The sequence below is a fragment of the Melozone crissalis genome, unplaced genomic scaffold, assembly GCF_028551555.1.
Source record: "Melozone crissalis strain CALT ecotype California unplaced genomic scaffold, PUWL_Pcris_2 ptg000160l_1, whole genome shotgun sequence".
Lineage (NCBI taxonomy): Eukaryota > Metazoa > Chordata > Aves > Passeriformes > Passerellidae > Melozone > Melozone crissalis.
The window spans coordinates 179,930-423,709 of record NW_026535931.1 but is presented as its reverse complement, the minus strand read 5'-3'; the positions used below and the strand labels follow the sequence as shown (position 1 = coordinate 423,709).

Genomic DNA, 243,780 nt, shown 5'->3' with positions numbered 1-243,780 from the left:
AATTAACTAAACCTTACCTGTGGCTCAGCTTATTGAAAACTAAGAAGGTGAAAAACCCTGCAGGAAGGGTTCTGCACTCATGATTTTTAGCACTGGCAGGTGTGTAAAAATGCCATTTAATCCACTAAAATTGACAATTATTTATTCCTGGCTGTCATATGACTTGATCCCACACAGGTATTCCCACCTGGTCACCACCACTGCAGCTCTAACTTCATTAAAAATAAATAGGGACCAGCAGAATTATAATATTTTAGCGACTTTATTTACCAAGATCAAAATTTGCAACCATTAATTGTTTCAACAAATATTTACAATTCAATGAAAGCACGGACTGTTTGGAACCAACCAGCAGAACAGCGTCAGCTGCTGCATCTCTTACCCTCAGGAATGAGATTTTACTCTTTAAAATCGAGATTTGAAAGTAAATCCAAACTAAGAACCTCATGATCAGTGCTTAAAGAGCGAACTTGTGTTACTGTTTAATATTCCCATGATGAAAACTCAGCTGTTCTTTCCAACACACTATTTAAGAGTATAAAAATTGACTCCTGGTGTGTCTGGCAGGACAGGTGCTTCCCTTGCTGGATACAAGAAGAATTAATTGGCCACCAGGTTTTGACAGTCTTAACACTTGATAGTTTTTGTTTATTATTGTTCCATCTTACAAAAGGAAAAGAGAGAACACAGTGAGGATCAGCTACCAAGGAGTTGCCAAAGCAGTTCAGAGCTGTGGGTGAAACCCTCTCCCACATGCCAGGTTACACACAGCTGAGGAAAGGTCCAATGCTCTGAGGTTCCAGGCACATTCCAGGCTGCTCAATTCTCCTGAATTCCACCACAGAAAAGGGAAACACCAACACCTCTCCAGGAGCAGCTCCCTCAGTTTAGGGCTTTCCCAACCTTATTTCTGATGGGTCACAAAGCTTTTTTTCTGCCACGATGGCAACCAGGAGTCACACTCCAGCCTGGCCTAAAGGAAATGCACTGGGGCTCGTGCCCACAACAATCAGAGACTCAGGAACTTCAGGGGGAAAACAAAAATAACCTTTTCTAGCCCACTAACCAGAGACTGTGGAATGCAGATTCCTCATGGCAAAGAGCTCTGCTTGCTACAAGTCCATTCATTCCCAAAGGAGCAAAATCAAAAATCCTGCCTGAGCATGGGATGAGCATTACACACCCAGGGAGGGAGCACAGCTTGGAATTCCACCCAGATCTGAGCCAGCACGACACACACGGAGCTCCAACAGCAGCACAGGCCATGGTGTAATTCCCACTGACAGAACTGGAAGCAGGATTCAATCCCAGCTATGGAAATGGTTGATCACTCATCCAGAGGCACTGCAGTCACCTCCAGCACCTGCCCAAACCTTGCCAGGACCGTGTCCCCACCAGTGCCAGGTCCTGCCCACCAGGCCCACAGCCAGACAGCTCCGGGGTCTCCAAGAACAGAGATTCCCCAGGTAAAGGAGTCCTGATCATGTCAAACTTTTGATTTTCACCCGAAACAAATTTAAATTGTACAAACTGGACTCTCTGACACAATGAGATCTAATGTGCAGATATTGTCAACTCTGGGGAGTGAAAAGCCCTAATTTCTTTTTTTTTTTTTCTTCCTTCCCCCCCCCCCAATACTCTTTAGGATCCGTTTTTTTCTGCAAGTTGCCTACAGACATACAAAATTAATTCAAGTATCTCCTACACCAAAGAGGATCTCATTTGACTTTGTACTATCCATAAAAATATATCCTTGAAAATCTGGTTCACAAAATATTTCATTTGGTTACTAAAATGAAAGATATAAACTGTCAAAATACGTATAGAAACTCAATTTCAGGTTTTGTAAAGATCACAATTTAGCTACAAAATATACCAACCATCTCCCTGTTTGCAATATAGTATTTGCTTACAAAGATACCATTACTTTGCAAAATAGCTCCTACCTTACAAAATTAGGCTGGAAATTGTAATTTTGCACTATTTCCAGCAATAAACCAGAGATTAGAACCTCATAACCCTTTGGTATAGATCTTTCATTTTTTACTACATCATTTTTCTTCTATTTGGTTTCATGTTCCAAAGCCCAGGAGAATCCCCAGCCAGGACAAGCACTGAGTGTTTAATTGTAGATATGATCAGCACACAATTTAATTTTCAATGATCAATGTTTCTCATGCCCAGAACTAAGAACAAACTCTTGTGAAATTAACAACTTTGAGAAGTTTAATCTCAGAAATTCTTCAGCACTTTTGTCACCAGTCCTCGTCCCTCACACTGTGCTTTAAAATCACTGATGTGCTGAATTCTCTAAGAAAACCAACACAATTTTCTGTGCCTCAGACATTTCCAGGACCAGGCCTCTTGCTGCCTTCTGCAGATCCTTCCCCAATCTGATAAACACGGCAAACATGGAAAAAAAAAATCATCCCAACTTTTTAAATTGTCATCTGAGAAAGAGTAAAAACATAATTTATACCTCGAGCAAAGTATCAGCTTTTTTATCATCTGCACCTGTAAAGACCAACTTACAGGTTAAAATAAAAATATTTACAGACAAATAACTGAAGGAAAAAGGCTTGAAAAAGAGTAAGAAATCAAAACATACACTGGTTATAAACGTTACTAATAATGTCAGCTATGGCAAGGATTCTGTTTCATCCATGTTTTTTCTTTGTAACCAAATTTTGCCTCCCTAATTCGAGGCATTCACAGGAATTTTCAAAGAAACTCTCATCACCTGCCTCGCCACACGTGACTGTCCTTCCGCTGTAGCTGCAATCTTGAATTGAGCAGTTTCCAGTTGTGCCAGCAGGAATTTTGGTGAGGTTTTCTTGTTTCCTCTTTGTACTTTGTCACCAACATGTTATAAAGAAAATCTATAGAGTCTTTGAGCTGTGAAATCTAGGTAGAAAAGTTTCATTTTTGACCTTTCATCTAGTTTAAAAAATTCAGTATAAAAAAAAAAAAATTCTCCTCTGATATTTCACCAGTCCCCAAATGTTTTTACCTTCTCTTCTTACACACTTTTATGACAGTAAAGATCTTTCAAAGTTTTTAGCTCTTCGATTAGAGTTTTGTTCTGATTTTCCAGGACTGCCACTCGATTTTCCAAACATTTCACATACTCCTTCTTCTTCCTACGGCACTCCCGGGCAGCCTCTCTGCAACAGAGAAGCAGAGTTCTTGATTTTAGGTGTGAGATCTGTTTTCTGAATGTCACAATACTGACCAACACCAGAGAGCTGGAACTGCAGTGAGGAACAAAACTGAGCCAAAACTGCCTGAGGAGAGCAGGAAATTCAGCAGGATCTGGTAACACACATGGAGCCAATCTGCAGGGGAAACCCAGTTCTGGCTTCTCCACGCTGTGAGCACGTCTGGGTCACAAATTCCCATGTTTGGGTCAGAATGTGCCACAATCCCAGGTGTGCCCAGGTGGGGAAGGAGGCCAAGGGCACCTGGGCTGTACCAGCCATGGTGTGGCACAGCACCAGGGCAGGGATTGCCCCCCAGTTCTGGACCCTTACTGCAAGAGAAATATGGATGGGCTGGAGCACACCCAGAGCTGGGAATGGAGCTGGGGAAGGGTCTGGAGAGCTCCTGAGGAACTGGGAAAGGGGCTCAGCCTGCAGAGAAGGAGGCTCAGTGGGAACCTCCTCCCTCCTCCACAACTCCCTGACACGAGGGGCAGCAGGGGCAGGGGGATCAGGCTCTGTTCCCAAGGAACAGGGACAGGACAAGAGGAAACAGCCTCAAGCTGTGCCAGGGGAGGTTCAGGTTGGACATTAGGAGGAATTTCTTCACGGAAAGGATGGTCAGGCATTGGCAAGGAGGTGTGGAGTCCCCATCCCTGGATGTGGCACTCAGTGCTCTGGTGGAGATCTGTCCCAGGTTGGACTTTATGATCCTGGAAGTCTTTTCCAACCCCAGTGATTGCACATGATTAAACCCACCACCCAAGCAGCTGAGGTGCCCTCACATACCTGTTCTTCATCAGCCTGATCTCTCGTTTCAGCTGTGGGTCATCTGTCTTGCTGCTCTGGGATGTCAGAGTGACAGGGGACGTCATCACCACGGTCTGGGGCAGGGAGGAGGTGGTGGGCGTGGTGCGGATCTGGTACGTCTGCATGTCCCCGGAGGCAGCTAGGGGACACAAAGGGGGCAGCGTGAGCAGGTGGCACTGACGGTGCCAGGGGTGTCACCGTGTCCCCAGGGGATAATACTCACTCTGCACCACCACCTGGTTGCTGGGCACCAGGATCTGCTGCCCATCCGAGGTCTGGGCGTACTGCAGGATGGTGGTGCCGGGCTGGGAGGCGCCGGCGTTGGCCATGGTCAGTGTCTGCAGCCCCTGCACCCCGTCTGCCCCCGGCCCCGCCAGCTGCAGCCCGTTGGCTGCGATGGCAACTGCAAGGGAAGGCACAGGGACAGAGGATGTACAGCAGAAAATACAGGCAAATCACAGCATCCTACAATGGGTTGGGTTAGAGGGACCTTACAGCCCATCCAGTGCCACTCCTGCCACCTCCTACTATCCCAGGCTGCTCCAAGCCCTGTCCAGCCTGGCCCTGGGCACTGCCAGGGATGCAGGGGCACCACAGCTTCTCTGGGCACCCTGTGCCAGGGCCTCACCCACTCACAGGATGGAGAGGAACAGTGTGAAGCACCATAAACACCAAGTGGGAACATCAAAAGAACAAATCCTAATTTTTTCGTACCTCTCTGATACCACAGAAGCCTTTTAGTATGGCCTATAATGTACATCCATCCATCCATCCATCCATCCATCCATCCATCCATCCATCCATCCATCTCTCTATCTCTGTGTCTTTACTGATATATTGGGTTAAATCCAGCAAAGAACTCTGCTGTGTGCTCCAAACCAACACCCTTAAATGTCTTAATGTGCAAAACTTAAAATTACAGAGCACTGAGTTTGTCTGAAGTCTGTAGACACCAGTTACTTCTATATACAAACTTTATTGACTACTAGATAATAACCAACTTCTGTCCTTCATCTTACTCAAATATCTAATGAAATCTGCATTTTGAGGCAAGTAGAAGAAAAACTGTGAGGATATTTGGGTAACCTACTGTACTGTCCAGTGCTTGTCTGGTAGATGGGCGTGGGAACGGACATGGAGGCCACAGTGGAGACCCCAGGACTTTCCTCATCTCCTTTTCTATCCCGTGTGTCTTCAGAAGAAAGATCTTTCAAAATTTTTCTGTGAAAAAAGGAGTCTGACATTTGACTGCACTCCTCACTTCAGTCAAATGATACAACTGAGTAAAATCACAGCTGGTGAACATTTTGCCCTTTACAAAACCCTGCTGAGGCCAACCTCCAGTTAGTGGAGTCAAAGTTTCCTCACAGCAATGATGGCTCAGAAAGTTCAGTGCATGAACAGATTCACTGAGTGTTTCAAGGGAAAGGAAACGACCTGGAGGGCAGCAGAATACTGCAAACCATGGGAAGGGGCTGTTGTTTTGGTTTCAAATAAAACCACTAAATGTATCAGCTGTACCGATAGGATGGACGACGAGCCAAGATGCCTCGAGCCTTCTGTGAGGAGCCAATGCTGTCTGAGGAGTCCTGAGAATCCTCACTCTCAGACAAGGAAGATACCTGGGGAGAAAGGGAACAGGAGCACACTGATGTACAGGACAAACACAGAGAGCACCTGGAATCTTTTCTGTAGGAAAGGAGCAGTGGGGTTTGTTGGTGAGAATGTGAAATCCAGTGAAAACAATATTTAAGGCAGCAGCATATCAGGGAGTAAATATGCAAAGTACTATCTACAATTTTCGTTATTCCACTGTGTGCTCATCCAGTTCAAAGTGTAATTTTGTCTCTGATGCTCCTTATAAGTGAACAAAATATTTATTTGCTCTTATCCGTGTGCCAGCAACAGAGTGCAGAGGAATGCACAGAGCTCTGGGAAAAGCCTCTCACTGAACTGCAGAGACAGAGCAGCCTATGACCAGCAGGGAAAAAAACCTGCTCATGTTGTACTTTGTTTTTCCCTCCACCAAGGCCACGAAGTCCATAAATTACAGAAAAGGAATGAATCCAGTCAGTGGAGACTGTGCAACCAGGGGGAGGGAAAAGGAGAGAGATTTAACAGAGACATGAGCACCAACAAGCAGCCAGTGCAGATGCCTGAGTGCTTCCAGCAGTGACACATGTTCTCCTGTCCCTGCTCTGATCTTACAGCAGTGACAGCTGACAGTCCCTGCCAGCTCTGCTTCTCATGGCTTATCAATTTCGTGTGGTGTGAGGAGTGTGGGACAAGGATCAGGGACAAATTCCTGGCTTTTAGGGCAGCTCCTCCCTAGGGCAGTGGTTTCCCAGTGGAACTCCAGGTCCCCAGGGGCTCAGCAGCAGGGACTGAGAGGAGCAGGGACAGACCCACTGAACTCCCTGGGCACCTTCTGGAAGGGATTCTTACAAAAACCACATGGCAAGTGAGTAAGAGACACAAGCAGAGACTTGGGTACCACTGACAGGGAGTTACAGCACGAGAGAGAACCCAGCAGCTCATTCCCCTTCACACAGCTCCACCTTCCCAAACACTCATTTTAATCCACCACTGAATTATTCTATTATTCCCCACTGCCCTCCTTTGGGTGTCAGACCCCACCTGACTGCCAGGGCACAACTACAGAGCTGTGCATTGGATTTTTGTGTAAAGGGAGGTGACATGAAATGGTTTCATTCTGACTCCACAGGTGTGGAGTCAAAAAACCCACGAGGAAGAATTTCAAGCCCAAATGAGGGATCCCACAGGGCTGCCCTTGGATTGCTCACTGTCTCTCTCTTACAGCAGGGCACAGCTGGGTCAGAGAAGCCTCTCCACATCTTTCCCCATCTTCTCACCCACAGAACTGCAGATGTGGGTATTTAAAGCCGTGGTGGAGTTACCTGCACGGTTTGCACCTGAGGGGAGTGGATCACCGAGGAGGACTGAGCTGTCTGAATGACTCCCTGCACCTGGACTTGCTCTCCAGGAAGCTGAACCACTGTGAGGGGAGCAGAACCTCGGAGAGACATCTACAACAGACCAAAAACCATCGGTAAAACCTTGGTGCCACAGGACTCGGGAAGTGCAACACGTGTAGGAAAACCATTAGCAGCTTATTTTCATTCTAATCAAGTCACAGAAGTACCTTTAAAGATGCACATTTTGAAGACATTATTTGCATATGAAAAAGGCTGAAACAGTTCGTTATTTCCTCTGGTTGGAGAAAAATCAAATGTGGCATTATGTCACATAATCAAATATGTGATATTACATAACATATTAAAAACATGAAAGTGCTTCAGCTTCCTAGAGGGTTTGTAGTTTTGATGTTGAACCCCCACGAGTCTTTACACTTTAATTCAATTTATATTGTTCACATTTCCATCTGTTCTCAAACCAAAACCAATTCAAGTTATACATGAATATTCTAAGTAAATAACCATTTCTGTAATTAAATTCCTTCAGTACTTTTATTAATCTGAAATACATAAGACGAAGGTATCATTAAAATACACACAGCTCAATTTCCAATTAATGCTACTTTTGTATCATAACTCACAATATTAAGGGACAATCAGAACTTTAGATAAAAACAGATCAGGAAACCAGCCTGGAAACAAACCCCAGGACATCAACTGATGTTCTCTCCTTTCCTTTATCTAAATTTTGCATCAAAATCCCAATTGCCTCCACAGGATAAACAGTGGATGAGCTGCTAAACATTGCTTTTTCCCAGGAAAACCCTCCTGGAAGGATTCACTCCTTCAGCAGTTCTAAGGGATTCAGGTTAAAGTTCTGACATGGATGTTACCTTGGAGGAAAAATCTCAATTTGCAAGTTCATGTGGTTTATTAGATTAAATATGTTCATGTTGGGCTAAAATCCAAGGGTTTCCATGGTGCTGAGCACCCAGGATTGCTGCTACTACAAAAGGAGCTGGAAATGCTTTTTCTAAGGAAAAAATGAAACCAGGCCCTAATTTTATTCCTGAGCAGCTCCTCTGGAGGACTAAGCCCAAATCTGGGCTGCACTTCTGCATTGTACAAACACAAAAAAATAACCTTAAACATTTTACAATTAATTTTATGTCATCCACCATCAAGGAAACACATTTTTCTTATCCTCTTTCTGCTTTTTCCTCTCTGATTGCTTCCAAGAATGGCTCTATAGTTTGTAGCACACAAAACTGGCTCTGAACTGCCTGAAACGTTTGCTGAGATCCAGCCCAGGCTTTACCTGTTGAGCAATATGAGAGAGCTGAGCTGCCTGGAGGGTTGTACCTTGTACAGCTGAGGGCTGGGACGTAACAGAGCTGCTGCTGCTGCCCTTGTGCACCTCTTCCATCATCAGCTACGAGAAAACCAGTGAAATCCAGTTAGTAATGAGTGTGGACAGCACACAGGTGCCCAGTTCCTCAGTGCCCCATGGTTCTGGTCTCACTGGGATGTGCTGGAGGAGCTCTCTGCCCTCCAATGTTGCCATTTATTTTATAATATCCAATTCCTAATATCCCATCTAACCCTGCTCTCTTTCCCTTTGAAGGATGATCCAGGAAGAAAACCAAGATTCTTTATACTAAAGAATATCTTTCTCTAAGTAAGATAATTTCCAAAAATATTTTAGCCAAGCCACCAGCCAAACCTATTTTAAACTATCTGAAGGTGTATAAACACAAACCAGGGACTGAAATCAAAGTGAAGAGAACACAGTTTTGAATTTTAAGAGTCACTCTGTCTTGATGTAATGCAGTCAGCAACACTTGTCTCATGTCTAAGATTTTATATTTAACTGTTCAACGTCTTGCCAGCATCCCCCCTCGGGTTCTGGGGGATTCAGGGATGCACAAATGCAGGTTTCAGCTGGGCTGGTGGGCGGACCAGCCTGGAGCATTAGGAGCTGATGGGTGAGTGTTAAACATTTTGTCACAGAAGGTTTGAAAGTGTTGAAAGGACAGTTGCTATGAGACTGGAAATTACATTGCTTTCCGTGGAAATGTGAGTCACTGATTTTTCCCTGCTGAGCCCAACCACAGCACGCAGCCCAACGAGGAGTCAACCCAGAGCAGGGTCCTGCTCCTGCACCCTCCCTGTCTGAGGGTGCTGCTGCAGGGCCCCCAAAAAGTCACCAAAGCAGCTTTGCAGGGAGAAAACTGATGGTGGCTGATACAGGAGACTGTGATTGATTGATTGATTGATTGATTGGTGGGGCAGCTCTGCTGTGAGAACCGGGATTGTTCAGCCTGGAGCAGAGAAGGTTCAGGGTAACCGAGTTGTGCCTCTCCAGTAGCTGAAGGAGCTGCAGGAAAGATGGACACAGGACATCTTGGAGTGCCAGGACATGGGGAATGGCTCCCACTGACAGATGGCAGGGCAGGGTGGGACACTGGGCAGGATTCCTCCCTGTGAGGGTGGGCATGGCCTGGCACAGGTGCCCAGAGAAGCTGAGGCTGCCCTGGATCCCTGGCAGTGCCCAAGGCCAGGCTGGACGGGCTTGGGGGAAGCTGGGATGGTGGAAGGTGACCCTGCTATGGCAGGGAGATGTTCCTTAAGGTCCCTTCCAGCCAAAACAAACCCACGTTTCTGTGTCCTTTAGCCCAAACCTTCCCCAGCCAATGATGCAGCTCCCTCGTGGCTGCAAACATCAACTTCAAGATTATCAGCAGAATTAATGATGAACCTTCAGTGGACACAACTTTGTCTGTCCCTCAAACACAGTTTTAGATTTTATAAAGGAAAATTTTGCACCCTGCAAAGTGTCTCAGGTAACAAAGGCCCCTCAAACCGAAATCCAGGCAGCAGCAAAAATGACAATAAATTTCCAGTGCTACAGAAACCTCTGTTCATTTCTGTAGCACCAAACCACAGCCTGCCCTCCCTGCTCTCTGCTATTAGTTTCTCTATCTTACTGTCCCATGAAAGACTCAAAACAGGCTGCAAGAAACAGCAAAACCAATAAAACCACCCCAAAGGGAAAGCACAGAGGGTTTTGCTGACCTTTCTCTCACTGCTGTGAAGTTCTGCTTACAGGAATAAAAGATAAAGTATTTCCCATTAGAAAGATGAGTTTTGAGTTTAGTTCATCTCTGCTTGCTCTGGAATATTCAATTATCCATTCAACATCAGCCAATAAAAAGATTTAGCAAGGATTGCAACAAGATGGAAATTCATCCTGCACCTCACAGCCTCTGGGGATGAGAGTGTCACACAAGACTTCCCTGCCTTTAACTTCAATTAGCTGGAAAACCAGGAATTTCCCCCTGGAATGGGAGAAAAACCTCAACCTGCAGAAGAATCACCAAAAAGGAGAAAACCTGAGCACAGTCACCCCCTGGATAAACCTGCTCTGACAGCTGAATTGAATTTATTTAGCTGAAAGCAGGTAAAGAAGGAAGAGAAGCAACACCGAGGCTTTATCACTTTATCACCCAGAGAATGATTTTTGTCCCAATCTGTATAAACACCACTTTTTTACAACCAGACAGGTAAGGGTGATGATTTTCATAGTAAACCCAAAGTCTCCATGCAGCTCCACCTCAAAAGTCATTGAACTGAAAGGATTTTGCAACAGCAGCTCATGAAATTTGCTATAAGGAACTCCTAAAATTCTGGGCATCATCTCCCTCCAGCCAAGAAAACTCATCCTACTTCAAACCTGAGCCTCAAAACCATCTTCCTTTGAGACACAAACAGGAATGTCACAGTCCATCGGGACACATTTCATTTCTCAAACTTCACAGACACCTCCAAGTACCTCAGAGTGCGTTAAACCACCACACAAACCCACCAGAAACACCTGACGCGCTCAAGGAGCATCAATTAAAAAAGAAAACTCATTCCCACAACTTCCACTGATTCCCTAATTCTGGAAATTCCCTAATTAAGTGCTGCAGAGAGCACCAGAGGAAGAAACCAAGTTCTGTTTTGCAAACTGAGTAGAGGAAGGGTCTGAATGATGTTTCATCACTGAAATATTGTAAGAGCCAATTGATTGTATTTTTTATAACATCAGAAATCAAGAATATTGGACACAAAATTCTATTCTCAAATAGTGACAGGAGTCAAATTCTGACATTTACAAACCGTACAAAGGGATTCCAAAACGTTTTCTTAAATGATGCTTAAGTAATCTTGGGGAATTTGGGGTTCTCAAAATCAGCTGCTTTCAGCAGTGAAAATATTATTTACCTAAATTTGCCATTAAGACACTTGGAGAAAATTTGCTCACCCAGAAAACTCAATTTTTTTCCTCCCAGAAATCAGTAAAAGACAGAGCAAAGGGCAGCACATCCCACCAGATGTGCCAGAGAACAAGTGAGCAGTCTCGAGTGAAGGTGCCCAGTCACTGCTCCAGATTCCATTCCACAAACACACAAAGTTATTCCTTAAAACTCCACGAGCACTTTCCTCATAGGATTTCTCCCACTCCCCTGCACCCAGCACCAGCCTGTACAGGAACATCCCCTGACAGGAGCTTCAGGAATAAACGCTGCAGCCTAAGGATGTCAATATTCTATCCGCATCAGATGGTGGTGAGAGAAAAATAGCCCAGAGATCATTTATACCATCATTTTTATCATTTGTACCACCCTGGATCCACCCGATCCTCACTGAGCACTGAAGTCAAGGCTCAGACGTGGGTCTGGGGCAAAATTCATAGCGAACAGGTAAGGACGCCCATTAACGGCGGTGTAGTTAGAGATAAAGCCGAGTTTGTGCCCGGGCAGGCTCGGGGACCCAGCCACCGCTGCCCGGGACCGGCTGGAGCCGCAGCCACCCCCGAGCACCTTTCCCCATCCCTGACGGGAGCGGGACCCGGGGCTCCCCGTCACCCCCCAGAAGCCTTTCCCCGTCTCGGGGCGAGCGGGCCCGGGCCCGGCAGCAGCCCCAGGCCGCGGGGCAGCGCCTCAGGCCCGGCTGCGGGGGAAACTCCCCGCGGTTTCCGCAGCGGCCGCCGCGCCGAGGCCGCGGCCTGTGCCCGTCCCCTCACGGCCCGCGGGGGCGGACGCGGGGGGAGAAGAAGCGGCGGGCGGGCCGAGGGGGACGGGGCGGCCTCCCCAGCCCGCGCTTACCTCAGAGCCCCGCAGGGCCGCGCGTGGGGAGCGCCGGAGCCGCCGCCGGGTCCCGGCCCCGGTCCCGGCCCGGTCCCGCCTCAGGGAAGCGGCGCCGGCGGGGGGGGCGGGCCGCGACCATAGAGTGCGCGCCCAAGGGCCCCCGCCATAGAGCCCCAGCGGCGCCGAGCGCGCGGGCGCCGGGCTAGAGCGGCCGCCTGGAGCCGGCCCCGCCCGGGCGCACCACAGAGAGGAGGCGGCAGAGCGGCGCTGCCGGGCGCGGCGCGGGAACAGCGCCCCTGCCGGTGAGAACGGCGCGGTGCGGGCGGGAACCGCGCTCTGCGAGCGGGATCGCGACCGCCCCGGGGAAATCCCGAAATTCCCAAAATTCCCGAAATTCCAGGCCCCCGCGCCCAACCGTGGGCAAAGGCAGTGCGGCCGGGCACGTCCCGTTCGGAGTGTGGCAGGATCGTGGCCGCGATTCCTCACGGCCGGGCCGCTGGCACTGAGGGGTTTTAAGGAAGCGGCAGGTGATGAGGTTTGGTCCCTCTCGGGGATATTCCACAGCGATTTTAGGATCGCAGTAAGGATTTGGGATCCGATCAGTGGCCCCCATCATGGGACAGTTCCTCAGGCATCGCTGGGGAGCACAGTGGAAATTCAGTGTTCCCTGTAAAGCACCAACTGCAGCCAAGCACCTCGAAGAACAGGAATCTGATTTTCACAGGATCCCGGAATTCCTGAGGTTGGAAAACCCCTCCGAGACATGGAATCCAACCTTGTCCCCAGCCCAGAGCTCTGAGTGGCGCCTCCAGCCCTTCCTGGGACCCCTCCAGGGATGAGGTGACCCATGGCAGTGCCAATTCCTGACCCTTTCCATGGGGAAATTCCTGCTGAGTCCCCCCTGAGCCCATTCCCTCTCCTCTGTCCCTCTTCCGTGGGATAAATCCCGAATCCCCCGGCTGTCCCCTCCTTGTGCAGAAGCAGAAATTCCCCCTGATCCCCATTTTCTCCAGCTGAGCCCCTTCCCAGCTCCCTCAGGATTCTCCATCCCCTTCTCCAGCTCCGCTCCCTGCTCTGATCCCCAAAAACTGATTCCCAAAGCTCCAGGTACAGGAACAGCCCAGCCCAGCTCCTTCACACCCAACACTCCTCCATACAAAATACAAGATACTTACAAGTTCTCCCTCTGCCCAGGATCAATTTTAACCCGCGTTTTCTTCCTTAAAAATAAAATTCCTTCATGGAAACAGCGCTGGAAGGACTAAACAAGCAACCAGGCATCAATATTTATTAACACAAGACAAAGGAAACACAATCAATGCGTTAATGGGACACTGTCCAGCCAGGTGTTAAATTTAAAAATGTAACTAATCTAGTTTTAAATAAATAAAACCTTTATACATAATTACAGAATGCCGGAGTCTGGATTGGACAATGAGAAAGAGGTTGACAGAAATAAAAGCAAAAAAAAAAAAAAAAAGCATCTAGGGCTAAAATTGATCTGGTTTTTATAACCTTATTTTAGGACAGTTAGTAGGACACAGCTGAATTGATTTAAACCAGAAATGAAGTGCAAATTCTAACAAAACGGGACACAACTGTCCTGTTCCCACAGCATCTGCTCAGAGAAGATTCAGAAACAGTGAGACACACACAATATACTTCAGTCCAGTGGGAAGAATTCCCAGTTTTTCAGTTTCACTGCAGTTAAGTTGGAGCCCGAGGGGCAAGAAAAGGGAATAATGTGCCCAGTGCAACCCCAGAGCTGCAGCCACACCAGGGGGAGAGGCTGATTTTTGGGAGAAGCACCCAGCCCTGCCCACCTGCCAATCCTGGAGTGAAAGATCTTGCTTTGTTCCCAAAAAATATGGAAATATCATCGCCAGCTACAGAGGGAGGCGTGGAATGATCTGTGCAAGGCTCATGGCAAGTGCTGAGCAGAGCTGGGGGTGGAATTTTGGGGATTCCACAGCCCCATCCCTCCTCCTCCTGCTCTCTGTGGGAAATGGATTGATAGAAAACTCTCAAAGCACTCGGGCAATCCAAACTGAGCAGCTTCTCCTTGTCCCTGGAATGTTCTCTCGTCCCATGGGCAGTGTCCTGCAGTTCTCCAGCACACAGAAATGGAACGTGCTGGGAGATCTGGAGCACACAGGCAACTTGCAAGGTAAAACCTCAAACCATAGGAAGCTACCAGTACCTATCCAAACCAAAAAATAAGGGGGGAAAAAAAAAAAAAAGAAAAAAAAAAAAGATCAATCCAGTCACAATCAAAAATGCCATTTCAGGAATTTCACCTGCCACATCTGATGGAATTAATACACACGTGGTTTTATTTGTGAAAAATCACGAATAAAAATGAAAGACAATCCTGGAATTGGACTTAAAATCTACTTCAGAGGACAAAAAAATGTTTGTTGAAACAATTTATCTAAAGCCTTGAGTAAAGAAAAAGGTTCAAGACCACCAGATTTTCTGGAAAGGTCACACTGGAGTGAAGCTGCTTGGGCAGGCCTGGGCTGTGCAGGAAACACAAAAATGGTGACAAAGAACATGGAATAACAGGAATTTTCTGGCTGAAAGGGGAGAACACCCTTTATGCACTTTACACCCAAAATAAGCTGCAGGACCAACTGTTTTAGTCTTTGACCTGCCACTGTCCCCACTTTGTGTTCAATTTGTTAAAACTAAATATATTGTAGATTTTGTGCATATTCTGCAGTGGATAAACACAGACAAGGTTCCAAAATGTGCCCCTGAAACCCAAAGTGTTTGCAAAGAACCTCAAGTCCAGACCTGCCACAAAACTTCCAGTTCCTATTTCCCCACCGAGTATTTTTCAAAAATATCATTTGAAACTTCTGAGTTTTAAAGCTCCTGTTTGCAGTGAGGAGCCACCAGGATGCAGCAGGAGCTTCTCAAGGACACAGCTGGGTTTGCTCGTGGATCCACTGGACTCTGTTCCAGTAACTGCCACAGGATCTTCCAAATCCACACCACAAACCTTTTAAAAACTGCCTAAAAACTTTTTTTGTGAGGTAATCTGGAACATTTTGAAAAGTTTATTTACACTGTATACCACATCTGACTCAAAAAACCCTGTTGCAGGATCTGGTAGCAGCTCCTGAAGCTTCCAAAATCATATAATAGCACCCAGAGAAGTGTAATTGCTATTAAAAGATGAAGAATTAAAAAAAAAAAGAGATAATTTTGAGTCAAAGCTCAACCACCAGCAGGAAGAGCTTGTACCTGCTGCTTTCAGGTTTCTCTTTCTTCCCATTCCCTAACGCTGGAGCTGACACAGGATGTGGAAGGCTGGGACAGCAATTTTCACAATGTTATTTAACAATGTGTTTGCCAGAATTACTGGATTCTCCAGTAAAATTGTGTCCAACTTAAACCTGGGATTCTCCCATTCTTTTGAGGAAAGCATTTTTGTTTGCTCCCAGCTTCCACTAAAGCCTGTTCACAGTAATTCTGCTGTGCCTGCAGGGAGCTGGAGGAATCCCAGAGGAATGGCACAAGCAGGGAATTCACCTGTGTGTGAATGGTTTTCCTTTCCACACCTGGTGCCACAGGCTGAGGCAGAGGCTGTCCCTCAGTGCCTTCCCTGCACTGCCATTTCTCCCCAGTTCCATGCTGAGTTCAGCCTCCTGCAGAAAGATGTGCCTTAAAACCAAAGGGTTCTGCACACTTCTGGCCAGAATAAAGATGCAAATGAAATCAGAAACCTGGGGAAGGTGGGAGCATCTCACATTGTGTCTAAGCCAATGCCATGATGCTGAGGACCACAAAAGTCACCTGTCCTTAAAAACATCAACCTTCAGCTGCCCTCGCTAGCCAAGTTAATTTTCTATCTAAGTGAATTATGTATAATAATATTTACATATTTAAAATATAGGCAAAATTCTTTTTAAATTCCAGAAATCTCTATATGAATAAGTAACTCTGATTCTGTAAGTTATTGATTTGGTCATGGCACAATTGTCAATAAGTCGTGTGATCCCGTGGGATGAACAAGCTCCAGATGCAAAGGAGATCATGGAGTAGGGAACTGCAGAACTCTGATGACCCTTTTCTTAATAGTTTATTATCTTAACTAAATAAACCCACCCCTTATAGAATCCTAACCCGGGATTAGATAAAAATACAAATATGTACAACGGGTGAAAAAGTAACACTACTGTAAAGGCCTTGGGGATTCCGTAGCTCACACACTTTCCTTCCCCCTTTGCAGTTCTCTAAAGCTCATGGTTCAGTAAACTGTTACAAACGTTTGCTGTTGCTTCTCCCACTTCCTTCACCCCACCAGGACTGAAACCCCCAGGACAGGAGGGAGGGAATGTGGCAGCAACCTCAAACTTTAGATCAAGTATTAGTAATTTTCACCAGCTTCACTCTCCACAAGCACCCTGATCACTCTGTGCTCCCATCACATGTTGTAGGCCACGTAAATGGGGTCCAGCTGATCCGCCAGGAAACTGTCCCGGAGGTGCATCCGCTGCTTCTCGCCTCGGGAATTGATGGGGATGACTCCAGGATCCACCACCACCACCACCCCCACAATCAGGTAATGCTCCTCCAGCACCACGTTGGTCACCAGAGGCACCAGGTCCAGAGCCTCCTGCTCACAGCCACACAGCTCCACCACCACCACCAGCAGGTTCGTCCAGGTGAACACGGCACTGAAACGACAGAGGAAAAACAACACAAAACTGAGTTGTTGCCACAAGGATCCAAAGTTTTCAGTTCTTTATCCTTACATGGATACCTCCTGCTTTGGGCTGTATTTCCAACCTAACTGCAACATGACTTGGTCCTGATGTGACAAAAATCAGACCTACCTCAGCACTACCTGTATGAGACAGGAACCCAAAGCATCTGAGTCACTGACTCAGAAATGGCTCTTTACACCCCAGAGAAGGAAATCATCATCATCATTTCTGTGTTGAACTGAGGCTTGTCAGAAAACACAGAGTATGTTCTCATCTGCAGACGGGAAATCAGGTGTATGACCTGCACAAAAACCCCTGAATTTCCCTACATTTTTTTTCAGCTGAAACCCTGCATCTTTGCCTGAACTGCTGCATTTCAGCTGGGCTAGGGTGGCTGCACTGCTCAGCAGTGTTTTACCATTCAGCAATGCTCCTGTGGGTCCGGGACACTGAGGTCTCGATGTCGATGGGGTGGTAGCGCAGCCCCCGCAGCTCCAGGGTCTCATCCAGGGCTCCCACAACGTACAGGGCATCGTGGCGCTCTGGGGAGACAGGACAGGAGGGGGAATAAATGGAGTTTTGTAAATAAAAGTTGTCTCTTGTATAAGCTAAAGAATCCCAGAATGGTTTGCATTGGAAAGGACCTTAAAGCCCATCCAGTCCCACACCTTCCACTGTCCCAGCTGCTCCAAGCCCTGTCCAGCCTGGCCTTGGGCACTGCCAGGGATCCAGGGGCATCCACAGCTGCTCTGGGCACCTGTGCCAGGGCATCACCACACTCACAGGAAGGAATTCCTTCCCCAAATCCCCTCTAACCCTGCTCTCTGGCAGTTTGAAGCCATTGCCCCTTGTCCTGGCACCCCAAGATGTCCTGTGTCCATCTTTCCTGCAGCTCCTCCAGGCACTGGAAGGCCACAATTAGATCACCCAAAGCTTCTCTTCTCCAGCCTGAAGGCAGCTCTGCAGGTGGGGTCTCACCTGAGCAGGGCAGAGGGGCAGAACCCTCCTCCCCTGCTGCCCAGGCTGGGGGCTCAGCCCAGGCTCAGGGGGTTCCTGGGGCGCGTCCAGCACCTCAAACCCTTCTCCCCAGGGCTGCTCTCTCTGCTCATGCCCAGCCTGGATCAACCCAGGTGCAGCCCTTGGTTAAACCACACGAGAATCCCATGGGAATGTCCTGTGAGCTGTGCCCAGGTGTAACCCCTGGTTAATCCACACAAGATTCCCATGGGAATGCCCAGGCTGCCCATGTCCCTGCCAGCTGTGCCCTCCTATGGAAATGCCCAGGCTGCCCATGCCCCTGTGAGCTGCGCCCAGTGAAATCCTTGGTTAAACCATGAGATTCCCATGGGATGCCCAGGCTACCCAGGTCTCTGTGAGCTGTGCCCTCCCATGGAATGCCCAGGTGCCCCAGCCCCACCTCCACTAGCTGCCATGAGCTTGGTGCGCCGCACGAAGCCCAGGTACCCCTGTGAGCTGTGCCCTGCCATGGAATGCCCAGCCTGCCCGTGCCCCTGCCAGCTGTGCCCTCCCACGGAATGCCCAGGCTGCCTGTGCCCCTGCCAGCTGTGCCCTCCCACGGAATGCCCAGGCTGCCTGTGTCTCTGTGAGCTGTGCCCTGCTTTGGAATGCCCAGGCTGCCCCTGCCCATGACCAGGTGCCCCAGCCCCACCTCCACTTGCCGCCGTGAGCTCGGTGCGCCGCACGAAGCCCAGGTACCCCTGTGTCCCTGCCAGCTGTGCCCTGCCATGGAATGCCCAGGTACCCCTGTGCCCCTGCCAGCTGTGCCCTGCCATGGAATGCCCAGGTACCCCTGTGTCCCTGCCAGCTGTGCCCTGCCATGGAATGCCCAGGTACCCCTGTGTCCCTGCCAGCTGTGCCCTCCCATAGGATGCCCCAGGTACCCCTGTGTCCCTGCCAGCTGTGCCCTGCCATGGAATGCCCCAGGTACCCCTGTGTCCCTGCCAGCTGTGCCCTCCCATAGGATGCCCCAGGTACCCCTGTGCCCCTGCCAGCTGTGCCCTGCCATGGAATGCCCAGGTACCCCTGTGTCCCTGCCAGCTGTGCCCTGCCATGGGATGCCCATGCCCATGCCCCTGCCCGGCCCCACCTCCGCTGGCCGCCGTGAGCTCGGTGCGCCGCACGAAGCCCAGGTACCCCGTGCGCGCCCACAGCGTCTGCGCGGCGTCGCCGAAGCTCAGGCGGGTGTTGAAGTGGTCGGCCTGAAGGGTCTCGTTGTCGTAGATGGTGTAGTAGCCACTGGCTGTGTGGGGGCTGTTCACCCAGATCTGTGCAGGGAGGGGAAAAGGGTCAGGTCCCCAGGAATGCCCACATGGAGGGGGTAAAGGAACTGCAACAAGAAGGTTCTGGTTTTGTCTGTGGTTTTTCAGGTCAGAAAAATTCGGCTTGAATTTCCAAATAACCCGCAGAACCTTAAAAATGCACCTTGAGGTGTAGTCTTGCAGTAACTGTGACTGAGGATTCACTGAGTAAATAAATTGTGCGTTTTTAACACATCCAGTCCAAAACTGGATAATAATCCACCAACACAGATCAATATACTGGTGTGTAATCAAAGAAAAGAAAGCCAAATGTAAATGATACTATTTGAGAGCCAGTTTGCAAGATTTAGGGTGGAACAAGCTTCTTTTCAAGTGGGTTTTCTTTAAACTTGACAGTGAAATAACACCCAAATTCTGAATGCTCCAGCAATAATTCATCTTACAAAGGCCTCTATCACAGCTCCAAACTGTCCCCCAGCAGAGAAAAGCTCAAGGAGCAGCAGGAAAAGGTCCCCAAGGAGCAAAACCTGCACTTACCTCCCCAAGGTGAGAATCTCCCAGAGGCCCTTTTGTCTCTGGATTGACAATGACCACTTTGACCCCAGGCAGGATCTAAAGAGCACAAAAAGGAAATGTGCAATTCTCGTTGGATTATCTTCAGCATAATAAACCACACAGGCTGCTCAATCAGGGCAGGATTGCACCCACGGACATCACAAACAGGGATAAAACAGGCAGGACAGGTACAGCAAGGCAAGATCAGGGTATGGATGCATCCCATGGCTCCAGGGTCACACAGGTAAGATATTCTGACCTTGATTTTGAAGAATTCAACTAAAAAACTACAGGACAACCTCTTTCTGTTAAGCTATGAGGGAGTAAGAGCCACAGTGAATCCCAACTACAGCCTGATTTCAAGAACACCAGAGCCCACACTTCTGATGTGGAAATTTACTGCAAAATGGACCAATTCCCCCAACAGCTCCAGCAAAACACACTCCTAAATCAACGGGTAATTCCTCATAATCAAATTCCAGAGGGACAAAGTAACCAAGTGCCACCCCCTCCCATGCCACAGGACTGTTCTTCCCAGCTACAAAGGCAGTGGCAGGTGGGGAGACGTGGATTTACCTTTCCAGACTCAGAGAGCAGCAGGCTCTGGGGAGCTCCTCGTTCCACCAGACGGACTCTGAAGGTCAAGAAACAAACATTGTCAGGTGAAAAACCAGAGTTGAAGTGGCTGGAGTGGTGTGAAAACTCAGCACCACTGCAGAGTTTTATACAGTTAATAAATTGGTTTAAGTGAACTTACAGTACCTGTCATGTCTCAAGGATTTCAGGTCTACATACACCGTGGTGGGATCTGGCCCCGATGTTCCCTGAGGAGTTAATATTTAAAAAACATTGATGTGTTTAGAGCAATCAGGGGAATTTCTGCCTGAGCCCAGAAACATTTTGAGGGGTTTCTTACAGCACAATTCCTACTCATATTCCCCCACCTTTGCAGCTGCACCCTTCAGTAAGCAGGTGACTTTCTGGGACACCTGTGTGGGGAAGGAGCCTTGGGGAGGGGGGAGACACCCCAAGCCCTCTCAGCCACCAGGCACTGTTTATGTGGCAATAAACAGCTCAGATTCACGTTTCACTTGTTTTGAGCATCTGCGATACGACTTGGCAGCTGAAAATGAGAGAAGCTGCTTAAATCTCGTGCCAGCTGTTCTCTGCAGGGCAGATGTTGGGCTTCGGAAATGTGCCCAGATGGGGAGCGTGGAACACAACCCAGCCTGGCATCTGCAACCTGGTGCCAGCGGCAAGCAGGAGCCCTGGGAAGCCTCACCTGCAAACAGATGGCCACGTTGACCCTGGAGCCAAAGGTGGTGCTCACGGCGCGGGATGAGAGCCCGATGTCCTTGAAGAGCTTGGAGAAGGAATGGGTGAGGGCCACGCGCGGCCGCTCCTCGGCCACCACCACGCAGGTCCGGACACAGGACAGGTTAATGCCTCGGGCCTGCACACAAACACCAGGCAAAGGGCTGCAGCTGCTCATCTGGCCCCTCTCAACCAGCTCTGTTTGCTTCTTAGCTCGTGAAATTACCCAGGAAATGCAGGACAAACTCAGTCCCTGTGTTCTGAGCTACTCTCACTCTTTCTGATTCTGTTCACAATTATAAATCTGGCTGCATTTCTATGCCTGACCAGAGCCTGGCAATGCAGCCAGAGCAAGACATGGACTGAGAGAGCTCCCTCCTCTGTCCCAGCTCTCAGCTGTTCAGCTGAGATAACTGGTGTTCATCTATCCCCTCTCAACCAGTTACATTTGCTTCTTATCCCATTAAATTACTCAGGAAATGCAGGACAAACTCAGTTCTTGTGTTCTGAGCTACTTTTCCTCTTTCTGATTCTATTTGTAATTATAAATCATGCCTGACCAGAGCATAGAAATGCAGCCAGAGCAAGACATGGACTGACAGTGCTTCCCTCACTGCCCCAGCTCTCTGCACAGCTGCTCAGCTGAGATTACACCTCTGAGTCACTGCTTATACAGATGGAAACCAAACCCAGGCACAATAAAGTCATCCACTGGGATTGCATGGACTCTGCAGCAACACTGGCACCTGAACCCATCATTATTTCTATGGTGAATGCTCTGACCTGCACCAGGCAGGAGCTCCCGTGTGCTGCTCACCTGGTGACACAGCCCAGGCACCTGCAGAGCTCTGTGCCAGCCAGAGAACAAGGCTGAGCCTTCATCTCACAGAGCCACAACCCAGGAAATCCCAAGGAAAAAACCACCCCAGGCATGGCATGGAGCTATTTATTCCCTTCTCTCATCTCCAAGGAGAACACACCTCCATTGAGCAGCTCTCCTGACATGTGCTTTCCATCATGTGCTGGTGTGAGCCTCCACTGCAGACTGTTACATAAGGAATCTGCTGCAGAGCAGCACTGGGATCCTCCCTGCTCAGGGCTGCCCTGACATTCCCTGACAGGTGCTCCCTGCACTGCACAGCCCCTGCTCCTCCCCAGTCCCCTCCTCTCCCAGGGAGACTGGCTTTTGGAGATTTGCTTTTGGAGATTTGCTTTTGGAGATTGGCCTTTGGAGATTTGCTTTTGGAGATTGGCCTTTGGAGATTGGCTTTTGGATATTTGCTTTTGGAGATTTGCTTTTGGAGATTTCCTTTTGGAGCACCTCTGGCCTGGAGATTTGTGCAACGGGAAAAATCTGAATTTAACAATCATATCACTTTGCTTTACTACCAGTTTCCTTAATTTATATGATGTAACACTCAGGAAACGTTTCTTACCTTTAACATTTCAACTTGGTTTCCAAGTCCCTTTGTACACAGTTCCATGACTGAATAGGAACAGAAAGTGTCCCTTATTTTATACTGGCTGACAGTAGATAACCAGAGAAAAAGATTGGATTCCAGCTCCATAGGAGGAATTAAAATTGACTGATGTCCAGAATACACACTGTGAGGAAGATTAAGGGAGAAAACATTTTAGTGAAGCTTGTAGCTATCTTTAAATTAATATTTACTGTATCTGCACATTACATTCCTGCTAGTCCAAAGGCAGGTTGTGGGACTGCAGCTGAGGCAAACTGGAGCAGCAACATTTTAAAAATGCAACTTACTGTACAAGAATAACAATTTATCCACACACAAACACACACTGACAGTGAAGGAAGAGAACTGGCTCAACCCCACAGAGAACAAAACCTCCCTTATTGCAACATGTAATCAAGGAAGAAAGGGAACAGAAACATTCTGAAGCCAGGAATATTTGGCAGCACAAACACACATAATCAAGATGGGATAACATCTTGCTAATCTGCAGCAAAAGGGAACGTGTTGTTGTCAGCTCCAAGACAAATTCCCCCCTTCACTGTAAATTAAGTCGTTCTGTAATGTCAACACGTGTGTAATGACACCCATCTCCCATTTCCAAGCAGCCAGGAGTTCATCTGCCCCTGTGCCCAGAAAATCCTACCTGCAAAGGCACCAGAGCACAAATCCCAGCCCGCAGTAGGGGTCCAGACAAATGGCAATCTGCCGCGAGGAGTAGAGCTCACACTGCAGCTTGATGGCCCTGCACAGGCCACTGACGGCAGCGTGGGACATCTGCAACACAGGGGGGACACTGCTGGGGCCAGGGCAGCACCCAGACACCCCCAGGGCAGCACCCAGACCCCCCCAGGCACTGCTGGGGCCCAGGGCAGCACCCAGGGTCCCCCAGACACTGCTGGGGCCAGGGCAGCACCCAGGGTCCCCCAGGGCAGCACCCAGACCCCCCCAGGCACTGCTGGGGCCAGGGCAGCACCCAGGGTCCCCCAGACACTGCTGGGGCCCAGGACGGCACCCAGGGTCCCCCAGACACTGCTGGGGTCCAGGGCAGCACCCAGACACCCCCAGAGACAGCAAAGGCAGCTCATGGACAGCTGGTGGGCAGGCAAGGCCAAGGTTTGGTTCCTGAGCTTCCCCAGCAGAGGGAGAGACTGCAGAGCCCTGACACCAACAGTGACACCAACAGTGACACCAACAGTGACACCAACAGTGACACCAGCAGCTAAACTTGAAGCTGCAGCTATTTGAGCTCCACCTCAACATGAGCCAGAACTTTCCATGGAGGTGGCAGAGCACTGGAACAGCTGCCCAGGGTGGTTGTGGAGTCCTCCTCTCTGCAGACATTCCAAACCCACCTGGACGCGTTCCTGTGTCACCTGCTCAGTGAACTGTGTCACCTGTGTGACCCTGAATTGGATTGGGGGATCTCCAGAGGTCCCTCCCAGCCCTGACTGTCCTGTGATTCCAACTCCAAACACACATGAGCATTAACAACAGTCTAAAGCTTTTCTTTTTAGTTTCTTATCCTCTTTTTTTCTGACGGCATCCCTCTTCTGCTCTTGGTGGAGCTCAGAGCTCTGCTGCTCTCCCAAGCAGCTCTCCAGGGGAGGCAGCAGCAGAATTCCTGACCCCTCTGTGCAGACCTGTTTCTCTCCTCAGCAGGACTCAGGGAAATGAAGCCCACAGCTTTGTCAGAAGAAAATCAGAGTCTTTGTTTAAGCTACAACTTGGAGGTGGAGGTCAAGGGGAGATGGGTCAGAGGGTCAGGCAATACAAGACACAAATGCCCATCTCCTAACCCGTTGCTATACCTTTACTCCTGTGAGCATGCCTGTTGTGGAAACACTAAAATCTAGATATGCCAACATTTCAGGTGTGGGTGGCTTGTAGATCTGGGCCAGCCTCTTCCTGGGCAAATCATCTGTGCAAGACAGAAACAAACAGGTTAATTTTGGTTACTTAACTGGTGTTTGAAAGGAGAAAATGACTTTCAAAACACCAGAGATGGAAGATAAAGCCTTCCATTAATTCCCTTCCAGAAAAGACAGGCTAGTGTATGGCAAATCTCTTGCCAAGAAAATTTATTCTCAGGAAAAGGGAGAAAATGATGAATAATGACCAACTCATCCTTGTCTTAAGCAGATTAAAGTTGTCTCCAGAAATCCCTGTAATCATTTCCCATGCACAGCTCAATACAGAAGAGTTCTCAGTGAACAAGGGCACATCTTGGATAGCTTTTGTGCATATTCAAACAAATTTTCAAGAGCCACTCAATGAAATGTGGGCCAGTCCCTTTGGAAGTCACCAGCCACCCCTCCACAGGACTTCCAGGAGCCTCCTGGCCAGGGAGCTCACCTGTGTCAATGATGGTTGGCCAGGTTTTCACATCCACAGCACCAGCTGCCTCTCGGGACTTGAGCAGCCTCATCAAGGTCTGGGTTGTGAGGATGCAGGCGGCTTTGCTGACCTGCAAAGACCAACACTCACTGAAACAAAGAGGCAGGAGCATGTCCCAGCAGCTCATGTCCCAGTCTCTGATGTGCAGAGACTGTTTTATCCTATCAGCAAACCTGAATTCCTTTCTCTGCCTTTTGCACACTCTGCTCTGCTTCCCCTTCACTGAACCCCCAGTGCAGCCCAGCCTGCACAGACCCACCCTGGCAGAACCTGTGAGAAGGTGTCACAGCAAGATCCAGCTTTCTTCCCCGTGCTGTCCCCTGGTTACTGAGCTTGGGAAGTGACTTAACTGCAGGATTTGGACTTTCCCAGCATTCAGGAGTGTCAAGGTGAAATTCTGGGTGGCAATACCACGTCGGTGTTGTCAGACAGGTGTGTGAGGAGGGGGTTCTCTCTCTGGCATTTATGAAGGAGAACACTGTCCCTCAGCTCCAAGATGTGCCTCAGTCCCTGTCACACAGCCTCCACGAGCTCTGTTAGCTGTGTCACCCCTGGAGCACGAGGCTGGGGCACTCAGTGTGACTCTCAGGAGCCCGTGAGCAATCCAGCCCCAGTCCCTGTGACACAGGTGTCACCCCTGGGGCCCAGGCTGGCACTCACCTCCACGATCATCCTCACTGTGGGCAGAGTTGCCACCAGGCTCTGGGCGTGGGGCGGGCGCACGGTGACGGGGACACAGCCCGAGTACAGGCAGCCGTAGAAGGCCGTGATGAGCTCGATGCCTGCAGGGACACCAAGGGGACACTGGGGAGGGGTCCCTGGGCACAGCAGGGCACTGCTGCCCCTCCCACAGCACAGCTGGGCAACATCAGCAGGGCAGCAGCAAGCTGAGAAAGCTTGGGATAGGGAATGGGGACAGTAAAGGAACCACACAGGAAAGCATCTCCATCACTGAGGAAAAGAACATCAAATGACTCCAGAGCCAGTCAGGACACAGCAGTGAGCGCCTCTCACTAGCCCTGAGCGCCCTTCCTGTATTTCCAGATCCCAGTGAGAGTCCAAAGCAAGCCCAGGCTGTGTTTCCCCAGCGGGACCCACTCACCAGGAGGATAAAGAAGCACCACATTGTCTCCTGCATTGAGATGGCCTTTGTCACACAGCACTGATGCAATTCTCTCAGCCTTTTTGTGCAGCTGAAGGCAGGTGGCCGTGCATACAGTGGTTCCCTTGAAAGGAGACAAAAATGCTCTCAACAGGGGCTGGCACAACCCAAACTGGCTGCTCTGAGATAAACCCAAGCTTGCTGGCTAGCAGGAGGCTACAGCTAAGAGTTATCTCTACCTAAAGGCTGCTGTGAGCCACTCATCCACTACAGTACCAAAGGACAGAGATGGAGTTAGATCTGCTCTAGAAAATTCTACCTGCCAGGGAGTCAGTTCAGGTCTTCTTGCACCAGAACCTTGCCAGAATATACTCAACACCACTGATAGGGATGGTGGCACCAAGGGATACACCATTAACTGATACAGGAACCAGTGGGACCTACAAACACGCTCAGTTTTAAAATGAAGTGTCAAACCATGAGAGCCATTTGCTGAAGGGACCTAGAGAGTCAAAGGGTCAAGTTTCAAGTTACAAATCTATGGGCAAAATCTGATACAGAGGTTAAAGAGAGGCACTGCAGAGGGCAAAAGATTTTAAAGACTCTCCAACTGGCACTGGATAGCACATGGACCTTAAAACCCAACAACTCAGCACTGACTGTACCTTGGCATTCAATAAAAGGAAGAGTGGGTGGTCAGGAGTCGCTTGAGCTCTCCACTGCAACACTTCTGTCAGGAACTGGTGCTGGAAGACACAGGAAGGAGTTCAACACCAGCTTCTCCTTCAGTGCTCCCCACTGCTGCTCTGCACACAGCAGGGAAAACTCCTTCCCATCCTCCAGTTGTCACAAACACTCATTTACCTTTTTAACTAAATCATTGTCTTCTATTTGACCCAGATCTCTCCCAGAGGCTTGAGCGATTCTCTTCCCAGCAACCAGGTTCCCCACCATCACAGAGGCAGGGCCCACCCCTGTGGAGAGACAGCAGCACTTTGGGAAGGAGCAGAGCCAAGGGACAGAGATCCCCCTACTCCTGGGAATGAGCCTCACTGATGGAGCCCAGCAGGCACTGCTGGTCTCTGTCCACCAGGAGGGAGAATCCCAGTGAGCTCAAAGGTGGGAATTAAAATTCCTGACTAACACATGCAAAGAGAGGCCTGGAACAAGCCCCAGCCATGGGGCACAAGACAGGCCCTGGTCCCCAGCACGTGGGGCAGGGAGGAGGACATCACCCAGTCCCCGGGGCTGAGCACTGAGCCCCAGTTCAACAACACCAAACAAAAAGGGCCTCAGGTTACCTGGCTGTTTCTGCCTGGGCTTTGGCAAGTTTGTCACACAAGTGTGTGGGCACATGAGGATGTTGCAGGGGTGCAGAGAGCCCTCCAGAAAGTGCTGTTTGGTTTGGGAGATGTGGATCCCTCCCAGCGGAGTTTTTGGCAATGTGTTGGCTGGCACGAGAGCAAGGCAGTAAACACCCACTTGGTGAATGCTGTCAATGGCCTAGAGAAAGGAGAGATGGTCACTGGCATTGCTGGCACTGCTGGGCACAGTCTGCTGATGCACTCACACTGCAAGACAAATCCCTGGGCTTGTGAGTCAATCACTGACATCCCACCTGCCCTCCGTGCCACCAGCGAGCCCTGCAGTGAGCCTGAAGTGCTGGCTACCCCCCTGCCTTTACAGCCCATTTCATGGACACCAAATCCATTTTTAAATCCTTCATGACCAAAATCCCAAAATACCCACGGCTGCCTGATGAATCACAGGATTCTGATCTCGGGATTGCATCCATCTGTCTCCTGTGAACCATCACACTCTGTTCCCTCCTGCCCGCCTCAGCATTCAGGCATCTGATCCATTATTCAGAGCACCAGGTACTTCCCTGGTTTTCCACCCCAGCTCGCACACTTCACTCCCTGAATGTCATTCCTGGAATGACACACATGCAGCGCAGGCAGCTCTCAAAGGAAGTTCTTGCTACTCATTCTTTCAGGACCACACTCATTCAGCTGTTCTGGCCTTTCCCTGCCCACCTGCTCCCTGCTGAAAATGCATCTCCAAAGAAAAGGGTGGCTTTAAAGCCGAACTCTGAGCTCCACATGATCCAGACTAAAAGCAGAACTCCAAAGCCTGAGCACAGATCTGCTCTGCAGTTCTGAGAGGAGACTGCCAGAGCCTCTCTGCTCTCTGGGATTCATGGAATCCCAGACTGGCCGAGGAATTTCTTCCCAAAATTTAACTTAAATTCCTCTTATTTCAGTTTGAAGCCATTCCCCTTGTCCTGTCACTCCAGTTCCCTCAGGACACAACAGAACAGCTTGGACACAGCTTGTGACCCTGCACAAACACCTTGTGCCAAGAGGGATGCAAAGCTTGTGGCACCTCCATCGGGGCCCTTGGTGGCCTCTGCTCTGCCCACACCCCAAAAGCTGCAGGATTTCCCCCAGCTGTACCTGCAGCACCCGACTCATCCACTGGAAACTGTCCTCCTCAGATGCATCTGGCCTCTGCTCTGCCACCACCACGATCCTCTCGTCGTAGAACACAGACACGGAGAACACAGCAATCCTAAGGAAAAGGGCAGAGCCACACTCCAGTTTCACTCCTCAGAAACAGGGGGCCAAGGAGAGATTAAAGACAGGACTTGTTAAAATAATCATGGGGCAAAAACAAGAGAAAGAGCATCAGACAATTAACATTGACTCAAAGGGAAAGACTGGGGAGTATTTAAGGGGTTAACTCCACTTTCTGATGGAATTTCCATATGGCACAGTCCCCCGTTCTCCCAACCTGCTGTCACATTCTTGTTCCAACTTCTGGCAAAGCCCAAATGAAAGGGGATTTAAAGGCACCTACAGGATGGTTTAAAATCTCTCACTAAGTCTCGGAGATATGAGCTCCAGCTCTGCCTGAAGATCTGGAAAATTGTATCCACAACTGCTAAATAAAAATCAAATATCTTTGGACATTAATGAAACTCTTCTTTGCTGCACCAGCCAGCAGCTAACGACTGCAACTCTGCAGAGACAGAGAATTAATTTCTCTGTGTCCCTGACTTATCTTGTTACTTGATTGCTTTCCCTAAAGCACAGACTTGATGAAAAGCCAGGCTGGATAGTGGGGAAAAGATCTGTGTTGGGCAGGATCAGGGCAATTACTACCTAAATCAAAAATATGTTTACTTTAACTGAGCTACCAAAGAGAAATCCAAGAAAGCACTAAAGCTTGCGCTTTGGTTTATGACATGCAGCAGGTGATGGGGTTTCCTGTGCTGACCTTCCTCTGTAAACTGTTTTTATTGACTCCACGGCCAGCCCAGTGGCCACGATGTCGTCGGCGTTGTGCCTTCTCCCGCTCACGGTCAGCAACCCGTCCATTTTGCCAACCACAAACACCAAACTGCCCTGCAAGGCAAGAAGGCAATAGTGAGGAGCTCACAGAGAGCTCCTCTCACACATCCTCCCTCCCCAAAGCTTTTCTCTGCAAGGCTGAAGGGCCAGAGCAGTGCAGGCTCTCCTCACGTACAGGTCCAACAAATCCCAGCAAGCCGGAGCGCACGAAGGGCACTTCCCCCACGGGAGAGCCAGAGGAGTTCACAGGGATCACCTGCAACACAAGGGAGGACATTGGAGGCCTGAGGAGAGAAAAACATTCCCAAACCACCCCAAAATTGTGGAGAAAAACCACCCCAAGAACAGCACTTAGTGAAGGGAAGAGGAGAAGGGCAGGGCATCCCCGGTGCAGCCAGGGTGGGAGATGTTTATGGAGGGGATTCTGAGTGTCTCTAACTGCAAGGAGATTTCCAGTGCATGTTTATAAAAACCAACATTAACACTTCAGTTACAAACCCAAGGAGTTGCACAAGACCATGAGTTTTACACAGAAAAGGGGCAGGAAAGATGCATCCTGCTAGACTTACCTCGAAAGTATTCTTTGTCACCCCTGCCAGCCCATAGTACATCATTCCTCCTGCTCTGGAGCTCACACAGATTTCACCAATCTCATCTGTTTTACAGAGCTGGGGTGGCCCATCTGGTTTCACTATACACATCATGCCTAGGAAAAATCAGGCTTTGTTAAAAACAGCTCCCAAATTTTGCCCTGTGTGAGAAGTGACATGTTTAATCGTGACAGGAATGACTGAGTCTGGCACTGCCCCACCTCTCCCACACTGAGGCGGATGTGGGAGAGAACATTGACCCATTCTGCTCCTAAAACATCCCCAAAACCATCTCCTATCAGTCTCCTGCCTGCTTTTACCTCCTGGCATCACGTGCCCCACGTCCTGGACAGTGAGAGCAGAGTTTTTATCCTCGGTGTTGACCCGAATGACACCGAAACTCAGCCCGTTCATGGACAGGATGGCTCTGCCTGGCAGAGGGGCCCCGGGGACTCCAGGCCTGGGAAGGAACAAAATGAACAAATACAATCAGGCACCCAGCTTGGTGTTAGACTCAGATGGAGATGGCACAGCAACAGAAAGGTATGTTCAGTGTCTCTGCTTTGCATAATCATTTCAAATTGTGATGGCAGTGAGGATCCCCACCCAAATTTTCAATCCCTAAGGAATTGTGTTCTGGGCACTGCAGTTCCTCTGCCAGCTCCTCACCTCACCCCATGGCAAACCCCAGCTCCCACCCCTGTTTCTTACAGGCAGCAATGGACAGAAACAGAGTATGAGAGTGTCCAAATGATCTCAAATCTCATCTCAGATTCAGAACACCTCCCGGGCTGTGGAAATCAGGAGGAGGAAAAGCAGAGCTCAGGCACAGCTGAGCTGTCACACACCTCAGAAATCACCTGGATCTCAGGAGGGAGACTTAAAGCTCAGCAACTTGAGTACCTGAGCACACAGAGTAAATGTCAGAGGAGTTTATTACATGCCTAAATCAACTCTGACCAAGCCAAGTGTGAAGAAAGCCCAGGCTGGATGACTCAATCTGTTACCTCCGGATTGCGACGGTCATCGCTTCGGGGGAGGTGGCACAGGGACAAATCGCCTCTGGTTTGAGCCCATGGCTCTGAAACAAGCTCAGGAAGGCATCACAGGAGGAAACAGACCCTAGGAAGAAAGAAAAGATGCCACTAGGACTTCACAGATATTGATTTCATGCCCATCTACAGGAAGGGTCACGAGGAGGATTTGGGAAACTACAGGAGGAAGCAGCCTCAAGTTGTGCTGGGGAGGTTTAGGTTGGACATGAAGGAAAATCTCCTCACTCCAAGGATGGGCAGGCATTGGAACAATCCCAGAGTGGACATTCAGACATGTGAATTCTGCCCAGGTGGAATCACAATCCCTGGAGGGATTTAAAGGACGTGTGGACGTGGCACTTGGGGACGGGGTTTAGTGGTGAACACGGTGCTAGGTGAAGAGCTGGATTCAATGGTCTTAAAGGTCTTTCCCAGCCTGAACAATTCTCTGATTTTACAAACACTGCCCCCCGTTCAACTCTCCCTTTTCCTGCTTTGCAGGATCTCTCACACCCCAAAGGATGGCAACACAAAAACCTCGAAACACCCTTGTCCTGTGCCCAAGCAGCAGCAGGCAGAGCTCTGGCCTAGAGGAGAGCTCCAAGGGAGCTGATCCTGCTGCCAGGGGCTGCAGAGGGGCTGGGCAGGGCTGGGCAGGGCTGGGCCAGGGCTGGGACACTCACAGGGGTTGGCGCCGTCGGTGACGATCAGCATCCGCAGCGAGCTCAGGCTCACGTCTCTTTGGTCCCGGTGGGCCATCATGGCCCAGTGCAAGTCTCGACACTTCACCAGAGCAACTTTTGCTGCAACCAACACAAAAACACCACCTCAGGGCACATCAAAGCTTTCCAAGAGTTATTTTCATAGAACTCAAATGGTCCAAGACCCCCTCCAAATGAGGGAGTTCTCACCTAAGCAAGGAAGCCTTAAATAACTGAGGCTGCAGTAACAGCAAAGCCAACACACAGTGGCACCTGCTGTGGCACTGCCACCCCCTGAGCCAGGGTCTGTCATCATCACAGCTCCTCCTCCAAAGGCCATAAATCATTATCACCCTCTGGAAGCCCTCAGGGAGGCCAGGGACCAAGGGCTCCTGCTGCACTCTGCCATTTCCTTGGTTTCAAACTGGCTCCAAGTCACAAGATCCCCATCGTGTTCCCCACCACTGACATGGCACAGGGACTGTGCACAGAAATAAATGGCAAAGTCCCCTGTCCTCCCAAGCTGTCACATTTCTGTTCCAACCTCTGGCAAGTCACCAATGCAAGGAGTTTTACAAGTATCCACACGACTGGGGGCTTAAAATCTCCCAAACATGAGCTCCAGCCCTGCCTGAGAATCTAGAAAATCATATCTAATACTGCAAAATAAAAATCAACTACCATTGGACATTAGTGAAACTCTTGGCCCTTGAGATTTGCCATGGAGGAGCAAGAGGGGTTTAAGGCATTTGAGATTTTAATGCCCCTCACTCTTGGGTCCTGAGAATTCCAAGCTGAAATTGTGGATTCCCCCAGGTTACCTTTGTGGGCGTGAACTCTCTGCACCCATGAGAGAGGACAGGTTTTCATCACAGAATAGGGCACGCTGATAGTGTGCAGCTTGTTCATTACATTCTGAAAAACAGGAAAAGGATTGTTAGGAAAGGGATCCCAAACCTCTCATTGAGTTATTAGAAATAAGAGTCACCCTCAGTGCCCATCAACTTCCACCCCACCAGGAGTTCATAGAGGTTTAGTCAGGATGATTCTGTTGTTCCCCCAGGAGATTTGGCAGGGAGAGAAATGGTTGTTTTAACAGATAATAGTCCCCAGTCTTGGACTCTGTTACCACAGAATAATGGAATTCTGGAATGGGTTTGGTTGGGAGGGACCTTAAAGCTCATCCAGTGCCATGGCAGGGACACCTTCCACTATCCCAGGGTGCTCCAAGCCCTGTCCAACCTGGCCTTGGACACTTCCAGGGATCCCAGCTTCTCTGGGCACCCTTTGCCAGGCCTGTTCACCCTCACAGGGAAGAAACTTTTCCTAATATCCCATCTAATCATGAATCTCTCATTCCAGAGAGCTCTGGAGCCAGCTCACCGTTAGAATGCCATGCCACAGCCCTGCATCCTTCTTAAAATCCAGCACATTCACTATTGTTTCACCTGGGAAAAGAAAGGTGAAGCTGTTAGTGCAACGTGCCAGCACAGCTGTGCCATCACTTACTCTGGAATGTGCACAAGGATGAACACCCCTGCCCTGCCAGAGCTGCTCCAGGGCCAGCCCAGGGCTCTGTGTGATTACACGTGTTACTGAGCACAGCAACAACTGCACGTCCATGCCTGAGCAGGAGCACGTCCAGAAAGCGCAAGGAAATCACATTTGGAAATCCAGCTGCCAGCTGGAAATCACATCCCAGCCTGAGACGTCCATCAGTGGGACAGGAAGGGTCTGGAGCTCATTATGAATGAGCAGGGGAGCTCAGGAACATCACTCAAACCCTGACTTTTAGCTCAAGTGATGGATTCTAAAGGCAAACTTTGCATTTTAAAGCTCTGTGACCTACAGCTCTATAAATAGTTTCATTCATGGATGTAGGGATTAGCCTGATTTACAAGGCAGACCAGAATAAACCATAACCTACAGCAAAACCCTCTGGAATACCAGCAGCACCTTCCAGCCTCCATTTCTGGGTTCCCCAAAACACCTCACAGGACCAGAACAGCCCCAGCTCCAGCAAGTTTTGTATTTACACACTATCAGCAATCAAAGACATTTCTATGGGCCACCAGTGCAGTGAGAGGGGACTCCAGCTTAGTGGAAAATGCTCCATTTTTCATTCATTTGTTCCTCTTTTTGTCATCAGAACAGACTCAGTAACTTCATAGAAATTCTATAAATCCTCCTTTTTATTCCTCTTCATCATGGCAGTGAAAATGATGCCATTTTGGATGGAAAAACATCAGCGCTAATTTTCACTTTTTGGGGGGAAGAATTAATCTGGACTTTCAAATTTTATTTATTTTTGGAAGCAAATATTGGTTACTCAGAGGCAGCTGTTGAAGATATGAGAGGGAACCACTTTATTTTGTCACCTTTGATGCTCTGTGGCCTCACCCACCTTCAGAGTAGTTGCAGGCCTGAGACAAGGCCTGGCAGTGAGCCAGCATGGCCACCCGGGACACGGTGACACCCATGACACTGCCCTCCTTGCTGGTCTTGTACTGCAAGGAGAGAGGTTAAAGGGAGTTAAGAAAAAAAGAAATGAAGGAAGTTAAATCACAGAATCCACGTGAAAATAAAGTTTTCTCTCTGTGTGAAAGCTTAGACTCGAGGAGATGGTTATTGTGGTGGCACACGTGGAAAATCTCCATGGAAATGGGAGAAAAAATGCATCTTTCAGCTTGAAATAAACTGAAAATAAACCTAAAGGAAATGAGGAAAAGAATTTAACAACCCATTCCATCCCTTTTTGTGTTTATTTCAGTGTCACTACTGCTCATGACTTCTCTTCCTGCTCCTGTAACAAACTGAAAAACCAATCTGTGTTTCAGACTGGCTGAACCACCACTGAAACTGCTGCAATCCTGTGGGAAATGGATTTGTAAAGAATTTTAAAAATTTGATAGAAAGCTTACATAATTTTAGAGAATTAGAACTGAGAAAGATGCATTGTAGCAGGACCAGGTAGGAAAAAATAGAGGTGATTGGTGTTAGAAGTAACAGCAGCATTGTGTAGAAAACCTAGGAAGCTGAAAGGGTTATTGTAATTTATCAGGTATTGTAACCAGAAAATAAGTTAGCTTCTGATAGAATGGCATTGAGGTTTACATCTCTTGTGTCTCACTACTCATCAAGACTGATAACAGAATAAAATCTTTTAAAACACCTCTCAATTGTCTCAATAAAAGCTGAGAAAACCAACACAATCCCTACAAGTCACCTTGTACAGGAACAAAAATCAGCATTTCTGCAAGGACAGAGAATCCCAGCTGCTGCTGCCTCAAGCACTGGCAGAAACGGGGTTACCAAGCACCACCTCAGAGCTCAGCTGCCTCCATCCCTCACTTTTTGGGAACAAAAACAATTCTCCAACTGATTCCAAGCAGTGCTCAAGGCCACAGAGGGATTCAAACCCAAAATGAGCTTCACAGCAGGGTGTCCCCAATGAAAGGTTTGTTTCAGTGGGAAGCTGAAGGGAGTGAGGTGAAACTATTCTCCCTCTGGTGATGAGAACATTAAATTCAGCTCACACAAGGTACTTTCTATTCCCCATTCAGCACTTACCTCAATATATGCTGGCTCAGTTCCTGCTGCTGAGATGTTGGGCTGCCAGTCCTTGGGAGATTTGGAGAGATATTTTGAATCTGTCACAACCCATTTGAGTCTGGGCCAACCTGGAGCCAAAATTAAACGCTACATTAATATCAGTTTATTTATTGAGGGATTTATATTCTGCAAGAATACACTAAACCCCATCATTTGTCCAAGTTCAGTTACACAAGCTAAATTCCAAGCCAAGCCCAGCTACCAGCCAGAAGGTTCATCTCATTTCTCATCAGGGAGTTCAGTGGGCAACCAGGTACTTCCTCTCCTCAGGGGAGATCCCTGCAGCATTCCTAAATAAAGCTTGTGAATAAAACTGCCTTGGAAGCTGCCAAATGCCACTGAAGGGACCTGAGCACAACCCTGGTTGGGGGGTGGCTCATTGTGACCCCCAGAGCAGCAGAGCAGCTGTGTCAGACATCACAAATAGAAATCCTACACATTTTGCTGATGGGATCAGGAGCTGCCCCTTTACCCCCCAAGTGCCTTCAGAGTCCTGACAGCTCCTTTCAGATGGTTCAGCTGCAGCAGAAGCACAACCAAAAGCCAATCTGTAACCAACTCACCTTTAAACTGCACAATTTCTCCATTCTGGGTTTTGGGGAGCCCTTTCAGACACACTTCAGTGGTGAGGGCCAGAGCAATGCCACAGCTCCCCAGCAGGAACCCAATCTGCTGCCCACCAGCATCCTGAGGGAAGAGGGCAAAAGTCACTCCTGCTCAAAGATGACAAAAGCCAGCTTTCCCTTATCAAAATCCAAGGTTTGATATTGCTTTGGGGACTGGGGGAAGGAATGGCAAGGAAAAGAATTTAACAACGAATTTCCACACAGGATCACAGAATCACAACTGGAGCAATTTGGGCTACTGGGAGGTGTCCCTGCCCTTGGCAAAGGATGGAACTGGATGGTCCCTAAGGTCCCTTCCAACTCAAACCATGCTGTGACCCCGTGAAACACGGCCCTGGCAAGATTAAAATGCACTGGATGTGAAATGCAGGGGAAACAGGAGCTCCTGCCCAGCACCCAGGCATGGAGCTCACCCCATCTCCTGGCATTAATGGAAACCCAGATGCTGCAAAGAGGAATTGAGCGGCAAAAAAAGCAAAACATGTAATTACACTGGGATAACGAGACCTCTCCATCCCCTGGAGCCAATTTCTGTTGCACAATGATAAAATGAGGAGGCTCACTCAGAAACTGATTGGGCAAATACTGGAGAAGTTTTAATTTTGCATTTGGTTGCTATAGCAGTCTGCCACAGTGCAGAGAATGAAATCAAAGCTCTGTGAGTCCCTGAGTGTTCCCTGAGCTCATTGCCACCTGTCAGACCAGCTCCCAGCTCAATTGCCACCTCTCCTGCCATAATGTTTGCCATGACCCCATTGTTTTTGTAGCTCTTATGAAACCCCATAGTTTCACACAGCTCCTGACACAGCAATAATATGGCAACAGTGCAAAAATTCTGGTAAGGGTAAAGAAAACACTTTGTTGGGTAAATAATTTACAAAAAGTGGCTCAATGTCTTCAGGAGCACTGAGCACCTCCATGCTCAGCAAAATCAGAGCCTGGCAGAGCTCAGCAAGGCTGGACTGAGCCCCCTCCCATCAACCAGGGGCAGATCCACACTCTAATCTGTTCTGTATAAATTATTTGCAGTAAGGAAGTGAAGACTGCATCATTTAGGAGAATTGACCATCTCCAGCTGCTCAGCACAGCTCTGATCAATATGTTTTTCCATTTTTAAATGCCAAGCCAAGCTCCCAAAAGTCCTTGTTGGTACAGAGCTGCTCAGGCAGCAGCTGCAGGCTGTGAAATGCTGTCAGAGGCTCTGGCCTGACTTGGTTTCCATCCCAATCACTGCTCCAAGTTCCATCAACGTTACCTTTCTGGTAAGAGGTACCTCTATAGGCACTGGGATCACTTCAGCCAGGAGACAGCCATAAAATGCCACCATGAACATCACGGGGTCGTTGTTGGGATACACCAGGGCTACCTGCAAGCCACAAGTTAACATTTCAAAATCCACATCTAGAGTGACCGAAGCTAGGAAAATTTGGTGTTGTTTCACACTCTTCCTCACACAGAATGTGTGGAATGTGCCTGTGAGGAGCTCAGTGCCCAGGCATGTGAAGGTTCACATACAGCCACGACACAAGAAGCTGCTCAAAGAGGAGCTAGGACCCCTGAAAAATCACACCAATTTCTGTCCCAAGCAGCCTTGTCCTGGGGTCAGAGTCTCACTATGGTGTCAGTGGAAAGTTCCAGCCCCCAAACCCCTGGTTTTACTCCAGAGAGTCCCAAAGACCTTACCCTGTCTCCGGGTTTTAACACAGGCTCGTTTTTGGTCCCCAGTTTATTAAGCAGGGTGTAGGCCAGCTTGAGACTTCTGCTCCACAGTTTGCCTGGAAGGCAGAGAACAGAGACTTGCAGAGCTCTGCACCAAGCAGACAAGAGAACAGCTCCCACCTTGGCTTTTTTATTACCTACACCTCCACTGCTCTGTCCACAACCCTGGCAAAGACCAGGAAGGTTTTCACAAGCCCTGTGAGCCCTGCGCTCTCCCCACCGCTGCTCTCTGGCAGCAGCTGAGCAGGGGAGGCTCAACTCACCGTATGTGAGGGTATAAACCGGTTTTCCCGTCACATCCAGGGCTGTCAGGCAGGGACACTTGGCCTGAGTGGTTCCCCAGCGCTGCAGAGCTGCTTCCAAGGCAGGAGGCCAATTACAGACCACTCCCAGGGGCTCCCCCTTCACCGGGGTCATCTGGCGGCCCTCGGGCTTGGGCTGGTTGGGGTCGGGCTGGGGAACTGAGAAAATTCAATGTTATTTCCAGAATCTGTTGGTATTTCTAATATAATCCAAGTAAAATAATATTCCCCGTCCTTGTCCATTCGTCACCTGATAGCTCAGCTTGAAATAAGCTGAAAATAAACCTAAAGGAATGAGGAAAAGCACTTAAAAACCCATTCCATCCCTTTTCCTGGGAAGTCTTGCACAGAACAAGAGATCATGAACAGAGGTTTCTCACAGGATGTTGTTCAAAGGTGTTCAACACATCAGTAAGGAAAGGAACACAGAACTGCAGAAAAGAAAACCTTACAAAATAATGCTGGAATAAAATCACCAGTGAGGACAATCCCCTTTGGGAAAGTAATTAAAGTAGTAAATGAAAGGGGTTTTAAAATCTATTTAAATATTTTTTTAAGAAGTTTAGTGTTGAGGAGGTCCCCCAAAGCTCAGCAGAACAGTGAATTATTTGAAACACTGGTTTTGTGTCAGACTTCTCATGGAGGCTGCTGCAAACAGTGAACCTGAGCCAACCTTGAGAACAACACAAAAAAGAACTCAGCTCCCAGAGTACCCAGTCGTAACAAATGTGCATAAAATCACTATTTGCGCTATTACCTTCCACAATTTCTTCAAAATCATCCACAAAGAACTCTTTCAAGGGTGGTCTTTTAGGTCTTTTCAAGGTGTTCAGCAACTGCTGAATTTTTGTGGAGACTCTGCTGCTCACAGGAACACCTGGAGGGAAAGACCAGAGCAATGAGTGCCATGTCCAGTCCTTCCCACTCAGCTCCAGGGGTTTGGGGCTCCACCACCTCCCTGGGCACTTCCCAAGCCTGACCACCCCATCCATGAGGAAATTCCCCCAATGCCAACACCACAACTGCAGCAACAGTAACACCTTAATGCAAAACCGAAACTATTCTGATTTTGTGAAGAGCTTAAATGAGATAACAACTCAGGAACGACTGAGGGAGCTGGGGGTGTTTAGCCTGGAGAAAAGGAGACCCAGGGGTGACCGTATCACTCTGCACAGCTCCTGAAAGGTGGCTTTGCTCAGGTGGGGCTGGGCTCTTTCTCCAGACAGCACTGACAGAACCAGAGCACACAACCTCAAGCTGCACCAAGAGAAATACAGGTTGGATAGCAGGGAAAAGTTTTTTACAGAAATGGGAGATAAAGCACTGGAATGGCTGCCCAGGGAGGTGGTGGAGTCACCATCCCTGGGTGTGTTTAACAAAGCCTGGATGTGGCACTGGGGGCCAGGGTTTAATTGAAGTGTTAGGGCTGGGCTGGACTCGATGACTTGCAGGTCTCTTCCAACCTGGTCTTTCTGTGAATTCTGACATCACCCAGAGCTGGGAGAACAACTGATGTGATTTGAGGCCTCTCTGGACCCTGCTGGCACCCCTGGGTGCCCCGAGGGCTCCGTACCATCTGCAGTGTCCATGAGACTGGAGCGGTTGGATCCCTTGTGCATCCCCTTCACAATCCCAGAGGGAGGGAGGTCGATGGCTGCTGGCCGTGGTGAGGGCGTGGAGGTAGTTGCTGTGACATCTGGAGGGACTGAGAAACTTTCTAGAAAAAGAAGAAAGCTGCTAAATACACCTTTTATTAACACAGTGTCAGTCACCTGCTCCCAATAATCCTAAGGATTGAATGGCTGGATGTATGGGAACCCTCATAATGCTAAACACACTGATTCCTAAGGGTTCAGCAGCTCTAGGAGAGGCACAGCATCTGCTCTGGAAACCAAAAACCACAAGGTTTTATCCATGTCAGGAAAGTGCTCCAGCAAAACAGAATTCCTGTTCTTGGTTTCTAACCTTGAAGCTCAATCTCTTGACATTCAGTACTGTAAAAAAAAAAATAAATAATTTTTTAAGAGTTTGTGATTCACATGAGCTCTGAAACATCCAAAGTCCAGAACAAATCCCTCCCTCACCTATGCACTGATCTCTCTTGCTAGAATTCTACTATTTAGCTTTTTTGTGAGTGAGGGCTTTTGAAAACAAAACATGTGGGAATTTGACTGAAGCAGATCAGCAAAAATCGTGTTGGGTTTCAATCCCTTCCAGCTGGGTGCTTACAGAGCTTGTCCAGCAGCCACAGAGTAAATCCAATGAATGGTGTGAGCTGGGTCTTACTTCTGCTCCAAGTTGCAGGGCACTGTCCTGCCTCTCAGCCAAGGCTGCAACTGCACCCTGCAAGAATTCTCCTGTGAACTGTCTCTTAAACAGGGGATTTTGCAAATGTGGGGTTTCTTTACACAACCCAGCAGGTTCAGTCATCTGATACGGCAAGAATATTCTACTCTGGCTCAACAGCACCAGCAGCTGTTGCTTACAAAGGAAAAACCCAACAATCTCAAAGTATGGGTTGGGTTTTACAGATAGTCTGAAGTCAAATCCCAAATAATTCCCACTCACAGGGTTTTGTGATTGATTCTGTGTGATTCTGTGATTTCCCTTTGCCTAAGGAGGAAAAATAACTCATTTCTGCATCCCTTTGGAGACACAGTGGCAAGGAATATTTCTCATGCACTGAATTTCTAAAATCACTGGAAAGGACGTGGATTTGTACAATCCAAACATCTGCAGGACTTTTTACTGCTCTCAAGAGAGAGATGTACAGAATTGTGTGTGTGAGAGCTCTATTCATTTAAACCAGGTGTTAACAAGGTATGAATGTGGCAAATAGAATCCTGACAAAGATTCAAAGCTTCTATTTTGCATGAGACACTAATTAGATTAGACAGTAGATATTCTGGAGGTAAAAAGCTGTGTTACCTTAATTCATTGCAAAAGGCAATGTGGCCTTCTGCATGCTCCAATTAAAAACAGCCTCTCTGCTTCAAAGACATTAATTATATTGACTACATTTTATGGGCAATCTCCTCAGTTTTCCATTTCAGGAAACAATTTGCATCCCAGCAAATAAACAAACAAAAATAACAGCAATAAAAAGATAAATAAGTGAAAGATAAAATCACCAGCACTTCTAAGCACTGCTTGCCCCAACCCAGTTAAGCAGAAGCAGAGAGCACATGAAATACAGACAATGTCCTACGGTGCAGGAATTTCCTCACCAGCAGCTAAAAAGGACAAACATACACAGAGCAAAAACAAACTTGGCCATTTCATACAGAAGCATCAGCAGCAAGGAGCACCTCAGAGCCTCAGAAAACTGAGCCCGGGGTATCCAGATCTGTAGATTTTGCTCCATCTCCTCAGTACCTGGATGCTCTGGTTATTCCTCAGACAGCCAGGAAGAGCTGGGCTAAAGCTTTACTCCTCTGACCCTGTTTTTTAATGGCAGGCTCATTTGTTCACACACAGAGCTGGATTTGGTTCTTTTTCTTTCCTGATCTAACGCAAACAATAAACCACGGGGGCTCAGAGCAAAATGAGGATGTCAAACACAGCATTTCCCCACTCCACAGGCACAGACACCCCTGAGGGATTCGTCAGGACACAGATGAAAATGCCACTTGCACTGGGCAGCTCTGTACCCACGGGAGCTCCCAAGAGCTGGAGACATAAAGCAACACAGGACACAGAGTTGTGCCTCCTGCTCTGTCCACACTGTCCCTGGAGTCTTCCCTGCTTCCAGAAGCTCCTGCTCCCCACTCTCCCTTTTACAACCACCTCAATCCTCTGCAATTCTTCAGGAAAACAACATGAAGGTGCAACTCCAACCAATCCTAGCAAGTTCCATCAACACCAGCTAAACTCTTGCTCTGAATTTCCCTTCTGCAAGGGACAACTCCACCTTTATCAACACAGTCTGCACAATCGAAGCGATTGTTCTGTTGGTACCCAGCTCCTACCTATTCGAGTATTGGCAAATACATCAGCTAGTGACCCACTGGTCCCTTTGCCTTCTCCATGGGAAAGTGTAGAGGATGCTGATGAGGATGTGGATGACCCCTGAACAGATCGGTTGATCCAAGACTCAGCATTCTGTAAGCTCTGGTGCAATGCAGCAGAGAGAGCAGCTTGGCGCCTGAGCGAGCCCTCGTCCTCGGAGGCGGAAGACGTGTCTGTGTGGAAGCAGAAAGAAAATCTAGCTGCTTAGGGAAAAGCACATGGCACTGAACATGCTCTTTCCAATCACATATCAACAGCACAGGCTTTCACAGGAAGATCTGTTTTCCACATTGGCCAAACCAGAGGTTAAAGCAGCAGAATTGTTGGTGGGAACACACTCACCCCTGTTTGATTCACCTCCTCAGACAACATCCTTTCCCTGGGGTCTCCAAGCCTAGAACTTAACTCTCATTACTTTTCTGTTCACATTCCATAGTATCAGATGCTGTTTTGCCTAACTCTGGTCATTCTGAACTGGAAAGTGAAGGGTCAGGGTCGTTGTCAAACTGCAAAGTGCCAGGAACAAAGAAAACGCAGGAAACAACTGTGCCAAGGCCACAGCAGAAAATGCTTTTGTCTGGGCTCTAAATGGGGCCCTTTCAATTGCAGAAAACAAACAAAAAGCCCAACCCCAAAACAAAACAGAAATCTACAGCAAGGAACTGCTTCCTGTGTGTCCCAGAGCACAGATACCTCGGCTGCCCCAAAACTGTGAACTAATTATTTAATTACCATGAAGCAAGCACTCAGTTCTTGAGATGTTGAGTTGTACAGTGCTAAACACAAACACACAGGTGGCTTTGGCCTAAAATTCAGGTGCACTCAAAGTGATTTTCTGCCTGCACTGGAGTGGTAAATCAAGTACTAAATCATGTTCTATCACTTGTCAGAGTGGAACAGAGTGAGGAGCTGAGGCAAAGGCTGACTCCAGCCATGCTTGACTGCTGACCTCAACTGGTGTGACTCCCCCAGCACAGGATGTGCTGCAGTCCTGGACAAGTGAGCACAGAGCTGAGACCCAAGCAGACACCAGGAACATGCATCAGCCCCCCGAGAAAGGAAGGGAAAGAGGAAATGTGATAAAACAGGAAATCAGGAGGAGGAGGAGGAGGAGGAGTGACGTGGCCCAGCAGAGCAGTTTCAGAGCTATGAATTCACCGGGAGATGTGGATTCATAACATTTTGGATGACTTTGTCAATCCAAACGGCTGCGATGCTTCTGCACAATGAGACACAACACAGAAATCACTGCCAAAAACCACACGGACTCGTTTGTCACCAGGGCATCCAGCTGCTGGAAAACAGAGGGTTATTGATTTCTGTGCACATGCATCGTGACAGACACTGTGTCACCAGGGATTCTGCTGCAGCCAGCACACGGCAGGGCTGAGACAAGTCCTGCAAGTCTGGAATCCCACCAGACCCCTCTGAGGGCCGTGCCCAGAAATGAACATCACTGCAAACCTTCCTCTTGCGTGCTGAGCATTAACCACTCGTGAAACCAAGATGTGAATTATCCATCAGAATCAAGATGTGAATTATCCTCAGTCCAGACCTGCTCAGCTCTGGCCATTTTGAACCACAGATCCAGGAACACCCCGAGCTGGACCCACAAGGACCATCCAAGGTCCAAGGCTGGGCCCACAAGGACCATCCAAGGACATCCCCAGGATCCCACCACGCGGTTCTTCAAGAGCTCCTGGAAGAGAGGTCACTTCCCAGCCCTGAGAGAGGACTGACAGACTCCCTGGAGAGCTGCAACACTGGGAGGGAGCACTGCAGCCCCTGCGTTTGGAAGGTGCATCCCTGGACAGCCCAGCACAGCCTTGGTGTAATAGAAACAGAATTCGAGGGCTTTTTTATGCAGAAAAGCTGATTTTTTAATGCTACAGCCTATTTTTATATAATTTTTTAAGTTATTGGGTTTAATTGGCTAGTAACTTTTTTGCTACTCAATTTATTGGTTGGTGTGTGTGTGTATGTGTGTATGTGTTAAGGCTTTTTCTTTCCACAGATGTTTACATATTTTCTTTAAGGATTCTTATGGGTAGAATTTCCTTCTTTATAGGTGCAAACTGGATTTTTAACAAGAATATATTGCTATGTACATTGATTTTTATAATTTTTTTTACATGGGAACTTAACAGCCTTGCTGTTAGTTTTACTTAAGTGAGGTAGTAGGCTTAAGTTACGATTTTATAAATATTTTATAATTGTATAGAAATGTAATTATAATATTTACAATTCTTTTATAAATATTTTATTTATAAAAAAATAATAAGAAAATAAATACCAAGATAAAAATTAATAAACATATATTTTAAATAAAAATTACATTTACATTTTATTTAAAATATATATTTAAATAAAAATATAAGTATTTTAAATAAGTAAAAATAAATCATTTAAAATAAACAAAAATAAATAATTTAAAATAAATAAATAATTTAAAATAAATTAAAATGAATAAATATTTTAAAATAAATAAAAATAAATATTTTTAAAATAAATAAAAATAAATAAATATTTCAAAATAAATAAAAATAAGTAAATATTTTAGATTTTATTTTAATAAGGGTTTTAGCTATTTGCCACAGAGCCTCACCTGGGGGCGTGCAGGCGTCTGCTGGGGACTGGACGAAGGTGGAGCGGCGCTTGGTGGGCATGGGCAGGGCCATCTTCTGCTCCTTGTGCTTGGCCAGCGCCGCCTGGACCGCCTCCGTGTGGATGTCTGCGAGAGGGAAGTGCCTCAGCACCAGCACAGCACCAAGGGGATGCCTCAGCACTGCAGTTTTTTTAGTTTTCAAACCCTGTGCTGGGTCAGTGCACAGCTCTGAGCTCCATGCACAGTGCAGTTAACTGGCTTCACGTTTTAGTGAGGTAAAACATCCCCTCTGGGCCTGTGATCCAAGGGCACCTTCAGGCCCCAAAAGATGTGAACAAAAGTGAAGTTCCATCCATGGAACTCCCGTCCCTGCCCTTACCAGATCGGTAACGTTCATCTCTGGCTCCCCCTGAGCGAGCTCGGTGGAATTTGGATGAGGATGAGGAGGATGATGCTGAGGCTGGAGCTGCAGATGGAACGGGCATCTGAGGTTTGGATTCCTTCTGCACTGCTGGATCAACCCCTGGAAAACAGGGAGAGGGAAAGGAGATTTTTTGGACCACACTCTTCCCTTCTCCCATGACAGGGCCGTGGATGTCACAAAGCTGGTTTGTCACTCAGTGTCCCAGTGAGCAGCTTGTTATTGACTGGAAAAAAAATAATAATAAACCAGCAGCAAGAGCCTTTGCTGTTCACATTAATCACAAACCCAAGGAGACCTCCAGTTGTCTGGTTCTTGCTTTCAGCATGTCCAGTGCGTGGCTTTATCATCCAGAAAAAGTTTGTTTATCCCGTTAAAACAGGAAGAAAAATAGATAATCTGATAAACAGTATAATTTTACATAATTTAGCAAGAGCAACTCGGAATTGTTGCTACTGGAGGTTGAATTCTAAAATGAATCTGTGTGTCAGAGGGAAGTTTTGAAAATTAAAACCCAGAGGTCACCCAGCTGTAATTTCCTCCAGGCTATCACCTGGAGTCATGCAAAACCAAGAGCAACTGTGTCATCTGTATGTGCTGCTTTGGAATTCTCACAAACTACCAAAGGATCAGAGAAATGGAGAGGAAACCACAAATCCTGAGCTTCCAACCCAGTCACACCGCTTTTGAGGCGTGTGGTTTTGGGTAAACAACTTCAGGTGAATGCTCTGAGCTCAGGGACTCACAATAACAGCAAATCACCCTGAGCTAGCTGCAGGAATCTCCAAGGATCACACAATTCTTCAGGCTGGAAAAGCTTCAAGACCATTGAGTCCAACTGTGCTCCATCCCCACCGTGTCCCCAGCCCAGAGCTCTGAGTGTCACCTGCAGCCCTTCCTTGGACACCTCCAGGGATGGGCACTCCAAACCTGCCTGGGCAGCTCCAATTCCTGACCCCCTTTCCATGGGGAAATTCCTCCTGACCCCAAATCCCAACCCAAACCCCCTGACCCACCCTCCTGTGTGAGTGAAAATTCCCCCCTGAGCCTCCTTTTCTCCAGGCTGAGCCCCCCCCAGCTCCCTCAGGAGTTCCCCAGCCCCTTCCCCATCTCTGTGCCCACAGCCCAGCCCCTCAGCATCTCTCTTGTAGAAAGATATTTTTAAATTCCTCCTCTTGATAACCAGTTTAACATCTTTGTAGCATTTATTGCCTTCACCAAACCCAGCCCGGTTTTATTTTGATCCAAAACCACCACGACTTCACAGACCAAACAGAAAAGCTTCATGTTTTCCGATCACTCGAGTATTTACAAAGTCAGGCACCCACTAGATGTCAGCAGCAGATTTAACAGTATTTTAAATGAATTATTAAATTCATATTCAGTTCTCTTTCGTGAGTCTTGTAAAAGCCTCTCATCTCTCCGTGGGACATCACAGGGCAAACATGACATTCCAGTTAGGAAGGGATCAGAGGTGGCTCTAAGTGACATGACACACAGAGAACAAGCTCTTTGTTTCAATATTTTGCTCTGACATAATAACATGTTCCAGTGGCCTCACAAGCATTCAGACACAGAGGAGGAAAGAGTGTAAATCACTGATGGTTACACAACAAAGCAGCACAAGGCAAGCCTGGCAGGTGACAGGTGATTTATTTAGAGCTCCCTTCAGAATAATCCTGCTACAGCTGCACTTTCTGCTGGCAGAAACATGACAAATATGACAGAGAGATGAAAAATGAATTCTTTTAGATTGGCTTTGAAGGATGCCATGGATTTGTTGACTGTCTTTAGTTTCTAATGAGAATTGACTGCTTTGTGATCCCTGTGTTTTGGTGAAGGGCCAACGATTTAGAGATTCAGAGGCTGAACCATTAGGAGATCAACAAGGATAAATGTTTGCATGAATAACAAGGAGAACAAGTGCCACATGCACAAGGAAGCAGCTGCAAACCTGTAACTCCACTGTCTGCAAACAGAATGCAGCAGCAGTGCTGGGGCTGGACTGGCTATTCCTTGAAGATGTTTTATTTCAAGCTACATACCCATAAAAACATGGAAATAACCAACTTGAGCCTCCAGGGTTCCCAGGGCAGCCTGAACACACTCCCAGAACCCAGGGACACCTGGCCCAGCTCCATGGGCTTCATTTGCTGTGCTTGCTGCTGACCCCCATCATGGAGAACTGCCTGGAATTAGGGACTTCAGATTTTGGGATCTGCAGATTGCAGAGACTTTAGGAGTTAGCAGCATAATGGACCTTAATGGATACTGCACCAGGAAAAAAATGCATCTTTAGGTAATTAACAGTGCTGCCTTAACTCCTGAGGCCATGTGAATGGAGAATCTCCTAAATGATCCTGCTGACACGCCCTGACATGTCACCCCCTCCCTTCCTGTCATTTCACATCCATGGAATGGAGACACTCCATCAGCCAACACCAGCCCAGTGCCCACAGAAATGGCACGAAATGGCCAGCACTGAGTATTTTGTTGTTGTTTGTTTTGTTGTTGTTGTTATTGCTGTGGACTAAATGAATTTTCTTCTCATTACCAAGGTGACCTGATTCCGAATCCCTCACGCATGACTTCCATGGGGATTTTACAACAGGAGATTCCCAGACACTGGGGCAGCTGGGTGTGAGATGGATAAAAAGCTGCAGAGCTGGGCCGGAAGGGCAATCAAACCTCTGGGTTAATTGGTGACCTCCCTCATCCTTCTGCCTGGACCTCAGCTCCACTGGCAGCTCTCACAATTAACAGAGCACAGTTCAGCCTTGCCAAACACTTCCTCCCCTCCTAATTAAACATTTTCTGAGACAAATCAAACGTGCACAGTGCCAGGGTTGGGGCCAGGATTGTATCATCTTCAGACTCCAGAATACTCAGGACAAAAGCAGGGCTGCCAAGAGTTCCTGAACTACCCAAGGATTGCCCATTTCCTCCTCAGGCTCGAGATCTCCCCTGGCACAAATGCTAGCCTGAGGACTGTAAAACCTGCTCAACAAATACCTACTTATCAAGAGGGATTAGTCATGTGGATATTAGTTTTTGGTTTCTTTAAGTAACAGAAACAGATTTGATAAATAGGCAGCAACCAAAGTCTCTGAGATTCCCATCACATCCTGCTCCAGGGAGCCCTCAGCACTTGGAGAGCTGTTTGTAACAAAATCTCCATTTTGAAGGCTAAATTACATTTTTGCTTGCCTTGCTCCCTTCAGCTCAGACAGAACACACTGTATAAAACCCAACCTCAAAAAGCCCCACCTTGAGATCAATAAACAACCAAATCCAACCTGAGAACGACCTAGAGAGCAGGAACTGGGCAGTGGTTTGGGGTGGGAGAGTCAGGAAGTTGCCACATGACAACTTTATTTCCCCCATCAAGTGCCTGAAGGGAGCTGCTGTCATTTCCCCCAGTCCCGTGGTGTTGATGGGCAATAAATGCACTTTGAGCTTTTACTCTTTATCAATGTTTTTTTGGCAGTAGACCAGGCTCAATAAATTCCAGTAGGTCCATTCAGGACTCTCTGTCATAGCCAGTCACTGCCTGAAATCAGAAGCAGACACATCAGTTTTTAATGGCTGGACATCTCAGCATATCAGTAACAATTATTCCACGTAAGCCCCAAAATAATTAGACACACATTCAGCCACGTCCTTCAGTTTACAATTAAATGTAATTATCCCACACACAACCAGCTGAGCTGCTCTGGATCTCTGAACCAAAGGAAATTGGACCCAAAGGAGGTGACTTCAGCTACTCTGGCAAAATAAAGCAACAAATTATAAAAATCCTAATGTTTCTCCAACAAGGCATTAAGAACCTTGATCTAGATATTTTGGAGCATAGATATTTTGGAGAATGCTTCCAGAATGCTTCTTGAGGACCTTCATGATTGATCCAGAGCCCTTGAGGAGCCAAGGGAGTGGGAGGTGATTCCAGCCAAAACAAGGACCTACCTTGGGTTTGTGGAACATACGGAGCCAGCAGCTTTGCTCTCTTCTTCTCATACCCCTTCTGTGTGATGTCCCCTAAAAACAAGCAAAGAAACCTCATTTAACCACATTGGAATTTTGCAATTTGAGGTCTGCTCGCTTTTTTTTCAGTGCCATTAAGGTTTCACCTGAACAGAGCTGAAGAAAACCTGAAATTCAATAAATCCCAGCACATTAAGATTTCAAAGCTCCATATTACAGAACTTCTGCAGTTTCCCTTGGGATCAGAGACCTACACTCTCCACTATTTAAATGCAATAACTTGGATCACAGCAGCTATCTAAATGGAATATCAAAGCAGTGAAAAACTAAAAAGGGAAACTGGGAGTGCATGAAAATATTCTGTAACCACAAAAAACAACTTATGTGAACAAAGTGGGATAATTCCCAACCCGAAGGGTGAAGGGGGAAGTGCAAACTCAGAGCCTCATCTTCAACTAATCAAACAGCAAAGTGAGTCCACTGCAGCAGCTGCTTAGGGGATCTCCACAAACTGAGGCAAGGGTGGACACGATCCAGGTGCCAGGGAATCACCACCCTCACTGGGAGGAATTTCTTCCATATATGTCAGTTAAACTTCCCCTCTTTCAGTCTGAACCCATTCCCCCTGTCCTGTCACTGCAGTTTCTGGTGAATTCTCCTTTTCCAGCTTCCCTGTAGCCCTTTCAGACTCTGGAAGGAGCTGTGAAGTCTCCACACCACCTTCTCTTCTCCGTGCTGAACGTTCCCAACTCTCCCAGCTGTCTCCATAAGGGAGGTGCTCCAGTCCCTTTTTATCAACCTCATGTTCTCCTCTGGACCTGCTCCAACAGCTCCACATCCTTCTGATTGTGGGGGCCCCAGAACTGGGCAGAAAGCTCCAGGTGGGCTGAGCAGAGGGGGAGAATCCCCTCTGGAGTGATTATTATTAGAGTGATTACTCTAGAGACCAGAAGAAGCATTTGTAAACTTTTCCCTCTTTCAAAAAACTAATCTGTCTGATCCTGGAGATGCACCATCTGGCTGCTGTCTTTTGTTTTAATTTCTCACATTACATCAGAACCACAAGAAAGACTGGAACCTTGGAGGGATTAAAACAAACAGCCCTGCAGCGTTTCAAGCCTCTTCACAGAGCCTGCCATACTCACAACCTCCCAGAAATGGGGAGCCATCAAACACACAGCACTAAGAAAACAGAATTATTTGCTATCAAGCTAAAATCAAGCCACAGTTACACGATGACAAGAAGTGAGGGAGCACAAACAGGATGTTCTCTTTGCTGTGAGCCCAAAAGGAGAGGGAGCAGCCTCCGCCCCAGAGCAGATCTGGCTGTGGGGTTTGCCCCAAACTGGATCCTCCTCCTGCCAGTCCCCTCCACAGCACTAAAGGGGATTACAGGCTTCAGCCTCTAAGCCTCCCACCACCACCAGTGTCTGCTAAAACATTCCAGCCAAGTGCCCAGTTTGGTTCCAAAGGTGATTTGTGGAATGCCTGGAAAGGGAATGGACTCCACTCCTCAAATGCCAGTGGCACTTCAGACTCTGAGACCAGGACTCCAGAGCTGGGGTGGGACTCAGTGCCTTCAGACTGACAGAGGTTTAGATAAGATATTGGGGAGAAACTCCTCCCTGTGAGGGTGCTGAGGCACAGGATGCCCAGAGAAGCTGGGGATGCCCAATCTCTGCAAGTGTCCAAGTCCAGGCTGGCAGGGCTTGGGGCAACCTGGGATAGTGGAAAGTGTCCCTGCCAAGGCAGGGGGTGGAACAGGATGAGCTTTTCCAACCCAAACCATTCCCTGATTCCATCCTTCTCTGACTCGTGCTGCTCGGGGCAGGGTGTGCATCTGCACACAGAATTTTATCTCACTCCTCCAACACTATGTTTGAGTCAGGGCCCAACAAGCCCAAACAAATCCAGCAGCTGAAAGGGAGAATGTCCACGATGCACTGAAATGCCAAGCAAAGCAGTAATTCAGTGCCTGGCTGCAGTGCAGAGCTCAGGTGACACTCAGGGACGTGCAGGGACAGGGACACGTCCAGCTGAGCTCCTGTGTGCCCAAGGACTGTGTGCTGAGAGACTGCAGGGGCCTCAACACCCACCAGCTTGGCCTCCACTTCCAGAGGCAGTTTTCAGACAATTGTGGAGTGTCCTGAGCTGGAAGGGACCCCAAGGATCATCCAGTGCAGCCCCTGCACAGACAGCCCAACAATCCCACCCTGGGCATCCCTGGAGCAGCTCCTGCAGCTCTGGCAGCCTCGGGGCTGTGCCCATTCCCTGGGCAGCCTGGGCAGTGCCCAGCACCCTCTGGCAGAAGAATCCTCTCCTGATTTCCCTCTCCTGGCAGAGCTGCAGTGGTTCCCTGGTGTCCTGTCACAGGGAGCAGAGATGGGAGCTGCCCCTCGGGATGGAGCTGCAGCCCCCAAGGAGTCTCCCCTCAGTCTCTTGTCCAGCTGAACAGACCCAGAGCCCTCCTCAGACCCTCCTGACCCTGCTTTGGACCCTCTGCAACACCTTCAGATGGTTTTGAAACACTGGAGGTGAAGCCAGCCCACCATGGAGCAGAGTGTGACCATCCCCATCCTCACCTGGCCGGTGACACTGGCCCTGGTGGCCCTCAGGACAAGGTGACCCTTTGGGCTCTGGCAATGTCCATTTGGGAGGCATCCAGGGCATGGACACTGCAGGACAGCACAGGTGCACACAAAGGGGACGGATTTCTCCTTACAAGCCAACCCACGGGTTTGTTCAGAGCTTGTTATTCTGTGATTAATTTCCCCACAGGATTTAATTGTACTCTTCGCATTGGTGGTTACACACTGCATATAATGAAACATTTGCCACAGAAAATTGGTGGAATTAATAAGGAATACAACATATACAAATAATGTAAGTACATTATGAACAAATACCAGAACTTTAGGCAGTACCAGCACCCCATTCTGTTTCACATGCTGGGAAGCAGAGAATTCTCTCTAATTACTTGTTCCACACTAATATCCCACCAATAAAACAAACCCATCCACACTGGGATGGAAGCAGTATGGTTTCCCAGGCTTGATTTGGAAATCTGAAGCCAAGGTGAGATCCTCCTGAGAAACAAGAAGCCAACTCAGGCCACAACACCACCTGAAACCTCAACTGCCACGTGGGGCACATGATTGATATTATTGTTGTAAAAAGGATTCTCTGAGCATAAGCCAATAAAAAAATAAAGCCTAATGCTATTTGGCAAAAGCAGGGAAGTTCCAAGAAGAAAAATTCAAGCAATAAATATAATAAAGCTGATAGATTCCTGGGACTCCCTGGCACTTCCTCTCAGTCTTCCTAGTGTTGAACTTCCAATTCAATCTGAATGTTTATGTTGTTATAACATAAAAAAAATAGATCAAACATTATTTTGACAGATTGGCAGTCTCAAACACCTGCATAGGATTTGAAAATGTAAAGTCTCAATTTTGAGACCAGCCCTACTGAAGTGGAACTGGGCAGCAGGGACTGAAAGGTTTGGGGAAGGAGAAAAATCGGAGTTTTTCTGGAGCACCATCCACGCAGGTGTGAACCAAACCACAATTACCTGAAATAAAGCTCCAGCAAGACACAGGGATTGTCCTCCTGGGTAAAACCTCATGTGCAGGCATGGCTGTAGGTGGAGTCACCTCATGGATGTGATGATCTGAATACTCCAACCACAACTGTCACAACCAAATTGGCACAGCCAGCCTTGGCAACGAGTGTGCCTGTGACACATGGCACAGGTGGAATGAAATTATTGAATAAAACCTCTTTTCTGGTCATGCAGAGTCCAGATGTGGTACCAATCCACTGACAAAGACACAAAAGAATCGCTAAGGGAGTTTTCTTTCAGCCTATTCCTTTTCTGCTGATCTACAGGAAATGGAAACGGTGAGATCTGGACGCAAACACGGACTTCCTTATGGAATATCATAAATTACAGCCACAGGAAGAGCACCAGGACAAAAGGGCTGCAAACTCTGGAACCATTCACTCCTCTGACATAAACCTGGTCAATCATTAACCCCCTTCCATAAATAAAACACTCTGTGACATCTGGGGTGCTGAATTCTCCCAGAGAGCTCAAAACCCACCCTGAGAACCACAACCCCTCTCCAGGCAGACGCAAGACAGGGCACCACAGAGAAACACCAGCAACGCAAATGAGAGCTGATAATTTGGTTATTAAATGGTGTTTGTTCATTCCCAAGGAAGAAATTAAAACACAAACAGTGTTGAGACTCTCCTGGCTCCCTCCCAGCCACCACCCATTTCTGTTCCGTTCACTCTGCATTTATCCATATCCGCAGTGAGCTGAGGCTCAGCCTCCCCAAGCTGAGGCCCTGCCCAGGAAATGGGGTTCTGCTCAAAGGGAAGCAGCTTTAGGGGTTTTAGAGGAGAGATGAGAGGGAGCTGAGCTGCTGCTGTGCTGGAGGAAGAGGCTCCTCTTCCTTCCTGCCACCCCTGCTGCAGCCACAGCTCCGGCGCAGCGACATCTTCAAATTCCCCAGGTAACCAGTGCAGGTGTAAAAAACCCCACCACCACCACCACAATCATCATCTGGTTCTCCTGATTTCTTGGGAGAAAAATATAGAATTGATCCTCATTGCACAAATCTATCTGGAATGTTGTGATGGTTGGGAGTGCAAGGGAAAGGATGAGCTTGCAAGGGAAAGGATGAGCGTGCAAGGGAAAGGGTGAGCGTGCAAGGGAAAGGATGAGCGTGCAAGGGAAAGGATGAGCGTGCAATGCAGCGCCCAGGGAAGGACACCCGAGCAGCCTGGATGTCACACCTGGCCAGCCTGGATGTCACACCTGGCCAGCCTGGATGTCCCACCCGAGCAGCCTGGATGTCACACCTGGCCAGCCTGGATGTCACACCTGGGCAGCCTGGATGTCACACCTGGGCAGCCTGGATGTCATACCCGAGCAGCCTGGATGTCACACCCGGGCAGCCTGGATGTCCCACCTGGCCAGCCTGGATGTCACACCCGAGCAGCCTGGATGTCCCACCTGGCCAGCCTGGATGTCCCACCTGGCCAGCCTGGATGTCACACCTGGCCAGCCTGGATGTCACACCTGGCCAGCCTGGATGTCCCACCCGGGCAGCCTGGATGTCCCACCCGAGCAGCCTGGATGTCCAACCTGGCCAGCCTGGATGTCACACCCGAGCAGCCTGGATGTCCCACCTGGCCAGCCTGGATGTCCCACCTGGCCAGCCTGGATGTCACACCCGAGCAGCCTGGATGTCCCACCCGAGCAGCCTGGATGTCCCACCTGGCCAGCCTGGATGTCCCACCTGGCCAGCCTGGATGTCACACCTGAGCAGCCTGGATGTCCCACCCGAGCAGCCTGGATGTCCAACCTGGCCAGCCTGGATGTCACACCCGAGCAGCCTGGATGTCCCACCTGGCCAGCCTGGATGTCCCACCTGGCCAGCCTGGATGTCACACCCGGGCAGCCTGGATGTCACACCCGGGCAGCCTGGATGTCACACCCGGGCAGCCTGGATGTCCCACCTGGCCAGCCTGGATGTCCCACCCGGGCAGCCTGGATGTCCCACCTGGCCAGCCTGGATGTCCCACCTGGCCAGCCTGGATGTCCCACCCGGGCAGCCTGGATGTCACACCCGAGCAGCCTGGATGTCCCACCTGGCCAGCCTGGATGTCCCACCTGAGCAGCCTGGATGTCCCACCCGGGCAGCCTGGATGTCACACCCGAGCAGCCTGGATGTCCCACCTGGCCAGCCTGGATGTCCCACCTGAGCAGCCTGGATGTCCCACCCGGGCAGCCTGGATGTCACACCCGAGCAGCCTGGATGTCCCACCTGGCCAGCCTGGATGTCCCACCTGAGCAGCCTGGATGTCCCACCCGAGCAGCCTGGATGTCCCACCCGGGCAGCCTGGATGTCACACCCGGCCAGCCTGGATGTCACACCTGCATTCAAACCCTGCCCCGGAGAAGCCCCGGGAGCCTCGCTCCCCACCCGGCCGCTGACGCCAGGCTGCTTTTCAGCAATTAGCGCTGATGATCTGTTCTAACCAGTGGTGCTCAATCAGTGCAAGGTGGTAACACCCGCTAATCCTGCTAGCTCAGACAATGCTCCTCTTTCAACATCCCTGCTCCCCTTCCCCCATGCAATGAGAACACTGAATCATTTACTGTCTAACAAAACCGTAATTACTACAGTGGAGAAATTAAGGAAAATGATCACGTAGGGCACAGCATCTCCCCAACAAAGCCTACAAACACTGGGCTGCAGCAAGGAAAAGATTCCAATTGGAAAGCAGTTTGTGTGCATTTAAAAAAATGTTTGTATGCTTTAAAAAAAAATAATCTGTTGATGTTTCCAGCAGTTTGTGCTACCAGGGAATCCTGGTGGTGCTTCTGGTTCTTCTATTAGCCCCAAAACATACAGAGCTATTCTACTGAAAGCAAACACGACAAGATTGTAACAAAAATAATTAAATTATTCTATTATCACTGACTAATCTGGATTTCAGGTCTCATCTCTATGAATGACCTGGTGACTTGGCCTTTCCTGCCTACTCCCCTGCTGATGTCCAGGCCCAGGACAGGCAACACCTCCCTGTGGTTTTATCATCTCAAACCTGCTCTGAAGGAGCTAAAAACAGAGTCGGGTCTGCAGGGCTTGAGCCTGGAGTACCAACATCGAGGCAACGAAGACCAGAAGTGCTGCTGAAAGTCCAGAATGTTCTTTTGCTGCAGTCACCTCCAGATAAGGCCTTTCAAGTGTGACTGAAATCCAAAGTGAGGAGTAAGTGCACTCGTGGCCTGGGCAAAAAATGGGCACAACACCAGGCCAGCACTCAGTAAGGAATGCTGTCATCACTCACTTATGCACTGAGAGCTGTTCCCACCTTTCTTAAAGAAGAAATTCCTCCCTGTGAGGGTGGGGAGGGCCTGGCACAGCTTGCCCAGAGGAGCTGTGGCAGCTCCATCCCTGCAAGTGTCCAAAGCCAGGCTGGAGGGGGCTTGGAGCCACCTGGAATGGTGGAAAGGGGTCCCTGCCCATAGCAGGGGGTGACACTGGATGGGCTTTAAGTTCCCTTCCAACTCAAGCCAGTCTGGGTTCCTGTGATTTTCCTGGAGAATTGGCAACTTCTAGATATCCTACACTCTCCCCAATGGTTTCACCAAGGGTTAATACTGAGACATCCTCAATTTCAGGCTTCAGCAAGCCTAAAAACAACATTTAAACCTTTTTTTTCTAAGGCTGTGTGCTCAAATAGACTGTGCAATGGCCTTAAACTCCTCCTACCACTCTTGGCTACAACTGCAGCACAAAAACTACATTTGAAACAAGTTTAGACAACTGCCTCGTTCTGTTTGAGGCCAAATGATGATGCAGCTTCAAAGATTCCCTCCTCCTTCCTTTGGGTGAAGTTGTATATCAGGTTTCCTTCTTAGCAAGGTCTATGAACTAACAGTCTTCCAGTAAAACTCTGATTTCTTGAGAGAATCAACACCTTCCTCACTGTTCTTGTCACCAAACAAGCAGCAGAGGTTCGGGCTCGGTGGTTTCCCTTTAACAGCACCATTGTGCTCCCACTAGGAGCATGAATAGGGCACTGAAAACCCAGCAGGGCTCACAAAGCTGTGTTTGTTGGGCACAAGCATTAAACTGCTCCAGCTTCGGTGTTAAAAGTTTCACAGACAGATCAGCTCCAGATTAATTTACACACACAGAACAAGCCGACTTGGCTGCAGCACTGTGGGGGCTCTGTTCTACACTTCCAAAAGCCTTTTCTAAAGGCTTAGGAGGGTTGTTTTACCAAATTAAAACTATTTTAATCTCAACATTTATTATTTCAAAAGAATTCCATTCGAGATGAGGTTTCTGTGTTCAAGGCCTGGGTCATTCCAGGTCACAAGGTGCTCTTCTCCCCAGGTCATTCTTGGTGCCACAAACCTTAAGGGGTTTTTTTTTGGTTGTTGTTTTAACTTTAAGCAGTAAATCCAACTCCTGAGACTATACTGAAGAATGTCTTTATCTTCCAGCAGCATTTCCGAGCTGCAGCAACCCCGGTGTCCTCGGCTCACCCGTCTGGGCTGTGTATTTCCAGCTGTAATCTTCCAGGCCATATGTGATGCATCACCAAGTGGGTGAGCTCAGGACAGGGCTCAGTCCCCTCTGTACACCTGGGCTGGGGACAGCAGTGATGAGGAGGTGTCACCAGCTCAACCTCTCCCGCACAAAGACACATCTGGGAACTCATCACGGGCATTTCTGCTGAAAACAGCACTACCCAGGGTCAGCAAAATGAGATCTCAGGGGCTTTGGGAGCTAGCACTGGGAATAAAAGAGGCTCCTGAGGGTGTAACTGGGCTCTGGCTGATTCTTCTCTCCCAGCAGATATGAGAATGTGCTCACTGTGACCGTGTGTGGCTCACACAGCGTCACCATGTCCTGGTAGCTCTAGAAAAGTTTATTTAAAGGACTTCCTCAGGTGCATCGGTAAAACAACTTCTTCTTCACCTCTACAGAAGAACTAAAGAGCCAGAAGGACTTTGCCTTTCAGATCCTCAGCTGGGACAAGGGGATGCACAACGCCCTTGTGCATCAGGAGGAATTTCTCCATGGAAAGGGCAGTGAAACACTGAAAGGGGCTGCCCAGGGAGGTGTGGAGTCCCCATCCCTGGGGGTATCCAAAAAATGACTGGAGTGGCACTGAGTGCTCTGGGTGGGGATCAGTCACAGGCTGGATCTGATGACCTCAGAGGGCTTTTCCAGCCTCAGTGATTCTGTGACTCTGTGATCAGCCACCCAAATCATGCTGCCAATGCACAGCTAACATCTACCTTCCCAAAAGGCAAAATGTTTTAAAAAAGGCTCCAAAGATTCTTGAAGATAAACTCTTAAAACCTCCAGCTCCATCAGTTAATTGTGTTAGCCCTGATAACTGGAAACACAAGCTCTGCTCAACTGCCTCCAACCAACACCTACAAAATTAAATCACCAAAGTCAACTTTATATGAGATATTCTATTGTGAAGTGCAGCCATATAAATGTTATGCTGCCCATAAAATTTATGTGCAGCACATGCACATAAACAGCTGAATCCCATGCACAAATAAAAAATCTTGCATGTAACCCCATCCTAGGGATAAAAACTAAAAATCCTTGAAATAGCTACAACTTGTCATTGGGGGAAAATGCATTTTCCCTTCTGAAGGCAACAAACCCAAGGCTTTGTCACAAGCAGGATTTTACAAAATCTGTTCAGGATAAATGTTTTCATCTATTTTTAATAAGCAGTCAGTGAGAACCATGTGAGTGGAGAGGCAGGAGCACTGCAGGGTTCCAGCACCAGAACAATCTGCAGGAGGGGACACAGCCAGTGTCACACACGTCCCCAAGAACCAGCTGAGCTGAGTAAAGCAAGACAACTCCCAGAGCATTGAATAACCCAGCTGAAGGGATTCTGCCCTGAATAATTCTTTTTGCTGACTAACCTCCTGCTCACAGAAATTCCCAAGTATTCAATCCTCAATGCCAGCGCAGAGCTCGCTCTCTCCCACCAGACTGAAAAGCAAAGTTCCCCAGGAAATGACTAAACTGTGACAGCCCTGTGATTCAGCACTTGATTCAGGCAGGTAGAGCACTGTCACCCTCCAGGTACACACTGAATTGTTTGAATGCTGATAACACTCTGCCAGGAGTTGCCTGTCCAGCCCAACAAGAGATTACACACAAACTCTGCCTGTTCTGGCAGTCTGCACTTTTACAAAGGACAGACAAGTGTGGACAAATGATTTTCCAAATCAAGCCTGGTTTTAGCCCAGGAATTAAAACAAAGACAAAACCATGCTGGCACCCAAAGAGAGTATAACAGAAGTCACTGTGGGTTTTAATCCTGTGTGTGACTCCTGTCAGCCACCTTTTCTTGGCATTCAGGGGTCAATATTTAATAATTCTTTTGTCTTCAATTTTTAGCATAACCCAAGTGCCACAGGGACTCCTTGCTGGTGACTCTCCTCCCATCCTGACTCCACAGCAACTCCTTGTCCAACCATACCAAAAGGCAGTTTGGACACACAGCCTGCTTCACTCCAGCTGGACCTGAAATTACTTTTCCTAAATAAATCCTAGATTCCTGAATAAGATGCAAGAAGGGGAGAAGAAAGAAATTAAGAGCAATTACTGCCCTATCTAGTGATCAAACACAGCTGCTCACATCAAGTATTCAGCAACTCCGACCTGCCCTTAAACACAGCACAGAACCTAACCCAGTTGGCACCTCACCCTGCACAGTAATGATGTATTTCCAGATGGGATAGTGCTATTCCAAGTCACAGCAATGAGGTCGATGATTATGCATGATGAAACAAAGAAAGAGAACTTGATAGAGGCACTTCCACTTAGAAGATCCCTCCTCAAACAAAACTCAACTGAAAAACAGAACCAACCAAGCACAGTGAACAATCACAAGAATGAATCTTTCAAAAATCAGGAGGTGAGACACATATCCCACACCCTGGTTTTCCCTAGCAGCCAGTAGCAAGGGTGTATTTATAAGGATGTTATTCCCATTCCATAGAAAAAGCAGCAGACAAAGTGGTGGCTGCTCAAGAGAGTAAAATACATTTTTTTTTCTCCCAAAGCATTGAAATCTGGAACAGAGCCCCGAGTCACTGCACTCGCAAGTGTTCACTCGAGGACAGCCACTGTTAAACAGGATTAGTCACCAGAGCAGGATCCCACTACTTAAAGGCAAAGCAATACAATTATTAAACTTTTACCAGCCTCCAATTAGTGTGCGACACCTGTAATTTGACTGGCGGAGACTCCCACCAAATTCCCAACTCTGCGTTCCTGACAGAGGCAGCAGCAGCTCCAGGAGCACACAGAGCTTTCCTCCTCATTCCCTTCAAGCCTGGCTAGGGGAAACTAAAACCCCTTGTTTTTGGTGCTTTATTAAACCCGCTCTGCACACCCCATCCCAAACAGGATTCTGTACCCTGGGAATGGGGGCTGCCCATGGAGCAGCACAGCTCCTCCACGCAGCCAGCAGGCCAGCTCTCCTGCACTCAACAGCACAACCACCCATTCGAGCTGGCTACGAGCCTGGGAAAGCAGATTTAAATAGACAGAGCAGAAGAAAAATGTCCTGCGCAGCACGGCATGAGCAGCAGATTCCAGGCCCTGCGCTCGGCCCGGGCTGTGTGAAGCCTTCAGTTGTGTTTACATCAGCATCCACGGCTCCTCAAAGAATGGCACTGCTGAGGAAACCCTGTTGGCACGTCACCAGCAGGCCTAAAAAACCCCATTATCCTGTCAGCTGCAAGGCTCTGTGCAAGAGGGATCACGAGAGGGGTGACTTCTGTTCAGGGCTCTTTGGGCAGAGTCAACGTCTGCTCCAGCAGAGCTTTGTTCCTGCTGCAGAGCAGGATGTGGCACAATCCTGCTCATGTGAAAGCCTTTAAGCTGCGTGGAAGATCAAAATAACGAGCCAAAGTCGAGAGAAAAGAGAACCCAAACCCACCCCAAAGTCACTGCAGGGGAGAAGAGACTTTTCTCCCAGCATAGCCTAATTAATAAAGCACATTAATAGTTCTTTAAAATGAATGGCATCCAGTTTTTGCTGCAAAATGGCCTTTTTAAATAGAAAAAAAATACACTTTACCATAAAGAGAAGGCACAGTCAATTTACTGCCCTTGTTACACAGGATATTGTGATATCACCACAATATTTCTGTTGTTCCAAACACAAACATCCTCTCACACGGAATTTTCTATCTGTCTATCTATCTCTCTCTCTCTCTCTCTCTCTATCTATCTATCTATCTATCTATCTATCACTGCCAAACCATATTTTCACAAAACTAGGAGGACATATATCCCTTCCACACTGCCACCAGTGGACCTTGAACCAAAATAAACAGGCCTAAAAGTAAAAAAGATCTTATTCACCAGCCATCTCCAAATCTACAGCTACTTCTGAGAGAGAATTTACCTCCCTCTGCCTCTCTCAGGGGGCAATATCTCCTGTTCCAATTTAAATAAACTGATTTCTCGAATGTCTCGCTCGTAGAGGGAAGGAAGTATGGAGAAATCAGCAGGATTATTTAAGAGCACACAGTCAGCAACTTGACAAAAACTGAAAGAATGCAAACAAAAGGGGCTCTCATGTGCTGAAAGGCAACCAGACCTGTCCTCATGTCCTGCTCTGTTCACTTGACCAGAGTATCATGAATTTGGAAAAGAAAGAACTTTATGTCTTATAACAGGCAAAAATTCCATGGTGTATTTGCACTAACAAGGTGCAATCCCTCCAAGATCAAACTTACTGTAAAAAACGGGTCCAAAATGATGAAATATTTATATAAACTTCTAACCACATAACAGCAGTTTTCAGATTTCAGGCTGAAATCTGAAAACAGATTTCAGCCCTAACCAAGTAAAAGCTGGACACTGTCACCAAAACACTGCTTGGCACTGGGAAAGTAAGAACTGCTGGTTCTCTTTTCTGCTTAAGATTATGGGGAAGTTACTCACAGAACAAGATGAGCTTCTTAAAAGTATTTCAGTAATAAATCAAAACAAATAAAGCCTATTTCCATACTGTAAGCGAATCCAAATGTTTTCTCCAGTTGTCCTCACGTACACCGCCACAGGAAGCAGCCTGATAAATCTGCTAAAAGCCTTAAGAAGCCTAAATTAAAAATTCATACTCTGAAAATGATGAAGCCAGCACGAAACCCAGAGTCTCCACCATTCCAGCTCTGTAGCCCAGAGCAAGAGATGAAAGATTTCCTGAGCTGGAATCTCCATGAAGGAGAAGGACCCAGCCTTTGGGAGTTCAGGGTTGAATTTGCCACTTGGGGATTTTCCTGAGATGCTCCCTTACCTCTCTGTTACCTAACAGAGAACTACCCCCATTTCCTCCAATTTAAGGATCCCTGGTTGGGATATTCAGGTTTTAATAACAACCTGAAAAGATTTGTCGAAAGCTCCTAAAAAATCTTGGAATTGAATGATGACATTAATTACTTAATTTTAATGAGAGTGAGATCATATTTTAATTTTCCATTCTGCATTGAATTCCAAGCAAAGGTGACTGTGCAGTTTCTCTCAGCAATAGTCATTGTCTCTCCAAGGTGGAAGCAGAATTACTTTCAATAACAAACTAAACTTTATTGCCTTATTTCTCATTAGCACTTAATTCCACAGAATTAGCTTGGGTTTGTTACAATGCAAAAAGACAGGTAAATCCTCCAACTTACTCATTGAAAACAGAATCCCAGCTTTGAACTCTCTGGTTCTCACAACAGGAAAAAATCCTGCCAGCTAAATTCTCACTGGGCATGGACAGGGCAGAATTTAACACACAACTCTAAAATATCCAAGAAAAACCCCAAACCTACAAAAAAAAAAAAGAGACAAAACAAACGCATGACCTGAAAAAGCAAGGTAAGAATTGCAGAGGGTATGGAATTAGACTTGTCAGTCATTTGTGGGGACCCCGAGGGGCTCAGTTCCACATCACCCTGATGAAAAGGCAGGATGGAGGCCTGGATGGACACAGGTGCCCAGGGCAAAGCTGCTGCTTCAGCTCCACATGGGACCCTGGCACAGTTCCTGGACATCTGTGGCCTAATTCCACCTCTGTCCAGGCTGCTGAGGAAGGCAGGACCTTCCAGGCCCTTCCCTCTCCATCACTGCAGGAGCTCCACCTCCTCCAAACCTGGAGATCCTACACAACCTGGAGATCCTACACAACACGGTGGTTTGTCCATCTGAGGACCCCATCTGTTCTAAACCTGGAGATCCTACACAACCTGGAGATCCTACACAACCTGGAAATCCTACACAACCTGGTGGTTTGTCCATCTGAGGACCCACCTGTTCCAAACCTGGAGATCCTACACAACCTGGAGATCCTACAGAACCTGGTGGTTTGTCCATCTGAGGACCCACCTGTTCCAAACCTGGAGATCCTACACAACCTGGAGATCCTACAGAACACAGTGGTTTGTCCATCTGAGAACCCATCTCTTCCACATCCAGAGATCCTACACAACCTGGTGCTTTGCCCATTGAGGACCCCACCTTCTCCAAACCTGGAGATCCTACACAACACAGTGGTTTGCCCATCTGAGGACCCCACGTCTTCCAAACCTGGAGATCCTGCACAACTTGGTGGTTTGCCCACCTGAGAACCCATCTGTTCTAAACCTGGAGATCCTACGCAACATGGTGGTTTCTCCATCTGAGGACCCAATCTCCTCCAAACCTGGAGATCCTAAACAACATGGTCGTTTGCCCATCTGAGGACCCCACCTGTTCCAAACCTGGAGATCCTACACAACCTGGAGATCCTACACAACCTGGTGGTTTGCCCACCTGAGAACTCATCTGTTCCAATCCTGGAGATCCTACACAACCTGGTGGTTTGCCCACCTGAGAACTCATCTGTTCCAATCCTGGAGATCCTACAGAACACGGTGGTTTGCCCATTGAGGACCCCACCTTCTCCAAACCTGGAGATCCTACACAACCTGGAGATCCTACACAACCTGGAGATCCTACACAACCTGGTGGTTTGCCCATCTGAGGATCACCCTAATGGCAGCCTTGCTCCACTGACCTACAGCCCATTCCAGCATCCACGTGCTCTGTCTTGCTCCATCTATCCCACACCATTCCCCACCCCTGGAAGTGTCCGAGGCCGGTCTGGACAGGCCTTGGAGCAATCAGGGAGAGTGGAAGGTGTCCATGGCAGCAAGGTGGAATGAGATGAGCTTTAAGGCCCCTTCCAAAACCATTCCATGACTCCAGTTCACCTCCTACTTGGTCTCTCAACCTCACTTTAATACAAGTTCCTCCACCACAGCCTATGTGACCTTTTCAGCCTCACCACTGAAGAGATGAAAATCCAACATTCCCTTTTATTCCCTGCTAGAAATGACAACATAAAAAGTACTTGGACAGGAACCATCTGTTCCTGTGCCTAATGGAGCCATAATCACAGGATAACAACCATTCCACAGAACATTCCTCTGTTTATAAAACCAGGGTGTCAATGTAATAATATTAATGGGGAACTGCTTGTGTCTTTTGGATAAAATATGAAATTCACAGCAGGCTTTGCTTTCAGCTGCAAACAGCACAGCCTTTTACAGCAAAGCAAAGCACCACAGACAGCACTCACAATTAGGGGGTGGAGGGGCAGGAAGGGCTAAGGACGTGTTGACAGTAATAATTTAAGATGAGATATTCTGCCAAGAAAGAGAAACTAAAGGATTAACAACCAAATAGAAAATCTGCAATTAAGCAAAAACCTCTGAAAGAGAAGGACTGTGGACACAGCTCCGGGTTGGATCCTTGCCCTCCAATTTGTTCTCCAAGACTTCTCTGCTGACTCCCTGTGTTTCACAGAAGTAAAATTCATGCCACACGTAACAGCCTCTCAAGAGAAATGATGATGTTTGGGAAATAAAACAAGCACTTCTCTCCAACATTGCTTGCACAGGATTATTTCTTTTTTAGCTCTGGGATTCTACAAGCACAACACAGAACTGTAGAAAAAACGCAGAAACAAAATTAATTCCTTGGAGAATCCCAGCTGAGATTTTCCTACTGAACACAGCACTGACCTGCAGTGACAGCCAGCCTGAGCATCCATAACAACACCTGCAGGCTGCAGTGCCTCAGATGGACCCAGGAAACTCTGCAGAGCTGTTTCCCCCAGCCCTAATTCTGCTGGAGAAGACACAACAAAATTCCTCCTAGGACTGCCAGTCACAGGCAGGTGGCCCCCAGTTCCACAAAAATACACAACCACACAGAAGCCACAGATGCAGGATGTGTTCCCGACCCAACACTGCGGTCGCAGCTCTCTGAAGTGTGATACCTGAATCAGTTGTGCTGTGCACAGGGCAGGATTGAATATTTCACGTTAAAAGCTCTAAAAGGAGAAAAAAAAAAAAACCAAAAAAAAGCTGGCCCAGAAGTGCAGCTTGTCAAAATCAACCACTCAACTGACAGACAGTGCTGAGAAGCCTGGCATGACAGCCATAAATCACTCCAAAAATCTTCTTTTCATGCAGAGGAAAAGGAACAGTAAAGATCCGAACATGAAATCTTGCCCATTTTTAATTTGCTTGGTTGCACTTGTTTAAAATTGACATTTATTTTGATACTTGTGCGTGTCTCTCCTTTTTATTTCTGCATGCAGCAAGCTGAGAGTGAGGGATTTATCACATGGAGAAACCAGGACATCCCAGAGGCAGCTACCCCAGAGCCAAGGCAGCCTGACCAGCCCTGCCCTGGGAGCAGAGGGAGGTCACAGGTGGGCCCAGGTGTCCCAGAGGGAACCAGTTCCATGCAGAAGATCCTTCCCCATGGTCTGGTTTCAATGGACAGGGTCAGAGTTCTCCTGACAGGAGGAAAATCCTGACAATTCAACACAAGATGTTCGAATTCAAACACCACCAGGGCCCTGAGAGCTAATGGACACTGACGTGCAGAAGTGTGTGATCACTTCAGGCCCTCACCTCCCTCCCAGAGAGGCCAAGGAAGGCCCTGGGGATGCAGCAGTGCCTAAAAGGACTCAGGTTTCCTTTAGTCTCTAACAAAGGCTTGGAGCAATTGGCACATTGCCCGGCCTCGCTGCCTTCTTCCTCCTCAGATGTGCTTCCATGCGCAGATAAGGAGGGGTGGCTTTGAATTCACACCCTGCACAATCAGAGGCAAAGGACAGCACAGGAAACCCAAGTCAGCTTTTCCCCTGGGCGAGGGAACTCCCTGGAACAGCCAGCACAGTCCTCCTCGCTGGCATGCCCAACACTGTCACAGCAGAGAGCAGACAATGTGCTCAGAGCTCCACCATTAACTGGTTTAGTGAGTTAAGACACAGATCTGGCTGCAGCTGCTCGGGGCAGAACGTGCTGAAGGAGCAGAAATGCACCTTTCAACTAAGGATCCAGGAAACAGCTTCAAACGTTCTCTTTGAGGGGTGGAAAGAATCCAAGGACTGCAGCTTACCCCAGAGTGACAGTACCTCTTGGGGACTTCTTGTCACACTTCACCCACAGAAAACTGTTCTGAAATAGCTCTTCCTGACAGCAGAATTAGAGAAAAACCAGCTCTGACATTTCCCAGGTCTCTCTACTTCGCTACTTCCCTTCCTTCTCTCTTTCTTGGACTATTTTACAGATTGCTCTCATGGTATCAAGGATTCCAGTGCAATACTGTGAATTTCTTTGCACCTGCATTTAAACCCAGCTGGGGTGAGATCCTCCACAACCTGAAGCCAAACTCAGCTCTCAGAGAAGACCATTTTCTCCTTCTCCAGTTCTCCAGACAGCTCTCTCCTTTTATCCTTGTGCCCAAATCATCTGCTGGAAGAGGAGCCTGCAGTGCTCTGTGTTCACCTCTGTGCTCACACCATTTCACTTGGTCTGTCATTTTAAACATTCCCAGGAAGGTCTTCTGTCATTTTAAACAACAGAAGATAAACAAGTAATTACTTTTCTAGGAGAAGAGGCCAAGTTCTGGCATCCTGGAGAACGTTTTTATGACCATCATCCCCTTATTTTGTGTCTCCCTCCCTTGTGCTTTGCTGAATCCAATTAAACATCTGGAAGGTGACAAAGAGAAACCGTCACCTTTGCTGCAGACTCAACATTGATGAGTGTGAGCCTCCATAAATACATCCCTGAGAGCTTCCAGGACGTGAACGTTGATTTCCATCTGTCATTTCCCATGGGGTTCAACCCCAGGAATCATCACAGGGAAGTGAACAGGAATCCTGCAGGGAAGGATTGTGGTGTGCAGGACAAATCCCGGGATCCCATTTCCCAGGAGAAAGCCCAAAGGAGAGCAGGCAGTACAGGAGAACAGCGAAAAGCAAACAGAATGTGTTTGGACAAGAACCAAAATCCAAACCCTGGCCTCTGGTACTAACCCACTGGAATCAGCAACAGCCACAGGTAACAGGGAGATTTCAGGCCTCCCTGTACAGGAGCTACAACAGAGGAATTGGAATTAGGGAAGAGAAAGGTCCAAATGTGCTTTTTTTCCTAAAGTCACACCTGGAAAAACAGCTTTGTTCAGATTTATTAAAAATCAGCTTATCCACCATGAAAGAGAGGAGACCCACACCATGAGGTGAGTAATTACCCCTAAGACAGGACAGGAATCACAGGAACATCAGGTACGACTTAGCTGGACCCAAATGCTTTTCCTTGCAGCTTCCGTGCTACAAGCAGCTCCTTCTAAAAGTGTTTTACCAAAGCTCTGTCCAATGAACAGGGATTTGATACACAAAAGGCAAAGGGTAATTACAGCTTCCTGTTTGCTCTTGCCTGAGATTTTTTTTGGAGGCCTACTGCAAAAAGAACTGCCTTGAAAGTCCTGCAAGGCAACACCAGCTCCAAGGTTATAGATTTTTCTGATTTTGGGGAAATATGAGAGCTAATTAACTCAGGTCTCTGTGCTTCTGGTCAAAATGATTAAAACAATGTTCCCAAAATCCTTTGACATTAATGGCAACTGGCCCTACACAATTTTTACGTGCTGCAATTTTAAAACAGGACTTAACAAGTAAAGTGTATCAAACACAGGAATAACTACACAGAAATGTTTGCTCAAGGTTTCTAGGTGTGGCTGCAGCCAAGACATAATAGGATTATTTATATCTGACTCATTTGCTTCGCCTTCATCCACAATTCTCCCTATTTGGGACTCACTAATTGACTTCTTTCTGCACCATACGATTTTTTAAAATCAGGACATCTTCAAGAAGGACTTGAAAATTTAAAGCAGAGAGGAGAAATGTCACGAATACAGTGGGTTTATATCATGTTCAAACATGATATAAACCCGACCATCACCATGATGGAGAAGCTTCCTGAACACACAGCATGGTGAGGCATCCACTCCCTGCTAATCAGACTGCACATGTCACAGTGTGAGTGACAACATCTCAGCCACCAAATTCTGATGTCCCCTGCTCTGTGTGCTCACCTCACCCTGTGCATCTCCCCCCCTTCCTGCCTGGGAACTCAAAATAACAATACTTCCCCCTTTTCACTGCAGCAACTTCCAACCCCAAATTGCGTAAGAATGGAGGTTTTCATTCCAATTACAATGAGAATTGTTCTTTTTTTAATCCACAAGGGATCACTTAAAGTTTCTGCCCTAAGAATAAACACAGGTCTCAGTCTCAAAAAACATTTACACTTGAGCACTTGACTATTCAGAGATCTCCTTTTTGTAACACAAGAGGCTTCAGTCTCATGTTCAGTGTTTTGCCAGGATTGACACAAAAGCCCAAAAAAACTGTCTCAAAATTATTTATAATTTGGTTCTTTCACTGCTCGTGAAACACAGTGAAAAGTTTGGTGTTTTCTTAGGAAATACAGCTCAGATTCCTAAAGGTTTCATCCCGTGCCCTCTCCAGTTTGCCAGAGTTCACAGCTTTCAGTGGAGCCGCGGCACCTGAGCTCCCTGAGATGGAAAGAGTGAGGTGCCAGGAGGTGAGAGCAGCCTGAGCCAACGCTGTGCCAAGGGCTTTGTTATGAAACCTGGGGTGCAGCTCCTGAGGACACACAGCAGAACTGAGGAGCTTCTCTGCAGCCTGGAGATGCAGCACATCTGAAGCAAACTTCTCCTTTCCTCATCACACACCACGAGCAGCCCTGCAGATGCCATCAGGACCTTGCTGCAGCACCCATGGGACACACAGCAATCTCCTGAATGCCAGAAATGGAGCACCCTTAATAGGCATTTTCCACTTGTATTCAATTAAGGGGGGAAAAAAAGGCTGCACAGTTTAATAACTGCAGATCTGTTTATTCTCCACCAGCACCGCAGAGGATCAGGGACTTTTATCTCCAGCTCTGATCACCTGACTCCCTGACCCCACTCTCCATCACAGGCTGAATAATCACAGCCTGGAATTTGCCATGTCACTTCCCAGCTCCTGGGAGGAACTCTCCTTGTCCTCACCCCGGTGACAATGCACATTGTGAGCAGGAATGTCAGAGCAGGAGCGGCCCAGAGTGACCTTGGACAGCTGTTAACTCAGCTCTTACCTCTTGCTAGAAAAGGAGCACAAAACTTCAAAGCCTCCTTCCCCTCCTGGGGGCTCCTTTTGGCTGGTCGGCTCCTCTCTGGGATCACAGAGAAGTGCACACTTAAAATGACAGGGAAAGCTGATGCTAGAGGTGCAAGCAGCAGGCAAAGCAGGCAGGTGTATCAGGCCACCCTGATGTACCCTGCTGCTGCTCTCTGGGAGCAAACCTCAGCATTTCCAGAAAAGGTGCTTCAAACTGAAATGGCTCCTAGTTGGTTAATTAGCACCCAAAATGAGGAGCTGATGCATTAAAGGAAACACAAACCTCCTTCAAGCACGTCCTCACCTGACAGCCCTTTCTGGAATCACACACAGGGACAGGGCCTGACACCAAATCCTCCAGCCCTCGACCTTTTCTGCTGTATCACTCCCTCTTGGATCACATCCTTCCAATTTATGGCCAACCAAGTGTCCCATCAGAACTTACCTTGCTCGTACATTGCAAACTTCACACTTCCAAAATCTCCCCTGGCTTGTCCTACACACACAGCATCAGGTGTGTGTCAGGTGTTTCCCCCTGGGCAGGGGATAAAGCAGAATTTCCTCCCAAGGTTACCTGCGCAGCTCTCAGAGAACTGAATTATAAACCTGTACTAGCAGAACACCAGTGTTTCTGTTCCCAAGTAAATGTCTAAATGCAGTGAGCTGAAATCCAGGAATACAAACACTGACTCATCTTTGCAGTTTATCTCCAATAAAAGCCTCACTTGTCCAACTCCTTTAGGACTAAGCCACAGGAACACCACCCCTCCTAGGAGCAAAAGGCAGGAAAAACATCCCAAACAATTCTTTTGCACTGCTGCACTTTAGACCTGATGTCTGACATTAGTCCTGATCCCAGAGGCAAAATGGGAGCTCTCCATGCCCTCAGCCACCCAGCTCCCACGGCTCCAGCCATCCTAAATGGAATGCATTATTCCTGCATTAAAACATATGTTTTTCAAGGCAGCCAGCCATCCGGCTGTTCCGAGGGAGATTACAGAAGACCTAATTTTATCAGGCAGGGATACAATTCTCCTGGTTGTTTTTGCTCCCTAGGGACATGGAGCTGGTGAAAGCAGGTTGCCTGACTGCTGGGGAACAATTCTGTCACCGATCACTCAGGCAGGAACTGCAATCCTGGGTCCATAAAATGTATTAATGGATGCCCTGTAGGCTCTGTGGGCTCCCATCCCTCTGGAATTCAGGAAGACCTAGTTTGCATCAGCAATTCTCAAGTCAACAAGAATTAGAAAGAGTTTATGTTGGCAGAGAAGTGCTAAAACTTTTAAGCCTTTTTTTGTTTCCTTTTTCTTTTTATCAGCTTAAGTTACACTAAATAAAACAAGGTGATTGCTCACAGCAAGGAAAGTTATGTTACTATTACATTACTATCTTTGGTATAAACTCAGTGTAACTTAAACATAAGTCCTGCCTATGTTTACTCCAAGTGGTGTTTCACAAACTCTGGGCTTTGAAGTTTGAAAAGAACACAAACTGATGGAAACAGGCATTTTACTCCAAATTCCAGGCAAGAGTAACAACCCAGTACATGATTCAAGATGAGAAATACAGGTGTGAGGCTTCTCCAAGGCTTTTCATGAAATGCAATGGGGAAATTTGTGCAGCAGATGGAATGCTGCTGCCTGCAGAGCATCCGTTAGCTATAAATCACTGTTTCCTCACACACGGTGCAAATGGAAGAGTCTTCCATTCTAATTAATAGAACGAGACATCCTGGTCTGATGACTCGTCCCTGATTTCACAAGCTCTCAAAAAAAATAATGGATTGAATCAGCCTCAACAGAGAGAAATGCTTCAATTCCTCTCTCTATGAATCCATGTCCAAAAAAGCAACTGAGCAAGTCACTGAGAGATTCAGGAAATGCTTTTTATAACTGAGACACATGGTTTAAAGAAAACCATCCTAAGAAATTATCTGCACATTGTATTTGAAAGAAATGCAAACAGGAACTTCTGCCCATCCCTGGGGAATGCTCACCATGAGTTCACTCTTTGGCTCCTGAAACTTGCCACTGAATAAACACGATAAATCCAGCGGGCAGAAAACTTCATGACAAACACTAATCAGAGAGAGGGAACCAGGAAGGAGCCATCACCCTTTCCAGAGCATCACCAGTGAGCCAGAAACACGGGGGGTGCTCCACGTGCCCTTCCCTGCGGCGCTCCAAGGATTGCTGCACGTTGGGAAGAGCAGCAGCTCTGTGCAGCTCCTCTGCCACCCATCACATTTCCCACTCAATATTTCATGCTACAGCATTTAAAATAGCAAACTGGAGATCAGTTATCTAGGACACCAAACTCCAAATGCTCTAGTGCAGCTGTGCCAGGCCAGCAGGTCTGGTGAGCAGTGCCAGCCTGGGCACCCAGCTGGAATGGCAAACATCACCCATCCTGGAGCTCTGACACTCATAAAATCCACACTGGAACCACTGCACCCATCCTGGAGCTCTGACACTCATAAAATCCACACTGGAACCACTGCACCCATCCTGGAGCTCTGACACTCATAAAATCCACACTGGAACCACTGCACCCATCCTGGAACTCTGACACATAAAATCCACACTGGAACCACTGCACCGCACCCATCCTGGAACTCTGACACTCATAAAATCCACGCTGGAACCACTGCACCCATCCTGGAGCTCTGACACTCATAAAATCCACACTGGAACCACTGCACCCATCCTGGAGCTCTGACACTCATAAAATCCACACTGGAACCACTGCACCCATCCTGGAGCTCTGACACTCATAAAATCCACGCTGGAACCACTGCACCCATCCTGGAGCTCTGACACTCATAAAATCCACACTGGAACCACTGCACCCATCCTGGAACTCTGACACATAAAATCCACGCTGGAACCACTGCTAGCAGGTGTCCCCTCCACCCAGCTGAGGAAACTGGTTCTAATTCCAGCAAAGCTTCACAGGAGCAGCCAGGGAGGAGGTGCAGGACTCTCTCTAAAGCCTCTAATTTCCTCCTCTCCCCAAGGCAAAGGGTCAGAGCTGCAGCTTTCAAAAGAGCCCCAAACTCGCTCCTCATTTCCTAAGTATAAAAGGGACAATGCAAAAATATGCACATTCTTTAACCTTCCTGGGTATTTTTTATTATTGCAGTCTGGATGCTCCAAAAACCTTCCTGCCCTTCCCCATGTTTACATGCTTCAATCATGCACCAACAGCAAACCCAACTCCCACTCACAGCAGCCAAAATATTTCATGCAGTATTTGTGTTTAACTCCCTCTCTCCAAACCATTAATCACTCAAATCATTCTGCTTTGACCATCTGCAGGGCAGAAATCTGTGATCGTCTTGTGGACCTTCTGTTTGCTGCCCTGGTGATAGATCTGGTACTTTGCTCCTCTTGGTCACGACTGGAGCTGGATTTCCTTTTCCTGTGCCACAGACACTGCACAGAATCCATGTGCTCTGTGCTTACATCCCTTTTTCCTGGGCTCTGAAGCTAAAGAAAATACAATTTCATCCACGGTGAAAGCAGATGAGGGATCTTTATCGGGATCTCTGTAGAGCCAAGCTGATGATCCCTGGGTGAGCACAGGCAGCTCCCTGTGACAGCTCCAGGAGGTTTTGGGCATTTCAAAGCTCTCACTCTGTACCTGCACACAGAGACTGCACCAAAGCCCTGCACAGATTTCTCAGCAGATTTGGGACCCATCTGCTGCCAGTCCTGCAGGTAAATGAAGGAAGCAACATTAAAGCTTTCCCAGCGCTGGTTTTGCCTAATGCAAGACTTGTGGGTGAGATGCTGCATAAATGCACAAAAACCACCTGTAAGTCCTGTTAGCTACAGGCTGATCAGATCCAACTTGCTCATGTTTATAAAGCTCTTCTTCAACCTTTTCTGTGCTTTGCCCACAGTTCCTCCCTGAGTGGGGGAAGCAACTGAAGTGAAACATTTCTGCTCACTCAGCACAATCCATACAGCCAGTCCCTACTCAGACAATTACTTCCTTTGACTCTGTAATTTAAATTCTGTGCTTCAGCTGCTTAATCTATAAAAAAGGCCCTCACCTACTTTGACAGGCGCCTGGCAATCAAAGATTGCAACCTGAAACACACAATTTTTAGAAGATCAGAGAAATACCCTGATTCCGTAAGAAATTCCCAAGCCAAACAAAATAAAGGCTCTACCCACTTGCTTGAGTCAACATGTTTTCTTCCAGTAAGGTTCTATCCCATTTGGCTGGCCTTAGTCCTGAGTTAAAACCATTCTGCTGATACTCCTTTTTCCATGCATGCCACCATCCTTCTGTTTCCTCTGCAAATCCTCACACAGAGCTCTGCTCTGCAGACAGAGACACAATCAGCTTCAAAAGGAACAGACCCAGGTGCACGGAGCCATTCACAGAAACACCCACCCGAATCCGAAGCAGACAGCAAACGTGTGCTTAGCCAGCAAAGCAAACAGAAAGCAGCTCCTTCTGCCCACGAGGCAGGAGGGAGTAACCCTGCCAGAGCCCACAAGGGGCTGAAATGACCTCCAAGGGCTGAGCTGCTCACAGGAGCTCCTGGTTACTACGAGGTGGAATTCCCTGCCCTTCCCTGGATAGTTGGGTATCTCCAGCTGGGGTTCTCACCCCTTTATGGTCAGAAACACCAGGCAAGGCAGAAACCACAGTGACACAAACCAAAGCAGCTCTTTATGTGGGTGTTTAACCCCTGCAGAGCCAGGCTGGGCCCCGCTGTCACCTCCAGGAGAGCACATTCCCCACTCCGGCAGTCACTAACGTGCCCTGTGTGGAACAAACCCTCTGAACGTGCCTAATTAGAGCCTTTGAGTCCGGATATTCCAGAGCTTCCCAGCTCCATTAGCAGCTGGGATGAGGTTGATGTGAGAGGAGATGCTGGAATGTTTCACCCAAGGTGCAAAAACACCCAAACCCAGTGCTGAAGTGCCTTAATATTAATATTTTTCACCGAATATGAGATGAATTCAGACATTTACCTCGTTCTGGGCACCCTTCAGCACACACTGGGAGCATTCTAAGGAACAGCATCATGTGGTGGATCTGAAGTCACCTTCACTCAGGGCTGCAGCTCAAGCCAAAGGTGACACTGAGCTGCCACACTCACAGAGGTGCGAAAACAGGGGGAAAGTTAAAGTTAAATAAAGTGCATTTCCCCAGCACTTTCACTCATCAAACAGAAACAGATGTAAATACAAAGACAGCCCTTCCCATCATTAGTGATGCATAATGTGGGTGTCACTGACAGATGAAGAAAAGCTCCAGAAAGAAAAATATCCCAAAAGTGAAAAAAGAAGGAAAACATGAGTAATGAGCAGGTTCCAGGTCTCCCACAGCTCCATGACCCAATTCTCAGCTGATATATTGTTACTTGAACATTCTTCCTCAGAGGTATCAACACTGATCCCTTCTGTGAGGGAATGGAAGCTCTCCCTAAGTTTGACTCAGGTTTAAATTCTCTTCACATTGATAGAAAACAATGAATCCTTATGCACACTGAGAAATGAATGAGTTGGTCTCAAATCCATCGCCAAGACCCAAGGCATGGAGTAAGATGCAATTCCTGTTGATTAATTAACAATTAATGTTTTCTGAAGCACGTCCCACTCTTTGCTCAGACATTCCCACTGCAGCCAGGGATGGGATGACTGTTACCCCTGCACTGACCACAAGGCTCAGCAAGGAATAATCCAGGGGTATAATTAGTCCTGTTGCTCTGTCTGCACAGATTGCTCCTTAAGAAACACTCATGGCTCACCATTGCAAACTCTGATTTCTATTTCCAGCATACATTAAAGTAATCCTGCTCCACTTTGCATGCTGCTTGCTGACACAGCACCTTTCACAACCACAACGCCAGATAAAGTCTGAATACTACATTTCCCCCTGTTTTGTTATAAATTCTCTACTCTGTGGTGGTTAGCAGTAGCAAATGCCTGGATGAAGTTCACTGCAAGGCTCAGCACACAAAGTGTTTGTGCTCGCAGCCCCTGAGCCAGGTACTCCCCACTTTCACACCATCCATCAAGGACAGAGCCATCCCCAGCTCCTGCTGTCAGGGATCCTGAGCTACTCCCAGCAGCTGCAGCTCCTCTCCTCTCCTCTCCCAAAAATGAGATGTTCCTATGCAAAAAAAACCCTGACAGAAATATCCACACAGTCAACAGTCAGTGACAATCGAAGCTGCAACAAGGGGGTGGCAAAAAAAAAGGATCAAGTGTTCTTATCTGAGCAACAACTGAGCAGTGGCACATGGAGCCCTGCTGCCATTTTTAATAAAATGCTTCTATTCAATATTGTTTACTGTCAACAGCCCATGGTTATATTCGGCTGAACAATGCACACACAGGCCTCAAAATCCCTCAGCTTAAGCCTCAAACTAGGGCGTATTTTTCAAGAACTCCACAATGACATTACCTCACTCCCCCTTCCCACAGCTCAGTTATCTCAGCGACAACATCCCCTGAAATATGTTCCCAAGAATTTGGGGACACAGTCACCCAGAATTCTCTGTACTCGTGGGGTTTTTTTTGACAGGAAAAAGTGATTTGCACAAACAAATCCCTGATATGCATATTAAGAAATCCAAGTATTAAACCCACAAAGGGGCAGTGGATTTAACATTCAGAGAATTACTTACATAACCCACAAAACTTCACTCTGTAGCACCAAAGTTGAAGCTATTGGAGCAGCTCATTAAAGATTAGTGGGATGTCACAGCAGCCAGTCCAGCAACAGAGTTCATTTATTTTTAAAATTGCAGTACAATCTATCACAGGGTCAAATCATAACGGGCTTTCAGTGCCACAAGAAACAAACCTCAGAAAATCCAAGCAAACGCTTAAAACATTTAACAGATTCTTTTTAAAACCTATTTCATGTTACGTTTTGAGCAACACCGCCATTCCTCATTCTTTGTTATCACGGAGTCCCCAAAAGCAAACACTAGATAAAGTTTTATCACTTTAGTTAAATGTCTGCAGAAAGTTTATCTGGGAAAGAGCTAACAAAAGCCCCAGGCAGCCAACATCAGGGGTTCAGCTGTGTTGGGAAAGCAGTGCCATGGCCTTTTCTGCTGGCACAGCCCTGAGTGCCAACGTGGGCAGCGGGGCCTGACAGCCCCCAGCTCACCCCGGCAGTGAATTCCTGATCTCCAAAGAGTCAATAAGTCTCTTTTATGCACTGTAGGCTCTGGGATAAACAGAGCAAGATGTGCCTGCAACTTGATTTTTCTTAATTTTTAATGCTAAGAGAGATGTGGATGATCATTGTAGGGTCCCTTGGGACTCGGGATATTCTGATTCTCTGGTTGTTCCAGCCATGCAGTGAACCCTCCTGAGAAGGCACTGATTTTGGCATCAAGCTCCGTACCCTGATGGGGGGGGGAGGAAAATTTAAATGATGCAAATCTGAGCTACCTGCTCTGCAACCTTCCCCCTCCGCCTCAGCTTCATCCCTCGCCCTCCGGCTTCGCAAGGGAGATTCACAACAAAGCTGTACCGAGAGCAGCATTTTAAACGCTGGGGAACAAAGACAAACCCATGCAAAAAAGGAAACAACAACAACACCAAAAAAAAACCACCCCAGCAAAAAGCGCATGCTCTGAACGGATTATGGCAAAAGAACTTATTCAGAAAGTGGGAATAACACCGGGTTTGCCGTCATTATTGTGACCGAAGTTACTGCGGCTCCCCCGCCCCAGAACTGCCCGTCCCGGGGTCTCTCACTCCCACTCCGCATCCTGGGCTCGGGAGCTGCGGAAAAGAGGCCACAAGGAAAAAAACACTCCCGAGAGAGGGAGGGGGGGGGGTCAGGTCACCATCCCCGGCAGATGAGGCCCCTCCGGGGGTTCTCCCCGGTTCTCCTCGGGGTGCCCCGCACAGAGGATGCTCCCAGCGCTCCTTCCCTTGAGACACAGCCCCAGCCCCGGCCGGGCCCTTCCCTCCTCCCCCGGTCCTCTCACACAGAGCCCGGAGCCTCTCGCCGCACCTCCGGCACTCCCGACCCCGGCACCCCCGGCCCCTTACAGGGAGGCTCCGCGGCGCCCCGCGGGCAGGGCCGGGCGGGCCGGCCGGGCTCCGGGCGCTCCTCACTCACCTTCCGAGAGCTCCAGCTCCAGCTCGGCCAGCTGCTCGCGGACCTCGCGGGGCAGCGAGGACACGGCCGCGGGCTCGGCCATGGCGGCGGGCGGGCTGCGGGCGCGGGTCCGGCGGGGCTCAGCGGCCGCGGGGCGCGGGGGGAGCGGGAGCGGCCGCAGCCTCCGCCATGGCTGAGCCCGGCGCCGCCGGCACGTGACCGCGCGGCGCGCGCGCCCCGGGCCCCGCTGCGCCCCCGCGCGGCCCCGCCCCGCGCTGCAGCCGCCCCGCGCCCGGCGCCGGTCCCCGTTCTGGTCCCGGTGCCGTTTCTGCTCCCGGCCCTGGGACTGATCTCTGTGCCGGTTCTGCTCCCGGCCCTGGGACTGATTTCGGTCCCGGTTTTGCTCCTGGTCCGGGGACCGATCCCGGTTCGGCTCCCGGTCCTGGACCTATCCCGGTGCCGTTTCTGCTCCCGGTCCTGGGACTGATCCAGTTTCCAGTTCTGCTCCCGGCCCTGGGACAGATCCCGGTTCGGCTCCCGGTGCCGGTTCTGGTCCCGACCCTGGGACTGATCCAGTTCCCGGTTCTGCTCCCGGCCCGGGGACTGATCCAGTTCCCGGTCCGGCTCCTGGTCCCGGCTTGGCTCCCAGCCCTGGACCGATCCCGGTGCCGGTTCGGCTCCCGGTTCTGTGACCGATCCCAGTGCCGGTTCGGCTCCCGGCCCTGGGACTGATCCCGGTCCTGGTTCAGATCCCGGTCCTGCTCCCAGTCTTGGGTCCACTTCCCATCCCCATCCCCGGTTCTGCTCCCGATCCCCGGTCCCAGTTCTGCCACCGGCCCATTCTCTGTCCTGGTTCTGCTGCCGGGCCCCTTCACCAATCTTGGTTCTGTTCCCGGTGCCGATTCCACTCCCATCCCCAGTCCCGGTTCTATTACCGATCCCCGGTTCTGCTCCTGCCGCCCGCCCCTGCTCCCAGTGCAGCCCCCAGGCCCTGGTCCCGGTCCTGGTTCTGCTCCGGGCCCGTTCCCGGTTCTGCTCCCGTTCCTGTCCCCGTTCCCCCCTTCACCCCCATTCTCAGCACCCCCTTCACCCCCATTCTCAGAACCCCACCAGCACCTGCACTAAAAACATTTCACCCTCCACAGACACAAGGAACAACTCAGGCAATTGTGGTTTAAGGGTTTTTTTTCTTTTTTTTTTTGGTTTGTTTTCTTTTTTTTTTTTTTTTGGTGGTTTTTTTTTTTCTCTTTTAAATCAGCTTTATTTTTCTAACTGTTATTTCAATTTCCCATAGCACCTTGGCAATGTCAAAAACAAATACAAATACATGTATTATCATTTGAACACTTAAAGCATGAACCTACTTTACACAAATTTTGTTTTGGACATTTTGACAACAGGAATAAACCAGAACAGACAGTCTAAAAGCCAGATAAGTCGCTTTTTTCTCCTTTCCTACCACTTTGAAGAGAGATCGTCAATGCCAAGGGGAAGCTGGATTCATCCGGGAGGAACAAGATGTCTGTAGTAACTCGAGCTCAATATATTATCTGAATATTTTGTATTCTATAAAAATTAGAACAAAACCCATTTATGCACAGTCTGTTTACATTTGAAGTTGCATTTTTTTTTTTGGAAACTGTATCCATAACTGAAGTTCCATAAAAATAAACATCTGGTTCTTAAATATAAAATTTTAAAGTTGTTACAGGTTAGTTTGCAGATGGATTTTTTTTCTCAGAAATAAGTTGCTTTAACTCCATTTCAAGTCCTCCCAACTGTACATTAAAAACAGACTCAATGAACCTCTTGAAGTGCCTGAGCTAAAGGCACTGAAGAGAAGAGCCAACTAAAATACTACAACAACCCAAAATTATGTACCATCCTAAAGGAAGCTCAGACTATATGGAATATATACACGCAAAGAAGAGCATGATAAATCATTCAGATTAATGGCAACAATCTTACGTTTCAGAAGGAAATATCAAAATTAGAAACAAAAACTCTATTGCATATCTGTAGTAATCAAGGATTTACAAAAAAACTCATCAGAAGCCATTTCCCCCCGAAGTGCATTTCTGTTGCATCATCTGTAATACAATGGTGCATTTTACAAATTTAAAATATCATCTGTACATACCAGATATCTCAGCCCAGGTAAACTCAACCTGGGAACAGTAAAAATCGCAGACAGTTTCAAGACAATTAAGCTGATATTGACAAAGTAGTAAGGCCATAGCTATTTAACTACAGTAAAGCATTGATTAAGTCACTTATTTGCTACTGATCTGCCACAGTATCATCTTTCTCTTCTGGTTAATAGTGGGTTATTTTTTTTTTTTCCTACAGCTAAAACTGCACCATCATACTGTGCCAGGCTAATTAAAGAAAAACAAAAAAAAACCAACAAAACAACAAGAGCAGGAATGTAAGATACTATAAAACTAACTTAATGTTAGAAATCAAAAGAAACAAAACTTTTTGCACTTTTAGTTTTACTATCACATGCAAAGAATTTCTTCTTTTCACTCCCCAGCAGAAGCACGAGAGAGTGCCCCAATCTTTTCCACACGCAGTAATTTGGAAAAGACCTGAACTGGGAAGTGTATTTCTGTCCCAAACAGAAGTCAACAACTCTGAAAACAAGTCACAGTTCCTAAAACTGAAAGTCAGGTGTGATTTGCACCTCCTGGTATTTAACATCAGCAGAGCAGGACAGTTTGTATCCCGTGAGGGTAAACCCAGAGGGACCAGGAGAGCTCTGGGCACTTGGAGAGCACCTGGAGCCAGGTGAATCCAGGAGCTTGGGTCTGGCTCCAAACCACCCCTCTGTCCCAGTTTCCCCAGCCTGCCCAACTGGAAACTGCTGGGCACAGACACGAGATCCCAGCACGAGAGAAAAAATCCCTGCCAGGTCCCAGTGCTGAGGAGAACTCCCACCCCAACACAGCTTCACAGCCTCTGTATCCAACCGGGAATTTCCCCCTGCACAGAAAAGAATAGAAAGCAAAAAAATAAAACAAAAAAAAAACAAACCCCAAACCACAGCTGGAAATGGTGGAATTTGAAACGTGAAATCCTTGCATGCAGGTGTGAAATTCATCGTTCCAAGTGCCCTAAGCTGAGGGAAGTTTGGATATGCTGGGAAAAGCCAAAGCTACAGCCTGACCTGCATCCCCTGCACACGAGGCACGAGCTGCTGCTGCTGGGACACCCCAGGACCACAGAGCACCCCCTTCCCACACCCCACGAGGAAGATGGAGCCACAGCTGGTTGGGTTTTCCCTCAAAGCTCCATTTCACCACTCAGGTCACTGACACTGGATCAGGGAATTTTTTCCCAGACCTTTTTCCTCTCAATTCCTCCTCCAAACAGCCAAAGCTGTCAGATCCCAACGCTGCCTCAACGTCCCAGAACACATCTCCCCTGAACACCCATGAACCACCCTACAGGCTTGTTTTGTTCCAGTTTGGCTGCAGGAATTGTTTAGAGCCTTTAAAACTAATTCAACTTCGCATTCACCGCATTTCAGGACTTTGACACTAAATATTTAAACTTGCCTATGGTTCCAACAAGAGTAGCATCATCAAAATAAATGGAGAAGGGTCTGTAAGAATCCCTAACTGTGGATGTGATCAACGATTTTTTTTCACTAAATTAAAAAAAAACCTCCCAAACCCAGTACAGGTAGTTTCAAAGTGAATAGTGATTTTGGGGTTTATATATACATATACATATATATATATATATATATATATATATATATATATATATATACACAAATATATATATGTATACATACTTCAGGACCCGAGGAAATGGCAGGAAGCTGAGTTGGGGAAGGTTGAGGTGGGAAATCAGGAAAAAATCCTTTTCCAGAGGGGTGTGGGGCACTGAAGAGGCTCCCCAGGTGAAGGGGGTCACAGCTCCAAGCCTGTCTGATCTCAAAAGCATCCAGACAATGCTCTCAGGCACAGGGTGGGATTTTGGGGTGTCTGGGCAGGGTCAGGAGTTGGGACTCCATGATCCTGATGGGTCCCTTCCAAGTCAGCCCATTCGGTGATTCTCTGACTCTCTCTTTTGTAACATGCCTAGAAATGAACAGTTAACTGCATAAATACATTATATCGTGTTATGAATCAACTCAAAGCAATTGCCAAGCTGAATAATAAGTTAGAGAAATGACAACTCTGGCTTTATATATATATTTATAAAAATAGATATGAGTGTTCTCCAAGCAGTTGATAGAGAATTCCTACTGAGGCCCAAGTCGCCAAGGGTTATCTGGCTAAGAAATCAGAAGATGAAAAATTTCACAGTTATTTTAACTGCCACTTACATTCATTCTATGGCAACACGAGCATATATTACTAAGATGGTTACGGAATATATCACAATTGAGTTTTCCAGTGTTCACAACTTACAACTTTAAATTTGTACACTTGCTATTCACTAAAAAAAAAAAGGAGGAAAAAATAAAGATGTGATTCTTACTGCTGGAAGCTACTTTTCCCTAACGCTTTATACAGAACTTTGAACCCTGGTATGCTGATTTTGGCAGATTAATGCGCTGAATGTTCCTATTTCGGTCATTAATCACCCTGAAACTTAACCACTTACTGCACAATAGTGTTGCAAATTCAGTCAGCACACAGCTGGCAAGGAGCCACTGCTCCAGAGGGGATTTCCTTAACTCTGCATCTTTAGCTCCACTTTAAACAGTTAAAAAGAGTCAGTTGCTATGACATCAGCTGTAAACAACGAGTTCCCAGGAGCCTAAACCCTGATTTCTGGCAATACAGCAGCCAACAGCCTATTCCAGAGTCAGCACAGAGAAAACCCAGCCACAGCTCTGGTTTGCTGCCCAGTCATCCAGAGATGACAGCGAGTGCCCAGAGTTCCCACCTGCAAGGCAGAATTCAGCATCTGCAGCTGGAATTCCAGGCTCCTTACCTGTGCAGGTAACACCACCTGCCCATCCTACCCTGGGGCTGCCTCAGGAAAACACACCAAGAAAAATGCACTAAAGTCTGTAATAAAGAAATTAGAGAAAGTAACAAGAGAGGGAAAAAGCAAACAAACAAAACCCCAAACCTAAGGAGTTGCCCTCAAAAGGAGGCGAGGAAAAAGGGCATAATAAAGATTCTCACATGCTCCCTTTGCCTCCTTCCACTGCGTCTACGAGACAATTTCTGCTGTCCACACACTCTCATCTACAATCCAGTATCCTGCAAAACTTACACCTTAAAAAGCTTGCTGAATGAAATATTAGTAAGGTCAAGAGACTCTACTTCAAGCTGGAAACACATGGGTTACACTACAGTAGTACATTCAGTTTTCATCATCAGTGACTAAGTGATGACAACAGGTCTGGCTGCACTCGCTCCGCTCATGCTGCTGCAGAGGCCTCTGCAATGCCAGGCCATCCATGGCAGACACACCAGCCCACAAGCCAAACGTTAAATAGGTTAAAAAAAGTTCTAATTTTACAGAAATGCTCATTTTCCAAAAATAATATTCTCTTATCCTTCTCCTCCTACACCGAGGGACAGGTTAATTTGTCAACTCATATCCTTTCACTTTGTCAAAACGCTACTTTCACAATCCCAAAGCTGATTTCAAGCAGGAAACCCTCTGCAAATTAAAAACAAAAATACAAAAATTATAATCTCTATATTTATAGTGATTGGAATCCTCCAGCATTTGTGAAATCACTTTTAGAGATGAATTTTGGGACTCTCCACAACTTCTCCACACAAGCCACGCTCCAGTTCAATACTCCCCTTCCCGAATCCTTCCCTCCTCCTCAGTCTCTCTGCTGCTCTTTAGTCCACAGCTCAAGTGAAACAGAGAATCATTGGCTGGCCCAGCGTTACTTTGGTGACCGGGGTGGCACGAACTGCTCCTTGCCCGCGCGGCGCGGCGCTCCCTGAGGCGAAGATCTGCGTCCAAACTGGCGCCTCTGTTCCCTGATTTTGGCAGCAGCTCCCCTGGGAGCTCCGCTGCCGCGGAAGCCGCAGAAATCCTTCATTCTCCCCTCGGGCCTCTCGTGAGGAGCCTTCTCCGGAGCCTTCTCCGCCGTACCGTTCTCTTCGCTTTTGGCAGGGGCCACGATGTTGGTGCGGTGCTCCCTCAGAGGCTGCACGGGGACCGGAGGGGGCTCCTTGGGGGGCTTCTGGCAAACTTCGGCGTAGCTGAGCTTGCGAGGCTCCTTTGGGAGCAAGGAGAAGAGCGAGGTTTATGCACCAGAGCCACCCCCCAGCCCAGGCCAGGCACCAAGCCAGGACACAGCAGCAGCAACAGACACACGGCGAGCAGAGAGGAGCTCCCAGGTGCACCATCAGCTCATCCTGGAGCACCACCAGGTGCACAACCTGGAGCACCACCAGGTGCACAACCTGGAGCACCACCAGCTGCACAACCTGGAGCACCACCAGCTGCACAACCTGGAGCAAGCCCCCTGTGTCATTCCCAATCCCTGCTCTGGGCCTTACCTGTGTTGACAGAGCTGGAGCTGCACTTGCTTGAGCAGAAGGTGAGGAGGTGTCAGTCCTCGGTGGCTTTGCAGCACTGATGGGACAGACGGATGCCGGCGGAGAAGCCGGGCTGGCCACGTCCTTAGGAGCAGACACTTCTTCTGGTTTGCTCTCTGGCTGAACCATGCTGATAAACCAACAACAACTCAAATTAAAACCTACCAACACTCAGGTTTCAGAGATTATTTCCTTTCTTTGAAGTCACAAGTGCAGAACAGAACAGCACAGCCATCCCCCAGCATGATCTGTTCTTTCCATCTGGTGGCCTCTGGAGAAGATACTACCCAACATTACTGCAAGACACTGGTGAGAGACTTTGCTAGAACATGCAAATGGGTCACCAGGCTCTAGGGGCATCAGTTCCAGCACTGCCAGACAGGTGAGGAAGGGGATTGTCCCTCTCTTCTGCACTGGGGTGGCCTCACTCCAGTCCTAGGGGCAGTTTGGGCACCACAGTGTCTAAAAGATCTAAAGCTGTTGGAGAAGGGCCAAAGCAGGATCGGGAGGGTCTGGAGGAGTGGCTGAGGGCTCTGGGTCTGTTCAGCTGGACAAGAGACTGAGGGGAGACTCCTTGGGGGCTGCAGCTTCATCCCAAGGGGCAGCTCCCATCTCTGCTCCCTGTGACCAGGGACAGGACACCAGGGAACCACTGCAGCTCTGCCAGGAGAGGGAAATCAGGAGAAGATTCTTCTGCCAGAGGGTGCTGGGCACAGCCCTGAGGCTGCCAGAGCTGCAGGAGCTGCTCCAGGGATGCCCAGGGTGGGATTGTTGGGCTGTCTATGCAGGGATTGCACTGGATGATCCCTGTGGGTCCCTTCCAGCTCAGGACACCCCATGATTCCATGGTGTGCCCATGTTCTCTGCCTACCTCAGCACCACAGGCTCAGTCTGGCTCGGGGAGCTCACGCTGGGCACGGGCGGTTGGGCAGTGCTGGGCGTTTGTTCTTCTGGAGCAGGAGCAGGAGCAGGGCAGGGGCACAGGGAGTCTTTGCTTTCCTGCACACGGAGCAAAAGTTGCAAAATACAGAACAATTCTCAAATTGCTCCACAATATAGCACTGTAAGACATCTGGAAAGTGGGGTACTCCCAAAGGCTGCTCAAGTCCTGATGACAGGAATTTTACTTCTTTTGGATCATCACCTCTAAAGCAATACCTCCTTATATGGGCAAAACAAGCAGTGGGTAAAACCAGAACTAAGGCAAGGTCATCCAGAATGTCAGTGCTTAGTCCCACCAGCTCAAAGAAGGGATTCATCTGGCAAGATCCCTTGCCCACACTTCACTGAACTGTTCCTACTCCAACATTCCTCCTTTGCCCACTTTATCCCTAAACACCACTGAGTTTACAACAGCATAACTGCATCAGTCCTAGCTGCATTCCCTCAAAAAAAAAAGGGAAAATGCACTATGAGGTCTTGAATTAAAGCACTGAATACATGGCTCTAACAAAAAACCCTTTAACAGAGAAAAGGGAGTCCCAGCACCCAGATATGCCCGTGTGAGTACAGAGACAGGACCAGGCACCTTCTCTTTGCAGACTCCTTTAACAATGTCGGACATCCTGCTCTCCAGCACAGGCTCTCCCAGGATTTTTGCTGTGCTGCCAGGCAGAGGTGGGAAATTGGATGCAAGCAAGTCAAACTTTGGTGTCTGAGTCTTTGTTTCTGCTGAAGGCTGAGGTCTCTGGAGAGGGAAAACACAAGTTACTAGAGTTGGAACACAGCAGTGAAAGCCCTGAGCAAGTGTCAGGAACTTCCTAGGGAAACTGTAAACCCCCAATGTAATCTGAGGACTTAAGGACTCTGCCATTCATTCAGTAACCGGGAAGCCAACACTCTGCACTTTGTGTGACTCCTGCAAAAAGGGAAGCAGAACTTACTGAAACCCGGTCGTCCTCCCGTCTCCTGCGACCTCGGAACACGTTCCTCCTTTAAAGACAAGAACAGTAGTCAGTGCATGCAGCCAGCTGCAGTGGGCACTGCTCTGCATGAGGGCAGCACAGCTGCCTGCTGAGCCTTCCCCACACATGGCTCTGGGAAGTTCTCCCTCCTCACGAGGGGCCAAAGTTCCAGCTTTGAAAGAAGCTGGAAGAGAGTCAATACGGGAACAGCTCCTCTTTCTCAGCTCCATGCATGAGCATCTGACCAAGCACAGGGACAATTATTTTATAGTAATAAACTTATTAGACTGATTTCTCACTGAGCTGCTCTTTCAAGTGTCTAAACCCTGAGTCAAAAGAGATAAAAACAGTTAATCTTAAAATACTGAGGAGCATCAAATTCCCAACTGAGGATTCACTTATTATTTACAGCTATACAGATGCCAACTTTACTTCAACATCTCTTTTAATTCTGGAAACAAATCAGTTACTTTAAAATAAAGACACCTCACTGTCTTACTGCCAGCTGTTTGTCAGAGTAACTACCAGCTGGAGAGTGAAGCTGGAACCACTCCTGCCCCCAGGTCAGCATTTACTGCTCCTGATTTACTTAAGCATCAGTTTTCTCGTGGCTGCTCCTTACAGAAATATATTTTGTGCTGATGGCTGATATCTTTGGCTCGCACAAGCCAAGTTCCAGATTGACACACAGGACAGAGCCCTTTACCTGCCCCTGCCGACGCCGTAATCGCCGTTCTGCTCCAGCTGTGCCGTGGGAGAATCCTTTTGGGAATACCCTTGGTCTTGGTGCCCCGTTAATGAGCTGTTGTGGCGCTCCATGACAAAATTCCTGGAGCTGGTTCTGCTCAGGTCCCCCATGGGCAGGGCCCCGGCGCCGGGCGGCCCCTCCGGGTGCTCCGAGCTGCTGGACGAGCGGAAATGGGGCTTGACCCTGCAGGGACAGAGTGGGAGCTGTGGGACACCCAAACTGAGGAACCACAGCAGAGCAGGAGCTGTGGGACCCCCAAAGTGAGGAACCACACCAGGACAGGAGCTGTGGGACCCCCGTGCTGAGGAACCACAGCAGGAGCTGTGGGACCCCCAAAGTGAGGAACCACAGCAGGGCAGGAGCTGTGGGACACTCAAACTGAGGAACCACACCAGGACAGGAGCTGTGGGACACTCAAACTGAGGAACCACACCAGGACAGGAGCTGTGGAACCCCCGTGCTGAGAAACCACAGCAGAGCCACCACCAGAGCAGGAGCTGTGGGACCCCTGTGCTGAGGAACCACAGCAGGAGCTGTGGGACCCCCAAAGTGAGGAACCACAGCAGGGCAGGAGCTGTGGGACCCCCATGCTGAGGAACCACAGCAGAGCCACCACCAGCTGCAGTTGATTCACCGCTGACAAGAAAAGCAGGTCAGCAAGCAGCAGAATTCCTGTTTGAGATCGCTGCCCAAAAGATACCCAAGAGGGGAAATAAAACCCCAAAATCTCAAACAACTAAAAAAAATCCCAAACCCAGGGGTTGCACAAGAGCCAGAAGAACCCAAAGAGGAATTTTTCCTCCGTCTGGGCCTGCAGCACTGGCACGGGGCATTGCAAATGGAGCTGGAGAAACAAGCCAAGGCCAAGGAACAGACTGATCTGGCCACAGGCAAACAGACTGAACTGAGACACAAGGCCAGGAGTGACTGAACATGGTAGATCAGGCCAGGGCAGCTGAGCCCTACCATGCATGGCCAGGCTGCTCCCATTCCCAAACCCCCAGCACTGACTCTGCAGCTCCCAACACCCAAATGTTCCACCCTGTTATTGATTATTCAGCTTTAAAGCTGTGGTTCCTTTGAGCACAGACACAGCTCTGCACTCTCAGTGCTGCTGCAAGTTCAGGCTCAGGGTCTTAAATGCAGAATTCTCCAGAAAAACTCAGATCCAGCACAGTATGGAACAGTTTTCTGGAGCAGCATTTAGGTGTCTTCAACTATTTTCTACTTTTGCCCCTCACTGGTTTTCCATGCAGCACTGATCAAAGAACCCAAATTCTCTCTCCTTGGGTAAACTCTGCACATCTCATAATTTAAGGGCAGCAGGAGGATTTTGCACACTTGCTGTTTTTAAACAATCTCCTTATAACATTCCATGAAATCAGAAGAAACTCTCCTAGTGCCAGCCAAAGTACAATTCCTCCATCTCCCTTTCCCACAAGGATGTTGCAACAAATCAGCACAAAATAAATACGAGTGGCTTAAACAAATGTTTAGCTACAGAGAAAACTCCAGCAGTTAACTATTAACTGCCTGTACCACAAAACAAATCTGGTTTAATGGGCCAGGACAGAAACCCAAAAGCAGCTGGAGTTTTGCTGAACAGAGATGAATTCACACTTTCCAGCTTCAAGAACCAGATTTAAGGGCCCAGTAAAGTTTTAGTTTCCCATCAGCAACAACCACAGGGAGGAGGTGGAACAAAGTCAACTGAATTCTTCCATTTTGTCCATGTTGTTCTCAAAATGGCACATTCTGAAGTCACTGTTCAGCCCTCAGATCTCATAATCTTAACCGTCATTGAGAAGGCCACAGTCTTGTCTGGGCAGAAGAGCAAAGCAGAAAAGACAAGGAAAAATAAAGGAGAGGAAAAAAAAGAGCAGAGAGGAGGAGAAATGATGTGAGAGCAGAAGGAAGGAAGAGCAGGAGGAAGGACAAGCAGGGAGCACAGGCTGCCCAGCCCCAACTGTGACCTGTTCTCTCTTAGCGCGATACTTGATCATCACTGGGCCGCCAGGACCTGCACACACTGACCCTAAAACTGCCACCCCAAGCACACAAGTCTCACAAACTGAAGCCTTTACATAATCAAGATTTTAAAAGCTTGGGGTTATGCAGATGGGACGTACAAGGAGGCATTTCAAGGTGCTAGCACTTGGATACCACAGTTCTTGCACAGCTGCAGCATCTGTACTTCCATGAGGGCCCATATACCTGAGAGATTTACAGATTTTAAGATTGTGCACAATTTAAAGCAAAAACAAAAGCCAAACCACCTTTGTCAAGATGTGAGTTTGAAGCTGAGCAGCTGCAACTGGAGCAGCTGCTCCATGTTCCAGGCAGTCACGCTCCCAGTTCTACAGTCTGTGTTAAGACTCTGCTGAGTCACCACAGACCAAAGCTTGAAGTTCCCCTTCTGCCAAGAGCCACAGACCTGAACTGCACCACAAACCCACTCACAGCCCTGGCAGCTGTTGACTGATCCCTCTAACAATACCAACAGCAATTCCCATGATCCCAGCCCAGTGCTGCACACAAACTCCCTCCCCCACACACAGGTTACTACTCCATTGTGTTCACAGAGCAATTGCTCCAGCAATACAAAGCGTTTCCTCCTCCCCAGTGTTTGTGTCTGAGCTAAGTCCTTACAGCTCTCAGGAAAGATGGGGATAAAGCAAATAAATTACAGGAACAGCCCCAGCATCGAGCAGTTGGACGCAGCAATCAGGACAAGCAACTCCCACTGCAGGAACCAGCAGCTCCACAAGCCTGATCCCAGCAGGAAGGCTTATGTTGTGCTGCAGGAGTGTATAATCTGTGTATAACAAACATAATTACAAGTATGACCTGAGGAGGAAGTTATTTATTTGTCTGCAAAATTCCTCTGAGGCTTTTAAAGGAGTTACCTTGGCTCTCTCCAGCACTGTGTCCATTATTTTAGGCTCTTAAGCTGCCACCTTCTACTTCATTTTTTTAGTAAAGTTAAAAAACATCACTCATTTGATGAAACAAAATAAATAATGTGGTCCCACCACACTGCATGGGGCATGCAAGGAACACTTGAGGATCTCAGCAGTGCAAGTTTTGCAGGAGCAAACCCCTGGCAGAACTCTCTTACCGATTCCTGTGGAATGGGCGACCTATACTCAGAGAAGCAGCATTTGTTTTATATGATCCTGGTGTATTAAAGCCATTCACAAATCCGCCGTTGGGAAACGGGGCCTGCAACAGACACAACAGTCTCAGTGGCTGAGCTACAAAGAGAAGGTTTGCAGATTAATGATCAGCTTCAGCAGTTACTCATGGCTGTAATTTCACACTGGGCTACAGCATCTACTGTGGTGGGAATTCACTACTCCAGCCAAATCCCCACAGGTTCACAGTCTGCATCTGCTTCAGCAGAGTTCCCCCATTCCTGGAAAAGCTGTGGGCTCTTCCAGTAATACAAGCTGCAGAAGAATGGAATTTCACACCAAAATTCCTTGAAATACGTGGCAGCCAACGGTGAGACTGGCAGCTCCTCTGCCAGCGTTGCTTTATCAGGACATAAGTGTCACAAAACAGGAGGATCTGACCAAGAAACCTGGAACACCCCCTCACCCTAGGGATTATTAACCAAATCCCCCCTGATGGGCTGGGCTCCTCCCCTTCTCAGCTGTTACTCACCAGTGGTGTCTCAAAGTAAGGTGCAGGATTTGGAGACCACGTCTGAGGCACGATGCTGTAAATGGAGTACTGCTGAGGGCTATATACAGGCTGCATAAACAGGGGGGAGGCAAACTGGGCTTGGGTCTGCACGGGCTGGGGATACACACTGGAATCCACCACCCGGTAACCATTCTTAGCAAAAAACGTGTTGATGGCTTTTATCCTGGCCTGCAAGACAGCAAATCACACCAGGTGTCAGCTGGGAGAAAAGGAGAACGTGGAATCTTTCTTGCCTGCTGGAGGGATGTGAAGGTTCATTACTGTTTATGAATAAAAACTGATAAAATCACTCCAGCTCATAATCCCACAGCATGATAAGGGGAAGGACACATGTTGCTTTAGCTAGGTGATCTGTAAAACTGAAGATAAATGCAGGAACTGTCCAGACTCCAATCGTGACAGCTCCTGTCACAGTCCAGGCACTTTGCTCCAGCCTGCTTTGTGCAGCAGCCAACTCAAGGCTCACAGTGGCAGGAATCCCTCTCCTGAGCTCTGCAAGCCCAGATTCTGGGGCAAGTGGAGAAGGGAAGCCAGCACAGGAATGTGTTTCAGCCCCCCTGGGAAGCAGTGCTGTGAGTAACCAGCAGCCACTGAACTGTAATTTGTCAGAGCTCCCCATGACCTCGTTCAGTCTCAGCCTCCAGAGCCAGAGTTATGGATCATCCCACTGCTGAATCCTTGGATCACCCCCCACAAATGGTCACCATCATCCAAACAGAAACAACACAATGCAATCCCAACAGAAACAGCAGCTAAAGCAGCCTCACCATTACTGGCTTGCCCTGAAAGGTTTTCACTTCTTCCCTTAAGTATTTGAATGCCTGCAGATACAAAAAAAAAAAAAAACAACATTAGAATATCTTGATCAAGTTGTACTTCCCAAAGGATGTTCCATGATTTAACACAAATGTGCAGTCATGTGCTTCCCTGTCAGCCCAGCTAAATTCATTAACACTTCAAATTCAGGACTCTAGTGCCAGTCATGGCCAGAGAATGCCAAGGCAAGAGCCAGGCAAGGGAATTAAAACCCCACAATCTTTCACCTTTGCTCTTATTAGCCAGAATCTGCCAGTAATCTCTTAGAACAACAAAGAGGGGATCAGTAAATAAATATTTCTTTTAGCCACAGGAAGCACAAGTGCACTTTCCCTGAGCAGGGGCAGGATTGAAGCTGGGGTGCCAGAGGAAGGCAGCCTTACCTGCTGGGCGTCGGTGTCGGACTGGAATGTAACGTACCAGTTGTTGTTGTGAGCAAACTCACAGCTTATCACCTTGGGGCAGTTCTCATTCTTGAAAAGAGCCTTCACCTCCTGGGGAGACAAGTTCAGGGCCCTTGTAAGTGACCCAAGTTTATGCTCCAGCTCCTCAGCTGCTGCTCTCCCATGACCAGGGATGTTTTCTTATTCCCCTGACCAAATTACCCTCTACCACAATTCCTACTTCAGCCTCCTGGTCTCCCCAAGATAAAACAGAGCAACCACAGCTGGTAAGAAAACAAGATCTGTGGAGAGCTGGTGATATTTTCATATGAAACAGGTAGGAAAAGTGTGGCTTTAGATCAGCAGAGTCATGGAGACAACAATGATTCCATGAAATATTTCTAAGTCAAGGCGACCTGACAGCTTTGCAATAATCAGATTGTAAAGAGAAGGACAAGCAGCTGCTCAGAGTTTGCATTAAAAGAACTCATTAAAAATGCTGGTAGACTAACACCATGTATTACAACTTTAAAAAACAAAGAACTAAATCATTCTGTTTGCCAAGTATCAGGAGGAATTTTATTATCCTCCCTCCTCGGGCATAATGAGCTCAGCTCATGCTGGGGCTCAATGAATGAGAAATGTTTAGCAACATTTCTTGCTGCCAAAACAACTGTCTGACTTCAAGTAAAGTTATTGCTGTGACAAAAATTTAGCCTGAATTCCAAGCTATGCCCTGGACTGATTTATTTTTGGATCTGAAAAGAAACCAGTTCAAACTTCCTTCCAGAAAAGCCAAGCTAGCTCAGCTTTGGTGGAAAAAAAAGTTTATTTAAGAAGGTTTAAATACAGTAGTAAAATGCGGCAAGGGATAATAACAATAAGTTTTTGTTTTGGATATTTTGACACTGCACCCAAGCGGAAAAAGTTACTGATGTGGTCTAGAAGAAAAATATCTGTGTTTAATCCAATTAAATACCAGCTGACCTTTCCTGGTGCTCTTTGAAGCCCTGTTGAAAACACCTTCCAAAACCAGTACCAGTTACTTATTTCCTTTCTCCTGATTTACCTCTATAGGTGTAGTTTCAGGGATCTCACGGAGAATGATAATGCATCGTTTGTGGTTTGGTCTGACTTTCTCCCCCCTTTCATCCACTTGTACCATAGGAGAAGCTGAAAATAAAGTACAAAATTTGGACATCTCAGCAGTAGCAGACTCTCTTATGGAATTTGGAACAAAGAATGAGAATTCAGGAGTTTGGAAGAGCTTCCTACTCAATAAAGCTCCTGTCACCATTTACCAGAACAACAAACCATAACCAGCTCAGAGACTGCAACATCTCTCTGAAGCACGGAAGGATTCTTTGTGCTACTGATACAAATATCAAATTCCCAGACTTACATCTCAAAACTTCAAGAATAAGGTCCATGTCCGTTGTCAGCTTCTTAATCCCTTCCATGTTGGCAATTGTCCATATTGGAACAAACTGATCACTGTCCATCTGAGACATCAAGTAGAGATCCTTTGAAAGATTCTCTCTAAAAAGATATAAAATTATTATTTAATAAAGATCCTGAACTTAGAGAAAACTCAAAACAAGAGGATAACTACAGGCTTAAATAAATATTTACCAGTACCATTCACAACCAAAACACCCTCAGGTTTTCTCTCCTGGAACAAATCCCAGCAAATCAACACAAAGCAGAGTAAGATAATTTTAAAAACTTAATAAAGTTCTAGTGCCCTACACGTTTGTCTGCAAAAAGCATCTGCCAAAAAGACTTCTGGTGCCACACAGGACATGATCTCAATGTCTTATGACTGTGAAGCACAAAGTGATCCTCACCCAAGGACAGAGCTGCACAGACAGGGCTGAAACAGCTGGAAGGTGCCACAGGGCTTCTACAGCACATCAGCAAATCTTGGTTTGTGTTTTTCTCAAGATGATGGAACATATCAAGCCAAGAAGAGGGATATTTGCCAAAGATTATTTAATGAAGGGTTTATACCACTGCACCTACCGAGAGAAGCAGAATTCAAGCTGTTTTCTCAAACATTCTCTAATGTCTTCTGTGGACGCAGTGGAGCTGCCATCACCTGAAAGGCACCACATCCACCATCAGCTCCCACTTTTATGGCAACAAGACCAGGCAAGGACACATCTCATTGCAGAATACAAGAATAAATCCCTCTGGGTAGGACTAAGAGCTCATCCAAGATGATTAAAGACCCCCAGACTCTACACTCTCATAATTATTCTGATCCCACTTTGCACTCGTTTGGCCACGTGTTGAGGCCATACTGGAGCTTCTTGGATACACATGGACATGGTCAGAGTTCTAACTTGGTCACAGCACACTTAGAGCAGCTCCAGGGGGGTTACAGACACTGACAGCAGCATTTGAACTTCAACACTCACCAGACACTTCATAGATTTGGTATCCCAGATCTTCAGTGGCCAGGACAATTCCATTTGCTGACGCCTCATCAACTCCTGTGCCATTCCTTGTGGCTTCACAGGACGGGGAATACATCACTTCATACTGCTTGCAGCTGTCCTCTGAGATCTCTATGTTACCTGGCAGCAGGAAAACTCCTGTCAGCTTCAGCATATTTCCCTTTGAGAAATTCTGGCTACAAACATTAAAACAAATACTCAAGAAAGCTGTACCTGAGAGTGTCTAACCTCAGCCTGTATTTCTTAGACTTTGTGTTGGATAAAACTTTTACCTCTCCAATTTCAGGAAGATCTGGTTTGCACCAGGCTCTCAGGGAAAAGCAAATAAAAGTAAATAAAAGATCCTGAAATCGATCCCCAAAGTGGCAGAGAATCTAAAAACCAGTCCTTCCATGTGAAATTTAAAATATTTAAGTGAGGTTGCTAAAAACAAGGGATGAAAATTGCTTACACTGCCTCAATTGCTTCACTTTGTTATGAAGAGACAAATGAGTTTCTGTCAGGCAAAGCACAAACCCAGCGCTCTCTCCTCACTTCTGCTGACTTACCAGAAACCTTTGACAAGGCCATGCCAGCTGAATGTTCTCTTCTTTATCCCTAACTTTTACTAAACCATTTTGCAGGGAATCTTCTGCATCCTCTGCCACGCTTTGAGTCACCTCAGCTACACCCTGGATTGAGTCTGAGCCAGACAAGTGAAACCAGTTGAATCTTTAGTTTACACTGCCTGTGTGGTAAGGATGGGATGGGACTGCAGTGGAACAGCCTGAATGAAAGGAGTTAACCATGGGTACTGCACAGGGTTCTGCTCCAGAACGAATTTGTTCTGCTCCAGAACAAACGCTCCTGACAGTGCTCAGCAGCACCTCAGTTCCCCAGGATTGCAGGTGGCCCTCAGATCTCATTTTCCTGTTCACAGGGTCCAGTGGATGCTCAAGTGCAGCCATGGCACGAATCCATTTCTACACATTCAGCACCCTGCTCCCTCTTAGCGCGTTACTTGGTCATCACCGGGCCCCTGAATCCTCTTCCAGCAGAGCTCAGAGCCCTTCCTGAAACCTTCCTAAGACCCAGCACCCTCACAAACCACCTGCTGCTTCCCCATCTTCCTTCACAACACTGCTCCATCAGCACTCAAGGACAGCAGCTCCTGTCCAGAGCTTCCAGAGGTTGCTCCTCACAGCTGAGCTCCCCGAGTGCCTCCCAGGAGGGGCCACATCACGAGCCCTGTCCCAACACCTCACCCTCAGCTGGAGTCCCCTGGGCTGCTGCTGTCTCCTGCCACGTGTGCTCTGTGCCATTGGTGGGGGGCACGGCCTCAGCACTGCCCTGGGGCACCTCTTGCCACACTTTTGCGTTGGGGTTCAAGCCAGCACCTTTCGATGTTACCTGCTGAAGAGAGCAGAACGCTTTGGTGAGTGAGAGCAACCCAGAGGAGCCTCAGAAGTCAAGCCAGGAAATACAGGCAAATTTAGTGATTGTCTCTAGAGTTCCACATCTCAAGTGTCTACCCAGCTATTAAGCACCTATGTGATTTTTTTATCAATGAAAACAGGAAAATCCTTGGTATTTTCCAAGTATTTCGTTTCTACCTCCATGAGAAGTGTTGCCTTCAACCTCTCTTTATTGACATCCGACAACATCAGCGGAGGCAGCGGCTACTCGGCAAGGACTCTGGGAACTCATAAGCTTTTAAAGACTTGACTGTCATAATGCTCCAGTCCCCTTTCACCAGAAAGGGAAATTTTCCCTCCTCCAGACCCCTTCCTAGAAAGGAAGGTAAAAAAACATATGTCAAGGAGAAGAAACTGTATAACTTAACCGAATTAGTGACATCTGTACTAACCAAGCATCACCTGTGCTGTGTCAGGATTCCTCCTGAACTTAGCCCAGTCCTACCCCACTCCCCAGGAATCTTACACACATCAACAGACACTAATGATTTCCTCAGACTGGTAACCAAGGAGATTAAAGGTTTTGAATTGCCAAGACAAACTTACACACCATCCCAGCCTGCTGGGGAGAGAACAGGATCTGCTCACTTTGGGCCTGGGCAACAAGGACCATAATTAGAGTCAAAGGGTTACAAATGAAACAGGCAAGAAGAACTGCAAGACTCCAGCCTGGCACCTGACACAGAGAAACACTCATTCCCACAGCACAAGATAAGAGTTCTTCAAGGTCTCTCTCCCAGAGCTGCTCAAAGGCATTTTGGGTGAGGAATCCAACAATCCAGCAGTGGCACAGAGGAAAAACATGGCTTTTGCTACTTTCATGTAGAGAAATAATAACTATAGTTACAGGGCAGTGAATAAAACTACTCTTTTGCAAAAATTCTCCCCCCAGGATATCCCAACACCCCACAAGCAGCTGTAACAGTTCCTCCAGCCACTGAACGATGCTCCACTTCACTGCTGCAATTTGCTGGACTTTAAAAGGTGAAAGTCATTAATCCAGCTCATATCCACAAACACACAGATAAGCAAGCTGGGCATGTTGGAGGCCAGGCTCCTGCATCCTGAAGTTAAGGAGTGGCTCACTACCAGGCCTCAAACACACAGCACAAGGATAAGGAAGCAGTTGCAATAGCTTTAGAGATAATTCCTCTGCCAAGGTCACACCTCGTGCCAGAGCTGTGTGCTGCAAGGACAAGCCCCAGCTCAGTAACAAGAAGCCTCCAAAAACTGGAGAAGTTCAAGACAACCGTGTGAGAAGCAAAACAAAGACCACGGTTTTTGCAAAGCTCTGAGATTCAAACCCCCCACGCACAAGTGATTTAATCCACATAGCAACAGAGTCTTCCCCTCCCGTTAATCTTTGCCCAGGAGCAGAGCTGGAAACTGGAAATAGTTCAGGGTGAAAGGACACACGTGTATTTCCCTTTGCAGAGTTCAGAGTAGCTGAAACCTGCAAAGCAAAACCCAGCAACCTGCTGCAACCACAGGCTGTCACTGTAGTTCAGCAGCTCCAAACTAAGTTCTGGTCACTCCTGGGCAGCATCACCTGCTCACATGGGCTCCTGCCCACAGATCCAGAGCCAGCAGTTCCTTGAACTTACTTCTCAACAAAGCAAAAAGAAACAAGACACATCCAGGAGATGATTCATTCTTTTCTAAAAATAAACTATGCCTCACTACCTACATCTCTAAGGCTAGCACTGAGCTCAGGCCTAAAGTAATTTGCAGGAATAAATGTGATAAAGTGAAACTGAAACACTTTGTTGTGGTTACTGCATTTCTGGAGGTGATTGGAACTAAAAGCAACTCAGATGAAGTGATGAACACAATGGCTGGGACTCACACCTGGAACAGAGCGTGGGCCGCTTCCCCTTGTGCTACAAACACTGAGCTGTAACAGCCCAGCAGGATGCAGCCCTGCTCTCACTCATCTTAACAGCAAAACCCCACAGACTGCAGAGGATAAAAAGTCCCTAATTTACATCAGCTTTTGGGAAATTCATGCTGCGCTCCACGAGCAAAATCGCTCCATCCTGGCCAGCGGCTCTTCAGAAGAGAAGGCCAAAATATCAATTCTTGCTTATTTAACTGAGGCTACAAACACTGAGCCCGTGGGATTGGCTGCAGCATGATCCTCCCAGCTGCTATCGGGAACTTTCATGACGAGGTTAAAGCTTTACAGAGTGACAAAGGTTGGGAACACTCGCTGGGATCTATGAGCTGACAAAGCTCTCCTCCTCAGCACAGCTTCCCCTCTTGCTCACACCACTTCCAGCAAAAGTGGATCAAAGATTCCTCCAGCAACTCCTAAAATTGGCTATTAAAGAGAATTCTCATTCTGAAACACGGCAAAGGATATTTTTCTTATTGTAATTACATCTGAATTACACTTAACCAGGTTCAATGAAGTTAACAAAATTGCAGGCATTCAAGAGTTTTCAAGCATCCATTTTAATATTAACTCAAATTATTTTGCAACCAAAATCCTAACTCAGATCTTGTGAGAGATTTCCTGGAGTAGACAAATTCTCTGAAACAGAAACAAAGCAAAAAAATCCAGAAGAGAATTTAACCAAACTTGTGAGGGGAGAAACGAACCCTTTTCCAGAAATGGAAACGTAAGCAGATGGAAAAAGCCCAAGGTCAGCAAAGCTGCGGGAGGCAGCTGAGAGAAGCCTTGTGCTGGCTGGGGCACAGGCAGGTGGGGACCCCGAGGGGCTCAGACTCGTGTGCCCACCCTCTCTGAGGGGAGCTGATGCACACTCAGAGGCTGGATAAGGAGAGGTTGGTGTCAAACCAACACACACAACTCCTTCAGAGCTGCTGGCAGGTTTCAGGTAACAGTGCAGGGCTCTGGTAACTCCCAACCTCACAGTGGTCACAGCAACATCCCTCCCACCAGGAGCTGCAGGGTTTGCCATTGAGGAGCCTCCTCCAGCCCCTGGAAAAGCCAAGGCACAGCTGTGCTGTCTGAAGGTGGTACCTGGGTCACAGGGGTGTGAACAGGGGCAGTGTGGGGTCACAGGAAGCCTCACCTGCTCCAGAGGGCCAACAACACTCAGTGCTTCCCACAGTCCTGGATTTCTAACCAGGAGACAGCATGGGCAGCATTTCACCCACCTGGAACACACAGACTCCCATTTCCCCAAGAAATTATAAATATATATAATTAGGATCACATACCCATCTGAGTGGAGCCCAGCAGCCATTACCAATTCCATTTCTCTGGATGTATATTTATTAATATTCCAATGTACCTAATTATTAGCTGTTAACATGGATCCTGGCTTAGAGGGAGAAAAAAGGCCTGCCCCAAACATAAACCTATGAAATAGCACAAGCCTTACACAGCCATCACTGCAGAGATTTGGAACTAAAGGATGTTGAAGGAAACCCAATTCCCTCTCACACACTGTGAAGGGCTCAGCACAATCACCATGCAAACACCGACAGCTACAACAACTCAGCCAATCCCCCTGAAAACCTCGGGACTTCCACCCATCCTGTGCTTTATTTTCCAGGCATCCCCAAAGACCCCCAGATAAAGCTGCTGGCTGCTCCCAAGCATCCAACTGCAGCATTCCAGGACACCTAGCTCTGAGCTCCAGTTCTCTGTCCTGGCAGTGAAAATAAACCTTCAGAAAGTCCATATGCTCCGCAGGAACTCAAAATTAAATATTATTGAGGCTTCCAGAATGAAGATCACAGGAACTCCCAACACTACCAGAGGAAGATCAGAGTTGAGTTTGTGGTTTAGGACTCCCTAAAAATCTCAAAGTGCTGATGAGCTCCAGCTCCCACCCACAGCACCAGCAGCAGCCATGTGCTCCCTGATCTGCTCCAGCTCCCGTCCACATCTCCATCCCTGCATTCCAGAACCTGCCTCGTGCACCCGGGGCCTCTCGCCACGCTCAGCCCGGGATGAGGCAGCTGCTCATGCCTCCCATCAGCCTCAGCAGTTCCTCTTCCAGCAGAACATTGCAACTCCTAATTCTCCAGGCCTGTCACCGTGCTCAGGACAACTTTTAGTCCTCCCAGCGAAGCCATGGAACATTCAGCTCGGAACGGAGTGATGCACTTAAAAAACAGAACGTGTTTCCTAAACTGCTTTATTGAGCGGTTCCTAGGCACGGAGCACATGTTGGTGTTTGTGTTGAGCCCACTAGCACCATCTGCCCCATCACCCGAACAAAACCCGTGGGCAGAACGCCCCGAGCCGAACCCCTGGTGCAGACACAGCCCAGCGCCCGCCCGGCTCCCTCCGTGACTCCCCCAGCCCGGGCAGCTCCTTGCTCCGTGCACGTTTCGGGACAAAACTCGGTGCAAAGTTTATGGCGGCCACTTGGGTTCGTTCAGCAAAAGCTAAAAGCGCTTGGCCAAGCCCGTGAAAGGCCGTGAGCAGGTGAAGCCCCATCCCGGGCCACAGCGGACACGGCGCCCGCCCTCCTCGGTGACCTCCAGGGCCGGGCCGGGCCGCGCTGCTCGTCCCGCCCGGACCCGGCGCGCCGGGGAACGGCAGAACCCCCCCTCCCGTGCCACAAACCACCCCCGGTGTTTAATTAACGCAATTAACGAGGCGCCGCGCTCGGGGCAGGCCCCGCGAGGCCGCCCCGCGTGTCGAGAGCCGGGCCGGGCCCGCTCCTGGGAGGCCTCGGGGAGGCCCCGCGTGTCCCGCGTCACCTTCACGGCCGGGCCGCGGCGGCACCCGAAGGTCACGGCGGCGCCTCCCCCGCCCCCTGCCCCGGCGGAACCTTCCAGAGCGCCCCCCGACCCCCCCACACCGGCCCGCGGCCGCCGCCCCCGGATCTGCTGTGTCAGCCCCGTCCCCTCCCCCGGCGCGGCGTGCGCGGCCTCCCGCCGCCGCCTGCCGCCACATGGCCCGGCGCCGTCACCTCACCTCCACGAACAGCAGCATCGTGCCGCCGCGGCCGGCGGGCCCGCGCTCCCCGGTGCCCGGAGCGGCGATCGGGACACGCGGGCTCCGCCTCCGGCCGCGCCGCCCGGCCCGGCCCGTCCCGCCCGCTCCCCGCCCGCCGCCGCCGCCTCTTCCGGGCGCACCGAGCGCGTCCGGGGCACGGCCGGGACGGACCATTCCCGCGCGGGGGGGGGGGGGGGGCGGTGCGGCTGCCCCGCCGGGCGCCGCCAGAGGGCGCGATGGCTGCAGCGCCGTGCGGGGGAAGCGGCGTCCCCCGCGGAGGGAGTGGAAGGGCCGTGAGCGGCCTTGTGGAAAATTCTCGGATTTGGGGTTTTGGGGGTGGTTTTGGTTGTTTGGTTGTTTTTTCTAATTAAAGAACTCATAGTCCTTTATGCTTCCAACAAACCGCACACACTGGCACGGTCAGACCCCGCTCCGATCCCACCGGCCGCCCCGGCCCCTTTTTTCCTGATTTTCCCATTTTTTTGGGCCAGCCCCGCGGATCCCGCAGGGACGCTGCGGAACAGGGCAGCGATCCCGCAGTCCCGCCTCCCTGTGCCCGTGCCCGGTGCCCCCGAGCCGGGGGTGCCCAGGGACTGTCCCCTCCCGGTGTCCCCTCCCGGTGTCCCCCATCCTGCCGGCAGACCCCCGTCCACCCTCCCCGGAACCCCGGGGAAGGGGCCGGAGCGGCTGCCAGGGCTCGGCCCGGCCAGGAACGGGTGGGGAAGCGCTGGGAAGGGGCCGTGGCTCCGGTGGGAATGTCACCGGAGCAGGATTTCCTGCAGACAGCACCGATATAGCCAGGGCACGAACCCACGTCAGGCTCCTGCAGAAGGCAGCCCTTGGTTCGGCCGACTTGGGTGTCCCCCCCCCCCCCGACACACAGAGGGAGCAGCAGGAACGATGCTCTGAGGGGATTCCTGCCAGGAAAACACACCTTGAAACCACTTTGCTTCAGAGAAAGACCCACAAAATATATTACAGTGCATTGAGGGGTAACTGGTTGGTTTTGGTGAGAGAATTAAACACTGTGGTGTGGGTGGAGGATGGAAATTCCAGCCCTCAGGTCCCCTGCCCTGTGAGGGACCTCACCAACGCCATCACCTGCAATTAGGGCTGGGCAGATCCGTGTGGATAAGTCGGAGCCAGGGAATAATCAGGGTCCATTGAGGAGATTAAACACAGAGCACAAGCTGCCCAGCAAACACGGCCCAGCTGGCAGGCCCTTGGCTGTTCCGTGGGTAGCAGCTCTAAGACGTGGAGGAGTGAAAGAAAAAGAAACAGAAACAGAAATAAATAAGTTGGAGCAGGATAAATGGGAGGGGACTGTTCACACACTGAATCCTCTCACTGCCAAGAGCTGCCTGACCTCAGTCCACAGGGACAGCACGGGAGCAAACCCCTGTCAGATCAGAGTTTGTCACATCAGGCACTGGTCTGTGCTCTCTGGGACCAGGGACAGGAGCCAAGGGAACAGCTGGAGCTGTGCCAGGGGAGGGTTAGGCTGGATATCAGGAAAGGTTCTTCCCCCTGAGGTGTGTCAGGCATTGAAAAGGCTCCCCAGGAATGGTCACAGCCCCCCAAGGCTGCCAGAGCTCCAGGAGCATTGGAACAACACTCTCAGGTCCATTGTGGGAGTGGGAACCTCTTCCTTCTTATCCCCTTCTCTGCTCTTGTCATCTCCAAAGCACTTTGCAACCATTAACTCCTTAATCCTCAATCACACCCCTGGAAAGGGTAAGCATCACCCTGGCTCACAAACCTCCTGAGCTCCAAAGCTGCTCCTTATTTTTGAATGTGTCCAAATGGAGCTCCCAAAGCAACAGAGGGATCACAGCATGGAATTGTTCTTAGCCCCATTTCCAGACCTGCCAAACACCCGAGATCCCACAGGAGCTGAGGACTCCTGGAGCCAGGCTTTGCTGGGATGTAAATTACCACTAATGCTCAGATTAGAGCATTTCCCAGCAGTTGTTTCTGCCCATTCCATGGAAACACCCGGCTGGTAAAGGCTCAGTGTCACCAGGACACCTTCAGCTCAGGAACAGCCCCAGCCTCACTCGCTGGGTTGGAAAACCAGCCCTGCTCCATAGAGTGAGAAAGGAATTCCTGCTGGGTGACAATTCTGTGTCAGCCAAGAGAGAAATGCAGGAGTGACACCGCTCGAGCCAGGACACGACCAGGTCCTGTTGTCACCTGTTGGGAGGTGAAACACCCAGTTCTGTATTTTATACCCGGGCAGGTTCTTCCCTGTGAGTCACCAGCTGTGACTGAGGCACGGGCAGTTCCCCTTGAGCCCCGTCCAGGCAGCCCAGGAGCTCCCAAAGCCTTCCCCCAACAGCTGGGTTTGGGATCATGGCAGAAACAATTGTTCCTCCTGCCCAGGGTGTTCCAGAGCAGAGTGAGCTAGTGGACACACAAATGAGACATCCCAGCCTGAGATCAAGCAAAGGGCAAGGCAAGGAAATCCTTTCCTACAGCAGCCCTCACCCAGCTCCATGGAATCAGAATATGGAGCCATTTCTCTCTTGTTAGAGCCAGATTATCTGATGTGAGCCGATGCCAGTAAAAACTGGGATTTCCTGTCACCAACCTCCCTCTGCTCTATTGACTTTTCCTTGCTTCGGGCGTACCTTATGGATTTATTCCTCATTCCCCAGCAGAAGGGATACAGCTGCATTCAAGGGCATCTCCCCTGTTCCTCTAGAGCAGGAGCATCCCAACACTCAGGACGGGGCAGGAGGAAGATGAGGACCATGACACAGAGACCTGAACTGGAGCAGAGCCTTTCCCAGCTCTCAGAGCCAGCAGGACACCCGCTGGTTTCGCAAGAGGAAACTCCACCTCGGGGTAGAGCAGAGGGCACCAGGAATTCGTCCTTAGGAAGCCAGGAGGGAGTGTTAAAACCACGAGGCAGAGCAGTAGGAGCGGTGCTGGGTGAGATTTATGGCTCCTGGGTGTGAGCTGGGACCTCCCACTGGCAGCTCCCAGATCTGGGCTCTCCCTCGTAGTGCAAAGTGCTGCTCCTTCCACAACTGAAACAAGGAGTCAGCTTCCCTTTTCCTGGAGTTTCACTGTGTCACATCCACTCTGGAGTGGGTGCTCACTTCAGTCCCAGCAGACTACAAACACCCGAATAAAAGCAGGGCCTGTTTATTGTCCCTGACTCTGATGAGCTCCCTGCACAGCAGATTTATCTGTTGGTTACCTGGGCATCAACTGCCCAAGGGGTCCAAGGCCAGTCCCTGGTTTAGGGGAGATGTTCTGTCCATGTTCCCCACATTTTGCTCTGTGCCTGCAGAGAGGATGCCAACGTGGCTCAGCCACCTCTTGGCCCTGGTGTTTTGTCCAAAGGCGCTAAATTTGGTTACCACACCTCTGCTGCCATCCTCACTATCAGCAAGGAATAAATATTTTCAGACAAGAAATAAATATTGAGCTGGCCTCACTATCTCTGCCTCAGCTCCTGTTGCCTCCTCCCAGGCAGCAGAGCCTGCAGGATTACAGGGTGTTCCCACCACGGGGCTGAGCAGATGCTGCCAGGGCCTCTTTGGTGGCTCTGACACAAAAGGCTGGGCTCAGCAGCTGCTGGAAACATCTGGCTTTAATTCTTCCTTAAAGCCACAGCTTTCATTTGGCCACCAAACCACGTCCCTTTCATCTCTCCAGAGGACCAACCCTGTGGCAAAGCTGACTCTGCCTGTCCTTACCCTGCATTATCCTGCAGGAAGGAGGTCCCAGAAAATTCAGGGCTGTGCTCCTCACAGGGGAGAGATCTTGGAGAGGGCAGCAGCTCCCAGCTGACAGGTTCCTGCTCTTCTGTTCCTTTAAAATCATTGCTAGACACACATTCCTCCATCAGCATGGTTCCAAGGGGCTCAGAGTCCAGCTTAGACCTGATTGCCCCTAAATTCCCTGGGCTGAGAACCCAAATGTGAAGAGGCAACAGAAGTGACATGTTGTGCTGAGCAGGCCAGAGGGTGTCCTTGGGCTGGAGGGAGAAACTGTGTCTGTTTAGAAATCCCTTCAGCTGAGGGTGCTGAAGGTTTGTGGCTGGGCTGGCAGGCTGGGAAGAGGGCTGGGAAAAGGCCTTGGCAGGATCAGAAACACCAGCAGGGGCAGTTTACTCAACAACACTTGGCTGATAATTCTGCTATCAATGAACCCGAGCGGGGAGATGTTTTGAACACTCAGGGTGTTTTTTGTGCAGTAGAAGAGGCCTGGAGTGAGAACTTTGGAGGTTGGAGAGATCAGCTGCCATCACATGATCCTGTGGTAACCACAGCAAAGTTTTATCCAAAGCCAGGGAAACTCTTGGCTCTGCTTCTGGGCCTGAACTCAGCAGAGATTGTGCCATTGTATTTTCACAAACTTCCATCGCTGCTGAAGCAACTGATTGGCTTTTCCAGGCAAAACTGAGTCGTGCTGTGGGAGAGGTGCCTTGGGCAGCTCAGAGCCATCACGGGGTCTGATCCCAACGTGCCAGGCCAACCCAGCTCCAGGGGCGGCCAGCCCTGAGCAATCCATCTCCTGTGCCAGACCCTGGCCACACCCAAAGCCTTGGCAGGGCTGGAGTGTAGAAACTGTGCTATAATTTCGAATAAACCAGCTCTTCCCATCTGCCTCCTGCCCTGCTGCTGGGCCACGCTCTTCAAGTGGCCACAGGGAAAAGGTTTTACCCTTTTATTGAACGTGATCAAATAAAACAATCCATGCAGGGGACAGCAGGACAACAACAGGCTCACATGGACTCACAGCTGCCTGCCAGGAGCAGGGACCTGCCCTGGAGCACAGTGTGGGGGATTTTTCTGCATCTCAGGTGGATCTTTTGGTACTCAGGATTTTCCCTTCTTGCTACACTGTATTCCAGCCAGGAAACCCTCCAGGGCATCCTGCCAGCAGGAGCTGATCTCCAGAGGAACGTTCAGGAGAGCTCAGGTGTCCCTGTCCCACCTCTCCATCCAGGTCAGAGCTCCTGGCAGGGAGGAGGAGCGAGTGAATCACCGGGAAAGGGCAGGAGCAGGAAATGCAGCTGCAAGGATGACCCAGCATGGCTCCTCCTGGACCTTGGACAGATGGAGCTGGCCAGGAGTTAATCTTTAACTCCTCCAAAGGCCTCGGCTCAGCACAAGGCCCTGAAGACACCAGGGACATCCTGCTTGGCCAGGAGCTGTGCTGGGAGGGTCCTCAGGGCTGCACTTGTGCCTCAAAGGCAGTTAAGTCACAAAAGTCCAAAGAGCCTCACAATGTCCTGAAAAGCACCAGAAAAGAGATGGAGAAATGACATTAATGGCATTAATTTGTTCATCTGGGCAGCCCTGCCATGGGCACAGCAGTTCCCACCATCAATAAGGAAAAGCTCATGAGTTGTTTGGATGTGTTGTTACCAAGGATCTTGGCAAAGCCCCAGGACTTCCTGCTCTCCCTTCTTTCCCCATCTCTCATTCCTCTTCCCAAGGGCATTTAAATCCAAGCGTGACAATCCTGGCTAAAAAGGAGCACACAGTGCCCCGGGGGCAGGGCAGGGCCCAGCACCTTAATCCCAGCTCGGGTTACTCAACAGCAATTTTGGATTCCTGTTCCTCACTTCACCCTTGTAAAGTGGGAATGGTGCTTCCTGAATTCCCAACGCTGCCAGAGTCACTTCTGAGGGCTAATTAGGAAGGTCCAAAAACACTGGATGAGTGGCTGTGAGATGCTCCCTTGCTGAGGACCAGGAACTCAGATTTTCCTGCTCCTCCAGCCAGGATGCCAAGGACAGCCAGGAACTGCCAGGAACGGGCTCAGCAGTTCTGCCTCTGTCCCACAGGGCACACACATCCTGCAGGGAATCCATCCATCCATCCATCCATCCATCCATCCATCCATCCATCATCCATCCATCCATCATCCATCCATCATCCATCCATCCATCCTGCTCATTTGTGGCCTCTGCAATAACCTGACATGGGTGGGAAGGTTCAGCCGTGTTCAGCGGGTGGATCCAATGTCTCTCCCAGTCCCCAAGGCTGAGGAAGAAAGGATTCTGTAACCCAAGAAGAAGCAGCAGCTCTGACTGTCCAGGAATAAAAGAGTCTCAGTGAGCAGCTCCTGGCTAAAGTTACCTGCGGGCAGAAAGGGGAGAGCTCAGGCTGTGCCATCAGAGTCCCAGGTGTGCAGCCCTGCCTTAGCAAAGCCATGCCACAGAAGTTCCATGATGGTGTTTTTCTGTTACCTTGGTTTTATCACAAAGCAAAAAGGGAATGTACAGACTGACAGAGCATGTTTGGAAATGGAAATAAAATTTCAGTTTAATCACTGATTAAACAAACCAGTGGTGCTCTTGGGAGGGGTCACTTGGAGTTTACGGATTGGGTGGGGACCTCAAAACCAAAAGAATGCCATGAGGGTGTCCCAGGCTTTTCTGGGGGTTTCTTCACCCTGGCTGCTGGGCCTGGGCTGTGGGAAGGTCAGGAGCCCCAACACTCAGAGTCAGTGCTGGCTCCTGGAAAATGCCTGAGTGAGACTCGGGTGAAACATCAGAAAGGCAGAGGTGAAGACAGAAAATGTTTCTTTGGATTCTCCCCTCTGGGTATAAACCTACCAGACTGGTCCCATTCTGCAGCTCCAAGGGTGACTCCAGATATCCCTGGAAAGCAAGAGGCACTACCAACAGATTAATAATTGCACCTGGGGTTGTTTCCCGGAGGAGAATTGTTCCTATCTCATTGACTCATCAACCTGCAGCTCACCACCTCTCACCAAAGCACCAGAAACCCCATTTTAGATCAATGCTGAGCTCAGAGCCCTCAGCTGCAACTGGGGAATGAGATCAGAGCTCAGAGGCCTCAGCTGCACCTCAGGAATGAGATCACAGCGCTGTCACTGCCAGTTCCCTGCAGCCCCAGGCTGGTGGGTCCCTTCCAGCTCAGGAGACTCCACAATTCCATGATTCTGTGACACGTTCCCTGCTCATAACTCCTGCTGCCTCCTGAGGTGGGTCCCAGTGCTGGAGATGTCGTGGTCTGACCCAGGAGGATTTTTGTAACACCCTAAATTAAACCCTGGAAACCTCACACACAATTAATTAAGGCAAGGCAGCGTCTCCCAAGTGCTGCTCTCTTCCTCCTCATGGCCCATCCCGTGGCTCTGTGAGGTGCCTCACGCTCTGGCACGGCCTCATTTGGACATTAATCCCATAGCAGATTCCTCTGGCACATGGGGCTCTCACACATGGGCACAGAGGCTGAGGCTTACACTGTCTTTGATGCACAGTCTGATTTTTTTATCCATGTTTATTTTTCCTCCCTGATTCTGATCAGCAGTCTGTGGGCTGCTGTAATGCAAGCAGAGATCCATTATTTTATCCTTGATATTTGAATAGTCAAACTTCCAGGTGCTACTGCAGTGCATCCTGTATTCCAAACATTTCCAAAGAGCTGCTCCATCCTATGTAACCTAAAAATTCTCCCTCTCTCTATATCCGTTTCTCATTTTGAAAATCTGTAAGTCTGTTGGAATAAAAGTTTTCCATAAAACCCTGAATTAAAGCACATCACTGCAGCATTCCAGATGAGGCTGCACATTGGAAAAGCAGGGATGAGTTGCCAGAAGTGCCTCAACATTGGTGTCTGGTGTCATTTGAGGTGCCCCGTGGTGTTCCTGTCACCAGAAAAAGGGGGGATGCCAGTCCAGAAGGGAACCTTCCACCATCCCAGGTTGCTCCAAGGCCAGGTTGGATGGACCTGCCTCCATCCCACCAGGATCCAACCACGGGAGCTGTAATTTACAGTGTGTGGATTTTCTGGGCTGTAATTCAGACTTTTGACTGGAATTACTAAATTTCACATGCCAATGCTGAGACTGTCATAAAAGTAACATCAACATATTAATTTAATTAGTCACTTCCTGTCTTAATGGCTGCTGCTCTGCAAGCAGCTCCCAAGGAATTTGGGACAGCCAAGAATTTGGGACAACATCAGCATCCAAGACCTGCAGCTGGGGAAGGAGCTGGAGCACCAAATACATATTTTATTTTTTTACTCAGGAATTTGGTACTTGACACATCAGGAAGAATAACAGGGAAAGAACTAGAAACACCTAAAGAAACACAATTAGTTGTTCAGACAAATCCCTCAAGGAGCTGCAAGGCTGTCCAGGCGCAGCACTGGTGTCCTGCTAAGGAACACAGGGATGTTCTAAATCTCAGGAATGCTGGCTGTCTCTGAAGTCAAATTTTTCTTGTTTCCAAACAAATGAAGGCAGCAGGAGACTCAAACACCTGGCAGGGGCACAGCTTCCCCCAGCACAGCCCCTCCTGAGCCCTCGGGAGCCACAGTGGGGTGGAACCCCAGCTCCGAGACCCCTCATTCCACTCTCACTTTGCCAGATTTGGGGAGCAGGGGGACGGAGCCAAGCCAGGGAGACAGAGCCAGGCCAGGGGGACAGAACCAAACCAGAGGGACAGAGCGAAACAAGGGGGACAGAGCAAAGCCAGGGGGACAGAACCAAACCAGGGGGACAGAGCGAAACAAGGGGGACAGAGCAAAGCCAGGGGGACAGAACCAAACCAGGGGCGTGACCCGAGGGCCCTGGGCGTGGCCGGAGGCGTGGCCGTGCAATGGGGCAAGGGCCAATGGGGCCGGGGGCGTGGCCGGGGCGTGGCCGGAGCCGCTGCCCGTTGCTGCGGCGGGCGCGGAGGTGCAGTCGCCGGTTCGGCCGGGACAGGTGCGTTGGGACTCGTTGTTTCGGCTGCGACAGGTGCGCTGGGATCCCCGAGTTCCGCCGGGACAGGTACGCGGGGCGGGGCGGGAGGACGACGCACAGGTGCGGTAGGATCTGCCGGCCGGGCCGGGCCAGGTGTGCCGGGACCCGCCGGTTGGGGCGGGACAGGTGCGGCGGGACCTCTCCCCCCGGTGCGGCCGGGATAAGAGCGCGGGGCGGGACCGGGGGCTCCGGGACCTCCCTCCGACAGCGGAGCCACCCGGAGCCGGACCCGCCGCGGGGCTCGGGGGGCTGTGGGTGAGTCCGGACCCCGCTCCGGTCATCCCTCCGGTCATCCATCCCTCCCCGTTCCCGGTCAGCAGCAGGGCTGGCCGGGGCTCAGGGGGCTGTGGGTGAGTCCGGTGATCCCTCCGGTCATCTCTCCCCATTCCCGGTCAGCAGCGGGGCTGGCCGGGGCTCAGGGGGCTGTGGGTGAGTCCGGCCATCCCTCCGGTCATCCCTCTCCGTGCCCGGTCAGCAGCGGGGCTGGCCGGGGGCTCGGGGCCCGCGCCCTCCGCTGCCCGCAGCCTCTCGGCGGGTCCGTGCCCGGGGCTGAGCGTGGTGCCCGTGGGTGGCCCGTTCCTGTGGCTGCTTGTAATGAATAGGCAGCTTCAGCCTTGGGCGAGCGGTGGTTGGTTTTCCTTTCGGGCTCTTTCCACGTAGAGGGATTTATATTCTGCTGTTAAACTTGTGGGTGAAGTTATTAGAGGTAGGTTTGATGTGCTGTGCTGGATTGTGGCTCAATCAGAGTCCTTCCCTTCCCTAACATCTGGCATCCCTGTCTCCATCTCCTCTGGTCTCTGTGCCACCTTCCACAGAACCTGCTTCCATTGCAGCAGGCAGAACATTCATTGTCTTGTTTAAACCTTAATATCTGTTTTCTGAAAAATGAAACTTCTCTGAGTAAACCACTCAGAAAGGGCACTAAAGAAAGCCCAGAGATACTTGAACACACCAAAACTGTAAATGAATGAGAAAGTGCTAAGAATGTGGAATAGCATAAAAATGTGGGAGTACAAGTTTCAAGGCATGTCAGAGTTCTGTTTCATGTCATTTCTGGTGACTGAGATTCCAGATAGGCTGCTTCTCTTTCCAGCTGAATGTCCCAGCAGCAGATACTGACTTTATAAAGAGATTTTTCCTGAACAGGCCAGATTACCTCAATGTACCTGTGACTTTGATGGAGAATGGCAAGGAAACAGAAGAACTCAATAGAGAGAAGATGCAGCCCTGAATGGGGCTGGTTTAGATGCAGTGGGATGCTCAGGCATCCAAACCTGGGTTATTTTCCAAACAATTACATTCAGTTTTGTTTCTCAGTGTTTTACTGAGCTGTTCCTTCCGTGTGTCAATGAGCACCTGTTCCGTGTGCCAGGGGAGCTCTGATGAATGCCCCGCTCCTGTTTCCTGGGCACAGCTGACTCTGCTCTGTGAAAGGCCATTTAAACTGCAGCCGGGCCTCAGGTGAGCTCCCTTTGGCTCAAGATTAGTCATAAAACAAAGTTCAAACTGTGGCATGACACGGCTCATTCAGCGTTGGTCTTTAACACGGACAGAATTCTTTCTGTGGGATTTTCCAGCAGTAAATTCTATCTGTAATCTCTCTCTGTGTATTCTGAGGATTGAGAGTGGAGGCTGAATGCTGCATCACAGAAATACTGGGTTTATTTGTGTATGCAATATGACTTTTAAAAAGGGAGAAGGTGGAAATGAGACCCTTTGTCTTTGTGGCTGGTGATTTGTGCTGTTGTCAAATGCAGAGCACTCTCAGTGCAGCCTGGATGGAGGTTTACAGGGGACTTGGTGATGCAGGAATTTCAGAGAGTAACCCCACTTTGGGTTTCTCTTGCTGGTTGGAAGGGGCTGTGTGCCTTTCAGAGGCTGAGGCTGCAGGTAGCTGCACCTGGAAAAGCAACATTGATAAGTGGTTTCAGTTGTTTCAACATCCCCGCAAAACCAGCGTCATTTGTTTGCAGCGATAGTTCAACCTGCACGTTTGAAAATCATTGTTTTGCCACAAAAATGATTGCTCTGATAAAACCTGTCCTGTCATGGTGTGCTGTTCTCTCCAGAACATCAGAGGAATTATGGAACGTGAGAGAGAGGCCCATTCTTCCTCACTGCATCTCCCAGTGCAGCGATGTGTTCACCTGCCACCTGCTCCAGGCAGGGAACAGCACTGGAGAGGCTTTTCTGCTCCCAGGGCTCCCATTCCAGCCCTGGGAGCTGCCAGACTCTGCCTGTGCCCCTGGATTCCCCTGGACTGAGGTGTTGCAGGACCCCTCATCTGTCATTTCTGAGCAGGTGCATTCTGTACCTGTGAGGATTTCAGAAATGTTGTCTTTCCTCCCTTTGATTGGCTCCACCTTGTCTGAAGGCATTTCTGTTTGTGTGTGACCATTTGTCCAGCAGACCTGGACTCACACTGGATCCAGAGTTCTGTGACTCTGCAAATCCCTTAAAGGAATTAATGGAAAATGCAAGGAAGAGCTCAGCCTGCCTGGAGTTGGCATTGCAGGGTCAGTTCACGCCCTTGCCACAGGCATTGTGTGACACGGGAGCAGGGATAAAATATAAGAGGAAAAAAGGAAAGGCGTTCCCTACAGGCTTTATTTTTGTCTTATCAAAGAACTCTTGAAATTAATCTCCCCTCCTTTCCTCCTTCACAAAAGAAAACTATGTAGAAAATAAATCTGATACAGTCTTGCTGGCTTCTGTGGTGAAAACATGGATGAAATCTCTTCCCATTTCCAGGAGGATGGGATAGTTGGAGCTGTTTTTTAGGTAATGAATACTATTTAACTGATATTATGTTAACTACTGCGACAGGAGGGGCACAGCTGCCTCCATGAACACGAGACTTGTTTGAGCTCACAGAGGAAACGCTGCTGCGCTGAGAGTGAGCACAAGAGTGAATGAAAAATGTTTGTATAGTAATTACATCCTCTTAGTTTCGTAACTCAAACCCTCTTACATAAATGCCAGCACGTTTGGTTTGAAACCGGAACAAGCGAGGGCACTTTGGGGCTTCCTGGAGCTCCCGTGTGTGTGTGTGACACAGGACTGTCACTCTGGCATCCTCTGTGTCCACAGCTCCCCATTGTGCCCATGGCTTTATCTCAATGGCATCTGCAGAGGAAATTATAACACTTATCTGCTGCCTTTTTCAAGTCAGTTGGTGAACAAGATCCTGAGGGGTTTAGGATTGGGGGCACTGGGATGCTGGGAGAAGTGGAACTTCTTTTCTGCTCACAGTTCCTATTGCTGACACTGTTCCTTCCTCCTGAGCAGGGATTTGGGCAGATAAGATGGAGCCTTCCCCGTTCAATAGAAGGCAATGGGCCTCCCATTCTTTGAAAATCACCGCCAAAGAGCTTTCCCTGGTCAACAAGAACAAGTCCTCGGCCCTCGCGGAGAGGTTCTCCAAGTAAGTGCTGTGGGGCTGGGCGGCACCAGCTGTGTGGAGGTGACAGCTGCCACCCGGAGCAGGGACTGCTGCTCTCACAGTTGCTGTGCCCTGCACAGACACCCCAACAATCCCACCCTGTGCCTCAGAGTGTTGTCCGAATGCTCCTTGGGGCTGGGACCATTCCCTGAGGAGCCTTTTCAGAGCCTCTCTGGGGGAAGAATCTTTTCCTGACATCCAGCTTAAACCCCTCCTGACTTAGATAAAACAAGAATATTAAGCTTTCCCTTTTCTCTGAGAGATGGATAAAAGGTTAAACTCAAACCATAAATATTGTATGTGCTGAGAAAGCTGAGTGCTAACAACCAATGCATTCCCTGCAAAAGCCTTTATTTCCTTAAGGAATTATATAGGCTTCAGCTGGGGTTTTCAATGGGATTTGGGGAACTGAGAGTCTGAGGCTCTTGCTTTAATAGTGTAACAAAGTTTTGGAGTATTTGGATATTAAGTGGGGCAAACTTTATGGAATCTTTAGGAGAGGGACAGTTACTCACAGCTCCAGAATTCCTCTGTGGAGCTCTGGCCCAGGGGGAAGCTGTTTCCTGTCACCACCTTGTTAAGGTAATTTATTCACTCGCTGAAGCTTGATTACAGAACCTGGTCATCTTGCTAAATGTTGATAATCCCTTGAAAAAGGCTTACTGGAAGTAATCCAAACTGCTATTCCTTAATCAAGTAGTGTCCCTCTACACAGGCATGGTCAGTGCCTTGGAAAAACAGTCCTGCTCTCTGGCTTTGCCACCCTGATGGCCACAGGGAGGAGTGTGTGACATTTAAGTGCTGTTAATTAAATATTTGTACGTGAAAACATTTTTCTCCATGCCACATAATCAGTTTTGTCAGGTCAGAGGCACAAAAGGCAGCAGCAGAGATTAGAAAAGTGCCCCGTGCTGGGCTGGGACTCCTCAGTCATCGTCTGTTTTCCAGGTGCTGCTTGACTTTCATCTGTGCTCCTCTTTGTTTCTTCTTCCAGTATTGATCCCTCTTCCTCCAGCATCACTTTCTCAGCTCCTTGTGTTCAAATCTGGACCCTTTATAGTGCAGAGATGTGGGTTAGCGTGTTTGCACGGATTAAAAAGGAGCAACAGCCTGCAACACGCTCACTGCTGTGTCAAAAGCAGAATTCCACAAATAAGGAAAACAGAGACACCCTGTTGGATGCTGGGTTCCTTCTCTCTGAAAGGCAGAACTCTCCTTTAAAATGGCAAAATTTGTCACCAATTTTCATATTTCAAAGGCCAAGTGCAATCACCTTGTGCAGCATAGTAAGCAGTGAGGAGTGTGGAGTTTCCTGCAGCTCCTTAGAGGACTTTGATTCATGATCCAGGGTGGCTTATCTGCAGAGGGCTGTGATGGCTCAGCTGCCCAGGAGGCAAATGCTGAATGGGGGCAGTTCCCAGCCCGCAGAGTAAAATCCTCTGGCACTTAGGGAGATTTTCGGCATGTGCCAAGCTGGAATTTGTTCTGGTTCAGCAGCTGCTATATAAAGAGCTGAATTATTCCTGCAAGGGGGCACAGCAGACAGCTGGGTGGCGGAAACAATACAGCTATTCCAAGGTAAACTGTCTCTATTTGGGTATCGGAGTGCTTAGGGAATGAAAAGTATTAATGGGTGTTATTATTGTAAACTGGATGACTGAAAATGTGTCTGTCACTTGGCTTTGTGTTATTTGCTGCTGTTTGTCCAGCCTCTCGTTTTAGTTCATGCAGGGAGTGGGGGAAGAAAAATCTCAGCTGTCTTCAGGAGCATTCAGTATTCTGGTTAAAGCTTGGGTTTTGTTTGTTTTTCACTCTCTCAAAGGTATCAGAAAGCTGCTGAAGAAGCCACTGCTGAGAAGAAGAGAAGTGTAAGTGTTCTGTATAAGTGTTTGTTTCCTTGGAAAAGCACAGCCTGAAATCAGGATGGATCACCTGCATTAGTATTGCTGTGACAGCTGATTTTTGGAATATCAAAATTGCTGCTGTGTATCCTACAGAAAACCTGGCTTAGACACAGGCTTTGCTTTTCTTTCGTGCTTTTTCCCAGTGTGGAGGAAAGGAAAGGAAATGAAGTTTCTTGCCCAAAGCTGTGTTGAATCACCAATTCTCTCCTAAGCAGAAGGCAAAATGAGTTAACCACAAGGCAGGAATACCCCCCTCCTGTTCTTAGCTGGAGGCACTTGTGTGGTGCCTCTTCCTTTCTTAACTAAATTTAAAAGTGCTTAAAAGGAGCCTCCAAGCCTCCCTGAAATCCAACATGTGTCTTTGAGAGCTGCAGGATCTTCTCTGAAGGGACTTTGAGGGCTGCAAATGCCCCTGGATGAAGCAGCACCGACCTTTTTGGCTCTGTTACAGCCCCACATTCCTTCCTGTAACCTCCATTGCATTCAGGTGTTCAGAGGTCAGGGAGCCTTGGATGACAAAGGTTGCAGGGCTTTGTCCTGGTCCTCAGGGTAATTTGTGTTTTAAAGCATTGCCAGTATTTTCAGGATCCATAGCAATGTTGCTGCCTTGATTTCTCTAATGCTTGGGGAACTGCTGTTTGGGATGTAGGTGGGATAAAATAAGCATTCTAAAAATTACTTTTCAGTCTTAAATTTTCTTCAATGCTTGTGCCTGTCAGTCTTCCTGTGATCAGGGAACAGGCAAATCTCAAGCAGGAGGGACTTGTATTAGGAAGTGTGCTGAGATTCTGGAGGTGTTCCCACAGAAACCTGTCACACAATTCTCAATATTTCTGTTCCATTACAACACTTCCCTTACAATTTTAATACTTTCTTTTCAACACAGTCAGCAAACACACTGATTTTTTTGAAGTGTAAGTGGATTCAAGTCAATTTGCAAAGCAGCGTTCAAAATGCGACCAGAAGAGTAATAGGGTGAGAGACTTAAATCCCAATATAGCCACTAATGCTGGTTAATTCCTGTAAGCCTGGCAGCCCTGCTCCACTTGCAATGAGTTTGGAGTGGTCTCCGCAAGGGAGAGACAGGAAACATGCAATGGTGGCAGGTATTGGGGTGGGATGGCTCGAACACGGGCTGGGCTGGGCTCTGGGGAGAGGGAGCAGCTGGATGGGAGGTGATGCTGCTCCGGGTGTTCCCCTGGGGGTGAGGCAGTGCCAGTGACTCGTGTGTGTGTCCCCAGTGGTGCTTTCAATGGGCTGAGTGAAATAGAGCAAAAATCCCAGCATGTTACTGGTTATTTTTAAACTGGAGCAGAGGGATGCTCGTTGTGGGTGCTTTGGCTGTGTAGTGTAAAATCCTGGGCAGGTCTGTGGGAACTGAAATGTTGCAGAAACAGGTAACACCAAGGATATAGTGGTTTTTGAGAGCTAATTTGTAGCTTTTGGAAGGCCTGGTAGTGTTGTCTTCCGGAGGCATTGCAGCATTGAGTGAAATAGAACAAAAATCCCAGCAAGTTACTGGATATTTGTAAACTGGAGCAGAGGGATGCTTGTTGTGGGTGCTTGGCTTGAGCTTTGGGTGTGTGGTGTAAAATCCTGGGCAGGTCTCTGGGAACTGAAATGTTGCAGAAACACGTAACTCCAAGGATTTAGTGGTTTTTGAGAGCTAATTTGTAGCTTTTGGAAGGCCTGGTAGTGTTGTCTTCTGAAGACACCGCAGCATTTGGCATACCAACCATCTCCTATGGCTCTTGTGCTCCCCTTTCCTTGTTCTGGGACTGGAGACCCTCCTTGTGTGGATTTGAGTCCCATTTCCTTCATATGTGGATTCAGGTCTTTTGTGTGGCATTTAACTCGTGGGCTTTGACTCCCTTTTGCCTTATAAGGCCGTTCCTGTTTGCTCACTTCCTGCCTTACTCCTGACTTTTCTCTTCTCCCCCCTCCTTCCTTCCCTATCCTGGATGCTTTCTCCATGTGGCACAGCTGGAACTATTCACAGCTGGCCGGCAGCGGGGATCGCTGCTGAGCTTCCTCCTGCATGGAAAGGAAGTGCTTCGGAGAGAGCTGCAGTTAACTCCTTGTTCTTTCTGCAGAACACAGAAAACCTGCCCGCTCACTTGACCAGGGGGAATCTGAGCGTGCTGAAGAAGAAGTGGGAGAATCCGGCGCTGGGAGCGGTGCGGGGCAGCAGGGTCGGCACCGGGCGCGCCCGTTCTCCATCCCCGGGGCCCGGAGCTGCCCCGGGCCGGCCGCAGTGTCCCGGTGACAGCGCAGAGCCCCGGGAGGGTGGCACCGTGGAAAGCTGTGCGAGAGAGCCCCGCGAAATGGAAAAGCCCGAAGGCAGCGAGAGGTCCGAGTCTCCGGGGAGGATCGAGAAGTACAACGTGCCCCTGAGCAAGCTGAAGATGATGTTCGAGAAGGGCGAAGCGCCTCAGCCCAAGGTAAGGATCTGTGCCTCCCAATCCCGGAGAAACCAAAGCTGCTGCCTCCGCTGCATCAGGAAAATCCCGGGAGGGAGTGGCTCCAGCTATTGACTCTGCAAATATTGTGTTCACTGTTTTAGTGAAAACAGAACATCGCGCTGTTAGGAACTTACTCGAGCCACGCAAGTATGTGCGTGGTGCTCGGAGTTGAGGCAGCTCGTTGGAGTAAAGTGAATTTGCTTTGATAGGGTTCAGTGGAAGAGGGGAAAATAAGTGTGGAATTTATTAAGTTTTGTAAAGTAAGTAGGGATTGTTTGTGTCTCGTGTGAAGATTACAATGTGAATTGTGTAAAATGCATGTGTAGGTATTTATGTATTTTTTAATATATGAAAAGTAAGGGAGTTTTGAGCTCAGCAATCAGGACTGCTGCAGTCGAGATAAAGCACTAAGTGAAAGTTTGTGATATCTGTATCAGTATGAGTCGCCCAAACACACACACAGACACATGTAGTGAAATACTCCCATCCTTCCCTCGCTCTTCCCTCATCTTTGTGTCTTACAAAATGTTTCTTATCGGAAAAAAAAAAATCTCACTGAGGGAAAACGAAGCCGAGATGGCCAGAGCAGCTCCTGCCCTCACTAGTTTTGACTTGCAAATGCTCAGGGCTCGCATTTTTCTTCCAACTGCTCATGAAATCTGATCCCGCATGTGGACTGCAGCCGGCGTGTCCCGGGGGGAATTGCTTAACTCAAAAATGAGTTGCATATGCTGGGGACTTGCAACACAGTCCCGAGGCCTCGATGCCGGTGGATTTTCCAGTTTTCTCATAGTTTCCTCTCCTCCTGGCTTTGTTTTACTGAGACTGGTTTTCTTGAAGTATTGACTAAAGCAAACGCATTTTGGATAAAAGTTGTTTTAATATGTAACAATTCAGGGCTCAGAGGAGCAACTCAATGTTAAAGGGAATTTTGGGTCTGTGTGAAGTCATTTCACAACTTGCATTTTTGGAGTCTTTGTCATGGTGTGAGAGCTGCACATGACAGACCTTCCCTGAACTCTTGCTGCAGGATTAATCACTCAGAATTCCCCAGGAATTCTGCAGATGGGCTTCGAGTAACTTTATCTCAGCCTGGGGAATAAATTGTTTTGGAGCTGAGTGAATCTGAAACTGATAGTTTGTCAAGTTTAGCAATTCAAACACTGCTGAAAACCAACTAGAGCCAGTAAACACCATCCAGGAGGCACAAAACTGCTCAGGTTCGGTTCAAAATCCCTATTCCAAGTTAATCTGTTACGGTAGAAGGGAAAAGGAGAGTTCTGAAGTTCAGATGTGGGGGAGAGGGGGCGTGTTTGGAATTCCATTCCTGTTCTGGGAATTGATCTGTGATGGGAGGATGGGGTCAGTGCAGGGAAGGGAGCTGGGAGCTGTGGGACCCAGGTGTGGCTCAGTGAGGTGGGAGCCACGACAGCGCTGCAGCTCTGCAGTTGCCTCTCCCATTTATTTCCTGTGCTTTTTCCTGAGCGAGGCTTCATGGAACCGTTTTGGTGGAAAATTCCTTTGTGTCATTGGGTCCAACTGTAAATTCAGCTGAGAGGTGGCAGTTTTCCTTGGGCTTTACTGAAGACTCGACGTGTTGGTGCTGTCAGAGCTTTGCTGGCAAAACCTGTGTGTGAACTGAGCAGCACCACGGCTGGAGGCTCGTGGCAGTGCTGATAAATCAACTTCCATGGTTGCAGGGCAGGGCTGGGGCAGGGATCCAGGTCAGAGCCTGGATTTCCTGATTCCATCTCCCCCTTTAAACAAACCTCCTCTCATTTTCAGGATTATGAGTAAAATCTCATCATTTATTCATTCATTCATTCACTCAGATCTTGCTCTGCCTTTGCAATAGATAGGAGGCAGATCTTTTATTGCATTTTCATGGAAAGAAACTGCTCTAATCCCATTAGGGGCAGGCACGGCAGCCTGGATTGGTTCAGCACTAAGCAAAGACTGGAACTGATAAAAGACCTGATGTTCAAAGGATTCTTCCTGTAAGTGATAGTGAAAGCACACCCGGGCGGGGGGGAGGATCAGATCTGCAACATTTCTGAAAAAGTTGTCTCCGGGCTGGTTTTGTTTTTCCTTTAAGGCAAAACCTGGCTGTGGTGTGTAGGTGACCTCGTGGCAGGGTCATGTCTGGCACAGGTGGTTTGTAATGAAATTGGTGTGACTTGGGTTTGGGTTTGTAATGAAATAGGTGTGACTTTGATTTGGGGTTGTAATGAAATAGGTGGAACTTGGATTTGGGGTTGTAATGAAATAGGTGGAACTTGGATTTGGGTTTGTAATGAAATAGGTGTAACTTGGGTTTGGGTTTGTAATGAAATAGGTGGAACTTGGATTTGGGTTTGTAATGAAATAGGTGGAACTTGGATTTGGGTTTTTGCCCAACTCTGTGCCCCAGGCAAAGCTTCACCTGTGCTCACAGCAGAGCTTCTGCACTTGCCCAAGTCTGAGCACTTGGGGCTTTCCACACACCAGGAATATTTTGTCTCCTTTCCAAAGCACTGAAGCTGTGCCCTGGGAATTATGGCCCAGCCACAGAGTGACAAATCCCTAAGGGGGCTTCCTCCATATGAGAGGAGTCACCTTCCATGAGCCATGATCCTGCTGATTCCGTCCATCAGTTATAATGTGATAAGTTCCTTATCTTCTCTGTTAAACATTTCCTTTCACTCTTTTTTTCCCCCAAGATAAAACTGTTGATATAAAATCTTCACATGTTTATAGGATGTTTATGGGTTTACTGAATATTTGTAGGTTTGCTGAACTATCCCTGACCTGTAAAGCTTTTGCATTCTGGTTGTTGGGATTTTTACTCTGTTCTGCAGCTCCCCCACAGAAAAGCTCTTCAGGTGAAGTTGTAACCTGCAGATGTGAGGTGGCAAAGGGCAGGAGGAGGAGCTGCCAGGGCTCTGCAGTTGTGGATTGGAGCACTTTATCTCCTTCTGCTGATTGAACTGTTCCTGATGGACCCTTTGGACCCCAAATTTCTGAGCTGCAAGAACCCCAGACTGGTGGGCTCGGGGTGATGCTAAAGGGGACATTGACTGAATAATCATCTAAGAATAGTTTTCATGGAATGAGGGAGCTGCAAGTCTTTACAAGTGTGCAGGCACTCCCAGACCTGAGCCTATTGGTCAGCGCAAGACTTGTCAGAGCTAAAGCTCTTTTCCAGTAAGAAAAGTTATCAAAGTCTTGAACCACAGAAATAGAAACTATTTCCCGTGCTAATGGAAAATGAGGTTTTCCAGCTGCATTTTCCTTTCCTGGTGAAGTTGCTGTTTGTATGGAAAGCAGCCTGATTTTTCATAGTGATTATCTTATACTGCAGTTCTGCAAAATAAAACTTTGGAATTTCCTTCAGTTTGGTAAGCAGCAAATAAGAAAGTCTTTGGCACTGAGGGGGAATGTGTGGTTGGAGCATCTTGCCAAACTTGCCTTTTTCTCTACATTAGCCTCAATCTGAATTTCCAACTGTGATTTAACTCTTCCTAGAGGGAGAACAAAGGTCCAGCACCTTCTAGGATTTTGTAGGCTGACTTTCAGCTGTGACTATATCCTACCTTGATGGAGTCCAGTTCACCTGTGCTCAACAACTTTGATAAAAGCTGCAGAAATTTCTTTTTGTGCTTTCTTTTGAGATTGAGATTTGGGGAGTTGGTCTCAACAAATAAGAATAAAATCTGATTGAGGCAGGCAGAGCATCTGTGTGGTGCTCCCAGGACACCCTGTCCAGCTCTGCAGCAGAGAGTGATTATCCTGGAGATCTGAGAATATTTATCTCTAACACTCCTGCTTAAGCTTCAGCCTTATCAGATGTAATTAGGGAATTATTTGGTACTGAGTGCATGAACTATCCAAATCGAAACAAATAACTCTAGGTAACTTTTATTGCAATACTATTAATTCCTTTTTCCGTGGCTGAAAATGATTTTGGATAAGTTGTTCCTTGCATCCTTTTCCTGATTTTAAATCTTCATGCAATGACAGTGACTATTGGCTTCAACAGAATTGCATGAAATGCAAAAATCTAGACTGAAGTTTTGTATATGGAGTGGGAATGACCTAAAAATCTGATCTTTGCGGTCCTTTTAAACCAAGAGAACTTCCAAAGGGCACCGCCTGACCTCTTCAAGCAAGTGTTTCCCAGGTGACAGAGGGTCAGGTACTCTGTGATCAAACTTTATATTGGTTAAATAAGCTGTTACCTGCTAGACTTGTTTATTCCAGCAAAGCAGATTTGCTAGTGACACCTGTGCCTCTGCAGGGATTAGCCAGGGCAATCCCTGAGTGTGCAGGCGCTGATGGGAGGGTCTGTCCCCAGCAGGGCCCCCGGGAGCCGCGCAGGGCAGCGGGCAGGAGGATTTCGGAGAACAGCCTGGAGGACTCTGACACTGCCCAAGGAGAGAGGAGCCACGGCACAGCAGGTCAGGAAACCTTGGGGGGTTTGCCTGGGTTGGTTTGGGTTCTGTTTAACGGATAAATCTACTTTACACAAGAGAAATTTCCCTGGAGGTGTCCAAGGAGCAGCGGGATGTGGGTCTCAGTGCTCTGGTCTGGGGGACAAGGTGGGGACAGGCAGAGGTTGGACTTGCTGGTCTCGGAGGGCTTTTCCAATCTCAAGGGTTCTATGGAATAACTTTTGCCTTTCCAAAATGGAAGGAAGTCCCTCAGCATCCCATTTAATTAGGGAAGCCTTGCTGGGAGTTTTAAACCATTCCACTCTTAAGCACAGGAAACCCAGGTACAGGGAACAACCAAGAAACTAAAGAATACAGCCCATTCTTTCCTGTGTCTCAATCCTAGAATTAGTTTTACTAGCCAAGGTAATTTAGGAAGCAGCGAACAGTCAATGTTCCTTCTGCCTCCTTGCTTCAATCCTCATCCCTCCTGACCAGACACTGTGAGCTTTGATTTAAACAAAGCTATGCATTTTTATCTGTTTGGAGAGCTTTTTCTAGGAAACCATTTGCAATTTTTTGGGGTTTCCACCAATGGCTGGCACAGCTGCAGCTGTTCCTTGGGTCTCACTCCTTAGTGATACACATTGTGTCCTCACTGGCATGATCCACTGGCATGATCCTGGAGAGAAGGGCAATGTGTTTATTCTCCCCAAAAAGAGTTATCTGTTACTCATGTTTGGTGTTTTTTACCAGGGTATCTTCTAGACACCAGTCCAGGACTCAGCCCAGACAAGGCAGAGACCAGGAAGAACCTGGACATGCCCCGTTTATCAGAGACATCGATAAAGGACAGGCTGGCCAAGTACCAGGCAGCTGTGTCCAAGCAGGGCAGTTCCTCAGGCATCACTCCCATGGTAAGTCTTGGTTTGTGTGGAAGGGAATTTTGGTCCCAGCCTGAGACTGGAAAGAAGCTCTTAAGGAAACCAGGCTGCTTGAGGGTAATGCCATTCTCTTTGAAAAATAACTCTCTGCCCATAGGAGTAATTTCTGATGAAGAGTTGCCTCTTCTCTACAGGAAGAAATAAGTATATTTGCATCTTCCTGGAATAATGCTGAAAATTTCCCAAGGAATTAATTGCTGGCACCCTGACTGAGGTCCTTCTGAAGCATAGTTGACATTCTTTTACTTTGAGTGTCTGTAGCTCTCTAGATGTCTATTGTTTTTGTTTAAAAAAGAAAACTCAATTCTATGTGGTCCAGCAGCTCTAAGCTGTGGGAAACTGAGGCACGGTGAGATGAAGTGACTTTGTGTCACACAGTGCTCAGAACTTGGATCTATCTCTTGGCCTGCAGCTTTGGGACCTCCAGTCAGTTTTCCTCACCTTTTACCTCCCTTCAGGATTTCTCACCACTCTCTGAATCTAATTAGACTCTTGCAGTGAATGAACCTCTGCCTGTTTTGCAAATATTTGACCAGGAGCTGAACAATTAATGAAGTGTTACAGCTGAGGAGGTTTCAGGAATCTCAGCTTTTGTTAAAAACTGCTTAGGTACATTTGCTGGAAGTTTCTGATAGTTTTGCTGAATGATGGGAATTTACATTGCTCAAGTATTACCTTTATTAACCAGAGCAATAGATTTGAAGAGAAAAGGCCTTTTAAAGTTGGGAAATTTGCCCTGGAAATGAGAGCCTGAAGCACTGGTTCTCCCTCAGAGGAGAGCCTGCTTTCCAGGAGTCTCTGTGGAGAACCAGGCTTCTTCTGAGCCCAAATGATTCCTGAATTTCATCTGCACATGGGTCAGATTGCCCAGCTGTGGGAGAAGGGTCAGTAAAACCTTCCCTGCATGAATGGAAAGTCCTTGCAGCCACTGCAGCAAATCTGATTAACCTAATTGCCCATTTCTGCCTCCTGTGCCTTGCCTGGGCTCATTTCCTGATGCCTTTTCCAGTTTGGGGCTTAGAGTGGTGGCTGAATAACTAAATTCTGTCCTGATGGCAAGAGATTTGCCATTTCTCCAGAGGCTCCTGTTTGCAGCCCCACAGTGCTCTTGGTTTAGTGTCAGTCCAGCCTGATGCTCTCAGGATGCCCCATTTGGGCACAATCTCTTCCCAATTTGACCTGGCATGTGGACGAGGGCAGTGAGATGGATTCCTGAGGTTTGCAGTGCCACTGTGCCAACAGCAGCCCTAACCTTGGGATCTTTTCCTTCCCTACTGGCAAAGCAACCAGAGAAGTGTATTTGTGCTGCCCCTCTCATACCTGGGCTAGCCAGAAAGCCAGAGTCTCCTGGGAACAGCTGTTTTAGGGCATTAACAAGGCCTGGATTAAACCTGATGGACACTTGGTTCAAGCAGGGATGAGGAACAATGAGTTCTGTGTGTTGGAAGGGGAGGGAAAGGTGCTGGACAGCAGAGATCTAAGCATTAAAATTCCCACATTTGGTACAGATCTCTTGGATGTGGTTGGCTTTGTGGGGATTTGTTTCCCAGTGCAGGAAGATGCTGGTTTTGGCATGTGGCTCTTCCTCTTTCATGTCACAGAGAAGAAGCCTTGTGAAAAGCACGAGGCTTCCAATGATCTTGTGTCCTGGGGCAAGGAAAGAAACACGAGGTTTCACTGGATTTTATTGGCTTTAAAGTCTGAAAGATCCTTCTGTAAAAGTCTTCAGTCAGTCTATCAAGAACAAAAATCTCAGGAAAACAGAGTCAGGGTTTTGACTAGAATTGAAGCAAATGTGGGATTTGCTTTTATGTCATATTGTATTTAGCAATTACACCGTACTTTAGGCAGTGCTTGTATGGAAATACTTGTCATTCCAAGTGAAATGTTTCCCTTTCTTGAAAAGGAAGATGTGCATTGAGCAGGGAATACTTAGGAGTTGATTTTAAACGGGAATTTGGAAGAAAAGGGTTGCTCAGGAAAACAGTGGCATTACCTCCTTAGAGCACAGTCAAATCCTACAGCCTAATCCTGCTCCCTCACTAGAATATGTCACTTAACAAGTGTCTGTACATTCTTATGGCCCTTCCTTCAATTATCACTCCACATACTAGAAAAACAGCTTTTAAAACATTTCAAGAAAAATAGAAAGAATTCCCTAGAATGAAATCCCTAAGTATTTTCTTAGGGGAAAAGAACCTGTCACCTTTCCAGTGCTTTGTCCTATAGAGTGAGATTCAAGCCAGTGAGAGTGAACTCAAGAATTACAAATCTGGGCAGAAGGAGAATATGGCACCAATTGAGGACTGCAATTCCTGTCAGGATGGGGAGAAGGTAAGATGTCTGTGCTGGTGGAGATCAAGGGCTTCATTTTAAGTGGAACTGGCTGTGGAAGCATAGCTGATGCACTGGTTCCATGTTCCACGTGCTGTCTGGGAATTGAACGTGAGCAGCTGATGCAGATTAGTTACATGCTGCAAAATTCCTGTTTAAGTTGTTCTTTTTAGGCTGTCTCTAAGTGTCTGTGGAAGAGAATGTCTAGAGATAAGTTTTCTGGGAGAGTTTTTCTGTCTTGGTAGGATTGTTTTATGGTGGGTTTTTTATAAATTAAAAAATCCACACCAATTTAAAAAAAACCTCATGAGCAGCTTTGTATGACCCAAGTCAAAGGAGTTTGTCACTGTTTCTTCTGCATTTAGAGGCTAAATTTTAGGGTAACTGCGAATGGCAGTTTGGGCTGGTTGCTGGTTTTGAGCTCCAGCTATAAATTGAGACTCTGTAAACTGGACTGGAGCATTTGTTCCCTGAACTGGGGACAGCAGACGGGATAAAAGTAGCTGAATAATAATTGGGGTACTGTGTATTCCATCCAGGCTGAACACGTGGCAGCTTAATGCCAGGAGGGCTTTTAGAGCTTTTCAGCCTTCCTTGGGCAAGGGGCCAAATCTTTGCTTTCAGCTGTTCCTCAGAGACAGCTGAGCAGCTTCGTGTCTGACTGCTCGAGGCTGCTTCCTGCTCCAAGGTGAGTTCATTAAAAGAGCACCTGTTAAATCACAATATCTCCCAGTTGTGAATGGGAGATTTGAATAAAATTTCTTGTATTCAGCTGTAATTGCAGAGTTACTTGTTGAGGTGTCCAGGTGCAATGAGAACCTGAATAGAGCATTGTTTGGGAGCCAGGATTGTCCTTTGGAAGGGACGTGGTGAACTTGGAAATGAGCCTAATTAAAGCTGCTTGTCGTTAGTGTCAGAAATGGGAATCCTGTGGCAAAAAGGAAACAAAAGCCACTTCACTCTGTCATTTTTCACACTGCACCCGTGGCACATTCAGTAGCCAGACATGTGTGACTTCAGCAGCCTCAGAACACGTCCATGCTCTGCCCAGGACACTGGGGCACAGTTCTGCTTTCAGCAGAGGATGTTCGTACATGTAACTCCTCATTACCTCCCTAATTTACAAATTTCAGTTGCTTGCCATGGACTTTTCAATCATTAAGGTGAATTAGTGATGATTTGCAGTTAAGCTTGTTACAGTACTTTAGTTCCTCAGTGTAGCTACTTAAAACTATTTGATTTAATAGAAATAGTGCCAAGTTTAATAAAGAGTTATACATCAAGAGCTTTATTTGTAGCAGGTTTTGTTCATGGTTGCATTTGATGCTCTTAAAGGTCTTTTCCATACTAAACAATGCTATGATTCTGTGTAGTATTTGAAACTGGTTTAGATCCAATTCCTCTAGTTTTTAAGTTATTTTTAAAATTACAAATTTGTTTCTGAAGGAGGATAAACAAGGAAGATCTGGCCTTGGAACAGGCTTATGGTTCAACAAAAGCTTTTTAAATTTTTTTTTTCCCAAGAGCACAGTCTCTGTTGAATGTCAGAGATTGGTCAAATGTTGGAGGGAACCATGAGATTTCCAGTAAATGTGCTGCTTGGGGTCAAGGGATTTGTAAGTGAGAAAACCTGGGAGGAACCTCAGCAAATCAACCAAGATTTGAGCGTTAATTAAGGTGTACCAGGAAACAGAAATCTGATGTTTGTATGTGTGAAGCCTGTGAGGGTGTGTGCCTTGTAGCAAGGACTCTCTTGACACTCAGCTGGACCCTTTTGTGCCTCAAAAACAACTCCTTTCCTGAGCTCCTCAGGTCTCTCCCTGTCTCAAACTGCCTGGTGCCTTCCTGGGGCCATGACTGTTCAGATCTCAGAAGGTCAGAGGTTCTCATGTTCTCATTTTCTCTTGCAGGTTTCTGTAGGTGAGAACAGCTCGTCTTTGCACTCTGGTCTGCTGGAGGATGGCCATGGTGAGCCCTATCAAGTGATTAATTAATAAAAACTGTTTTGTACTAAAAATCTGCCCTGTGCCACACACTTCATAAGAATTTCTTTAATGTTCAGAAGTTCACTTGCAGCTGTAATTTTAAGACATTTATAACTCCTTTTGCCCTGATTGAACACTTTTAAGTGTTCATCATTTAACTGGAACTGCGACTCTGATGAGGCTGGTGAGCATAAGCTGCCCAGAGTTTAAAGCCATTGTAATTGCCTTTTCTCCCTCAGCTGGACAGTCGGAGAGCGAGGCAGAAGCTCAGAAAGCTGTCAGCTCAAAGCAGCAGAACCTTGGTGCTAAAGCAGCTGGCCAGACAGAGGCCTCTCCTCCAAAAGCCGTGAAGGTAACGCAGCTCCTCAGCCTCAAACCTGGTGAAGGTTAAAACCAACTGATGGCCCCGTTTCATACTGAAAAACCTGAATGTGCTTAAGCATAAAGGTCTGGCAGTAACTGGATCAATACCTGCTCCTTCCTCACCAGAGTGTGATTGTGAGGGCACTTTAATTCAGGGTGGAAAAGCCCTTCAAAGCTTCAGGTTTTTTGCAGAGACCGGGTGGGAGTTTCTTCTCTCTGTTACACCCCTGTGACAGTTCAGTAGGGCAGGGGATGGTCTCAGGGCTTGTCAGTGCTCCTGGAGATGAGCCCTGAGCTCCTGGTACCGATCTTCAGAGCCTTTAGCAAGCTGGGACTTGGCTTTGCTCCTCTTCCAGCTGTTCCCAAGGTAACTAAAACTGGTAGTAACTTTATAGTGAGGGTGTTGCCACCGCTAGAGGCGTGGCGTCCCGCGTGAGGAGGCTCGGTGGCAGCACCCCTGCCACACGGACCCAGCACACGCAGACCCCAATGTGGTGGGCGGTGAAATGGCGTTTATTAACGGCTAAACAGGGTGGTTTATAACGGGGATAACGGTACGGTAACGGTAAAAGGGGAGGGGTTTCGCCTGAGCGTAATATCGCGATATAGTAAGCGTGACATCTCGCGATATCTTGAGCCCACATGAGGGCAGTGTGGTGCCCGAATATAAAAATCAGTTTTGGCTTTCTGAGCAATGAGTCTTTGATGTCACAGCTTCCTTAGGGAGCGATAAAGCAGATGGAGAACTTTGGTTCAGGGATGTATTTGCTAATCTGATTAGATAACAAATGGCAGCACTGGACATTTTGCTCAGGCTGTATTTGCCCATCACATGTGTTGGCTGGGGTTGGGATGCTGAGTCCCCAGGCTGCCACACACTTCCTGGCTCCCTCCTAAGGAAACAACTGGGCTTTTGTTGTTTTCCCCATCTTTGGGAGGAACAGCCCTGGGCTCAGACACTGGGGAGAGCTGGCTTCCCAGTGTGCAAAGGAGGAATGCCAGGATGGGAAATTTGAGCTGCCACTGGGAGTTGTGTGATCCTGGTCTGTGACACAAAAGCTGCATGTCCTGGTGCTCTCTTTCTCTTGATATTATCAAAACCATTTTAGCCTTTTGCCCAGTTACTGCTTTAGATGCTGCACTGTATGAGATAGAAGCTTCTGTTTATTCATGCAAGGTTCCTATTTGTCTCTTCCAGCTTCTGTCTCCTGTTCTTGGTTCCTAACCTCTCCTCCTGCCTTCTGCTTCCCTCCTAATGCGAGCTCAACTCTCAGCTTTCTCTCAAGTCCTTTTTATACTTCTCGGGCCTCATCTTCCTCCTGTAGCTCCTATTTGTAGTATCCTGGAAAGGAGTTTTTGTCTCTTCACAGCCCAAACTGCCTCTCCAGCCATAGGGCTCACTGTATGCAAGTAAGTCCCTCTCCTTGGTGGGGATGTGATTGCAGACGCATGTGCCAGCACTGTGGTGTCACCGTGCAAAACTGAGCTTTAGGGAGGAAATGTTTTGATGGGCAAGCACATTTTTACTGCCTTGCTCCATTTGGCAAGCACAGGGGATTATATTTTTGTTTGCATCAGTAAATATCTTTTTTTTTGAGATTTTGTTTAGTGACTCAAGATGCAGAGTTTTGACAGCACCTAGAAACTGGATTCTTTTTCAAAAGGAATTCTAAATTTTGTTAGTGAAGCTGTTATTATCAGAACTTTAATCTACTGTAACTTCAAGCAATGCCTGGAAACCCTGAAATGCATATTAAAATGGAATTAAATTGGCAGCAAACTTTATGGTGGTGACAACGTGACTTGAGCTGGCTCCATCTTCAGCAATCTGCCCTTACATGCTGGAACTTTCATTCCTAACCATTGTTTCTAGACTGTTAAAAATAAATTTCTGTGATTATGTCTTCCTGTGACCTTCCTGCTTTTTCTTTAGCCATCAGATTTTCCGTAAATCTTTTTGTAAGTTTGTAGCAGGTAATTCTTTGCCAAGGAAAATCCACATTTATAAGTATGTCTGAGCACACCCTGCAGTGGAGGCTGGGCTGCTAAATCACTTTTAATCAACATGCAGCCTCAAAATGTCAATGTTGTGTTATTTAATTTCTCCTGTAAAGTGCCCTCCCCATTGGCCAGTGTTAATAGATTTCAAGAAGTAAATGGCAGCCACTGACCTTTCCTGGTGGGCAATGTTCTTTCTTCCTTGATGCCGTCTGAAAACAAATGTGTGATCACTGCACACAGCAGTGACACTCAACTCCTCAGTGCTCAGGTTTATCCTTGCACTAAACCCTCAGGAAATTCAGTAAGCACATAAGAATTGTAGCTGTTTAACCTCAAAGCTCTGCTCACTTTGAATCTTGAGCAAGTTTGGGGGGCTATGAGTCCTGAAACCTGAGTGGGGTTTCTTTGGGATAGAGCTGGAATTGTTTACAAGTGAAACCAGGAGTGTTTCCTGCTGTTGTATTGGCGCTGAGACTATTTCCTCCTCTTTGAGAGAAAAGATTTAACAAAAATGGAACATTTCAAACCATTGGGCAGCCTGTTTCCCTCCTTTCCTCTCCCATCCTGTACCTTGTGAGGCTATTTCAACTCTTCTGGTGGACAGTGTCCCTGACCATGGCATAGATGGTCTTCAAGGTCCTTTCCAACCCAAACAATTTCAAGATTTTTTTGCACTATTTTTATTATTTTGGTAAGTCTCACACTGATTGTAATCAACTGGAATGCTTCATCATTCTCCTGTCAATAAAAACAGCTTGCAGCAAAGGATGAGACAGCTTTGGGGAACAGGCTCAGTTTTGGTGCTCTCATTGTTTGTGCTGTCTTGGTTCCCTGTCAAACCACAGCAATCCCATGAGCCTGTTGATCTTCTCACTGTGCCCCAGACTCTGCTGCACCATAATTAGGGAAAGTGAACTCTGCAGTTGTTGAGAGTTCCGGAAGCCGTGCATGAGCCCACGCCAAGTCCCCAGCAGTTGATGTGTTTTCCAGTTAACAGACTTTCTCTTTTCCCCATAGAAATTCCAGTTGCCAATGAAGGAAACCTGTGTTGGGTGTCAGAAGACTGTGTACCCCATGGAAAGGCTCTTTGCCAACCAGCAGGTGTTTCACATCAGCTGCTTCCGCTGTTCCTACTGCAACAGCAAACTCAGGTGTGTGCACTGCTCCTTTGGCTGCCCTCTGGGAAGTGAATTTTCCTGTCACAGCTGAGGGAGGTGCTGCTCAGGTCTAGCTGAGCTGGAAGTCACCATAATCCAGTGATTTGTGTAGGAGAGGTAACACAGGCCTTCTTGTGCCAGTGCTTGGTGCACTTGATGCCATTTTTAAACTCTTAATGTAATTTTATGTGGGGCAAAATAGAATGTCCAGCTTTGTAAAGAATTCCTGGAAAGAGCCATGCAAACCCTGAGGGCTGTGAGCTTGTTTTTTGAACATGTGGGAGACTGAAATGGAATCTCTTCTGTAACGCAACTGGTGTTGGTGGCTCTTAGCTCTGATGTTTGATCTGTGTTTCCTGAACAGCCTGGGGACGTACGCCTCTCTGCGTGGGAACATCTACTGCAAGCCTCACTTCAATCAGCTCTTCAAGTCCAAAGGCAATTATGATGAGGGCTTTGGACACAAGCAGCACAAGGAATTGTGGGCAGGTAAAACTGAATATGAAGAATCCCCGGAGAAAACCGTCCATGGTGTGAATTCACCAGACACCCCACAAAGCCCAGGAGTAGAGGATGCCCCGATTGCAAAAGTGGGAGTTCTGGCAGCAAGTATGGAAGCAAAAGCTTCAGCTGTGCCTGAAAGGGAAGAAAGACCAGCAGAAACAAAAAAGCTCAGGATTGCCTGGCCACCTCCATCTGACCAAAGTATCCAAGGAAGTGCCTTAGATGAGGGCATCAAAGTACTCAAACCCAAGTGGCCTCCAGAAGAAGAGATTTCCAAGCCTGATGTGCAGGAGGATGTGGATCTGGATCTCAAAAAGTTAAGAAGATCTTCCTCGCTGAAGGAGCGAAGTCGCCCCTTTACAGTCGCAGCCTCATTTAGAACAATATCTGTTAAAGGCCATAAAACAGAGCATTCAACATCTCCTTCCAAGGAAGAGAGAGACACATTGAAAAGGAGTGAGGAGCTGGAGAGAGAGCTTGTTGTAGAGAAAAAGCAAAAGGAAAAGAAGGTTGAGCCTAGGAACATCCAGAACTCCGGGGAGAAAAATGAGGAGGAAGAACGGGAATTGTCGGGTATCAAAACAGCAGAGCAGAACATTGTAGAGAATGGGCAGATGAATGCAGACACAGATGAGGAAGAACACGCTACAGAGGAGCCAGAAATTCCAAAGGAAGAACTCCTTGAACCAAATTCTCCTAAACATTCCAGCTTAGCCAATGTTGTGACCGTTAAGGAATCATCTCCAAACCAGAACCGCAAATCCCAAGACGTTGGTTTTTGGGAGGGTGAAGACGTGGAAGATCTGTCTGTGGAAGAACAGATCAAAAGGAATCGCTACTATGAAGATGATGATGATGATGAATAAATTGGCCTTTTACTAGAAAACTTGCTGCAAGGTGCTGGGCCTTTTGAAATGGATATTTTTAGCTTTAACAAACAGCTCTCCTGGATGAAGTGATGCTGCACTGCACATCAGCATTAAGGGAATCTACATACAAATTATCTCAGCTAGAAAACTCTGGAAGCCTGCAAATTCTTTAGGTGCATGGAACAAGTGTCTGGCTGTGGGACGGCTTCAGCAGGTAGGGTCTGTCCCCAGCAGGAGAACAGAGCTGTTCTCTGTCTTACCCCTTTGAGCTTCAATAGGTATTTCACTAACAATTTCTGGAATTCCACTGTACTTGCCGTGCTGGTGTGGGACACACCACCCGTACCACTCCAAATGCTACTGCAGTGCTTAGGGACCAACTTCAAAGGGACTTTCTGGCCTGCTTTAAAATGGTCACTTAATGCACTTTAATACATGGAAAGGGCACAACTGGGCTTTTTTTTTTTTAATAATAAAAGCATCTCTGTGTGTAGTGTCCAACAACTAAAGCATCCTAAATGGAGTGCAATGTGAATTTCTGTCTCAAACCTGTGATCAGTTGAGGAGTCCCTGCACAACTGGAATGGTGCCCGTTGCTGGACCATCTGTATTTCAGTGCTGTGCTGGCTGCCAGGTCTCTGCAAAAGACAAGTGAACACTTTGGAGCAGTCTGCAGGGCATTACTTCTGCATTTCACACACATTTGAAGTGGAGTTTTTTGTTTGTTTTGTTGTCATTTCTTTTTTTACTTGGAGTTCTTCATCATCATTTTAAACTGCAGATAAGATTTTTAAGGCCTTTTGAGAACTCTGAAATCCTACTTTTATCAAGCTGCCATAAATCTTTTCCTTACAGCTGTGAAATTGTGCTGCATTGCAAAAATCTCTGGAATCAGTGACACTTTCAGATTGCCAGTGTTGAAGATCAGAGCATTTTTTAACTTGACTTCATTTATTTTACAATAATAAAATCTTGAATGGGGGAGGAGGAGGCCCTTTTTTTTTTTATTATTATTAGCTTTTATTTGTACTGTATTCTCAAGAGAATTAGATCTTAATGATTCTTGAGGTGTAAAATATTCTGCTTTCTTACCAGTTCTGCTAATGACAAAACCTTCAATAAAGTTTGGGTCATTTCCATTTTAACTGGAGCCTGGATTCATCTTGTTTCACAAAGAGGCAGCGTTTAAAGGGTCATAGAATTGTCATGGAATGGTTTGGGTCAGAGGGGACCTTAAGCCTCATCATATTCCCTCCTCTACCATGGCAGAGATGCCTCCCACTATTCCAGGTTACTCCAAGCCCTGACCAACCTGGCCTTGGGCACTTCCAGGGATGAGGCATTCTCTGGGAAATCCATTCCAATGACCTCCCACCCTTACAGGGAGGAGTTGCTTCCCAAAATCCCCTCTAACCCTGCCCTCTGGCAGTTGAAAGCCACTGCCCCTTGTCCTGGCACTCCAGGTCTCTCTCCTGCAGCTCCTTCAGGGACTGGAAGGCCACAATGAGGTCACCCCAAATAATCCCTTTTCCTCCCTGTGCTGAGCCCCAGGGCTGGGGGCAGCTCTGCAGGTGCGGTCTCACCTGAGCAGGGCAGAGGGGCAGCCTCTCCCTTCCCCTGCTTGGGGGTTCCTGGGGCGTCTCCAGCACCTCAAACTTCTCTCCAGGGCTGCTCTCCATCTATAAATCTGGAGGGAAAAGATGGGTAAACTCCCAGTGCTCCCGCTGGAAGGCAGCCCGGGCTGGCTCTGCTGCCCCACTAGGTGACACTGTGTGTCCGTGCTTTGCTGCTCGACTCAAATGAGCAGTTTCTGCTCTCAGATTGAAGAGGGATTAAAACAGGACTGGCAAAAGGAATAAGGACATGCAGGGATTTTTCACTTCCATTTCTGGCTCCAGGTGGCTCTCGAGGGCAGCTGAGGACAACGGAGGGTTTTTTCCCCCTTCCTATCAGCTGCTTTTAATTTAAGTTATTGTCACTTGAGCCTGTGAGGAGGTTGGTTGGGAGAGAGTGGGATAAGAGCCAAAAGCAATGCAGTGAATGTTCTGCCGCAGCAGAATGAGGAAATGTGTATGACATGGGTATTGGGAAGGGAAAAGCCTCCTTCTTAGTTGGAAGGTGTTAGCAGTTCCACAGTCTACTGCTCATTTCCCTTTCTTTTAAATTAAGAAGTAAGGCTTGCTTTGTATAGAGGAAAAGCTAAAAAACCTGAAGTGCAAAGCCAAGCTGCTTTCTGTCACCTTTCTCTGCTCCTAACGAAATCCATTTAGTATCAGATTTCCTCAAATTGCTAAGCAACCAGAGATCTCTCTGACTGTAAATTGTGCTATTTGAAAAGGGAGGGAAGATCATTTGTCGTGGACTTGGATTTATGGAATATGCCAACTGCTTGTTTCTAAGGTAACGCAATTGAATTTTACTGTGTCTTCCCGGTTACGTGATACTGAAGCAATACTGGCTGCACTTACCAGAGACTTTAATCAAAAAATCATTAATTCTAGTTAAATCTGAGGCATCTGTGTGTCTCTGACATATAGGGGCCCACATCCAAATGAACATCTTCAAGGAGAAATTAGCACATTGGATACTTCTAAATTAAATCATTGATTAAAAAAAAAAAAGTGACTAGATCATAAATTACTCTATCCTTGAATCTATTAGTTATCATAGCATTTGAGTGCTTAATGGGCCATTTAATCTATTCTCCACTGGACAGGGGCCAAAAGAGACATTACACTATAACCATGGATCGTTTGCTGCCCTGTCTTGCTGCCTTGAGGACTTTTACCAGTTAAAAGTCGTCTCTGCTTGTGGAAACCGCGAGGGCTCAGCACTGAGCATCGACATCACGGCCGTGACATGGCGGGACGGTTGGGGTGTCCTGTGCAGGGTCAGGAGTCGGACTTTGATGATCCTCGTGGGTCCTTTCTCAGTATATTCTGTGACCGGTGGTTCTGTCACTTTTTGGCTCTGCCTCTGTAACTCAGTGGTTCTGTGAATTTTTTTTCCGTCACTCCGGGTCCGTTCCCTCAGGGCGCTCTGAGGGGGCGGCGGGGCCGTGCGCGCGCTCCTCCCTCACGAGCCCGGGCGCGCCTCACGGGCGGGAACGCGGGGGCGCCGCACTGCGCATGCTCCAAAGTAACGGGCCGCGCGCGGGGCCCGGGGGAACCCCCGTGAGCGACGGCCTGGCCCCCATGAGCGGCGGCCGCAGTGAGGGCCGGGCTCAGGTGTGCCGGTGAGCGCCGGGACCTCGTCCTGGCCTCGTTTGGTGGCTGTGGCGACCGCCAGAACTGCGGCCCCTGGGAGGGGGGGCGCCAGGCGATAAAGGGCGCGGTCTCCTCCCAGCTCCGCACCGCCTGTGACGGACGATGCAATAAGGGGAGCGGTATATTCCAAGCCCGCCCCTTACGGGCCGTGGCCGGGCGGTGAGAGGCGCGGCCTCCTCCAACCCCGCCCGGCCGTGTCGGTGGCACCGTGTGGCAGCGGCGGCGGGGCTGAGGCGATGAGGGGCGAGGTCTCCCCCAGCGCCGCCCCGTCGGGGCCGGGGCTGCCGCCCGATTCGCGGCCGCCGTGATGGGCAGGGCGGGGCTGGCGCTCGGCCGCGCCCCCGTGTCTGTGGCGGCCGCCCGAGCGCGGCGGCGGCAGGCGGAAGATGGCGGCGGCCGCGGCGGCGGCGCTGCGGGCCTGGTTCTGGAACGAGCGGTTCTGGCTCCCGCACAACGTGACGTGGGCGGACCTGGCCGGCGAGCCGGGTCCGCCGGGCAGCGGGCTGCAGTACCCGCGGGCCGCTCACGTCCTCTCCGCCTTCCCGCTGGCGCTCGGCATCTTCGCCGTGCGGCTGCTCTTCGAGAGGTGAGCGCGGGGCCGCCCCCGGGGCGGCGGGGCCGGGAGGCGCCGGGGTCTGTGAGCACCGGGCCGGCCCGGGGGGCGGCTCGGCGGGGGCTCCCCCGCACCCTGCGGGGCCTCCGCGAGGCCCTTCGTGCGTGGAAAGGGGACATTGTGTAATCCCGGGAGTCTGTCGCGGGAGTCGTGTCTGTCGCTACATGCACAAGCCCGTGGGGCTCTACTGCCCTGGATCTGGGTAACGAGAGGCCCCTCCAGTCCGATGGTGCTGAGGTAGTGCCAAGAAAAATCCCATGTTTTATACAGGAATTCACTTTTCCTCCTGCTCCTGCCCGGGAGAGCCTCGCAGGGTGACGGACGGAGCTGGCGGCTCCGCACTTGGCTTCCGTGTGTGCTTTATTGTACTTTCCCTGAGTTCCTGGATGAGGAAATAGGGCTCGTTCTCATGGCCTGATGCATTATTAAATACTCGGTGGCTCTCCCTCGTCTCAGGCACGATGGATGCGAGTGCGGACCTTCATCTCTGCCCATCAACAGGTGTAAAACGGGATTCCTCATTTACCTGGGCATCCATAAACGTGAGCTCAGCCGCGGGGCACAGGTAGATCCTGTGTGTGTGGTGTGGATCTGCCACAGCCACGCAGTGTGTGGGTGGCAGAGATATTAATTAGTAAAGCGGCTTACTTAGGAAACCCTTAGGTGAAACGGACCAAGACACCCTGTATTGCTGTGCACGTAGTTCATTAAACATTGATTTAATCTTAAATTTCTGCCTTGAAAGGGCAGAAGTTGGCCAGGTTGGATGGACTTGGAGCAGCTTAGATTAGTGAAAGTGTCTCAGCCCATGGCAGGGGGTGGGGCTGGGTGAGCTTTAAGGTCCTTTCCAACCCAAACCATTCCATGATTCCATAGGTATTTTCTAAGCATGAAAAAGGCTGCAGGACTAAAGTGAGTGGGAATTGAGTTGGTTTTTTTTTTCTGTGGGTTTTCTTTAAGAAGTGTGAATTTTCCTGAGCTTTCAGAAATTAAGAGGTGGTTGGGATGAAGTAAAAAGATGGCAAATATAGGAGGAAAATGAAGCAGGTCAGCAGAGAGGTGAGAAATTGAGAGGCTCTATTTTCTCTATGCTGTCTTTCTGCCCTTAGGAAAAGGCTTCAGAGAACCCAGGAACACGCATGGCACTGCCAAAATCCCACCTCAGCTTGGTGTGTGCTGGTCCTGGTCAAACTTGCCAGGACACAAGGAAAGGAGGTTTTGAGACACAATAAAAACTATGTTATGGGGAGGTTCCTAATCCAGATGTCGGTCTGGGGTTGAGGTGCAGAATATTCTCTTTTCCTGGAGTTGTTGGGGAAGATGCACTACACCTGATGGCACACTGCTCAAGGCAGCATTTACTATGTCCTGATAATGTCTCCCTGGTTTATGAAATTTCTTTTGTGATGTTAATTTAGGGTGGAGTGAAATGATGATTTAACTCCTGAGCCTGCAGAGCAAAGCTCAGAGGCCGAGGTTCTGGTTCCTGAGGGGGTTGTTCCTGATCTCAGCTGTGTCTCAGTGGTGTCCCAAAGTGAAAGCAGATTGTCACAGCCCATCTCAGGCAGTTTCTAGTGTGTTTATTTTAAAAGTACATATCTTTGAATAAACTCCTTTCTGTTTCTTCCAGCCACTTTGAAGATGTCATAAAAGTTCAGCTTTGTCTCAATGAACTCCTGTGGTGCATTTATCCCAATTCAGGCTTTGATTGTGTCAAATGTCTCTCTTGACATACATTTCACAGTTGGACTTGGTGACTCAGAATGTGAATTACAGACTCGTGCAGCTCTTTTGGTTGAGCTCCTTCTTTTCTCTCTCCTTTTGCAGCTCCTCACTGTGAGGAGGTGCTTTGTGCTACAACACTGACACTTTTCTGTTAGTTAGAATTCCACTAAAAACTACCTTTTACATCCTGGCATTGGCAAAATAATAATTCATTTGTCTGTCTGTGGAAAGTTTATGACTGTAGGGGCGAGGCAGGACTCATAGAGGAAGGTAAAGACAGTGGAAAGTGAGAGGGTGAGGATTGGTTAAATCTTAACACAGTGAAATTGAGAGATTATGAAATACAAACTCAAAAAGTGCATATTCAATACATCTCACTTTGGAGATTGTTCTTCCTTTAAGAGCTGTAATAAACCAAACTGGAATGTTCATAAAGAAACGTTTTTGTCAAGCATAACATCCCTGAGAACTATTTGTTCTAACACATGAGTCTGTGGACTTGAAAATTGGTTTTAAAATCAGTGTGTGTTAACAACTGGTGTGAAAGGGTAGGCTGGGGTGTGAGCTGATCCCTGCTGATAAATATTTAATAGAAGTATTTATGTGATGAGAGTTTCTTGCTGGAAGGTGTGGCAGTAAGTTGACCTTGGGCACAGTTCGTTGCCGTTGGGATTTCTATAGAATCATAAAATCATTTAGATTAAAAGGGACCTTTCAAGGCCACCTCAGCCAATCCTCTCCTCACGGCTAGGCCAGTGTTCAGGGAGCTCAGGTCACCCGTGGGCTTCTGCTGTTCAGTTTGAATATCCCTGAGAATGGAAATTCTGTCTGGGCAGCATTTTTGTCTATTTTGGGGGTTGTGCAGAACTTTGTCACTGTGGGATTCAGTGCAAAACACATCTGAAAACCTGCTCTGGGATCAGAAATTTAAAGTGTGAGTTCACCTTGCTGAGTTTACCTCAATAGCAGGTCAGCTTGGGGTTTTCCTGTCTGAGCAGGGCATTCACCACTCACTTCATATTCTACCTTCAAGTTCACATGTGAACTTCTGTGCTGCACTTGTGGCATATCCTGCAGGAAAGCAGAGTATAAAGACATTTAATACTTTTTAATACTTGATTTTTTTTTACATTTCTTGTGGGGGTCTTGCCAAATGTTTCATAACATCAGGACAGGATTTCTGGCTGGTGGTCTGGATTATGGCGGAAGCCGTGAGCCTTTGGAGCCAAGCTCAAAGGAAATCACTCCTTCCTTTTTTATTTTTTAATTATTTTTTTTTTTAAGCTGTGGGTGTTGAAATGTAGTTTAGCATGTCCAGAGACAGGAGCAGAGCTGGGAAGGGTCTGGAGCATGAGGAGAGGCTGAGGGAGGTGGGAAAGGGGCTCAGCCTGGAGAAAAGGAGGTTCAGGGCTGACCTTGTGGCTCTGCACAACTCCTGACAGGAGGGTCAGGTTGGGCACCAGGAGGGATTTCTTCATGGAAAAGGTGGTCAGGCCTTGGAAGGGGCTGCCCAGGGAGGTTTGGAGCCCCCATCCCTGGAGATGTCCAAGGATGTGGCACTCAGTGCTCCGGGCTGGGGACAAGGAGGGGATCAGGCACAGCTTGATGATCCTGCAGGGATTTTTAACCTCACAGATCCTGGATGGAGACACAGGAAGAGCTGGGGCAGCCAGGGAAGCCTGGGCCCACAGTGACCATCGTTTGTTTAGTGTTTTCTGAGAGCTGGGTGTTCCTCTGGGATCAGTCACAAGCTGATCTGTAATTCCTCAAGGGAAAACTCCACGACCTGGGACAGTTCTTAAAAACAGCCACAGATATTTGTTCCTGAAGCACTAAGTGAGTATTCCTGAGAATAGTTACTGTTGGAGCACTTAGAGCCACAAGTCTCCTGAATTTTAATCTTTCCACTTAAACACGAGGAGAAATTGTAACAATTGTGGTCAGAAAAAGCAGCATTTTCTGCTTGGTGGCACTGGGAGGCTCCTAAATATGTGTAATTTCAGTTTAGCTCTCTCTGTGAAAGCAAAATGGTTTTAATGATTCAAATGTTGTGTCCTTTTCAAAATCAGTTTGAGAAACAGGTTCTTCCTCAAAATAACTTGATTAAACTGAATTTTGCTCCTTTTGCCCACCAACAGGAGAGGGACAATTCATGTGTCAGGTAATGCAGACATTTCCCTTGGAACCCTGAGCCCGTTCTGACACAAACCTGCTCATTTGGAACATGTTTATTATATTTGTTTTAGTTTCAAACCCAGGCTTGTTTCCAGAGTCTGTGCTGTAAAATCCAGGAAGAGTTAAATCAGTTTGGAATACACAGAGCACATGGGATGGATGAGATCCCAAGATCAGGGATCTTTCAGACTGGTGCACTTGCATCTTCCTGTCTGTCCTGAAGGAAAGGAGCCACTTTATTTTCCCCCCAAGAAAAAGTTACTTTTGGGAGCTTGTGTCACTTGAACTTCCCTTTTTTCTGAGCTGTGTGACACCAAGGCCTATTTTGGAAACAAGATGCTTTGGTTTAGGGCTTCATCTCCAGCATTTCTGTTCACAGCAGACTGCTATCAGTCTATTGTTTTATTGCTGAGGAATGAGAATCTCCCTGGGGAACACATTCAGATCCTTACAAGCCAAGGGCATTAAGATTTAATTTTTCATTCTGGTGTGCACAGGATGTGGTGTCTGTAGTTGCCATGTGGACTAATAAAAGAAATTTCTTCACCTGGGAAGCAGTGGAATGGAGATTTCAAAAGCTTTTTCACCAGGTTTTGCAGGTGGTGACAAATCCAGGTCCTTGTGATTCAGGCAGAGGAAGGAAATAAATATCTTGTTTTAATCCAGCTCTTTCTGGGCAATTCTTGCAGGTTTATTGCCAAGCCATGTGCCATAAACCTTGGCATTCAGGACAGTGGACCTCACAGAGCCCAGCCCAATGCAATTTTAGAGAAAGTGTTTACATCCATCACTAAGGTGAGTCACACTTCAAATTCCTGCTCCATTCCAAAGGGGATGGAGGCTTGGAAGTGTCTCAGGGGGGGCTTTTGCTTCCACTTTTCTGGATTGAGATACACATTTCACACTCTACTTCCACAAGTGGGCTCATTCTGGTTTTACTTTGCCTCTGGCAGGTCCTTCTGGTGGCAAAGTAAATTCCCTTTATGGTGAGCCATGGTTTTGTGCACAGAAGAATCTTCTTTGGGATACAGATGTTCCCCTGATGGACAGGCCTGAGCTGCTTCCTTCAGTTCCCTGTCTTTGGTCCAATTGGACAGTGGGGATTCTTGGTTTAACAAGAGATTTCCCAGCATCTTCCACTTTTATTGGGAAAGGGTTCCTCTTTTTCTTGAGCTCAGTTCCTTTTCTGATTTTATTGGTTTTATTGTGAAAGTCTTCCTCTCATTTTTGCCATTTACTGTAAACCTGGGCAGCAGCTGTCAGTGGAAGGGGATTATTCAGGGAGGTGTTCAGTCAGTGAAGGATGTCCTGATGAAGGGCAGGACATTCAGTGGTGGCTGCAGGTGTTTCTTTGGGTTGTTTCCTTCTTTCCCTTAAGCTCACAGATTTACAGAATCCCACTGTACTTTATCCAGCATTGAATAAGTGCAATAGATTTTCATTAAAGATAACAAAATGGAAGGTTTTCTGTTGAGATTTGGTGATGCTGAACCTCATCTATTGGAGCAGATAAAGGGAAATTCTATAAAAACTTCAAAAACTTGCCTTGTGGGAACATTAAAGTTTTGAGGCATTTGAAATGATGTGTGAACTGAAAAATCCCCAGAATCTGATGCCCTTTGTTGGAAGAACTTTAATGCCGGGGATGTCCTTGAAATTGATGTGCAGGCTGTGCAGAATTTGTCTGGCTGATGGAACCTTTATCTGTCCCAGTGTGCTGTGGGGTTTGGGGAGTCAGGCTGGGGTGGCCCTGGTGCAGGGGAAGGATTTCCCTGCTGCTCTGAGCTGGGAGCTCTGCCTATGGTGCTTTCCCCACCATTAAATCCCAGGAAAGTGCTGAGGGATTGGCAGGACAGTCGTGGTCTCAATGCTGAAAATCAGATTACTCTGATTTTGGTGTTCAGCTGATGAACTGATGATTTTTTATTAAGTCAACATTCTGCATTTGTGGTTGGTATGTAACTAAATTAGTAAAATGTGTTTATCATCTTTCAGCTCTGGCAGAGCTGATCTGAATTATCTCACTCCTGGCCTATTATAGAGGGAACTACCAGGTTAGGTTCACTTTGATAAATCCATTTATGTTCATTAAAACAGGTGGAGAACAGGAATATATAATATTTATATTTGTCATTGAAGTACTTCAGTCTTCCAATACATTTTCATTTATAAACTTTGATAACAGAAATAACACCATTTCTACAGTGCCTTTATGGAATACACAAATATCTACTGTGTTAAACCGACTCTTACTTTAAAGTTTCCCTGTCCTTGCTGTGAGTAGCAAATCTTAAGCTTTGCTGCTGAGTTCTGGGCTGCTTGAAATGATGTTCAGCTTTAACAGGTAGGACAGAACACTTTAACAGCTCCTCCCCCCAATTACCAGACAGAACAGTCACATCTTTTGTCTTAATGTGCTGTCAGCTGATGAAATAGGTGAGGAAATGCTCAACCAAAACCATTCTGAGTAATTAAGTAATTAGTGGCTTATGAAGGTTAAACCTGAACGTTTGTGGCAATGGGTTCTTGCTTCCAGACTCTGTGGTCCCTTCCTGGTGTGGTTTTTGTTATCTGTGCATTATTTCTGTCATAGTGCAGGACTGAAAGTAGCTTGAGGAGTGGGAGAAATGACATTTGTTTCATTTTCCTTCAGTCTCCAGATGGAAAAAGGTTAGAAGGCTTGTCCAAGCAGCTGGACTGGGACGTCCGAAAGATCCAGCGCTGGTTTCGGCATCGGAGGAACCAGGACAAACCCACCACCCTCACGAAATTTTGTGAGAGCATGTATGTTTGTGCAGAGGGGCTTCATCTTAGAGCTCTGCCAGACAGGGCCAAAATTCCTGTCCAAGCAAGCAGGGCAGTTAAAGGAGGTTTTGAAATTCTGAACTATTTTGTGGGCATGCCTGAGAGACCAGAATGGGATGCAGGGGTCAGTGCTGGGCGGCTTTAGACACTGGGCCAGGTCCTTTGTGGCACTTGAGTGTCTGTGTGTCCCTGTGTCTGTCTGTCTGTGTCCATGTCTGTCCCTGTCTGTGTGTCCCCATGCCACACTGGCTGGGACACTCCTGCAGGCCCCATTCCCACCCAGAGCTCGTTCCCATTCCCACTTTCTGGCTTTCCCAGTCCCAGACACTCCTTGGCTTCCTTTTCTTCTCTTTTCAGCCCATTCTTTGTTCCCCATTCCCTCCAAGCTCCTGCAGTTTTCTCTGTAGTGCAATAGAACCTCAGCATTTTCCTGACTTGTTTCTCCTCTGCTGGTTTCTTTCCTTTCCAGTAACTTTCAATTCCTCCCCCAGTATGGTTTTGTCTACCTAAAGCCACAAGGTAAGAGGGAAATATCCATACATCTGGGTGACAACAGCTTTGCTTGATTTGTTGTCTCTTAAATATGGAATGATGCATGTTCACCCTGAGTTCAAACCTGGCTGTTGATGCAAACCCAAGTGTGGTGTGAAAACTCTTCAGTAGGTTTATGTTACCTGAAATGTTTAGCAATGAAGACTTTTCAGGTGTCAGATTTTTCCCAATTATTTAAATTAATTTTACAAATGCTAATCAAAACCTGATTCTATGTCCTAAGTTTATTTTTTACTTTTTTTTTTCCCAGGTGGAGATTTACATTTTATTTCAGTATATTTTTTTATGGAATCAGGTTTCTCTGGACGGTGAGTTGCTCTGTCACCCACGCTGTTGTTCTGTGTGGCTGCAGTTGAATGATCCCTGATTTGGGCTCCTGGGGGTTCTGTTCAAGACCTTCTTTACACTGTAGGGAAGCTTCTGTACAGAGCTGTCATTTTGGAAATAATAGAAAATGATTTGATGTGTTACCCCAGAATGCTGGAAAAAAACAAGATGGATTTTGGGTTTTCTTTGCTATGGAAAGCTGCTCCTTTTTATTTCTTTCCCTCTTCAAGGGATACAGGTTCATCTCCTTGGCTCTTTATTATTATTAGAGCTGTATGATTATTCTAGAAATTTCCATTGCAGCAGACCTCACATTGACAGCACAAATTATACTTTAAATCACTAGGGTGTTTTACAGTAAATGTAGTTTGAATGGCAGAATAAAGGTGAAATTTCAGTGAGCCAGTGCCAGGTGACTTTAGGTGCTGGGGTTATATAAAACTGGGGTTTTATATAACTTTTTATTTATATATAATAAAAACCTACCTATTCCCTTTAGGCACCCTGGTTTTGGGATACACGACAGTGCTGGTACAACTACCCTTTCCAGGTATGAGAGAAACACCTCCTAAATTCCAACTTTTTGGACAATTTCAGTTTTTATTTTTGTTATTGACACTGGATTAAATTTACTCTTTGTGCCTTTACATCCTGGTTAGGTTTGGCAGCAGCAGGATTTCCTCAGATACATCTGACTCAGTTAATTTATGGTTTATTAAAGTGGGATGGAAAAGGAGGAAGGAAAAAAGTTATTTTAATGTAAATTTTGAATTATTTTGTCTTGTAACTGTGCTTTCTTTGTGTTTTCCAGCCTCTAACATCCAGGCTTTATTATTACTATATCTTGGAGCTGGCCTTCTACTGGTCCCTCATGTTTTCTCAGTTTACAGACATTAAAAGGAAGGTGAGATGACCCAGAATTGCATTAACCACTCAATAGCTATAATGAAAACAATAATAATAAATAGGACTAACAAAAAATGGGAGTGTGCCTGGCCAGGAAAGCTAAAATGTAGTGATAATTATGTTTTCTTCCTCATTTACCTTTGTGAGCCCTGAGAAAAAGGGAGGAGCAAGGCTGACCTGGTGTATCCTTGAGTTCCTTTCACCTTCCAGGGGACAGAGCAGCTTCACTCAATACCTCCCAATCAAAAGTTAACAAATCATTGCCTAAAAATAGATTTAACTGAAAGGCTTGCAAGAAAATGAGCTGCTCAATGCAGTGCCTTGCTGAAGCTGCTGAGGAAATGGCAAATGTTAAGGAAATAATAACTGGGATTTTGAAAGGAATTTCTCCTCTGTGTGAGGAGCAGATGATGAGTGGTTGCAGTTGCTCAGATCTAATTCTGTCGTGCTGTGTTCCAGGATTTGGTTATTGTTGCTGTTGGAGAACAGTCCCAGTAAATCCTGGCTTATTTGCTTCCTTTACATGAGCTGCAAAGCAGCAAATTACCCCAATTTTTGCATTGGCTGTTAAAAAACAAGTTTACCCAGGCTTTTTGTGCTGAAATATGAGCAGGTGGTGCATGTGGAATACAGTGGAGCTGCAGACAGGGAGTGATGAACAACTCTGGGGCTGTGTTTGTAATATTTCATTTTGACTTTAACAAGTGGATGACATTCCCCACAGCAGCAGGGTGAGGTACAGGGAGCCAGGGGCTGAAGTGCAAACCAGCCCTGAATATTGTGCATTGTAAACAGTTTTTGTTCTTCCTGCTGAGTTTACCTGGTGTTCTGTGCCTGCTCTGCCCTGGCAGGGTTTGGTCACTGCCAGCAGTAGCAGCAGCACTTAAATGTGTCCCAGGAGCTGAGGGGACTTCAGTGTGTCTGAAAAACAGAAGGAGATAAAAATAAGGGTCACCTTGTCCTCTGAATCTCATCTGTGGGTTCTGCAGGTACAGCTGTGTGTGTGCCAGGGAGACTGTGCTGATCCCTGAGCAGGCAGAGCTCTGACTTGAGCAGCACCAAAGCTGAGAGATCTTTCTGGAAGCTTTTGTGGAGATGGTGGGAGTGTGATGAGCTGTGATTGCTGTGGAGTCACAGCCTGAACCCAAGGAATCCTGGGACCCCAGTGACTCAGTTGGGTGGCTCTGTTCCAAACTTTTGCATTTGTGTGACAACCAAGGAATCTTCATTCCTGGTTTTCCTGTTTCCAGGACTTCCTGATCATGTTTGTCCATCACCTGGCCACGATTGGACTGATCACGTTCTCCTACATGAATAACATGGTGCGGGTTGGAACTCTGGTGCTGTGCCTCCATGATGCTTCAGATTTCCTCTTGGAGGTGAATTTCCTTTCAATCTTTGCATCCCTAATGCTGGTGTGATCTCAGGGGAGCAAGCTGACATTCTTTGTTCTTGATAAACTGCTTTAAATGTGCCATGAAATTCGTGCTGCTGATCCTGCCTTGTCAGCTTTTCCTCCAAACTGCTTGGGTGCTGAGAGTCACAAAACCATGGAATGGTTTGGGTTGGAAAGAACCTTAAAGATCACCCAGTTCCACTATCCCAGGTTGCTCCAAGTCCCATCCAGCCTGGCTTTGGAGACTTCCAGGGATGGGGCAGCCCCAGCTTCTCTGGGTGACCTGTGCCAGGGCCTCTCCGCCCTCTCAGACGGGATGATTGTATCCTCTGGCAGTTTGAAGCCATTCCCCCTTGTCCTGTCACTCCAGCCCTTGTAAATATTCCCTCCCACTATTCTTGTAGGACCACACAGATAACAGTATAAAAATAGTAATACAATGTAATAATCCCTCTGTTCCAAACTGTACAAATGTGATTGAGAATTTTTTGCCTCTCTCCAGCCCGGTAATTTCAAGAGTGCACAAAGGGAGTAATATTTGCATGTTTATCGTCTCTTGTAGGCTGCAAAACTGGCCAATTATGCCAAGTACCAACGTGTGTGTGATGCTTTCTTCATGCTCTTTGGGGTCGTGTTCATCGTGACCCGCCTGGGCATTTACCCTTTCTGGTAAGCACCTGCAGCTGGGAGCTCCTGCTTGTTCTCCCACTCCTTTCAGCACAGCTTTTGTTTTAGGCTTTTCCCAAGCATCCCAGCTGCTCCTCCAGGCAGCCTGGAGCAGCACAGGGCCCAGGTGCTGTTTGGGACAGGAGGTTTGAGCAGGCACATGAAGAAATCTCAGATCCCAGAGTCCCATCACAGCTGCAGTGATGGCAGAGTCAGCCAGAATTGCTCTGAGAGGCTTTTGAAGGATTCTCTGCTTCTCTGAAGAAGTTCTAGAAATAATTACAAGTAATGCACAGTCTCTTGAGGTCATTTTTGTTTGTTTTTGGCTTAGTCATCACTGCAGTTTCTGATTCTAATGACACTTCTGTCCTGTCCTTGTATCGTGACTATTCAGAGCCTGAAATAGGTCTGAGGTTTCTTGGGAGGTAAAACCCTGGGTAAATGGCTTAGAGAGAATCATCCCATAATGAGATTCCCTCTCACCTCAGTAGGTCAGACCTGGAGCAGTGCTTTGGTTAATGAGCTGTTGTCATTTATTGTGTGTGGTGGCAATTTGGTTGCACCATTTTACTGCCTGCATTTATTTCCTAGGCCATGGACACCTGGCATTCCCATTCTTTCTGGGTGCCTGCTAGGCAGCAACAATCCTTTCACTTTTTAGCTCAGGGTTGCAGTTAAAGCTCTTGCTTATTTTCCAGTAAATGCACCAAAGGACACTGGATGAAGAAGAGCTTTAATTCCTATTTCTTCATAGGCTCCTTCCAGGGACAAAATAGAGATTTGTTTTAGCAGCTGCTGTTCTGTCTCTTACCTCACACCAGTGCTCAGCATCCTGTAAATCTTTAATGTGTTTTCCACAGGCTGTAATGTCACTCCTCAGCTTTGTGGAGCAATCTGGCAAGCTGCAGCAGCACTGCAGGCCCTGCACGTGCATTCCCTTCCCTAATTAGTAAAGTAAAACATCAGCATATCTCTGGAATTGCATTTAATTCTTTCATAAACCTGCTAGGAGTTAAATACTTCTGGAGCTGCCTTTTGGGGGATTTTGCTTCTTGTTTGAAAGGCTTGTTTTGTTTTTCTTGTGTTAAAAGCTGTGTGAAATTAATGTGGTTGTTAAAGGTCTCTCCATACCTCTCTGCATCATAAAATCTAAAGTGTTTATTAAATTGCTGAAGGACTGGCAATAACTCCCAGCAACAAGAACAGCAAAACAGTAATGAAAGAAACACAAAGCTTGGGCCATAAAGCAGTTTTTGAGTTTTCCAGCCTGGCTGGAGGAATCTATAAAACTCTGAGGGAAGAGAAGAGCACCCAGGGAGGGAGGGAGGCCTTCAGGGGACAAAATTCCTTCCTGATCCCAGAATCCTTAAGGTTGGAAATGCCCTCCAAGACCACTGAGTGCAGCTGTGACTGATCCCCACCGGAGCAGTGAGTGCCACATCCAGCTGTTCCTTGGGCACCTCCAGGAATGGGGACTCCAAACCTCCCTGGGCAGCACCTCCAGTGCCTCACCACCCTTTCCATGAAGAAATTCCTGCTGATGTCCAACCTGAACCTTCCCTGGTACATCCCTCTTGTCCTGCTGTTACTGGGAGCAGAGGCTGACACCCCCCAGCTGCCCCCTCCTGTCAGGGAGTTGTGCAGAGCCAGAAGGGCCCCCCTGAGCCCCCTTTTCCCCAGCTGTTCCAGCTCTGGACATTCTCCAGCCCCTCAATATCTCCTTGCTGTGAGGGCCCAGAACTCACAGAGGGGCAATCCCTGCCCTGCTCCAGTGCCCACCCTATTTTTGATATGATTTTTGATCTTTAAATCTGGGTGAAAGCTGCCCAAGCAGGAAGGTGTTAACAGTTGTTTTGGTGACCAGAGCAGCCTGACATCACTTCCTGTGAGGTTGTTATAAATAAGTGCTTGTGCTTTGGAGAAGAAAATTGGCAGCAGATCCATGTGTGTGTAACCAAATTGCAGCACATTCACATGTTGTGTTTTGTTGCTCAGTTCAAATGCTCCTAATGAGCTTTACTCAGTCTCCTGACTCTGGCAGGAGCAGAGCAGCAGATGCTCAGTGAGACACAAACTGTTGTGCATCTGGCCTGGCACCTCCAGTCAGAGCCGAGCCCAGCTGATCTGAAATGCGTTTGTGGATCTCTTTCAGGATTTTGAACACGACCCTGTTTGAAAGCTGGGAGCTGATCGGCCCCTACCCCTCCTGGTGGCTGTTCAACGGGCTCCTGGTGACCTTGCAGGTCCTGCACGTCATCTGGTCCTACCTCATCATCCGCACGGCCTCCAAGGCCCTGGTGAGGGGCAAGGTAAGCCTCAGGGAGGCTTCTGGCTCCTCCTTCCTACAAACCCCACTAAGGAATTGTGAGAAATTGAGCTTTTCAGTGAGGGCTGGTGTTGGTTCTTAAGGGATTTGCATCAAGAGTTCACAAAAATGGTGGTTTTTACATTGGTTGCTCTGCGTTTGTGAGTTCCCATGTGTGTTCAAGGCAGGGAGTCTCTCCTGGGCATGCAGGGGAATAACTCCATTTTCCAGTACATTCAAATGTCCTGAAATGGCAATTATGACACTTTTGTTGTGCACTCTGGAGTTTAAGGTGGTAGCAGGCTCTCTTTTGGACAGCAGGATGAACATACAGGATGTTTCCCTATGTCAGCCAATCCTTGGGGTGTGTTGGGGCTTCACTGGCTTCTGTCTGCCAGTGCAGGCACTGAACTGAGAGAAAAGGTTCCCAGGTTTTCAGTGGCTGTCAAAAATCACAGAATGGCCTGGGTTGGATGGGACCTTAAAGATCATCCAGGCTGGACAGGGCTTGGAGCAGCCTGGGATAGCGGAAGGTGTCCCTGCCCATGGCAGGAGGTGGAACAAGGTGAGCTTTAAGTTCCTTCCAACCCAGTCCATCCCATGATTCTATGAAACCAGCAAAAAAGCTGATTTAGTTGCACAAATGCTTTTTCCTATCAGATATTGATATTCTGATCTGGGTTTCCCTGATGGCTCTGCATTATTTTGTGTTTGACTTTAGCTGCCCCTACCCATGGAATGTGGCCTTGAAAAATATAAATATTCTGATTGACTCTGGGGACAAGCAGGTTTCAGGGTACGAGCTCTTCATCTGTTCCCCACAGCTGCTACTACAAATGCCTGATTTTCATTCTCTGCAGCTGTTTCTGTATCCTGAGTTCTACACCTTTTCCCTTTCCTTGGTTCTCTCCTGTCCAGGTGACCTAGCCAGAGAAAGGACTCTAAGCTCTGTCTTCTTCATTCTTTTCTCCTTTTCTCTGTGCCAGATTGGAGCTGGACAGTTTCACCCTGTGCATGTAAGTGTGACCTGTGTTTCTGTTTGTTCACTGAAACACATCTGTGTCGAGGCCCCAAGACAAAAGCAGAGCCCTGGTGCCTTCTCCTTCTCTCCCTGGTCCTGACAGAGTGCTAAAATATTGTTTTTTCCAAAGGTCAGAGCAATGTCCTGGGGTCTGTTCTCAGCTGCTGTCACCTGCCTGCACAACCTTCACTTTGTGCTTTTACACACCCACACACTCCAGTTTCTGTCTTTGCTCCCCATCAGCACCACACTGAGGGGGAGAGGGCAGGAGGAATTTACTCCTTTTTGTGAAAAGGAGTGAAGCAGTCACTTCTCCCCCAAGAACAGAAAAAATGTCAAGGGATTTCTGCTTCCTTCCAGTGCCTCTTTGAACTTCCAATATAGCAGGAGATTGGGGAAAGATAGCAAAAGTTCTGGCAACAGGCAGAAGCCAGGACATCCAGAAAGCTCCTGGAGATCATTAACTCCACCTGGCTTCCAGCCAGATCTTCCCTGGAGTTCAACCACTTCCTGCTGCTGCAGAGCCCTAACCCTGACTCCAGGAGAGCAGAGTGAAATCCTGGAAGCCTTGGAAAGCTGCAAGGCAGAGTGCTGGCACATGGAGTCACTGAGGCTGCAGAGGGAGGGGAGTGAGGGGCTGCTCTCCAGGCCCAGCTCACACTGGGGGGTTTGCTCTGGCACCTGCCACCACCCCAGCTGTGTGTTTGCAGCTGGGGCCACGTTTATGGGCTCTTCCCCTCCCCTCCTGCTGGGAAGGTTCAAAATCCCATGTGCAAGTCAAACAGAGCTGGATTTGCAGCAGTTTGAACTAAAGCATGCTCTGTAAGGAGACCTGGATCCCTGGGCTGAGGCTGCTGCTGTTCTGAGCAGGTGTTTGCTGGATCAGACACTGCCTTTATTCTCCATCCCTGTCCAAACAGGCTCCTGCTCCTAAATGGGATCTCCCAGATGAAGCACAGGCTGTGGGAATGGAGGTGCTCTGTTGGAGCAGTGATGTGATAAATAAAGCTGCTTAATTTTCAAAATAGCAAAGCTGCTCCCTGTAGGACAAAATGTTCTCTCTCAAACTGACACATTCCTGGTTTTTGGTTGTTGGACCCACTTGTGATCATGGCATGAGAAATTTTTGATTCAAAACAAATGGTTTAGAAAAACGGCCTTTAACTGATGTAGAGAGGAGCCCTTAGAGGACAAGAACACCACCAGATCTGTAAAAATCATCTGATCTGGTGAGAACAAGAGTGAAGTGCTTTCACAGATACACAGAATATTTGGGAAATGGAGCTCATCTTTCTAAATTGTCTTTTTCAGTGTCTGTGTCTTGCTCCTAATGTGATGACAGGCTCCTCCTTGGGAGCTTGAACTGAGCCAGGCTCAGATGTAGGAGGTAGATGTGAGTGAAGGTGGTTCATCACAGGGACACAACCTTCTAACTGCTGCTTTCTGTCAATTTTTCAACTCCCCTTCTCCTCTCCCACTCCCCAATTCTACTGGCAATGTTTAGGTGTCCAAGGATGACCGCAGTGACGTGGAGAGCAGCTCTGAGGAGGAGGATGTGACTTCCAACAGCACAAAAGGAATTTTCAGCACTTCCAGTAACGGTTCCAACCGCCTGAACGGCCACGTGGCCGGCGGCCAGTGGACAGGAGAGGAGTAAGGCCCTGGGCTGGCCTTGAGCAAACACGAACTTCTCTTTCAATATCTAGTTGTGTTGAGCTCCACATTCCCAAGTGATCTTTAATCAAAAACCCCTTCCCCAGAAACCTCCAGCAGACCCGAAACGGGCACAACCCTGACCAGTCAGAGGCTTTGCACGGCACAAGGGATGAAGCCAAGGAGCAGGGCAAAAACAAAGCTGCAGATTTCACTTCAAGCCATTTTGTACTTCAGAAGTACAGGAAACACCCCTGAGTCCTGTTGATATTTGCAGAGGTGTCTTTGTTTGTGACAAACTGGCTTTTACTGGGATCAGCTCGAGGCAGAGCAGGTTTGGACCGCAGGGTTCGGTGCCGCTCTGCGACGGTTCGCTCCCGGCAGCTGCAGCAGCTCTTGGTGCACTCCAGAAGCCACTTCAGAGCACAGAGAACGCAGGTTCCACGTGCCAGCTGCCCTGGGTGAGGCAGAGACTCTGCTCCCAGCTGAGCTTTGAACTGTGCTAGCCCAGAACCACTGCTCTGCCTCGCCCCAGGCCGCTGGGGAGGTCCCGGCTGCTCATCTCTGCTGGCACCAGGGACCAGGCCAGCATCTGCTGCCTCTTTTGGTGCTGCAAACCCCTCTGAAGTCTTGACCAAAGCCTTCTGCAAGGGGGTGGGGGGGTGGTTTATTGCCCCTGAGATAACCAGCATAATCCAGGCGTTTTAAATTGTTTCCTTCCTGTTGCAAATTGTGGGTTTGAAGACTTCTCTAGACCTACTGGATTCAGTTGGCTAAGCTGGCATCAGAGGGAGGCTCAGAACTGGTGGGCTGGGTTTAATTCTCCAAAAAATAATGTTTTGGTCCTGTACTCTGAGACAAGTGGTTGTTGCTGCTCTGATGCTAGAGCTGTGGAGGAACCCAGGGCTGGAAGAGCAGCCACACCGTGGGCTTTGCTTCTCTTTTTTTACTCAATGGTACTTGGGGGCAATGGAACGGTCAATCAGGAGCAGAATTTTGGAAACTTCTCAAAGTTGTTACCATTTTGTACTGTTGTTTACTCTTATCTCCAATTAAAAGTTGCTTCAGAAACCTGGGGTGATGTGTTTCAAATGGCTCCCTTGGCTGTCTCTGAGCACTTGTGCTGCTGCCAGGACAGGAGAAACAGCTTTTTGGAAGAACCGAAGTGATGGACTCATGGAATGCATCCCTGCCCATGGAAGGGGGGTGGAACAGAGTGACCAATTTATGACTTGGGGGACACCACACATCACCATAGTGGCAACTTTAACACGGGTTTTATTGCACTCCATCTGCCTCCCCAGGCCAGGGGGCAGCAGGAAGGTGGGGCTGGGGGCTGCCAGCACAGGCTGAGCTCGGAGCCCCAGCCCCAGGACAGGCTGAGCTCTCAGCCCCAGCACAGGCTGAGCTCTCAGCCCCAGCCCCAGGACAGGCTGAGCTCTCAGCCCCAGCCCCAGCACAGGCTGAGCTCTCAGCCCCAGCCCCAGCACAGGCTGAGCTCTCAGCCCCAGCCCCAGGACAGGCTGAGCTCTCAGCCCCAGCCCCAGGACAGGCTGAGGGCTCAGCCCCAGGACAGGCTCAGCCCCAGCCCCAGCACAGGCTGAGCTCTCAGCCCCAGCCCCAGGACAGGCTCAGCTCTGAGCCCCAGGCGTGCTCTCCCGCTGGCGGCGCTGCTGCAGCATCCTCTGCACACGCACACTGCACAGGTAGCCGGCGTACACCGTCAGCAGCATCATGGAGCCCGAGAAGGCCTTGTAGCCAAAGTCTGCCAGCTGCTTTCCGGACACCATGGCTGCACCTGAGAGAGACACACAATGCCAGGATGTTCAGTGTTGGAACGGACCTGGAGATCGTCCAGGCAGGGTCACCCAGAGCAGCTGACACTGGAGGATGTCCCGGTGTCTCCAGAAAGGAAAACTCCCATGACTCCATGGGGAACTGTTCCAGTGCTCTGCCCCCCTCCATGGAAAGTTCACCCTCATGTTGAGGTAAAACTTCTTGTGGTCTAGTTTATGACTTGCTCCTCATCCTGTTTCTGGGCATCATCAAAAGGGTCTGCCATCATCCTCTGACCCCGTGGAGATATTTATACCTATTAATAAGGTCCCATCTCAGTCTTCTCTCCAGAATAACCAGGCTCAGCTCCCACAGTCTCCCCTCAGAGATGCTCCAGATCCCTCAACATCTTTGTGGCCTGCACTGGAGCATCCCCAGCAGCTCCTTGTGAGGAGCCCAGCACTGGATGCTCACTCTGGCCAAGGGGCAGGATCCCCTCCCGGACCTGCTGGCCCCGTGCATTCCAGGATCCCTCTGCTACTTGGGGCTATTCCTCCGCAGGTGCAGGATCCTGCACTTGCTCTTTTGACCTTCATGAGGTTATTCTAATAAATCATTACGTTTTTCTTTGCCCCAGCCGATGGAGGCCCTGCTGGACGGCAGCACAGCCTGCGGATGGATCAGCCACGTTTTGTACCAGCACCAGACCCGCTCAGGGCGCTTCCATTCTTTCACCCAGGTCAGTCACGGACACGGTCGGTCCCTGGTGAGCTCAATGACTACCGGCCCGCAGGAAGGCGGAGGGGAGCGGGGTCGGGAGCACGAATTCGCGGGACCCGTCCATCATCCTATCCCATCCCATTCCGTCCGGTCCGGTGCGGTCCGGCCCGATCCCCCCCCGGACTCCCCACTCCCGTCGCATCCCTTTTGGCCCGGCCTGGTCCCTCCGGACTCCCCCCTCCCGTCTCATCCCGGTCCGTCCCGGTCTCTCCGAACTCCCCGTTCCCATCCCGTCCCGTCCGTTCCGGCCTCACCGCTCCGCTCCCGCTCCGCCGCTCTCCCGGCCCGCGTCACGTGCCCCAGGGCAGTCACGTGCCCGGTGTCGTCACGTGTGTCGCGGTGTCACGTGCGGCCCCGAGGAGCGCGGGAAGCGCGCGCGGTGCCCGCAGCGCCCCCTGGCGGCCGCCCCGCCTCAGTCTCCCCTCAGGGGCCGCTCCCGCCGCCATCGCCGCCACCTCGGGTCCCCCGGCGAAGCCCACACGGGCCTCCCTGCACGACGGGACCCGCGGGCCGAGGGCCCTCAAGGGACAGTCCTTGGCCATGCGTGGATGGGGCCCAGGCTGTCCGGGCCGTGCTGCAGCCGTGAGGCTCGGCGGTGCGGTGCCATCCCGATGATCGTGGTGGCTTCACAACGGCTCTGGTGCCATCCTGAGGGTCCCAGTGCCATTCCAAGGGTCCTGGTGCGTGTCCAGGACCCCAGTGTGCCCCCAGCCCAGAGCCCCCTTCCCAACAGGCCGCGTTCCCCCAGGTCCCTCCTGTTCCCCCAGGTCCCTCCTGTTCCCCCAGGTCCCCTCACTCCTGTCCGCCCCTGAGGCAGCTGCTCCCCTCCCGGAGCTCCTTTCCAGCCTTTGAGCTCTGCTGTCCCAGCCCTGCTCTATCCGGGGCTCCCTCAAGCTCCAAAGCTGCCAGGGTTACTCTTTCTCCCCTCATCCATCTTTCCCCCACCAGCAGCTCCCAAGGCTGCGGCACTGGGATGTGCTGAGCCTGCAGAACATAATTCCAAATGGCAAAGGGAAGACTTTTTATAGCTCGGGACATCCAGCTCCAGTTTGGTGTGCTTAAAAGTGAGAGATCATTGGAGACCTGGGACCCTCAGCAAGGGTCTGCAGCAATTTGGGCGCTTCCAGGGTCAAAGAAACATGGACAAGGGGGATGGACAAAGCATTTCCATCACAGAGGAGCTCTCAGCTAAACACAAATCCCTGCTGGATTCTGCTGCAGGTGCTGACAGGAGTTTGCAGAGCCCAGGGACCCTCTCTCCTGCATGAGCTTTGTATCCAAACACTTGGATTCCTTGAAGTCCTTGAAGACAAAGAGAACTAGAAGTGGTGCCAGCCCTGCAGGAACACGCTGGACTTCCTTTATCCTTCCTCCAAGCTCAATAAAGCTCCTCGGCAGAGGAAGCCGTGTTGGCTCCCCCCACACGACAGTTCTGCTGAATTTAAAGGTCGCGGAGTGCCTGCTGAGAAAACGTGGCTAATAAAAGGCACAGAAACAAGTGCAGTGCCAACAGATTAAATTCCCCTTGTAAGACACCGAGCAGAGGGTTCAGAGCTATGGAAAGGTCACTCAGTACGGGGCTCCTTTAAAGACACACAGGGACGAGGCGAGTCTGGGAAAAGCAGCTGGGAAGAGATGAATAAAATCTCACAGCGTGTCCTGGGAAGCCCCAAACGTCAGAGGAAGGGAGGCCTGGGGTGTGTGGGGCACAGTGCAGTCCTGGCCTGGCTCCTGCTGGCCCCAGGTGAGGACTCTGAACCCGGCTCAATGTTGCAATCCCAACCCACCATAGTCCTACGGCCAAATTTTAATCCTGGAACCGTTGCTGAGACAAAGCAAGTGGGACACTGTGTGACCTTGGGGCTAAAGAGGGACCTACAGGGACGTTCTTGCTGTTTCTGGGACAGCACAGGAGGGTGCAGAGCCAGGAGGGAACGGGCAGTGCCCTGTTCTGAGCACTCAGCAAGTCCAGCAGGCACCAACCCAGCGACAGTGATGCACTGGAGAGCATCTCCCATCTCCTCTCCATGTTTATTGTTATTTCAAAGGAACACTGCTAGTCAGAGACCCCTTGGCTCTGGGATTTGAATGGGGAGAACAGGGAGCCTTGCAGCATTCCAGCCTTCCAGCCCAGGTAGGATCAGTGACTGCTGGACACTCTGGCCTGAGCAAACAGCTCAGAGGGGCAGAGGGACATGTGTCACCTGTCCGGACAAAGGGAAAATTTCACAGGCTCAGAGTGAGGCCCAAGACCTTGGTTCTGTCCTGGGATGTTGGACATCTCCATGTACCTGTTGTGGATCATATGCCAATTCCTGCCCCCGTGCCAGAGGGCAGCTTGCAGCATCCCCACATGAGGGAAAGTGTGAGACCTCCTTCCTCCTGTGACAACAGGGGAGCTTCCCAGGGCTGGGGCCAGGTCTGATGGAGAGAGCAAAAGCTCTAAACAAACTCCAGCGTGTCCCTGGGTCAGCAGGAGCAGCTGGAGGAAAGCAGCACATGGCTGGGTGGCAGGGAATGCCATTGTCTGTGCTGGTGCTGCTGAGAAAGATCCTCAGTGTCTTTTGGAAGTCCTGAGAGCTCCACTCAGCAGGTGGAGCCTGGCAGGGGACTGTGCCCTCTCCACCAGACAGGGAATGCAAAAGCAGCAGCAGGTAGGGAAGAGCTGGTGCCACCCATAGGGGCTAAGAAGGAGGACTTGGGACACTTGTTTTCCCTGCCAGGCAGTGCCCAGCCCTGATCTATCATGATGGCCTGGCAGAGTCCTTCCCAGAGCTGAATCCACTGTGAGGAAGTGGAAGGAGGAAGATGCTCAGCCCTGCTTAGGGCAAACCTTGGCAGCAGCAATTAAATGAGCCCTTCAAAGAGAAGAAGAGGTCAGCAGGTACCTCTGTGCCAGGCTCAGTGTCCAGGGCAGTGTCTGGGCTGGGGAAGGGAACCTCTGCTCTTCCAGCAGTCTGCAGAGGCTCCCAGGAGCCCCAGACTCCTTCCAAGGCTGTGGCAGCAGATGAGGTTGGTGTGGGCAGGAGCTCTCAGCACATCTCAGCAGGACCTGTGCTCTGCAGGCAGAACCCTTACATGTGCTCAGGGTGGTTCTGCAGACACGTGATGAAGTCGGTGACAGGTTTTCCCTCGTAGCAGATCCGATACACAGCAGTGAAGAGGGGGAACCTGTGGGCAGACAAAGAAAGTCACCCCAGATGGCAGAGTAAGAGCACCTCGACTTCTGTCATGGCATGCAGGAGCAGCTGGGCCAATGGCACTGTGCCCCATCCTACAGGCCACTCCTGCCCAGCTGGTGGGGGCTTTCCCTTCCTGCTGCTCCTGAAATGTCCCAGCCCTACCCCAACAAAGCACAGAGATTCCAGCACTCACTTCTCCACCGCATTCTTGCTCTTGAGGATTCGATGCAGCTCAGCAGATGTCTGGGGACCCTGCAGCTTCTGCCCATTCAGCATCTCCTTCTCCAGCTGCTCGATGGACTGAAACAACACAGCAATGAGGAGCTGGAGCTGCAGCCCTGCTGCTGCACCACGTTCCTGCCCTGGAGCTGGGCTGCAGCACTAGCCAAGCACAGGCAGATCCCACAGGGAACCTGCTCAGTGCCCATCCACCCTATGGGTGAAGAATTTTCCTGCTCTCCCACCTAAAGCTGCCCTGACCCAGCTTTATCCACACACTTTTATCAGTGTGAGCCACTCCCAGCTCTGCTCACCTTCCCAGTCTTGGCAAAAGCCTCGGCCACCTTGCGGTTGCGGCCCCCGTAGCAGGTGGTGATGAGGTCGGCAACGCCGCAGCTCTCCAGGAAGGTGGAGGAGGTGACAGGGCCCTTGCAGAAGAGTTTGGCAAAGGCAATCATCTCCATCAGGCCCAGGCGGATCACGGCAGCCTTGGTGTTGTCACCGTAGCCAAGCCCATCGCAGAAACCGGCCCCGACAGCCACCACATTCTGGAAAACAGTGCCAATGTGATGTGGAGGGATCTGTTCCCAAGAGAGCTTGGGGCTTGGCTGTGTGATCCCACTGGCTGCTGTCAGTGCCCACCATCCCTCCTCTCCCAGCTCCCTGCAGAGCTCCAGGCTCTGCCCACCTTGAGAGCCCCACAGATCTCTACAGTGTCAGCTTCCTGCACCACCGACACGCGGAAGTTGGGGGTCTGCATCAGGTCCTTCAGCATCTGCCCGTGCTTCATGTTCTTGCAGCCTGAGGAGACAAAGGGACGAGGAAGAAGATGATGGGGAAGACCCGTGAGGTAGGTCCGTGCTCTCCTGAAGGTCGTTCAGTGAGAGGAACCTATTGCCCAACCAATGTTGCAAAACAGTTGCAGGTCCACACAGAGTCAGGCACACACTGCCTGACAGATAAGCAATGTTCAACTTTGACATTCCCAGAACACAGGGGACAATCCATGCTGCTGTCATGCGAGACAGAAATGACTTTCTGAATGCTCAGTAGGTTAAAGGCATCTTCAAAGGTTGTAAATTTGGGGTTGCAGCTTTCTGTCCTGGTTGTCCCTGCAGGGTCCTGTGTGCTCACAGGGGTTGTGGGCTCTGCTCCACCTCCCCAGCCTCCTGCCCAGTGTGTTTGCTGTTGTTTAATAAAACAACACTTTGAATGCCACAACTTCTGACCCAGCAAATGGTTCTGTTTGTCTTGGCTTTGTGCACAGTCCCCAACAGTGTGGAGGGTGTTGGAACTGTCTCCAAATGAACTTCCAAGCAGCCCTGGCTGGCAATAACGTGAGATCCAGGTGGGCATCCTGTGAAGCCCAAGGAAATCAAGGATGGAAATTACTCCTAAAAGGCCTCTTGTTGCCCACCTCTTTAATTTGTGCCAGGCAGCTGCCTGATGCTGGCTCTATGCTGGCAGGAACTTTCAGCTGCCCAACTCCATTGTTAATGAAGTGAGTGATCCCATCACAAACCCTGGGAATGAACTCAGCCAGCTCCTATGGAGCCTCCAGGGAACAGGGCCAGTTCACCCAAGGCAGCAGGAGTTTGAGCTGCACCATACTCCACCCTTTGCCTCTCCCTGCTAATCACAAATGGAAGCTGCTAACGAGGAGGGCTTCTTACCAATGGTGGTTTCACAGAACTTGTCTTCTGCCACTTCATTGGCAATATTGGCCCCCATGAGCACGTTCATTTCTATTCCCAGTTTCTCATGGATGATGTCTGAGATCAGCCTCAGCCCATCTGGTCCTTCATCCACGCCCTGGGGGACAGCCAGGGACAGAGATCACAGCATCAGTTACACTGGGATAGATCTCTAAGGACATTGAGTCCAGCCTTTGACTGAACACCACCTTGCCAACCAGACAATGAGCAGCTGCCCCTGCTGGACACCTGCCCTGCACCCAATCCTGCCATTCCCTGTGCTGCAGTGCTCTGGCTGATCCTGATGTGCAGAGCTGTGCCCTACTCCTCTCAGCACTGAGATCCCCCACATGCCCTCACCCTTCTCCACCAACACCTCCAAATCCCCACAAAGACTCTGTCCCCACTTCCCTTCTTCCCCCCACTGCCCATTTCTGTTCCAAAATCCCTGGATTCCCTCAGCAGCCACTCCAGGCTGCTTCCAGCTCCCCTTCCTTGGCCCCACACCCTGGTTAGCACTGCTCCTGCTCCCACCTTGATGAGTGACATCCCAATGGCCTCTTTCTTCACGTGGCCCTTGAGCTGGTCACAGACTTTGCCAATGAACTGGTGGGGCACCACGAACAGCAGGACATCAGCCCCTGCACAGGCTTTGAGCAGGTCTGGCTCTGCCACCTGAATAGAGCGTGACTGTTGTTAGAGACTGGGAGGATGGATGGCAAGGAAGGGCCCAAAGCCACCATGCCGAGGTCCCTGCCAGCAGAGGGGCTGGTGGGATGATCCCAGAGCAGAGGGGATGATGCCAGCTCAGAGGCAGCCACATGGCCTCCAGCCCAGCCTGAGGGATGCCAGAGCAGGGTCAAAGGTGGGCAGTGAGAGCAGCCAGGGCTGCAGCTCATCCAAGCACAGATGAAGGTCAGTGGGAGGGCATAACTGAGCCCCGCACAGCCCGGTGCATCGCCTGCTTCACAGCCGGGGTTCCAGCGGCCCCCCAGAGCTGCTGGCCTCTCTCCAAAGGCCAGCCATCAGCTCTGCCCCTCGGAGACACTGCTGGCAGCCCACACTCACCACGTTGGGGGGCAGCTTGTGCCCCGGCAGGTACTTGACGTTCTCGTGCTCCGTGTTGATGATGTCCGTGAGCCGCCGGCCGCCCACCTCCTCCTCCAGCACCCACATGTTCACCTGGCTCTCGAAGCTGCCCAGCCGAGCTGTGTTGCTGCCGGCGATCTTGGCGATGGCCGAGCCCCTGCGAGGGCAGAGGGTGGCCGTGGCTGTGGGCACCGGGGAGCCCAGGGCACCACAGGTCACGCTGTGCCCTGCAGGAACGGGCACGGCTGGCACCGGCTGCCGAGGGGGGACGGGGCAGGACAGGGCAGGGACCGCGCTGCGCCCGCCGAGGGGAGCCGGGTGCCCGGCGCTCACCAGTTGCCAGAGCCCACGACGCAAACCTTCTTGCCACCCATGGTGCCGGGAGCGGGGCACTGCGGGCTCGGAACCCGCCCCGGCTATTTCAGGGCTGCCCGGAGCAGGGGCGGCCCCGGCCCGCCCCCGGCCCCGCCTCGCCCCGGGGCCCGGGCACCGCTCCGTGCGCAGCAGGTGCAGAGCGCTGCCCTGGAGCAGCTCAGAGCCCCCAGAACCAGGAATCACGGAATCATGCAATACCCTGAGCTTGAAGGGACCCTCAAGGACTGGGGAGTCCAAGCCCTGGCCCTGAACAGGACACCCCAACAATCCCACCCTGTGCCTGACAGCGTTGTCCAAACACCCTTGAGCTCTGGCAGGGTCAGGGTTGTTGTGACCGTTCCCTGGGGTGCCTGTTCAGTGCCTGAGCACATTTGTGGAAAATACCCTTTTCTAATATCCATCCTATCCCCCCTGACACAGCTCCAGCCTTTCCCCAGGGTCCTGACACTGTCCCAGAGCAGGGACCAGAGTTGTCCCAAGCTGCAGACCCCTTGGCAGGGCACTCACCAAGCTGACTTGTGACTGCTGAGCCTTTTGTAGAAAAGCTTTTCATTGTCCCCTTCTTGCTTAAAAGTGCCATTTTTCCCCCAAAGAAGGAGCTGGAACCGCCTGGTGCAGCCCCAGGACTCAGCTCCTGCCCCCACCACAGCCAGCAGCACTTTCCCCTTCACACAGAGGATCCTTCCCTTGCCCCAGGGGCTCCCAGGTCTGCAGCAAAGCAGTTACATTCTATAAACAAGCAGGTTGAAGAGAATAAATCCCCTTCTGCATAATTTTAAACCTTGCATGTAAACTGTACTTCAGTTTCCTTCAAATTCTGCCCTACTCCCTTGGGCACAATCCAGGCTGCCACAATCCAGCCAAGTGGACACGAGGCAGTTCAGGATTTATTAGCACGGGCCACTGGATTTCCAGTTTTGCTCAAGTTACTTTGTTTACCACAAAAGCACTTTGCAAAGGCTTAGCAGAGTCTGCAAGCTGGGAGATCCCTCCATGAAGGGCTCGCTATAAAAGGCCAAAATATGAAGAACATTTTCTCTCCCGTCACTTAACCCCGCTGGCTTTGAGGAGAAGAAGAAAGCAGAGATAATGGTGTCCCATCCCTGGGAGTCACCAGGCTCATCCCCCATGGCAGCTGGGAGAGTGTAAGCTGTCAGCACGGAAGGAGGAGGACAGCTTCCTTCACAGGAGTCTTTTATTAAAACTGGGTGACGTCTACAAGGATACAGTACAAAAAAAAAAAAAAATTTGGTCCATGGAAAAAACCGTAATACTCAGTTAAGAAAAGCAGTTACTCTGCAACAGCTACGTTTGCCTATGTAGGACTCAGCATCCCTCCTGTGGGAGTACCCTGAGGAGTCAGGGGCTGCTTCTCCAGCACCAAGACCTTCACCCCAGTACCACGGAGGAGCATTTCAGAAGGGCAAAGGAGAGGGGAAGTCGAGAGTCTATTACTCACAGACATGTAGTAACACAGACACAAGGAGTAGTAGGGCCACCCAGGTGCTCCAACTCACAGCAGCCTCCCCAGCCACACGGAACTGGGTGAGTGCTCATCAGTAACATGATCCTGCAGCTATTCCAAGAGTCAGACCAGCTTTGAGTCCATTTGCATTATAGCCCCGAGCACAAACACTGGGATTGGAGTGAAGAGGAGCTATTTCATTCTCCTAAGCCTGACCACCAGCACCTCATTCCAAGAGGAGGCATCGGGGCTGCTACTCCTCACAGTGGAGAAAATCTATTTGTACATTCCTGAACCATGCTGGGCCCTATGGCAGCCCCACAGCCTAAAACTTGACTAAAAACCACAGGAGCTTCAGCATGGAAACACCTGCTAACTCACATATGCTTGGAAAAATGTCCATTTCCAAGGACTGTCCCGTCCTTAGACCCTTGGACCCACACGAAGGAGCCTCTGGTCCCCACAGCAAGTGGCACAGGACAACTGTCCTGAAGGAATGAGCCTACAACACTGTCCCTGCAGAATTCCAGGCAGCTGCTCCATCTCCTCTCCCTGCTCCAGGGAACACAAGCAGCCACGTGGTTTGCTGGAAGCCACTGGTAGGTGTTTGAAGTGCAGAGCTCTGCATCACTCCAAGGCTTCCACATCCCTGCAGGAAGCCAAGGCCTTGTCTGTCTCCCTGTGATCCCAGCCCAGGACAGTCCATCAGGGAACACGCAGGGAATGGGGCAGGGAGAAGGGAGAAGGGAAGAAGCAATTCTCTATACAGTTCAGTAACTTCCTCAAGGAGGAGAGTGACCTATGAGGCAGCCCAGTGCAGCAGCACCCTCTGAGGAGGGGGTGAGGGCAGGGAGGTATGTCAGCTCATGGCATCCTGCCCACGACAGCGCCTGGCACGGGCTGTAAAACGTGGCAGGGAAGAGCCCAGCCACACCTTAGAGCAGAGCCAGGCTTCAGAGCCAGCTCTGAGTGCCCAACCAGATGCTGGTTGGGGAGGAATGGGCTGAGAGAAGGCTCTGAGTCACTCTGGCTACCGGGGACACTACGGGCAGTGCAGAGTCACGGGGACGCTCGTGGAAGCCTTGGGACTGACAAGGCAACAGTCAGGAAGAAAACCAGGTAGAAATGTGTGCTCATTGGAGCCTGTCTGCTTGCCCCAGGTGTCCTGGACTTGTCCCTGCAGGGACAATGCCAGGACGAATAGCGTGGGCCTCGCTGTCAGAGTGGGGTTCGGTGAGCTGGAACAGAGAGCTCTGCAGCTCTGTCTCCACAAACAGCTGTGATGCTTCTGCCTGGGGAGGAGCAGAGCAGCCTATGTGTTCCGGATGCCCAGGGCCTGCTCCAGTTCCTGCCGTCTCTGCTGCACCTGCAAGAGGAGCAGAGTTGCAGCATTAACACCCTCGGGTGGTGCAGCACCAAGTTAACACACAGCAGCCAGCTGGGAAAGGGTGAGCTCAAACCGGGACCAAGATGCAACCACCACCTTCCCCCAGCACTGTGTGCCCCACGGAGTGCCAGCACAGAGAGGGACCCCAGCCTGGGGACGCTCACCTTGGAGTAGAAGTATCGGCACACGGCTTCCTGCGCCCACGGCTGGAAGTAGAACTCGGCTCTGCGCTCCTCCTCGGGATTCCCAACGACATCAGTCATTGTCTGGCAGCACAAAGGCACAACAGCTCAGTGAGTGCAAAAGCTCTGGCTGTGCTGAGCAAACCCACCCCCTTCCCTTTCCTCACACACATCTCAGTGCACTCAGGTCAGCTTCTTACACTCAACTCAAATCCCAGCCTCGCTTTCCGAGGAGGAAATTGCCTCCTTCTCTCTGTGGGAGCTCATTCTAATGAGGGAAGCGTGTGAACTGGACCACCTTCCACACAAGACAAAGCTTCTACCTTCAAATCCCGGCACTGGGACTGGAGCCAGTCGTTGATGAAGCCCTGAGGATCTCGGGCAAAGCTCAGCATGAACTCGCGCTGTGTCTTCAGCTGGTTGATGGTCTCAATTGTTTCATGGATCTGAAGGAGACAAACACAGAATGGAACTACTGAACAGGGGAGAAGTCAGAAACATCAAGGCATCCAACACACAAAGGCAAATTCTTACACTCTCTAGTTAACTTATACTTACCAGGATGTTCAGCTCCCAGTTTCCTGCTCTCTAAATATTACCAATTTTCCCATAGACTGGTTGCTTTAAAAATTACATTTCCAGGTACAACCATGTTTGTAAACACGGCTCATCCCACTGCAGCTTCCAAACAACAGAGCACTCCTATCCTGTGTCCAGAGACACATCCCTGCCCAGCAACAAGGAGAGCAGACCTGAAGGAGCTTTTCCTACCTTGTTATCCAGAGCAGCAATTTCCTGTTGACTGGCAGTGGAGAGCAGAAAGGAATTCATCTGAGTTTTCAGGGTATCGTCCACCTCCACGTCAATGTCATAGCAGGCTGTTTTCTTCTGGTCATTTGGGTCAACACTGGGGACATCCACAAGAAGCCACAATCAGGGAGCAGCTCCAGAAAGAAGGCAAAGTCTGGGACCAGTTCAAGGAAGCAGCAAGTGCAGCTCCTCTGGGATGCTGCAGCAAACAGACTGCAGGCAGGCACAGGCACAAGCCATACCACTGTCAGCCTCAGACCCAAAAGCTGCTAAAGCCCACGGATGGCTATGCAGCAAAAGAAAAGAATGATTGCTCCATGAAGGTTTCTATGCACAGCAAAGGACAGCAGGGATGTGGGAGTGCCTTTGGAAGAGGGAGGTGGTAATGAGAGAGGCGGCTGCTCTTGTACAAAGGAACAGTGACAGGCAACATGGGAACTGCTGCTGAAAATCAGGACACAGCACATTGTCTTCCCAGGCAGCCTCATCCATCCCTCCCTCCCACTCCTTCCACTCCTCCCTGGAAACAGGAACTGCCGTGGAGCAGCCTCACCTGATCACATGATTGATGATGATGGGCTCGGGGGGCATCAGCAATGCATGAAGCCTTTGTGGGATCTCCGAGAACTTCATCCGCTGCGACTCAAAAATCTGTGACAGAGACAGGGCTGGGGGAGGAGCAGGGGCTCGCTGCAGCCACCCCCGTGGGGGCAGCCCACGCTGGGAACTGCTCCAGCTGCTGCTGCTCCAGCCCTGCCACTGCTCACCTGCTGCAGGTACTTGTCACAGATGACAAACTCCCGCTCGTGGGGGTCCTGCAGCTTGTGGGTCTTGATGTACTGCCACAGGGCCTGGATGATCACGGGCCGGGTCTGCGTGTGGATGCCCAGCAGCCGAGCCAGGCGCGGGTCCAGCTTGAACTGGGGAGGCTGAACAAAGAGCACCGAGAGGTGAGGCAGCCCAGACACCGGTAATGCTGCATGCCCAGCACTGCTGCTCCCAGCATGGAATCATGGAAGGGTTTGGGTTGGGAAGGACCTTAAAGAAATCTCATTCCATCCCACGCCATGGCCAGGGGCACCTTCCGCTATCCCAGGTTGCTCCAAGCCCTGTCCAACCTGGCCTTGGGCACTTTCAGGGATCCAGGGGCAGCCACAGCTTCCCTGGCAGTTGTGCCAGGGCCTCACCACCCCCAGAGGGAGGAATTTTTCCCTACTGTGCTACCTGGTAATCCAGCATCAGCAGGACAGTGCAGCGCACGTTCACATCCCCCGGCCTCTTCACCTGGAAGCCGTCTGTCTCCTGAGTCGTAGCAGTCCTGTGCCACTGGAACATGAGAGGGAATTCAGAAACCCCCCAGACATGATTCCCCCTGCTCCTGCTGCTGGGCACCCAAAAGCTTTGCCAGTAAATCCCACCCAGACAGAGAAATCTCCAGTTCTTCCTACTTAGAGTTTAAACAAGAGTCAATACATTTGTTCTGACCTTCAGCAAGTGAGAGGAAAAGCCAAAGTGAGAATTCAAGAGCTCCTGGCTCCCAGGAGGCTCAAGGATTCCCACCTCCCAAGTTGTAAATGACACACAAACCCCACCTGCTGAAACACCAACCCACTTTTAGAGGAAACACAGCAAAAAGCAGCTCACCTCTACTAGGTGATTGTCAGGGCCATACAGGTCTTTATCAAGTTCAATGACCAGAGATTTAAAGAAGGACGAAAATTTCCTTTTCTGCTTGGTGGCATCATATTTGGACAGAGCAGACTGCAAGCAACACAGGGAGGAAGAGGGTTAGGGCAGCAAGTCTCAGCACTCAAGCACAGCCACCGTGCACGACAGCTCCTGTAAGTTCTGACCACCTGAATTCACCAACGTGTGCTCAAAAATCGAGTTTCCAAGTGAGAAAAGGAAAGACTGGAGTTAAAGATGAGCTCGCAGGAGTTAAACCCCTCAGCAGTTACGTACAATGCCAGTGCCCTGGTTCTCAGAGCCGGGGACACAAGTGCCACTGAGCTGCTCTCACCAGTGATTCTCACAACTCTAAGAACTTTGGACAACTCATGTCCTGCCATGGGGACACCCATCGGTCTGCAAGCTGGGCTCTCGGTCTCGTCACCATCAGACTCCTTGGAAAACAGAGATGAAGGAGGATATCAAGCCCCAGCTGTGCTCTCAGACACTAGGAAACTGGTTTTACTGCCAACTCCAGACCCACAGTCCCCTCTGAGGTTGGGTATTTCCCACTTACATCCTCCAACAGCCGTCCTTCCACCCGGAGCTCCCAGGAGGCGACGGTTCCTTCGCCGTCCTCCGCGTCCGACTTGGCGGGGTTGAAGGTGTTGGAGATAAAAATACGCAGCTTTCGCTTTTGCTAGGAGGAAAACCACCAGCTAATTAACAATCAGTTAATTCTCCTGCACAGGGCCAACTGTGCTGCACAGGCTTTGCTAAAACTGAGCTCAATGCTCTCAGCTGCCTCGCATTCCCCTCTCCTGGAGCACACAGCGAGGACAGAGGAGCTGCTGGTCCCAGTCCTTGGGATTTGCCACACTCACAGCACACAGCCCTTCAGTGCCCACCTGCTGCCTGAACTCAGGAGCCTGCAGAGCCTGGATACAATCCATGGACCCCCCTACCTTGATGGGGCGTTTCAGAGCCTCCTGGATATCCAGGCGCTTCCTCATGATGGTCTGGTCCAGCTTCCTCTCGAAGGCCAGCAGGTCCATGTAGGCCTGGGACTCGGGCACGAGCTCACGGATCTGTGGCCAGGCAAGGATGGAAATGCCCATCAGCTCCCCAGGCTGCCTCACCTCCCCCCGAGCCCCTCCCTGTGTCCCACTCACCCGCTGTGGGAGGATTTTATCTGCCATCTTCTTCTTCTTGGCACTGACAGGGGCAAGAGGCAAAGGAGGTGTGAAAATGGGAACAGCTCTGGGTACAAAAAATCACAAACCTGCAGCTCCCCAGTTAGCTGGGCCCTGCTCAGTGTGGCTAACTGGTTATCTCAATGCTCCCCACCCCTCTGAGCACTCACAAAGGGAATTACAGCTGTTGGAAAGGGGTTTCATCCCTTGGGAAGGAGGACCTGACACAACACCCACACCAAGTGACCCTCCTGCCTCAATCAACCTTGGGTTGGCTTTTCCAGGAACAGCATTTTAATCCAGCATGAATTTCATTCTCAATAGGGCATCACACCAGGATGCAGGCACGTGACATAAACTCAGCCCTGTCCAGTGTTGTCCTCCAGTGCCAGGGGAAGCACAAGGACCTGACAGGACCCTTGAGCCCCTAAATGCTGCAGGATGGCTGAGAACTCCAGAATCCTTGAGGTTGGAAAAGCCCTTCCAGACCCTTGACTCCAACCTGTGCCAATCCCCACCCTGTCACCAACCCAGAGCACTCAGTGCCACATCCATCATTCCTTGAAAACCTCCAGGGATGGGAACTCCACCACCCTCCTGGGCAGCCCCTTCCAAAGCCTGGCAATTACCATGAAAAAATTCCTCCCGATCCCAACGACAAACCAGGCGATGTTGCTGCCGCCCCGAGATGCTCCCATTGTCCGGAATGTCCCCGTTACCCCGGGATGTGCCCTCTCCCCGTGCCCCCGTTCCTTACTTGTGGTTGCGGTTGGGCACCGCCTGCGGCTGCACCTGCTGAAGCTGCTGCGGCGCCGGCCGCTTGCGAGCCTGGTCCAGCCCGGCCTGCGCCAGCGCGGGCCGCACGGCTGGGCTCCCGCCGTACCCGGGAGGACCCATGGCCGGGCCCTGCGGCGCCAGGCGGCCGCCCGGCAGCATCCCGGGGCGCTGCGGAGAGAACAGAGCCGGTCAGCGCCCGCCGAGCCCGGCCCCGCGCCCCGCCCCGCGCCGCCCCGCCTCACCGGGTAGGCGGCTCCGGGCAGTGGCGAGCGGTACAGGCCCTGCCCCGGCGCCGGGCCCATGCGCACCGCCCCGCCCGGCGCTCCCGGGCCCAGCGCGGCCCCGGGCGCGGCCCCGGCGCCGCCGCCGCTCGCAGGCCCCGACTGGAACCCGGCCCGCGCCGCCATCTTGTCTCGCACAAAGGGAGCGGAACCGGAAACGGCCGCGCAGGGCGCGCGGAGCGCCGGGGAGGAGCCGCCCGCGCCCGCCGCCCGCAGCGCCCCCTGGCGGAGGGGAGGAACGAGCGGCGGGGATGGGGGATTGGGGGGTGCGGGAGGGGGATCGGGGATATTGAGGGGCGGGATTGGGGTGCTGGATGGTCCCAAACGCTGGGAGGGGTTGGGAGGTATCAGTCCCCTCTTCTCGGCCGTGATTACAGCCCCTGCTCCCTGGTGCTGGAGCCTCCCTTGCTCCGGGATGTGCTCAGAGAGAAGTGGATGTTGGATGCGCCTTTCGCAGGGATGGAGGGCTCTGATGTGCAGGGGGGGCAGTGACACCCCTCGCCTGAGCTGCCCTCCTCGTTCAGGAGGAATTTCTCCATGGAAAGGGTTTGAGGGGCTGCCCTGGGGGGTGGTGGAGTCGCCATCCCTGGAGGTGTCCAAGGAACAGCTGGACGTGGTACTCATGGTGCTCTGATGGGGATCGCTCACAGTTTGGACTTCGTGATCTTTTCCAGCCTCAGGGATTCTGGAATCTTGGGATGGAATTTATGGGGAAAACAAATGGCCACGAATGGGCCTAGTTTATGCAGGTTCGGGCAGAGGAAAAGGATTCCTGTCTCCCCTGGGGTTCCTCCAGAGCAGGAGGTTGGAGTTAAAGGCCACTTTCTGCAAGTATTAACATTAAGTTCCTTCTCCCTGAAGCAGTTTCCTGTGCTCAGAGAGAAAAGGGACACAAACCCAGTCAGCATTAATCCATGGAAAAAGCCAAGTGCGCAGTCACACCACAAGTATTAATTAAAAAATTAATGATGATCATCTGATGAGCGCTGCCTGCAGCCTGGGGGTCCCAGCACAGGGAGGACGTGGAGCGAGTCAGGAGGAGGCACCAGGATGATCCAAGGGATGGAGCAGCTCTGCTGAGAGGAAAGGCTGGCAGAACTGGGATGGTTCAGCCTGGAGAGGCTCGGAGTGACCTCATTGTGCCTTTCCTCCTTTCTCTTGCCCCGAGGGTTTGGTGGAACAGCTTTGGAAAGGCCTCCCCTGCACCTGTCGGTGGCTCCATGGAAACTTTGGTGCCCAGCCAGGCTGGCTCTGGCTGCAGGACAGCAGGACAGCAGCACCGGGGCCGTGGCATTGTCCCTCAGCTCCTGTTACCCTGGCAGCCAGCGAGGGGAGAATGGGAATTCTGGCCCACGAGGGGAGGTGGCGGAATCTCGGGATCTCCACAGAGCCTGAGTGGGCTGGGAGTCTCCATGGGCTGAGGCTCCGTGGATCTGAATGGGCTGCAGGTCCCCAGATCTCAAATAAACTGAGATTCCCTGGATCCCGATCAGGGTGAGGATCCCAAACAGCTTCAGATCCTGAGCAGACTGCAGGTCCCCAGACCCCAAACAGCCTGAAGCCCTGCATCCCAGCAGGCTGATTGATGTTCCCATCCCCATCCTGCTGTCCCACGATGCTCTGATGGACACGTTGGAGATTTGTACCTGCAAGGAGCAGCGTTTGCTGCCCATCCCGGCGGTACCTGCTGCGTTCCAGGGGAATCTCCCGGGGCTCTGACACCTCCCCTGAGCCCTCTGGAGCCCTGAGCAGTGACAGATGGACGGGGTGACCTGCTCGCAGCACAGCCTGCAGCTCCCGCGGGGATTACAGCTCCCTCCCGGAGCCGGGGGTGCTGCGGGCACGGCTGGGCTGTGATTAATTACCCGCGTTCATTAACGCCCTCCTGGCCCCCTTCTCCTTCCAATCCCACCCCCTGGCCTTTGCAGCTCCAGCTCCGGCCGGGAAGAGCCAAGAGAAGAGTGAGAGCGCTCTCGTTGAGATGCAGAACTGCATTTCTGCCATTTCCAGGAGCCAGGGGACAGGTCGGAGCCAAGGGACCGGGGGGGAGGATGGTGTGGGTGTGCGTTGGCATTTCAGCCTTCCCTGCCCACTCCCATCCCTATTATTCCGTCTCCATGGAGTCCTGAGGGCTTTTTTTGGATGCCCACTGCTGGATCTGCTCTGTTGTTACTATTGCTCTTTGTAGCCGGAAATTTTTAGGACAAAAGGTGTGCGTTACATTTGGGTTGTGCTCCCAGGGTGAAATTCCACCTGGTGACTCCTGTTGGGCCTCAGGTGGGTCCCAAACCACGGAGGTGCTGCAGCTGTCAGGGATTAAGAGCTCTGTGAGTGTAAATTCTCCTTTCCCTGCTGGGGAGCAGGAATCACTCCCTCCTCCAGCCCTGTGTCCCTTGGGAGGAATTCCTTGGGAAATCAGCGAGGCTGGAGCTGGATGAGGCACCAGGAAAGGGAGGCTCAGCTCAGCCTCTGACACAGGGCACACCCTGCTCTGGAAATCTGGCCCAAAGCTTTTTCCTCCCCTTCCCTTTCCCTGTTTTTCCCCCCCTTCCCTTTCTGCTCCATCCCGGGACAAGGCCATCCCCACCTGCCTCCTCAGGGGAGCATTTCCAGCAGCTCAGCAAGAGAGAAAGGCTCAGCGTGGGGGAGTTATATCATTTATATCATTCTTTATATCATCGTTGTTAAGAGTAGCAGGTATTGATGTACAATGCATCTGTCATCTTATTGTGCTTCCTATGAAAATGTGTGTACATAGTACAGATACCGGAGAGAATTCCACACTTTATACACTTGAAGGCATTCAGAGATCAGTAACAGAAAAAAAAAATGGCACAAGAACAAGGCCTAAATGCTACTGGATGGGTATCTACACTGGCATGATGCATATAGATATATATATATATGTACACATATATATATAGTCATATATATTATATATAAGAAATATAAAATGCCGATGACATAACAAAAAAGCGTTTTCTTCAACAGGTGAGCCTCAAGGTCAAATCCCAGCCCCATCTTTAAAAGCTTGAATGGGAAAGAGAAAGAAAGAAAATAAATAAATGAAACGTGATGAAACATTAGGAGAAATCCATAAGAAAATTTATGGATGTGGCCGACCCGTCGTCTTTGGGTGATCGCTGGATACAAAGGACTAACCCCCAGTTCCTAATTTTGGTCAGGAAGCAAATAATAAAAATAAAAATGACAAGAATAAAAAACAAAACTGCAGTTTAGAAAAAAAAAATTACTAAAAAGACTTATTGCAAAAGCTCTTAAAGATAAGTAGCACTTGGGCCCGGGGAGGGCTCTGGCCTGGGGGCTGGGAGACGGGTTGGGGGGCCAGATGGGGACCTCAGAGGGACTGGTGGGCTCTGACAGGTGGCCACAGACCCCAGCCAGGACAGGGCTGTGCCAGGGAGGGGCAGCAGAGGTTCTGGGAACCCACAGACACCCCAAACCCCCCAGGGCAGCAGCTTTTGGGGCTCAGCGGGGCTGGAGCCCCAGAGCCCCCTCTGAACCCTGGGGAGTTGGGGCTCCGGTGCCTGCCCAGCCACGGTGGTGCCAAGGGGGTGTCCCCAGCTGGGGACAAGTGGGACCAGGAGTTTCCTTGTGCCCTTCTCCCCGAGGATGGCTGGGTTTGGGGCCACAGGGTTCCCTGCGGACGGGAGGGACCATGGGGCAGTGCTGGAGCTGGCCAGGCTGCCCAGAGGCCAGGAGGAGCGGGCAGGGAGGGACAGTGCCCGGTGTCCCCAGAGCCCAGGTGGCACCTCCCAGCTGAGCCCCCTCCGGTGCTCCTGGAGCTGATCCTGGGGCTGATCCCGGGGCTGATCCCAGGGCAGGGCCAAGGAAGACGTTCTGGACAGGTGGAGGTGCCGCGTCTTCGTGCCAGGAGCGCCCGGGCTGAGGTGCCGGGGGACAGAGGGGCTCTCCAGGGATTCCCGGGCTGCTGCCCTGTGCCAGGCACGCCAGGGGCTCCCCAGTGAGCCCCCCAGCAGGCACAGGGGGCCCAGCAGGCGCGGCCAAGGCGTTGGAGTAGGATGAGCATGGAGACGACGGAGGACAGACGGACAGGGCTGTGGATGGAGACTGCGGCCGGACGGCTGCTTCTTCTTGGCTTCTGGGTTTTAGTTAAAAAGGCCGAGGGGAGCCAAGGGGGAGCCGGGGCAGGCCCGTGCCCTGGCCCACTGTGCGTGTCGCTCCCGCTCCGCGGGACGGCCGGGCTGGAGCATCCTGGAGTCTCTGAAGGAGCAGGGCAGGCGCAGAGCAGCTGCGCCAGGGTCCGGCGTCGCCCGACCCCACTGCCCGCCCCGAAATCCGAGGCCGTCGCTCTTGTCCGTGTCCCACCGTGCCGAGGAGCAAAGGGCCCCTAGATGTGTCTCTCCGCTGGCGCTGGCGGGGAGAAGGGCAGCTCTCGCAGGGCTTTGGTAGCTCAGGTTGTACATCCAGACGTCGGTTAGCAGGTGAAGTCCTCAAAGGTGCCCCGGGCCGGGTGGTGAGGTAGGATGTTGGCTGCGTACGTCATGCCTGCTGGGTGCCCCCGTATGCTTTCGCAGGGATTCTGCAGGATAAAGGGGATTTTGGGGCTGCTGCTTTCATCCAGGTCCTTGCAGAGACCCAGTGCCATCCCCCCACGGCATCTCTGCCTGGGCCCTCTGCTCCTTTCCCAGGGGCTCCCCAAAACGGTGACTCCCCACCCCTGAGCTGCAGGAGGGGACAGGCAGGAGGTGACAGGCAGGAGGGGACAGGCAGAGGGGACAAGCAGATGGGGACAGGCAGAGGGGACAGGCAGGAAGGGACAGGCAGAGAGGACAGGCAGAGGGGACAGGCAGGAGGGGATAGGCAGGAGGTGACAGGCAAAGGGGACAAGCAGGAAGGGACAAGCAGGAGGGGACAAGCAGGAAGGGGACAGGCAGAGGGGACAGGCAGGAAGGGATGGGCAGAGGGGACAAGCAGACAGGGACAGGCAGAGGGGACCGTGCTGTGCCCCGTACTCACGTGGCGCTTCACGTCATCCATGCTCAGCGCGACGCCCTTGTCTGTGTTGTTCCTCTTGTGGTTCTTGCGGCACTTGCCCCGCCGGCACAGCCGGTGCTTTATCACCTGCCAGAGCCACATGTCAGCCCCGTGGGGCTCAGGGGTGGCCATTCCCCTCATCCCACACGAGCACAGCCTTGGGACGGAGGAGACGCTCACCTCATAGGCGTAGTCAAACAGCTCCAGCACTGTGAGGATGCTGGCCCCAATGAACAGCCCCATCTGCCCTCCAATGTCACCTGCAGAGGAGAGGGAAACCATCAGGGTGGCCTGAGTCCAGAGTGGGGGGCAGAGGGAGCAGAGAAAGGGGCAGAACTTGTCACCACTGTGACTGGTGCCTGGGGTGCCCTGCTCCACATCTGTGCTCTCAGCACATCCCAGTGCCTTGGGAACAGGCCATGGTGACAGGGCCAGCACAAGGCCACCTTGCTGGGGAACTCTGGCTGGGCTGGGCCCTGCTGTCACAGGGCTCCCCAGAGCCACCAACACTCACCCAGCAAACCCGCCACCTCGTACGCCTTCTTCTGCTCGATCGTCTCGTAGTTGAGGGCTTCAAAGAAGATATCCAGCACCAGGATGTTCTCCCTGTGCAGGACAGGAGGGGCGTCAGGCTGAGGTTTGGGATGGAGGGACCAGACCCTGCCCCACCACCGTGGCCATGGTGCCTTACCCAATGTACTGCTCCGACTTGTTGTACTTCTTGGCCAGGTACTTGGCCGAGGCCTTGCTGGGGATCTTGACCATGGAGAGCTCTTTGCCGTAGCGCGTCATGTTGCAGGGCATCTCACAGATGCAGTACTCGTTGTCCTTCTCCACCAGGAAATCTGTGCAGGGAGAGAGGGCGATGGCGAGATGGAGGAACCCAAGGGCGCAGCTCCGTCCCACCCCCAGGGCCGGGCAGCCTCACCTAAGGCCGGATCCGCGCACTCCTTGTACTGCTCCGGGGTGCAGTAAGGGGCATCGCCTGGGGAGACACAGAGCAGGTGTTCCAGGTGCGAGCACAGCGGAGGGCAGGGCCGGGCCTGGCCGGGCACGGGGCTCACCTGGCATGTGCACCATGCGGCAGTTGCAGTTCTCCACCAGGTAGCGGGTCTCGCAGTCGATGCGGCACGCCGTGATGCTGTAGGTGTCGTAGAACTCCGAGTCGCCCGCCACGGCCTTGCAGTCGCCCCAGGGAGGTGGCAGGTAGATGAGCTGGAAGGGGAGAGAAGCCAGCAGTGAGGAAGAACCCCCTGCAGTTCAGGGACAGACCCTCATGGCAGTGGTCCCCAGGACGGGATCCTCCCGTCCATCCAGCGTGGGGACAGGGGCACAGCGAGGAGGCTCTGCTCCCACAGCGCGGGGTGGGAGGGGACATCCCACACCTGCCCAGTTCCTACCCGCTGCTCCTGGCAGGACACAAAGGTCTGGAAGCCGGGAGCCACCCCGAAGCCCAGCTGGTCGATCAGAGGGGGCTCGTCCTGGCTGTGGATCTGCACCTTGATCCCGGCTTCGAATGAGGTCTCATCTGTGGCAGAGAGAAGTGGGGTGAGCACAGCACTGTCCCTGCTCCGAGGGGCTGTGCCGAGCCTGCTGGGACAGAGACCACAACTCCTGCCTCCCATGCTTCCCCCGGGCCAAGTCATTCATCCACATGTCCATCCATCTGTCCATCTGTTTGCTGCACCATGTCCTTGCCCCCTCCACCCCGACCCCCCTGCTCCACACCCAGGAGTGTGGCAGGGAAAGTATTTGACTCTATTTATAAACAAGTGATGGCTGCGTGTCTAAACGATGGGGAGTTGCCATGGCAAAGAGCAAAGACAAGGAGGAAAAGGGAAAGAAAAGAGCAGAAGTGATGAGAAATGGAAGGAGGGAAGAGAAGGGAGCCTCAGGGATGTGGATCTGTGGTCTGGGGAGGTGGGAAGGGGCTGGGCAGCACCCCAGGAGCTGCTGGTGGCTGAGTGGGCCCACTGGGGCAGTGGGTTACCTGTTTCCCCCCACACTGGCAGGTACTCGTCCTGCTGGATGTCCAGCATGATCTCCAGGCCATTTCCAGTGCCCCCCTTCATGGTGATGAGCCGGGGCTTCCCGTCCTGCCCCGCATTGAAGGTGTAGCACTTCCCATAGCGGGTGAAGACCTGCAGGAGAGGACACAGGGCTGAGGCTGAGGCCCCTCTGTGTGCAGCCACAGCACGGAGCCAGGAGAGCGTCCCCAGCCCCAAAACTCAGCCATCCCAGCCTGGGCATGGTCCGACCCAGGCTTCTGACCCACTGGATCTCTCAGTGCTGGAACTGCCCATCCTGGCCCTGGTGAAGGAGGAGATGCTCCCACAGGGATGGACTCAGAGGAGACACTGCAGATTTACAGCCCCAGAGAGCCTGTGGCAGCTGTGGCTCCCCAAGGTGGTGGCACTCAGCCTGATGCCTGCACTGGCACCTCCTCCAAGCCCTCCTCCATCCCTGCAGAGGACAGGGCTGGACGGGATCCTGGACCCCCCCATCCCTCCTCGGCCATTCCAGCTCTCGCCTCCAGCAGCCAGCATGGCCCCAAAACCATGGAGCTGCTGCCAGCCTGGGCAAGGGGCATGTGAGGGCAGTGGGCTCACACCACACGGTGCCCCACAAGCCCTGATGGCACCAGGATGGAGGTGCCAGGCACCCCCTCAGCGAGCACAGCCCCGGGGACACGCTCCATGTCCCACCAGAGCAGCTCCACCGCCGGTGCCATCCCCAGCTCTGGCAGATGGAGCTGAAATATCATCCTGCAAGAGCAGCATCACCTGCCGTGCCTGATCCAACATCCAACACCGACCAGCTCCGGAGCTGCTCCCCGTGCCGGGCCACCCTGGGGCTACTCACCGGCGCAAAGTCCCCGGGGCCGCAGCGCTGGCCGCGGTAGCTGCAGCTCAGCAGCATGTCCTCCAGCTGGTGGCAAGTGCGGTTAAAAAACCCGTACAAATTTAGGGGCTCGTCCTCCTCCCAGGGGCCCGGCTGGGCAGGGGTGAAGCCCAGCTCCATGCCGGGCTCGTAGTCCACCAGAGGGGCCAGGTAGAGCAGGTCCTCGTGGCTGAGCTGCGAGAGCCGCACACGGTTGATGTTGCAGAAGGTGACGGCGGGGAAGGTCATCTCGGGGCTCTCCTCCTCGCTGAGCAGCGTGACGTGGTGGTACTCCAGGTAGTAGGCGATGCGGTCGGCCACCTGGTAGAGGAAGACGGAGAGGGAGAGGAGGAAGGCCAGCGCCCACAGCGCCTGCCGGGCGCCCAGGCTGCCCTCCACGAAGATGTGGCTCAGCCCGTGCAGGGTGCAGCTGCTGGCAAAGGCCACGAAGTCCGTGGTTGTCCCTGTGTCCTCCTCGTCCTCTTCATCCTCCTCCTCCTGCCCATATAGAAACTCGTCTGCTTCATCTTCTTCCTTCTCAGTGGCTGCAGCATCTTCTGGTGCTTCCTCCCTGGAGAAGGAGATGGTGCAGAATATCTGGAGAGGCATTGCCCAGCCTGGGGATCCCAACTGTGGTGTGGAGGTCCTGGCTCTGTTGTGGGGGTCCTGGCCCGTGCCCTGCCCCAGCCTGGGGGTCTTCAGTCAGTTCCTCAGCAGAGAGGGGCTGGGGAGATCAGGGGAGGGGGAAGGGGCAAGTTCAGAGAAGAGAAACGGAGAAAGGAAAAGGAGTGAGGCGAGCGGGAGTGAGGGAGAGGAGCAGAGGGATGCTCGGGATGCTCGGAGCCAGGAGGGTATATCAGGAGCAGGAGGGGAGGAGGAGCGAGGGGCGGTTCCGCGGGCTCCCCGGGCCCCCAGGGACCGGCCGGCTCCGGCTGCCAGGACGGAGCAGAGACATCACGGCCTCCAGAGGCGCCGCGGGAGCCCCCAGGGGCTGCCAGGCTGGGGGCACACCGTGTGGGCAGGTACCCAGCGCTGTGCCCCCACGCCGTGCCCTCCATCCTGGCGTGGTCTGGCCCTGGCAGCCCCAGCGGCTGCTCCAGCCAGGCCCAGCCCTCCCTGCTGGGACCCCGGCTGCCTCCAGAGCCGCCGTATGCCAGGCTCTCTGCGCTCATCCCCAGGCCAGCTGGAGCCAGAGGTTCTCCCAAAATGCCCGTGACACTGTCCTGGTTCAGTGGTGGTCCAGGTGGAGGGAAGGATGCTGTGGTGTCCTCAGGCTCCCACGGTGCTCCTCCTGCCCTGGCAGTGCCCATCCCTGCAGGCTCATCCCCCTGTGCCGCAGGGCACCGGCGTGTGCACGTGAGAATCCGGCAAATCCAACATTCCCGGTGCTGTGAGGTCTGTCCTCCTCTGAGCAGGGCTGGTCTTGGCAGGATTTGGGTGCTGTCCAGGCAACGAGTCCTTCTGCAGAGCCCAGTCAGTGCTGGGCACGTCACCTCCTGTTTTGGATTCCAGTGGGGCACAGGGAGCCCCCTCTTCCTTCAAGGAATGGCTCCAGGCCTTGTGCTGCTGAACCAGCCGGGCTCAGGGTCCCAGGGAGCAGCTCTGGTGCAGGAAGCTGGGATGGAGCTGCACGGGCGTCTCCTCTCTGCAGCAGCGCAGCCCCTTCTCGTGGTTTGCTGCTTTTCCTGTACTCAGCACTTGATAAAAGCATCCAGAGACCACAGAGCAATCTCCAGCCCCATCCCGGCACCGGGGGAGAATCTAAATCCGGCAGCACTTGGATGTGCAGGGGCTGGATGGGAGCTTTGGGCCGGTGCCTGGCTGGGAGAAGCTCACCCCAAGCCCTCAGTTCAGCTGCTCTGATTCCTTCCCTGTGCACCCTGCAGGGTTCCTGGTCCCTGAGCACATCCCGGCACACATGGACACCACAAACTGGGAGGACAAATCAGTCAGGAACTCTGTAAAAATCTGATCTGATACCAGCAGAGTTATCAGAGATTCCTGGGCAGGTGATGCCAGTGGAACAGGCGCTGGGGATCCCTGCCAGGGGCAATGATCCACAATGTGACACTGGGGCGTCCCATTCTGGGGCTCCCCAAGCTCAGTATTCCCTTCAATAGGGCCCTTGTGTAAGAGGAACACTGGCAGATGCCACTTGGAGACCTGGGAGAAAGAATGGATGACCTTGGGGATGAGCGCCAGAGCCACAGGATGAAATTTCATCAGGCCAAGATCAAGGTTACACCTTTTGGGAGCATCCCAGAGAATTTGAGATGAAAACTCTGCCTAGAAAAGAGAGTCAGGAAGGTGAATTGGGTGGCTCGGAGCCACCAGGATATGGGGGCCAGGTCATAGGTGCCCTGTGTCTGTGGTGGGGATGAGCTGCAGCCGCAGGACAGGGCTGTGACAGCATCAGGGCTGCTCCTGGCAGGGGTTTGGAAGAGCTGGGCTGGTCCAGCTCTGTGGGCGCAGAATGGGAACACACTGGGCTGATCCCACACAGCTCGGGATGCTCAGGACAGGGAGGAGCTGTCCGGGGCTGGGCTGGGATTTCTGCTGCTCCCAGCTCTGGCACTGGGTTCCCGTGCCTTGGCTGTTAGGGCGAGAGGAGAAGGGAAACAGAATTAAGGAATTGCAGGTTGAGGGGGGTGTTTAGCCCCACAGGGCTCGGACAGGTGAGCCGTGCTGCCCGGGGCCAGCAGGCAGCCCCAGGGGCGGATCCGCTCCCTCGGCGCGGGGAGGTTTAATGTGTCTTCTTGGGAGCGATTGCAGCAGGGAGAGAGAGAGAGAGAAAAAGATGCTGTAATGAAAACATTCCATCATCGACTGGGGCCATTAACCTGCTTCGCTCGGCTTAAACAGCACGCGGGGTGCGCCGGGGCTGGATCGCAGCAGCAGGGCCCGGCTCCGGTTACCGCCACCTGTCCCAGTGCTGACACCCGAGCCGGGTGAAGGTGACCGGGGACAGCCGCAGCCTGGAGCACGGCGGCACCAGCCAAGGGGAGCGCGTCCTGACCCCCAGATTGGGGACAAAGTGCGGCAGGGGGGTGCCGTCCTGGTTTGTGCGAGTTTTGGAGATGCTGGAGGAGTCCTTGGGCTCGTTCCAGCTCCTCCCTCGCCGGGAGTTATTTTTACCCTCTCTCAGGTAAAGCTTTGGCGGGGGTGAGGGACGGGGGATGCTATAATTAGCCGTGACATCAGCCCCCGTGGCGGGTGCTGGGGTGATGCCGCCACACCCGAGCCGGCGCTGGGGCCGGGGATGCTCCGTGCCCTGCTCGCCGCCCCAGGGAGAGCTGTGGGCTGCGAGGAGGAGGAGGAGATGGGTTTTTCCTGCCTCCAGCACCGTGTTTGGCCGCTGTCCCGGGGCGGTTCGGCCCCGCTCGCTGCTCTGCGGCTCCTCAAGGCCTGGGAAAGGAGGTTTCCCGGAGCGGGGGAGCACGGAGGCGGCGGGGGGGAAGCGGGAGCGGGATTTGACGGCAGCAACAGCACATTTCACAGCCTGTCACGCTTTAATGGCAGAGGAGATCAAAGCCGGGATGGAGTTATTCATAGAGATAAACCAATCCCCGAGGAGGCGAGGAGAAAACAACATTGCAAGCTCTGTTATCCCAGGTCTCCGAGCCCCGGGGAGGATGTCGCCGAAAGCGCCCCGGGAGCTGGACCCGCTCGGTTATGTGACGGGCACTGCCCGTCCCTGCCAAAGACCGGCTGAGCCGGGGCTGAGCTGCCCACGTCATCCCTGGGGGTGCCCGCAGGTCGGAGCTGGCTGCCAGGAAGGGATGGGATGAGGGGTGGGATGAGGCAGCCAAAGCAGCACGTGGGGGTGGACATTTGGGGCAGACGGAGACCCCACGGCTGGGTTGTCCTGCTCCCACCACGCACCTGGATGTGCGAATCCAAAGGGAGAAAAATGAGGTTTTCCACGTGTCTTGGCCCAGGGATGTGCTTAGCAGCTCGCAGAGCTGCCAAGATGGTGGTGGAGGCACCGGCAGCGCTGCCACTGCCGCTCTGGGCGGGATGAGCCGCTCTGGGACAGCTCCAGGGCCGCACATCCCTCCCTGACCCTGGCGAGAGACAGAGCAGAGGCAGCCAAGCAAGGTGGGATTGCCCGGGCAGGCGGGATCTGTGCCGGGACTAATCCTGCACCCCTTATCAGATGCTGCCACCTTGCCTCGGCTCGCTCCGCCAGCCAAGCCGGGCGCAGCTTGTGTTATCCGGCCCTTTATCCCCCAGATTAGACGCTTCACAGTGGATTAGCATGTCACATTCTAATGCAGAAAAATTGATGATTAAAAAGGAGTTTTTCCTCTGTATTATTCCCCACCTCCGCCTCCTCTCCACCCCGTCCCTGCAGGCCCACCAGCCCCAGCCGCGGGCCCCGGCGATGCCAGAGCATCCCTGGATCAAACGGGATGGGAAACGGGAAGCCGAAGGTGCCTTTTCCACGCCGCACCCCGGCTGCTTCTGGTGGCGGGGTCCGGTACTCCAGGTGCCTGTGCCATTCCAGCCCCGTGTTCCCAGCTGCAGACTCAGCACCTGCAGCACAGGACTTTAATAAAAAGCACATTATGGTGAGTAATGTGCTAAGTGGACTTCATTATAGAGCCAGGGCCTCCCTGGATCCCGTTGTTCCATATGATTTCATATCAGATGAGCCTTATCTCCTCTCCAAACGCTTCCATTTAAACTCTATTAATCTTTCAAAGCTTTCCTGGGCAAGCTCTTCCCAGCCAGCCCTGCTGGGTGCCGGCGCTGCTGCCCCGAGCACTGAGGCCACCTGCAGCCACGCTGGCCTGGGGTTTAGGGGGGCTCAGCCAGGACCCCCTGCAGCTCCATGGGCAGTCCAGTGCGTCCCTGGAGCCTTGGCTGTGATCCGCCGTGACGGCTCCGCAGCCGCCGCATCCTCCTCCCCAAGATCTGTTTACGCTCCTATAATTGAACCTGTTTGTAGCGCTGAGAGCTTCCCGGTGATCTCCCCGCTGGCAGTGTCCCTCTGTGCCGTGCAGGGGTCACCAGGACTGCGCCAGGACGCGGAGATGCTGCCGAGGTGTCGCTAATTCCCGGGATTATTCCCGACCCTGATGCCAACGCCTTCCCGCGTTTCCTGCCGATCGCGGATCTCCCGTAAGCAGGTTGTGATTTTTTCCGACATCCTTCACAATCGCTCAGCCAGTTCATGCAGGCAGATCCGAGCCGGCGGTTTTATTGGAGGGGGGAAAAGCCCACGGTGTTCCGGTCTGGTTTCCTTGCTGCGCTCGCTCGCTCCGGCTCCGCACGTATCACGCTTTTCAAATCTAATCTAATCCAAGTAGAGCAGTCACACAGCCCTGGCATGTGGTGCCTCTGGAAGGGTCTCCCTGTCCCTGCCAGGAGAGCAGGGGTTTAAAATCCCTGATAAATCGCAGAGTGGGTGGGAACACCCTGCCCCAGCTCCGTCCTTAGGCTGAGAGCCTGGATACAAACACACCAAACATTCCATACCGAAAAAAACCCTCCAAAAATAAATAATTGGTTATAATATCCAAGTGTCAGAGCTGTATAAATAAATAAGAGCCAGTGAGGAGCTCCTTGAACCCTGGCTGGAGCAGGAATTGCAGCGTTGCCTCGGGAGCCCCGGCCAAGCTCCACAGGCGATAAAACACAGGTGGCTCTAAACAGCCAGAGACATTAAACTGAGGCAAAAAGGCCATGAGACAGTTAATTTCCTGTCTCTCTGTGGAGATCTGTGGCTCCAGAGGCTCAGGGGATCTGCCCCCTCCGGCCTGGCTTGTCCCCAGTTGATATCAGGGAGAGAGGGAAAACGGCACCAGGAGGTTCTGGGCAGGTCCTTTGGAACCCTCAGAGAGCACCTTGCTATTGCCCAGCCTGGGGCTGGGAAAAACAGCAAAGGGAGGCTGAGAGGAACAGCTTGGAACCCCTCATCTGCTGCTGCTGTCCAGGGCTGTGCTTCCATCCCTGGGGACACACGTGCCCTGTCCTCAGCTGTGAAATCCTCACCTCCATTGCGGCTGGATACCACTTGAAAGCCTCCTCATCTCCTCCAGCAGCCACAAATGCCATTACAGCTTATTAATAATCATTAATAATTCATTTGTTAATGAGGCTTTGTGTGCAAAGGCATTGCAAGAGGAAGAGGATTGGCCAGAGGTGAAGCTGAGATGTTCTGAGCTCTTGGCACGACACCTCTGGGTGTGCGTGGTGCCTCCAGCTGTGTATGACACCTCCGGGTGTGCAAAGTGCTTTGGGGTGTGACATCTCCACATGTGCAAGGTGCTTTCTGTGTGTGTGACCCCTCTGGGTGTGTGCAGAGCTTTGGGGGTGTGTGACCCCTCTGGGTGTGCATGGTGCTGCTGTGCGGGGGGAGATGCTGGGTCTGGGCAGAGCCAGGGACTAAATGACACCAGATGAGCCTGACCCTGATCCCACAAGTCCTTCTCCTCTAATCCCACCGTTTCCCAGAGCTCTGAGATGCTGGATGTGCCGTTCACAGCTCTAATGAAGTGGCTGTGGGGTGAAGCACGTGGTGGCCTCTCACGGTGCCACTGTGTTCTCATCCCCCTTGTTCCTGATCCTCTTCTGCCCCATCTTGGCCAAGATCAGCGGTGGTGGGCTCACTGGAGCTGGTCCCACGGCACTGGGGCCGTGCTGCCGCTGTCCTGCTGCAGAGGGAGAGTGAAGAGCAGCTTCCCACGAGATTCCCATCCACGTTTGTGCCAGTGTGGAGTGAGCAAAACCACAGCCCAAAGCTCGCCTGTTCTGCCTGAGCAGGTCTGGGAATGCTTGGGTGAAGCTGGGACAAGGAGGCAGCTGAGGAGCAGCGCCTGAGTGTCTCCGCTCCCTGCCCGAGGGTGAAACAGCTCACGGCTGCTTTCCGGATGATTTGCTTTGAGCAAAATACAGTGATACGGGAAAATCTCCGGGCTGCCGAGCAGAGCTGGGGCACTCCCAACCCGCTGCACTTCCCGGGAGAGCCGAGTCACCACCAGCAAACGGCGGCGGTCCCGTGCGCGGCGGCTCCTCTGCTCCGTCACCTCCGATTATCTCGCCCGTGTCCCGCTGGCTTTGCTCCGTTCGTCTGGAAAACGGGGCAGCCTCGGGGGTCAAACCCTGCTGCTGCTCGGCCACAGAGAGAGGCCGATGTGGGGAAGGGTTTGGGCGGAGATTGCCGCTGATCCAGGTGAGGATGCTCGGCCGGGCCCCTGGGGACACCACCGGGATGCCCGAGGTGAATCAGTGCCCAGAAACCACAGATCCGTGCCAGCAGTTTCCAACGCTTATAAGTAATTTAGGAGCCTGTGTGCCGCTTTAAAAAGTGATTTGCATAAATCACTCGAATGTCTTACAGAATTTGTAAATGCACCGGCTCCGCTGGGGACCGTGGTGGGATCTGCTGGGGCTCGGGATGCTGCTGGGAACCAGCCCCAAAGCAGGTCTGGGGCCGGTGGCCGTGCCTGGCGCCCAAGTTGTTTTTCCAGAGCCAGATGGACCCATGCGGTTTGTTTATTAACTGTCAAAAGCTCCAGGAAATGTCTGGGTATCAGTAATTCCCGCGCCCGGTCTCTCCAGCTGTGTTGGAGATGCTTCTCACTCCGGCTCCGTGATTATCCACTAACGCTGCACGGCGGGGGAGCTCCGCTCGCCGCGGGGCTCCGGCCTTGTGACTGCCGTGGGGGGCCACGGGGGGCCGGGGCTGCGCTTGGGGAAGGGGCTGGGGCCTGGATCCCGCGGGGCTGAGAGCCGGGGGGAGCAGGGGAGCAGCAGCACCCCCGGCTGAGCGCCCCTGAGCGTGCCCTGCTGTGCCCACCCCTCTGAGATCCCACAGGGGCTGCAGGACAGCCCTGAACGTGCCCTGCTGTGCCCACCCCTCCGAGATCCCATAGGGGCTGCAGGACAGCCCAGTGCCCTGCTGTGCCCACCCCTCCGAGATCCCATAGGGGCTGCAGGACAGCCCTGAATGTGCCCTACTGTGCCCACCCCTCCGAGATCCCACACCTCAGTGCCCTACTGTGCCCACCCTCTGAGATCCCATGGGGGCTGCAGGGCACCCCTGAGCGTGCCCTGCTGTGCCCACCCCTCTGAGATCCCATAGGGGCTGCAGGACAGCCCTGAATGTGCCCTACTGTGCCCACCCCTCTGAGATCCCACACCGCAGTGCCCTAGTGTGCCCAGTGCCCTCTGAGATCCCACAGGGGCTACAGGACAGCCCAGTGCCCTACTGTGCCCACCCTTCTGAGATCCCACAGGGGCTGCAGGACAGCCCAGTGCCCTACTGTGCCCACCCTTCTGAGATCCCACACCCCAATTCCCTGCTGTGCCCACCTCTCCGAGATCCCACACCCCAGTGCCCACCAGCAGGGCAGGTTTGACCCACACAAGGGTTTTTTTCCAGGGAAGAAGCCACACCATGTTCCCAGGGTGGCAGGAGCAGAGCTCCAACACCCTCAGCTGGAGTGAGGTGGGCTGAGCAGGGAGCCCAGGGGTGCAGAGGATTTTGGGGGTGCAGAGGGGCACACACTGGGGTGTAGCAGAGTCTGAGGGTGCAGCAGGATCTGGAGGTGTCTAGTGGGGTTCAGCAGGGTGCAGAGGGGTCAGAAGGAGGGTGGGGAGGCCCAGCAGGAGCAGTGGGGAACAGGATCTGTTCTCCATCGCAGGAGCTCCTGCTCTGCCCCGGAGATGGGAGGAAGGAGGAGAGGAGGAGTGTGCTTGGGGTCTGCTGGGGCTGCTGCAGACCCTTCCTGCTCCCTGCCTGGCTCTGGCTCTGTGCACCCGGTGTTTCCAGGGCAGAGGATGCAGAATCCAATGCAAAAGGCAGCGGCATGATCTCCACGTCAAACTCAATTCTCCCCAGTGCCAGCTCAGCCCTGGAGCCTCATGGAAACGGTCCAGAGGTCTTAATCCTCTCCAGCTCATCCAGGCTGTCCCATGCACGATGCCCAGGGCTCTGGGCTCAGCCACCGTGCCCCAGAGCAGGACAGGGATGGGGTGAGAAGGAAAAGCCGCAAATTCACATTGTGCCACCCCTGGGCACAGCCACTCCTGCCCCCCTGGCTGCACCGACCACCCCAAAGGGGCTTCCCAAGCACGGGGCACCTTCCCCTGATTGTGCAGCCGCAATTCCCATGCTGGGGTGTGGAGAGGAAGCTCATCCTCTGCATTTCTCCTTTTTCCCGGGATTCAGAGCCCAGAGATGGGAGCCTCCCTTGCTGGGTGAGGCGCCGTCCCCGTGGGTGTGCGGGGCCCCGGGGGAACCTCGCGGTGAGGGGAGGAAGGAGCAGAGCCGAGGGGGGGCCGAGAGCTCCCGCAGGGGAGGGAGGGCTCCAGCTCATAAATAATGAAGTAGGAAGAGTGAAACATCGATCTGTGCTGCTAATGAGGGTGCCAGGGAGCGTGGCCCCAAAACGGGGCGACAGCGAGGGCGAGCCCCTCCTGCAAAGGGAAATGTGTGTGTCCCTGTCTGTCCCATCCCTGTGTGGGGCTCTGGGCACGGGGAAACCTTCCCCCATGTCCCTCAGGTTCAAGACTTGCCCCTCAGCTCTGTGCTTGCCTCTCCAGGCTTTGAGGTCATGCCAGGATTTTGGGGAGGAGATCAAGGCACCTCCCTGTGCATCCTTGTCCCTGTCCTGGGCTGATGAAGGGGGAGCTCTGCTGGGCACCAAACACTGCCCTGTGCCGGAGGGGCTGTGAGGAGCCAAGACAGAGCTGGGGTGGGCCAATTGTCCCCCCTGGTCTTTTTAAAGGGTTCACTCTGCAGTTTGGGATGAGTCTGAGCCTGCTCAGCTCCACTGGGGTGTCCCTGTACCCTGCACACAGCTCGGGGGGGGACATGGAGGGGGATGAGCAATGCCAGGACCAGGGCAGATGGTGCAAGCCTGGTTGTGGTCCCCAGCACCCCCAGATCAGCCACCAGGCCCAGGGCAGCACCGAGCCCAGCTCAGCCCGTGCAGGGAGCAGCAAGGCAGCAGGAATTTGCTGCTGAGACAATCCCCTACAAGCTTCTGAGAGTGCCAGGAGCCCATCCCAGCCCCACCACACACAGACCTCCCCGTGCCAGACCCCAAGGAGCAACAGAGACGCAGCAGAGAGCCAGCTTCCTCTAATCAAATCCATTAAATCATCCCAACCTGCTTGCAAGGAATAATCCAGGCAGGAATAACAAACCAGCTGCGAGCCTGTTTGGCTTTTGCTGGTTGAAGGGGATGCAGAACACAGGGATTTGGAACCCAAGAGATGCAGGGAGGGAGCAGGGATGAGGGTCCCTGAGGATGGTTCAGTGCAGAAAACGCGACCGTGCCCTGGCAGGAGCCAACATCAGAACCAGGCATGGGATGGAGCTGGCCCTGCTGGAGGGGATCCAGCCCCCTCCGGGTGCAACGTGCCTCCATTTAACAAATAAACGCCTCATGGCTGACAACAGACACCTGCTCGTGCAAAGAGCCCATGACAGGAATTTAATGCCGATGATTAAAATCACCCGAACTGCACCGGGACCTGGGCCCTGCACACACCCGGCCATGCTCAGCGTGGGACACGAGGGGGACCCCCCTGGGCTGGTGACGAGGATGGGGACCCCGAAGGAGTCCCCACGCTGGAGCTGCTCGGGAGCAGCGGCCGCGGCTGCCGAATTGATTAGGCAGCCCCGAATAGCCGGCACTGTTCTGTCCCCAGCTGGATGGGGCCAGGCAGAGCAGGGATAAAGGCTTTATTGTGTGCTGGATCCACAGCACAAGAGCAAGCTCCATGGCAGGGCGCAGCACGGAGCCACTGGGACCTGTGTTCCCAAGGGATTCTGCCATCCGTGCTCTCCCTGCTTCTCCACTGGAGCCTCCTCACCATGGCAGCTTCCAGCCCGGCACAACCCTGCTTTGCAGAGCCCAAATGATCCCGGGGAGCTGTGCCCACGTGGGAGCAGCCCACGGAGCTGTACGGAGCCACACGTGCTCCTGGGGACAGCCTGGGCCTCCAAACCCCAACAGCATCCCCTCAGTGACGGTGCTGACGCTCCCTTCCGAGCTGGGAGGAGGCAGGAGCAGCTACAGGTGGGCAAAAACCCTCCTTGCATGGGGGAAAGGTGGCACTGGGCAGGGCCCACGGGTCACTCACCACTTTGAAGTCTTCGGGGGTGCACTGCTCCCCACGGAAGAAGCAGGACAGCAGCATCTCCCTGATGTCGTGGCCAGCCCGGTCGTAAAACTCCAGCATGTTGAAAGGTTTGGGCTTGAAGTTTCGGAAGTTGGCCTTGTCCTGCAGGATCTCCAGCTGCTTCTCATCCGCTGTCTGGATGTCTGGGATCTCGTATCTTGGGGGAAAGAGCAGGGAGAGGCTCAGGCCTGGCTGTGGTGGCTGCTCCCACCGGCAAAGGCCGTTTGGGGTTCCCAGGAGCGACCCCGGCATGGGCTCAGCACAGCCCCACCTTGCACGGGGCATTTCCAGAGCATCCAACAGCACAAAGGGGCCCAGAGGCACATGAAAGATGGCAGAAGGATGGATGAGGAGAAGCTGGGCAGTGGCCACCTTCCAAACCCATCCCACTTGTCCCTCTGCTGGTCCAACAGCACCAGCCCTGGTTCAGGCCACCCAGCCACCTGCCCTGAGCCTTTGGTGGTGTCCTGGTGAGGTGGTGGCCTTGCTGGGACAGGGACTGAATGTTCTTGGTCTCAGCTCTGCTGTCATGCCTGAAAACCCCTCCCTGGGGCAGGATTGGGGACAGCAGTGACGCCCCTTGGCATTGGCATGGGCAGGGAGTGCACCAGGCTCTTGACAGCAGCTTGGCAGCACCAAGGAGCCACCACAGCCACAGGTGAGGGGCTTCCACAGCCCAAGGAATGGCACCAGGCTGGGGTGTGGGTCAGTGGCTTCACCTGCTGGCACCCCTGGCCTCGCTGCATGGGATGGCATCCAGACATGGCACTGGAGCCAGGTGTGCAGGATCAGCCCCACAGGAACCCAGGGAGGTGGCCCTGGCCCTGCTGCATGTGCTGCACACTGGGGATGGGAGCTGTGTGCGCTGGAGCCATCTGGGGCAGCCCAGTGTGGGAGCCACGTGCCCAGGAGCATCAGCAGGACCTGGTGGCTCTTGGCTGCATCCAGAGCGACTGAGATGTCACCTGGGGCCACCTCAAGGCACCGGCACCCACCTGTTATTGAGCAAGGCCAGGAGCTCGCCGGCGTGGTACAGGTCATTCTTGGTGACGCGGCTGAAGCGAAACTCGTTGAGGTTGCAGAAGGTGACGGCGGGGAAGGTGAGCCTGGTGGCCGCCACCTCGTCCAGCTTGGTGACGTGGGGGTACAGGAAGTAGTACTGGATGCGGTTGGTGCAGACCAGGGCGAGCAGCGCCAGCGAGCCCAGGAAGCAAAGCGCCCAGACCACGCGCTTCAGCGACAGCCGCTCGTACGAGAAGATGTGCGAGAGCCCGTGCAGGGTGGAGCTGCTGGCGAAGGCCTGGATGCTCACCGGCTGCCCGCTGTCCACCTCCTCCTCGTCCACTTTCAGGTCCATCATGGTCAGTGCCAGCAGCCCGGGGTGGCCACTCTGCCGGGAAGGGAGCCCGTGGGTGCCTCGTGGGTGCTGTGGGTGCCCAGCCCATGGCAGGGCTGTGCCCGGCAGCGCCCGCCAGGGGCAGGTGCTTTGCTGTGCCCTGCTCTTGCCCCCAAGCCTACATATATATATATATATATATATATACACACACAGATATGCATGTATATATTCATATTCATAAATACATTTATTTGGATGCAGCCTCTTGCATTCCCCCCCCCTCCCACCTCCTCCCTGCCCTCCCCATCCCACGGCAGGACTGGGGTGCTCTGCCCACCCCCCCCCCCCATCACCTTATCTCCCCCTCCCCTCCCACCTGCCCCGCTCCCCCTCCACCTCCCACAAATGGCACTGTCGCATCGCCAACCAGATGAAGGAATGAAGGATGCAAACCTGGAATCAGGGCCGGCGGCCGTGGCTGGAGCCGGGCTGGTGGTGCTGCCGCTGCGCCGAGGGAGCCGGGGCTGGGAACACGGGAGGGAGCGGGAGATGTGCAGGCACCGAGGGTGCTGAGGCACCGAGCCCGGCAGCGGCTGGTGAACCGGAAAAGAAGGGGGGGGAATAAAAATAGCCTCGTTGGTACCTTGGTGCAAGCGTGGGAGCGGGGATGCGCCGGGGCCTCGCTCAGCGCCGCGCGGGGGGACCGCAGGCGACCATCGCTGGAGAGCAGGCAGCTGCCGTGTGCGAGGAGATAAGAGGAGGAGAAGGAAGGCGAGCAGGAGGCTGCTTCCCTGCCAAACACATGGATACCTCCCCCTGTGGCTATCTGGGAGCTGGTGATTTCTTCAGATGCATAATCCGCATGAAGTCATTGTCTGAGCGCTGGTGGGGCCGGAGGCCGCGGAGGGGTGAGGGGTGCCGCAGGCCGGTGGGCAGCGAGGAGGAGGAGGAGGAGGAGGAGAAGGAGGAGGAGGAGGAGGAGGAGGGAGAGGCGCAGGAGCGGCGCTCCAGCGATTGCAGGCGCTGGCAGGGGCTGTTGGTGCTGCTGCCGTGTGCATGTGGGTAATGTGTGTGTGCGTGTGCGTGTGCCGCTCCCATCCCCCGCGCCTTCCAGGGATGCTCCGGCTCCTCTCTCCCCGCTCCGCCGGACCCCTCCGGCCCCATCCCGCAGCCCTGCCCCGTCCCTGCCCTGCCGCGGCCTCCCCCGCCCTTCAGGCTTCACCCGTGCTGGGACACCTCGGGCTGGGTCCTTTTGGGGGGCACCGGTGCCTTCCAGCCCTTTCCTGGCCGTGGGGCACTCGTGTTCTCGAGTGTCCAGCCCTGCTCCGCTGCCCGTGGTGCCTGTCACGCTTGTCACGATGAAGGGACTGACCCTGCTGGGCCCTCGCCTGGCTCAGGACACGCCGCCCCTGTCCCAGCCCCGTCCTTCTGCCGCTGTGCCCGGGGTGTTCCCGGGGCAGGAGGCACCGGGGGCTCTGCTCCTCCCCGGGGCAGAGCAGAGGGGTTGCACAGCGCTGCCCAATTCCCCCCCAGTGCCAGCACATCTCCCACTGCCTCCAGCTGCCCCCGTGAGTGCCCGGGGAGCGGGATGCCCTCCTCACCCGAGCGGCTCTGGGTGCGGAGGCTGCAGCAGCAGCCCGCCCACTGCTCCCAGTAAGGTGGCTGCAGTCAAATGGAAAAGGATGCTTCAATGTCCTTTGCTAGTGTGATGTTGGAAAGGGACAGGCAGACCCCGGGGTTGGCACAGGCTGTGTCCCTGCCCAGAGGTGCCTTCCCAGCACGGTGTCCCCACCTGAACCCCACAAAGGGGAGCGTGGGCACTCAGGGATACAGCAGGGTGAGGCACACACACCCTGTCCCCAAAATCCTACAGCTTGGGCACACTTGGTTTGATCCCCACCTGAACCCCACAAACGGGAGCGTGGGCACTCAGGGATTTAGCAGGGTGAGGCACACACACCCTGTCCCTAAAATCGCACAGCTTGGGCACACTTGGTTTGATCCTTTCTGGAGCATCCTCTCCCCTGCCCCAGCAGGATCCCTGGGTTTTACAGCAGGACCTGCTCGGGAGCACCTGGGAGCAACAGAGCTGGGGGCCAGGGACCCTCCTGAGCCAGTGCCCCCCCTTGCCAGGCTCAGGGACAGCCCTGCTGGTGCCTGGGGACGTGGCTGTGAGGCCAGGGAGCAGCATTAGCATTCCCAGTTGGCACCAGCTCTGCCTTTCCCTTCCTGCTCCCTTCTGCATCGCTCCTTGCCCAGCAGCTGCCTGCTCGATGCTGTCCCTCCATCAGCATCCTGAGGGCAGAAGGATGTGCTGCTGGGATAAGGGAGAAGGACATTTACAGAGTGGTTGTTCCCCCCTCCTCCTTCTCTTCTTCCAGAGGAGAAGTGGCTCTCTGCAGTGCTTTTATTGACAGTAAATCCCCGGCAGCAGCGGGGCTGGCCAGGGAGGGAGGAGGTCTCAGGCAGGAGCAGGTGAGCGCATGGACATTCTTGGGAGTCCTTCATTTCCAGTGCACGAGAAACCCCAGGGAAAAGGCTCTGCTGCTTCTCCTGGATGGAGAACATTTCCTGGGGGGGTCTTGTGGAGCTGTTGGGGCACCAAACACCCCAAACCCCTTTTCTACAGGAGCCAGGGAGGAGGAGAGCGGGCAGAGGAAACTTCCTCACTGCTGGCCCCCGTCCAGGGAGAATGCAGCTGCATCCTTGGAATGGAGTGGAGCGTGGGGACTGGGAGCGTTTCCGTGCTGTTTTTTGGGGAAGCCACGTGAGGGTTGTGTTAATTCCTGCTGGGAGAGACAGGAACCAGCCGAGGGCTGTGGGATGGGTGAGGAGGGAACAGCCCCAGGTGATAACTGCAAGACACAAAGGCTTCAAGGGGTGGGTTAGTGAGGGGTGGTGGGGTGTGAGCGGCTGTGGTGGAATCCTCCTGTTAAATATGGGTGCTCAGAGCAGGGATTCAGCCACCAGGGCTCTCCTCAGCCTGCCCTCAGATCTAATTAGAATGAAAAAAGTAATTAAGGGAAGGTGCTGCAGAGCTGAGGCTCCCAGCACAGGCTCTGGCAGACAGGCAGGATCCCAGACGTGTCTTGGGAACACGTCGGGAGCTTGGGCCGAGGGATAACTCAAGGCCTGGGGCTCTCTCCTCACCTTCCCAGCATGGCTTGTCCCTGCTCCACACACACACCCCAGTTATGGAGACCAGCTCCCATCCTGCTTCTTGGAAGAGCATCTCCAGGCCTAGGTTGGATAAGTGATGCCTTTCCATGCCTTCTTGGGGTTGTGTCGTGCTTTTGCTCCCTCCATGGAGGCAGCCCTGGTTTGCAAATTGCTTCTTTACCTACATCTGCTGCTGTCCAGAGGCAAATTAATTAATAATAATCAATTACTCCTGTGGATGCTGAAGATGATGGGCACTGCTGTATCCCTTCCTGGAGCCATCTAGGAGTGCCTGGCCCTGCAGTCCGGGACTGTATTTGTGTATTTAAGGGATTTAATTCACAAGTCACCATTGGCATGAGGCAAAGCTGGTGGGGATGCAGAGGCAGCGCTCAGGTGTTCACCCCATCCCGGACAAAAATTCCAAAGGAGAGGGGGTAAAAATTCCATCCCCCCTCAAACCTGGACTGAGTGATGTGTAAAATATCTTCACAGCTGATCGCTGCTAATGGGTTGCAAATTGCTTCCATCAGCTCCAGCATTACAGACTGCTGTCTGAAATTGCTTCCAGGAGCCCATTTTGGGGCCAAACACTTCCTAGCTTGGGGAAATAACCATCAGCATCATTAACGACAGTAAATTGTATTCAAATGAGGCACCCTGGGGCCTTAGTAGGACTTCTTATGGGTGGGGCAGCATTAGGGACTCTTGCATGCACACAGAATCCTTTAGATGGAAAAGACTTCCAAGATCATCCTCTGACTGCTGCCCCAGCACTGCCAAGGCCACCACACTGTCCTCAAGCACCACATCCATGTGTCTTGAATCCTTCCAGGCATGGTGCCTCCACCACTGCCCAGGATAGCTTTTACCAGGGTTTGATAACATTGTCCATGGAGAAATTTTTCCTGTTTTCCAGCTCCAGGTGTTGGGTACCTGGAGAAAAACTGGTCCTGCATTAAAGATGGGCAGAGAAGGCCTCTGCCAGTCCCTGCTGGCCATGCCCTTTGCTCTGTGCTGCTCCTCGAGGCACTGCCTTGCTCCAGCTCTGAACCACGAGCCTCCACAGAGATCCTGGTGGAGGTCCAGGGCTTCCTAATTCATGAGCACATCGTTAATTATCTGCTGGAAGCCAAAGCCTCGGCATCTTGGTGAGACTAACGAGGCTATTAACAGAGCTGCTTCTTGCCATGCTGGCTTGGGCTGGCCTCGAGCGTGGAGCAAAGGCAGAGAAAGGCTCTGTATCACATCCTCTGGCACCTGTTTGCCTTCTACACCACATCTGACCATCGCTGAGACCTTCCCAAAGGAAACCACCACATCTAAATCCTGGGAACAGAGAACCCAGCACAGCCAGCCTGGTGAATCCGTGCGATTTCTAAATCAAGCGCATCCACGTTGGGGTAGCTGGGGAAGGGTCACAGCCAGCCTGGGTGCAGGGTCGAGCTGCAACGCCCGGAGCTGCTGCTCCCAGGAGTTCCCCCGGGTTCTCCTGAGTGCAAACAGCAGTGCTGAAAGCCAGCAGAGGCTGCTCCAGGCAGCGGGGTCAGCGGGCCCCGTGAGCGGTGTCTCCGGGTGATTTATGCCGTGTTGTGCCGTGCTCTCGCTTGCACCCGCTTGGCTCTCCCGGCGTGAGGAGCAGCCAGTCCATTAAACACTGAGTCATCCTCAGCAGCATTTAATTTTGTGAGGGGCAGCAGTTTGGATAATTAAAGGCCTCCATCGCCAATGCCAGCGGCTGTGGAGAGCAGGGCTGATGGAGAAGGTGAGGACACCCAGCAGCACTGGTTAACCCGCCACAGAGGAGGTTCAGCTCTCCCTCCCTCCCCTCTCCCCCTGCTTTTGGGGATGGGTTTTAACCTTTTCCTGCCTTCCTCAGTCAGGTGAGTGTGATGATGCTTTGTGCTATTTCTGCCTGGATTAACCACGTCCTGATGGGATTTCCCATGGGCAGATCTGCTATCTGGAGGCCTTGGCTTATTAAAAGGACAAGCTGTTCGGGGAGCTGGTAATAAAGCCATGAAAGCTTTTACGAACCAGAGTCGAAGGCACTAATATCGCTGTGCTCTGCGTGGGTGAGAAATTAGACAAGAGTTCCTCCGTGCTGATGGGGTTTTTTTCTCCCCCTATTCATCTTTCTCAACGATTATCTTTTATTTTGATATCTTTCTATTTAAACCTTCAGAACTGCGCTCGGGATGAGAAGGAGGTTGAACTGCTTAACAACCGTGCACCTTTCAGTGCAGGGTGGAGGCACGGAGCCATGGGGAAGGTGGCTTGGGCTCTCCCGGGGTTTTGGCAGCAGGAACCATCCCCAAGAGCCAGGCAGCAAACTCCCCAGCGATTGTACCCTGTGGGAGGGCAGGAACTCCTCCTCACCAGCAGCCTCAGCAAGAGCCACAACGCTGTGTCTGTGTTGCACCAACATTGCACGCCTGGGGCTGGATAGCTGGGAATTCCTCCCCGTGCTGCTCCTCACCCTTGCATCTGGGTGCCCCTCGCCTGCTTGGGGGCTGAGTGTGTTTTTTGAAGCCCTTTCAGGGTTGTTTCTACTCTTTTTCCATCCCGGAATCAATCAGCCGCATCTTTCCGGAATTGTGGACAGCACCTTAAAAACCAAAGGCGGATGGAAACCCTGTGGAAAATCACCAAGATGGGTGTGTGGCTTCATTAGCTCCAGCAATTAGCATGAGGCAATGCAAAACCACTGGCTCCTGCTCAACCACTGTCCTGAAACAATTCCCCTGTGCACAAATTCCACCTTGGGTGGCTCCTGCTGTCCCCACTTGTTTCACCCAGTGTCCAGAGAAATCTTCTGGGACACACAGAGCCCTGGGGCTGCTGCCCTGGGCTGAAGGGGCTGAAGATGCTCAGGCTGGATGGACCTGAACGTGGAAATGTGGGGCGGAGATCAAACAAACTGATTCCACAGGATGCAGGGTCAAGCAGGGATCTGTGTGGTTGTCAGCGACCCTGCAGTGCTGCCCAAGGCCATCCCTCCTGGCTCCCTGCTCTCTTCCTGCTCTGATATCTGTATCAGAAGCTGTTTTGGAGCTACCTGAGCAGAAATGCCCCTGTTGTTCCACGCTGGTGTTCCCAGAGCTGGCACCCTGCTGAAGGCCCAGGCCAGGAGCAGGTCATGGCTCTCAGGTGTGTGTGCACAGGTGAGATCCTGGGATGTGCCGTGTGTGGCACAGGAACCCCCAGCCCCTCCCTGGGTGCAGATCCAGCCCAGCTGCCCCATTCATCCCACACCATTTCTCCACCCGCACTGCCCTCCCTGGCTTTGCTGGTGGCTGTTTGTCCTCGTGTCCTTGTCGCTGCCATGGGCCCCGTCTGGATCACTTCGTCTTTTATTCCCCCTGACACTGGTTGTGGTCACAACAAAGCTCATCTCATTACGGAAATGCTGAGGGTAGCTGGAAGGGGAAATGGATCCCTCCATCTGGGAAGTGCCAGGTCGGCTGCACAGCAGGGCTGGAGGAGGCAGCTCGTGTGTCTCGGCTGTGCCAAAGCCTCTCCAGCATCTCGGGGGCGTGGGAGCCAAAGGGTTAACGCTGCCGGCATCCTCAAACGGCACCGATGGGAGCAGGAGCCTCTCCATCTCCGAAAGCTGGCAAACAAATTAAAGCAATGTTGCAACTAATGCGTTTCTTTGCGGCAGAGAGGAGGGGAAGAGCGGCTCAAAGGCTGCGGAGACAAAGGCGGTGCAGATGGGTGCTGGGGACCCGCGGGCGCCACGTGCGCCGCTCCCAGCTAAGCTCAGATTTGCTGCCACGGCTCCGTGACAGCGGCTGGAATAACCTGGGGAGGATTTATGAGAGCCACGGCAGGGCCAAAGGGGGAGCCTGCCTGGAAAGGGCTGTAGCTGGGAATTACTCTGGCGTTGATGCTCGTGTCCCATTTCTGCGGGAGGGATTGTGTGGTGCAGGGGGGGAATGTGGCCCTGGATGCTCCAGGCAGAGATCAGAGCATCTTCCTCCCAGCAAACACCCGATGCACGGCAGTCCAGCATCTCCCACTTGGCTTCCTGCGCTTTTATTTGCATCGAAGAGAAATTAAACAGAGAGATGCAAATCCCCTTAAACAATTTAGCAAAGCTGATGGCCCCGGTGGAGCCGGGTCTGGGGCTGAGGGGTGCCCAGAGGGACGAGGCTGATGTGTGGGGGAGTTGGGCAGCTGGACCCACAGCCATTGTCCAGGGGCTGCTGCTGCCCCCAGCACGGCCTTGTCCTTGTCCCCTGTTGGCAGGAATGACACAATTCTCTGGAAGGAGGGGCTCTGTCCCCTCCCGCTGCAGCCAGGCCCATGCAAGGAGCAGATGGAGCCCATCTTGAACGTGCAGTCTCAGCAAAAGAAAAGCCAATAATCGAGTTAATTACAGACGTTATGTGATCACTGGGGATTCCCAGGGGATGCTGGCAATGGAGCAGCCCTTTGCTCGCCATCCACAGCCAGCAGGGCCGGGGTACCCACCGGGGCTGAGCTGCCCTCCCTGGGGATGGCTCATGCACAAACCCCTCGATGGCCTGACCTGCAGCTCTGTGGTTATGGGGGCTCCATCCATCCCTTCCCCTGTGCTTTTCCTGGCTGTGTCCCCTGGGGCAGACCCACAGGGAGGCTGGAAGTGCCCAGCAGTGTCTGCTCTCCCCAGGAGCTGCGCCTCTGACTGTGCAAAACGTGACTGTCCCGAGGGCAGAGCATCGCCTGCCTTTGTCTCACTGCTGAAAGAAGCTAGGACAGAAAGTGCAGCAGCTCTTTGGTTTAAAAGTGAATTTTAACTGGCTTGAAAGACCACAGGCCCCTTACCTGGAGCCTCTGGGGCGGCTCTGCCCTGTCTCCCAGCCCTGCAGTGTCTCATCGGTGACACAAGGGACTTTGCAGCGGAAATGCCTGCCCGGAGGCAGCGCTCAGCCCAGGCAGCCCGAGGACGTGGATGTGCTGGTTTGCCCTCTTGGTGCTTCTGCCCTGCTCCCCATCAGCTGAGCTAATAAAGTTTGGACTCGTTAAATCCACAAATGGTTTCAAAGTCGATTGCCCTGGGCTGGCTCGCAGCTCCCGCCCACCCCTCCCCTCGCTCTGCCGGGGAGATAAGGATGGCAGTGGCTTTAATTCCTCACTTATGCATCGACTGCCAATTCTCCTGTCCGCTCACCCTTGATAAATATTGCACAAAGATTTGGCGGCCAGCATGCCAGAGATAAAGGTCCAGTCCCACCAGATCTCCTTCCTCTGTGCCTTTTGTCTCGTTATGTGTCCAATTTGTTGAACAACCCACCTGCTGCAAGAGGCTCTTCCCATCGCCGCTGCTGCCTCGGATTATTGCTAAACCTCTGCGTGAGCCTCCAGCCTGGGCTGGGAGCTGAGAGCTGGGGAGAGGCGCTGTCATTTCCAGGCCTTGAGCTGTCATTGATCGGGGATCAATAGCGGAGCTGCCTTGGCTCGGCTCTCCAGCCTGGCAGGATCCTCATCGCTGGCGTCATGAGGGGGCCGAGGTGCTGCCGTGTCATCTGTGAGCCCATCCCTGGCAGCAGAGCCCAAACCAGGACTTGGGGATGCTCCTGTGCAGCAAACCTACAAAAGAGAGAGTGTGCCAGGGGTTCTGGCAGGGTTTAGCTTTGCTAAAAATCCCCCTTTGCACCTGGGAGCTGGGTGAGCATGGTGTGCGGTTGCTGTTGGGGCTGTGTCACTGGAGCTGTGTCACTGTGTCTTGCCCCATCTAGGTTTGCTGGAACTGCCTCCCCCAGCTCAGAAATCCTTGAGGGGCTGAAACGGGGTGCGCAAACATCTTAGGGAGATGCAGCACTGATGGAGCTGCTCAGGGGATGGGGTTGTGGCATGGGGAAGGTGCCCAGCACTGCTGGTCTCTGCAGGACCATGCACACAACAGCCCTGATGCTGCAGCTCCTGCCCAAGCCTCAAATTTCAGGGCTTCTGGTGGCACAGGCAGAGGCCATTGATTGGGGTGGAGAGGGAGAAACAGGAGGGAAGGTCTCAAAGAAACCTGAGTATGAGTATAGATCTGCTTGGTGGCATGTTAGAGCTGATATTCCCCCATTGCATCCTCATCCTGAGTGTTGTCTCTCTTATGAGGAGCTCAAATTAAAGAAGAGGCGATTGCTGCTGAGGTCTGGATGTCTTTGAGCTCAATGTGGCACATAAGTCTGTTATTCCTGCTGGAAGAGCAGCTGTCCCAGGCAGCTTCAGGTGCTATTTAGCTTCCAGGTCTCTGGACTCCACAGCTTGGCAGTGGCTCTGACAACATGGCTTGATCACTATCGTTTCTAAATCCATAAGAAATGTCATCCCAAGTGCAACAAATAACGGTCTGATTATCTGCTGGATCCTAATGCTACTCCCTGGAGATAACAAGCTGCAATTTTCCCCCTGGGCCATACAATAATCGCCCCAATTACTCCCAAGCAGTGGTTATTAAACTCATGGCACCGCTTTAGTTTACAAAGCAAAAATCATTAAGCAGGTGTGTGTGTGTGTGTTTGCTGTTTGGCTGGGACTGACCGAGGCTGTTCTTGCTTCGTTCTGGCAGAGGAACTCTTGGTGGCTGTGGAAAACCTCCCTGGCTTTCCCGCTCTGTGTGGCACAGTTCTGTCAAGAGCCTCCGGATGATCGACCAAATAAAATGCAGTTGGTGTCTGTTAATGCTGGGGCTGGGTGTCCCGGAGGATGTAACCTCCATCCAAGTAGAACGTGGAGGGATTTAGGGAGATAGCGTGGTTGGCAGAGCTGGGATGTGATGGGCATTCCAAACACAGCCCGGGCCTGGCAGGAGCGGCCGTGCTGCCGTGCTGGGGCTGGATTGCAGGTGGGAGCTGCAGGGTGACACCGGGGTCCCACGCCAGCACAGGGTGTCACCCACAGCTCCATCAGCCTCCAGGCAGAGGGAACAAGGTTCCCTGACCTTTGTCCCAACAAGACCCACGCTGTCAGCGAGGTTTGATGTGGCTCTGCACACAAACACACCGTGGCTCGCTCGGACATGGAGCTTCCAGCTGCTCAGGGAGGAGAACAGAGTGAGCAGAGGGAGGGATGACCAGGACAGGGAGGCAGGCTGGTGAATTATGCATGACTCCAGGAGGGGAGCGTTATCTGCACGGACAAAGGCCTGTGCCAGCAGCCCGGCTCCGCTGTACCTGTGCCTTCCTTCGCCCGCGCTTTATCTCCGCTCCCAGCTTGTAATTCAGCCCAAATATCAGAGGAAGCTGCAAGATTAATTTTCTCTGTTTGCATGGCAAAGGAGAGGGGACACGCTCTCACTCCCGACTCCCAGCTGGTTAATCCTCCACCAAGGCCTGCCCAAGGAAAAGGCAAAAATTTATCAGTGTTGGCAAGTCGCTGGCGTGGGGAGGGGTGCTGGAGCCCGGGGCCCCCCATGCGCAGGTTATGGGCACTCACAGCAGGCTTCATGTGTGGGTAAGGTATGGGGGGCACTAAGAAAATGCAAACCCTTCCCTCCTCCCCAGCATTCGGGTCCAGAGGAGGGTGTGGGCTTGGGAGAGCCGGAGTCAGAGAGTCCCTCCGGCGTGGGAGCGTTCGCGGCTGTGAGTCGCTCAAATATTTAAGAGATGACAACTGTATTAATACAAAAACTAGATAAAGATCCCTTGAGTTTAAAGACAGAACCATCAGCTCAGCTCTTATTTTCCAGCCCTCTCCCTTAGCTTGCTCCCTGGCTTAAATGAAATCATAAATATCCGCCCACAAAGGTCCTTTGTCACCGCACGCAGCTCCCAGCGACAAGAGGTCATTCATTAAAAGCCAGATGAAGGCGATAGAGACTCCCTTTGTTTTTTAAGGAGTTCAGGACAAGGCCGTGGCTTCTCTGCTGACATTAATGCACCGTTTATGGCGGCTTTGGCTCATCCCATCCAAGTGATCTTCACTCTGAAGTTGATAAAGAAACATCCCGGGTTCTCTCAGGTGGGATTTCCAGATGAATGAACCTGGTTTGTTGTTGGGCTGATGGCAAAACCAGGGCCCCTTTGGCCCCCTCCTCACAGACCCTAGGGTCTGATAATCCCCCTCCTCACAGACCCCCTGGGCTCATTATCCCCCTCCTCCCAGCCCCATGGGTGACGCTCTGGCCACATTTTGCCCTGCTGAGGGATGGCCCAGGCCTGCAACTCCCACCCAGCACATGAGCCTGATGCCATCTGCCGGCCTCTGGCTCTGGCCAGCCAGGAGAAATCAGAAATTAATTCCCTGAAAGTTCCATCTCCCTGTGGCTAAACCCTGGCTGCTCTCCCTGCTCAGCCTGATGGATTTTTTCCTCACACTACTGAGCAACTCCTTTTTAACAGCCCTGCTGTATGAATGCATCAAGAGAAATGCACCTAAGATATTTTTTTTCTCCCTTTTTTTCCCCTGGAGAAAGGCTGTTGTCTTAAAAGTTTCTAATTCCCCTTGCTTCCCCCCGCCTTTTTATTTTTTGAATGGCTGTTTATGAAGACCATCGTGGTCTAACTGGTTTTGGATTAAAAGGAACTTAATAAAGGTTTCCCCTGAGCACAAAGCTGCACAAATGGGTTTGCAATTGCAGAGTTAATTACAGGAGCTGGGCAGAGCAATCGGTGTTTGCAAAGCTTCACCAGAGGATGAGGCTGGCAGGGAGAGCTTTGGCTTTGCTCTCCGCTCTCACTGTGAGGCACTGGGGCAGGTTTCCTTCCATTTTCCCCAAAAGATGGAGGGATGGGGTCGCCAGGGATGCCATTGGGATTGGCACCAACCTTGGTGACATCGTGCTGACATCTTGGTGACATCCTGGTGTCACATCCCAGGGTCACACCCTGGCGTCAGCCAGTGCTGCCCAGTGAAGGGTCTGGGGTGGCTGCAGCAGGAGAATGGGCAGGAGACCAACCCAGCGAGGCTGAGGGAGGAGCTGCAGGAGAATTTCTGCTGCCTGAGAATGTGAAGTGCTTCCGCCAGTAATCGCCGGAATCATCAAATTAGCATAAATTCTATTAACGGTTTCCCAGATGAGACATTTCAGGGCTTCTCCCCCCCCTCCCTTTTCCTGACACAAACAAAAAGAGAATATAATTACTTTGCCATAAAGCATCTCCTGAAAAGGCCCTCAGCCCTTCTGCCTTTCTTCTCCCGTGGAATAAAGCTCCAAATGAAAGGTGCTGCTGACCTCTGTGCTCTCACCATTCATCAGCCCAGGAGGAGAAAAGAGACTCCACAATGGTTTCACAGCCTGGGACTGAGCGGGAACCCATTTGCCAGGTCCACATCATGGACGGGGGGTTCTGAGGAGATTTTTGGGGTGCTCAGACCCTCCTGACTCAGAGGAGGGTTTGGCAGGACGACGGTTTGAACACATATGGAAGAAATGTAATTTGTGTAGCACAAGCCCAGCACCTACTGCAGTAACTCACAACAAGCACCGCGGGGGCAATCCTCTAAAATAATGCGCTTTTTTATTGGCACGAGATTGCGGATGACAATTGGAAAGAGAACAGAATTTGCTTATGAGCAAAAGCCTCCTTAATTCTTCAGAACGACACTAAAACAACTCGCCTGCCTATAAATACGGTCTGCCAATAGAGGCATCTTAGCTGTGAAGATTTAATTACAGGCAGGAGCTGCAGGAGGCCGGGGCTGACACCAAAACAGCTGAGCCTCATCTCAAATTGGGGATGTACCTGCACAAGAGGCTCTCGCAGAGCCAGGTGTGACTTTCAACCTCCAGCTTCTTCCCAGACAGGCAAATTGGGCTTTTGGGTGATTTCCTATACTATAAGGTAATATATCAAGGTCAGAACCTTTCTCCCACTTGGCCATGGGCTCAGAGGATGAGTTGTGTCTCTTCTAGGCCGCACTTTCCCTATAAATGTAGATAATTTTGCCTCTCTTCTTCAAGGAAGCCACTTTAATGCTTACTTTTCCACACATCTTGAGGCCTTTTACAATCTATTACGAATTAATTATTATTAAGTTAAAACAAACTATATACCCTAAATAAAGCAGCTCCAACAAAGCAGCTGGATGATGAGAGCAATCTGCTTTATGAACTCCCCTTTCCACTGCGCAATTTTCAGCATTTAGTTCCGCTTTCTAATTGCTAATATCCATTCTTCAATTACCCGCTGTTTTGTTTCAGATTTAAAAGATTAAAGCACGTTGTTATTTTATGATTATGTGAATTCCCTTTGTGTAATTGTTAGGTTTGGGTTTTATCCGTTTGCATATTAAACGCCTGCACAGGGAAGACTCGTACGTGGCTTGAAATGGGTTTTGCCTTTGGCACAAGTCGCCGGCTGTTACTCAAATCAACATTTAAAGACGAAAAGCAGGCAAGGCATCGTATTTCTTAAGTGACAACACTCCATAAACAGGCTGGCGCTGAATTTCAACACTCCGCGGCTGCACCCAACCCCTTGCAGTGACCCTTTGCAGAACCAGCGCGGGGGTTTCAGGGCCACAAGAGCCCTGTGCCAATGGCTTTGCTGGACATAACAACCGGGTTTGGGCTGAGAAAGGCTTTTCCTGACCACAACAGCCCCTCTGGAGGGCGGACAAGGAGCAGGCCCAGGCCTGAGGGGCCCGAGCCCGCCCGGCGTTCCCGTTGCTAAGCAACGCGTGGCTCCAGCCGCCAGCAGCAAAGATGGCGCCCGGACCCCCCCACGCCCGGTCCGGCCGAGCAGGCGGGCCACGCCCTCAGCAGACATGGCGCCGGGCTGGCTTCAGCAGCGCGCTGAGCGCAGCCAATGAGAGGCCGGGAGCGGGGAGGCGGGGCGCGCGGGGATTGGCTGGCGCCGCGGATTCAAACCGGAGCGCGGGGCCGTTGGGGCTGCGCGCGCCGCTGGGGCCGGAGCCGCGGCCCAGGTGAGGGAGCCTGAGGGGAACCTGAGGGGAGCCTGGGGGGCTCGGGTGAGTGCGGGGCTGATCGGAACTGGGCTGGGGACGGGCTGGGAGGAACCGGGGGCTCAGGGGAATGAGGGGAGTCCTGAGGGCTGAGAGGAACCCTGAGGGCTGGGGGGAACGGACCCCGGACCCGCCCAGGCCCGTTCCACCCCGGCGGTGTCGGAGGCCCGGTCCCCCCGCTCTGAGGGCGCTCCACGGGCCGGGCTGGTCCCTGCGGCCTCCCAGCACCGCGACCCCCGGTGGGCGCCGGCATGGAGGTGCTGGTGCTGGTAATTGAGGCACCGAGCTGGGCGTGCCCCGCGCTGTGAGCTCGCACGACAAGGGCAGAGCTGTTCCACACCTCGCAGTGCAATTAATAGAGAAATACCGAAGTATCGGTGTGCCTGTGAAGTCTGCACCTGTGGAACAGGTACCTCAAAGCCGCCTGTGCTGGGTTGTGTTCCCTGCTGGCACCTCTCCCATGTCCCAGCCCCGGCTGCCCTGCCTGCCCCAGCCACCCCTCGCATTCGTGAAGTCATTTCTGTCTTGCTGAGCTGGAGACTTTCCCCTTCGTTGCCTCTGTTTATGCCGTTGTTGCTGCTGTTTGAGAGAAATGTGCTGACTGCTTGAATTTTAACAGCTATTTGCAGGAGGAGCTGTAAGTTAAAATGCAGCTAAATTTAAAACTGTATTAAAATTCTCCAGAATGCTGCTCCTATTTTTATCTTACAAAGTGCTGAAAACTTGCAGGTTTTTAGTGGCCTAGATAGTACCAAGTTATTTGTAGACAGGGCACGGGCTGTGCTCTGTATCCTTTCAGAAGGGAAGGACTTGGGATCCCTCATCTTGCCTTGGGTTCTGTGCTGTGCTGGGGGATAGTGGAAGCACTAAGATGGACAGATCTGCCTCTCTCCAAGGCTCTGTTATCCTTAAAGTGTGCAGGGCTGTGGATTTTCATTCCCAATGAGAAAAAGTAGATGCATACATCTCCATAAAACATGAGTTCTCTTGGTGCAGCTTCTCAAACCCGCCTGAAAGCATTACAGCCAGTAACTCTCAGAACTCTGAGGCTGGTTCTCTTTCCTTTGGGCTGGTTTCTGCTCCGAGGGGGGAGGGAAGGGCTGGGCTGCTTGTTTAGCTGTGGCTTTTTGGCAGGAGGATGGAGATTGCCATGGTGAACCTGCGAGGTCTGTTCGAGCAGCTCACACGCCAGGCCGAGCTCCTGAGTGAAGGAAACGAATGCCGTGAGTTTCATTTCTGAAAAATCTGCTGAAGATGCTAAAACCAGTCTGATCTGGGTTTTTCCTTTGTGGAGAAACGTCAAACCCAGCTGAATTTCTGTGCAGGGCCACGTTCTGCTTGTAGCAGATTGGCTTTGTCTGGTGTTCCAGCTCCTGTGGCTGGTGCTGACAGGAAGGGCTTGGTCTGAGAAATGGAGGAGCTCTTGTGTGGCTGGGTTGGCCTAAAGGCTGGGTTCTCCATGCCTCAGGTTGGGCATAAGGAGGAAGAATTTCTTCCTGGAAAGAGCAGTCAGAGATTGGAGGGGTCTGCCCAGGGAGGTTTGGAGTGCCCATCCCTGGAGGTGTCCAAGGAATGACTGGAGGCGGCACTCAGTGCTCTGGGCTGGGTGATGAGGTGAGGATGGGGTCTTTTCCAACCTCAGGAATCCTGGGATTCAGCGTGAACAGATCCCTGCTGTCAGCTGCTCCTCTGCTTGCCCAGCTAAGGCTTCACGTGCTCTCTCCCCAGAGTTTATCCAGTTAGCCAAGAACTTTGAGGAGAACCGGAGGAAATGGCAGAAACTGGAGCAGGAGCTCTGCAGGTACAAAGATCTCCTGATGAAGACGGAAGCTGAGCGCAGTGCCCTGGACGTGAAGCTGAAACACGCCCGCAATCAGGTGGATGTGGAGATCAAACGGAGGCAAAAAGCTGAAATGGACTGTGAGAAGCTGGTGAGTAATTCCTGTGTTACCCATCAGCTCTCCAGAGTGTGGAGACAAGGCGATTAAACCGCATTGATCAGTGGCAAAGAAGGACTGGCACTCACAGGGAGGAAAGGAAAAATAAAAAGCAAGGAATTGGCTCGGCTCCTCGGAGCAGCCTCCTGCTTTGATCTGGGAAAGGAGCCTGGCTGCTGATGGAGCTGAGCTGCCATTACCTGTCTGAGCTGCCATTACCTGCCTGCAGCCATTAGCAGTCCATTGACACCAGTTCTGAGAGCTTATCTCTGGTATCTCAAGCACTAGGTCGGGTCTTACAGTAATTAAACACAGCGCATCCAGCTGCTGATGTTATCTGTGCTCACAGGAGCGGCAAATCCAGCTGATTCGGGAGCTGCTCATGTGCGATGCCTCCGGCAGCATCCAGCTCAGCGAGGAGCAGAAGTCTGTCCTCGCCTTCCTGAACAGGCCACAGCCTTCTGTGGGAAGTGCAGGCAACAAAAGGTAGGGAAGCAACATTTTATCTGAGGTGTCAGGCATCCATCCAGCTGTCGGCCCCTGTGACACATTCCTCACCCGTGTCAACAGTTCCCCTTTTTGTTCTGCTGTAAAATACGGCTCTTCTGAGTCAGTGGGATTGTTCTGGAACCGTGACTGAAAGCCAAACTGATACAAGCTTCTTCTAATTTTTGTTTTTTAGGCTGTCTACAATAGATGAATCTGGCTCAATTCTGTCAGACATCAGCTTTGACAAGAGCGATGACTCACTGGTAATGTAACTCCGTTTCTGAAGTTCTCCTCCCCTGTAAAGCCCGAGGGGAGGGGGTTGATCTCCAGAGACCCTTTGTGTTTGGATTACTGGGATATTAACCTGGCTGAGCTGATTTGCATTTCCCGAGTGTGCTGTTGGCTAAAATTTGATGAAAGCCCTGGCCAGGGGCTGTGTGCTATTTACCATTAACCAGTGCTGTGTCTTTCCCCCAGGACTGGGATTCCTCGGTGGTGAAAGCTGTCTGGCTGAAGAGGAGAGAGAAGCGGGTATTGTTCAATTGTTCCTGTCACATAGTTGCCTTTGTTCCCCCCGGCTGCCACAATGCCACCATCTGTCACCTCACAGCCACCTGTCGTGACCTCTGAGCCACTAAACAGTCAGACCTCGAATGGCTGTGCTGCTGCTGTGAGGGTTTAGATTGAAATTTAGGGCTGATATCATTGTTTGTGTACTGAAAACGAGTGGAATTCTGTATATCCTGGGTTTTTAGAGTCTGGGGTTTGCAAGAAAACACTTGGAGATTATTTGCAGCTCCCAGATTAGGGGAAAATTGAGGTTAACATTTTTCTGTTTTGTAAAGGAGCTTGTGCTCATTCTGCATTAATCTGCAGAAGATACAGGTGGGAAAGAGCCTGAAACCATCACCTAGTGGAGCTGGGAAGAGTCTGGGCCCTGCTTAGTTGCTGGTTTTTGTGTGTGTAGTTTGTGGGTTTGTTGGGGCTTTTTCGCTCTCCTTTCTTAGGTTGGGTTTCTTTTTTTCTGATCTAAATTATAAAGCTGGCTAGGAAAATTTGAAATTCTTCCTGGCACCTCCAAGGTTGCCACGAAGCAGAGGGTCCTCTGAAGGACTTGTCTGCACACACCACAGATGTGTGAAGTGTTCAGTCCTTCCAGTCACCCTGGGCCAGTGTAATGCCAAGTGAGCAGCATTCCTGCTTTGAGACAAGGATGTGCTCTCTTTTCAGCGCTCTTCCAGGCAGTTTGCTGAAGGCCCCCCAGCTCCTCAGAAGAAATCCAGATCTATCAGCAACACAGCAGACCAGGTATGGTGGTCACAGCTGGCCACACTTCCTGCCTGTTTCCAGGGCTGCTGGAACTCCTGTGTTGTGTCAGCACTGCTGCTACTGGTGTTTTTGTCATTCCAGGCTAATGAATCCATAGTAGCAAAGACCACTGTGATGGTCCCCAACGATGGTGGCCCCATTGAAGCCATTTCCACCATCCAGACTGTGCCTTACCCTCGCAGGAGCCGCAGGAAGAGCGGTAGGTGCAACATCCCTGTCTGTCCTGACACAGCTACATGTTATCCTGAAATGTCCCTTATTCCTTCCAGGACCTGGGAGCTGCTTCTAATTTATGATGCCCATGCTTTTGGGGGCAGAGGGTGATTCCAGCCTCTTCCTCTTGTGTCTTCCAGGTCCTTTGCAGCCCTGGAGCAGCGAGTCCAGCATAGGCAGTAAGCAGCTGGAGTCCAAGCAGGACACTGATGGCTCCAGCACCCCCCAGCACAACGGGGGAGTGAGGCTGCATGACTTTGTTTCAAAGACGGTGGGTCTGAGGCAGGAGGAGATGGAAAAGCATCTCCTTCCATCTTGGAATGTGTGTGATAAGAGGCTGCCAGCTGTGTCAAGGGAGGTTAGGTTGGATATTGGGAAAAGGTTCTTCTCCCAGAGGGAGGTCATGCACTGAACAGGGGATGGGCATGGCCCTAAGGCTGTCAGAGCTCCAGAAGAGTTTGGACAATGCTGCCAGGGATGCACAGGGTGGGGTTGTTGGGGTGTCTGTGCAAGGGCACTGATGATCTGTGTGGCTCTCTTCCAATTCAGGCTATTCCATGATTAGTCTCAGGTCAATATGACCTGTACCAGTTACATGGATCAGAGATCTGTTACCCAGTTTAATTCCTGCTGAGTTACTGCACTGCACTAATCTCTCCCATCTGTGTGCTCTGGATCACCAGGTTATCAAGCCAGAATCGTGTGTCCCGTGTGGAAAGAGAGTCAAGTTTGGGAAGATCTCCCTGAAGTGCAGAGACTGCAGGGTGGTGGCTCACCCCGAGTGCCGGGAGCGCTGCCCCCTGCCCTGCATCCCCACGCTGACGGGCACGCCGGTGCGCATCGGGGAGGTGGGTCAGTGCCCGGGGCTGGGGCTGGCACCAGGGGACCACCCTGGCATGGGACTGCCCACCAGAGGGGCCACCCTGCCTCAGGACTGCCCACCAGAGGGGCCACCCTGCCTTGGGACTTGCTCAGCTCCAAGGCTGCCTTCCCCAGCAAAGCTCCTGTTGCTCAGAGCTGCATAATGACATGCAAATGAGCTCGCTAATGCATCATTGCACAAGCAGGGAGGGGGTGTAGGGGTGTGATGGTAGGAGGGCGTTGAGTGGGGAAGGTGGCAGCTCTGGGCAGGCGATGCAGCGTTGTGCTGATGGATGTGATGTTTCTTCATCAGTCCTAAGAAGAGCAACAATTCTTGTTTTCCGACCATAGATCTTGCTGTGAATTCCTGAGAGAGTATTTTCCATGTCTTGGTGACTGAATCCATCTTTTTTTTTTACTTTCCTTTCTGCCTTTTAGGGCACCTTGATGGATTTTGTCCCTTCTACTCCTCCAATGATCCCTTCCATCATCGTGCACTGTGTTAATGAGATTGAGCAACGAGGGCTGCATGAGGTAAGAACAAAATGAGGTCTGAAACAGTGCCAATGAAATGGGTTGTGGTGTTAGGGAAGCAAATTGTTAACCCAAATATCCCTTATTTATGGTGTGCATGGGTGACTCAGGTGTGGGGAGAAGGTGGGGATGGAAGAAAGCCAATTGACCTCCTCCTCTGAGCCAAGCTTTGTGCCAACAGACCGGCATTTACCGCATCTCTGGCTGTGACAAGACTGTGAGGGAGCTGAAGGAGAAGTTTCTCAGAGCAAAGAGCATTCCTCTGCTCAGTAAGGTGGACGATATCCACGCCATCTGTGGCCTTCTCAAGGACTTCCTGCGCAGCCTGAAAGAGCCCCTGCTCACTTTCCGGTTAAACAAGACTTTCATGGAAGCTGCAGGTGAGGAACTGCTGTGTGACATCTCCAGCTCTTTGCTGAGGCTCAGTGGTTGTGGTTTTGCTGGCAAGTGAACCAGCAGCCCGTGGTGCTCTGTGGAGCCCTTGTGCCCGAGTTCTAGTTGGGCAGGATACAAGATTATTAGCACAGCTTGAGAAGTTCCTGGCTTCTTCATTTCTCAGGATATCTGTGGACTGTGAAGGGAAAATTGCAGTTTCTGGGAGCACTTTCTTAGGTCTAAATATTATTTTTTCCCCCTAGAAATCCCAGATGAGGATAACAGCATTGCTGCTATGTACCAAGCAGTTGGAGAACTTCCTCAGGCCAACAGGGACACCTTGGCTTTCCTCATGGTCCACCTGCAGAGGTACATTCTGATGGACAGGGGTTTGGAACTAGGCGATCTCAAAGGTCCCTCCCAACCAAAACCATTCTGTGATTTGGAAGGGGAAGGTCACCCCAGTGGTGCTTTTTCTAATTGGGTCTGGTCACTGCTTGTGAGCACAAAGTCTTCATTCTGGAACAAACCTGCTCACACAGAGGCCAAGTGTATGTGGGACAGGGCACTTGTATCACTAGTGAAGGGGGGGAACTACATTCTTTCCATATTTCTTTTAATGCAGGGTGGCTCAGAGCCCAGACACTAAAATGGACATCTCCAATTTGGCCAAAGTCTTTGGCCCCACCATAGTTGCCCATGCAGTACCAGATCCTGACCCCATGACCCTGCTGCAAGACACGAAGCGTCAGCCCAAGGTAGGACCAACTTGGGGATTGTCTCTCTTCCAGCCCAAACCATTCTGTGATCAGTGACTCACAGGTGTCTCTGTAGGTGGTGGAGCGGCTCCTGCTGCTGCCCATGGACTACTGGAGCCAGCTGATGATGGTGGAGCAGGAGAACATTGACCCAGCACACGTGATTGAGAACACCAACGCCTATTCCACTCCACGGACACCTGAGGTCCAAGGTAATCCTGCCTTCTGCTCTGTAGCTAAAAACAACTCTCAATCCACACAGCCTGGGAGGCTCTCCGAGCCAGCCACTTCTCACTTCATGGAGGCAGAGGGAAAAGCAAAGTGTGCCAGGAAGTGCCAGATTTGTCTAGTGCTTTTCACAGATGCCAGGGAATGCCTGATGTTCCCTGAATGGCAAAGAAAACTTCAGCTGTCCCCACACTGTGCTGCTCTCTTTTGGCAGTGAGCATCCTGGGACCTCTCACCACCCCAGAGCACCAGCTCTCCAAGACACCCTCGTCCAGCTCCCTGTCCCAGAGGGTCCGCTCCACCTTCAGCAAGACCACCCCCAAGTAAGTGCCAGGGGGTGCTGTCATGCCATGTTTGGGATGACTGCAGGTGATTTTGGGGTGCTCTAGGAGAACTCTGGGGACACTTATTACTCAGTGAGCCCTCCCTTAATCTGTGCTGTGGCAGCAGCAGGTTTGGGTAACAAACATCCTCTCATGGTAGGGGGAGGAACATTGTTTGGGAGGTGGGTGAGATTTGGGTGAATGTCCCCTGAAAAAGGGAGAGTGTTGAAGCTCTCTGTCCAGAATTCCAAACTAATATTCTTGTGTTTCTCTTGAATTAGATTTGGGAGCAAAAGCAAGTCAACAACCCAGTTTGGGCATCAGGGTAACTTCTTTGCCTCTCCTATGCTGAAGTGAAGACCTGGGAGTTGGTCTTGTCCTGGCATTTGCACACCAATGCTCACAAGTAGAAGAAATACAGATTGTCTCTGTGGCCCCTGGCAGCTTATATGAAATAATGTTTTGCCTTTTATCTTTCAGCTTAACTGAGACTTTTAATGGGATTTTATAGTGCAATTTATTTTTATTATCTAATGCTGTGCTGAATGTAGTATTGGTTAAGACAGTAACAAGCAGGATTTGTTCAGTGCTAATCATTAAAAATACTCTAGAGAATTGGCATTTTCACTAACATCTCTTTTTCTCCCTGTGTGAAGTAGAGCAGTCACAAAATGAGGGTCAGTTGGTTGGGATTTTTAGGACCCTGTAGGATATTCTTGGCACAGCAGTGTCTGAACTCTGTCAGAATCCAGGCTTTCCATCAGCACAGTCAGCCCCACCTGGCTGGTGGTGCAGCTGGAATCCTGAGGATGGCAGTGTTGGACTGGGCTGGTGGGCAAAATCCTCTCTTCAATGAACTGCCCAGGCACTGTGGCTGCTCTAAAGGAGCATTTATTTCCTGGTACTGTGTTTGCAGGGGTGAATTCCATAGAGGAGGGTGTAGATGCAAAGCCAAAGGATTCCTGGGCAGCCCAAAGGAATTAGTGCTGCTCCTGCTGGTGAGGGGAGGGAGGGTGGGAATTGTGCTTTCCCAGGTCAGGACCTGGGACCTTGCCCAGTGCTGTGTGAAGACACCTGTGCAACACACACGAGTTTAACAAGTGGCTGTTTTAATTGAGCTTTGGAAAACTGTCCTGGCTGTGCAGTTAAGTAAATCCCGATCTTTTACACAACCCACAGTTTTGTGTTCTCTGGCTCATGTTTTTAACTTGTGTATTTTCACCAGTGTGGCCTCACTGGAGGCTGAGGGGCTGCTCTCTGCCCCAGGGACTGATCCCAGCCAGCTTTGCTGCTGGGGGCAGGATCCTGCCCTGGGCTGTGGCTCCTGGGGATGAAGGAGGATGGCAGATTAGGTCCCCACTGTTGTGTTGGGAGGTGAAATAGCCCAGGGTAGGTGTGCTGGCCTGGGATGTTTCTCTCTCCCTTTGATTGTGAGGTCTGGGGGTGAAGTGTTTTGTGCCCGAGCAAGGGGATGTTTCTGGCCCTGGGTTCTCAGACACACCAGGTGTGCAGGAGAGGGGCACTAAGGTGTGTTCTCCTTACTCAAATTCATGCTCTGAGCACACTTGGTCCTTTCCTGGAGCATGTTCTCCCAGACTAGGTCCTTGTCTGTTCCTCACTGGAGCAGAAACACGGTCACTGCTGGTGGGACCTGCTGAGGGACATCTGCATGGTCCCTGTGGCACTGCTCTGTGGGGACAGGTGGCTTTGGGGACATCTGAGGAAGCCACCCCCACTCAGGTACTGCTGGGCACAAAGGTGACCCTGGCAGTGCTTGGGCACGGGAGGGATGGGGGTGCCCACCTGTGCCTGCAGGTAAGGGCACAAATTCCAAGTGGGAAGGGCCTGGGGGATGGAGAGTGAGGACAGTGGGGAGAGGGTGGACCTTTGGTGTTCCGTGCTCTGGATGCTTCAGGCTGCAAGAAGACACCAGCAAGGAGAAATCATGCAGAGAAATATTTATTAATCAAAGATTTTTAAAAACCTCAGTTTGACTCCAGAAGCAGGGATGAAAATGTCATTCATGGTGGGAGCCAGTACAAAAAAGCTCCTGGTTTATGTCCAGGCATGTGTGTGCTTCTGAGGATTAATGCAGATAAAATCACCCCTGTGGGCTCCTTAATCAGCAGCATTTAATGCATTTGGACGGGCCAGTGACCATCTGTGTCCTGTACAGAAGGACTTCACTCTCATCATAGCTCCTCACTGATCTTGTGGAGGAATTCACCTCCTGGTTCATTGCAAATGCTAGAATTCTTATAATTAACGAGTTGATTTCTCACATTGCCCTAATCAGCATTTGGTTCTGATCAGTGGAAGCTCCAAGGGAGAGATGCAGGGAGAGATGGTGCTCAGACCCTCTAAGACAAATTCTTCTCTCTCATTTTCATTCCCTCTGGGAGCAGCAGCACACAGCAGCGTGTGGAAGGTTTTGGTTACCCACGGGTGGGCCTGGATTTGATGGCTGAGCAATGGGACGGCGTGAGGAGCTGCCAGAACCACCTTGTCCATGTGAGGATGGGCCTGCTGTGCAGAGCCACGCAGTCCTTTTGGCCTTCTAGCCTTGGGAAAAGTCATGTCCAGTTCTCTGTGGGATGGGGTGATCCTCATCATCTAAACCAAGCATAGCAGGTTCCCTGGGCAGGTGCTTGTCAGCATCTTGGAGGAAGTGGTGGATGGCACTGGCAGCATCGGGGTCACCGTTGTGCTGGTAGTTCTCAGCCATCTTCAACAGCCTGAGCCCACATTCCCTCCTCTGGTCTGTCTGCACGGGGATTTTGTAGCATTCCATGAACTTGGCCTTTGCTCTGTCCATGCATTTCTCCCGGTAGATGAAGAAATCTCCCCAGAAGAGATTCAGGGCTTGACGGCATCTGAGGCTCAGGGTGTCGATTCTCTCATGCAACTCCTCGTAGATCTTTTCTTCCTGTGCTGGCTTTTTTACACCAATGAACACTGCCAACTGCAGCTTGACAAGTGTAAGGTCAAGGCCTGGATGTTCCTGAACAATTTGCTGGAGGTCCCTGATGGCTTTACACCGTATCTTATCCTTGTCTTTGTGATCTGCTTTAAGCCAGCGTTGCTTGTGGCAGTTGGCCAAGGCCTGGTAGAGAAGGTGGTAACCTGGGTCCTGCTGCAGGGCTCTCTGGATGATCTGAAGTGCTTGCTCTGTTGACTGTGGCATCCAGAACAAAGCTGATAGTTTGAGGACCTCAGGATCAGAGCTCCTCTCTGCACATTCTTTAACTAAACTTGTTGATTTTTCCCTATCAACTTGTTTAAGTAGCTTGGCCAAATATATTTTGGCTCTGTAGTTTTCTGGCTGCGTGTGGACAATTCTTTCCAACTGGATTCTGGCTTCTCTTTCGATATCAGGTTGCCAGGAGAAATTCCAGGAGGAATAAAGAGCCATTGCAAGCCCAGTACGGAAAGAGCTGTTGTCTGGTTCAAGCATCAAGGCCGTGTTGAAGCACTCTCTTGCCCGTTCCCCATTCCGGGCTCTGATGGCCAGCAGGGACCAGCCTTTGAGGGCCTGGATGTATGGGATCAGCCGCACGTCCCAAGGACTTGGGCAGAGCTGCTGAAGTTGTCTCAGGCAGGTTTCAGCCTCCTGGTAGGAGCCCTGAAGGTAGTGGATCCAAGCATAATTCCCGTAGATGATCAAAGAGCCAGCAGTAGATGTCGGTGGATAATTTTTGTCGTTGTGCTCCTTAGCAGCTTTGAGGCTCTGCAGAGCTTCATCTCTTTGGTTGTTCATCTGGTGCAGGTAGGCCTGGAGCCCCAGGAGGGCCACCTGGTTCTGGTGGGCTGTGTGCTTGATCTCAACATGCAACTTCTGCAGGAGATGCCAAAGACTGAAAGAGTCAACACCCAGCTTCCAGGTGAAGTGACACTGCAGGTTATCCAAGGTCTCCTTCAGCTGCTCATTGCTACAAAGAGGAAATGGTGAGTTATTGAAGAGTGTGCCCACACAGAGGGAGAAAAGAGGAGGGGAGGTGGAGGAGGAGACTCTCTCCACTTGCTCAACACATCCCTTGCACTCAGGCTACTAAGGAACCTGCAAATCCTTGTTCCAATCAGCCCATTTTTCAGGGAGCTCTCTGTGAGCCTTCCCGTTAAAGAACAGCAAGCCAGGAATGGAGTCACCAGTGCCTGGAGCCAGGGTTGCTCTCTCACCTAAGGCAAAGGCCCTTGGGTGGGCTGAAAAAAGCGAGTGTAGAGCCAGCCTCACCCACAAGTTGAAAGACTGGTTTCTCTGGTTTTGCCTTCTGTGGGGAGGAAGCAGGGATTGTGTCTTCAGCTGAAGGGTGAAGAAGTGGCTCAGAAAAGAGCCAGCAAGGTAAGGAAGATGTTAGACTGGAGTGTTTCTTCCATGAGGGAAGGCTGAGGGAACTGAGACCGTTCAGAGAAGAGAAGGCTCAGAAGGATCTTAGAGCTGTAGAAATACCTGAAGGGAGGGTGCAAAGCAGTGCCAGGCTTTTTTAGTGGTGCCCAGTGCCAGGGCAAAAATGGCACAAACAAACCCAGGAAGCTCCATCTGGACATCAGGAAATTTAGCTGCGAGAAGATGAAAGGCCTTGCACATTTTTCCTGTACAGGTTGTGCAGTATCTACCCTCAGAGAGACTCCAGAGCTGTCTGGATGCAGCACCTTGGACAAGGTGACTTTCAGGGGCCCTTTCCAGCCTTAACCATGGAGAGGTTCTGAGCAGGATGCTGTGTTGAGCCTTGTCCCCCCCTCATCCTGAGCTGTGACAAGAAGGGATGCTGTGCACTCACCCCAGTTTTGCTGCGGCCATCATGTCACTGTTGAGGGATGAGGGCTTGGCTCTTCCACCCAGCAGCAGATCCTGAGCACAATAGTGTGTAACCTGGAGGCTGAACCTTAAATAAGAAAGCTCTCTCCTGGGTGGAGTCAGGTGAAACTACTTGCCGAGGAAGAAACGAAACAGGAAGAGTTTAAACCAAAAATGAAAGTATTCTCTTCCTATCTGAAAGTTATCACCTTCCCCTCATAAAATGGTGCTGGGGCTAGATAGACAAAGGGAACCCTGTGGTCAGAGCAGCAGGGTCTGGACTCCCCCCTGGAGACCTCCCTGCTGAAAAGGCCTTCAGTGTTACACCAGGTTCTTCCTAAAAGTTGTAAGGTGATCGAGGATCCATCAGAATGGAAGCATGGCATCACGCTGGCATCATCAGTGATGAGCCAAAGGCTCCTTGTGACTCTGCAGGACTTAGTCCCCAGGCCTTGTCTGGATCTGCCCTGTCAGTTTTGCTGGAGTTTCTCATGTGCCTGTCACAGAAACTGCCCAAAAAAAAGGTGATGACAATTGCATTTGCACCGTTTGGTGTGAGGTACAGCAGTGCACCTGGGGAAAATCCCAAAAAATCCTTCCCTAAGGAGCAGGAAATGCTGAGAGAGCACAGGATGCTGAGCTGGAGATGGCCCCAGGGCTATCAGCAACTCACCAGGAAGCCACTGCTAACCACTGAGGTTCTGGCAGGTGACAGAAACCAGTGGAAGCAACAGGAAAAATACAGGTAAAATGCAGAGCACGTGGTGTGTGACAGCAAAAATACAGGTAAAATGCAGGGCACGTGGTGTGTCTGGGTGTAATGTGGGATTGCAGCCTTGGGAAGAAAGATTCCAGTGGAGAGAATAGCAGAAAATACATTTTAAAACGTAGCCTCAAGTAAACTCTAAGCAGAGAAGGAAGAAACCACCAGCCTTAGAATCACATTGCTCCCAGCAAAGAGGAAGAAACCCATCACTATTTTCCCCTCAGGATGCTGATGAGTCACTGCAGCAAGGGAAGGAGGAGAATTTACTGCTGGAGGAGCAGGGTAGATGCTTTTATCCCCTGTTTATTTTTTCTGTTGCTGACAACCTTTAATAGAAAATGAGTAATTTAGCTATTAGCGTTAGCACTGCTGGATGAACAATGAGTGATTGCTCTATCTTGATTAGGCTGAAGCATTAATTAGACAACGGGTAACATCTAATTCTTGAATCTTCACATCAGCATCTTCTTTCAGCATCTTTTTGTGCATTTGAGCTTGACCAAGCTGCTTCTCTCTTGCCTGGGGTGGCCTGGATGGGTTTGTGTGAGTTGGGTGCTGAGCAGATGTTTTGTCTCCCTGGGCTGGGGCAGAACTGGCAGGATGGAGGAGAAAATTCACTGCTCCAATCCCTCAGGCCTTGACAACAGTTCTTGGCTACTTCTGCTAATATTAGGGCTGGTTTGAGGATGATTACAGTTCTTTGCAACAGCTATTAATATCATACAAAGCTTGGATGGAAGTCAAAAATAACAGCAAATGAGAAAACTACCAACCAGCAGCCAAATAGGAAGTACAGGCAAGGCTTGGTGTTGTGAAAGATAAATGGTGGGAAGGAAAAGCAAAAGAGCTGCAATGAGATGCAGAGGAAAAAATAATACAAATATTTTTGTTGGTGGTTTGAAAACAGTCCTTGGCTTCAAAACATTCTGTTACATCAAAAAACACCGATCGAATTCTGAGCTGGCTGAAAGGAAATCCTGGTTTATTTGTCCAGAAAAGCACCTGTTTGTTATAAAGTTCCTTCAGCCGATTCTGGGCCACAAGGAAGGGGCTCTGCACCACCAGGGTGAGCTGCAATGTGGAGCAGGAAAGACAGAACCTGGAAATGCTGTTCTGCAAAGCCTTGGGAAGCTTCAAGAAGCTCCATCTGAGTAGCCAAGGCCAGAACTAAAAATATTTTAAGGTGTGGCTGCAGAATTTCCCTGACACAGTCTGAGTCCTGGCGGAACCTCTGTCAATTGTCTCCAACTTCCTTACTGGCATTCAGGTCCAGGTGAGGCTGCTGTGAGTAAGAGGACAGGTGACAAACAGGGGTTTTCTGTTTGCCACAGTTTCTATTGCCCCTTTTCAGCTCCCATTGGCTGTGCTGCTCCCACGGGGAGAGAAGGTGGCAAAAGCAGACTTTAAACCTGATAAACCTTGCACAGAGGTGTTGAAGTCATGACCCTGGTCTGGTGGAACCATGGCAGGGGTGTGGAACTGGATGATTTTTCGGTCACTCCCAACACAAACCTTCCTATGACCTCAGTATTTTTGATGAGACCAAAACAGGTAATGTTTCTCCCAGAAAAGGGCTTAGGAACTTCAAAAATTCCCATTTTCCCCTCCTCTCTGTTTGCTGACAACCTCTCCCGAGCTCAGGAGCTGCTTCAGGTGCCAGCAGATGGCAGAGGCTCCCCACAGATGACACTGCTGGGTTTGTGCAGCGCCGCTCTCTCCCCAGCCTGGGGAAAACAGCGATGCTTTTCACCGCTTTTAGGTTTCTGCCTCGCAGCTGGATTCATTTTAACAATATTCCAACCCTTTCCCTTTTATTTGGATGAAAATATCTTTATTTGGATGAAAATATCTTTATTTGGATGAAAATATCTATATTTGGGAAAGACGTGGTTTCCCATGGAAGAAAACAGAGCAGGACCTCAGAGGGCTGCCTGGGGAAGGTGTTCATCCTCCTGAGCTGAGCAGGTCCCAAGGGAAGGACTGGGCAGCGTTTAAAATGAAAAAGGAAATATTTTTAATGTAATATAGGCAGAAACTGTGATACCAATATTGTTTCCTCGCAGCAATATTTGCTCTCCTTTTTTCCAAATGCTTTGGGTGTGCACACCCTGGTTCTTCCTCACTCCAGTCTTGGATCTACTGATTCCTCTGGATAAAGGTGGCCTGGATTTTCTGCCTTGCTCACAGCTGAGTGCTGGGTGACCACCAGAGCCTGGATTTGCTGCTGTGGGGTGACACAGGGAGCTCTGGCTGGAGCTGGCAGGGAAGAGCTGCACTCCAGACACTCCTGGTTCCCCCAAACCCAACAGGGGATGCTGTTGATGCTTTTCTCCCCTGGGCAGCCACTCAAGCAGAAAATGGAGCTGTTGCGCATTTCAAAACCTTCCAAATACCTTCCAGAAGCTCCTCTCTCCTGAATTAATCCATCCCCAAACCCATGAGTGCCTGTTTACAGCTGGCTGAGGCAGAGAGGTCACTGCAGAGCCTCGATCAGCACGGGAGAAACGACTGCAGGGAGCAGAGCCCCGGTGATAGCGAGGGGTTCAGTTAACTGCCCCCAGCCCCAGGGTGTGTCTGCAGGGATGGAGGGCACCGAGATACCAACGGCCTGCCCTGGCTGCTCGGGGAGGGCAGCTTATCTGCCACAGCAAAGCCCTCCCTGCTATCAGCACCCCAGAGACACTCAACTGTCTTCCAACTGCTCTGATGGGGCGATAAACCCGGAGCATTTGCTGCTCCAGGGGCTCATCTGGGGCAGGGAGAGCAGCAGGGCCGGGAGGGGTTGGGATGGTGGGAGCTCTGAACTCTCCCTTTTGATCCAGCTCCTGCCCTGTGAGGGGCTGCAGCCTTCACCCCATCTGGGAGAGAGGAAAACTGCAGGAAATTCAAAATAAGGCAGTGAAAATCCAGGAGGAACTTCTTCATGGGAAGGGTGTCAGGCATTGGGAAGGTCTCACCTCCTGGAGGTGTCCAGGGAACGACTGGTGGGGATCAGGCACAGCTTGGTCTCAGAGGGCTTCTCCAACCTGAATAATTCAGGGATTCTGTGTGAAAGGCTGGAGGTGGCTCCTGCAGCTCCACTTGGAGCAGCCCCTGAGTTCAGACACCCCCTGAGGGTCTCAGTGTTGTGGTTTTGCAGTGCTGGGAGCATCCAGGACCTGCTCAGTCATTCCAGGGGACTGGGAACGGTTCAGCTCAGAGCACGATGAGGACACAGAGAGAGCAGCCACTCTTTTTTTTACTCTTTCTTTGTTGTTTACTCCAGAAATGAATCGATGAGGAGGAGACCAGGCCCACCAGGAGAGGGTACAAGAGAATCCATGGGATTTTTGGTGCTGTTAATTAATGAAAGCCAGAGCACGAGGGAAAATCAGAATTTCTGATTCCAGCAGCTGGTCCAAAGGCACGTGGCCCTGCTATCGTGGCATAAGAATAATGAAAAATTGCAGTGTTCAGATTTGATAAGATTGCAGCAGCTCTCACTGGCAATTAATGGAAGAGTTTCTGGTGTGGAAGGAATCCGTGGATCTCAGTTGTTCTCCAGACAAGGAGCTGATGGAGGGTAATGCCAAGAAGGCTGAAATGTCAAAACTTCAAAGGGTGATGGATCAGATGAGGGTTTATAATTGAGGGAGGAGAGAAATCTCAGTATAGTAAGGAAAAAACAGGGTAGAGATGGACTAGAATTTATGATACAATTTCAGGTGATTTGGGCAAGATTAAATTCACTCTGCAGGTGCCAGAAAGCCAAGAAGGGAACCTTAACCCGAGAGAGGGTGGAAAATAATCAAGGAAGAATGCCAAAGGTTTCTTTTAAAACAGAGGCTGAAGATCAGAGAGAATTATGTGGTGTTGGGATTGGGAAAACAGCGGAACAAGCACTTAAACGCGTTGTTTGTCAGCACCACAGAGAATGAGAAACTGCAACGGTAATTGGGCAAGATCCAACCATCCCAAGCAAAGATAATTGAGCTAATTTACATCTACAACGATGTTCTGAGCGCTGTGCTCCCAGAAGAGGCTGTAAATACATAAAGTTTTATGGCTTTTGATACTGTTCCACATGGCCCATGAGAAAGAGAGAGAAACGCTTCGGATAAAATCACCCCAGAGCGTATCCAGGACTGCGACAAGCCCCACACAGGGGACAATTGTCTGTGGTTTCCTTGCAGAACAGAAGGGAAGAGCTGAAGTGTGTTTTTGAGAGCTTAAAGAGTTGGATCAGGAATGGTGGATGGGACAGGAGAATGTTTATTTCTCACCTCTATTGGTGGAGGCTTCTGTAGATAGCATAGAAAATAATTTTAATTGCCATGAAATTAATAATTGCTCTCCCAACCAGGGTATTTCTGCGGACAGATCCTGAAAAACCCCTGCTCCCTCAAATGCTGTGTTTCTCTTGGGCTGCTGCTCTCCGAAATGGCAGCGCTCCCTCCCGAGAAGGATTTTACCTTTGCCAAAGTCCCAAACAAGAGAGATTACACGATGTGATTTCCTGTGCGAGCAGGACTGGCTTTAACGAGCCACTGAACCTCTCGGCCTTGAAGGTTGAGGTTTGTTTTCTTGAGCTTTAGCTTGGCACCAGCCCAGGCAAGCCTTTGTGTCCCAACTTTTATCTAAACGCACGCACAAAGAACGGGGAGAATAAAAACACGCGGTGTCTTCTAGAAAGAGAAAACAAGCTCTGTCTCTCTCCCCCAGATTCTGAGTCTTCCTCCATCAGCTTCCAGGAAACAAAGGGACAGAGGTGAGCTGTTTTCTCTAAACTATGATTTGCCCCCAGCGAGACCACAGCTCCCTGCTCACTCCTCTGTCAAGCGGAGCTGGAGGTGGTTATTTCTCACCCAGGCACGTCTAACAGCCTCATCCATTTTTCCCTCCTGGCTTTTTCTCCTCTTTTTCAGCTCGGAGCACCTGAAGCTGTGAGAAGGCTGTCAAACCTTCCTGAGTGGTTTATTTTTAGCAGCACGGGCACGCTCCAGGCCCTGGGGAACGCCGTGAGTGATGAAGAAACACTTGAAAATACCAAACCCCCCCCCTTTTCCACACAAGTGAGCTCTTAAACCTGCCCAGACTTTCTAATGGCTTCATCCAGCCCTTGCGGTCGTATTTCATTCCAGGGGGTTTTATTTGATGTTTCAGCCCTGCGATCTTTCTCCCTGTGTAAATGTTTATGGGGTCCCTGGACTCGGTCTCTCTGAAGCACCGAAATCCTGAAATCTCTTCCCTGAGAGCCTGGGATGGGTCCCGTGGCACTGGGCTGGCTCTGACCCCGTGCAAGGAGAGCCCCTGATTGCTTTCCCAGCCAATCTTCCTGGGGAGCAGCTCCTGAGCCCCTCTCACCGATGCGGGCACTTCATCATTTCATCCTTTCATCCGGAGCTGGAGCTCAGCAGCCAAGCAGAATTTCCTTTGAGCTGCAGATAAGCAGATCCTGGTGATAGGGAGGCCCTGCTCAGCTGCCCCTGGGCTTCCAGCTTTGAGAAAAGCCTCGAGGGCTGAAGGGGAAGGAAGTGTTTAATGCTGTGGACATAGGAGATGAAGAGAAAAACAACACCCAGGGATGCATCAGCCTTAAACACATTCCCAGGGTGGGCATCCCAAAGCAGCCACGGAGCTGGCAAATGCTTTCCAAGCCCGTGTTTGGTGAGAATTCCTCAGGAACTGGCAACAAAGAGTCAGCTCATTGTGCAGGAAGCCTCAATCAGCCGTGGAGAAAGCGGATCACGTATTGAAAAATCAAGTTGTCTTTGTGAACAACGTGAATGATCAGATTACAGAAAGCAAATCCCTGAAAAAAAACCCAACCAATTCCAGGCTCTTCACTGAAGGCTCAGAGCGCAGCTGAGTGCTGAGACATGAAACGTGTCAGGGCACGCACAGCATCGCTTCTTAGGAATCGCAGCTCCTCTCAGCATCAGCAGAATTTAAAAATGCAATCGTTTCCACCTCCAGAGAGCAGAGGGAAATGGCACCCGGTGCTATCAGAAAGATGGAGCAGGATAGCTGAAAGTTGTGGTCAAACCCAGCAGAAGATACTTTTAGTCAGACTGGCCCTTGAAAGAAAATCTTAGAAAAATTGATAGCAAATCAAGCTCAGCAAAAATCGATAGCAAATCAAGGCCAGCAAAAATCGATAGCAAATCAAGGCCAAACAGACCAAGGACTTCTGGAGAAGTACTCCCTGATTTCACAGATCCATCTGTGCCCCAGCAACATGAACTAATGGAGGGCAGAGAAACACGGGCAAAAAGTTACACTGTGGTTGTAAATGCACAGAATGGGGGAGAAAATTGTGATCCTCAGAGAGAGAGAGAGAACAGGACAAGGATCTGCAGCTCAGGGACATTGAATCCCAGGTCCTGCTGTGTCCTGGTGGGATGGGAGCTCCTCATGGAGGGTCCCTGGTGATGGGGACATCGCCCCAGCAGAGGGGACAGAGGGACAGCCACGTCCCCATCCTGGGAAAGGTGTCACAGCTCTGCCCACGCCTTCCAGGAGCTGCCTCCAGATGGTGCTCCAGCCAATTTTCTGGGATTTGGAAGGATTTGATTGTCCCACTGATGGCTTTTCTGGGCTCAGTGGTGGGGAAGGAGGGTGGCCAGTGCTGAGCACTTGCAGGGAGCCTTCGGCTGCCTCTGCCGAGCTCTTCCTCACTGTGAGCAACTCCTCATTCCCAGCTCCTCATTCCCAGCTCATGCACTGGGAGCCCCCGAGGCAGGCCAGGAATGAGTCACAAACAAGGTCCCCGTAGGAAAAGGAGAATTATGGATTCATAACATTGACTGTTGTGGGTAGGAAAGGTTTGTTTGTGCAGTTTGCTTTATAAATAACCCGGAAAGCTGCAGCTTTGTTTTTCATGGTCTCAGTGTGGAGGAACCTCATCCAAGCCCTGCTCTGGGCCCTGGGAGTCCTGGCCAGGCAGAGCAGTCCCTGTGTTTGTTTAATGACTCAGAATGCAAAACTCCCCACAAGATAAGGCCAAGGAACGAGGTCAGTGACTCTGTGGCTGTGGGGACAGCACTGAGGACCCCCCCTGCTCCTCCTGGCCCTGGGGTCTCACCAATTATCCTCCATCCCTTCTGGGGATCCCCCAGAGCCTCGTTGTGAACGTCACTGTGTTGTATCTCGAGGAGAAAAGGGTTAAAAACAAACAGAAGCAATTTAATGGAGAAAGGAAAGATTTGAGGTCAAAGAGCAAAAAGTTCCCAGAGGGATTCACAGGGAACCTGTGGAGTCACCAAAGAGAGGGCTCCAGGGAGAAACTGAAATCCTGAGAGGGAAATTAACCCTGTACAGGCTGGGTTAAGCTTGGCACTTTAAATCTGTCAGCTGGGACGATGCTGAAGCAATCCTGTTCAGCAGGGATGAGGGATCAGGGGTGTTGTAGCAGGAAAATCAGGGATGAGGGATCAGGGATGTTGTACCTGGAAAATCAGGGATGAGGGACCAGGGATGTTGTACCAGGAAAATCAGGGATGAGGGACCAGAGGTGTTGTACCAGGAAAATCAGGGATGAGGGACCAGAGGTGTTGTACCAGGGAAATTAGGGATGAGGGATCAGGGGTGTTGTACCAGGAAAATCAGGGATGAGGTGGATGGGGACAGAGAACAGCATCAATGAAGAGTTTTTTATCATTTATTGCTTCCATCTCTCCACCACACACTGTTGTTCTCCCTTTCACAGGAACAGCTCCAGCTGCTTTTTTTTTTTTATTACAGGAGCTGAGTGCAGGAACGGGGCAAAGACTCCAAGGGTGATGCTGAGAAATCCAAAGATGTGGCAGGGATGAGCCAGGAGAGTGCAGAGCCTGCTGGTGAGCAGCTCATGAGCCTGGAAACCCTGCCAGCCTCAGGCACGGAGAACTTTCCAAAGTGAGTGGAAAAAAGGCAGGGAGTGAATAGAAAGGCCGTGCTCAGCATTTTGGGGATGTTCAGCTTCTTTCTCCCATTGCAAAGGGCCCTTCCTTCCCCAGGTGGTTTTGCCTTCCCTCAGCCTGATTTGCAGAGCGCTCAGGATTCCAACAAATCCCTAAAACTGGATCCTTCCCTGGCCCAGCCCACTCTTCCTCCAGCCCTTATCTGCCCTTACCTGTCTCCACTAGGTCGCTTTAAAAGTCCCAGACACTTCCTTCCTTTGTTTGCCTTGGCCTGAAAGGGAAATGTCTTGTGTGTCAAAGGTTTAGTGCAAATTCCTGTCCAAGCTCTTTACTACCTCTGGCCTTGGTAAATCAAGCTCCTTCTCCCAACTGGGGATTTGCAGAGTGAATCAGATTCTCTCTCCACATTCCCCCTCTCCTGCCTGCATGGAGATGGAGCAGCAAAACAAGGGGTTAAATCCCTCCAGGCTGCAGCAAATTTGGGTTGGAAAAGAAGTTCTGAGTTTCAAATGTGTTTGCACAGAGCCAGAGTTTCTCCAGGGTTCTGCCGCTGTCACAGCTCTCCTTTCTCTTTAGGAAAATCCCCTGGGCTTAGAGACCCAAAGCAGGATGGGGGGCACAGCCTTGCTGAGCTCTGCCCGTACTCTGAGGAAGGATTTCTCCATGGAAAGGGTGGCCAGGCCTTGGCAGGGGCTGCCCAGGGGGGTTTGGGGTGCCCATCCCTGGAGGTGCCCAAGGAATGGCTGGAGGTGACACTCGGAGCTCTGGGATGGTGACAAGGTGGGGATTTTGGCACAGGTTGGGTGGGCTCTGGGGTGATGACAAGGTGGGGATTTAACACAGCTTGGGTGGGCTCTGGGATGGTGACAAGGTGGGGACTGGGGACAGGTTGGGGGGCTCTGGGATGGTGACAAGGTGAGAATTGGGCACAGGTTGGGTGGGCTCTGGGGTGGGGACAAGGTGAGAATTGGGCACAGGTTGGGTGGGCTCTGGGGTGGGGACAAGGTGAGAATTGGGCGCAGGTTGGGTGGGCTCTGGGGTGGGGACAAGGTGAGAATTGGGCGCAGGTTGGGTGGGCTCTGGGATGGTGACAAGGTGGGGACTGGGGACAGGTTGGGGGGCTCTGGCATGGATGATAAGGTGGGGATTTGGCACAGGTTGGGTGGGGACTGGGATGGTGACAAGGTGGGCATTGGGCACAGGTTGGGTGGGCTCTGGGGTGGGCATTGAACACAGCTTGGGGGGCTCTGGGCTGGTGACAAGGTGGGGACTGGGCACAGGTTGGGCTCAATGATCCTGCAGAGCTTTTCCAGCCTCGGGGATTCTGGAATTCTGTGACCTCAGGACACACAGAGGGACACTGACAGTTCCTCCACCCTGGAAGAGTGAAAACCATGGTGAGCCTGAGATGGGAGAGAGAATCTGATCTCCCAATTCCATCCCAGCCCACAGAGAGAATCTGATCTCCCAGTTCCATCCCAGCCCACAGAGAGAATCTGATCTCCCAGTTCCATCCCAGCCCTTTGCCCGTGCTTGGCTGGGAAGCAAAGGAGGAGCAAAGGAGGCAGCAGGTGCACAACCAGAGCGTGGGGCTGGCGCTGCCAGGGAGGGCTGGGCTGGGTCACCACAAGCACGGGGTGCTTCAGTTGGGAGCCCCTTCCTCTGCAGATGAGCACCTTGATGTCAGCTCCCCCGGCTCCGGTGCGGTCGCTCACACCTGACTGTGGCAGGGCTGGGGCTGGCAGCTGCTGAAACCACAGCCTGGGGGAAGCCAGCTCTGAGAGAGCAGCCTGTGCTGCAGCAAAACAAACCCTGCCAGGCCCTTGCACCCCAAACAGGAAACTACTGCAAGGGTGGAAGGACAAGGGGGCAGACCCCAGGAATGGACCCCCAGCCCCAGCTGGGAGTGATTTCCAGGTCAATGCTGGGGTTCACCTGGCCAGGTGATGGACTGGCATCCCCAGCCAAAGCTGGGCATGAGCTGGGCACTGGCATTGCCTCCCCTGAGCTCTGCCTGCAGGTGGAACGTTAAACTGCTGCAGCACCTGCCCCAGCAGCGCCTCAGGTGCTGCTGCTGCCGTTAGAGGCACCAGGAAAGCTGGGGAAGAGCCAAGAGATGGGTTCAGCGCTGGTTTTGGGCCTCAGAGTAAGTGACGTTTCGTTTCCTCCCCCACAATGCCCCTTCCAGGTCTGAGCTCCTCCAGGAACGTGGGATAAATCAGAATCCCAGGATGGTTTGGCTTGGAGGGGACTTCAAGCCCATCTCATTTCATGTCCCTGCCATTGTCAGGGACAGCCCCTCCTTGCCTGGTTCACCCCTCTCTGACAGCTCCAAAATGAACCAGGATGAGGAGAGCAGCCTCTCCTGCTGCTCTGTGCCAGGATCTGAGCCTGGAGGGGGCAGGAAGAGAGCTCTGATCTCAGCAAGGCACCTCCACGTTTCTCCACCTCTGTTTTTCCATCCTGCTCCTGTCCTGCACTCCCTCAGCACACGAGAATGCTCGGAGCGTTTCACCACCCCTGCTCAAAGCTTTCCCATTGCTGAAATTCCCAGAACCTCCCCGGAGCTCAGCACCTGCCTGTTGGTGACATTTAATCCATCTGTGGTGATTTGGGGCTGTCACAAAGGCACAGCAGGACTTTGTTGATGGCAGTGTGAGGGCAAACAGCCTCTTCTGTGGCTGCTCCTGCTGAGCCCAGCCCGAGATGCTCCTGGCCCTGGCACTCACAGGCTGTGGCAGGAGCCAAGAGCCACCACGGGACACGGGAGGGGATGATGGATGACAAAAGTGGCCGGGAAATTTCTCATACGTTTCCTGCAAGGTTTGAAGTCAGTCCTCCCTGTATGACACCTCATCCCTCCTCTTCACAGCTGCTTCTCATTTTCCAACCCTACTCTTCCTGTTTTGTTGGCTTTTTATTTATTTATTTTTTTTTTTAAATCATTTTTTGGGAAGGTGGGGGGTTCTGTTTAACAGCTGCACACAATTCCCCCCCGGCCATGCCTGCACCCATCACTAAATATAGCCTCAGACAGGCCAAACAAATGAGCAGGGCTGGGGTTAATAATCATAAAATGGAGTTCAGCTGTCTCTGAACTGTGATTTACTGGGACCCAGGCCAGGCAAGATCCTCCTCACGCCCTCGCTGCAGAGCGGTCCACAGGGACCAGCCCCTTCAAAAGAGGAGAAATGACTGGAAATGCCTTTTCTGCAGCTGAAACTTGAGATGGCAAATGGCTTGAGCAGATTTGCTGCTGGGTGAGGTCTCCAGGGCGGTGCTGGGCTGGATGCTGGTGGTGCCTCCTCCATCCCTGGGAGCTCAGAGCTGGGAGAACAGGTGAGTTTAACCTGCCTGAATGAACAGTGGAACATCACTGAACCAGGAAAATGTGCCAGGGTTCTCCAGTCAATGAGAGCATCCCAATGGGGTCAGAGGTGTGGGGGGCACGGATGTCTCATACCCAAAACCTTTTTGGTGTTTGTGACATGGACAAGAGATGGGGGACACTGAGCCCTTTCCTGAGCTGGGGTTGATATCTCTGCTTCCTGGGGTCAATATCTCTGTCCCCTGGGATTGATATCTTTGTTTCCTGGGGTTGATGTCTCTGCTCCCTGGGGCTGATATCTCTGTTTCCTGGGGCTGATATCTCTGTTCCCTGCTCCATCCCAATATTGGTGTGCAGCACCTGCAGAGATTCAGTTGTGCCCTAATTCCAAACAAAGGCTGCTGCCTGCAGAGCCTCAAACAGGGGCACAGGGCTCTGTTTGGGGGTCTGGGCCACCCCAGTTCTGCCCCTTGGGTGCTCTGAACGCCCTCCCTGCAGTGGCTGGCAGGAGGCCACGGTGCCACACGTGTGGCACTGCCACCTCTGCCCCAGCCGTGCACAGGGCCTGGGTCTCTCCCAAGTGACCTCCCTGCTCCTCGGGGTATTTTTAGCCGCCGTTTCTCGCAGCCATAACTCTTCTCCTCCTGCAGAAACAAACCTGCTCCTTCCCTGCCTTCTATGGAGAGATGTGGCTGCAGGCAGCTCCCCTTCGCTGCCTCGGGCATCTGCTGCCCACGCTGCTGCTGCTGCAGCCCTCAGCTCTGCTTTGTGTCTGTCTGAGGGCACTGCTGGCAGCTCCCCTCTCCCCGGGCTGGGAGGGGATCTCAGGGCTCTGGGAGCCAAAGCTGGGCTCTTGTCAGCACGTGGGATGGTGCTGAGCCTGCTCAGACCATGCAGCACAGCCTGGTCCTTGTGCCTGGACTGGGAGGGAGGAGGTGCTGAAGGAGATTTGGGCATTGGGGTTTTCAGCAAAGCTCAAATTTTTTACCCAAAATTTTTCCAAACTCCATCCGCCCCTTTATGCTCCCAAACACCATCTGGGACCTGCTGTGGCCTCGTTGCAGGCAGAAATAGCAGCTTGGATTTTCCACCTGCTGATCACAGAAGGGTTTGGGTTGGAAGGGACCTGAGGGCCCATCCAGCCCCACCCCTGCCATGTGCAGGGACAGCTCCCACCTTCCCAGGTGAGCTCTCCTGCTCTCTTCACCTTTGAAACACAAAGATTTTCATCTTTCACCCTCTTTAGTCCTCCTGGGAGACTTTGGTCAGTCATTTTAATTAGCCAGGATTGCCTCACTTCCTCAGGTCTGGAAATGTCTCTTTGTTGAGCAGGGCAGTGTCTCTTATCTGCCCCTGGCCTTTGAGCTGCTCTGCTTTTGGCAGCTCCTGCCTCTCCTTGCACCTGACGTGCAAATGATGCAAAGCTCCAAGAGGGCAAAAGTTTGTAGCTCATTACAGGAGCTGGCTGAGCCCTGGAGAGGAGAGACCCTGTCCTGGGCACTCAGTTCTGCATGGCTGGTGTCAAACTCCCTTCTCAGCACATCTTGCCCATTGCCTTTCCCTCAGATCTTTCCCTGAGATCTTTATTTTATCTTTTTTCCCTCCTGTTTCAGAATTCCAAGTTCTTTTATCTGAGAACAGTGTTGTGAAAATGCCACAAACAATTTTTTTCACCCATGGCATTTCTGCAGGGCATCACTTGGCTTCTAGAGGTGGGAGAAGGACGAGCACAGCCCTCCTTTTCCACTGCCATCGCTCCCATTGGCATGAAAGGATAATTAGAGCTTGGGCTGGGAATTGCCAGGACAGGTTGGCTGCGATTCTCCAGCCCAGGAGCAGGGCAGGGAGCCCAGCTCCTCTCCCAGGAGAGCTCCTGCGCTCTCTGCACAAAGCAGGGCAGCCCCGGCGGATGAGGTGGAGTCTGTCCCTGTGCAAGGCTCCCGGGAGGATCCTCCTGGCTGATGGAGATTTCCCTTCCCTCACACAGAGGCAGAACCTGCAGCCAGCCCCGCATGGGGCCAGCAGGGCTGGGTGAGGCAGGAAGAGCATCACCGTCTCCTCCTGCAGCCGAACCCTGAAGGTCCTTCAGCAAGGTGAGGGCTCCACCCTTGGAAAGGCTTTGGGGGCGGGAATTCCAGGGGGAAGGAGCCACCTCCTGGAAGGACTCAGGCTTGCAAGCACAGCAGGACAGTCCCTCGGCTTCCTCCCCTCTCTCCTGCTTTCCTTCTTGCACTCATCATCCTCACGGGCTCTTCCAGGTTGTGCTCCAACTGTGAGAGCAAAGCTCAGAGCTGCGGCCCCAACTCCCGCCAGATCCAGCAGATGCTGCTGTGTCCCTGTCCCTCAGCATTTCAGATCAGATGCTGCTGTGTCCCTGTCCCTCACCATTCCAGATCCAGCAGATGCTGCTGTGTCCCTGTCCCTGCTGTGTCCCTGTCCCTCAGCATTTCAGATCAGATGCTGCTGTGTCCCTGTCCCTCAGCATTCCAGATCCAGCAGATGCTGCTGTGTCCCTGTCCCTGCTGTGTCCCTGTCCCTCAGCATTTCAGATCAGATGCTGCTGTGTCCCCGAGGATTCCAGATCCAGCCGATGATGCTGTGTCCCTGTCCCTGCTGTGTCCCTGTCCCTCAGCATTTCTGCAGACCCAGAGCAGATGATGCTGGAAGAAGTTGGGCTGAGATTTTGCTGTCTTGGCTGGAAGTTCTTCCACCATCTTTCCATCTCGGGCCGAACCCCAGGACTGTCAGATGAGGAACCAGCGCTTTTCTCACCCCAAAATCCCAAAGCTCATGTTTGGGAAGCTGAGTTTCAGGAGCTGAGGTCTGTCCCTGGGATGGGGCTTGGAACAACCTGATTTAATGCAAGGTGTCCCTGCCCTGGGCAGGGGTGGATCAAGCTGAGCTTTAAGGCCCCTTCCAACCCAAACCGTTCCGGGATTTTGTGTCTGGACGCTTTCATTTCTCTCATTTCCCACCTGCTCGCTCAGGCTGCCCCGTTTCCCTTGGTTTCTCAGCGAACTGCACAATTTCCCTTCCCACTGGGACCGGGAGTGCTGGGTTAACGCCGCCGTCATCGGGTGTCAGCGCTGCAGAGCCATTTAACCCTCTCGGGGATGGGAAAAACAAAAGGAAGAGGAGGAAGAACCGAATTCTGTGCCGGTGACACTTTCTCCCGGCCAGCAAACAAAAGTTTTACGAGCTGAGCCCTCTGGATGCCGCATTCCAGCTTGGTAACATTTCGGTAACACATTGCAAACGTTTGACTCATAGAAACTTGGACGGCTGCAGCCGGGGGAGGGGGAAGAGCGTCACATTCCCATTCCCGGGCAGGGTTTGGTTGTCGGATTTTTTTTTTTTTTTTTTTTTAAGAACTGAAACTTCTCTCTGTTTAATGAAAAAAAAAGTGTTTGAGGCTGAGGATTTCCACCGGCGCTCTCATTGTGTTTGGGAGTGAGGGGCTGGGAGGGACCCGGGGCAGCTGAACTCGCTTTTCTTCTGCAAGTTTTTTTTTTTTTCTTTCTTTCTTTTTTTTTTTTTTTTTTTTTTCTCCCTCTGTGTTCCCAGGGCAGGGTTGGCTTTCTAGGTTTGATAAAGCATTTCCTTCCATTGTCATTCTATACGGCCTCTGGGCCCTGCGCTCAGTCCCTCCCCTTTGCCGTCCCCTCTCTTTCTCTCTCTCTCTCTCTCTCTCTCTTCCTGAACTTTAGTGAATCTTGAGATATAAAGAAAGCAGCTGCCTCCCTTAAGCTCAGCCTGAACAATGAGACCTCCTCTCCAAGGGCTTTAACTCCTCTGCATGCAAGGACAAAGCCAGGGTGAGTAGCTGCTGGTGGCTCTGCCGGTCCCCGCACCGGCCGCTCCCGGTGTCCGTTCCCGCAGCTCCGGAGGGATCAGGTAGCCCTGGAGCAGATGATGCGAGTGTAAAATCCCCCCAGACCCAGCCAGCACCGCCCGGGGAAGCGCTGGCGCTGTCCCCATGGATGCTGTGCTGTCCCCATGGATGCTGTCCCCACCAAAGCTGGAGAGGCTTTGCCACCCGGCCGTGCCCCGGGATTTTGGGTCACCCCGCGCTCCCCGCCGAGTGAGACCGGGCAAAACCTGGCTCTGGGCAAGGTGGGAGGAATCCTGACCTCAAAGGCAAAGAAAAACAAACATGATGCAATCAGGCGTGACTGAGCCGGGCTGCGATGCTGGGCTGGGATTTGGGAATGGCCGAGGGGGAGACACCTCGGGTTTCCTGCAGGTTCTGGGGGTGCACAAGGAGGGCAGGGGCGCAGCGTGTGCCGTGGGGTCTGGCTTTGCCCCGGGGGTCTGCTTGGACCGTGTCAAGCACAAAAAGCAGGAGGCGAAATCGGGCAGAGCTCGGCGGGAGCCTGGCGCGTTAATTAAGGGGATTTGGGACAAATGATGAAGCTGCTGCTGGATGGGCATCTCCCAGGACGGGATCCCACTCTTTATCCACCCAGGAAGCTGTAAATGGTTCACACGAGGGCCTGTGGATCACACAGCCCGAGTGGGATGGACCCCCGGCTGAAAAGGGAATTTCATGCAGCCGAACACAGCCCAGATGTTGTTATCTGGTGCCCCCCTCCCCGCCCCTGAGTTTCTCCTCTTCATCCCGCGTGTCTCCAGTGTCTGCTGGCCGGGATAAAACATGATTCACAGGATCCTGGGCCTCGTAAAGAGGGAATGATCAAACAAGGCATAAAAGAACATTTTTATTGCTCGTTAGGGCTTCGCTGAGACCGTCTGGGGCTCTGTGTTGGTTCAGGTAGCTGCTGGAGCACAGCGTGTTCTTGTAGTACAAATGTAAAAATTCTCTCATGTTCTGCAGCTCAAAACTGCTCAAAACACGACTGGAAGTTCATTAGGGGACCTGCAGAGCCCATGGTTTGTGCAAAGTCCTTAGAAAGGGACAACTCAGAGCGGGTTTGATAGAGTTTTGAGGTTTTCCCTCCATAAAATCCCATTTCTGGTCTAACCGGGACCAGCTCCTTGTATCCCAGTGCAGCTGTGTTTGTTTGTGTCACTTGTTCTTGATCTCTGCTAAATCCAGCAATTTTGGGCAGCTCTCTGGTTTCTCTGACAATGGACAAGGTGTTGTGGGATTTAAGGTGAGCGTGACAGGTTGACCTTAAATCCCATGGATGAAGCTGAAGGATGTGGATAAAATTGGGCTTTAAAGTAGAATGAGGTGGGTGAAATGAGTGTGTCCAGGTTTGAGCTCAGGTCCATGGCTGGAGGAACCCTCCAAAACCCTTGTGCTCCTTCTGGGATGGGCATTTCTCCAGCAGGACCTGATTCGTGTTAATATAAATGTAGGTGAAACCTTAAGGTGTAACAGAGCTTTTCAGAGGCAGAATTCTGCTCCCTCGCTTTTTAGGAGGCAACAAGAGCTTCACCACCACTGGAAGCCCCCCAGCTCTGTGCCCTGGTCCCTCCTGGCAGCCTCCAGGAGCCCACCCGAGCTCCTGGCACTCACACAATGAGGAAATGGGCCAGCATTTCCACATTAGCAATCAACTTTCCAGGGATGTTGCATGGATTTTCCAGCAAGGGGTGGAACAGCACCAGCCACGCTTGGATCCACCAGGCCAGGGCTGAGGTGCTGCAGAAGAAGGACCAGGCATGGTTTGGGAAGTCTCAGATGAGTGTTCAGAGAATAAACACCCACAGAGGTACAGCAGCTCTGGTTCAAACCCTGTCCTGGTGCTTGGACCTTGGTGCTGTCCCTGCTGGGCTCCCCATCCCTGGGAACACTCAGGGTCCCACCTGGAGGAGCTTCTTGGCATCCTGAAGGACTTTACAGGGATTTTGTCACTCCCTGTCCCGTGGTGAGGCTGAGCTTGGGGTTGTCACCCATGGATGGGAAATGGGGACAAAACACTTGGAAATGCCCACCTGGAGTGGGGTTGAGGTGACAGGAGGTGTCTGACCTGCACAGGGACAGGAGGCCACAGCTGGACTTGATGGTCTTTGGGGGCCTTTTCCAACCTGAATCATTCCATGACCTTATTTCCATCTGCCCCTCGGTCTGTCTCTGCTGGACACACACAGCTTTGTGTTTGCATCATCAGGAGACGACGAACTTTAAATAAATTTTAATTAGGCTTGGCTACTTCATCAGGAAGTTTACTTTCAAAGCAAATAAAACCAGCGAGCAGCCATAGAGCCAGGAAACAGGTAAGGTTATTTATTGCCCGAACAAACCAGGCGGGTAAGGCAACAAAAATCGTGTCTGAGCTCAGCCTTCAGTGGTGGCTGCACCTGATGGTTCTCAGATCACCAGCAAACTGCTAAATAATGAGGTTTTGTGTGGTGGCCACACAGAAAGACCCTCGTGGCCACACGCATTCCCCCATCCTTGGAATTGGCTGTGCAGGACATTGTGGGGCTGTCGGTGGCTCTGGAATAGTTATTGCCTCAGTCTGGAGCTGGATCTACTTTGCTGTTGTTTTGGCATCTTTCAAACGCAAAACTCACGGGAGAAGAATTCTTTATGCCTGTAAAACCCATCCTGGGACAAACCTACAGCAGAGCCAGGTGGGATTTGAGGGGCTGCACCCCTGGATTGAGGGGGGAGCAGGAGGAGATGGAGCCTCAGGGGTCACCAGGTGCTGCTTGAGGGATGGAGAGAACAAACACAGTCCCAGGACAACCTTGGCTTTTCCATTTCTTTCTTTCTGTGCTCACTTCCATGCTGGGAGGGCAGTTTTTCCAGCCAGACTTCCAGATTTGGAAAAGCTCAGAGCGTTGGACATGTGGGGAATGAGCAGTGCTGGAGCTTTGGGGAACCCCGGGATGGATGGAGGGATCCATGGATGAATGGACATGGGGAGGGATGGGTGGATGGACATGGGGATCCATGGATGGATGGACATGGGGATGGATGGATGGTTCATGGATCCATGGATGGGTGGATGGACATGGGGATGGATGGATGGGTGGATCCATGGATGGGTGGATGGACATGGGGATCCATGGATGGATGGACATGGGGATGGATGGATGGTTCATGGATCCATGGATGGGTGGATCCATGGATGGGTGGATGGACATGGGGATGGATGGATGGTCCATGGATCCATGGATGGGTGGATGGACATGGGGATGGATGGGTGGATGGACACAGGGATGGATGGATGGTCCATGGATGGATGGACATGGGGATGGATGGATGGTTCATGGATCCATGGATGGACATGGGGATGGATCCATGGATGGATGGGTGCATCCATGGATTGATGGATCCGTGGGTGGACATGGGGATGGATCTATGAATGGATGGACAGACAGACAGACATGCTCCTTCCCCAAACCCAACAGTGGGACCCCCTTTCCCATCCCTGGCGTGGCATCCCAGCCTGGAGGTGCCGGTCCCTCCCGCTGCCCAGGGAGGGGAGCCAGGGCCTTTCCAAGGTTACAAACCTCTTATTTTTGGACGCGTTTCCCTGCTCTGGAGCCGTCCCAGGCTGGAGCTGTTGAAGTTTTCGGTCCTTTGTTTGTTTAATTGAAGTGCTGTTTGTTTTTGATCACGGGCATGAGATAGGCGCTTCCTCTGCAGGCAGGAAGCAGTGATTTCCTGTTCTGTCCCCGGCCAACTCTCACTGCGCAGGAAACCTCGCTCTGCTGAGTGGCCACTTTTCGTGCAGCATTTTTGGAAGGTTTTGCGTGCTGTTGTTTTGGTTTTTTTCTCTTTTTTCTTTCTTTTTTTCCCTCCCTTCCCCTGTGAGCGGCGCTGGTGGTGTTGGGTCCCTGTTGGAAGGACGTGTGGAGGGCCTGGAGTCAGCACTCAGCAGGCTGGGGATGCTGTTTGATGAATATGGGTCCGTTTAGCCTCAGATCTTTGGTTCTGTTGAGAAGTTGGTTGGTTCACGTTAAAATGAACCTTTTTTGTTGTGTTTTTTGGGGACAGCACTGCCCAGGAAGGTGTCTCTGTCCCAGGTCATTCAAACCAATTTCCTGATGTCACACGGAGACTCAGGGCAGGACAAGGAGTCAAACCACACCTGGGTCACCCCTGCCAGCTTCACCTGCTTGTGTCCTTGCTGTGCTGGAGGACCTTTAGGCAGAACTGGGGTTGTTCATCCTGGAGAAGAGTTGAGTTGGGGTGACCTCATTGTGGCCTTCCAGTCCCTGAAGGAGCTGCAGGAGAGATGGAGAGAGACCTGGACAGGGGAGGATGGCTTTAAACTGCCAGAGTGCAGGGTTAGAGGGGATTTTGGGAAGGAATTCCTCCCTGTGAGGGCTGATAAAGGCACAGAATGTGGCTGCCCCATGATGAGATGTGTCCCTGCCCATAGCAGGGATGGAACAGGATGATTTTTAAGGTCCCTTCCACCCACATGCCCAGGTCAGTCCCACAAACCACCCGAGAGGAGTCAGGGATGGGGTTTGAGGTGAGGTCCCACACCTGTGGAGGTGTTTCTGGGGTGGAAAATGGACATTCAGGTTTTCCTGTGGAATCCCAGAGAGGCGGAGCTGCAGCTCTTTGGCAGCTCCCAGCGCACGGGGACGTTGTTACTCTGGGGCCGCCGTTACTCTGGGCCGCCGTTACTCTGGGACGCTGTTACTCTGGGCTGCCATTACTCAGGGACATCACTACTCTGGGACGTTGCTACTCTGGGACGTTTTATTCAGGGATGTTGTTACTCAGGGATGTTTTACTCAGCGTGTTTATCCTCCAGCAGCAAACCCAGACAGGCTCTCACTCAGCACCCTGCCCAGAGCTGAAGCGCTGCAGTATCAGATGGCTCCAGCCACAGGAAGCCCGGACAGACAGGACAGACAGACAGACACTGTGAGAGCCGTGGGAGCCCCAGGGCAGCAGATGTGACCGCGAGCAGAAAGAACTCCTCTGCCCGAGGTTTTAATTATCTGCCCGTTGTAAAGGGGCTCCCCTGTGGGGAGGGGGTTTCTAAGGGGAAAAGCGGCGGCTGCGGGAACAAAGCAGGGAGGGGAAAGGCTGGGGAAGGGCGAGCAGAGCTGCTCACAGGCCCCAAATCCTGCAAATGCCCCTCATGGAGAGGGGAGGGGATGGTCAGGAGAGGGGATGGTCAGAGGGTTTAACCAGAATTGTGCAAGAGCAGCTGGCTGGGGCCGTTTGGCTGCAGGAGGATGATGATGAAAGGGCTGGGGATGCACAGAGGGAGGGCCGGGAGCTGCAGGAGCAGGGAGAGGGCAGCACGCTCCCGCCGGCAGCTGCTCCATTTGCGCCACCATTTGTGCTCGGAGCCATCCAAGGAAAACTTTGCTCGGGCCGCTCTCCCGCAGCCCCAGCCCCGTGCAAGCGTGTCCCCCATCACCTCAGCCCCCTCCCCTGCCCCGTTCCTGCAGAGCTCCCCATTCCCAAGGCCCCTCCGGATCGCTGACATCAGCGCCGGTTGCCATGGAAAAGCCAGGTTGTCCAAAACACGACCCCTTGGCCTGATCCCATGTGTGTCAGGAAATGAAGGTTTTATGGCCCATCTCTGCAGCGAGGCAGAAAGAGCCGGGCAGGAACCGCGGCCCCGGCACCGGCAGAGCCCCCCGGTCACGGCTGCTGGCCCGGGACTCCTGCCGGGGACACGGGACCTGCTGAGGGGGCACAGCCTGGGTTGGGCCTCCTGAGCTGCCTCTGGGCTCTGGGATTGCTGCTGGGGGCTGGGACAGCCCCAGGAGAGGCAATCTCCTCCTTAAATTCCTCCCTGGAATTCCCTGCGTGCCCAGGGAAGCTGTGGGTGCCTCTGGATCTCTGGAAGTGCCCAAGGCCCGGTTGGACAGGACTTGAAACAACATGGGACTGTGGAAGGTGTCCCTGCCATGACCTCCCTGAAATGGGAGCTTTAAGGTCCTTTCCAACCCAACCCATGGTGCAACTTTATGCATTTTGGGGAGAGGCAGAGAGGAGGAACGGAGCAGAGGCAGAAAATGGGAGGAAAGGTCCTCAGATGCTCACTCTGGAGCAGTGGGAGAACCAAACTCTGCTCACAGCTGAGCTGGGGCTCACACTGCCTTTGGAGGGACTGTGACGTGCAGGGAGCGAGAATCCAAAGATATTTGTGAATCCTGGCCATAGAGATGTTCCTAAAGCTGTCCCAGAATGATGGAAGCAAAGACCTTGCAAACCTTTGGTGTGGGGGCTTTGGAAGGAAACCTCAGGTGTGGCAGGGAGGGGACAGTGCTGTTGCAGGCAGACTTTGTTTGGCCAGGGTCAGGGCTGGGGGATGTGCTGGGAAATGAGAATTTGGAGCTCTTTGGTTTTTGTGTGGGGCACGGGGGGTGCTGGGCATGGCCAGTGCCCTGCAGGGCTTGTTCTGGTCCTGCTTTGGCTGAAAATTTGGCAGTGCCATGGCTGGATCACCCCAGTGAGTGGCACCAGGAGCCAGCTTGGGCTGCAGAGCAAAGCTGGCAGTGCCACCCTCCCGTCCCCGCGGTGCCACCCTCCCGTCCCCGCGGTGCCAACCGACCCTCGCCCCGCTGCAGCCTCCCCCCCTCGCCGTGGGTGTTTTGGGGTTAAAAATAGACTCCAGATTTCGGTTGGTAAAGGCGGAGGCAGGGAGCAGGAGCTGTTTATCAGTGCCAGGGTTTCCCCTGAGACACTGAAATGACTCAGATAAGAGGTGGGCACAACGTGCACGTCCTCCCTGAGCTGGTGCCAGGGCTGAGGTGTCCTGGATGTCACAGGACAGTCCCTGTGGATGTGCTGAGGTGTCCTGGATGTCACAGTCCCTGTGGATGTGCTGAGGTGTCCTGGATGTCACAGTCCCTGTGGATGTGCTGGGGTGTCCTGGATGTCACAGGACAGTCCCTGTGGATGTGCTGGGGTGTCCTGGATGTCACAGTCCCTGTGGATGTGCTGGGGTGTCCTGGATGTCACAGTCCCTGTGGATGTGCTGAGGTGTCCTGGATGTCACAGTCCCTGTGGATGTGCTGGGGTGTCCTGGATGTCACAGGACAGTCCCTGTGGATGTGCTGGGGTGTCCTGGATGTCACAGTCCCTGTGGATGTGCTGGGGTGTCCTGGATGTCACAGTCCCTGTGGATGTGCTGGGGTGTCCTGGATGTCACAGGACAGTCCCTGTGGATGTGCTGAGGTGTCCTGGATGTCACAGTCCCTGTGGTTGTGCTGGGGTGTCCTGGATGTCACAGTCCCTGTGGATGTGCTGAGGTGTCCTGGATGTCACAGTCCCTGTGGATGTGCTGGGGTGTCCTGGATGTCACAGGACAGTCCCTGTGGATGTGCTGGGGTGTCCTGGATGTCACAGTTCCTGTGGATGTGCTGGGGTGTCCTGGATGTCACAGGACAGTCCCTGTGGATGTGCTGAGGTGTCCTGGATGTCACAGTCCCTGTGGTTGTGCTGGGGTGTCCTGGATGTCACAGTCCCTGTGGATGTGCTGGGGTGTCCTGGATGTCACAGTCCCTGTGGATGTGCTGGGGTGTCCTGGATGTCACAGTCCCTGTGGATGTGCTGGGGTGTCCTGGATGTCACAGTCCCTGTGGATGCTCCATGGAGCTCTTGTTCCTACCAGGCTTGGATGCTTTGCAGCATCGTCCCCTCAGCCCCTTTTGGAAATGTTGCTCTCTGCTGTTAATCCTGTCCCAGCCACAGAGCCATGAAAGGTTTGGGTGGGAAGGGACCTTAAATCTCATCCTGTCCCACCCCCTGCCATGGGCAGGGACCATCCCAGGCCTTGGATCTTCCCTTCCACCAGCCCAGGTTGCTCCAAGCCCTGTCCAACCTGGGCTGGAGCTTTCTGATGCTCTGGAGCCCTTTTCCCACAGTGTCAGCACGCTCAAAAGCAGCAGCTGGGGCCTGAATCAGCCACATCAGAATCAGAATCAGCCAAACCTCATTTTTCAGAAGGGGTGGCACAGGCACTGCTGGGCCCTGCAGGGTTTTTTATCCTCTAACTGTTAATACATCTCTTAAACCAAGTTAGCCCCCCAGCTAGTCCCTACACTAACTTTACAATTTAACCTAATGTCATCCCATCATTTTAAGTATTTTTCAGAGTGCCAAGAAAAATTATTTAAACTTCATTGAAAGCCTTCTCTGAGGAGGAGGAGGAGGGAGCTGCAGGGCGTGGGCAGCATCCCCTGGGCAGCATCCTGAGCACCCCAGGCTGGTCAATGCCTTGGGCAGGGCAGTGGGGCTGGGTGCTGCCAGCTCATCCTGGGCACATTTTCAGGGGTGCTGAACCCTCTTTCCATACCCCAGGCTGTTCAGTGCCATGGGCAGGGCTGTGGGGCTGCCAGCTCATCCTGGGCACATTTTCAGGGGTGCTGAACCCTCTCTCTGCACCCCGGGCTGGTCAATGCCTCGGGCAGTGGGGCTGGGTGCTGCCAGCTCATGCTGGGCACATTTTCGGGGGTGCTGAACCCCCTCTCCCGCTCAGCAGCAGCAGCAGCAGTTTCCTGTTTGACTCACACCTGACACAAGCCGGGGCCTCTCTCGCGCTGGGGAGCGACTGAATGGGGCTGTTTACAATTAGAGAACGTGGGATTCCCAGAAAGAGCCTCAGACCGGACGTCCTGAAGCGAAATACCCCGGGCGGGCGTCAGCAGCTAAAAATACCCGCGGCAGAGCCCGGAGCCGTCCGCGATCCCGATCCCGATCCCGCCGCGCTCCGGCCGCTCGGACCCCGGGGCACAGCATCCAAATTCCGGCTTTACATCCCCCCTGGGGCACAGCACCCAAATTCCGGCTCTCCATCCCCTCCACCCGGGGCGCAGCACCCAAATTCCAGCTCTCCATCCCCCCCCCCCCCCCCAAATTCCAGCTCTCCATCCCCACCCCAAATTCCAGCTCTCCATTCCCCCCCCCCCCCCCCCCCAAATTCTGGCTCTCCATCCTCCTCCCGGGGCACAGAACCCAAATTCCAGCTCTCCATCCCCCCCCCCCCCCCTCCCCGGGGCCTTTTTTGGGCATAACTTGGTGCTCCCCGTGCTGGTGGATGCCCCTCGCAGGGGTTTCTCTTGGTTCCTGTGTTGTTTGTGGGAGGGGGGCAGTAAGGCGAGGGTTAAAATGTGAATAATCAGGGTTTCAGCCAGAAGTGGCGGATGGGAATCGGTTCAGCTCGTTGGAAGGCTGGGGTGGGTGGGAAATGGGGCAGGAGCAGCTGCTCAGGGACAGGGACAGGGACTTTGCTGGGTTACTGGAGCTGGTGGCCAGGTGGGCACCAGGGAGGCTGAAATTCCCCAGAACCGGAATCAGAACTGGGGTAGGGAAAGCTGCCAAAGGCAGAGAATCACAGAACCACAGAATGGCTTGGGCTGGGAGGAACCCTAAAGCTCACACAGAGATTTAGGGCAGGGACACCTTCCCCTGTCCCAGGGTGCTCCAAGCCCTGTCCAGCCTGGCCTGGGACACTTCAGGGATGGAGCAGCCACAGATTCTCTGTGCCAGGGCCCTGCCACTCTCATGGGAGGAATTTCTTTCAAATTTCTTTCAGATATTTCAGTTTGGTCCCTGGTGCTTGGTGCAGGGCTCAGAACGGGACCAGGCTCAGCCTGAGCTTTGCTGTCACCCCAGCCCTGCTGCTTTTGCGCCTCTGCCCAAAGCTCATGGGCTGAAATAGGAGACAAAAGATGGGTGAGAGCAAAAGGGCACAGGAAGAATCCTCCAGAGACAGCCCTGCAGCCCAGTGACCCCTTCCTGACAGAGATTTCGGAAGGCAGAGCTCCCGTTAAGGCACTTATGCAATAGGTTGTTACCAGAGGAAGTTTCTCTTCAACCCCAGGCAGTTGGTGGTTGATTTATGTCCTGCAGCTTTACATTTTCTAGGTTGCAGTGGTGTTGCATAAGAAGATAATTTGACCCTGCATTTCTTACAAGTTTTTTTGTTGTTGGGGATTGTCTCTTTCATCTGCCTCTCATGTACCTGGAGATGTAAAATGAAGGATAATTCTACAGCTTGTCTCACTATGAGAGTGAATCCCTGAGTTTTCTGAGTTGGGGTTGGATTAGGGTGTTTCTTCACACAAGGACTGGACACTTTTCCTTGTGAGTTTTATGCCCAGAATAAGAGCAGCTCCATTCTGTTTGTTCCTTTATTTTTTCCTGCTCTCTTCATGCACCGGGTTACTTTTGCTCTTGGGCAATGAACACAACAGTGGGGAATCCTCCAGGAATGGGATGCAGGGATGGACTGCAGGGACAATTTGGAACCATCTCAGCTCGTGTAGAGATCAGCCCTGGACTTAATGGCCCTGGGCCCCCTTCCAGTGCAGGGCTTTGCTGGGGAAGAGCTGTCCCTGAGTGGGAGTGAATTCATTTCATGAGTGAATTCAATTCATTTCATTTCATGGCAGGGGAGACAGACGGGTCTGGCAGCTCCCCTTGGGCTCTCTCCTGATTTGCCATTTGCCTTTAACCTAAACTAAAAGTCATTTAGACTGAGAGCACGCATTAGTGTTTGTGAACAGAAGGGCAATTACAGGGAGAAAAACAAATTTCCACCAGCGTGGTTGGGGCACAGCCACGGCCCCATTGTCTGAACCGCGGGGTCCTGCCAGCAGAAGGACCAGCCCAGGTTCTCCTCCTCCAGCAAGGAGAGCTGGGACGATTCCTGCTCTTTTCCAGCCTCCCTGGTGCCCTGGAGGAAACTCTTTGCACTCACCCTTGCAGAACTGGGGTGAGTGACCCCTTTCCCCTTCCTTGCCCCAGGAATCTGAACCATTCCTGGTCCTGGCGGTGTCTGTGGGAAATCTGAGCTGAACTTCTCAAACTGAGGGATTTTTCCCATCCCGGGTGAGTGTGGGTGGCTCCAAGGCTGCTCCAATTTTAGCCTCCACACACCACCCAGATGTTAAACTGGGCATCTTCTGCATCTGCTCCCGGGACATTCATTGTCCTGGAGTCCCCGGGTGGCCGATTGTGCCAGCAGGAGCTTTCATGGAAACAGCCCCATTTCTTTCTGTGGCAGCTCCAAGTGTTTGCAAAAAGCTGGTGGAGCCCCAGGAGCTTCTGGCAGCTTCATTTTATTTTGAAAGCAGTCAGTCCCCAGCTGGGTGTGAGAGCAAAACGAAAGGATGCGAGATAAAGGCGCCGGTGCAGCGAGCGAGGGCAGCCCGTCATTCTGAAACCAGGCATGGAAACTGTGCCGGGGAGAAAAGCTCGAGAGCAGGGCCTGGCCCCCTCACCACACACACCCCGAGCACGCCAGACAGTGCCTCTGCCTGGGGACAGGCACGTGTGGCCACGGGACAGCGACGGGAGCCTCGAGGGCGGTGGTGCCTCTGACCGGGGTGATGAGCGGCGACAACAAAGGTACCGAAAATGACCTGACCTGTCCTGCTCTCCTCATCCAACCCATCTCTGGTGTCCAGGTGTGACCAGTTCCCTTCATCCAACCCATCTCTCGTGTTCTGATGTCTCTGTGGAGTCCTCTCCAGGCTCCCCTTGTCCAACCCACCTCTTGTGTCTCTGAGGACTCCTGTCCAGCTCTCCTCCTCCAACCCATCTCTGGTGTCCAGGTGTGACCAGTTCCCCTCATCCAACCCACCCTTGTGTCCGGGTGTGTCTGGGAGTCTTGTCCTGATCCCTTTGTCCAACCCATCTCTTGTGTCCAGGTGTCTCTGGGAAGTTCTCTCCAGGCTCCCCTTGTCCAACCCACCCTTGTGTCCCGGTGTCTCTTTACCCTCTGCCTTCTCCTGAGCATCTCTGTCCTCCTGCCCTCCATCGCTGCCAGGGGGTTTGGGTACCTCCAGGCCTGAGCTGCTCTGAGGCCCAGGAGATGTGGAGGTGGAGGGGGGTGAATGGTTTGGAGAAGAGGAGGCTCTGGTGGGTTGTTAGGGTGGTTTTTGTTCCCTTTGCTGCTTGCCCAGGGGACAGGGGCACTGTGCCCAGGGCTCTCACACCAGGGTAACCAGACCATGCCCTGCCCAGAGCACACAGCGATTTAGGGACCTTCATTGTAGAAACTTTGGCTTGGAAGGGACCTCAAAGATCACCCAGTTCCACCTGCCATGGACCCGTTGTGTCCGGTCCGCACTCATTGTCCCTGCTCTTGCCTGCACAGCGCAGTGTCCCTGTCCCCCTTGGTGACAATCCAGCCTTGGCGGTTTAGGCAGCTCTGAGATGCTCTGATGGACTATGAAGGGCTGGCTTTGGAGGTCTGGGTGACACCAGGGACGGGATGGGTGGCAGGGCAGGTGGCTGTTGTTCATTGTCATCATTCTCACCACACAGCCCATGACCATCTCCTCACCCACTGGAGCTGGGACATGAGGAGCATCTCTTCTTCCTCCATCCTAAGCTTTTCCTGCTTTTCTCCCTTCTCTTGCCACCCCCTGGCATTTCCTGGCTCTCTTTCTGTGGGTGGGTTGGGAAATGTGTTCAGAAGTGCAGCTCCCGACGCCACGGCTTGGGGAGGGACGCTGTGATGGAAGAATTTGTCGAGTTTTGTCCTATCTCAAAAGTGCTGAAACTGGTGAAACGCTCCCACACCCCCTCCTGGGAATTTCCAGCTAAACCCAACTGGTTTTGGTTCTCTGGACTCTTGAGAAAGCTGAGCTCAGGCTCGGGGGGAGGCCGTGGCTCAGAAACCAGGGTGGGAACTGGAGATTTGGCACCCTAAAGCTGAATCCTGTGACCTGCAGATGCCTGTGAGGTTTGGGGGGCCTGGCTTGGCAGCACAGCTCTGCTTTGAGCTCCTCATCCCCTGTTTGAGGGACAGAGAGGGAAGGGGAGGAGAGGGAAGGACAAGAACTGAGCCTGTCCTGGGATGCTCAGGGGAAAAAGGGGAGGCACTTCATGGGCTGTGACAGGAAAACTTCCAAACCCAGGGTTCCTCCAGCTGCTCTAGGCTGAGAAAACACCTCCAGGGCTGTTCTCAACAGCAGCAGATGGGAGCCTGATGGTGGCCAGCAATTAGTGCAAATTAGGGTCAATCACAGCCTTTGCAGGAGCGGAGGAGATGCAGCCAAATCTCTCCTCTTTCCTCCTGTTTCAAAGAGGGGCAGCAGGACCTGGGGGGACTCTGGAGGTGGCCCAGGAGGTTGTGTCACACCTGAGGGGTGCCAGCTCTGCTGCCAGCGTGCCCAGCAGCTCCGAGCAGTGCCCAGAGCGTGCCAGACGCTTTTGTTCCTTCTCCTGGTGTTTAGGAAAACAGAGTTTTGCCGGTTATTCTTCCCTTCCCTGGCTGCAAACCCTCTGGGCTTTAAACAAAGGGAAATAAACAACTCCCAGTGACATTTGCAAAGCTTCTACAGCCCTTCTCAGAGAAACTGTTTGGTCTGAGCTTCTCTAAAGAAAAAGGTGAGGAAGAGGAAGGAGTGGTCCATGTGCAGGTGTGATGGATTTGCCATGTAGGAGGTGCTTTTAGTTTATATTAAAAAGGCACAAATCTATAAAAACGCAGTAAAAGCCCTGTCCAACCTGGCCTTGGGATCCAAGGGCCCAAATTCCAAAATTAGGGAATTTCTCCCTAATAACCCATCTAAATCTTCTCTCTGTCAGTGCACAGTGATTCTTCCTGCCCTCGGGAAAAGCCTCCCCAAGTCGGGCTGTGCCTTGCTGAGGGTGCACAGAGGAGCCCACCAGGTTCTTCTGTGCCTGCAGACCTCATCGGGGATGCCTTGGGGTGGATTTGGTTATCACGGAAACCTTAATTAAAGGCTCATTAAAGGCCACCGAGTCCCGGCCGGGGCCGGGAGGGGGCGCGGGGCAGAAACTTTGAGTCACTCGCGGGGTGTTTTGGAGCGAAATTCGGAGCCGCCGCGGCCCCTTCCCGGCCCATTGTTGTGGTTTGACAATCACATTTTCCTGTTTTTAAAGCAAATGTTTTTCTCTCCCCCGGGGACGTAACCGAAGCCCCGCGAGGGCAGCGGGGGAAGGTGAGCGGGGGGATCCGGGCATGGAGAGACCCTGAGGGGATCCGGACATGGAGAGAGCCCGGGGGGCTCCGGACATGGAGAGACCTCGAGGGGATCCAGGATCTGAGAGAGCCCGAGGGGATCCGGACATGGAGAGAGCCCGGGGGGCTCCAGGATCTGAGAGACCCAGGGGGAATCCGGACATGGAGAGACTCCGGGGAGATCTGGATATGGAGAGAGCCTGGGGGGATCCGGACCCTGAGGGACCCCGGGGGAATCTGGACATGGAGAGAGCTCGGGGGGATCCGGACCCTAAAGGGACCCCGGGGGGCTCCAGACTTTCAGAGATCCCTGGGGGCTCCA

At 51.2% G+C, this 243,780-nt stretch overlaps 11 protein-coding genes across 19 annotated transcripts; 3 read left to right on the top strand and 8 right to left on the bottom strand.

Annotated features, from left to right (window-relative positions):
* Positions 1 to 1,623: 1,623 nt before the first annotated feature.
* Positions 1,624 to 12,181, bottom strand: ATF1 (activating transcription factor 1). The gene is made up of 8 exons (XM_054293538.1): positions 12,094 to 12,181; positions 8,262 to 8,375; positions 6,926 to 7,054; positions 5,529 to 5,629; positions 5,098 to 5,228; positions 4,231 to 4,410; positions 3,987 to 4,146; positions 1,624 to 3,164 (listed from the first exon to the last, which is right to left on the bottom strand). The coding sequence occupies exons 2-8, from the start codon at positions 8,370 to 8,372 to the stop codon at positions 3,020 to 3,022; spliced, it is 957 nt and encodes a 318-aa protein (XP_054149513.1). The 5' UTR covers positions 8,373 to 8,375; positions 12,094 to 12,181; the 3' UTR covers positions 1,624 to 3,019.
* Positions 12,182 to 13,349: 1,168 nt separating this feature from the next.
* DIP2B (disco interacting protein 2 homolog B) lies at positions 13,350 to 77,174 on the bottom strand. 3 transcript variants are annotated; one of them, XM_054293535.1, is made up of 38 exons: positions 77,077 to 77,174; positions 48,850 to 48,921; positions 44,845 to 44,988; positions 44,466 to 44,591; positions 41,821 to 42,033; positions 39,426 to 39,569; positions 38,610 to 38,729; positions 37,814 to 38,011; positions 37,515 to 37,606; positions 37,087 to 37,197; positions 35,769 to 35,892; positions 35,164 to 35,273; positions 33,998 to 34,100; positions 32,977 to 33,041; positions 32,415 to 32,508; positions 31,576 to 31,695; positions 30,866 to 30,980; positions 30,179 to 30,318; positions 29,838 to 29,974; positions 29,444 to 29,524; positions 29,195 to 29,322; positions 28,372 to 28,486; positions 27,217 to 27,418; positions 26,780 to 26,889; positions 26,581 to 26,661; positions 25,916 to 26,039; positions 25,474 to 25,595; positions 24,772 to 24,883; positions 24,228 to 24,337; positions 23,063 to 23,193; positions 22,375 to 22,543; positions 20,907 to 21,077; positions 20,387 to 20,448; positions 20,201 to 20,258; positions 19,607 to 19,681; positions 18,898 to 19,075; positions 17,209 to 17,332; positions 13,350 to 16,760 (listed from the first exon to the last, which is right to left on the bottom strand). In XM_054293535.1, the coding sequence occupies exons 1-38, from the start codon at positions 77,156 to 77,158 to the stop codon at positions 16,508 to 16,510; spliced, it is 4,716 nt and encodes a 1,571-aa protein (XP_054149510.1). In that variant the 5' UTR covers positions 77,159 to 77,174; the 3' UTR covers positions 13,350 to 16,507. The 3 variants fall into 3 exon arrangements, with proteins under 3 accessions (XP_054149510.1, XP_054149511.1, XP_054149512.1); XM_054293536.1 differs by having other exon boundaries at positions 37,105 to 37,197; XM_054293537.1 differs by lacking the exon at positions 41,821 to 42,033.
* Positions 77,175 to 80,818: 3,644 nt separating this feature from the next.
* On the bottom strand, positions 80,819 to 100,034 carry LARP4 (La ribonucleoprotein 4). Its single transcript, XM_054293553.1, is given in 18 exon segments — positions 80,819 to 82,908; positions 82,911 to 83,035; positions 83,038 to 83,266; positions 83,550 to 83,718; positions 84,460 to 84,587; positions 85,117 to 85,275; positions 85,472 to 85,520; positions 86,199 to 86,423; positions 89,359 to 89,462; positions 89,907 to 90,116; positions 90,716 to 90,769; positions 91,148 to 91,258; positions 92,217 to 92,320; positions 92,550 to 92,686; positions 93,170 to 93,245; positions 93,568 to 93,726; positions 94,851 to 94,998; positions 99,961 to 100,034. Coding segments are annotated over 18 exon segments (2,286 nt in total). The 5' UTR covers positions 99,979 to 100,034; the 3' UTR covers positions 80,819 to 82,827.
* Positions 100,035 to 108,671: 8,637 nt separating this feature from the next.
* Positions 108,672 to 132,215, top strand: LIMA1 (LIM domain and actin binding 1). 3 transcript variants are annotated; one of them, XM_054293545.1, is made up of 11 exons: positions 108,672 to 108,750; positions 112,012 to 112,147; positions 113,988 to 114,033; positions 116,163 to 116,510; positions 120,868 to 120,967; positions 121,697 to 121,857; positions 124,114 to 124,218; positions 126,129 to 126,186; positions 126,443 to 126,555; positions 129,585 to 129,718; positions 130,089 to 132,215. In XM_054293545.1, exons 2-11 carry the CDS (start codon positions 112,029 to 112,031, stop codon positions 131,092 to 131,094), a joined length of 2,190 nt encoding a protein of 729 aa, XP_054149520.1. In that variant the 5' UTR covers positions 108,672 to 108,750; positions 112,012 to 112,028; the 3' UTR covers positions 131,095 to 132,215. The 3 variants fall into 3 exon arrangements, with proteins under 3 accessions (XP_054149520.1, XP_054149519.1, XP_054149521.1); XM_054293544.1 differs by having other exon boundaries at positions 120,865 to 120,967; XM_054293546.1 differs by lacking the exon at positions 124,114 to 124,218 and having other exon boundaries at positions 120,865 to 120,967.
* Positions 132,216 to 134,746: 2,531 nt separating this feature from the next.
* Positions 134,747 to 151,572, top strand: CERS5 (ceramide synthase 5). Of its 4 annotated transcripts, none has more exons than XR_008484157.1 (11): positions 134,750 to 134,949; positions 139,566 to 139,671; positions 141,530 to 141,660; positions 142,484 to 142,541; positions 143,060 to 143,110; positions 143,372 to 143,464; positions 144,717 to 144,845; positions 145,425 to 145,531; positions 147,681 to 147,837; positions 148,752 to 148,849; positions 150,359 to 150,442. XR_008484157.1 is itself a non-coding variant. In XM_054293557.1 (11 exons), exons 1-11 carry the CDS (start codon positions 134,750 to 134,752, stop codon positions 150,509 to 150,511), a joined length of 1,215 nt encoding a protein of 404 aa, XP_054149532.1. In that variant the 3' UTR covers positions 150,512 to 151,572. The 4 variants fall into 4 exon arrangements, 3 of the variants coding, with proteins under 3 accessions (XP_054149531.1, XP_054149532.1, XP_054149530.1); XM_054293557.1 differs by having other exon boundaries at positions 148,820 to 148,849; positions 150,359 to 151,572; XM_054293556.1 differs by lacking the exon at positions 148,752 to 148,849 and having other exon boundaries at positions 134,747 to 134,949; positions 150,359 to 151,572.
* A 501-nt stretch (positions 151,573 to 152,073) lies between these two features.
* On the bottom strand, positions 152,074 to 153,381 carry LOC128948786 (cytochrome c oxidase assembly protein COX14 homolog). Its single transcript, XM_054293559.1, has 2 exons — positions 153,318 to 153,381; positions 152,074 to 152,305 (listed from the first exon to the last, which is right to left on the bottom strand). Exon 2 carries the CDS (start codon positions 152,295 to 152,297, stop codon positions 152,139 to 152,141), a length of 159 nt encoding a protein of 52 aa, XP_054149534.1. The 5' UTR covers positions 152,298 to 152,305; positions 153,318 to 153,381; the 3' UTR covers positions 152,074 to 152,138.
* A 1,270-nt stretch (positions 153,382 to 154,651) lies between these two features.
* Positions 154,652 to 159,651, bottom strand: GPD1 (glycerol-3-phosphate dehydrogenase 1). The gene is made up of 8 exons (XM_054293548.1): positions 159,581 to 159,651; positions 159,227 to 159,404; positions 158,693 to 158,833; positions 158,138 to 158,276; positions 157,153 to 157,265; positions 156,779 to 157,012; positions 156,439 to 156,545; positions 154,652 to 156,234 (listed from the first exon to the last, which is right to left on the bottom strand). The coding sequence occupies exons 1-8, from the start codon at positions 159,619 to 159,621 to the stop codon at positions 156,138 to 156,140; spliced, it is 1,050 nt and encodes a 349-aa protein (XP_054149523.1). The 5' UTR covers positions 159,622 to 159,651; the 3' UTR covers positions 154,652 to 156,137.
* Positions 159,652 to 160,799: 1,148 nt separating this feature from the next.
* On the bottom strand, positions 160,800 to 169,058 carry SMARCD1 (SWI/SNF related, matrix associated, actin dependent regulator of chromatin, subfamily d, member 1). Its single transcript, XM_054293552.1, has 14 exons — positions 169,032 to 169,058; positions 167,347 to 167,607; positions 167,085 to 167,272; positions 166,307 to 166,349; positions 166,100 to 166,222; positions 165,712 to 165,834; positions 165,111 to 165,227; positions 164,691 to 164,792; positions 164,234 to 164,395; positions 164,020 to 164,117; positions 163,428 to 163,563; positions 162,980 to 163,102; positions 162,639 to 162,740; positions 160,800 to 162,453 (listed from the first exon to the last, which is right to left on the bottom strand). The coding sequence occupies exons 1-14, from the start codon at positions 169,056 to 169,058 to the stop codon at positions 162,400 to 162,402; spliced, it is 1,659 nt and encodes a 552-aa protein (XP_054149527.1). The 3' UTR covers positions 160,800 to 162,399.
* Positions 169,059 to 170,026: 968 nt separating this feature from the next.
* Positions 170,027 to 188,770, bottom strand: ASIC1 (acid sensing ion channel subunit 1). Of its 2 annotated transcripts, XM_054293541.1 has the most exons (13): positions 188,406 to 188,770; positions 188,216 to 188,286; positions 187,419 to 187,813; positions 186,385 to 186,580; positions 174,395 to 174,545; positions 173,805 to 173,932; positions 173,469 to 173,619; positions 173,333 to 173,389; positions 173,096 to 173,249; positions 172,919 to 173,010; positions 172,585 to 172,664; positions 172,387 to 172,491; positions 170,027 to 171,949 (listed from the first exon to the last, which is right to left on the bottom strand). In XM_054293541.1, exons 3-13 carry the CDS (start codon positions 187,781 to 187,783, stop codon positions 171,845 to 171,847), a joined length of 1,584 nt encoding a protein of 527 aa, XP_054149516.1. In that variant the 5' UTR covers positions 187,784 to 187,813; positions 188,216 to 188,286; positions 188,406 to 188,770; the 3' UTR covers positions 170,027 to 171,844. The 2 variants fall into 2 exon arrangements, with proteins under 2 accessions (XP_054149516.1, XP_054149518.1); XM_054293543.1 differs by lacking the exons at positions 186,385 to 186,580; positions 187,419 to 187,813; positions 188,216 to 188,286; positions 188,406 to 188,770 and adding an exon at positions 175,267 to 179,319.
* Positions 188,771 to 202,943: 14,173 nt separating this feature from the next.
* Positions 202,944 to 209,842, top strand: RACGAP1 (Rac GTPase activating protein 1). Its single transcript, XM_054293554.1, has 16 exons — positions 202,944 to 203,028; positions 203,534 to 203,736; positions 204,092 to 204,228; positions 204,425 to 204,494; positions 204,709 to 204,762; positions 205,462 to 205,539; positions 205,642 to 205,759; positions 205,914 to 206,044; positions 206,457 to 206,621; positions 207,073 to 207,168; positions 207,350 to 207,548; positions 207,807 to 207,912; positions 208,169 to 208,301; positions 208,378 to 208,513; positions 208,744 to 208,852; positions 209,134 to 209,842. The coding sequence occupies exons 1-16, from the start codon at positions 202,944 to 202,946 to the stop codon at positions 209,207 to 209,209; spliced, it is 1,896 nt and encodes a 631-aa protein (XP_054149529.1). The 3' UTR covers positions 209,210 to 209,842.
* Positions 209,843 to 211,409: 1,567 nt separating this feature from the next.
* LOC128948781 (interferon-induced protein with tetratricopeptide repeats 1-like) lies at positions 211,410 to 228,695 on the bottom strand. Its single transcript, XM_054293551.1, has 4 exons — positions 228,597 to 228,695; positions 215,416 to 215,484; positions 213,631 to 213,701; positions 211,410 to 212,781 (listed from the first exon to the last, which is right to left on the bottom strand). The coding sequence occupies exons 1-4, from the start codon at positions 228,693 to 228,695 to the stop codon at positions 211,410 to 211,412; spliced, it is 1,611 nt and encodes a 536-aa protein (XP_054149526.1).
* Between the last annotated feature and the right edge of the window lie 15,085 nt (positions 228,696 to 243,780).

What these genes read in the sequence shown, in the direction of transcription:
- CERS5 (XM_054293557.1), top strand. Translation starts at nt 134,750, where the DNA reads ATGGCGGCGGCCGCGGCGGCGGCGCTGCGGGCCTGGTTCTGGAACGAG. An exon ending in CTGGGCATTTACCCTTTCTG is followed by an intron (nt 145,532 to 147,680) that starts GTAAGCACCTGC and finishes GATCTCTTTCAG; the next exon opens with GATTTTGAACACGACCCTGT. An exon ending in AGGCCCTGGTGAGGGGCAAG is followed by an intron (nt 147,838 to 148,819) that starts GTAAGCCTCAGG and finishes TCTCTGTGCCAG; the next exon opens with ATTGGAGCTGGACAGTTTCA.
- ATF1 (XM_054293538.1), bottom strand. Translation starts at nt 8,372, where the DNA reads ATGATGGAAGAGGTGCACAAGGGCAGCAGCAGCAGCTCTGTTACGTCC. An exon ending in GACAAGCACTGGACAGTACA is followed by an intron (nt 4,411 to 5,097) that starts GTAGGTTACCCA and finishes CTTCCCTTGCAG; the next exon opens with TTGCCATCGCAGCCAACGGG. An exon ending in CAACCAGGTGGTGGTGCAGA is followed by an intron (nt 4,147 to 4,230) that starts GTGAGTATTATC and finishes TGTGTCCCCTAG; the next exon opens with CTGCCTCCGGGGACATGCAG.
- GPD1 (XM_054293548.1), bottom strand. Translation starts at nt 159,621, where the DNA reads ATGGGTGGCAAGAAGGTTTGCGTCGTGGGCTCTGGCAACTG. An exon ending in GTCGTGGGCTCTGGCAACTG is followed by an intron (nt 159,405 to 159,580) that starts GTGAGCGCCGGG and finishes CTGCCCTCGCAG; the next exon opens with GGGCTCGGCCATCGCCAAGA. An exon ending in TTGGGATGTCACTCATCAAG is followed by an intron (nt 158,277 to 158,692) that starts GTGGGAGCAGGA and finishes GCTGTCCCCCAG; the next exon opens with GGCGTGGATGAAGGACCAGA.
- SMARCD1 (XM_054293552.1), bottom strand. Translation starts at nt 169,058, where the DNA reads ATGGGCAGCAAACGCTGCTCCTTGCAG. An exon ending in TGCTGATGCTGGATTACCAG is followed by an intron (nt 164,396 to 164,690) that starts GTAGCACAGTAG and finishes CTCTTTGTTCAG; the next exon opens with CCTCCCCAGTTCAAGCTGGA. An exon ending in GCCGATACTTCTACTCCAAG is followed by an intron (nt 162,454 to 162,638) that starts GTGAGCGTCCCC and finishes CTCCTCTTGCAG; the next exon opens with GTGCAGCAGAGACGGCAGGA.
- ASIC1 (XM_054293543.1), bottom strand. Translation starts at nt 175,893, where the DNA reads ATGCCTCTCCAGATATTCTGCACCATCTCCTTCTCCAGGGAGGAAGCA. An exon ending in GCCAGTGTGGGGGGAAACAG is followed by an intron (nt 173,933 to 174,394) that starts GTAACCCACTGC and finishes TCTCTGCCACAG; the next exon opens with ATGAGACCTCATTCGAAGCC. An exon ending in TGTTTGACTACGCCTATGAG is followed by an intron (nt 172,492 to 172,584) that starts GTGAGCGTCTCC and finishes TGGCTCTGGCAG; the next exon opens with GTGATAAAGCACCGGCTGTG.
- LOC128948781 (XM_054293551.1), bottom strand. Translation starts at nt 228,695, where the DNA reads ATGACGGCGGCGTTAACCCAGCACTCCCGGTCCCAGTGGGAAGGGAAA. An exon ending in GGGGCAGCCTGAGCGAGCAG is followed by an intron (nt 215,485 to 228,596) that starts GTGGGAAATGAG and finishes TCCACATTGCAG; the next exon opens with CTCACCCTGGTGGTGCAGAG. An exon ending in ATGGCCGCAGCAAAACTGGG is followed by an intron (nt 212,782 to 213,630) that starts GTGAGTGCACAG and finishes TCCTCTTTGTAG; the next exon opens with CAATGAGCAGCTGAAGGAGA.
- LIMA1 (XM_054293544.1), top strand. Translation starts at nt 112,029, where the DNA reads ATGGAGCCTTCCCCGTTCAATAGAAGGCAATGGGCCTCCCATTCTTTG. An exon ending in CTCGCGGAGAGGTTCTCCAA is followed by an intron (nt 112,148 to 113,987) that starts GTAAGTGCTGTG and finishes ACTCTCTCAAAG; the next exon opens with GTATCAGAAAGCTGCTGAAG. An exon ending in CCTGTCAGGATGGGGAGAAG is followed by an intron (nt 124,219 to 126,128) that starts GTAAGATGTCTG and finishes TTTCTCTTGCAG; the next exon opens with GTTTCTGTAGGTGAGAACAG.
- RACGAP1 (XM_054293554.1), top strand. Translation starts at nt 202,944, where the DNA reads ATGGAGATTGCCATGGTGAACCTGCGAGGTCTGTTCGAGCAGCTCACA. An exon ending in CTCATGGTCCACCTGCAGAG is followed by an intron (nt 207,913 to 208,168) that starts GTACATTCTGAT and finishes CTTTTAATGCAG; the next exon opens with GGTGGCTCAGAGCCCAGACA. An exon ending in ACACGAAGCGTCAGCCCAAG is followed by an intron (nt 208,302 to 208,377) that starts GTAGGACCAACT and finishes GTGTCTCTGTAG; the next exon opens with GTGGTGGAGCGGCTCCTGCT.
- DIP2B (XM_054293535.1), bottom strand. Translation starts at nt 77,158, where the DNA reads ATGGCCGAGCCCGCGGCCGTGTCCTCGCTGCCCCGCGAGGTCCGCGAG. An exon ending in TGACAAAGAATACTTTCGAG is followed by an intron (nt 29,525 to 29,837) that starts GTAAGTCTAGCA and finishes CTTGTGTTGCAG; the next exon opens with GTGATCCCTGTGAACTCCTC. An exon ending in TGCTGGGATTTGTTGGACCT is followed by an intron (nt 29,323 to 29,443) that starts GTACGTGAGGAG and finishes CTTGCCTTGCAG; the next exon opens with GGCAGTTTGGTGTTTGTGGT.
- LOC128948786 (XM_054293559.1), bottom strand. Translation starts at nt 152,297, where the DNA reads ATGGTGTCCGGAAAGCAGCTGGCAGACTTTGGCTACAAGGCCTTCTCG.